At 40.6% G+C, this 248536-nt stretch overlaps 21 protein-coding genes and 1 long non-coding RNA gene across 31 annotated transcripts; 8 read left to right on the top strand and 14 right to left on the bottom strand.

Annotated features, from left to right (window-relative positions):
* Positions 1-7863: 7863 nt before the first annotated feature.
* On the bottom strand, positions 7864-12477 carry LOC122769151. The gene is made up of 2 exons (XR_006360411.1): positions 12289-12477; positions 7864-10289 (listed from the first exon to the last, which is right to left on the bottom strand). It is a non-coding gene; the product is annotated as an uncharacterized LOC122769151 (long non-coding RNA).
* A 498-nt stretch (positions 12478-12975) lies between these two features.
* fsta (follistatin a) lies at positions 12976-19175 on the bottom strand. Of its 2 annotated transcripts, none has more exons than XM_044027039.1 (5): positions 18962-19175; positions 17595-17792; positions 17172-17390; positions 16808-17032; positions 12976-16298 (listed from the first exon to the last, which is right to left on the bottom strand). In XM_044027039.1, exons 1-5 carry the CDS (start codon positions 19050-19052, stop codon positions 16060-16062), a joined length of 972 nt encoding a protein of 323 aa, XP_043882974.1. In that variant the 5' UTR covers positions 19053-19175; the 3' UTR covers positions 12976-16059. The 2 variants fall into 2 exon arrangements, with proteins under 2 accessions (XP_043882974.1, XP_043882975.1); XM_044027040.1 differs by having other exon boundaries at positions 17601-17792; positions 18962-19174.
* A 2632-nt stretch (positions 19176-21807) lies between these two features.
* On the bottom strand, positions 21808-40329 carry itga2.2 (integrin, alpha 2 (CD49B, alpha 2 subunit of VLA-2 receptor), tandem duplicate 2). Its single transcript, XM_044026893.1, has 30 exons — positions 40204-40329; positions 37102-37225; positions 36252-36361; positions 36072-36163; positions 35446-35560; positions 33271-33398; positions 33028-33176; positions 32632-32782; positions 32287-32452; positions 32107-32183; positions 31498-31636; positions 30707-30852; positions 30484-30627; positions 30124-30327; positions 29875-30005; positions 29604-29767; positions 29220-29371; positions 28994-29104; positions 28627-28712; positions 28205-28346; positions 27908-27991; positions 27753-27829; positions 27589-27672; positions 27387-27489; positions 27183-27293; positions 26969-27079; positions 24775-24888; positions 24545-24634; positions 24216-24332; positions 21808-23456 (listed from the first exon to the last, which is right to left on the bottom strand). Exons 1-30 carry the CDS (start codon positions 40247-40249, stop codon positions 23376-23378), a joined length of 3549 nt encoding a protein of 1182 aa, XP_043882828.1. The 5' UTR covers positions 40250-40329; the 3' UTR covers positions 21808-23375.
* Positions 40330-46895: 6566 nt separating this feature from the next.
* paip1 (poly(A) binding protein interacting protein 1) lies at positions 46896-53829 on the bottom strand. The gene is made up of 11 exons (XM_044027049.1): positions 53406-53829; positions 51960-52111; positions 50757-50954; positions 50561-50673; positions 50357-50468; positions 49585-49710; positions 49394-49500; positions 49171-49288; positions 49025-49079; positions 48399-48486; positions 46896-47972 (listed from the first exon to the last, which is right to left on the bottom strand). The coding sequence occupies exons 1-11, from the start codon at positions 53608-53610 to the stop codon at positions 47882-47884; spliced, it is 1365 nt and encodes a 454-aa protein (XP_043882984.1). The 5' UTR covers positions 53611-53829; the 3' UTR covers positions 46896-47881.
* Positions 53830-57127: 3298 nt separating this feature from the next.
* On the bottom strand, positions 57128-66842 carry LOC122769127 (fibroblast growth factor 10-like). The gene is made up of 3 exons (XM_044025428.1): positions 62926-66842; positions 58036-58139; positions 57128-57691 (listed from the first exon to the last, which is right to left on the bottom strand). Exons 1-3 carry the CDS (start codon positions 63383-63385, stop codon positions 57500-57502), a joined length of 756 nt encoding a protein of 251 aa, XP_043881363.1. The 5' UTR covers positions 63386-66842; the 3' UTR covers positions 57128-57499.
* Positions 66843-70174: 3332 nt separating this feature from the next.
* Positions 70175-92642, bottom strand: adamts12 (ADAM metallopeptidase with thrombospondin type 1 motif, 12). The gene is made up of 24 exons (XM_044026475.1): positions 92334-92642; positions 91059-91420; positions 86108-86285; positions 85724-85935; positions 85516-85599; positions 83686-83810; positions 83406-83555; positions 82344-82487; positions 81105-81249; positions 80924-81016; positions 80668-80813; positions 80409-80578; positions 79566-79699; positions 79300-79420; positions 78192-78436; positions 77923-78064; positions 77715-77841; positions 76400-76610; positions 75197-76330; positions 74261-74413; positions 73937-74110; positions 72850-72996; positions 72598-72751; positions 70175-71364 (listed from the first exon to the last, which is right to left on the bottom strand). The coding sequence occupies exons 1-24, from the start codon at positions 92461-92463 to the stop codon at positions 71249-71251; spliced, it is 4797 nt and encodes a 1598-aa protein (XP_043882410.1). The 5' UTR covers positions 92464-92642; the 3' UTR covers positions 70175-71248.
* A 2388-nt stretch (positions 92643-95030) lies between these two features.
* agpat9l (1-acylglycerol-3-phosphate O-acyltransferase 9, like) lies at positions 95031-100700 on the top strand. Its single transcript, XM_044026476.1, has 14 exons — positions 95031-95099; positions 95602-95858; positions 95959-96025; positions 96925-97073; positions 97175-97317; positions 97496-97570; positions 97646-97735; positions 97824-97917; positions 98002-98117; positions 98380-98435; positions 98660-98745; positions 98842-98970; positions 99341-99420; positions 100233-100700. Exons 2-14 carry the CDS (start codon positions 95715-95717, stop codon positions 100333-100335), a joined length of 1332 nt encoding a protein of 443 aa, XP_043882411.1. The 5' UTR covers positions 95031-95099; positions 95602-95714; the 3' UTR covers positions 100336-100700.
* Positions 100701-103415: 2715 nt separating this feature from the next.
* On the bottom strand, positions 103416-106018 carry myl7 (myosin, light chain 7, regulatory). Its single transcript, XM_044025268.1, has 7 exons — positions 105953-106018; positions 105683-105784; positions 105238-105313; positions 105033-105137; positions 103913-103991; positions 103767-103815; positions 103416-103682 (listed from the first exon to the last, which is right to left on the bottom strand). Exons 1-7 carry the CDS (start codon positions 105953-105955, stop codon positions 103578-103580), a joined length of 519 nt encoding a protein of 172 aa, XP_043881203.1. The 5' UTR covers positions 105956-106018; the 3' UTR covers positions 103416-103577.
* A 777-nt stretch (positions 106019-106795) lies between these two features.
* Positions 106796-115481, bottom strand: gck (glucokinase (hexokinase 4)). 3 transcript variants are annotated; one of them, XM_044025266.1, is made up of 12 exons: positions 115305-115481; positions 114480-114614; positions 113493-113622; positions 110473-110635; positions 110194-110348; positions 109960-110079; positions 109738-109833; positions 109521-109620; positions 109242-109425; positions 108430-108585; positions 107783-108016; positions 106796-107580 (listed from the first exon to the last, which is right to left on the bottom strand). In XM_044025266.1, exons 3-12 carry the CDS (start codon positions 113538-113540, stop codon positions 107439-107441), a joined length of 1398 nt encoding a protein of 465 aa, XP_043881201.1. In that variant the 5' UTR covers positions 113541-113622; positions 114480-114614; positions 115305-115481; the 3' UTR covers positions 106796-107438. The 3 variants fall into 3 exon arrangements, with proteins under 3 accessions (XP_043881201.1, XP_043881200.1, XP_043881199.1); XM_044025265.1 differs by lacking the exon at positions 115305-115481 and having other exon boundaries at positions 114480-114748; XM_044025264.1 differs by lacking the exons at positions 113493-113622; positions 114480-114614; positions 115305-115481 and adding an exon at positions 110808-110969.
* Positions 115482-116680: 1199 nt separating this feature from the next.
* ykt6 (YKT6 v-SNARE homolog (S. cerevisiae)) lies at positions 116681-120517 on the top strand. Its single transcript, XM_044027156.1, has 8 exons — positions 116681-116880; positions 117253-117427; positions 117535-117617; positions 118066-118166; positions 118267-118371; positions 118470-118535; positions 118753-118854; positions 118951-120517. Exons 2-8 carry the CDS (start codon positions 117324-117326, stop codon positions 118984-118986), a joined length of 597 nt encoding a protein of 198 aa, XP_043883091.1. The 5' UTR covers positions 116681-116880; positions 117253-117323; the 3' UTR covers positions 118987-120517.
* A 966-nt stretch (positions 120518-121483) lies between these two features.
* On the top strand, positions 121484-126092 carry sb:cb288. 2 transcript variants are annotated; one of them, XM_044025519.1, is made up of 5 exons: positions 121487-121752; positions 122204-122258; positions 122692-122763; positions 125043-125127; positions 125356-126092. In XM_044025519.1, exons 1-5 carry the CDS (start codon positions 121678-121680, stop codon positions 125402-125404), a joined length of 336 nt encoding a protein of 111 aa, XP_043881454.1. In that variant the 5' UTR covers positions 121487-121677; the 3' UTR covers positions 125405-126092. The 2 variants fall into 2 exon arrangements, with proteins under 2 accessions (XP_043881451.1, XP_043881454.1); XM_044025516.1 differs by lacking the exons at positions 125043-125127; positions 125356-126092 and having other exon boundaries at positions 121484-121752; positions 122692-123866.
* A 1204-nt stretch (positions 126093-127296) lies between these two features.
* osmr (oncostatin M receptor) lies at positions 127297-137179 on the bottom strand. 2 transcript variants are annotated; one of them, XM_044025514.1, is made up of 17 exons: positions 137006-137179; positions 136758-136912; positions 136447-136600; positions 135754-136023; positions 134146-134275; positions 133304-133452; positions 133036-133163; positions 132394-132535; positions 131748-131833; positions 131443-131656; positions 130753-130935; positions 130572-130673; positions 129941-130108; positions 128316-128474; positions 128103-128184; positions 127923-128007; positions 127297-127852 (listed from the first exon to the last, which is right to left on the bottom strand). In XM_044025514.1, the coding sequence occupies exons 1-17, from the start codon at positions 137091-137093 to the stop codon at positions 127460-127462; spliced, it is 2688 nt and encodes an 895-aa protein (XP_043881449.1). In that variant the 5' UTR covers positions 137094-137179; the 3' UTR covers positions 127297-127459. The 2 variants fall into 2 exon arrangements, with proteins under 2 accessions (XP_043881449.1, XP_043881450.1); XM_044025515.1 differs by lacking the exon at positions 130572-130673.
* An 87-nt stretch (positions 137180-137266) lies between these two features.
* LOC122769179 (rho guanine nucleotide exchange factor 28-like) lies at positions 137267-174698 on the bottom strand. Of its 5 annotated transcripts, XM_044025509.1 has the most exons (40): positions 174528-174698; positions 173267-173299; positions 171036-171177; positions 169202-169311; positions 168332-168518; positions 166700-166883; positions 166123-166324; positions 165849-165924; positions 165051-165085; positions 163992-164064; positions 155946-156067; positions 155454-155788; positions 154601-154775; positions 153013-153124; positions 152706-152786; positions 151913-151955; positions 150616-150705; positions 149897-150020; positions 148612-148756; positions 148308-148363; positions 146894-146951; positions 146197-146329; positions 145957-146084; positions 145668-145808; positions 144927-145177; positions 144731-144856; positions 144523-144640; positions 143914-144168; positions 143749-143825; positions 143485-143663; positions 143309-143406; positions 142916-143107; positions 142291-142419; positions 141374-141507; positions 140434-140481; positions 140196-140300; positions 139873-140037; positions 139526-139777; positions 139098-139452; positions 137267-138295 (listed from the first exon to the last, which is right to left on the bottom strand). In XM_044025509.1, the coding sequence occupies exons 2-40, from the start codon at positions 173297-173299 to the stop codon at positions 138105-138107; spliced, it is 5460 nt and encodes a 1819-aa protein (XP_043881444.1). In that variant the 5' UTR covers positions 174528-174698; the 3' UTR covers positions 137267-138104. The 5 variants fall into 5 exon arrangements, with proteins under 5 accessions (XP_043881444.1, XP_043881445.1, XP_043881446.1 ...); XM_044025510.1 differs by lacking the exon at positions 150616-150705; XM_044025511.1 differs by lacking the exons at positions 150616-150705; positions 152706-152786.
* Positions 174699-175194: 496 nt separating this feature from the next.
* utp15 (UTP15 small subunit processome component) lies at positions 175195-180292 on the bottom strand. Its single transcript, XM_044025232.1, has 12 exons — positions 180140-180292; positions 179653-179760; positions 179397-179489; positions 179067-179251; positions 178413-178591; positions 177974-178099; positions 177747-177882; positions 177118-177202; positions 176741-176896; positions 176450-176551; positions 176128-176261; positions 175195-176011 (listed from the first exon to the last, which is right to left on the bottom strand). Exons 2-12 carry the CDS (start codon positions 179740-179742, stop codon positions 175720-175722), a joined length of 1578 nt encoding a protein of 525 aa, XP_043881167.1. The 5' UTR covers positions 179743-179760; positions 180140-180292; the 3' UTR covers positions 175195-175719.
* Positions 180293-180473: 181 nt separating this feature from the next.
* Positions 180474-183435, top strand: LOC122768954 (transcription factor BTF3-like). The gene is made up of 6 exons (XM_044025182.1): positions 180474-180556; positions 181588-181656; positions 181752-181865; positions 182124-182325; positions 182416-182472; positions 183072-183435. Exons 2-6 carry the CDS (start codon positions 181588-181590, stop codon positions 183116-183118), a joined length of 489 nt encoding a protein of 162 aa, XP_043881117.1. The 5' UTR covers positions 180474-180556; the 3' UTR covers positions 183119-183435.
* Positions 183436-186252: 2817 nt separating this feature from the next.
* On the top strand, positions 186253-188662 carry si:dkey-88e18.2 (interleukin-12 subunit beta). The gene is made up of 7 exons (XM_044026848.1): positions 186253-186352; positions 186514-186595; positions 186706-186954; positions 187399-187498; positions 187601-187791; positions 188001-188149; positions 188225-188662. Exons 2-7 carry the CDS (start codon positions 186514-186516, stop codon positions 188345-188347), a joined length of 894 nt encoding a protein of 297 aa, XP_043882783.1. The 5' UTR covers positions 186253-186352; the 3' UTR covers positions 188348-188662.
* Positions 188663-190604: 1942 nt separating this feature from the next.
* LOC122769044 (protease-associated domain-containing protein 1-like) lies at positions 190605-195223 on the top strand. The gene is made up of 5 exons (XM_044025309.1): positions 190605-190829; positions 191112-191212; positions 192499-192608; positions 193872-194039; positions 194124-195223. The coding sequence occupies exons 1-5, from the start codon at positions 190754-190756 to the stop codon at positions 194242-194244; spliced, it is 576 nt and encodes a 191-aa protein (XP_043881244.1). The 5' UTR covers positions 190605-190753; the 3' UTR covers positions 194245-195223.
* Positions 195224-196259: 1036 nt separating this feature from the next.
* Positions 196260-198651, bottom strand: LOC122769891 (kappa-type opioid receptor-like). The gene is made up of 2 exons (XM_044026781.1): positions 197768-198651; positions 196260-196404 (listed from the first exon to the last, which is right to left on the bottom strand). The coding sequence occupies exons 1-2, from the start codon at positions 198649-198651 to the stop codon at positions 196359-196361; spliced, it is 930 nt and encodes a 309-aa protein (XP_043882716.1). The 3' UTR covers positions 196260-196358.
* Positions 198652-200156: 1505 nt separating this feature from the next.
* Positions 200157-204071, bottom strand: LOC122769853 (mu-type opioid receptor-like). Its single transcript, XM_044026728.1, has 2 exons — positions 201374-204071; positions 200157-201288 (listed from the first exon to the last, which is right to left on the bottom strand). Exons 1-2 carry the CDS (start codon positions 202240-202242, stop codon positions 201231-201233), a joined length of 927 nt encoding a protein of 308 aa, XP_043882663.1. The 5' UTR covers positions 202243-204071; the 3' UTR covers positions 200157-201230.
* Positions 204072-204155: 84 nt separating this feature from the next.
* On the bottom strand, positions 204156-205496 carry LOC122769446 (G-protein coupled receptor 15-like). The gene is made up of 3 exons (XM_044025971.1): positions 204634-205496; positions 204394-204491; positions 204156-204318 (listed from the first exon to the last, which is right to left on the bottom strand). The coding sequence occupies exons 1-2, from the start codon at positions 205494-205496 to the stop codon at positions 204440-204442; spliced, it is 915 nt and encodes a 304-aa protein (XP_043881906.1). The 3' UTR covers positions 204156-204318; positions 204394-204439.
* A 3076-nt stretch (positions 205497-208572) lies between these two features.
* On the top strand, positions 208573-210981 carry LOC122769944 (beta-2 adrenergic receptor-like). The gene is made up of 2 exons (XM_044026862.1): positions 208573-209534; positions 210315-210981. Exons 1-2 carry the CDS (start codon positions 208675-208677, stop codon positions 210364-210366), a joined length of 912 nt encoding a protein of 303 aa, XP_043882797.1. The 5' UTR covers positions 208573-208674; the 3' UTR covers positions 210367-210981.
* An 11970-nt stretch (positions 210982-222951) lies between these two features.
* On the top strand, positions 222952-227808 carry hic2 (hypermethylated in cancer 2). Its single transcript, XM_044026595.1, has one exon. It carries the CDS (start codon positions 223001-223003, stop codon positions 224747-224749), a length of 1749 nt encoding a protein of 582 aa, XP_043882530.1. The 5' UTR covers positions 222952-223000; the 3' UTR covers positions 224750-227808.
* Positions 227809-248536: the final 20728 nt, after the last annotated feature.

The raw sequence follows: 248536 nt of genomic DNA, 5'->3' as shown, positions 1-248536 counted from the left end.
GAGAGAGAGAGAGAGAGAGAGAGAGAGAGAGCTGTATTGAGGCACAGATTTGAGGAAGGCGACAAAAAATGGGTGCAGTGAGGCCTCTGTGACTCTAAGGCATATCCATGTGGAAATGAAACAAAAATATTATTATTTGTCGTTTGAAAGTTTCCCATAAACACTGCATCATTTTAGGAAACGTCTCCGTCGACCCAAAACCCCCCCAAAGAAGACGATGTTATACACATTGCAATGTATATAATCACAGACAAAAACACAGCCAGAATGAACAAAGCCAGGGAAATATATAAGTTATAACAGACAAGGAAATAGACCAAACAACAGTATTACCAACTTGGTGTCATTATATTTAGCACCTTTTCAGACCCCTGGTGACTTTCTTTTCATAAAAGCGACTAGAGAATATTCTAGCAACTTTCTGGCATAATCCTAATTACTTTCCCAGAAGGTGATGGCCAGTTCTGTTGCACGACTGAGCATCTAACTGTATTTACTGTGGGAGGAGAATAGGTCTGACTGTAGACAGAAACACTGAGAAAGAGAGACACTGTGAAAATAGTTTTTTTTTTCACCTATACTTATTTTACTATTTAGGTTCAATGATAATCTTCAACACTTATTTATATCTTAACTCTTGTGTCTGAAGTTGCTGACGACAGGACATGTTCTAGTGATATCTAGTGTCTTTTCAGGCTGGCTTTAGTTACTTTTTTATTGAAAGTGTTTGGCAACAGAGCCAAACAATCTCCAAACACAAGAGTATGATGACGACAAAAATGAAAATAGGGACAGTGAATGCCAGGGCAAGAGGGAGACGGGACTATGACATTATCATCTTCCCCAAAGTAGTGCATTTGTTGTCTACAAGAAAACGCAAGGGCGATGCTTTGAGATATTCACAATCTGGGACCTGTTTCCACGAGGACCAAATGCCAATGCGATAAAAAACCAATGCGTATTCACCTACACTCACTTGCATGTGGACAAGTGTGTAACAACTGCGGACCACATTTGCCAGTGCAGTGTGGCAAATGGAAATGTTTGTAAACCATGCCTCTTTTTAAGGCAAAGTCTGAGATTCAGCAGTTTCAACTTAAATTTGAAAATGCAAAGCCAATCCACTGCCATTGTGTGTGTTCAGAGGTTGAACTGCTAATGAACAACTATGACAAATCCTATCTCCACTTTGATTCCATGTGTTCCATACACACATACTGTGCTTTCTCCCTGTAGCACACCATCTTGCAGTCCAGTTGAGCGGGCATGGTCTTTTTAGGCCCAAAGAGACAACAAACAAGAACGAATTCAGTGTGAACCAAGTCCAAGATATATCCTTAATGAAAACCTGGTCCAGTGGGCTCTGGACACTCAGACTGGCCCAAATGTGCACCTTCCAACAGGTCAATGACCTTTGGCTTAGAGCCAACTGACAACTCATAAGTAGCTTAGGGATTAATGGTAAATGGTTTGTATTTACATAGCACTTTTCTAATGACCACTCAAGGCTGCTTTACACTGCAGTTATGCCATTCACTTTCACACAGCCCATCTATGTGCAGCACATTTATCAATCACACATCTTTCATACCCATTCACATGCTGCTGGCACAGCCGTCAGGAGCAACATGGTATTAAGTGTCTTGCCCAAGGACTGTAGACTTGCGGAGCCAGGAATCAAACCCACAACCTTCCAGTTGAAAGATAACTCACTCTACAACTGAGCTAATGATCTGGATAATTTGGAAGTGCTTTTTTCTTTTAACCAATATTGTGTTTGTGATTTAATTACATTTTTTAATGTTAAGTTGGAGTTCTGTTTTAGGAGTTTGAGCTCCTTCAGTGCCTCAGTCAGTTTGAGTTGTGTGATGCAAGGTAACATTACACACACTCACATTCTTTCTCATTTACTCACTCACTGACTCACAATCTCTCACACATGCATACAGACACAAAACAAAAAGTTCACACTATCACACAATCACACTCATGATAATTGGCCCATGTTGTAGCAAGGAGGAATCTGCAGAATACCTGGTGCTGTACAGAATTCTTTTCTTTTTTTTTTAAGCTGAAATAGTTTCACACACCTGACGTACTGTTCCTCTTTGACACTACAGTGTCCTCAATGCCAGTGTACTACAGGTAGCCTCTTCCCTCCTCCTTCAGCTGACTGATCTGCTCTATGTTGCAAGTCATTTGACACACTACTCTTGCTTTCCAGTCATGTGTGATCTTAGCAATTGCAGTTGGAAAATCTTATTTGATTATACTGCATTATTATTGCAAATGCAATCAATTGTCCTAACATGAACCTAATAAAACATCTCTGGAGAAACCTGACAAAGGAAGTACACTGATGGTCAACCAACCACGGGGAGTTTGAGATGTGCAAAGAGGAATGGCAGAAAAGTGTGAGCAATTCTTGTGGCTAGTAACTAGTAGTTATACCATCGTTTAAAATGTTCTGAGAATTCAAACAACATTTTAACTGTAAGATGAAAATAGTGAAAAACATTGCTGGGAATTTAATTAATGAAGCCACCATTCTTCATTCCATTGTTGCTATAAAAGAGGAGCACTTTGAAACCAGACTTAAGAAAAGCATATCACAGACTCTTTTTATTTGACACTGGAGTAAATCCTAAACGGTCTTCCAGCCACTACTGTCCCCAGATCATTTGACACTTCTTGTCACTTTCAGATGATTTGCAGGTGAATGTCGAAGTTTCCGGCTATTCAGCAGTACATTCAGTGGAAATAAACCTATTTTTTGACTCCTTGGCAACACAAAATATATTCTATTCTATCTAATATCATTTGCAGATCTAGTACAAATGTGTGTTTCTCTTAGTGAGAAGAATCACCCCTGATGAAAGAATAAACTTAGTGGTTTGCCAATAAGAAAACATCACACTTGGATGCATCAGACAATGCAAAGTGATACAATTCATCAAGCTTTGAATAGTGCTTTCCACGGGTCAAAGGCCAATTTTTATTAATTAATAAGTAATGAATATAATTAGACATCTACATCTTCAAATCCTAGAAAAACAATGGTCTTTTGGGATGTTGCACTGAGGTGCATGGTGTACTTTCTGCATCACAATCTCTTGTTACACTGTGACAGCCACAATATGAGTATGGTGCATCCTATCATAGCGCAAAAACCCGTGTGACAAAACTGCAGCCCGACAGCCAGGGGAGGTCATAAGGTCAGCCAAGCTGAATCATGTTGAGTCAGCATGTGGTGAAAGCCCAAGCACATCACTCTTAACCCCCCACTGTCCAGCCCACACCCAGGCCAAGAGCTTCACTCAACAGCCTCTGCCAGTTCCCACCTTCAGACATCTTTGAAGTGGAAAAAGCGTGCCAATTACTGATTGGACATAGGGGGCGTCTCTAATAGAAACAAATATTATGTTGCCTGCTCATGTGCAGGAGTGGTTCAACTCTGGAGAACAAGAAGCAGCTGGCATGAGGGTCATCTTGAATCTCACATTACACATACCGGTGAAGACTGGAAAAAGAGGGCAGAGGAGAAGATCATATATGAATATGTTGGATGTGGGCACATGTAATTGTTTTTGTGTGTTTGTTTTTTTTGTTGTATCTTTGTATCTCAAAGATGCTGCTTCAAGTTGTTGTTTGGTTTTTATATATAGTTTACTAAAAATGATTGATTGACAACCATTGGATAAACTAAAGTGTAAGAAAACAGGAGCAGCAAAGGGTTTTTTTTATCCAAGATGCAAACACAACACTAAAACTGCACAGCAGTGACAGGGCTGATAACTCCTCTCAAGAAGCTCAGTCTCTATGGAAGAGAGTGTTAATGGATGAAACACTGTTTAGTGGCTGATACATAACAAATCCTCTTGTCCGCCACTCTTCAAAAACCAATATCCTCTGACCCACTACATCAAACTTGTGGCAAAACTTTTTAGCATAAGCGCACCATATGAAAGCGGAACCAGACAAAACAGACTCTTAAGTTGTCTGTGCGTGAAGAAGGGTGGGAGAGAGGGATGAGAGGGAGAGAAAGGGGGGTGGGTTGGTGAGGTGGTGAATGTGGTCTGCTCCACTGTACGTCACTGTCTGAGGATAGACAGACTTAGAGAATATACACTGCTGTACTGCAGACTTAAACTGCTTGTGCTAAATTTATCCTCATAGTTGGGATGGCAAGGTTTTATTGTCATGGTGTCTTGTCTTCATTGTCCTAAGCACATATTTTCTTCAAGCAGTACCTTGGCATAGGACACTTTCAAAAACTGATTTAATTCTGCGGCTAAGTGACATTATGCAACTGATTAATCCAATTGATAAGGCTTGGTGGTACTTTGAGAAGGTCTTATATTAACCTGCTTCCTTTGAATAATTTTCATAGTAGGGATTTTTTTTGTTCTTTGCATGATAAATCATGGCTGACAGACTGAGGATCTTTCAATCTGATTTCAATACAGGTCTTCAAAAACAAGTAACAGCCTGCCCTTTAGACTCAACTACATTACCACAATCAATCCCTACATCTTAAGTCCAGATGTGATTTTACTTGCCTAGCACACACTGAGCTCTAAATTTGTGAGAAACTTAAAGATTTCAGATTGACAAATTCAAGATGCCAAGCATCAAATTGGCCTAGATATTGAACTTCCTCTTCCTTTCCCCTTCTTACTCCCTCCTTCCCTCTCAATTCCCTGCTCTCTAATAACTGTCCTCCTCTGTCTCATAAAACCCCAGTGCCTTTAGAGAACTCTATAACAAGGCTTCACAAGCACTTCAAGATTATGGTGTTGCCTTTATGTGAAGAGTGGGAGCACACTTTGCCATGGCTGATGCAGGAGTAGACACTTAAGACACAAATACATTTTGTATTATCACAGTTTAAAAAAGAAAGATTAGAACCACAATTGTTTCTGCAAGAGCCCAAAAACTAATTGATGGAGGTTGCAGACATTACGTGTGAGGCTGCCTGTCAGTGACCAGCCAGCTGGACCCTGAGAGCTGCCCAGCATGCTTAATCAAACAGTAATTACAAACAAAAGCAGGTCGGCATGGGCACTCCAGGGAATATCTTAGGGCACTGGAGCGCCATCATGCAGGTCTTTCCATTTGGCTTTTCCCTGAAGCTCTAACAATGCCCTCAAAGATCTGTTCATAGAAATCATGTTTCACTTTAGCAAGCTTTTAAATTTAAGGAAATAAATAAAATTCACCAAGATCCACAATTGAGCTGTAGCAAAGTAGCTGTCATTATTTAATCTGCCAATTACCTTCATAATCTAATCTTACCTTACTACTGATTTAATAAAGGTCCAGAAAATCATAAAAACTCCTATTTCACCTAGTTTCCTTTACGTTGAGTTGAAAAACAATACATACTTGATTTATTACCCCAATATATAAACAAATCCAGCATTTATTTTATTTTAGAAGCAAGAATTGAGAAATGTTTGACAGTCTTGCTTAGCCTTAATCACTCAAAAACATGTCTCTGTCCACTTGGGGGCAGTGGAAACATCCTCGGCACAAGATAATGTCCACACTGGGAGGAAATAATACTGTACGTCACTTCTAAATTCACCAGCTAGTCACTAACCGTGTCTGTCTGCTGTTTGGTGCCTTGCAGGTTGCATAAAAAGCAGTGACAGTGGTCAGAAAACTACAACAATGAGCTTAAAGTAGGGCTTGATGATATGGCCAAATATTATTGGCCAAAAAAAATACATTAAATCAGTTGATAACAATAATTAGGACGATAAATGTATCCAAGTGTATGACACATGGGAAAACATTCTCAAAATGTGTTTGCACAATGCATACACAATTTATCGATACATATTAAACATTTGTTATATTGCAATTAAAGAATAATTATAATTATAGTGTAGTATATAGTGAATTATTGCACAGCCCTAGCTGAAAGATAATAAACGCCCAGTGATCATCATCAGTGAGGCCACCACTACAAATGTCTAACAGAATATAGATGTGAATTTGATTTACTATAACACATTGTTTATAGTAATTTTAATGAACATTTAGTTTTTAAGTATTTTTTCTGTCTACAAACTGTAGTAAAATTGCAAATGCCATTAAAAGGTGGTTCATGTTTTTGACCCGCAGAAGTTTCTTGTCCTTCATAGCCTAAATTTATCTGTAATGGAGACAGCCCAAAAAAAAAAAAGAGGTAGCGAATTCCTGTAAGGTTTGCATTTTTTAGACAGATGAGAACTAAGGACAAGATAATGAGTGTCTCACAGATATTGTCAGACAGAGAGTTTCCGGAGTAAATTCAAAATGTTGCTTGCCCTGATCAAAATGCAACCTCATCCAAATGAGGTTATTCAGAAACGTTCACTGCTCAATAAGTGGTAGGCCACTTTTTCCCTCAGGCTGTTGGAGAGCGACAGCGAGTGAAACCTGGCATAACCTTGCAGTGGATCGAGACAATTGTCTGATTGGTCTAACCAGAAAGCAATTCACAATTATTGACAGCCTGATGAATGACTAGCAAGCTGACATGTGCTTAATACCCAAAAGGGAGAGTGCTCTCATTGCCCTTTTCCATGTGAGACAGAGACCACTGTACTGTAAACAGCTGAGGCCTCTCATTTTGGTCTGTCTGGATAAGCATTAGAGTACTTCCCGCTGTCGCCAGCAACAGCATGCCACAAAGGAACCTCTGTGGCCAACAACACTGAAGTGGCCACTGTCTTTTTCGTGAGTCTCAGGGTGACCCACAAACTTTTTTTTTCTATGCAAGCTTCTTTTCTTTCACCCCACCTCATTTTTTAGAGGCCCTTCTCTCCTCTGCTGTTCTCAGTGGCCCCTACTGAGAGGACAGAGACAGACACTTTGCCCAGCCAAAGGCTTGTCTGCCAGTATGGTCAGCTTTGGTCTAGGACAAAAGCACACTGACGCTGCCCACACACAGCAACCCCCCCCTCCCAAATGAAATCCACAACAGACTCCCACATTCTCCAAATAAGCCCCCCTTTCTTCATTATCGTTTATCTCCTTCGTCTTTTAATGACAAAGCATTCACTTCAAAAGGTCCCTCTCCCTCTGTTTTGTAGAGTTGGTACATTGCTAGCCTTGGACTCTTACTTTTTAGACTGCTTTATCATGTGGTAATACTATCACCAAAGACAAGCCGCACCTGTTGACAGTGAAGTGGCAGGTACATGAGAGTCATAACATAAAAACGCAGCATCTCAGCATGATCAAGAGCAAAGTAAATGTGTATGCATGAATAAAATCAAAGATTGCTGTTACTATTCAATCAGTGAAACCCTGAAATTGTGCTCTGTGTTGTACACACTGAAGCTAAAATACACCGAACAAACTTAAAGTTAGTGTGTAGTAATTCTGGGGCTATATTAGCAGAAATCATATTTACCATCCAAACAAATTATAACAATGTTATAAAAACAACACATAATAATTATTTTTATTATTTTCGTAGCCTTAGAATAAGCCTTTGTATAATAATATAGTCATGGGTCGCTAATCGCTAATTATGACAATTTCTACAGGAGCCTGACGTGGACAAATCATACAAGCGGGTAGAGTACTACACCTTCATCACTAAGCAGGGATTATGCAGAGGACGCCTCAACATCAGAGCCTTCGACCAGGTGACCTAAACTTGGTCACCCATTTAGATCACCAGGTCCTAAACCAGGTTTAGGACCAGGTTTCCATACAGCTGCTGATGTGGACTGAAAACAAGAGGAGTTCACCACACTTTGGTTTCACTCAGCAAGAAATCACTGAATCATGTGCCTCTCAAACATGTTTTTACTGTATAGATATCTATACGTGATATTATTGAAATGAATACAGCACATATATCTGTTCATCTTTAATTATTTATTTCCTCTTCAGGTTGTACCAGCAAAATATACAAGTAAAATAGTGTAAAATTACTTTTAAATATGCACTGATGCATCATCAGGGCATCAAAAACTAGACCTGGTTGTCTCTCCAGCAGCTGAGCTGTTAGATCTCTGTGCTCCTCCAGAGTTATCTCCACCAGAAGTCTATATACATGAAACACAAAAGAGAAAGTACTTGTTTGAATGATGTTTGATAGATGACAATGGACTGCATGTTAGGGTTTGTAGGGTATAAAGTATTCATACTATTTTTAGCAATATATGGAACATAATTGGTCAATTCATAAATATTTGTATAATTCTCCCTCCCAGTTTTCATATAATCGTTCCACTGATATTACTCAACAATTGAAATATTGTAATGAGATAACACATCAGACTGATGTTGTAGATTACGCTGTCATTTACAGTATGATGTAAAGTACATAGATGCTAGCATTATATAAATACCTATTGTATGTCTGCTGTTGTTACTGAACAGACCAGGTAAGAAAATCATACAATATCATCAGTACAAACCTGTTACTTGTCTTCAGTGTGTGTGGAGCTTCTCTTCTTCTCTTTCTTCTTCTGTGTTGGCAGCTGCTCACTCCCCCTCCCTTGTCTGTTGCTTCACTCTACTACCGCTGCCATACCGCTCTCTCCCACTTGATCAGACTAAACATCTAGATGCTAACTATTACTTTGATAACAGCTAGCCCGCTGTTAGCAATAAAACACTAACACGATACGGGAAAATAACTATCTTTTACACATCTATGATCTTTACAATTACTATACACACAAGTAAAATGTATAAATATGTCTTCATACGGGAACATCATCTGTTGACACGGTCATAGAAGACGACAACGACATTTTAGTTCTGAGTGAAGCTGCCAGAGCAGCTTGAAGGTCCGTCCCATGGAAATAATCCGACATGTTTGTTTATTTCCCTGTACTGGCGCATGTATGTGACGTAAACGCGCACGCGACATGAGCAGATCTGAGCAGAGTTTTGCATCTTGCCCGTGTAGACGGAGACGATACGGTGGAGTGTATTCAAGTTTTCCACTCTGAAGGGTGAATTCAGATATTTGCGTTTTAAGCCCCCAAAAACGCCGTCCCCATCTAAATGAAAGATAAACTTCTGATAAAATATTTTGTCGTTTTTACCTGCAAGAGTCCTTATGTGAACAGGGCCTAAATGTTACTAGAAATTACATACTTAACCTTTAAGCCCTCTTTACATAGGGCAAAAAACTCACTAACTACAACTCAAATGTGCCACCTTTGCCACATATTTTGGTCAGTCTGTTTAAAGGCAAACTGATCAATTTTGTGGAGATTTTTTTTTTGTAATTTTTATTTTGTGCCTAACCTCACCAACAATAGTCTTATAAAACAGCAGGCATATTTCGTCTCTGACGACCAAGATGGATCAAAGCCTGCGTGTGCAGCTGTAGTTTCCTAGTTCCCTTGCCATCAGCAGCAGATTTGCTTGACCACAAAACGCAGTGGCCAGAGTGTGCATGTGAAGTGTTAATATTTTGATCTGACTTACAGATGTTTAGGGTTTGACGTTTATTCATTTTTGGTTTTGGTGGGATTTATTACACTTGCCTGACATCTTTGAATGCACTTCCATGTACAAAGTTGTCAACATACAAAGTTTGACCATAAATTACAATAAACTCCCAGGCTGGGTCCACAGTGAATGCGTGTGAGTGACGGCTTTGGTGCTGTGTCTGCTGTGGAGGTTCTGCTATGTTTTACCTAGGTTTTGCATTTGAGAATCATAATAATACACCTTTAAATACTCATATACAATCAACAAAATGCCAGAACTCTTTAGTAGCCATGCATGACATGCAGTCCTAAAAATATATACAAAAAGCTTTGTTGAAAAAACTGAATGGATGCTACGGTTCTTTTACTATGAAACAAGTCTGTCATGGTTTCATTGTCATATTTCCTGTGATGTCATCTCCTCTAAAACAAGCACAGATGCCACACTGTCAATTCATAGCTGTCATTTCCCATGATGTCAGCTCTTAATCAGCTGGTCTTGTCTGTCCAATAGTGCTACAACATGCTTGCCTCCCTAACCATTTATCTCACTGACATCTGTTTAATCCAAAATACATTTATCATTAGTCATGAGACTCCTAATTTTACTACTTTTGTCTTCTAAAATGCAGTTGGTAATCTATTTGGTAGGTGCAAAGTAAGGAGAGTTTTGTAACAAAATTTCCAGGAAAGCATTTGACCAACAGAAGATCAAACAAACACCAAATATCTCATGTTGAGCAGGGAGGGATCCTTACCAACTTCTCATCGACTTTAATTAGTTGTGTGTCTTGTCCTGGTTTCTCTGCCAGCCTCAATGTTGATGTGCTTGTAAACCTGAAAACCATTGGATAAATATTACACACAAAGCACAAACTACCCCACAGTGCCAAAAAGAAGCAAATGACAAACAAGATATTTTTAAAACACTAACTATCTAAGAGGAAAAAATGGGGCAAGGATATAGCAAAAAAGGAATGTCCCACTGACACATACTAGTAGGACTAGTGAATCTCTGTCATGGTATAAGTACACCAGTGAAAAAGCAAATGTCAAAAAACTACTGATAAATCAAAAACAGTTTTTGTTCAATCTTTTGGCAAAATCTCTTATTCTTAAAATGAGGATCATGTCCAATAGTTTGTCAGTTCTTGAACTATTCATCTGTTCTTCCTTGCTGTGCTGAAGGATTTTAGCCAAAGATTATTTGCCAGCAAATTGTCTAAGCAATCAAAACCATCTGTTTCTCATATGCAATATCTTTATCTACTCACTTCTCGGCCATGAAACCAACTTCTGATTTGGAAACTGAATATTCACTTGGATGACACTAGATATCTCGCAGTTAAGCAATAAAATCCAACCTGTCATCTGTTATTTAGTGATCCCATCTTTTGGATGATGAGGCGAATATCTAATCATTCAGCTGAACACAACGCCATTGTATGCAATGTTACAATGTTCTCAAAATGGATCATTCCACAAAGCAAAAAAACCTGAAAACTAGTATGAAAAACTGTCCACTGCATAAAACTCAGTCAGTCAAATAAAAACATAACATTGATATGTCATGATATTTGTTTCTTTCCTAAACAGTATCTGCTATCAAGACATGGTAAGACTACAACTGACCACAGTTTTAAAGCTAAAATCAAGTACAACTTTGGAATATTTAGTTGAAGTATTGGTTATAAAAACAGGTTGATTCAAAATCAATTAATCAACACTGTTAACATTGTTGCACCATTATCATTATTATCATATTTGACACATTATCATGTATCAAATATTGAAGCGTTACAGTATCTCCAACACCACTTCCAACCTTGCATGCACATTCCTATTCTAATAGTAAATTGCCATTAAAATATAAATATATGTATGTATATATATATACATATATATATACACATACATATATAGTATGCATCACATTTTAACTTGCAAAACACATATAAAAATGTAAAGTATAATACATTAATTGCAGCTTTTGTCATTTTCTTTTTGCATTATTTGAAAAATGCTATTTCAATTTGAAAACAATGAATTGTTTGGCCCTAACAGATAGCATAACAATACATGAATAACCCAACAGTATTACATAAGGTTAAACATGTTTGACCTAGTAATTAATGAGGTACACATCATAAGCAGTATAACAATATAAACAGTATATTTTAAAAGCTAGAACCGCAGACTAAACACACCTGGCTGCAGCATAATTTACTGCATAAGTGTGCTGACAACAAGATGTCATGTGTTTCATCACACTAAGCAGCATGTATATTATATAATATTAGAAACAGAGAACAATACATCTTTAAAATCAGAAAACAGAACTCGGGCACTTCAGAGATTGGTGTTAGTTGTTAGTTTCCCAGCAGCCATCCATGTTTCTCATTGAGGTCCGTTAACACACAAAGTTTCCCGTCCAGCTGAATAAATGTGGGTATAATACGAGACGTGTGATAAACGAGTGCCGTTTAACTTCGTAAGCGTAGATTTCATAGACCTTTGATAATCAGCTAGCGAGCTAACTGTGTAAGGACAAGGGATAACACTGATGTTTGCTTACACTCCGGAAACTGAACTTACCAACAATAACTCATATTAATTGTAAAAACTCTCCGCTAACGTCCGACAAACAGCGGAAACCTTATGCGTGCATTATTTAAGTTATTTATTACTGGAGCGTAGTTAGCATGCTATCACTTCCTAGCTATCACTCGGCCTACTTTCTTAATATTTAGTCAAACTAGGGTGAAATAATACATCATAAAAGACTCATATTAACACGCAGGTATATTAACAAAATAAAACAATATTTGAATGTTACCTGAGAGGGTTCAGGAGCATTTTAGAAGCTGTATTGATCATGGTTAAACGTCCTAAGCTGAGAAGTGACATTGAAGACGCCATGATTGTTGTCAATGATCACATACGGCAAACGAGAAGGGAAAAACTAGTGTGAGACGTGATGAGGCAGCAGCTGGCTACTATTGGCTGCCTGGCTGGGACCTATACATGGAGGACTGATGCCAGCAACTAATATTACTTCACAGTGAAGGGGGTTGTGCTACATACAGCTAGACATGTCTGGGCATATCTATTCATGCCTCAAATACTGATTATAGTATTCTTACATCTAATATACATAAATTATGATATTCTGTATACAAATGTACATACGTCATTGCAAATGAATGATTTATGCAATTACTCTGGGACTAAAACCCCTTATTATACTTAATATTCATGTATTATACATAATACATTCTATAGTCAAAACAATTTGACTATAGAATGTATTAAGTATTAAATCAGTGTTTTGAGGTAATATTGATAAGATAAAAGCCTTTATTTAGGTATATTTAATTTTTAATTTGATTTCACTAAAAATTGACAATCTAAAATACAAATGCTAACTCCTGCCCACACATAGGAAATATGTATAAATACAGTTAAGTAAGACTGACTTAACATTTATTCACTAATTGGTAATAATTATGGTCAGGGAAATGTATAAGGAAAAAACTTTTATTGTTTCACTCTTCATATCTGTACAAATACCATCAAACTTTGTATGTACATGTGACATTTACATAAAAAATACAAAACTATATATTCATAACAGAATTTTGTATTTATCTTGTGATGTTTGACATAAAATGCTTTCTGAGAAAAAACAAAACATAACAAAAATAAACACAGTGATGAAGTCTGAAATAGTGTTGAGTACCGCAGTCGTTTTTAGCTCTGCGAGAGCAATATGGAGCACATTGGCAAGAAAACAGCACACAAACGTTAATGGCACATTATTTGCAAAATAATCAAGTATGTTTCAAAACTTACCTCTTGTCTAATGTGGAGAGACATAACAAAGTCTACTGAATAATGTCTATGATTATCATCTCCATTTGAAAACAATCTAAAGGGCTTAAACTGGGGAATAACAATAAAATAAAATGAAATGAAATGAAAAAATAAATAAAAATAAGAAAAGAAAAACAAATGGCTCCTTTTTTTTCTCTTCCATTTCATCACCACTGTTTTGCAAAACCATTGAGAGAATCCCTTTGGTCAGTTATTATGAGTTGTAAACAAACCAGAAACACTTTATGTACATAAAATGATTGATATATTCCCAATAAATAAACACACAGCCTAAACATGCATTTACGTATGTGTGACATAAACATCTGTGATAGAGATTTGACAGAAACAAGCAGAATTTTACAGCTCAGGGAATGCAATGTACAGCTTGTAGAGGACTTATACTTACACAGTAACATGACAAATAAATAACACTGCTTTTCTTTGGACAAATATATTTCTTCATGATAAAAAAGTAAAAGGGACAACAACAAAAAAGGGGGGAATGAGTGGTAACACAATGTATCTTGGTAGATAGTAAGCCCGACACTGTAAATGTATAAATTATACAACACAAAAAAAATATAAATAAACATCTGACTGAACTATATGTATACTTCCTTTTTCTTTAAAAATAAATAAGCATACACATAATGTACAGTATGGACATGATTCCTCGCCCTAGGACTGTTCCCCTAGTGATGGGAGCCTATCAATCCAGTATAGAAGATAAATGGACATTGGCCATGTAGTCTGAGTCCTCATCTTCCTCATCCTCCACCTCGTCTTCTGTAATGGCTATATGGGAGAATATATGGTAGCTGTTGTATGAATGTGGACCACAACAACGCAGCATATCACAGAATGTTCTATCATCAAAATCTCACAGCAAAGCCACAGGCACACAGCCTGTGTGTGTCTGTGTGCCTTGGCATCAGTAATTACTGTGGCATCCCCAATTATGCGGCTACCATTTACACAATCTAGCAAGTCAGGGCTGTAACAAGAGAGAAAAGTGGGATGATGGAAATGAAGGGGTGGCTGAGGGTGGGGGCAAGGGTGCCTGGCGAGTATGGGGGGCACTGGGTTTCCAGTGGCTCGGTTTTCTTTTCCTGAAAGCAGACACACATAACACAGAAAAGTGCTCTTGTGTACTTGGATTAGCTCATTTCTTTGCTCCAGATTATGATTTCAGCATCAGGCTCAAATGGCGTGAGAGCGTTTGCAGGGAGGGAAGGACTCTGTGTCACAGCCTGGACTTGACAAGCAGGTTGGAGATCATCGACAATTCTGAGGTATTTTTTCTTTCTTTTTACAGAAGAGATTTACATTGGATATGTTTTTGTTTTGTTTGTTTTTTTGTTTTTTTTTTAAAAAGCACACAAGCAAGAGTGACAATACAAAAAAGAGCAGAAAGAAAGAAAGAAAGAAACAGGCAGGCCCTCATCAATCCAAAATGGATTTGTAATTTCTGATACATAATATTCTGGTAGACAACACGTTCACTGGAAACGGCACAGACAACAACAGTTAGTTGATAAAATGTTAACGTTTCTCCTCACAAAGAGAGCATGGTTCTACAAGCTTTCTACGCTTATCTTGCACACGGTGAAGTATCACATTTATATTGAGCTCATAAGGTGATCATAAAGTTGGTCCCTTGGATTCCCTTGCATAACTTAGGCACATCATAATAAGGTACTTAGTCAGGAAAAGAGAAACTAACAGGAAGACATTCTTCTTCATAGCAACTTGGAATGTAAATTTGACACTTCCTTCAGGCTATTGTTCAATATGACAGTTTACCCCCCCAGATTTGTGAGTGCATGAAGGACTCACTCTGGTCTGCAGATAGGTAGTCTACATGAAGAAGAATGTTAAAATCCATCATCAATAACATGGCACCAATGTTACAATCACCTTATGTACAACATGTTGGTATAATTCAAAGGTGTTCTGTTCTTATGGACATGTCGAAGGTGTGTGTATATCACAAGGGGCAGTGCATTTTTGAAATGATTGATTAAAGCCAAAAGAAGAACATTAAATCACACAAATACACCCATTACTATGACATTTAGCAACGTGACCATGGAATTTACAAGCTGCAAAGATTTGACCACTATCATAAAAATAAAACATTTTTCATCTTTAAAAAAAAGAAAGGAAAAAAAAAAAGACTGTATGGGATTTAAGGCAACCTGCTCCTGCAGTTCACTAGCACGGCCATAATCTTAACTCGTTTAAATATCAGGATTGTTCCACTGCAAACAAAACTAGCCTTTCTAAACTATTCAAGTTAGTTGAATGAAGTTTTTCCCCCAGACTCCTGGAGTGTGGAGTCTGCTCAGATAGACTTGTGTCTTTTCTATTCATATGGTTTTTTTTTCTATTCACCTGCCTGTGATTTTGTTTTGCAGAAGATTTGTGAAATAAAGTGAAATAAAAAGTCTAACAAGAACACAAGACCAGAAGCCAGCAACAAAGACAATGTCATGCAAGTTCGTCCATCCCCAAGTCCTTTCTGCTTTGCTTGAGCTGTGCTTGGTGATGTAGCTGTTGTGGGAGCTTGGGGGAAAGTTATGGGTCGGTGTGGATGGCGGAGGGGGGAGGGGGGGGCACTTTCAGGGGGAGGTTTTTGTTGGGAAAGCAAAATGTAGTATTGTCTTTTGCTCGTAGGGGTTGTTTTGATTGACTTTTTCTTTTTTTTCTTTTCATATTTTGCTTTCGCTATTTACTTACAGTTGCAAGATCCAGAGTGCTTGACTTCCAGCAGCACACCCAGAGAGCAAGCGGCCTGCTTCATGGCACATTCACTGGGATATGTGGTGTTGTCACTGGCGCACACCGCCTCCTCTGTCTTGCTCTCCGGACAGGTCTCGTCGCACAGCGAGCAGCGGCCTCGGCTCATCCGAGCGTCCCACAAACACTTTTTCCCCGCGCTGCACTGGATGTCCTCACACGACTTAGCTTCTACAAAGAGAAAAGGAAGGAACCAGTACAGGGGATCTTTGATTAGGTGGATTATCACCAGTGCTTTTCAAGCAGGATCAGATGACAGCAGTGTTTTGGAGAACGACATCCTATTTTCATGAGGTTAGGTCTCGTGGCAGGCGACAAAATGTCATGTTTTAATTAGTATTCTCACTAAAGTAAAGCGCTTTCTGGTTCACAATCCATGTGACTCAAATATTAAATTTAAGCATGTCTTCATGGCCCCCAGCACATTCTCCCTCCCTTCCTCTTTCCTCTCTCTCCCATATGGGATAGTGCTGCCAACATCAGGAAATAATAAGATGTCTATCATTTCTTGAGCAAACACAAGCAACTACCAAACTCTCTGTCTCCCTCTCTCCCTCAGACCCCCTCCTCAGTGGAATGTTGGCAAAAATGAACAGTGAAAATCTGCAGATCTGGCCAGGACGAAAAAAAAAAAAAAGAAGAGGAGACATTCGCTCTCACGTCTCTCGTTTCAGACTTACTGATGCATTTCCCCTCATAAGCCACTCCGATAGATCTGCCGAGGAGACAGGTCGCTCTTCTCAGGTGACACGCGCTCGCGTAGATGATACCGTCGTTTCCACACAGGTACTGCTCGGGCGACGTCACCTCGGGGCAAATCCGATTACACGTCACACAGTATGCATTATTTGTCTGGTCCACGACGCATGTGGAGCTGCCGGGGCACAAGACGTCACGGCACGTTTCTGTCGAGACAAAGACATTGGTGGATTTTTGTTAAAACGGGATCGAAATACAAAGGACAATTAAGAACAGACTGCGGGATTTTTTTTTTCTTCTTCTTCTTCGTTGGGACACGCAGAATTAAAGAAAATATTGACTTACTCTTGCACTTCCCCTGGTACTGCACGTCTAGGTCGGGTTGACCTTTACATTTAGCCTTCAGCAGTGCGCATTCGTCTTTGTACGTCTTGCCATCTGAGCCGCAGACCGGTCCCTTCCAGGTGATGTTGGAGCAGTCTGGAGCGCACACGCAGCGAGGTTTACTCCGTCTGTTCATCTTGCACCTCTTCCCGGGCCCACAGTCAACATTATCGCAGGTTTCTAAAATAAAAGGTCTGCATTAAGTGATGCTGGTGAGGTTTTTGTCCTTGTGCTTAAATGACTCTGACACTTGAAGTACATTTTGTTTTTGGCGTTAATCAGAGCACATGGTTTATTAAACGAAACGAATGGGGGGGTGTTTACTGTAGTGTGTGTGTGTGTGTGTGTGTGTGTGTGGGGAAAAACCAAGGGAAATGAGTGCACCTCCACCTTTGCAAGGTATGCAATTGGGGGCTCCGCCATTGAAGATCATCCACCTGAAGAGTGTGCTGTTAGGGACGTCCTCTTCGGTCCAGGACGTCCCCAGTCTTCCACTTCGACAGCACTCATCCCTGCTCATACCGGGCATGTAGAGCACCTGGCACCTCCCGTTCTTCCCCTGCTGCAGCCAGCAGTTCCCAGCTGAAAAGACAAAAACAACACGAAAAGCTCTTCAGCACGACGAACGCCTGAAGCCACTGACCCAGACGGACCAGACACTCACGCAGCCGATTTTTCTCCGAGACGCTCCCTCCCCTCCCCTCCCCTCCCTGCCCTCCCCTCCCTTCACCCACCCGGCTGTATTTTGTCTGATTTGTCTGAGACTGTTAACACTGTCCCATGCGTGAATGACAGTCCTTATACCACGCAGCCACAAAACCAAAGAAGTGATCATAATCTTAAGAGGTGGTGATGGGGATGTCTTCTACTCCCCACGTCTCCTTGTTATCAGTGGACAGAGTACACGGAGCGCACAGACAGCCAATCTCCTTCAGAAAAACACAGTCTTTAGGGAGCAAAGCTAAACACACCACTGCCCCTAACGCCTCAGAGCAACACAGCCAGACAGTTCACACAACCAAACAGAACCATGTTCATTAAAGCAACTGTCCAATTCATTTTAAACACATTCCAATAAAGATCATTTCCAGAAATCGAAGGCATTTGATGAGATAACAGCATGGTGCCATGTGTGTCTGGATCTCTGACACACATGGCATAAAGTGCTCATAGTGTGTTTCTTAAATTGGTTACTCATTTCCATCTTCACCTAGAGTAAAGGTTTCATGTTTTATTTTTGTTGTTTTTTTAGGTAAAAAAAAAAAAAAGAAAAGAAAAAAAAGAAAGACATTACGCACACAATTTGAAATGATTCCGTACGGGAAATGTATAAGTAAGACATAAAGTCTCTGTGGAAGTTTGTTACACGACACTGTGAGACGGGTCGGTGCTCACACCAAAGCATCAGAATATGCTGAAATATTGCGTGGAAAGGTGTGGCTGCCACCAACACGCTGTGGCGGGTAAAGTGTGTGCCCTTGGCGAAGGCTGCAAAACTTGCCATGTAGTCTCACTCTGGAGTGTCCCGTATGGCACCTGTTTTATGGACACTTTACGCACTGTCTGGCGCAAAGAGACAGAGAGTTTGATCCGCGGAGGGGAGAAATAAAAGATGGAAGTCACTCAGAAAAGTTTTGTCGCTGGTCTTTGCAGCAGGTCTCCGGACAGACGCGCGCGTGTGTGCCACTGACAGCGCTGGAAGTTTTTCAAAAACGGTGGAAATTGAGAGGAAACGGATGACGAGAGCTTACCTTGAACTTTTTGATGTTCCATGAGGTGACAAAGCCATATGAAGAAGAGAAAAATGCCTGGGTGGAGTTGGTGTTTCAGCATCCTAAACATGATGGGGAGGCAAAGACAACCACGTATTTGACACACAGGCAGCGCAAAAGTAATCTGCTTAGGGTGGCAGTGTTGAATAAGTGTCAGTCTGAGAATGCAGCCTCTCTTTTTAAATCTATAAGGGGTCTCGGGTTGACTGTCTCTGGTGGGCGGTCTCCTCTTCTGTGGGGGTGGGGAGATTTTTTTTTTTTTCTTACCAAAGTTCTTTCAATCCCAATCAGGTGACATCGTTCCAGGCAACTTTCTCCTGCCACGACAATTGGAGAACATGGAAATATTTATCATTTTATTTTATATTTTACTTTTTTTATTTTTTACTTCACATCAGAAGGAGATGAAACACAACAGATAAAACAAAACAATGGGAGAGTTGAATTTGATTTTCATGGGGAATTTTGTTTTTCTTGCATCTTCACATAGTTGAAGTCTGATGATTAGATCATGCCAGTGTGACGCGTAAAGTTTGCTTTAACTTGCGATGACAATTCTTCAACAATAACAATAATAACAATATTTTTTAATACCATGTTATCATCTAGGCTCATTGGTGATACACGTATTGGGGTTCATCACCGGTCCTTCAAATTAAGAGTATGTTTTTCTTTTCCACCAACATGTGGGCAAAAGTGTAAATCTTTGGATGAGAGTTGCCTTTTGGAATATATCCCAGCCCAGACAATAATAGAATTCATAGTAGTCCGCAGCCACACTGCTAATATTAGAGCAGACAGTTGTTTGGGTTTCTCTCCCGGGTCAAGCTTTTTAAATATAATCAAACCTGTTTCCGAAGAGGCTTCAGACAGACAGAGGAGCTGGGTGTTGCGTTTCACTGAATGAAACGCACGCACGCACGCGCGCGCGCACACACACACTGACTTTCATTCATTTGGACAGGGTTATCCCTAACATTAACCATAACAGTTGATACCTCATTAGGACCAAGTTTTAGTCTCCACGAGGACTACTGGTCCTGACAAGGTCAGTGTTTATGCCTGAAAGTGTCCTAAAGAGGTAACACATACACAAGTACACACAGACACACACACACACACAAACACACACACACAGAGCTCGCTGACGCACAGTCTGAACTCTTTCAGAAGTCCTTGTGCGACCTCTTCAGCGGGACTGAGGGTACAGCTCTCCAGAGCAAAGAGCAAAGTGTCAGCTGCACGACTCAGACGTCAGAGAGTTTATTCTCTGTCCGCCAGACAGAATAGACAATGTGATGTAAGTAGACACAGGGCAACACTCAGAAACTCTTCAATATTCATATTTATCCAAAACTGTAAGTGTGGCTGACTGGGATCACATAATGTGTAATGTGTTTAATTTATTTTTTACTATTCCTGTTCATGTATATGCATTCTTTTAATTTCATGATATACAGGGCACCATTAAAGGCACATTATACAGCGAATGAAAGTTGAAAGTGCACTCCCTTGTGACTTATTATGAATCATGACCACTTGTCAGCTTGTATGGTGGTTCGTGTTGTGCCCTTTTTTGTGATTCAGTGCTGGACTTCTGTACATGGACCTGAAAAGGAAAGAAGGGAAATAAATGATGTGTCTCAACTTTCCACATCTATTCAGCTGCCACTTCATTTGTTGCCAGATTTGAATTTATGATCAGCAATCAAATTGTCAATTATAATAATGATAATTGGCAATCAAATACTCCCAGACACCCAGAATATGGCACTAAAATGAATACTCTGACCATTGTCCTTATAGCTCTAATATACATGTGAAGTCCTTTTTAAAAAAAATTGATAGATCTTATATCTTTTTAGTGTTAACACGAACAAAAGTGGGTTTTTTTTAGGTAAAGAAACATCATGGCATTATTAATCTACCCATGTTGTCATTAAGACCTAGCATCTTAGTCATAATACTTTGAAGATGTTCGCAGATGTTTCTTCAGAGACTGAAAGACAAAATAAGATCTCTGTCATAAAATGAGATCTGAGGCATACATTTACGATAGCTTAGATCTTTTAGTAAAAGGTCTGTCATTGTATTGAGCGGTAAAAAAAAAGAAAAGAAAGTTTGTTGGTTCATTTTACTCATAAATTTGAATCATTTCACAACTGAATGTCAGATTAGTCAACCTGTCTGTTTGGGGTATTGTGATTTTAAATGAGGCATCTGAATATTGTACATAAATGACTTCACTATTATAATTTGTGTTAGAATTATCAGAATATTCAAACTTGCAAAAAACAGCGAGTCAGTATTTGTCAGTAACTTCTTTTTAGGTTCACTTGATGCTGAGTTTCCTTCGATAAATCATTTTGTGTGTGATTTATGAGATCAGTGGGTTTGAGGAGTTGGACTTTCCAAATCAGCTCTTGACACAAGAGTACACTTTTTGCCGTACTGTATAAATTTTAAAGAGCTGGCTGTTTTCCTGAAGCCACTTATTGCCATTAGCACAGGGACAGCTAGCACTGCTCGTCCCAGGCTGAGCTGAATTGGGTTCAAACGGACCCATGCAGTGAATCATTAGTACTGAGTGACACTTTAGTGCCATTTACAATTTGATCTGCAGCATTTGCATTAAAAACGAACATTGCTGATACAACTTAGTGTGGACATGTTTGACAAAATATTTGAGCTTTTATAATTTGGCTTCCATCACACCAGCTCATCCGTGATTTGTCAAGTTAATGAAAATCCTCTTATTAATCTTTTAGTGTCTTAAAAGACCTCTTTAAAGATTTAGGAACTAAGTGCAAAAAAAAAGGGCCAACTGTTATTCAATAATTTATTACATCATTTTTGATCCTCAGCAACACTGCAGCAATTTGTGAGCAATCATCTCGCTGTGACATGGGTCAGTTGTTTTGCTATAACTGCCAATCATCTGCAGGAAACCACAGAGGGATGGAATTACAAAGGTGTCAACCATTTCCACTGGATCTCGTTTCATCAACTATTTCCTCATTGCTCCCTGTACACATATACATAGAATCCAAAGACTGTTTCACAACACTGTGTTGCATGAGTAATTGTGGATCAGACCAGTCCAATCATTTATCAAAATCTATATATTCTCTCCAACAAGCAGGCCCCAGGCCCAGTCAACCAATAAAATGTGCTACTTATTAGAGACACATCGCATATTCCACCTGGACACATCCAAAGAAATGGATGCTAAAGATTCTGCTGCGTGCTGGAGTTGGCTTGTTAAGAGGAAAAACATTCAGAAACACATTCCCAAACAGTCAGGGGACAGACAAAGCTAACTGTAGGAGAACACAGCAGTCAAATATGTGAGAAGAAATTAATTGTAGTTGAGGGAAAAATCTAAGTTGCCCGTTTGTTTGAGAGGAAGTGCTTCAAGTTGGTTTCCAGCAAGGTCAGAGAGGAGAAACAAGTGGGTCATATAGATTGATGGTGGTATTCAACTCGTCAACAGTGCAGCACGGAAACAATAATACATGGTGCCAGGGTGTCATTGATTCCATGCTGCCATCTTGTGGAAAACATATGCCAGTACATATTTAGATGGCGCTGCATCAAACACCCAACACAAACCTCCAGGAGAGATTTATTGTATTTCCTGAAATGTATTAGACAAAAAATCATTCACAATCTGAAAATGATTGACTCACTAATAAAACAATGGTCAAGAATATCACAAATATCTTATCTTCAATAACAATAATAACAAAATAAGCTACTCCGTGTTCCCAGACAACCTTTTCAGATGAAAAAACCCCAACAAGAAATCTGTTCTACAATATATACAGTACAAACACATGTTTTACTCTTTTTAGAAAAAATACAGTTTCCTGTTTGCACTTAAACTATTGAGATAGTTTCAATGCAAGAAACGTCCTGAGTGTCAAGGGTGACAGTAGATCTCACAGCTGGACAGTTTATTTGTGAATGGTCAAATGATTATTGAGTTTTTATGACATGTTATTGTCAACCGCGCAGCCCAGAGTTTGACGTAACAAATAGCAAAGTAAAAATGAGATATGTACAGGGGTTAAAGTCCAGACAACAACATAATACCTTAAATAAAATAATATAATATCTCTGGTTCTATTGGTTGGGAAAATAGAGATTTAACATTTACTCAAAGTCAGTGCATAACAGCAAAAAGTCAATATACAACCCACAAAGCAAAAACAGTCCAATCCCAGTGATCCACAAACTTAATAGCTTTCATTTCAATAAAAATGCATCATTTACAGTGATTGAGCTACAGTCCAATTGCACTTTACAAGAACCAGTAAGAAGTACCAGCATGGATCCACGATGGAAAAACTCCAGTGCAGACAAGGAGGCTGTGAGTTTTCTCCTCATCAGTTCACAGCACTTCGTCAGCGTTTGAGTGTCCTCCATCGGCCTCCTGCTGAAGCTGCTTGTATTTTCTTTTGAAAAACCCAAACTGGAAAGCAAACAAAGTACATTTCACACAGTTTAAATCATGTGTGCATATTGACCAACAGATTCATTCTACGGAATCTTTTCCAGACTCAAATAACATGTGCATGTTCATTTAAAAGACATATTTGACCTTGACCCCTTGACCTTTGACCACCCAAATCGAAATTGAAAGGATTCCTTTGAGGAGTTCTTAAAGCTGCAGTGCATAATTTGGTTCAGTACTGTTTGGTCTTCATGAACAGAAACGATGTAACTTTATTTTGTATGCTGCATCCTTCAAGTGAAATCTCTCCCATCAGTCCTGACTGAGGGAGTGTTTTACACCATTCAATTGCTAAACATGGGCCCTTCTTATGTTTTCAGCCATAATCCAACCTGTTGGCAGCTGTGAATGTAACAGACATTTGTTTAAAAGTTACTCACCACAGCTTTAAATGAAAAGAGGGGAAAAAGGTTTATGAGTTTACAGTAATCTTGACTTCTGACCATCAAGATCTAATCACTTCATCCATGTTTGTGCCAAATCTGGAATGATTCCCTCATGATATTCATGAGATATCGAGTTCACAAAAATGGGGGAATCCAAAACACCTACACAGCAGGTGCCAGTGTAAAGATATCTTAAATAGTCTATTCTGCATTGTGATGGATAGTTTAAGTGAACCAACATTTCCCCTCTCACCTGGTTAAATGACTCATCAAATGCACTTAAGCATTCATTTCCTGATGTTTGTACACTGAAATGCTAACTAAACGTTACCTTCCACAGGAGGACAACAGCCAGAGCCAACAGCGCCAGACCTCCAATAATGCTGCCAACTATCACTCCAACTGGAACTTCCCCTTTCTCTCCTGGTTTACTGATCGTCACCACAACCTGGACAGAAGGAGAAGAAAAATAAACAAGCACTTCACACCTCGCTCCTGTAAATCACATTTTAGAAACAATTTTGTAAACAACCATGCGTCGTGTGTCATGAGTCAAATGATCAAAAATCAAATGAAAGGTGTTTTAATGTAGAGGTAAAACATGTTCAATATCAGACAGCAAGTCTCATGATTCATGGTTGATGTGAAATGTGATCTTACAGGAAGCTGTTTGAGGCCGATAATGAGAAGATCCGGGTTGGCGGTTTCAATATCAACACTGGATGTCAGCTCGACGCTCTGATAGGTGGCCTGTCATAACAAAAAACAAAAAATACAAATAAAACAACTAAAAATTTAAAAAGAGAGTTAATCTCTAGATGAGTTACATAAGAAAAGTATTGGCAGGAATAAAGATGGACATAAAAAAGGTTATTAGAGAAATGATGTACCCTAATAAACGTGCCACTCCAGATCCGTGTTTTCACTGTCACAAAGTAGTCACTCTTAACTTTAGTGTCTTTGAGGATGCATTTCATATTCTTGCATGTTGCACTCTTGCAGTCCTGTCAAGAAAAGCAGAAAAAAAACATTTATGATTACCGTACATTTCAGCATAGCCACAATTTCAAAGAATTATCTGCATCTGCATTATCAACCCAGCCACCGAAGGGGGACACATTCAGTGGTGATAAGCGTAAGGACTTTAAATGTAGACACTATGACTGGTAACGGGACAGAACTGGCTGATATAACAGAGAGAATGAAGGTAGATATACTGTGTGTACAAGAGACCAGGTGGAAGGGAAGCAAGGCATCGGAGGTGGATTCCAAATGTTGGTGTAGATAGAAAGTGATGTATCGCCTTATATAGATAGAAGGGGTAGAGGTAGTGGAAGAGTGTTCTGCAGGTGACGAGAGTGTCAAACAGAGTGTCAAGCTAGAAATGGGACAGTCTGATGTCGAATGTTGTGAGTGCTTATGTCCCACAAGTTGGTTGTCAGGTAAAAGAGAAAGACGAGGTCAGGAGTATGGAGTACTGGATGAAGTATTAGAGTGTGTTGGGTAGGTGTGGGGTTAAGGAGAGGAACGTGGAAGGACAGATGGTTGTCGATTTTGTGAAAAGAGTGGAAATGGCTGTGGTGAATACATATTTCAAGAGGAGGGAGGAACAGAAGGTGGCCTATAAGAGTGGAGGAAGATCTTCACAGGTAGACTACGCAGAAGAGGCCATCTGAAGGAGATAGGAGAGAGCAAGGTGATGCCAGGGGAGAGCGTGGCAAGGCAGCATCCTTTGGTATTCTATAGGACGACTTTGGAAACCAAGAAGAGAAAGCGAGTGAAGGCAGAGCCGAGGATCAAATGGCGGAAACTGAAAAAGGAAGAATGTTGTGCAGAGATCAGGAAGGAGTTGCAACAGGCTCTGAGAGGTAATGATAAGTTCCCGGATCATTGGGAAAGTGCAGCTAACATGGTGAGGGATACAGCCAAGATAGTGTTTGGTGTTTCCTCTGACCAGAGGAGAGAAGATAAGGAAACTAAGGGAAAGTATCCAAAGGAAGAGGATGACAAAGAAAAAGTGGGACAGCCAGGGAGATGAAGAAAGTGGGCAGGAGTAGTGGGAGTCGAGGTATACAGCAAGGATAGAGGTGGCAAAGGCAAAGGCTTATACTGAGTTGTATGAGAGGCTGGACACTAGGGAAGGAGAGGAGGACTTGAATCGAAGGACTATTTTCTTATGAGTGAAGAAAATGAGAGAGAGAGGACAGGTGGATGGGAAATAGTGACGCAGGAAGTGCAGCTATGAAGAGGATGAAGAGTGGGGAGACAGGTGGTCCAGATGACACGCCTGTGGAGGTATGGAGATGTATGAACACAATCTTGGCGAGTGAGAAAATGCCTGAGGAATGGAGAGGAAGTGTGGTGGAATCACCTTTAAGAACAAAGGTGATGTGCAGAACTGTAGTAATGACAGAGCTTCAAAGTTGATCAGCTGCACCATGAAGATGTGGGAAACAGTTGTTGAAGCCCAGTTAAGGAAAGAAGTGAAGATCAGTGAGCAGCAATATGGTTTTATGCCAAGAAAGAGAACCACAGATGTGAAGAAATGCTGAGAAGGCTCAGAAGAAGTTGCACTGTGTCTTTGTGGAAGGACAGTGAGACAGTGGTGAGGTGTGCAGTGGGAGTGATTCCTGGGTTCAAAGTGAAAGTGGGATACATCAGGGATCAGCAGATCTGAAGATGCTGAGATTACCATCGGGAGTGACCAGGATGGACAGGATTAAATTAGCATATTCGAAGGACAGCTCAGGTTGAACGGTTGGGAAATGAAGTAATAGAGTCAAGGTTGAGATGGTTTGGTCTCATGCAGAGTGGGGATAGTGATATATATTGGATGTTGAAGATGGCGCTGTGGGGCCGGAAGAAAAAAGGAAGAGCACAGAGAAGGTTCATGGATGTTGTGAAGGAGGACATGAGGACAGTTGGTGTAACAGAAGAGGAGGACACACGGGAAAGGACAAGATGGAGGCAGATGATCTGCTGTGGCGACCCCTAAAGGGAGAAGCCGAAAGAAGATCTGCATCTGCATTGTCAGTAAATTAAAATGATTAGAATATTAATTAAAGAAAAAACAGAATGACTGACCAGTTTGTCTGAACCTCTGAAGCTCTCCTCTGAGAAAGACACTTTTTGGCTTTTCACCCCGATCTTCAGTGGATCAACCAGGCCCTGAGAATCACAGGTGACAGAACCTCCCTGCAGGTAGAGAAGCCCTAGCCAGTTATGTTGTAACTACACCTATCAGATTGTGTCAACTGGGATGTTAATCTGGTTAAAAAAAAAAAGTTTGAGTACTCACTGTTTGCGTGTCCACTTTGGTAACGTAGAGGAGCTGATTTCCACCTTTAGTGGTTATCGGCAGATCAATACTCAGATATAGGAGACTGACCACAAAGTGACCTGTTGAAACCTAAAAGAACATATACATATATTTATATTATGATGATTTTTTTTTAATATAAATGAGAAAATACCTTTGAATTTGAAGAATAATTTACTGCACCTTTACTGTGAAGTTAAACTCTGGGCCGATGTCTTCTAGAGAGTCCACCGTCGTTACTACATCTGTGGTTGCATTTGCCACGTAGAAATTGATATTCGACTGCCTGTGATGAATAAATTATACAAACATGAGCATTTATTTAAATGTCAATGTAAGACTTCATGACTGAAAATAGGGAAAAGACTGGAAAAATGTAAGTCACCGTGATAAAATGATCCCTGCATCATACTGAACAGGAATGGATATGTCCACTTTGTTGTCTGCAGGTCTTTCCTCTTTACCATCACTGTAAAGAAAAGACAAATATTCAAGGAACTATAAAGAAGTATTACATTTTTAATTACAAGACACAGTTGCTTCATGTACCTCATGGCCTCGAATTTCACCTCAGCTCGGCTTTGAAGTTCCTCAAGACTGTATTCAAAGTTGATCTGAAATTTTATCTGCAATAAAATGAAGTGTTTGACGTCACTTTCTGTGACAACAGCGACCACAACAATTCAGTTTTTCTTGGCTCATACCTCTTCATTCTTTTTTAACGCCGGGTATCCCACCAGGCATGTGACGGTCTCTGCTTGTGTCGAGGTGCATTTGACATTGTCCGTCTGCAAAAAAAAACAAATAAATCTTATCAATTCACCTCACCTACACAGACAAAAAACACAACACAAATTCCTTTACACCCTTTTGCTTCACTGAATGTATTAGTTGTAACCTGGTGAAACATGTGCCTAAAAAAAAAAATCAATAAAACCAAGAGTGTGTGACTTTGTCACAATTAAAAATGTCCTGCTCTCTGTTAATTCTTTTTCACTCACAGGAGGAAAGACGGAGGAGTAGTAGAGGTTGTTGGAGAACGTGGCCACGACACGAGTGTTGTATGCGTTCTCTTTTTTATTCTTCACAGCCACTTGAAAGGACAGCTCTCGGTTATTAGCGCTGACCAGAATGGGAGCTGAGCTGCAACAGACAAGCTCAGGTTACTGTAACCAAAACAACAACAACAAAAAAAGCTTAAATATACCTATCCTCACTCCCTAAATGACTCATGGCAAAGACAGGCACAGTCATGCTTGAACTAGCTCTGTAGCACTGTATTATTTTTCTTTCAACTTCAGCTCGAATGGCACAACAGAATCGTGAGGATCCAAACCCTTACATCAAGGCAATGCCATTGAGCATGAATGACCTCTATACTGCGCATATGATATACTGTATGTAACTGAGTATGAATTCTTACCTGGACGCTTTTGAGTCTGTCTTAACACTCAGCACCAAGTCACTGATGCACACCTCATCAGAGCCACAGTCTTTAGTGAAGGGGATCTGAAACAATAATAGAGCAGCAAATTCAGCACAGGATGCTGTTTTATACTTCAGTGGTGATGCATTGGATACACTTTAATTCTGTTTTGGGGTAAACACACAGTGTGTGTCGGTAAAACTTGCGTGACCAACTGAAAAACTTTTTTTAAACCACATAATTATTACACGCACTCACCCATGAACAACATGTAATTTTAAATGTCGTGTGTCACTGGATGTGTTTCTTGTCGGTCATTTAGGGTCAAATCCAACTAGAAAACAACGCTGTGTCAGTCACTTACAAAGAATTGCGAGGCACTGGGAGCAAACATGTCGAGGACAGGATTCACATCCGTATTCTTCTGCTCGATTTCCACTTTCAGACTGAGGGAATTGACAAAGTCTGGTGTCTCCTATCGAACAAAATCATGTATGGATAAATCATGAGATCATTTTAATATCGAATAAAAAAAACAATTACTGACACTCTCTAATCAGATTCTGGAACCAACACATGAAATCAACTACCTGAACATAGACCTGGTAGTCTCGACAAAGAGGTGTAGATGACACCTTTGCCGTTTCTGTGAGGAAGCGTTCGTTGTTTTTTGTGAACATTCCTCTTGACGTCACTCGGGAGGCTTCTAAGTCAGCGTCTAGAGTCAAAGTGTACGATATGTCTAAAAGAAAAAAAGACAATACATCAACTCAATTAGAAAATCTGACTTCAGTGATATTTTTCTTGAAAGTTAGATGACTTTATGTCTAAATAGTCATATTTAGAGTCCACAGCCTGTTAGCTTAGCTTAGTTGACTCCACCCAAAGATAACAGTTTCCCAAAAAACTGAACTGTTATTTTAAGTAAACAAAATCTACATGTTCTGAAGAAGTCTATGAGCAAACTGATTTACCAATGGGTCCAACAGGATTCTTAGGCCTGAATGCAGCAGTGAAACAAAGGTTGGTGTTGAAACACGAAAGCTTGCGTCCATTAATGTTACAGGGTTTGTTGAAAATGTTGATTTTATTGGGGTTGAAAGATGCTTTAGTTGTAACGACTGCCACACCTCGGGACCTGGAAAACCGGGTTAAAAATGACTCAATCAGTCACTCATTACATAATGTCCTCATTCACCGTTTATCACAAGATAGAATTCAGCACATGTTGCTGGTTTAACTCACCAGAGCTGCACCACTTTGCCATATGCACCAACAGAGAGGTCTGGGAGTGAATCATCATTCAGATCTTTGAAGCTATCGAGGGACCTTCCAAAATACTGCAACTGAGGATCCAGGTTGGAGCCGAGGATTTTCTGAAAAAGACAATTTCACATACAAGGAGCTGAATTATACAGAATATTGTAGATTTTTTTTAACTCAAAGACACAGGATAATCTAAATCAAACCTTGAGCGCCTTGCAGAGACCTCACCTGTGAGAACTGTTTGTTTAATGTCTTCTTCTCTCCATTGTAAATGTAAATGACGCCTTTTTGTTTGTCCTCCAGTGGTGCACCAACCACAACATCATTGTAACCATCGAGGTCCAGGTCAGGAATGGCAGAGATAGCCATCCCAAAACGTGCATTTTCAGTGGCAGGTGGACCAATGAGGAACCCCTGCTCATTCAGTATACCCTTTAAATGTAAAGACAGAGAGCAGAGACTGGAAGAAATGAACGTCATCAACTTGGAAACACAAATTCATCACAATGAACTATGTATATGTCCACAATCATCTCTTGTTCACTTGAGATCTGTCAAACAAAACTCTGACACTTTACTTATTTTTACCTTGGTGACAGAGAAGACATAGACCCTGCCTTGTTCTCTGTTCAGCTCACTCATGAACATTGGCGCACCAACCAGAAGGAGTTCTGTCACCCCATCTTTGTCCACGTCAAGGGAGCACAGGACGCTCCCAAAGTATGAGCCGATCTACGACAAAAATTAAACCATTTTTTATGGCTGCACATCAAATGTTCATAGGCATTTTCACACGTTTTACTGTTAGTACCTGCTTCCCTCTTTCATAATCTATTACAGCAGTTTTCTTCTGAGCGTTGACAGTGTAGACGATAACTTGACCAGAGTGGTTGGAGCGAGGTGCACCGGCCACAAAGTACACTGTAGAGCCTTCAGTCAGTGTGGTGACAGAGTAACCTGGGAATGTCCACAAGTATTAACACATTACCTATTAGACATTCTACCACCTCTTTCTTTTACTTGCCAATACTGGCTTTACTAAAAGCAATGGATCAGACAGTAATTCACATAAGGCATTTGCAAACTCTGGTGTTTTAGTCTGTTGCCCCAACCACCACCACCATCCACAGCTCGTACCACTTCACTTCACAGATTACTAGCAGAATTTACACAGCAAGCTGCAGCTATGGTCAGGTATTCTGAATCTTACTAAACCTAAAAAGTCTCACTGCCCCGCTCAAAAACATCTTAACCACAGGATGAACAAGACAAGGACAGGGGAGCAAACTAACACTCTCTCCCTCTCTCATACACGCTGTTTGCAGATACTTGATGCATATAATCTTCTTGAAATACATTATTGCTGTGACTCTCGGTGCAGACATACTTTCATTTTCAATCTAGACCTGTTGCTGAGATGTGAAAATTAAAAAAAATAGGTTTGATGTCTATAAAAATAAAACAGTCGCTGCGCTGCGCTCTTAAATGTTTTGAATTGGGATTGCAGAAACTGTTTCAAGCACTAAAGGTCACCGTTGTATATACTTTCCATACATCACCTTTAAAATAAACTGATTGACTTGATAAACTGTGAATACATACCCAACAATGAGCTGTGGTTTCTGTCTTGAAGGGTCTCCTCAAAGGCTGAGAAAGGGATAATGTCTGCTTTGGACCCTTTTTGATGGACGACAGTCCCACTCCAACCATAGGCTCCCACCGCTCCCAGCATCATCACTTTCTAAAACAACACATTTTGGCAACACACAAGTATTAAAACTATACTTCACTTGAAAACACAAGATTGTATTGCCTTCCGTCTGATATGTTGAATTCTTGCAAAAAGGAGTGAAAATCTATTAAGGCTTCAACCTGGACTTCCTTAATCTCAGCTAATATGTGAGCAAAAACACAAAGTTTAAATAAATATAAGGATGAGCAGCAGTAGTTTAATCCAGGACCGTAATGGAAATGGTTGTGTTTAAAGCCAGACGTATTCTAAAATACTGTAAATATGTAAATATTTGGTGATGGGATACAGTAGTCCATAACTTGAGTAGTGTGTAATAGGAATGGGGTAGGTACATACAGTCTAAGTTTATACTTCTCCCTACTCCCTTTCAAACAATCTATCTATCTAAGCACAATGTGATAAAGTTGCAATGGCATAACAATGATTTTAAGAAGTTTCGGAAGTATAAAAGGCAGTACCTGCTGGCTGGAGTAGTGCGCACTGAATCCAACCTGGGACATCTCCATCTGAAAGTTGTCACCCCCTTTTCCAGTGCCTTGTGGATCAGAAACAGGGGAGCAGATCAACACTCAACACAAGTTCAAAGCAAATCTGACAGGACAAAAACAGACAGGAGAAAGGAGAAATATAATATGCACCTTCTATGTTGAAGATGCGGTCTCCCAGTGTTCCAGCAATGGTGGACAGAGCCGCCTCTTCAGACACATTGAAGAAGAACCTCTCAGTGGGCAAACTGGCGATGGATTTGATTTCTTTGATGAGATTTTCTGTGTCGATGTTGTTTCTTATATAATAACCCAAGACCTAGAAAAAAAAAATTAAAAAAAAGACATCAGACATCATTATTGAGTCAACTGAAATAATCTGTTCTAACTGTTTCACTGGTTTCATTATGACTATCAAAGAATGACTGCAGATTATAATACATAACAAACATTTAATGAGACATAAATGAGTTGCTACAATAGCAGCTTCTCACTTACAGCGATACCAAAGCGGGTGATGCCTTTATTCTCACATTCCTCAATGACTGTATCTCTGAAAGCCTCGTCATGAGATTCTCCATCAGTGACGACCACCATTACTTTGGCAGCACCAGTACGAGCTCCATTCACTGGATTGAAACCCCACTGGCTGCAAAGAGCACACACACATTGTTTCCTCTGTTACTTTAGTTCAACAAAATGTCATACATTGGTAAATAAATAATAATAAATCAAATTTAAAAGCTTAAATACAGTGTGTATTAAAAAAAACACAGGAAAATGATTCATGTTCCAATCAGGGAATAACAGAAAACACAGGTAAACAGATAATCAATTAATAGGTCAAGCAAAAAGATAATACAATGACAGGTTATTGTCAGCTGTAAGACATACCTGGCATACTGGATCGCATGGAAAGTGTTGGTAGAATGGCCATACATCTGTGTGATTTCTGACACCGCAGCGATCATCTCCTCTTTGGTTTTAAAGTCGTTCAGTCTGAATTCAAACTTGGGATCGACGGCGTACTGAATCACACTGACCTGCCGCAAGAAAAGATGATTCGACAAACCTCAGGCAATAAAATATCAAACTAAATCAATTTAAGATTTGTATTTCCTGCTTCCTGACTGTCACCTGTGTGCTTTTTGGCCCAATGTCAAGTGCAGGTATGAGTTTCTTGAGGAAAAGGGTCATTGGCTCCCAAGGATAAATGCTGTTGGAACCGTCCAGAACAATTACAATATCCATAGGCCCGCCGCATGCTACAAATATCACAAGAGAAAACAATTCTGTTCAGTTTTTTCACTAAAGCTATAAGAAAAACATTTATTTTTCAGAGACGAGCCATGAGTGGCCTTTTTTGTTATTTAGTGTGTAATTTCTGTCACTATAACACTGCTAGTGTGGCTACCCCACGTCTCAGGTGAGCCTGCAGAGCTTCTGAAAGGATGCCACTAGGTCCGTATCCCGACTGTTCTCTTCAATATTTGAATAAATATTTAATTGTGATTATTTTGACAGGAATTGTGATTGTGATATAACTAGCGATATCAGAGGGAATGGTCATCTTTACGTCATTATTCTCATTTTCATTTGAAAAACGGATTACTGTGTGCTATTTTTAAAGATCTTTGAGACACAAAGATGTTCTCTTCAGTCTGTAGAATAAGATGTGTATAGATCAATACGATAATTAATCTAAAATGATAGTTTGACACACATTTTGGCTTTAACAAATATTGCGATTCATTGTTCAGCCCTAATGGAAAGTAGCTAAAGCCAGACTAAAAAGCAGCCAGAAAAACATGCACTAACTTGCACATTTAGTGTAACTGCGCCGTATGTGCAGTTTAACTGTGTTAGTGACGGTGCCTCCACATGCATTTGGTAACATTCCTTCGACTATATTGACATGTAAACTTGAAGATTAACAGTGAGATTGCATCATAAAATAAAGGGAGGAGAAAACAAAGCATGAACAATACAGTTTTGTGACAGGTCTACACACAGTACAGTATAGTACCGCCGTGCCTCAGCTTGACTCTACACAGTTGGTTTTTCATTACAATATAGTACCTCCTCAATGTGGGCGGGGTCGCAGCATGAAACTGCTGTGATTTATGCGCGACACACACGAACGTGTGAAAATAACCGCGCAGTGCTGTGCCGAGGCAAGTCTAGTAGCGCTGTTTCAGAGGACCAGAGTTGTATTCCTATGAACCAAAGGTTTTCTTTCAACACTCGCTTCACCTGAGCCATGTTACAGAGAACTGGGGACAATTCAATAACCTGACATTCGCTGCCATCTCACTGTCATGCTTCCACCTTCCCTGCATCGGCACCACAAACACAAAAACAAAAACACTGCTATGTTGAGGATTGTCACGAGAGAGTCGTGTGGCGCTGACAGGCTTAGTTACACACTACAGCTTTAAAAACGCATCATGTGTAATAACAGCTGCAATTACTGGACACCATCATTCAGTTCAGGAGGCGGAGCCTCTCTCAGTATTTAACGTTAGACTTAAAACTTTCCTTTTTGATAAAGCTTATAGTTAGAGCTGGTTCAGGGAAACCTGGACCATCTCTTAGTTATGCTGCTATAGACCTAGGCTGCTGGGGGATTTTCCTGTGGTGCACGCACATTTACTCTCTCACACTCAGGGTATGAATACGACTTTTTATATGTCATTGACCTTGTTTGTGTCTTTCCTTCCTTCCCCCTCTCTCTCTCTGTATTCTCATCTTGCAGGTTGCGGGATCAAGATCCAGTTTTCGAGGCTATCCATATCATACATATCATCACCATTTTTATTGTGCTATAATTAAAAGTCGATATCATTGACTGTATAAACGTGTAACTTGATACAGTTGTTGTGTATCTGCTCCTGGTCTCTCTCTCTCTTCTGTCTCTACCTCATCTCCCTCTTGTCCTTTCTCTCCCCCCTTTCTGTCCTCCACCTCTCCGCTGTCCCCCATTTTCCTTTCACCCCAACCGGTCGAGGCAGATGACCGCACATCTCTGAGCCTGGTTCTGTCAGAGATTTCTTCCTGTTAAGAGGGAATTTTTTTCTCTCCACTGATGCCTAGTGCTTGCTCGTTGTGTGAACTGTTGGGGTTCTCTGCTCTCCTTGATGTTGTCTATGTACAGTGCCTTGAGATAATGTATGTCATGATTTGGCGCTATACAAATAAAACTGAATTGAATTGAATCATGCTAATGAGCTCTAAAGCCAGAAGACAAACAGTAATTAAAAATACCTATTCATAAAAACATTGAATTCAAACTTGCTACCATAAAACACTTACTCTGGACAGCAGGGGAGAAGGCAGGTTGAGGCTGGAAGAGGGGGTTCATTTTTGCACATACTCCAGGATAGAAGTTCTGAGAGCCACACAGTTGTCCCCAGAGAGGACCACACACCTGTTTCAGATGACCACAGAAGAAGAAAGAGGAGCTATTAGCAGATGTTCAAGTCTGTCAGCATCCTTAAAAGGCTCTCAGAAATGTCTGATGTCTGTGTTTAATTATAAATATGGCTAAGGTGAAACGTGCGCCACCTCTCAGTGGGTGCTCAGTACTTCCTGTTTGTAGCTATAAATTCACTTACATGATGGACATAATTCATGCCGCCTAAAAACTAGATGTTGACATAAATGTCAAAGAATAGAATAGAGCTTTATTTAAATAGGGACAATACAGTTAACATAGCTCCAATACAAATAATGTGCTGTACATAGAGTTTATAGCTATTGCTAGTTTCCAGTCCCTAGCTGGACATTTACATGAACAGTATAATAACACATACATGATTAAACATATTAAATACAGAACTACATGCTACAACATATACTGTATAACAGAGATGATTTCTTTTTTTTTAACCTTTTTTACACCTATGCACACGTACATACGTTCACATGCACAAACATACCATCAGATCATTGACCGTAGGCATTCGGCTGAGAGTGAAACCCAGGCTCATGTTTTCGTTGACATTTCTAACATCTGGAATACTGATGGAATCTGTGGCAACACAGTGGCAAAGACAGCAGTAGATTTAAGTTCTCGTGGAGATTTTAGAACAGTTTCACATTAAAACGTCAAAGCGTACCTTGAAGATTGAGCTTGTCACAGGTGTTTCTGGACCCCGTGACTGGACACTTGTAAACATCTCCCTTCCTGTTTCTACTGAAACCACTCCACGGAGCGCCGACCAGGAGCCTGCAGAAAACAACACATATTCATCTCTCCACCGCTCTCATGGGCTCCCACCGTGAGCGGGAAGCCTGTGTGCTTTTGTTTACAGTGCACAATCGTGTAAACAGGCAGTAGCTGAATCAGACTTAATCTGCTTGGAAATGGTTATTTACAGATGTCAATGAAGTCATTTTAGTACAGGTCAAGATAATATATGTGTTAACTAATGTGTAAAATACAGTCAGAGACTGCTATCAGATGTCAATGTAAATCCCCCAGTTTACACAAAGTGGACACGCCAGACAGTGAGTGACTCTCTTAGACTGTGACTCAGAGTGTGTAACTTCCTGACACGGCTGAGGAGTTTGGTTACTTACTACTACTATCAGTCTTGCCTGCATGTTGCTTGTGAAACGATAAGATCTTTTTACAGTATTGGGGGGGGGGGACTGTTAAAGACAAAGACTGAGAGTCCAATGTGATGCTCTGTGAAGCAGAAGTTGCTCTGTCTGCCGGTTTACTTAAATTCAGTAGCAATCTCACACCTCATGGTGGTGAAATAGGAAAGACTTCATGTGTATTGTGGTACTGTATTGGTATTCTGAGAAACGAGGACAACTTTTCACACACAACCAACTTCAACACTGAGTTCTAATTTATTCACTATGAAATGCATCAAGAAAAAACAACACACAACAGCTGTTTAAAATCACCGTCCTTTCACCGAACTAAATCCATTCTGAAGTGACTGTTTAAATTCTCACCATTTGCCTTCATGGTTTGTTGTTTGTAGGACTGTGTAGCCAAACTCCTCTGTCGCTGGACCAGTGAAGATCTTTGCACCTGCCGTGCCCACGTTGAAGGACTGTGACTGCCAGACTCTGTCAACTGGTGGGAGAGAGAGCTGAAGTTAGACAACAGAAACATGAACACGGTATATGTTCATATATTCTGGTGGTACTGACCCGAATCAAGGGAGGAGCAGACACTTACCTGGTGCTCCATGCTAAGAGGACACACTGAGAGACAGAACTCCAAGGATACACTACAGTTATAGCCCAGTCATACAGACAACAGAGGGTGTTGGGACCCTTGTAGTATGACATCATTAATGGCAATCAAAGACGGTCTAGGATGTCTCACGACTTCCCGAAAGAAGGTGTGTTTGATTTTTTTTTCTCTGCCTTCTACTTTGTGTTCTGTCATACCAGTGATGTTGACCAATGAGAGGACAGAGAACTCTGCACATGCAAAAGTAATGGGCATAAACAAACAAAATGAAGAAATGGAAGCAGGGTGATTAAGTTACTTTTAAATGATCATATTCTAATTCTTATATCGACATGTCCAGGGTGTACCCCGCCTTTCACCCAAGTCAGCTGGGATTGGAACCAGCACCCGCCACGACCCTCACAAGGAGGATATAGCAGAAGTTCAGTGAATAATTAATTCACTCTTATATCATACACACTGCTTCAGATTCTGCTGTTTACGGCTTACTTTCATAAGTATCATCCAGCCCTACTCATGGTTCCCACACCTTGGTTGACATCAAATGCCCTCAAATTCAAGGACAAATGCCGCTTCGCCCCATGGCGTCCACTTTTATTGATTTGCAGCATCTGGCCAAATGATTGTCCTTGAGATCTTGGGCAAATCGGTCTTTGTAAGTTTCTTTGGTGAGTCGGAGATCTTGGAATTTGCATTTCCCAGGAATCACATTGTTGCTCTTTCTCTTTCTTAACGTTACTCACACAGCATGGAATCAGCATGGAATCTCACGTCAACGGCGGAGAGACAGTGGACAGTGTGTCCACAACAACACTAGTACACCTAGTCTACAGCAACAAACAAGGGAGACATTTTTCTCAAGATCAACTTAACTTCTTTCTTGCACAAAATTCAACACTTTCAATGACCCACGTCTTTAGGGAGACTTTCAAAAACCTTCAAGGATTCCAGGGGCCTGTGGGGGCCCTGTCTGCCCCATCATCCAGCCTTTTCTATTTCTCTCAATCTCATCGTATCAGTCATGATAGTTTGTGGGGTGGAGCATCACCATGTAGTCTGTTGGACTCGTCATGCTACAAATTCACGGCTTTGCGATCACACAATGTGACTTATAGTGATCATTCAAGCCGACCAAAGGATTGTGTAGACTGACCTTGGGTTTATATGATATGGTCTTCTATGTACATGAGACCAATGTAATGTATGAATTATGCCTCAGAAAAAAAAAGAAAAAGCCCAAAAAAAATGCCACCGACTCTGAAAAAGCAGTTGTACCTACAAACCCCATCTTCACTTACACTTTTATTTATCAAACAAAAGTTTGGACAGAGGAAAGTTTACCACTCGGTCACATCACCTATTTTTTACATTTGAATTGTTTCAGAATTGAAGATCCTAGTTATTGCAGCATTGCATGTGCAATGTTTGCCTTTTCTTGCTGTATACAACACTTGACCTGTGGAATAGTGTGTGGTCACTGATGTCTGATTCTCCTCCTCATAACACATTACATTTAAATGATTTATACATTACCAACATAGTTAGATTTGTCAGTGAAAACTCCTTTTTTCTGTTAAATGAAGTTATTTAAAAAATGTAGTTTTTATCAACTGTTCTGTAAATGGGGTTTGTAGTACAACCACTGTAAACATTACTAACATATGTACAGTATATGCCTTACCCTTCATCCTCATCCTCACTGTGCCAATGGGAAGGAGGTGATGGTTTACCTTATGCAGCAAACCTCAGCCATCATGAGTTCCTGTTTAGTGTGAGTGGGTAGGGTTTTGTGGCCGAGTCATGCTGTATGTTTCTAAAAACCTCATCAGCTTGTTTTGATGACTCAAGCTCTGCAACGCATGAAGGTCACTATATTCAAGAAGTGCTGAGGATTGCGTAAACCGCCTGTGCTCACCGTGGAGCAGTGTGTTTCTCCACGGACACAGTGTGTCAGGCATTGCCGTGCTCTGAACCCCCTCAGGACATGGAATTTCCTTGTAAACGAGTGAGTGTTTCTGCAGTAGCAAGCCCACAAGCCTGTACAGGCAGAGCTCGGCCGTCAGCCTGCCTTCCCCTGCTATCAGCAGGCAGAGGTATGTGGATGGGTTCTGGAGTCGGGAGACTTTTTTCAGACACTCTTGCCACGCCTGTTTACCTGCAGCACAAAGTAACACTCTGCCTCCTGTTGTATGCTCTGTTAAGCCCACAGACACATTACATGTATGTCATCTCACGTCAGAGCGGTGCATATTTAATCATAATTAAAAGTTTCCTCACAGACAGCAAGAAACACCAGTGACGAGATTTCACACAGATTCTTGAGGTGAATTCACACTGAGCTCACTAATATCTGAATTAGACTCAGAATTGGCTTTATTATGTGTGCACATCCAAAAATGTGGACTCTGATCAGTTTCCTGTCAGAAAAGGATGTCCAAGAGTGAGAAAAAGTTGTTCTTACTTTAGCATGCTTTTTTTTTTTAGTTAAGAGGATATAAAATCTGCTTTTCTTTGCATTTCTCTGTACTTACACACACACATTTATATGTGTATAGTACATTCCAACATAGTGTATTTATAATTAGTGTTTAAAGTATGTATACAACCAAACACACAAGTACAAGTGCACATGTCAAGGCGAATGAAAAAGGTAAATGATTAACTTTATGAACAAATAATTGTTTCTTACTTTACTGTGGTGAAAACTGGCATATTTAAAAAAAGAGAATATGGTCGCCAGTGACGGTTCTATGTCCCACTTTTCACCGCAGCGAAGTAAGAATTATTATTTACTCTTTCGACGGTTCACGGTCATAACAAGTCAAAAAAGAGATAACAATAGCTGTTGTACTTACTCATCACTATAACAGCGAACAGGATATTCCCCCACAGGTTCTCCATCGTGCTCTTTATTCCATGTGTACGAGGTGAATAAACGAAGCTGCCGCACTTGTCAGAAGTTGAAGCTGCAGCAGCAGCAGCCGTGACGCGCCGGAAATGTCCTCCATATAAGGACACGGGCTGTTTAACCCTCATACCTGCTAGTGCTGCTGCCGGTGTTGTGACCAAATCTGTCATCCTCGTCAAAAATGTGTTGTCAAATAATCCTATAGCTTCATTTTTAACAGTTTTAACATTTAACAAGTTTCCTCTTTTTGGCCATCATTTTGGCTGTGTTTGTGCATATGGCACTTTTTTTTTGTAAAAATAGCTCAATATAGAGCTCAATAGAACACTGTCCATACCCTTGAGTCATTAGAGGACACAAATGTCCACTTCCAAAAACATAACAGATGAAAAAAGAAAAAAGATATATATATGATATACATTATGTCAAAGATTTGCCAAAAATATTGACTTTGATGTATTATTAGTTTTTGTGCAGCGTCAGATTTAAAATGTACTACCCTCTTAAGTCGGAAAGGACAAAAATGTCCACTTCCAAAATCTGCTATAAAAATAGTACAGATTAATATTCTTTCTGCTTTTTGTGGTTAAATCTTGAGAACTTTAGTCCTGATCAAAATGACCACATGTTGAATAATTATCAGGATGTTAACCCTTTAAATGCCAGTTTGAGTACAAAATGATAATATTTCTTTATGAAAAAACACATTAAAACAATATAACACATGTTGGGGGGGGGCTGAGGGATTTGTTTTGAATATGTCAAGGATTATTCAAAATATTGCCTTTTTGAGAAATATTGAGGGAAAAAAACAGTTTTTGGAAGCAGACATTATGACTTAAGAGGGTAGTAGATTAAAGTGAAGCCTGAGTGTTAAATTTCTCTAAACATAAACTGAAAAGAATGAATTATATTGACAAGTCAAAATTAAACCAAATTAAAAGTGTGTGTAAAATGAGTTCTGGTTTTGGTGAAGTTTGCACAGGTGCAATCAAGGTGTTTGTAGGTAAACAAGAGCAGTTTGGTGTCATGTTGTTGATACATGAGCTTTTCAAAAGTTTTCAAGAGTTTTCAAAATATCTTTATTTAGGAAAAATTTGTAACTGGAACCCAAATGTATCCTAGCACAAAGTGCAGAGGGGGGCACTTTACAGGGAAACACAACTGGGGGAAACACATTTCAACGGAGGAACAGAACTTGATGCAACACCGTTCCGGTACAAAGTTTGACCCAAGTATTTTTCAAGGGTGTGAACGAAGCCTGTGATAAAGAGTGACTGGGCAGAGACAGTTGTTTGGACACAGTCTGTGTCAGATTGACTTCAGCTGATAGAGATCAGTTTATGAGCGGACAGAGGATGAAGAAACACCCTCGCAAGTCACTGCTGCAATGCCAAGTTTACACAATTACATATTTTAAATGTTTTGAAGATACACTTTTAAATCTGGGGACTATAATCCCAACACAAGTCAAAGAAAATGTGTAGCCTAAAAACACAGTATTGGTCAGACCGTGTTTTTGATTTGATTTAGAATTAAAAAAAATTCAAACACAATTGGAATTTAAGTAATCTGAGTTCAAAACAAGTCCACGCCCACCAGCCTTCACATAACACTCTATTAAAGTGCTTTTAATCGTCATAGTAGAGCCACATCACGAGTGGGAAAACAATCAACAGACATCTAATTCAAACAACAACAACAACCCATACATCATTAATTAACAGTTCACACTGTCCCATCACCATGAACCCTGTAATTTCTGTATTTACGACTCACTGTGGAGCAGAGAGTCTTAGAAAAGAATAAGTCACGTACTGTGCCGAAACAAGGACCCACAGTTTGAACCACAAAGTCTGAATGACTTTGACTGAATGGAAACAAATAATAAATAAATGTCACCATTAAAGCAAAACTCAGTTTAATAGTAACTTAAAGTGTGACTCAGCCTCTGAAGAGTCATTGTCTGGCGGAAGTGTGAGAAAATAACCCCAATGGCATCATCTCAGCTCCAGATCTGTCGCACAAAGCCCGCATTGTGATTTGGGTTTGAGGAATTTGAAGGATGTGAAGGCACAGGGTCAAAAAAAACAGAAACAAGATGCTGTTTGGATGTATTATGGGAAATGTAGGAGTTCACAGTGTCTCTGCTGCAGGGTGGCAATAGCACAAACTCAGTTATTAATTCACTTTTTGCTGGAACTCTGTGATAACATTCAGTTATTACCAGGGTCTGACCTGTTGCCCTGCGAGAAGCTTTAGTGGAGCAGATGAGAGTAAATGATTTGCTCCAGAGGGAGGAGCAAGTCTTTCTCACTCACTGAAGTCCACTTAACAAGACCGGTAAACTCAGAGTATGTGTGACAACAGATAAGAGTTTTTACTATCACAATCAAATCGATCAAATCTTATATCACCACATTTTTTTTTTACTTTTAAAGTACTTGTTTGTGTTATTGGAGATCTGTTGTACATGAGCAAGTAAAATGTCGTTGTATATGCTGTACAATGACAAATGAAGAATCTAATCTAATAATTCAGCAAATCAAAAAAAATGTCTCAAATAAAAAATGAACCATTATAAGGTTTCTATATGAAATATAACAGCTTTAAATGCTCATTAAGATCTTGTTTAAAACTTAAAACACACAAAAACAGATAGATTTGTGATGCAACTTAAACAAGGGCTGCAGCGATCGATCGATTAACCGTTTACCGAATCTGCAAACTATTGCAAAAACTATTTCCCTGAGTCACCATTTGGTTTGAGTGGGGCATTTCTGTACAGTAATGTTTTCTTTGATTTCAGCTTCTTGAATGTGAATATATTCCGGCGTCTTTGTTTCTCTATGAAAGTAAAATTCCAATTAAACAGAAGACAAACTGGGGAAATCATCATTTTGAGGTTTGAAATAACAATCTTACAATTTTACACTGACATTTTCAGCATTTTAAGGTTGAAATAACTAATCATTTAATAAAGTTAACAATCATTAGTGGCCACCTGTAATGTGTTTACAGTTGCAGCCTCATGTATCTGCTTAAACTGGGGGCTGAGATACAGTGAGTCTATAAAAAAATGTGTTTTTCAGACTGCAGGATCCAAATACACTGTGCAGTCTTTGGGGCAGCAGGTCACTGGCTCACACACTTTCAGGCCTCAGCTGTGTGTGTGTGTGTGTTTTGTGGTTTTCCTGGATGAAAACAATGCACTGTCTGAATTAGCTGGATCCTTACGCCCACTCCTCTGTTTGAGCAACCATGATTCGTGTGTACGTCATCTGGGGAGCAACGACACCTTGAGAATCCATAATGAGCAATGAGTTACAGCATTTTGATGCAAAGCATTTCTGGGAAAGGCTGGAAAGGCACAGTTTGAGAACCAAGGATCTAAGCGATTAAGCAGCACCGTGCCTTTTTGTGCGACTCATCTACTAAACATGGTGCATTCACTGAAGCTTAAAAACCTGAGGTGCTGGTAGTTTCCCCTTCCACACAACCACAAACCACCATCACACCAACGAAGCAACACTTTAGCGGCAAACTGTACAAACTGAACAAAGCAAAGCCTCTTAAATGCAGCGTTTATCTATAGCATGTGTTTCACAGATATTCCCGTTGTTATCTGTTTCCTGGTATGAATAATTTAAAAACATAAATCACCAAGGAGACAAATTTTATGGACATTAAGAAAACAAATATCATTCAAACATGTCATGAGTAATATGTCCATATTAGCTTTCTGGTGTTCAGCCTCATGTTCTCACAAACTGAGGGGTGATAACAAAAATATCCAGTGATTCAAAGTCACAGATTTTGTCACTGCTGCTTCCAGACGAATGTGTTTCCATGAAAACATGTGTATTATTGTTTTCAACGCCTGTTTTACTGAGTTACACATAACACAGAATACAGTCACACACACACAGACGTCTGGATGAGGGGACTGCATGGAGCTTATCCCTCTTTCACACCTATCTGCTGACCAGTGGGAATCTAAGGCTGTGTGGGGTTGCATTGCTGCTGCATTGTGATGTGGACGCTCGTGTCCAGCAGGCTCACTGCGGCTCACAAATCAATGACTGCATACAGAGGTAATGAGACTTGTGGGTGAAGTTGCCAACCTGTCACATGACCTGACAGCCGGTGGAGAGGCTGGCTAATTCACACCGGTTTGCCTAATTTCTTTGCCTCAGATCATTTAGAGATTTGGTTTTTGTTTTGTCTTTAGGGCAATGTATAAGATTATTAGTTGTTGTTTTTTATGTTTTTCTAAAGAAAAGCTGAGACACTACAGTTTAAATTTAACAGTGGACAGTGTACAAAGAGTATTCATTAGTCTATAAGTGCAACCATCTCTTCTTGGTGAAAAAAACGATGCAAATTGGTAACGATACTGGTCAAAATCACTGGATCAGATAATGGACAGATAAAATTGAAAGATTTGACACAATCCAAAAATCCTATATATCACATGGCACAGACTGTAAAAGTGCAAATACGCAAAAACAATTTAGCTGAGTCATGTTTGGGCTGTTTATGTCTTTTTTTGGGAGAACAATATTTGTTACACAGTTAGAATAGAATAGAACTTTACTGTAACGTTAAAAGTTAAAAGGAGATGTACAGAAGTTAATAAAAACAGTACATAGTGGAAGAGGTGGTCAAGAAACAAGAAATGAGACACTGCTCTTTGCTGCAGCGGTAGATTAAAAGCTTGTGGATTTAAGAATACATTTTGCACTTGGGATTAATGATTTTTTTCTTGTTTCCAAACTGACAGAACAGGAGATGGGAGCTACGTGCCAGGATACTCTTACGCTTTTTTTCCTCTGTTCAGTTTAAGGCAATTATTCCTGCGATTTATCAATTAATTTGGTTTCCACTGAGCTTATTATTTTTGCCGCTAATACTAGGCTACCATACCAGACAGGAAAGTGAAAAGTAAGAAGACTTACGCCAAGGGATTTGCATATCAGGTCCAGGAAGTCTTTTCCTCCTCCAAGGCCTCTGAGCTTTCTGAAAAGCAGAATTAAGTCTTTGAAATTACTGTGTTCATAAATGGTCTACAATGATTAAAACGACATATCAGACTCGGTATCGATAGATACGTGAGTTTGTGATATCGATATCAGACACAAAAAGTGGTATGGTCCCATCTATACATTTGTACGAAAGGCTTCCATTTAACTGTTGTTTCGTCTACAGCAGCAACAATAGCAGTTATCGATTGACTTTAGGCTAAATACATATCTTGAAATGTAAAATATGATAGGACAACTACATTAAATAATAACTTGATAGCATGTTATGACAGAATTTTATTTTTCACAGTCGGCGTGTGACATGCAACAAATGTCCCCTAACGTGTGGTTTACATGTTTATACCTTTTCCCAATATCAGTCCATGCATATTCTCTTTACTGCTTTACAGTTTGCATCCGTTGTTCTTCTACAGAAAGAGAAAACACAAAATAAGAATTAAAAAAGAAGAGGACAAACAGTTACAGGTTTATGCTGTACATTACAGTGCACTCACTTACGTCTTGAATTGGTTTTCCGTTTTACTACAGTTGGGGAGCTGAGAGTTGACTTTTTGATTCAGGCCTGGACTTTGTAGACAAAACACATTTTATGATTTACATGAATAAAAAAACTGAAAATGCATTATTTTCCTCCATTGTTGCTTGGTTCCATTTTTATGGAAGTATTTTGTCAAAACACTTTAGGTTGTTATGAACTATGGAAACAATAAGCATTCTCATGTTCTATTTGAGAACATGCAGTTTCCTTATCCTTTCTGGATAGGAAAAAATTGCCTTATGAAGGACACATGCTTGTATTATTTTTTTTATACTTTTTAATTCTTGGACTTCCTGTTTCCAATCAAGCCACTTTTGAAACAATAAATCCTCTTTTTGTGCCTTTCTCAGCTAAAATATCACATATAAGGGATTCGTTTGGTTGCTCTTCATATTAATCTGAAATCAGTGATCATTCAATTCAGTGTGTATCACAATGGAACAGGCATTTAAAGTCCCTTGACTGATGAAATGAAAGCTGACATTTATAATCACCAGGGGGAGACAGAGTCAAACATAACATCTGTATTTTCTAACTCAATCTTCACTATTCACAGCATCACCATTTATTTCTATTAGAAACTTCTCATTCATACCAATTCACTGCAGCATGCCAGATGATTCGGCTCAGGCAGCAATCCCATAAAGCAATCTTCATAAATGACTTCCTCTAGTTTGTACTTGTTCTCCTACAACACCACGGGGGAAAAGGTGAAGTAGGCCAGGTAACTTTTAAAACGAGAGAAAGCAAATCTTGTCAATACAGGCAAATCTGGACCACCACCAATATGTAAAACATTTCCTACTTGGGCCATAACCAACATCAGCCCTGAACAGCCTGATCAAAATCTTAACTTTTTAAGTATTACTGCTCAGACAAAAAAACCTTCTGGTGGTAATAAAATCTGACAGATATACAGTATCATCTTATCTGAACAAGTTAACAGTGAGGTTTGGATAATGTATAATACTTTGCCTGTCTGTGTTTACATGTATAAGAGAGAAAAAAAGTTACACATTTTAACATAAGACACTCCAGTACAATAATACTTAAGAGTAATGTGTCAAAACTTCAAATGTACTTTAATCAGCATCAGTGCAACATAAAAACAATGTTAGAGGTATAAATTCACATGAAATGGCTCTGGTACAGTACGAACAGCTGACTTTTGAGTAACTTGTGTCTCGGCTCACTGTGGATCCTCTGCAAGTCAAGGAAGCTCAAACACAAACCAAGCAAATAAAAACTCACATTATAAAGAATTTATTGCAGGCAAATAGTGTCATAAATAATATTTACAAACTAAAACGCAACATTCCTTTTTATGTTATGCAAAGTCGTCAGTGAACTGCATCTCGGGACAAATGCAAAAAAACCTCAGATGTGCAGATATTTAAAGCTACATCTAGAAAACAAAACTGTCTTATATTTATTTAATAGTAAATGAATTTGGATGCACACAGCATTCTCAAGATTGTGAGGCATGTGCTTAATATGTATTATACTGTTTTAACCCCAAAAGAAAAAGAACTTAGCTCCTGTCAAAGTAATCATGTATTTACTTTTGTTGAATGAAATGGGCCATGAATCCATAACAGTGGAGAAAAAGGGCTGTAAAAGCAGGTATTATGTAGGTGTGTACTAAAAAGAAAAATCTCCTATTTATGGTGCATTTGGCCAGTTCCTTATGCATGGGGTGTAAATTAAAATAGAATGAGATGATGAACCCAATGTGCCTTTTAGCAAATAACCCACAGCACACACTTTTCCCTCATAAAAGGCATAAATGACAGAAATACATGAAAGAATTAAAACAACAAAGAAAACTTGTGTCTAAAAAACCTTCATACTTTTTAACAATTATCCTACTGATTGTCCCCATTCTCTAATCAGCACTGACAGGAAAAAATCTGCTACTATGAACAGCTCTTTTTGTTAAAATGCTTGTTTTGCAGTAAAAGGAAAAGTTAGAACCGCAATTCTGCCAATAAATGTTTGTTTTTGCTTTGAAACATTCCAGTAAGCCGAGTGGTAACATTACACTACAACAGTTGTCGCTTTCGCTCCGATTCTAAACAAAAGCTTTCAAAAGCTTCTTCCATTTCAGGCTCCATCTCATCTTCATCGTCGTATCTGCAACAAAAGAAAACAAGAGTTCATTTTAGATCATAACACAAATGTGTTTTTCAGTGTGATAAATGGCTTGTGTAAATAATATTCACATAAACTAAAATGTGCAGGATTTCCACAGTTGCAAAAACCACAAGCTTATATACACACACACACACGCACACGCACACACGTGAGAGAAAGTTAAGCCCTCTTTCACACCTAAACTGCTGACTAAACCAAATCCGAGGTTGCATTGTGGGCTAGTCAAAAACATTTGCCAAATTCTGGGGCCTATGGGTCAGTGGTGGTCATGTGAGAAGCCGCTGTGCAGTCAGTCACATGACTCAAGTTGCACTGAAGTAGTGATACTAAAAGGAAAAGGTTAAAAAGGTTTCATTTGTGGATATGCATCACCCACATTGTTTCATCACAAATATGGGTACTTACGAGTCATCACGGTCATTTCCATTTTCGCCATCGAAATCGTGGAAATAGTCCTGCCTGTCCAGGATCTCCTGGTATTTCTCAGCATATTCTGAAAAAAGGCAGAGGTGGACATTTAGACACAGCACGTCAATGAGCTTCATCAATGAGCTGCTGGAGAATGTGTTTTAAGAAACACCTATTATCAATTTTTTAATGTCTTAATTAATACATACTCCTTCATGATGTCATTTAAAAGCACCTTAAATTATTTATGTACAATCAGCAGAAATAGTAAGTAATACACCACAGTAAATGTCAGTGGTTCCATTTTGGAACCATTGGAACCATTTTTAATGTAGGAGAGAAGAAACATCCTAAATATGTTTAGAACTTTCTTATGTCGATTCTTGTTTTTTTTTAATGTCACAATCAGTGTGAGCCTGCTCTGGTCGCAGACAGACTGTAATGTGATATTTCCTCGTTTTTACGCTTTTTTTTGAAAAAGAGTCGCTAGAGGGGTCTGAATCCTCACTAAATATAGCGTTATATTCAGAATGAAAGGCACTGTTTTGTAATAATCGATTTGTTTAGATTATGTTGTTTTTGTGAATCTATAATACCAAGATTAAAATCATCTCTTTTTTTACCTGGGTCTGCTGCTGTAAAAGGTGTGCCATCTTCAGTGTAAAATGTAGGTTCATTCTGGGACAAAAAACAAAACAAAACAATGACAAACTAGTGGACTAAAAATGTATAATAGAAATAGAACATTTGAAGAGTATCTGACACTCACCATAAAATAGTTGGGGTCGTTGTCTGGCGTGGCGTTGCTCGCTAATGGAGCAGCACGAACTCTGCCCCAGTCACTGGATCTCAGCTCCACAAGCTTCAGAAGCATCTGTCGAACATCCCTGAGGAGACAAATCAGAAAGCTAAGTGTAGCATGTCTATGAGAGTTTAATTCTCATTAAGTATCAACAGTAACTACTAACAAAAGGCCCTATTGAGAAACACACCTGCTGCATGTGGCATCCAGTACTACCGTTTTTATCCTTTGCATCAGATCATCCATGTGTGGTTGTCCTCTCTCTTTCCATGTGTCATCCAGGACCGAGCCTGTAAGCTTTCAATTCAAACAAATTCTAATTAACCCTAAACAGACAATATACATATCAATGAATAAATGTGTCATAATGAGACTTAAAACCTTAAGCAGTTTGACAGCACAGATGAGGTTTGAGTCCACAGGTTTGGAGAACAGACTGTACATTAGGTCTTTCAGAGCATTGAGGAGAACCTCTGCTCTATTTGGAGGTCCTTTTACACTCTTTACCTAAACATCAAAACAAAACACATTTACATTAATGTGTCCAACTCTCCTGTAAGCCACACAACTCAAAGTATGTCATTGCTATGATATAGCTATGTATTTGTACCCTTATTTGCAATAAAAAGTGCAAATATTCAGTACAATTACAGTACAATTTACAAATGCAAACAAATGATGGAATTATAAATATATGTTTTGCTATTTTATGATAAATATCAGATTAGATAATAGGAGAAAGGTTGCAAACCATAATTTTGCCAAAAACATTTATTTAACAATGTAAATGAATGTCTGTCTGCATGCTCAGATTTTTGAGCTTCTTAAATGTGAATCTTTTTCTGGTGTCTTTGCTCCGTATAACAAAGAAACTATTAAAAACTGATTCATTTTTGGTTTGTGGACAAAACAAGACGTTTGAGAACATCATCGTTTTCAGGTTTGAAAAACACTTTCATAATTTTAGCACCAAACAATAATAATTGACAGGTTAACTGATTATGAAAAGCCCTAATTAGGCAGCAGTTCAAAACAGATGCCATCCTTGCATATAATATTAAAGTGTGGTTAATACATTGATTTAAAAAAATAAAAACAAATGAATAATGAAAGACAACCTGTCAATCATTTTCACATCAGGCAAAGCTCTCACCTCCAAGTGCAGGTAGAGCTCTCCGAGAAAGAGCACATAGGAGTGGAATTTCTTTTGAGTGTCTGCATCTCCACTTACGGCGACGTCCCTTTGTTCATACTCAGTCCGACACCTGCAAGAGACATCATTCTTACCTTTTAAAAGGCGGTGTGAATAAATGACAGACAGGCATAAAATGGAGAATAAACAACATAACAAAATCACCTTTTCAGGAGCAGCTGGCGAAAGTTACCACTTGATGGGCTAACGATGAGATGTTTGGACAGGTAGTTGCAGAGTCTTGCACCCGTGTAAGAGAAGTTCGGAATGGCAGTGGACTACAATGAAAAGAAAACGACTTATTCATTCATTTATTTACATTGACTGTTAAAAAAACAAGACGGTATGCGTATCTCCAAACCTGTTGATAAATCAGTTCCACCAGATTCTGCAGCATCTCTTCAGTTGTAACAAAGGAGTTGAGCATGCTAGTCATGTATTCAATGTCCGACTCAAACGACCCTGGTGAGGAGCTCAAGTGACCGAGGAAGTCTGTCACCATATCGGCCAAGTTAATATCACTGTAATAGCCTTCACTGTCATCACACACGGCAGGGTCCTACAGAAGAAAAAAAACATCACACAATGCAAAGATCAAAAACAAAATAGTAAAATTACATATCACTGACATGCTAATCCATAAACAATAACATATTAAAGGTAGGGTACAACACTAGCTCTGCACTTGGAAAACAGGGATGAGGAGTGGGCAGTGTGGGACTTGTTCATAAAATATCACAAGCTATCTTTAAGATAATCCTCTATCTTGGAGCAAATTCTAAGTAAATACATGATGATAAAAAAGCACTTGGAATCAGTTGATCATGGTGAATTACCATTATCGGTATAATTGTGATAGGTGAAAATCATTTGAATTCCATCTGAAGTCCCACAAGAGTCAGTCTGCATCTTTCCAGTCATTCCAGAACCTTATTACTTTTAATTAATACCCACTTGGCCATGCAACGGAGGAGCATTCATTTTCTTATTTAAAGAAAATTCTTATTTTTCACTAAAATATTCAGCCCATGGTCAAGTGGAAAGGAACTTGGCTTGTAATCGGAGGGTTGTCATGCTGGTGTACTTCTGAGCAAGGTGCTTGCTCCCTATTCTAAATTCATCCCAGCCACTGGGGGCCCCATCCAGTGTACTCCTAGTGCCGTCAAGCCCGGATAAATGGGAAGGTTTAAAGCATATTTTTACAGTTATATTACAATTATTTAGGTCTGGATAATCATGCCTAGTGGGAAGATCAATGGTGACATCTCAAATAAGATAATCTTATCATCCTCTGCCTTCTACCATCAAGGAATGGTCTCAAATCATGTACTCTGAGGGTGGAGCTAAAGAAGCTGCAAGGAAGGGGTGGTTGTATTTGTTTTGTTGTTGAGATAAAACCTCAATAGTCATTCCTCAACATTGTTTGCCACACCTTTAACATTTTAATATTATGACCTGTACAACAGTAATGATGAATGCACCAATTTAGAAGCTAAAAACATAAGTATTAACATGTAATGCTAATTACAGGATAAATGTGGCGATGGAGAAAAATTCTTCTTACTTCGTAAGTGTTAAATCCAGAGGGGACAAACTCTGGAGCGGTGGCAGAAAGGTTTGAGGATTTGACCAAGGAGTCCACATCATAACATTCTCGAGAGGCAGGCATATCGTTGGTATTTGCACTTTGCTGGAGTTTACTCCGTCTTTTACATTCTGAAAAAGGAGGAAGACAGGTGGTTCTCAGGCTTTGTCAACAATCTTTAATATTTACTTTTATTGACTATCCATACCAAAGCACACATCTTGAGAAATAAATCACAAATAGCAGCTGAAATCAGAGCTAACACATGCTCACACGATGTTAAAGTAGGATCAACTTAAAATAAACTCATCATAAATAAAGTACCAAGGTTCATGGTAATGAAGGGACATGTCACAACAGTTCAATGTTGTATTACACAGTGAGGTGACACAACAAATATGTAATACAATTCACACTGGTGTCTTTTTCATTTTTTATGAACAACAGTGGAGGAAAAAACTTTTAAAACACAATACTTGCATGTGGAACAACTACATTTTTGGGATTGTTTATTTAAAAGGCTTTCGTGACAGTAAGAGCATATTACTTTATTATCCAAGAGTGAGACCAATATATATATAAAAGCACAACTATAGACGATGGACACTGATAAACTCATGCAAGAGTTTGGTGATCAGATTTATCAGATATTGAAAGTGAAACTAATGCTTCCTCTTGGAAGTGCGTTGCAATTTTACGTATAAAGAGACTGCGTAGCTGAGGAAGACGACATTAGTCCACTATGTGATATCCGAGTGGGGGGGCTTTATTTAGATGTTGCTACTTCACATGAAAAAACAATCCAACAGCTGCACGTTGCTGAAAGTATTGCGAAGAAGTTGGTTTCAACTTGCATATTCAAGGGACCGTCAGTAAGCTCCCGTTCAAATAGGAAAGCTACACTGTAGTCAGTACCTTCCACTTCATGGGACACATTCACCTTTTTCTCATACAAACCACACAATCTCTATTAATGGACTAATTGGCAATTGTTCTGTCATGGTTTTTCACTGACTTGATATCAAAAATTAAGGAACAAAGAAAGTGTATTTTATCTTTCACACAATTTTGCGGAACAGTTGGTAAACCGGAATACAAGTCGGAGATTATATCATAAATATTAATATAACAACGCAAGAAATGCTTAAAGCTAAGAGAACAAGGCATCAATAGGTTAAATGGCACAAATATAACCAAGCTGCAATTTATTGACGGTCCCTAAAGAAAGAGCCTACATGACCGGAGTCATGTAGAATGCCCAACCTAAAACCATACTAGCTAACGTTAATGGTATTCGACAGCTAGCTTGCAAGTAAGATAGTTAAACCATAATAACGTTGGTTATGAGTTACATATACTTAACAGTGAGTGTAATGTTAGCTAGCTAAATTAGCTCATTGCCCGTAAATGTAAGCGGTGCCTTACCTCCACCGACAACCGCGTCGCTGGTCGCGCTAATGTTGTTCTCGGACAGTGGAGGCATCGTCCGCGGCTGTCTCAGCGGTTCGCTTTGGTTGAAAAGCGTCGTTTCGGCGACGCCATCATCCCCGCCGAGGACCGCGAATCCGGGCTCCCCTGGAGAATTCCGGGTCCCCCCAGCTCCGCGAGCTCGCTCAAAATTCTGATTCATGACTGCTCGTTTGTCAGCCTCGTCTCTCAAAGAAGCATCTGAAGAACGGTGACGAAACGCTGTCACGATACTAACCGCTGTTTTTGTCTTCACTTCGTGTTGCGGCAATTGCAAATTGCGCCTTATCTCTCATTCATAGTGTCTTTACCTTCATCGGAAAGTATAAACTGAGAGTAGACAACTTGTTTTGGCCACTTCCTTTAAAAACAAAGTCGCTGTATCCATGAGTGTGTTTGGTATCGAAAAAAATACTAGTCCCCCCTGCTGGCACGGAGTGGAAGCACTGGACAGATAATGACCTTCTTATTCTGCTGTACATTCAGAGGTGTAATGCTGCCCTCCACAGTCCAAAGTCCGTAATCACAGCTCGAAGCTCCAACACAATTCGAAATTGTCCTTCACGCTCTTCTTCTTCCTCTTATAATAAGTCTCCTATTATCCTTTAATCTTTCCTGGTCTGCACTCCATAAAACTGTAACCCTGTTGCCTTTGATCTGTTGTCTGTTGTCTAATATTTCCTATGGGAAACAAATTGCTGAAATAATTTTTTAAAAAAACAGTGGACATTATTATTACTATTTTGAAAGCTGATAATGACATATTAATAACTACAGAAGGCAATTTCCAAAGAAATGACACTGAAGCCAATCTGACATGCGGCATTGAACTGGTTTGAATGAGTTTATAACTGCATGTCTGGATTTTTAGAAATAAGTTGAACATGAGTGCAAAAGAGGGTTTGAAAGTAGAAAATATAGCTGATTGAACTAAATGATGTCCCAACGTTGTATGTGGAACTTGTATGGAGCTGAAAATGTTGTGGTTTTGAAGTTTTCAGGTCATTTTAATAGGGAAAAATGTGCAAATAACACATTTTGGGAATTATGAAATATTCCAATTAGAAAAAAAACAAGCAATAATCTCCTAATTGACATTTTGAGGTTTGAATGAAGGTTCTCTATTGAAGTATGTACAACTAGTTAGTAGTCAAATTGTACATAATAATGATGATGATAATATAAATAATAATAATAATAATGAGAAGAAGAAATTTGTGGAATCCCACTAACTAGAAAATGTGCATTTCCTCAGAAAATGCAGTTGGGACAGTTGAGTCCATGCACTCTGTGTGTGTGTCTGTCTGTCTGTGTTTCTCTTATAAACAAGTTGCTGAAAAAGTATAATAATCCGAATATATTTAGCAAAAATGTTGTGAATTTTGATGTATGAATTGGTGAACTCGTCTGAAAACTCCAGGCAGAGTACTGTATATACAGTATATATAATAACCACATTTAACCAATGACGTGAACTCCATACTCAAATTCGTATGCCACAGAGATTAATATGAACATTAAAACCAATGTAAACCATAGCCAAAAAGATTATTTACTTTTGATGCAGCCATTTTGAGCACTAAGAAAGAAAGAAAGAAAGAAAGAAAGAAAGAAAGAAAGGGTGTGGTCCAAAGTAAATAATGAAGTAGGACTTATCATTTCCCTGTGTAAACTGCTGTGGGTGGGATTTTGGAAATATACTAAATAATGGTCATGAGTCCAAACCTACCTCTTAAATTCCACCTCCACATACTGTAAAAGCATGTAAAACATATTTATTTTACATGTGTCCGTTTAAATATCCTGTGTAACTTTAATTATATTGTTTCCTCACATAGTCATCTTGATGGTGTTTCAGAAAATCTCTATAGCGCAGGAGTTCTTGTTGAGAAATGGTAAAACCTTTGATTTCATTTTAGTTCATTATTATTTTGTTTTGAATCATAATCACATTTAATTTTTTTTTTAAAAATCCTCAATGTCGGTCACATGTTTGTGGAGTTAGGCACTGATTGTTTGCACAGCATGTGTAGTTGAACAGGTTAGATAAGATATTTGCTAAAGCACCGACGGCTGGATAATTGCATTAAGCTGCATGTATCCAAATATCAGATGCATATTTAAGATTATGGAGGCGTGTAACTCCTCCTCCTCCTCCTCAGCCAGGACTCACTCAGTAGCTGCCCTCCACAAACACATGTTGCACCAGACCTCTTAGTGTAAGTATTCATTAGTTGTTTTAGCCTCCAGTCATTTTCCACTTGTTTCTCAAAGCTGGATCACATTATGCCACGGAGAATTCCCATGCCAGGAATGTGGAGACCCACGTTGATAAAAGATTACGGGCTCTCTTCTCTGTGACTGCAGCATGCAAGTGTCTTTGGGGAGAGTTCAAACATTCACAATTCTTGGAAAACGCACACGACGGCAAATGGCTGGGGTAACTTGGCACCTGGTCTGGTAACTGGGTTTCTTCTGCTGTGCATGTGGCCTTATAGATGCAACGGCCGTATCACAGTGCACAACCACTACAGAGGGAATGTAATGAATGGTGCTGCGCATGGTGCAGACAGGGACTTTCAGTGTTCCATATGTTGCCACTGTCACAGTGAAACTCACCGCATGCGGAAACCTCGCTATTGACCAGATGTTGTGGTGATTCCTTCAACAATGGTTGAAAGGACAATATGCTTGTCTGTACTCTGGACTCCTTTAGGTCAGTGGACTTGTCGGTCATGTTCACAGGTCATGTTCACAGGCCTCTCTCAGCTCCTCTCTCACCTCCTGTCCTCCCTGTTTTTCATGCATGTCCTAAGATAGATGTTTCGGAGAGGCGGGATAAGAGAACATGAGGCCCGGAAGCCTGCAGTGTTAATGTTCTCCCTGTGGTCTTTTCATCTGGCATCAGGGCAGCTGCCATTGATTAGTGTGTTTGAAGATGATTACTGATGGAAGTAGGTGGTCAGGCACCAAGGTCATATCTCTCGCTCTCTCTCCCTCACTTACATGCAGATCCATGGAAACCCACGAGGTTGTGGAAATGCAGACAAAGTACTTTTTCTTTTTAGTTTATTGCCACTAGTATTATCAGCAGGTGCTTTCGCAGCTCTTTTTTCCATGTCCAAAAATGGTGGAATGTTGCCGCTTCACAGCGTTTGGGTAAAATCGGGGAATGATGTCAGCACCTACCAGGCATACCAGGGAATTTACCTCCCTCCCATTTTGTTGTGGTTTGTCTTGTGTGTTTCCCGTTTGTTTGGAAACCAATCATTAGTGCAATGGTTGCCACATGGAATATCTGGCTGGGCATTAATGGTTGCCTTTTGTCCCCTTTTCTACCTCAGAGAGACCCCAGATAAGAATTACCATGACCTGAACATTTGCCAGGGTTTCTCAGTTCTCCGGTAGAAGACAAAAATCAAAAAATCAGTTGCAGAGGAGAAAATGGTAATTTTATTTTCACATATAGAGTTCCTATAAAAAGTAAAGCATGCAAAGGAATGCTTGCCTTGTGAGATTTCCCCTCCAGTTAAATATTTCACGAAATAAATAAATCATAACAATACAGTCGAAAACACAGTGGTTAAGTATTAAACATTTGCTTGTTTAAATGTGTGGTATCCGCTATTACTGAATGCTGTCACAATAAACTGAGCATTTCTCTCGTATTTCATCTACCTCTCCCCACCCCGCACGTCTCACAGGAAAACATGGATCATAAATAACATCTGTATCTACTGCAGTTCATTAGCTGGGGCAGCATCCGTGTTGTCGCCGTCACACACAAACTCCAGGTGCAAACTGTTTGGCACAGAAAAGACAGGCATCCTGTGCCACAGAAAACACAGATATCACCTTCATCTCAATCACAGTCACTTGCAGAAACCATGCTTATTTGTGTTATTTTGTGTGTAACAGTGTTAGTGCCTTGTTTCCAAATTAGAGATTTCCAGTGAATGTCTTTTTTTTTTTTAAATTTTACAGCTTATCAGTATTGAAAACCTCTCTGTCCAGTGCTGCTTGTCCTCCTCTCTGCCGTGGATTTCTTCAGCTCACACCATAATTGGAAGGAAGTGGGTGGCCGTGTTCTTCCTGCGTGTTTTCTTCCCTTTGAGTGGCTTCCCGTGGACGTTCAGACCCACAAACATCTGCCTCTTCTTGTTCCTCCACTCGGCTGACGCATACGTGTTGTAGCCGTTCTCCTCAATCCGCTCCTTCAGGGTGCAGTCGATGCCGAACTCCCTCTGGAAAAAACACAGCAGGTATCGTGTTTCAGTGTTATATCCCCAACGTGTGAGGTTAAGGCAAAACACGGATCATTTTCTTGTGCAAATCCACTGTCTGCGGTCGAACATGGTACAATGTTTATTTACCTCCCCTTAATCAACACTAAATGTCACTTTGTGTGCTTGTGTGGAAACTAGTTCTAGAGGTTTGCGTGCATTCTCTGGTCTGGTAGCGATTCAGGGTTGATGCAGCGGCTACAAAACTAAAGATAAGACCTTCTTTGACAAGGACACAAATATCTAACACACCATCTTTCTTTCTTTCTGGAGCATCCAGATTGACCTTTGACTCTGATACTAACCGCTCCATACAGCTCCCCCTTCCTGCTGAGTGCCAGATAGTAGTTGGTGTTCAGCCCTTTGATGGCCACCACTCCCACGTCCACCGAGGTGATTTCCAGGATACCTGCGATTCGGAGAAAAGAGGGCGATGTCACGATGTGTTGACCTTCACGGTGAACAGAAGGGTGGGTTTGCACCAGATTTGACTGTTACCAAACGGATCTCTCCAGAGATGCATGCATCTCCCCCCCACACACACACACAAATAAAAAAGTCAATGCAGAGGAAGTAAAGGTGATAGGATGTTTTCCTGACTCATCGAGAAGCAGTCAGCAGCGGTCAGAGGCCACACCAGACGGATACAGCATGACATCAAGGACTTAATCATATCAGTGATATTATAAAGTTGCTTCACAACCTCCACCTGTGTAACAGACTCCAGCTGGAAAGGTCGTTAAGTCTGAAAATTGTAGGTGGGTAGACGCCCGAGAGATTCTCTGATTGTTGTTTATATAAATATTCAGGTTTCTCACAGGCTATTAGAGGAGCTAATTTATACCCCTGTTAACAAGGGGATGCTTTTGCTGCAGACAGGTCTGGTTATTTGTGTGGTCTCAGTATCAGAGGTCAGAGAGATATAACTTCCTAATGTGTCCTTTGACCAGGGAACCCACTTATTTAGGCGCGCGTGTGTGTGTGTGTGTGTGTGTGAACCATGCCCGTTCCCATGGCATGTTGGAGCTCATGCCTCAGACTTCCTTTCCACACTTCCTGTGAGCTGTCGTTATTTTATCCTGATAAGCTCACTTATGTGTATACTCGCGCGCACGCACACACGCACACACACACGCACACACACACACACAGACAGACACACATGTGTCGGTGTATGGGTGTAAACTCCAGAAAGTCGACAACATCCTTTGATCAGATCAGCAGCTCCTCCTCTGTCTGATGACTGTTTGTGCATCAGCCCACTCTGCTGTCAGCTCCACTCACCGGTGGCTGTGGGGCCTCTGGAGCTGCCAGTGTGGTTCATGAGTGGGCAGCTTGAGGATGCAGGTGTGACCCCAAAGAACAATCCCCTCTCATGAAAGTACAGCAGCTTCTTTCCTCGTCCGCGAGGTCTTGGGCTGTATCAGTTTCTAGTTCAAACACTGGCACCTTGGGGCAGTGAGGCCTGAGTCGGCAAAGGCAGTGGTGGGGACTGTGATACAACGGTCATTGAAGATCTAAGAGGAGCTGGTTTCTGTATGGGATCAGGTGTCAGGTATGGAGTGAGGATGTAAGACAATCTATGGCAGTCTCTGGCTGCTCTGTAAACATGGGAGGGATGAAAGGAGGGAGAACAGAGGAGGACAGAGGAGCCATGACAGTGAGACTGGGGGTGGAGTGAGGATTAGAAAGGCTGCAATGATCACTGATCAAAGTCAGCCACCGGAGGCAGGGGCGAGGCAGATTGTATACACACACACACACACGTACGCACACACACACACACATGCACTGCCGTTATAAACACACATTCACACATGCAGCAGTAGCAGGTGAATATGCACTTGCACACAACTCACAAACTCAACCTGGCTGCGAAGCTACAAGCTCTCCATTTATTGTTCTCTGGTGGAACCTGAGATTGGCCGAGGAACGGAGAGCAATAAGGTTACGGCTGCAAGTATGGGAGCACGGCATAAGTCAAAATCTGCTCCTCGTTTAGCTCCCTCTCACAAATTACAGCATTAAAGGCCTTTGGCCTTAAACGTGACAGCGATGCTTTGTAAGGGGTAAATTTTACAAACCACATTTGAAAAAAAATCTTGCCTAAAGTGAGCCGGCCAAGTTCAGCTGTTTACGCAGGGAGAAAGCTGATTTTCTCTTGCATGCTGGTTGCTTTTCCCCTAATGTGTGGCTTATTTGATATGCTCTGTTTGGAGTTACAACAGTAAATGGTGCGTTAGTCGGGGGGAATGGAGGCACACAATGCCAGTGAGAATTAAAGGTGGTTTTTCCACAGTGGGCTGCCAAAAAACATGTGCTTTCCAGCTTGTACTGTTACGTTTTTTTCTTCCTCCTACTTTCCCCTCTTTGATTCTTATGCCCGCACAAAATAATCCTTGTCCAGATCAGTAAAAATGGAAATTTTGATCGGTGCTGCTCTCGTACAGAAAAGTGGAGCGAGGTATGGAACTAACTCTCGATAAGGGCCACACTGACTGTGTTTACATAGAGGGGATATCCACCTTCACCACCTCTGAGAAAAGCTATACATCTCTGTCCTTAAGCCTCCATAAGAGTGCCATCTGTTTTGGGGTTTTTTTGTCATGACACTGCTTTGATTAAAGGAGCACTGTGATCCACATACAATATAATGTATACTCAACTCTTCAGCCAACAAACCTTGGCTTCAGTATGTCACCAGTTTACTCGCTGAGTTGTTCGGAGCTGCTCGTCATCTGTGAATCTATGAGTACTGGGATTCGTATGGTATCGCTTCTTTGCTGACTTGAACATAACCTCCATCCTTTTCTCGTTGCGCCGCTCCCTAACTTCAGCACAGGCCCCCTGCGGGTATGAGGACCATGTGGGACAGTTTTACATTGGCATCCCCATAAATCTGTAGGAGGCTGGATACCAGTTCTTTAAGAACAGACAGAAGGCCGGGTCCTTGCAGCCTACATATAACAGGAAAATGTTAACTGACATTAACTTCCCATCAAATGGAGTTCTTTTTGCAACCACCGCTATATGCATAGGGCTGGGCAGTAGTTCCATAATGATATATATATATATATATATATTGTGATATCATTTTCCTGAATATTAGTTTCACAAAGGTTCGATATACATCAATATAATGTGCAAAGTCACCTTAATAAGCGATACATAATTGCATAATTGTGTTTCAACCACGACACCGATGCGGAGGTAAAAAATAAATATGAACAGCCTCCAGGGGGCGACTGGTGGTTGCAAAAAGAACATTTTTCCGAGCAGCTAATGGTCTCAGTCGCTATAGTTTCAGCTATTCTTCAATAGCACACAATGTCAGTTGTGTAAATTCTGTTCCCATCTAGAGAAAAGTCGACGATAGTAAAAGGTGACAGCAGACTGACAGCTCGTATCGTCCAATCGGAGTCTGGCTGCAGATGAAGTCTGTAGACCACAAGTAAGTGGTTTCTTCAACATTCACTAAGCATCATTAAATGATAAAGGGGGTTTTGCCCATAGACCATATACATAATGTATATGTGTATTATAAGGCACGCTGTCGTTCGCTATTCATCAAAGGACATTTTTGTCGCGTCAAGGAATCATCAATGGTCCACAAAGAACATCAGTCCTGGGATCATGTCTAGCCCGAGGGGCCTGAGCAAAGACTGCAGCTACTGTTGTGTAGTATCCTTTACCATGTGAACCTGATATGACAGTGCATAATCCACACACAGTGTCCCCAGACCCCCTCAGGACACAGCGTTTTGATGGCACCACCATTGATACGGAAGACGCATGGCTTTGATGTGGTCACAATGATGTTCAGCCGTGTCATTCATGAACTTGTGCCTCTTGAGGATTTCTCTTTCACCTCGCTCTCAGTCATTCGGTTCACGCTCTACTCAAATACGCATATGAAGGAATAACCCAACACTGTTGTAAAAAATGTGGATTTGTGAGTCAACAGAATAAATACGACTTCATTCACACACCAGGACGCTTAAAAAGACACACTTCCTCACACAATTTCAGCGTCTACAGCTTAAAAGGAACTGCGCACAAAGGCGGCGGTGGAGACATTACAATGTATTATGGTCAGTAAATAAAGTTGCTTCTGCCATGACCTTGTCAAAACAAACATCTCCTCTGACATTTTACCTCCCCCATGTCACTTTTGATTGAATGTGTGGTTTATGTCTCCCAAGAGAAGCATGAAAAAAGTTCCATGTACGTTTGCCATGGGGCTGCGAGACAGCGAGCAAAGAGAGGAAAAATAGCATGTGAGAAGTAGATGCACGTGTGTGTGTGTGTGTGTGTCAGTTATAAGTGCGCACATGTGTCGTCGTTGGCTGCTATATGATCACACACCCACTGGCCGATAGCACACACACGTAGCTCAGTGGGAATGCCGGGACACTAATGAGAATGCTATTTTACTGAGTGACTGATATGCCGAAACATACAACGTGTAATCACTTTAAAGACGTGTTTCTCCGAGTGAGCACGTCAAACTGCTTTAAACAAACGTCTGATCTTTGACTGAGGGTATGTAATTTGTTTCGATGCTGGCTGGCAGGCGGGCAATCTGAGTGGGAGAGTGAAAGAGAGGCAGACACAGAGCGGCAGAACGAGCCTAAAAAGCATCAATGAGACTGACATCCGTGTCCTCCCCCCTGCTCCAGCGCTTGTTATCAGTGCTGTTTATCCTGGGATGTGAAGACTGTCTGATAATGACCAGGTTATCTGGCCCCTGCTCCTTTTTAAGCCATCTGAGAGCTACCACCATTGTGCTGAGTGTTTGGACAGGAGAGATATCAGTGGGATGTCTGGTTTAAAACAAAAAAGATGTCTAATCAGGAATGCTTGCTCCAAACGATGGGGCAGGCCGCTTCTATTGAAATATACATTTAATGTGAGAAGACGTTTTTATAGTAATTCATCCATCTTAGTGTTGGGGTAAGAGGAGCGTCCTGCAAAATAAATGATCAAATAAGAGAACATTACAGGCGTTTCTCAGCGTCCCTGAATAACAACACTAAACAGGTGTCTTCTGAGGCCATTTAAAGGAGTCTACTGGTGCATCATTTTTAGTCTCTACATACAAAATCTATTATGCACTTGTTTTACGGTTTCCCTCTGATTTACCTGAATTGCTGCTTTTTAAGTTTTGACATTGACATACTCACTGAGTTACTTACTGAGCGGGTCGTCCTTGCGCTTTGTGCCACTGACTGTTCCATTCCTATCGATCCTCAGAAAGAACTTCTGAAAAGAGAACAGCTTCCTCCTCCGTACATCCCCCTGGAGATGATGGTAGCTGCGCACATGTCTACCCTGCGGCCCCCCTGTCCGACCTGGAGGGCCCCCAGCGTTCCTGGTCCTAAGGACAAGTTCAGTCTCTGAAATGTTCAGTGGGACTCTGAGAGTTCGTGGGCTGGCGAGCCTCAGTCTTTCTCTGTGGAGCTGATGGCAGGCCGCCCCGGACAGGGACAAGGAGAAAACCACCAGGGCCAACAGGAGGGGCAAAGTCAGGGAGGAACACAGCGCTGGTGACTTTAGTCTGAAATTAGTCCCAGAGCCAGAATGAGCCCCTAACTGGGCCCTGGAGCAGGATGAGGCAGAGGCAGCCTTACTCCCTCCAGCAGCCCATCTGATCATGGTAGTGTGCTGTGTGGAGGGCTAGTGGCAGCCTCAGAGCCTGGGACATGCTGCTGGGGGTGAGGAAATGCTGGAAGGGCAAGGAGGGATGCCCTCCACACAACAGGCTGGTCGAGGTCCCCTGCAGAGTCCGAGTGCTTCGATTTGCCTTGTAATTATTATATGCGGTATTGAACTGCCGGTTTCACTCTTGTGTTTCAAGTTGATATTCCACTCTCTTTGTAAAATGATGATCGAAAAAAGTCTTCAGTCAATTGATACTGCTCTGCCGCTCCAGTGTGACCCTTGTATTTCCAGGCAGTTGCTGAGTTTTGGAAAGTTAGTGATGTCCCAGTAGAAATGTCCTTAGTTCCAGTGAAATAATAATAAAAAAAAATATATATGTACATGCACACACACACACACACTACCTGTCAGAGAGCTGCTCCACTCCACATGTGCAGGAAAACATTTTCAGATTTCACTCAGAGCAGGAAAACAGGATTCAAGTCTTAAAGAGGAATGTTGGTCAGTCCAGGCGCATGTCAGATAATCCATGTCTTCTTCTGTTGCCCTGTGTCTCCTGCTCTCTCTTCATGTCTCCCTCTCTCTCTCTCTCTCTCTCTCTCGCTCTCTACTCCCAAATGACTCCACCTTCACACAGCATCGGGGGTAACGGTGTGGGGTGGTCTTTCTCTCCCTCGGGATTAAGAGCCAGAGTTGTTCAACTCCTCGGCTTTAATGTGAATGTTCCTGGAGTGATCTCCTCACCTTAGGGGTGATCACAGAAAATGACTGTGTTGTATGTAGCTGTGTGACTTTGATCCCTCCCTCCTTTACTCAACTTCCCCTCTCTCACATATGGGAGTAAGTACTGCTCTGCATGTGTGTGTGTGTGTGTGTACTTGTATTTGTTACCTCTTCTGGACCTTTTCTGACATAAACACTGACCTTGCCAGGACCCGTAATCCTCATGGACACAAAAAGAAACTGCTTTTAATGAGGCTGAACCTCATTTTTAAGGCACTGGTTGAATCTGGGGCTCAGATTTGAGTCGTGGTTAGGTCACGGTTAGGCCCAAGGATTATCTGTTTCATTTTTAAAGTTAAATGTTTAACGCTCAACACAGTGTCAACCCAGTGTCCTCAGAAGAACAGTTGCACAAACCAGTGTTTGTGTGTTCCTACATACATGCAAATCTAGAGGTGATAGCGGGATTTATCTGACTAGATGCTGCAGAGCAGGAAGAAGCTGTGTGCTAGGATTGCATCAGCTCCCCGTGGCGGCAGTTTGCACTGATGATTGCTTTATTGGTTAATCAAAGAGTGGTTGCCGTGTTTTTACTGTGCATGGGTTGCAGAAAATAAAAGCTTTTACTTGTATTTTCCTCTCAGCATGTTTTTTTAAACCCAGTCCATTCATGTACAGTACACGTGGGGGTGATGAGTTTGAATTTGAGGTCGTGTTTGCGAGATGAATGTCACAAATTGAGATTGGCCCACTTGTTACTCATTAGGATGTGATAATCCTGACAAGTGGCAAGTCCTCGTCTGTCTCTTCAGATAGAAATCATATTAAGTTACTTTTGCAGACTGCTTCCATGTCTGTATGCTGTCTTATCGTGGTCATCTTGCTAAGGCCTCTCTCTTTCCCTCGAGCCACTTTATCACAGTGTTATCTCTCCCTGCAGCACTGTAATGCAATGAAGCTCTCCAGTTTCACTCACCAGACCTCTGTCTTCCTTTTGTGACTCGAGTGTCTGATTGGCTCTCAGCCAGTGAGACTCACTCTTATGCACCATGCATCATTCTCTCCTCAAGGCAAAGGAGCAGGAACAGGATGGACAATGTTGACTAGACAGTACAGCATCCATGCTGAATGTGCAGCCTATGACATGTGTTTTTCTTCGTCAGTTTAAAGACATGGTTTGTGCATTTTAGGGGCTCAAACTATAGTGAGAAGATAATGACATTTCCAGAAATCCACTGTGATAAAGGAAACGCACAGCTGACCTGCCTTATCTGTTCCCCATGATCCCCGTGTCTTTAATGTCGGGGTCTGTCCCGTTCCCTGTTTTTCTTCCTTTAAATGCGAGTTTTTAGAGCCTGCTTTAATGTCTGTCAACGATCTACGACCAGAGGAGCAGTCTTGTCTTTATCTGAAGATACAAACAAAGCAATCTTATCAGCACTTCCTTTGTGGAGTTGTTTGTGCAGTGGCAACTGCCGAGGAATTGGGAGGAGCAGACATCACTTACATTGGTAATAATTATATAGATAAAAATGAAATAATATATATCTGAGGTTTATTCTTTAGCGTTATGTTGGGATGCACCATTTATGACTTTTTGATATCCCGCTTGAATAATTCAGTGCCTCTGACTTGTGTGATTTGAATAACAACACTGTAATAACATGAAGCCGATTTGTTGGATTTGCTAAAAGAAAAGCACATTTGTAGATAAAAGGACGAGAGTTAAGTGTTAAGTTCGGACATTTTGCATCTAATGTTTTTGACCGTATTATTTTGCTCATCACTTATTCTACATGATCACTAAGTTCTAAGTATTTCCAGAACTCATACATTCTCTCAGTTTAATGCACCAAGATTGCATTTGACATTGAGGGCATGATGTCGAATTCTCAGATGCTGGCAGACTCAGGAGTCAAAACCTGTGCAGATAAATCCTCAGCACTCACTGTTCTTTCTACGAAGAATGTAATCTCTGTGCAGGAGAGATGTGGGCCTGCAATGATGCTGACAGACAAGCAAGATATCTTGGAAATCTTTACAGGCCTAGGAGTATATTCTATTTTCTTTTCTTCTAAATGCAATATAAGTGAGATTTGCAGGGTGTAGAGATGAGCTCACGACTCTTCGACTTTAGTATTTAGTGTATCTTTATAGATCTATCTCCCTGAATTGCCTTTTAAAGTTCAAAACAACAGGCAATAAAACAGACAAATGTGCATCTGATCCCTCCCTACAGGCTGTGGCTCGACCTGGGTTCTTATGCTCTTCTCCAAAACAAAAACATAATCTCAATAAATGCAATAAGAAGTCAAATACCGGAAATTTATACGCGTCAGTGGAGATGTGATTTCACAAATACAAAAAAAGAAGGAATCAAAATGAAAAGGCTATGTATACACTTTAGCACCAAAAAGCAAACAAAACGTTGTATCCACTTTTGTAGTGGATAAAATTAGTAATAAATGATAAGGTTTATCTTTTGTGTATTCAGGTGATAGATAATCATTACTGCTTTCTGAATTTAATATACTATAGTCAAGGATGTTGAACAGAACCAAAGTACAATTTTTAGGAATCTTTGTTCAATTAAACATGAGAACTGAGGAGTTCTCCCTCTGCTTTTATTTTGAAAGCAAAGATTATGTGGTAATCTACCTGAGAATATTGAAAATTAAACATCATTTTGTTTCTCACAAACTGGTGATGTTTTTACTAGGGATGGGAATCAGTATCGGTCAGTATCGGTATCGGTCCGATACTGTTTAAAAATCACTGGATCGAATATCGGAAAAATGTAAAATGTAAAAATGTAACATCTGGTACAATCCAAAAATCATATATGCCGCATGCTTCACTATGAACAGACTGTAAAGCTGTAAGTAAAAATCAGCAAAAGCATTTTAGCTGAGTCATGTTTGGGCTGTTTATGACAACACTATTTCTTACACAGTTGGAGAAGTACGTCTTTGAAATGACTCAGAAAAATGGGTTGTTCAAAGCTTCATAGTTCATAAATGGTCTAAAATGACTGTATCGGACTGATATTGGTATCGGTAGATACTCGAGTTTGTGATATCGGTATTGGTATTGGACACAAAAAAGTGGTATCATCCCATCTCTAGTTTTTACCCACCAATTCATCCCTTTTTTTTACATTTTATTTTCTTAAGACCTGCTTGGTTGAACATGTAGAAAACAGGTACATGACTTTAATTATGAGTGATTTATATGTCACTCAAAGTTAAATCCAGTTAAATGGATATGTAAGATTTTTACTGACACACCAGGTGATTATATTTGTGTCATCTGATCCGATACAGATGTGAAAACTTGGCCTAAGCACCTGAATTTGCTGAATCCCGGTCCGTGGAGCAGCAGGTGGATCCAACACCGCAGCACCATACTTATCTGTTGTTCCTCCATCTGCTCCACATGCACTGTATCACATTAGCGAGTCGAACTGTGGAAATCTACCTTATTTATGTCATGTGTCTCTGATTTAGCCCGGGCTCATTGTGTGTCTGCTGGCCACTCCATCCTGGTGCACTATCATTAAGCAGATGTTTTACGACCAAAAGCACCTAACTCCACATTACTTAAGCTCAAATCCATATGTGGTCTATGAGGGAATCAAACGCACAACTCACAAACAACCATACTGACCTATGGGAACCATGTGTGTGTGTCTCTGTCTGTGTTTCCCTGGGGGCCTTTCTTTTTTGTGTGCTGGGTCAGGGGAGGCTGAGGCTTTAATAAAGAAACGGGCCTGGTACAGGGATGCCAGTCTGACTGCCTGGGGACAAACAGCCTGATGGGGTCCAGATGAGAGCCACCAGACTGGACTTTTTGGTGCGAGGATTATGTTCCTGTGCCTTCCTCCGCTGTGGGTTTACAGTGGGATTTGAGGGGTAAGCAGCAAGATTAAAGTAACATTCTCTTTTAGAGGTTTTCATAGATCACAGGGAAACACGTTACCTTATGCTCCGAGGAGATAACTTGCATAAACACAGGATGCCCAGTTCATACTGGAGGCCTCCTTTTTCTGTTGGTCATCAAATGTAAATATTTAATGTGTTCCTGGCCGCTGTGTTAGTGGGTGTCTGGTAACCTACAAGATGAGGTTGCTGTTTCCCTCTTCAAGGTGATCAATACATGTTCGTCAGGTTATCCTGCCCTTCCTGACAGGCACTTACATCATCCTCCTCTGGTGAGTGTCAGTTTCAGCTGGGCAGTGGAATTTACTTACAGGTCAGACACAGGATCAACTGTTCCGGAGTGAACAGGGCAACATCAGGTGACAGCAAATTCTTAACCATAATAACAAGACTCTAACATTTAGGTTTTTTTTTTGTTATGGTAAGTTCACAAACTGGTTTCCCAATAAATGAATTTAATCTCATAATGTATCAGTGTTTTAATACAAAATGACACTAGTCAAGTATTGTCTTCACGAAAACTAAGCACATTTTCGCTACAATCTTTGTTCGTTTTAGTTTCATAAACACACAATTCAGTTTCAGTTAGTTATCATTTTTATTTTAAGTCAGTTAACGAAAATGCTTTTTTGTCTTTTTTTTTCAATTTTAGTTTTCGTTATTTCGTTAGCTTTCGTTAACTCTGATCACATGGCCAACATACTCTCCAATAAACCTGACCTAAATCCGCATGTCTTCGGACTGTCGGGAGGAAGATAGGGTACGGAAAGGAAAAAACAACTCTACACAGAAAAGCCGTGGTAGAACCAGGATGTGAACAGAGAGTAAATAAAAACAATAATGTAAAAGGGTCCAAAAAAAAAAGCAAGCTTTAATACATATTTTTAAACACTCCTCCAGTGTGTTGTCACTTCCCTGCCTCCAGTCATGTTCTAACCCATATTGTAACATGACCTCAAAACTTTGGAGGCAACATGTATTTGCTACTGTTGTTACTGTGCAAAGAACATCTGGAAAAAATAAAAATTATGAAGTAAACATCCTACTGTCCAAAACCACTTCTGTTTGGCGTTACAACACTTGAACTCTCTTGCACGAGCTGTTAAGAACAATTTTATGGCTACGTTTGCCCTTTTAAAGGAAGAATCCGTGCCTCGTGATAAAAACTGTACACGTTGATCTGTAACAGGTAATTCACACTTTAAGATGACATTATTTTCTCTTACGATTACTGAAAAACACGAGATGGTTTATGTTTTAAAAGTAAATCTTTCTGGTGTAAAAGGGAATGGCCGAAGGAATGTATTAATAAATGTAGTTATGGATCTGGATTGAGAATTGCAGACATCTGCAGTCTCTGAATGCTTTCTTCAGTGTTACATAATTTAAAGCGTCTCGTCTTTGCATCATCAAAGATTATTAAGAGTAGAAATACATCCATACATAGCCAAGACATTGTAAACAATAAATCGAGCCATTAAAATACTCACTGCCAAGAGGTTCAAGCCAGAATGTGTTCTGATATTGTCAGGCATTTCCTTATTGATCCTTTTATTTCCGTTCGAGCCACAATTGTGCAACTCTGCAAATGAAGCAACACAGAATGACATAACAGAAATGTGGTTATGCAATACAACTGCTGTTGATGATGTTTGCTCTGTCATGATAACACACACACACACACACACACACAGTGTTTTAGGACTCAATGCTCCACACTGACCCAGGGTTGTATTACTCCTTCCATTACTGCTGACTAACTCTTGGTCCGGGCTTGAATGACAGCATCAGGGTGTGTGAAGCCGGGCCACGTCCGTCCGTGTCAAGTTATCTGGCAACAGAGAAGCCTGGGAAATCTGGGCCAGCTGAACTTGATTCCTGAAACGGAGCTCGGTGCTACTGATTCTGGTGTTACACATCCAGCAGCATCTGGCACTCTGAGGCGAGAATGACCTTGTTAACATGAAAGGTCAAAAAGCAGACTGCCATGATTCAAAGAAGCACCGGATGAAACTGTGGACATGAGGTGTTAATACTGTTATTTACACTGTGGAAAATTCAAACAGTGCCACAGCTGTGCGTGTTAATGGAAACAGGGAAAAATGCATGGATGGATGGATGGTCAAGATGGGAAAAGAACATTTTATTTAAGCAGTTTTATCACAAATATCTTCTGTCAAAACATATAACGATGGAGACATGAAAGAGACAAAATGAGTCGCAGTGATGTACCAGATCATGACAACGGTAACACCTGTACAACATCACAAAAAAAACAAAACACAGTGGCCATCTTTAGAGGGACCTGAGAGGGATGACCTGCAACACCTCTTTCTCACTGGTCAGTCTCACATCAGAGGACGAGCACCACAGGCTCAGCTGGACAATGGTGCAGGTTCTGCAGCTTATGCAGATTATCTTTCGACACTTTAAAAAAACAAAACTGACTGAAATAGGAATGTGTACCGGAATAATGTAAACACGCAGCACCAGCTCTGAGGACGAAACAACAACAACACGAGCAGAAACGGCTAAATATGTGAGCAAAAAGAACAACATAGATGATCAACAATTTAATAAAGCATAAATCACGACAAAATCTTTATTTACATTCTGTTTGCACCAGTTCACTTTGAACTAAAAATAGGACTTTTTTTATGTGTGTATCATTTGCACCTTGTTTATAAGACAGATTTGCACCATAAATCATAGGATTTTTTATTTTTTTATTTTGTATATTGCATATTGTACCTGTGTTGTAATCTAATCTCTTTAGCTTTAGTTGTGTGACTATTTTTCTAAATTATTTTTCATAAAAAAAAATCAAGTATGTTTTTATTTAATTATTGTACTTGCCTGCTAAGAAATTCACAATTTAAAAAAAATAACAATAATAATAAAAAACATTTTAACTGTGATTTACCTGCATCCTGCATTTCTGCTCACTGCACCACAGCTTGATGCACATTTGATTGGGATAAGTTACTCAAATGTACAAAACATAAAAATAATAAAATCCTAGTTGACCCATGTTTGTTTGTGCTTGTTGCAGTGTTGTTGTGTGTTGGACGTTGGTTGAGAAGACGATGTCTCTGGATGGTTCCGTACAGTTTCATGCAGTAACAACTGTTACTGTAGCTGGCATGTGTCCATTATAATATTTGTGCTTAGCATAAATGTGTGTAGGTAACACTGGCTACGGCCCACAGGTGACACAACACTGTCTGTGGACCGACCTGAAAGAACAGCGGCCCAGTAGCTTGAGCTTGTCACAGAAGCGGGAGGACATGGTGTTCTTCTTGCAAGCTGGACCTGCGCGAGAAGGAACATCGGTCAAATGTTACGACTCAATAAAATACAGACCAAGGCCCCCACGCAGCCCTCGTGCTAACATTTGTCCAGCGTGATCCTGCAGCCTTAAGTACGACTGTTCACACCCGGCATCCTGGATGTGCTTCCTGTGACCACATGTGATCAAATCTGACTTGAACCACGCTATATTCAAACACACACTCATGTTAAGTCTGTGCACAAGAAACAAAAAAGTGTGTTTATAATGAGCCTGACTGCACAGATGTGTCTGTGTTTGTGTGTGTGTGCGTTTTTGCATCAACGTCTAAGTCTGCATGAGTGACATAGATAGATTGATAGAGTGATAGCAGAGGATGGATTGCATTCATGCATGCTCAGGAATGTGAGCTACACATGCGTCTGCAAACCACCCCTGAATGTGATTTGTGTGATCAGATCAAAGGACACATTTAGGACAGATTGGGAGTGTTTAGATCTGAAGCTGCGATCACATCACTCAGGAAAGATGTTAATACCAGGTCTGAATCAGGCCAATATGTAGACCTATTTATAACCACACACTTTGGCACAAAAATTGCAGTGACACATCTGTGTTAGTGTGTGTGTGTGTGTGTGTCTATTTAAATGCCTTGTGTCTTTTTGGGCATTTTCTTGGCGTTAGGTCAGTTGGCTTGGTTAGTTAGGGATTATTAGTTAGGCAATGCTTTATTTAGGCTGTCCAATGAATTCATGTTCATCCATCTTCTAGTGCTTAATCCTCCACATGAGGGTCGCGGGCGGCACTGGTGCCAATCTCGGCTGACTATCGCAGGGACACGTAGAGATAAATCCATCTCTAGCGCGCACACTCGCGGTCAATTTGCCTAATCCCCAAAGCTGCATGTAACAAAAGGAAAATAAATAGATAATCAAGTAAATAAATAACTTTTAAGCTATGGGAAAAGCCAGTTTGAACAGGTGGGTCTTGATCAGTGAAGTCAGTGTTCCTGATGTTAACGCAGCGTCATATGAAGAAACCTGTGCACAAACCTGTGTGTGTGTACCTGGTATTCCATATGTTGTGGGGACCTAAATCTGTTTCCACAGTCACATAATGGGGACTTGTCTTCTTGTCTTCCTTATGACTACATTGTAAGGTGAAGACTTTCTAATGTCTACTGAAGTGATAGAAACCAGAGCGTGTGTGTGTGTGTGTGTGAGCCAGACCAGAGCGTTTGAGTGCTGCGTACAAACCTGTGTTGGTCTTGCATTCCTGAATATTGCACTTCCTGAGTGTTTCTGGTTTGGATTTCTTCTCGCACAGGTTGTTTGGCGTCACAGCCAAATCCCGGTCATTCACACAGTCGACCTGACGCTGCTGCTGACCCCCACCACAGCTCACGGAGCACTTCAGAGTCACAAATCAACACGGAATAAACAAACAAACACACAAACAAACAGAAAAGCTTCAAAGCATGAAGAGACTCTCAATCACAGGTGACCGACCTCCTCCCAGTCCCGAGCGTTCCACTGAGTGCAGGGCTTTAGAATGCACGGTTCTGTGGTGTTCGGCCTCAGTGTGTTGCTACATCGATGAGGCTCGGGACAGTGAACCAGACGCTCCTTGATGCCTTTGCCACAGCTGCTGGAGCACTGAGGAAAACACAGGGATTTAAGGCGAGTGTCTGTTTCGTGCAGTGATTGAAATCGAAATCAATTTTCGCGACATCTGTTTTGCTGTTAACTTGTCTGACGTAGACGATGTCTCACGACATTCATCTGAGTGTCCTCAGTGTGCAGAACCAATTATATGCAACTAGTTCATAGTTCATGTCTGAAAATGGCCAGAGGAGGAAAAATGTACAAGATGAAACACAAAACAAATTCAGGAATAATAATTTGAAAGTCTCAATATTCTAAGAATAAATGAGTCATATTAGACAAATTAAGTTTTATTTATCATTTGAAGAAAAATATAGATGAAACCATATAGTTCATATTTGATGAAATCATATTTATTACAGTGCAGCTGTACAGTGTGGCAAACTATCTTTGTCAAACTATTTGCTTTGTTTTTAATTTTTTTCACCAATTTGCCTTGAAATAATTTTTAAAAACATATCACATAACATTAAACAAGACATAACATTAAATGAGACATTCAATTTAATGTTTTTATTGCTTTTATTGTACCACGTTTATTTGTATTGTTCTTATACATTTTTTACAGTATTTTATTGTTTGTTTTAGGTCTTTTAGGGAGTATGTTTCTATATTTTATATGTATATATTAGTTTCACTTTAAGATGAGTTGAGTCTCTATTGTTTCATAGAGGCTTTCATTTATCTGCCTGCTATGTCTCTTTATGTTTGGATCTTTCTACGCTAATAAAAGGTTAAATTAGACAATTAAGTAACATATTTTTCAACTTTAGTTTCCCAACATTACTAACAAGTTGCTAGAAATGTCAAACCGCTGCATGTATAACAAAACGTGGACAAAGAAAAACTAAAGCATCTCCACAGTCCAGTGCATGATGCACAAGGTTTGTATGAATGTGCACATGTACACGAGGTGTAAAAATCCTCTTACCGGTTTCCAGGGCGACACACTCCAGGTCATACAGGGCTTGTGGGGACAGGTCAACGAGCTGATGGGTTTGCTGGACACAGCCTGACAGTGGAAAGGTCTGAGGGGACGTTTAGTCTGAGAATCAACGCACTGGACGTCACGGTACCTCCTCCCCGCCGCCACGCAGTCTGGACACTGTGGACCGCGATGATCACGATGCAATAAACTGACATTGACAACACACACCTACGTATTTTCATCATCCGGAGGAGTAAGACGGACCTATTTAACTTCAAAAAATAATGGAGTGTAATTACTGGATTCAGTAATATAACATTTTCTCACTTTGCTCCAGCTGCCACTTTGCCAGATGGCACAGGGCTGCAGCTGACATGTGCGTGCGGGTTCAGGTCTCTTCGTGTTGGCACAGTCCTCATCGTTCCCAGAGCTGCACATGACCATGCGCCACACTGCGCCAATCCCACATGTTGTTGAACACTGGGGAGGGATGAGAATGTCCCTGTTAAAACTCTATGTATATGCAAGGCAATGCTATTATGTATGTATTATGTATGAGTAAGTGTTTTATGAATCCCCCAAAAACAACAACATAGCTTTGATGGGACTGCACCTGTGCTTTTACAAGTTTCAGCCTGATAGAAGCAAATCTTGTGACATCACTGATGAACCTCCTAACTATGAAGTGGACTATGGACGTAACCATGACTATACAAGTGTTGAATACTCTCCTTTTTGGTGTATTTGGGGATGACGTTGTAGAATTTAAATGATTTTCCCAACATCTACATTTTCAATCATGGGAGTGTGTCAGTTTTCAGTTGCCTTACAGTTAGAATATGCCTGAAGGTTAAACCATCCTAAAAATCATTGTCTGCCTTATAAAATGTTTGGGATTAATGTCAAAGGCTGAAAGTTAAAGGGCAGCTTTTTTTTCTTCAATGACTGAGTTTTTTTGCGCAGCAGAATTCACTTCTCTTTGTTTTCAGTAATTTTCCAATCAGTGTGAAGCCGTCTCACTTTACTTCTGTCAAGAGACAAAACAAATAACTTCTTGTATGAAGCACGGGAACAGACACAAGACCACTGCTTTACTGAGAAACACAGAGAGAGAGTCATGCGGATCTGATGAGCTTCATTAGCACCGTGTCCAATAATCTGACAATGGTTTGACATTGATTTATATTTAAAGGTTACACCCAACACTTTTAAGAGGGTAAAACATGCAAATGTACTGGTATGAAATAAAATATCTGTACCCACCTCACTCCAGTTCCCCACAACCCAGTACAGGTCCATGTTGACCGGCTCTCTGGCCATCAGGTTGCTTTGGTCACCGGTGGAGCTACTCCTGGGTCTTTGTGGTTGCTGTTTTTGGTTCTTAGGGAAACCTTTGGACCGCGGAGAAGCCTTTTTACCGGGAGAGGTAGGACTATTTTTCTTCGGCGTCACGGCAGGTTTCTTCACTTTAATGATCTTTACTGTAGACTGGGGCGATTTCTCTGTGGTGAAGAGTTTCCTCGCTGTTGTGGAGGGAGCTCGTGTTGTGCGGAGGCCACTTCTCTGTGAGACTGAGTGGTTCTTGGTCGTGGGAGTGGCGTGGGGAGCCCGGTGTGTCCACAGGGTGTGTGTACTGGTGTTTGCATTGGTTAAATGGGGAGTGGTTTTTACCCATGTTTCAGTGCGGGTGTGTGGGGTGGGGTAGGTTGTTGTGGTGTGTTTTCTGGTTGTGTGCATGGAAGTTGGACTTGTTTGTACAGTGGTTGACTTGAGGACATTTCTGAATGGTGTCGCTGTGGTAAAAACATCCAGGTCAATAATCCCTTCTTCCTCAGTTGTCCTCTCATCAACGACATAATCATTTCCCGGAGTGTACATCACCACATTTGGTGTGCTTCCCTCCTCTCCTTCAATGATTTCCTTTTGCACACCAGTTTCTTTCCTGTCCTTTTTAACGGGACTGGATGTAGAAGGGAGAACCCTCCCTCTCTTATCCCCCTTTTTCCTCATTATAACATTAAACTCATACTCATCTGCGTCAACGATGTCAGACGTTGTGGTTTCAGGGGTTGAAAGGGACGTGGTGGTGGGGACGAAAGCCGTCGTACTTTGTTTGGTTGTTTTATTCGTTACAGGTGTAGTAGTCGTGGGTGCAACTGTAGTCGTGAGAGCTGAGGTAGGTGAACCAGGAGGCTGGGTAGGGTGGCTCTTTGGTGGGAAGGGGTGGCGGTATTTCGGCGGAGGCCCAGGTCGCCTACGGAGGCCCGAGTTAGGGCAGGTCTGCAGGGCACACAGCGATCTGGACCGAGGCTTGGTCGAGAGATCGCAGGTCTTTATGGGAGCGATGGCACACGTGACCGTACGTGAGCGAACTCCTCCTCCACATGTAACAGGACACTGCAAAGAAACAAATTGCCCTGAGGAGGTGAAAGGAGGAGAAAATCAAAAACATTAAGAAAGCCTTACCTCTTGCCAGCTCCCGACCGCCCAGTCCTGTCCGCAGGGAACATCTCTGTTGCACGGCACCACAGGTTTGGGTTTGAGGAGATGCTTGCACTCCACAGGGTGAAGCACCCTCTCCTCTGCAGAGACCGTACGCACACAGAGAACTGTTCGCTTTCTCACACCATCTGATCCACAGGTGGCTGTGCACTGCTGCCAACCCCCAACCCACCACCTGAGGGAGAGAGAAAAGAGTCAGAGAGAGATGGAGATAATTAACTATTTAAAAAAAAAAAACATAATGGGAAGCACTTGGTAAGTTGTTATCTTGTTGAAACCATTAGCAATACGACGTAGGTTTTCATTCATTGAAAGAAAGGACAAATTTGAACATGAAATGTTTTAAAACCTATTTAGTTTTGTGCAAGCGTTTTTTATATTGGTAATCAGGATTGAATCAGATTATAGGCAAGATTTTAGAGCAACTACACACGTTTTAAAAGGTTATTTGAAGCTATTTTACAGACAAAGTAAAAAAAACAAACAAAAAAAAACAAAACAGAGATTTCATACCAGGCCATAAAAATAAAAACATTACAGATTGAAAATGTTTTATTGGCTTATTCTCCCTTAGACTCCCATAATGAAACTCAGGAGTAGTGCGAGAGAACACACGCCTGTCACAAACCACTCCTGTGTGAGTGTAGCATTTCCTGTTTTATTTTGATATATCTTACCTCTTATATACAGTATATATCCTATATCTCTTTACTTCAAGCCTATTACCCATCTGCCCTTTATTTTGGGAGTTACAGTACATTGAGAGCGATATGCTTCTTGGGGCTGTTACTCATCACTACGTTTAGATTATTAACCGTGAGATGTTATAATATACAACACACTTTTGTTTAAAATTTCATTCACATAGTAGGAATACAAATTACTACATAAAAAAATTATAATCGGATGTATCGCTGCAATGGGCAAATAAAGATAATGTGGCATCTACACTTATACAGTCTATACAGTATCTATGGTCTATATTGTTATTTTTCATGTGTTTCCATTGATCTCTGAGATTTATTCCCTGGTTTATGAATCTTTGCCTGCTCCTCCCCTGCTTTGTCCGCCTTGATCAGACGGCCTCACCATGTAGGAGCTTTCTGATGCTCAGGAAAGACTCACCTGCTTCCTGTGAGTGTTTCCTGTCTCTGTACCCATCTCTTATGACTCTAGACTCAGATATTGAAAAGATTTCTCAGAAAAGAATGGTTGTGTAACCACAATACAGTGGGGGACAAACAGAATATCAGTTAAAGGGACATTTGATTGTAACGACCTTGCAGGGCAATCCATAGTCTTGCATTTTCTGTGTCTATCTTCAGGGCGACCTTCGGGGTCACACAGAAATTCATCCACGACGCCCACATCCATCTCAAAGCATCGCACAGGCTGGTACTGCTCACCTACAACAGACAGCATGTCAGGACTACGGCAAACATAGAGTATCGAATAAGGCGTTTTTGTAGTTCTACACCAACACCAACCTAGGCCACAAGTGGTGCTGCAGTCAGTCCATGCCCCGTGTCTCCATCTGTAAATGGGTTCGATGATCTCATTTCCTGTCTCTTTAGTCTTCTTAATGATGTACTCGTACTTTAAACCCGGGTTATTCTCCTGAAACAGCAACTGGACAATCACAAAAAGTAGATTATACACTGGTGTTACATATTTACACATCTTCTTATAATTCGTTTCCAGTATCTGGCAGCAAACCCTTGAGACCTATTTGACATTTTAGTGCGTGGGCCTATACCTGGAGCATGACTGCTTTCTTGGTGGGTCCGGGAGCTGTGAGATTCTCCATATTTCCACTGCGCTCGTAGTAGAATGTTGTCCCTCCGGCCTCGTACTCCCCATTCCACTGTATGATGAAGTTGCCGTTGAGGAAATACTCCTCAGAAGCCGCACTCCTCAGAGCCAGGAAGTTACCTGCCTCCTCCACTTCCTTTACCAGGATGTCCCGTGCCCCCTCAGGTATCACACCCACGTCCATGTACCCTGGGAGAGTCAGAGTCACAGCGAGGTAATGAATGGGCCACCATGGCTGCTGCCACGCTCTTTCTCTGATCTTTAATAGAGGGTGGGCTCAGTCTGTGGGGGTGCCTGGCATGTGTGTTTGTGTGTGCATATTCAGTGTGGGGGGCACTGTCCTGTCTGTTTTTTTACTGTGTGTGGATGTGGGGTACTGGATGGGGAGTAAGAAAGCCGGCTATGAGTCGGTCTCTGGCGTTTAATGATGTTTGTGGGAAGGTGTGTGAGTTTCAGTGTTTGTGCAAAGAAGGGGAGGTGTGCTCATGGTGTGTCTTTTGAAGTCTTACACATCTGGACTGGTTATCTGGAAAAGATGCTGTGTGGGGCAAACACACACACAGAAAGAGAGAGGGGAGTTTTATTGTTTTAGAGCCTCTCTATTAATCTGTCTTCATGGTATGCTGATTCTGAGGGTGAGTTATGCTTTTCCAGGCGAGAGTAAAAACAGCCAAGAACGTGTGTATCTTGACAAATGCAAACATGGCTCTGCAGACACACACACACACACACATAGACACATAGACATTAAACCGGCCAAGTGCAGCAGGACAAACAGCTGCACAGTGTGGACAAGAAAGCTGCCATGACAACAAGAAAACAACACAATGGCGTAATGTTAATGACCTGTCCTGAAACGACTTGAAGTCTGCCGACATAAATTGAAATTTTTTTTCTTTCTCACACGGCTTTAGTTAGAACATCAAAGTGCGCTCTCATTAATAGGTAGTCTGTTTTGTGTTACTACATCTTTTATAATTGTATGATTTCTTATAACCAGATAATTGAATTCTGTTTTCCAGCTGCTCAAACGTCCTTCGGGTCGAACTCACCAAAGCCCTCCGCTTGATCGAATGTCTTGTGCACCGTCTCACAGCTCGTGCCGTCACCGAGGCAAACTCCGCAGCGATCCTCCACTGCGTTTGAGTCGATGCCGTAGTCGCAGCCCAGCTCCTACAGACCAAAACATAGACACACACACGCACACGAATAAATAAATGAAAACGTTCTAAGTTTTGCACAGAAAACCTCCTCCCTCTCTTATAACTATCCTGCACCACCCTCCAGCCTCTTTTAGTCTCTTACCCAGCCACAATACCTTGCACACTCCATTGACGCAGAGGTTTCTCGACTTGTTGTTCATGAAGCACGGTGTTCCGTCAGTCACTGTGTCGAGCATCTTCTCGGAGAAGTACTCGCTGGCGGGGCGACAGTGCAGCTCACAGGGATTTACTAAAGATAATAGTAAAAAAAAAAACTTTCATGAATGATGAGTGAGAGTTGATTGCTTATGTCTAATGTGAGCTAAATGTTTTTTAAATCTCCACCATTCATTTATTTAATTAATTCATTAATTAATTAATTAATTAATTTTGGGCCAGAATATGATATGTTTGAGAAGAAGACTACAGAATTGCAGCAGTCATCACTCTGACTGCAGAAGTGATGTGTCATCATCGTCACTGATGCCTTTCTGGTGCAAGTGCTGCCCCCTGTTGGGTAACCCATACAACTGCTTCTATTTTGCTTATGGGTCTACAAGTGTGTTTGTCTGTCTGCAGGACATGATTATACAACACGTGTATTAGACCACCACCCAAAGTCACAGCTGTCTGCAATGATTAATACACCAGTCTGTGGAAGATCTTTAACTGAAATTATGTTTTTAATGCTACAATATAACTAGCAGTGTTATCCATGAATTTCCAAATGTAAAAAATAGTAACGCACATTATTATTTCTTGATTAAGATGTCAAATTATAGTTCTTTACTTGCATTCCTGAACAAGAAAAACATTAGTTTTAGTGCTTGAATGTGATGTTTGATTAATTTCTGACGAAGACCAGTGAGTTGGCACAAGTTTGGATATAAAAAGGTGAATTCAGTTTGTTATTTGCCAATAAATAACAACACATTATATTTGAGGCTTGAGTCACTTACAAGGGTTAGACACGGGAATCCACTGGTAGAGCTCGTTTTGGTAGGCAACGGTGTCAAACTCACTGCACTGCATCTCCCGGAAGGTGGGTTTATTATTCTGGCAGGGTTTCGTGTTACAAGTGCGATACCGCTTCCTCTCCCCAGTGCAGTACTTTCCGCCAAATTCTGGTCTGGGGGAAAAAACATCGGTAAAGTTTTGCTTCAGTGTGTGTCATTTGTGAAAAGACGATGTCAGACACATCTCGGAAACACATCTTACTTGGGGTTGTTACATTCCCTGTCTGCTGACTGAACGCCTGTGCCACAGGTCTTGGAGCAGTGAGACCACGTGCTCCACTGTCCCCAGCCTCCATTCACAGTCTCTGGGAGTTTACCCACAATCACGCACTCTCCTGAGATACACCACTGACAGAGAAAGTACATTCACTCAAACAACACATTTAACACTAAACACGCATATCATAGCATTAGTGCTAAACATGTCCTTCCTCGGACAAACAAAACTAACTGTTTACCTTCTCTGGTCCACAGCGCGTGCCGTCTATAGGTGAGTCCAGTTTGGAGCGACAGGAGCCGTTTACTGAACACCAAAGAATCTGGCAAACGTTCTGAGGGAAAGATATACACCAGAAACAATAAATAACATTGTTTTTTAAAATATAACTCATGGCTGATGCTTATTTCCTCAATACTCACATCAACCTCAGGGCAGAAGGTAGCATTTGGCCCATACTGGAGCTGGCACTGGTGGTGTGTGGTGTAGCGGACCCCAAGGCGAGCCAGTGGGGTGGTTAGATCCCTCTTGGAAGGACGATCATCAAGACAGAACCCCCAGCCACGACTAAAAAAAATCAAATAGACAAGGCAGCGGGGAGGAGTTTGATGGATTGTAAACTCTGTGTTCTCTTTGACAAAATGTTGGGGGAAAAAAAAAAAGTACAAAAATTGATGTCATGTCAAAACATGAAAAGTGAACATGTTTGGTTTGGTGGATGCACTTCTTGCAGTCTTCAGAACAGAAGGAAAAAAAAACAACTTCTAATTGAAAAACATGCCGATTCACAGGTCAGCGTTCCACAAACATGAGCTCTGACCTCTGACTTTGTGGAGGAGGAGGATAAACTGTTGTCAGAAAGGAATTCTTGGATTTATCACTGAAACAGTTTTCAAAAGAAAGTAACGACAGTCAATGCAAAAATGAGTGAATGCAGCCTCATTTTCTATAATCGATTGTGCCGGTTCAGTATATGAACCAAAGTTCTTTTAAAACCTTTGCCCATCATAGTTTTGTACACATCTATCCTCCCTCAATCCATCCATCTTCTACTGCTTTATCCTCCACATAAGGGTCATAGGAGGCTCTATGCCTGACCTATTTATTTTAATTCAATTCAATTTCAATGTATTATTATTATTATGTATAGCCACCAAATCACAACATACATTATCTCAAGGCACTGTACATCGTACACAATGAGCAAAGCACTAGCACTTTTAACAGGAAGAAGTCTCTGAGAGAACCAGACTCAGAGATGTGCGATGTCCGACCGGTTAGGGTGAAAGGAAAAGTGGGGGACAGAGGAGAGGTGGGGAAGAGAAAAGGGGGAGGAGAGAAAGGACAAGAGGAAGGTGAGGTAGAGACAGAAGAGAGAGCAGAAATACCACAATTGAATCAAGTTAAATCAGTTTATATGTTTATATATATATATATATATATATATATATATATATATATATATATATATATATATTATATATATATATCATTATAGCATATTTTATCTACTTTATCTGCACAGTGTGGAATTTCTTTTGTAATACATTCACAACCCCAGCAATATACATGGAAAAAAAGAAACAGTTCTAAAGGCGCGTGAACCATGTGATCACTATGGTCATGAATGACCTCAGAATATTCTATGAATTCAACCTTACTCGAGGAAGCGTGTGATGTATTCTTTGGAGCAGGAAGACCAAGTGAGAGGCGAGCTGTCGTACATCAGCTGTCTGGACATGATGAATGGGTGCCTCCCTTCCAGCTCACAGTCGTTGCCCTGACCATCGTGGTGGATTCCAAAACTGCATTGACACACAAATTAGAAAACGAGAATTAACATCATTATTATTATTATTGTTGTTGAATATAGACGATAACAATAGATGGTCTTCATGCTTTAAGTAAGTAAGTGCAGTGGAAATCAGTCATATCATTTTCCTAATCAACTTAATCCTTAGAACACAGAACATTTACTCTGTTGTTTTTTTCGTTCCTATGTTAAAACGTACAGTACAGTATATACAGAGGCTTTAAGAATGTGCAATATAGAGTGTCTTGTATGCTGTTTTTTAAGAAACATATAAGCAATGTAATGTTTTTTTTTCATTTTTTCACCAACTTTATAAACACACCTGAAATCTGGAAAGATGTCACAGTTCAAAGTTAATTTAGCTCGTTTTTATCAACAAAAATAAAATAAAAAACAGTCGATTTTGTGACCTGCACAATTTTCTACTACTCTGTGCCCCATGAGCACTAAGGGTTCAAAACGTGTTCAATAGCTCCGACAGCGATCACTGTTTCAGAGTGTTTGCTCAGTGAGGTCAACGATAGATTCAGCTCAAGTCACATGGGTCCAATACGCATAAAAGATGAATTCACTGGCAGCATAGACTTTAGACTTAGTCATTATAGTCTATTATACTGTAATGAATGTAACTGCTCTGCGTCTTAAAATCTTTGACATTTACACCACACAATAACTCAGATAACATTCTCCTTTCATGTCTGGTTACAAGAAACCTGCTATTATTTGCATTCAAGGGTTCACCGACAGGTCAACGCACTAAAGTTAGCAAATTTAATAATGTAATAGTATATTCCCCCGATTATCCCAGAAAGCTGTCTTTGTCACATGGCCCATTGTTATAATTGACAGTCTTTCACAGTTGCAATTCACACATGCCCATAAGCACACACACACACACACACACACAGACCTGTGGCCCATTTCGTGAGCGACAGTGAAGGCGACAGGTAGCCCTGAGTCCTCGTTGATATTGCAGCTGCGGTGTGGCTGACACATTCCAGAGAGGTGAGACAGACCCAGGGTCTCACAGGGCTGGTTCATACCAGCACAGATGTCTTTCCTTAGGGAAAGGGGAAACACAAATACAGATTAAGCAGTAGTTACGTACATCGCATTTTAACGAGGGGAAGGTATCGCGGCACATAATATATCAGACCTACAGTGCGCGCACTTGTGTGCGTTTGACTTGCCTGGTGATAAGCACGGCCACGTCATGGTGAGCTGGGTGCGTGTCGCTCTGAGGATTGAGGTTTTTCTGCCAAGCACAGAAACTGGCCAAAGTGCTGTCTGCGTGGTGAGCAATCTTCAAGCCTTTCTGCAACAACAAAAATGGATATTAATGACTTGCATTGTGTCATGTCGGGGTCTCTCCATCCAAGCAATAACAAAAGACCTAGTTTGCAAAGTTGGATGATGTTGGGAAACTGTGTGGGATCATGGGAGTCCTGTTGTTAGGTTTGGCTCTAATGTACGTTTGCACTTGTGGACATTTATAGGAAGTTACAACACAGACGGGTAAAGTGGATGAAGTCATTTTTGACGAAAATGAAATACAGATTTCTATTGATTTGTTTGAGTGTACGTACATTTTTGCTTATGTGCGTACACTTTTTTGACATTCTAATGTTACATATCATAAATTTCACATTGAAACTTTTGTTCACTGTTCGTTATAGAGTCGTAAGACTCATAATCTTTGCATTGAGATGATTTGCAAAAGCAGGGGTTCACTTTCAGTCACTTTCTTTTGACATGGTGGGTGACAGAGTAGCACATGTTTTGACTTGTAACAAGCACAGGTAGAACAGGTTTGGTTTATGAAGGCTCAGTTCAATCAAGACATTACAATCCACAAGACCAGGGGCCGAAGACAAGCTGAGCTAAATGGAATGCAGTGATTATGAGCGTTTCCAATTACATCTGTGCTTTTCCTATGATGACATGCCAAAAGGTCTGCTTCATTCCATTGAAATAAAAAACGATGAATGTTAACATAAGTTAGATCTTGTGTTGCTCGTAGTCCAGTCATTGCTTCCTTGTTACAGTATATTTCACTTCCCTCATTTACAGCTTGCACATTTCGAGCAGCTGACTTCAAATCCACATCTGAGGTGGCTTCAACTTTAAGGCTTCTGTCAGTGAAACACCTCAAGGAGAATGTGTGTTATCAGCTATCAGGGATTTTTGGTCTCTCGTGGCGTTCCTCGGCTCATTTTTTGCTTTTCCATTAGCAATAGTACCTGGTGCTGCTTTTAGTGCCTGCTCTGGTGAGGTTCCAAGCGAGCTGAGCCGATTCTAAAGCGTCCTGTCAACAGACTGCCGGCTACTAATTGGTCAGAGCAGTCATGAGCGCGACGGTCAACACAAGGATCAAACCGAACAATGCCGAACTGTAGAGCAGTTAAAAAGACTCCTGAAAGCATGCTTTAATATCCAGCATTTAGCAAGGAAATGTCTAAAATCTCAATATTTGTATTGAGATACAAATATAATTTTCATGCAGCTGTGGTATGACGACTCTGCCCACGTTGCGGAGGTACTTTGGAGTAATGGAAAATGACGTGCCTAATACCAAACCATGTAGAGCCGAGTCGAGCTAGAACTCAGACATTAGTACTTTTCAAATATCCCACAACTCTTCAATCCACTCAGAAACCACAAAGACGCGTTCACGGTCAGCACATGAGGTTTGGTTTAACAGTGAATAATTGCAAAATAAATGTGGATAAATGCCAACAGCAGCAACGGACATGAAGTTAGCCAAAGGGAGCCAGGAGACGGCATTGCATATAGCAGCTTTAAGTTGAACGGTCAGTGTTAAGGGCTGAAAGCTCCACCCCTCACAACTTAAGGTATATTAAATGGCTGTGCATGCAGTTCTTTATTGGCGGAACATGAATCTCTACAACTACATTTGTAATTGTATTTCTGTATTTCTCTGGTGTGTGAAGGTCACCGTAATGCAAAAATGACACTACTTCATCACATGCCGTTAAAGACTTCTTTCAGTTAAGAGTTACCTCTTCTCCCTGTAACAAAATGAGACGGACCAAGATGACATGGATGGCATTTCCAATACTGGCATCATGAAAGATTCCTGCCACCTGTGGGCACAAAGAAAAGATATAATAAAAGTTATAATAAAGAACATACAGTATATATGTATATATATATATATATTTATATATGTAACATATATAAAAGGAGTCGTCAAATCTAACTCCTCACCATGTTCATGATGGTGAAGATGTAGGACTCCACATTGTCACTGCCGTGATATTCGATGAGTTTGGAATCGGCCACCACCATGGTCTCCACCCAGCGCTCTCTGCTGACCGAGCGCTGTGAGCGAGACCGAGCCTCGTCCTCCCCCCTCTGCTGCTGCTCCCTCTCCCATTCCTCCCTGTCTCTCTCCACCTGGACAGAGGCACTTGGAGCATCTACAGCATTGATAATGGAAGACAGCACTCTGCGTTCACTTGTGGTTTATCCCCTTTTCACACAGGCGCAGCCAGGGGGGGGAAAAAAGCTCACTTGTGTACAGTTGCATCAACACCTGCAGGATCATACACACACACACACACACATAGACACACTAGTTCAGATACACACCTTGAACTCCACATGGACTGGGTGTTTCTTTGGACTCAAGACTGCGTTTTTTTCTGTGATTGTCTGCAGTAACTCTTGGATAGATGATGTGGGGCTCGGGAGTCCCAGCGGGATCATCGGGAGACTTTTGCACAGGTTCAATAAAATATTGTCCCTCTGGCAGGGAGAAGAAGCCTCTCTGAAGAACACAAAAATCAAATACATGAATAATATGCAGTGACACATACACATATCGATTGGCCTCCAACTCAATCAGAGGCTCAATTTGCAAGATTTAAAAGGTTCTTTCTTTGTGATATCGCACAATCTCACCATGACTAAAGCAGTCATGTGACGTCTATGCATGCAGCTACAAATCACCAGAGATTGTAGCACGTTTTATAATTGCCACTCTTTGAAGAAAAGTAAGTAAACTTTCCCTAAAGCGTGCTGAAAATGTCATCCCTTTTGTCCATGTGGGTGCAATCCACCATTAGTCAACAGATCTGAAAATGAACCTTTCTCCTTCCCCGAGGCACATTCTCTGTCTGCGGCAGAAGCAGCAGCAGCAATACAAAGACTTTCTCCTAAGTATGCCAGTGCGTGTTCTTACAGGTGCAGGCTATTCACTTACTGATTGAGGTCTGCTAGTGAACACACATAGACAGGTTTGTAGAAACAAATATTCTACATCTACATGGAAACATGCACGCATACAGACACAGGAAAGAGGTCAGGGCTCTGTCTTTTCTTTGTAAGAATACACACTGTATTAAAAATATTCATCCTCCAGCTCAAAGTGTGTAAGTCCTCATTGTTGAGGTGATTATATATAATATGTGTGTGTCTGTCAAACTGAGTTGAAACAAGTCCAGACTGGGGATGAACACTTCCCTCTCCTTAAACTTACTTGCAAAAAGAGAGAATGATGGATATAAATCTTTCACAGGGCAGAGAGAGAAAGGAATCTTCATTCTTCAACACATGAATAACTGTATCCTGGAGATGACAGTTAAAAAAAAGCATGCTTATATATACATATTGTGTCAAACAAGGGCAGTATGACGAGTGTTGCCTTGGTGATTCTTTATTTCCTTCAAGTGTGTGTGGATCAAAAGGCAGATGTGGAAAAACTAGGCCATGCAGTGCGTTACAGTTGTGTCCAGTGTGGTTACAAGGGTCTACCCTGCTATTCCCTGCAGTTACACACTGCTCTGCTTTCTGGGAAATCCTGACAAAGTTTTACATGTGTTTTTTGGACAGACTCCTCATTCCTCCGTTCAGGGAGTTTAGAGAGTGCAAATTTCACGGTAACATTACCCTTTTAAAGACTATATAACGGCACCTGTTACAAAGACTCTTGTAAAATACTGCAGTGTCTGCAAACTGGATTTGCTTTGCAGGATTAGGCAAAGCTGCTGCACCCTGTTCATGCAAACCTTTACTACTGCAATTGCCTTTGCAAACATTCACACGTACAAAGTTCTATTGTTTTTTGGGTTTTTTTTTTTGTCCAAACACACGATTAAATTAGATAACGAGGAAAGAAATCTCCAGTGCATGGCCCTCAGCCAGAGGTCCCAGAGCTGTGGTGGACTCATCCAGAAAGCATGCAAGCTGATATGTGTGCAGTCAGCTGGGGGAGTCTCCCACAGGCCCTGCTCACAAAACACACAGCTGATTTCACTGCTGCTCTGCATGTCCTCCTCGACACATACACGCGTGTTTGTGCAGCATTCATAGTGAGGACACTCATAGACATATAACCCCGTACCCTAACCAATGCCATTAACATAACCCTAACCTAAACCTTATTCAAAGTCTTAACCCTCAAAAAGACCTTTTAAGGAGTGACAGAACATGAGGACCAGCCAAAATGTTCTCACTTTCCAAAAATGTCCTCCTGATGGTTTCTATGTGTTTTGTCCTCACACAGACACCCATACAAGAACACAGAGAGAGAGGGAGAGAGCATTTGACAGATTTAATATCTTATACGGTTATGCTTAAAGTTTGTTTTTTTGCATTTGGATCATCGTCGTTCTGTGCAACATAAGGCATGAATGCAGTTTTTGGCTATGTGTCCTCCTATAAGTTTTCCCGGAGAGCTTAACTTCTAAATGAGTCCCAGCAGAGACAAGCAGGTGGTGGAGTGCAGATCGACCAGGAAGGAATGCTGCAGAGAGGCCCATCCAAACATGCACAGCAGCATGATGTGTATGATCTGTGCACCAAATGCAGTCTCGCTGTGCAGCGCGCGGTGTGCAGCATGTGGGGCTTTGCATGAGCAGTTATGATTATGGCGTTACTTGCTATCCTTAAATTACCACGCACAATTGCCGTGCGATGTCCGCGCGCAACAAAGACAACTTGCATGAACACCAACTAGTTTCCCAATTGAATAAAACTAAGTGATTGTTTTGGCACCGCAGCTTTTGCTCTAAATCCTGAGGGCTCAGCCAGCTGCAACAGTCTCAGTCTAGAGTTCATGTCGCACCTTTGCCACCTCTCCTCTGGCACCTCCTTTCCTCCTCCTCATCTCCATTAATCCCCCCCCTCCTGTGACCTATAGAGGAAGTGTGTTTGGGTGTGAGGTGCCGGTGCCAGAGGAGGTTACCATAACACAGGTCTCTGTTCTAAATTCATTGGCCATGTGGAACTGTTTTACTTTTGCTTCCTGCTTCTGTGGGATTTGTAGTGCTGGCCAAACTGGGTTTGGAATAAAGTCTCTGCTATTACAGCAGTGATTAGTGGGAGAGAGGCAGAGGTGGGGGCGGTGGTTGGTACTCACTACTGCAATATGATTAATCACAAACAGTTTTCCATGATACTCACATTTTTCCTCAGTCAACTGTTTTCTACATGATTGCTGCTTCACTGCACTTCGCTGCACTTCGCTCAGTGTTGTGTTGTGTTGTGTTTTATTTCACAGGATCATTCTGCCTTAAAGCTACTTTGTTCCACAGAGGTCAAAGATATAATAGTTTTCCATCTACAAAGTGAGACGAAACATGCATTTAAGTGAGGAAAATACCAGTATAATAGGTTTGAACCTGCATGTTCATGCTCTGTATCATGCCTTGGGGATTATGAAAGACGGCACTGACAAAGCGTTGCTTGATTTGGAGGTTTTCCCACAGAAAGAGGAAAAATTAGTGACAGCAGCCTCCACCCAGTTGCCCTGTAAAGGGTAACCTGGATATAGTTAAGTCATAGTGTTGCACTTAAGATAACTATAGTATTTCCCACTGTTGAGATCTCTTTCTTTGGAGAAATGTGACTATTTTCACAGCCAGAGGCAGGGTTTTGATAGAAGAGGCTCATTCTGTGACAATTAACTGGACTGTATTTTTGACAAATTACTTATTTTAAGTAATTTAGAGGTTTTCAAATAAGAAGCTGTTGTTTTCCATTTGTTACATTATGTTCAAAGTTATGGTTTGGTTAGGACTGATTACATTATCATGAGATTCATGTTTCATGTTAGTTTCACACCAGTTTAGGATTTTACCACACCCACCAAACTTGGGCTGCACAATAATCATTGTACGTCTCCATAAATGCTTGACATATCATTTTCTGTTTGTCAATTTCTTAATACTTTTGGTTGTGTTCTACACAAACTTAAATTATGGTCAAGCTGCATCTCGATCTACTTCCAGAAGGTGAATAACCTCCACAACAGCTGACAGTGTTTCACTCCCAACATCTGTCTGGCTGAGTCTCAATGTTTAGTGGTTTTAGCTGCTATAAATCTCAGGGCAGAGAATCTGTGTAATAGATCACAGTGGTTTCCCTGGTGTGTTCAAAAGAAGGGTTACATTCAGGATTGTTGGAGAAATCAAACGTCTCAGTGCAGCGGGTTGTAGATAAATCGACTTTTGAATGACACAAGGATCGGGTGAGGGTACGTAAGTGGGTCGCATATAAATCACAGCGGTGCAAGGATTTCTGTCACTTTAGTCTGGTTGAGTCAGACGTAGCAAATGAATTATATTTACAGGATGTGACAGGGAGAGGCAGAGCAACCCACACAAACATCGCAGAGAGGCAGGAGGCAAGATCATGCAGGACAGGCATTCCTGCTGGGACACAATCAAACACGAACACCGAAGCATTCTTCAGGACTAAGACTGACACGTCCCATCATTTCACAGGCTCAACACTGCTCCTTTTCCACACCCTCTTCCTATTACGAATCTGAAAAAACCTGTTCTTAATGATTATTATTTGGTGTGTGACGGCTTTAAATTTGACAGGTACTTAAACACGTTGCCGCGTTTTCCGTATTATATGTCTTAAAATAACAACAAGAAGAAAACCGTCTTGTGCTGAGCTGATAACTCATCTTTATTTGATTTTCAGCTGTCTTTTTTCATCTAAATTTCAACGATGAGGAAGGTTTTTCAAAGAGCAAAGCCATTTTTCCCAGGTCTCCATCTGTTAAACTTTATTGCTCCAGTCGATAAAACAGTGCCAGAATCACTTACTGAAGCTCCACAGCATATAGAACAAAGTATCGCTGCATGCGCTGCACACAAGTGTGGGAATTTATGCAAAGCAGACGGATATGTGTATGGATGAGTGAGCGGTGGAAGTAAGGAGGAAAATAACCTGGAAGAAAAAGAATTGAAAAGAAAGGGGGATCTCATGGATGGCTGAAAAGCAGCAGTGATCAGTAAGTGGCTCTGCAGCACAGTTGGTCTGCAAATAGTGTCAGGAAGTGGTGGAAGCGCAAGCGAACAGTCGGGGCACTGTCTGATGTAAGGGTTTGCTGAACAGCTTGAACCAGATAGCAGCTACTCTGGACAGACGTCCTCTCTCTTCTGTGTATTAAAAACCCTTCCTGTTAAAAGTCACACAGGGATGTGGTCCCCAATGTAGATTTAAGTGGACTAAAAGGCTCAATCTGTTGAATGAAACCGAGGTTAACGCTGACTCCTTTAGCTTGTTGTGTAGTAACATAACTTACCAGTCCTTTACAGGTGCTAATGGCAGCAGTTCCTCGCACATCAGAGGTTTCCACGGTGCCATGGAGGTGGCAGGAATTCCCCCCCGAGCGCCGATGCTCTGTCCTGTCGGCGCTGCCGTTCCTCCTCTCCAGGATGTAGTCATTTGAAACCAGGTTGTCGTTTGTTGTCAGATTGAACATTAAAACTCGACCCTCGTAGTTGACCCTGTAGTAAACCTGTCCCTCAGGTGAAAAGGGTTGCAGGTCACGCCTGACTCGTCCACCCTGGAAGTGGTGAGCCAGTGAGTGGGAGATGAACTCTCCATGTGCATCAGTTTTCTCTGGGTAAATGTGCACAGCTGACGCTGACTGCACCAACTGACCTGCAGAAGGAAGAACGGCACAATAAAGCAGATTAATGACATTGAAATGCAGTGGGGTTGAACGACTTGGGGAATATATCCAGTTGCTGTGTTAGTGCATTTGCAATTGTGACGTAAATTGCGCTTCAAATAGTGACGTACTTCTTGTAATTCTAGGTTTAGTGTGAGAGATTTAAACTGTGGTGGATCATACCATCTGACGTCATCAAACTTCTCTTTCCCACAAGTATGAGTCACATACAGCAGCATGTGTGTTGCTTCAAACTGTGCTTTCATTTTGAAACAGATGAATTGTTAATCCCTAACTAAGGCAGCAAGTGATGATCATTTTCACTGTCGACTCATCTTTTGATTTTTTTTTGGATTAAACGATTAGCTGTTTCCCAAACCTCAAATAAACCGAAGATATTCAGTTTTTCCCCACAAATGTAATCGATAACAAACAGACAGAACAGCAGATCTGTTCTCCTTATATAGCAGATACTATTAAAGTATTGGATGACTAAAATAGAGCATAACAATTGTGAAATTATAAAAGAGAACAGAAAAAAATATATAGCAGATTGACAGAACAAGACATTTGAGAACATCTTCAGTTCCAGCTTTGAGGAAACACTGTTGAACATTCTCTGACATTTTATGGACCAAACAAGTACTACTCGACCAATCGAGAAAACAATCGACAGATTAATCAAATATGAAAATAATCGTTGCAATTATCAATAGTTGGCAATCAATTCACCAATCGCAGCTAATTAACTGATTAATACTCGATGGGTTTATGCATTAGATTATGGATGCATATTGAAGTTGCTCTTTGCAGCTCCAATATGCATCCAACCATACAAATGTTTTCAGCCATGCATTAAAGGATGCAGACATGCCCAGAAACGCAGCTTGTGTCTGCACTAACCTTGCTCTGTGGAGAAGGAGAAGAGTCTGCTGCTGCTGCCAGAGTCAGGGAGCTCTTCCTGGCCGGATGCCAGGAGGAAAACAAAGTGCAGTAGCAGAGAAAGAACCGGACACTCCTGCGAGCATCGCATATTTCACGTAACCAAACTCAAGGCGCAGGGAAAGAGTCCTGGGCAGTGGAGGAGTTCCCGCGACCACTTGGATCGTGCGCTGCGCTGTGTCATGACATGAACACGCTCACAAGTCCCGGCTTAGTAAGGGCAACATGCACAGAGATAGACTGACTGAGAGACCATGGTTTGGAGAGGGAGAAAGCTCCGGCTCACAGAAGAGGAGGAGGAGGAGGAGGAGGAGGGGGAGTGTTCTTTAAGCCACTGGCTACTTTCTTCACAGGAGTGAGGGGGAGAAGAGGAGAGGAAGGAGAAGCTTCATTCATTTGATCTGCTTTATGTTCAGACTTGTCACTGCATGCCTGCAAATAGAGTGGGTTGTTTAATTGAAATTGACTATATTCTGATACTTTTCAAATAAACCCACTGTGCTCTATGCAAGAGGAGCACAACTTTGCAAACTTCACCGTTCTTGACACAGAATATTGGAGTTAGTATAGTTTTTTTTCTGTGTCTGTTTATTTTAGACCTCTTCATTTTCTTTGTGTATGTGATTTTCCTCTTCCTCCCGGTAGCCCCCGGTACCGGGAGCAAAAAACTCACTGTGACAATGGCACATTTACCTTTGATCAATATTGACATGCTGCAAACCCACATGAAGCTCAGTACCTCGGTTAAAAGCTCATAAAAAACATGTCTATGTTCACAAAACACAGACTAAACGCCAGGTAATCTAACCAACACTAGCCGAAAACACCATAACAGCGTAAACATTTCAAAGCAGCACCGGAGAATCAGCGTTGTCATGTTGAAAACTGCACGACAGAAGACTTCACAGATTACAACGGTACCATTTATATAACTCTACGACCTCATCGATCCAGCCACAAAATAAGAGCAAAACAACAACTCACTTTCAAGTGATACAACCAGAAATGTTGTCTTACCTTTGTTGTTGAGCAAAACAAGATGTTTTCACCGGAACAAACCGCTTCTAATGGCGAATTAGACTTCCCAGCATGCTTTGGGGGCCTCTTCCTGGTCTGATTGGTCATTCCAGATCCACAGCCTGATCCTATTGGTTTTGATGATTAAAGCGAGCCGGAGATATGGCCCTGAACAGGCTGAAGCTCCTGAGAAAAATGCCCCAAATATATAGATTTTTTTAATCATTTTTTATTTTTTTAGTTCAAAACAAGTTTTTATTAGACCAATAGTGACATGTAAATAAAATAAAATTAATTGGGTTTATTATTATTAATAATAATATTATTAATAATAATGTTTTTCATATAGTTTCATAAATAGTGCCAAACTAGTCTCGCCTAGGCATCTCTTCACTAGGTAGATAAGATAAAAAAACAACAACAGTTGTGCCTTACAAGAACTACCACACCCTCACATTGAAGGTTAAATAGTGCATTATTAGCAAGTGTTTTACTACACATCTGGAATGTCTCATGTAGATGGATGAAGATGTAACACTTTTATTTAGACATGGATTGTTTCATCATATTGAAAACATTATTCTTTTGGTATGTTACTGTGGCAGAGAGCCAATCTTTCTTTGAAAAGGCACTGGGTTATGGTCCGGACAGCTCTATATGTGTATTAGTTTCCCACAATGACTCTATCCTTTGTCATTCCCATTTGACATTTTTAGTCTAGGTGTCAGGTAGTCTGTACCACAGAGACCGGGTTTTATCATTCCTTTTGTGCAGGTCACTAAACTGCCTGGAGGTTTATGGTTTATTACTTCAGTCATAGTGGTTCCATGAATGCATCTTTTTAAGCAGCTGGCTTAAAAGACAAAGTGACAAAGGTAATTTGTCATTATATGACCCCAGAAAAACTTCAGAAAAATAATGATAAAATATGATATAACCAATGATCCGTTTTCTTTTTCTTTTCAGTTTTTAACATATTTTGTCATCAGCAAAACATATACTTTGTCTTTAACAGGGTCTGTATGTAAAAGATTGATCTCCAAGAAAAATCTGTCAAGACATGAGAGTAAATGAATGTGGAACACAGTAGAAATTTAAAATGTGTATCTCTGCTTAAAAAAACCATTATTAATACATTAGCTAGAGTGAAAACCACCTTTGAATCATAGGTTAGTAGCCCATTTCATCTAGGAAATAGTAAAGTGGATGCTAAAAGAGTGACCCTGAGCAGTTTTACACACATTTTAAGCCATGTACTGTGGTCTTTCTGTCAATTCAAAGCAAATTACTCTCATTAAAAAATAAATAGGTGGCCCTCATTATAAGGGTTCACCCATTTTTGTTTGTTAAAGTTAAATAATCTAAATTCAACCAAGTGAATTCAATTGTATTTTAGTTTCATATGAACACACAAGCATTACCATGAAATGACACATTTAAATTTGACTCAAAGGTAAATATACAATAAAGTCCAGGTTTCCCTGTCCTTTACACACTGAACAAAAATAAACCAAATAGTTCGCCCAACATGCAGGTTTACTCGAGTTCCTCCCAGGTCCACGTGTCTGCGTTTCCCCTCTGTGTCCAGGGGAGGCGCTGTTGCGCTCACCTCCACTGAACTTTGTTCTAGTAGTAAAACGAGCTGTCACTCAGCTGCTGCTCCAGCCCTTTACACTTCAGGAAGCACGGACATGGATTGGCGGTCGGTTGGTAAGATACGATAGTTTAAGTAACTGTAGAAACATTAAAAAAAACTGCAATTTCAAGTTGTTTAAAGCTCTGTCATAGTTGGTTTATTCATACGTTTATTTTAAAAAGAGGACGTGATAATACTCGTGTTTTGTCTCTCTGTGTGTACATGTCTTGAGTAGGCTGTGTGAACCAATTGTCAGGAAACCCTATCTTTGTGGGGACATTTTTGACCTTGTGAGGACATTTTGGCTGATCCACACAACTTTTACGGGCTTTATGAGGATTAAGACCTGGCTTTATGGTTAGGTATTTAGTTGTGGTGGTTAAGGTTAGGATAAGGGGCTAAGGAAGGCATTATGTCTACGAGTGTCCACACAAAGAATGCAAAACCAGTGTGTGTGTGTGTTTACTCCTGATTACTTCAACTACAACATTGTGTTTACTATGTTTTTCTCTTGTCTTTGTGATTGACGTTGATCTCCACATGCTGATTATTGTGACATTTACATACATGTTTCAGACCCACATCACAGCTGAGCCACAGGGCACACACTCACACACACTCACACACACTTGTACACTCTCTCTCACACACACACACACACACACACTCACTCAGGGAACAGGGTGAAGATGGAGGACGTATGGGCCGGAGCCCTCTGGGCACTGAGGGTCTGGCTGTACCTCATTGTCGGCCTCATCATGATTCCAGCCATGTTTGGCTTCTCACTGGGCATTTCTGAAACATATATGAACATTCTTGTCAAAACACTAGAGGTACCGTCATCCAGCGTCTCTTCTCGTATTTTAAGCTATGAGGATATTTGGTCCGTATGAGCAATGACCATGGATGTCTCCTGTTTGTCCTTCTCCACAGTGGGCCACTCTGAAGATACAGAGGGTGAACACAGTTGAACGGACACGGAACGCCTCCGCATCAAACAGTGAGATGAAAACTGCTTGTCTGAGAGGCTATTCAATATAGATAGATAGATAAATAAAGAGGGATGTGTCTGTAAAAAGTAATCATATCCCTTGTTGTGAAAGATTCAGTGATTTAGTGACAGTTACGTGCCTTGTAATACTGAATTTCCTAACATACTCGATTGCAAGTTTGGACAGGGAGTGTGACATCATGTACCTCTATATTCAGTTGTGATGGACATTTATTGTGAAAGAATGACTTTCTACAGACATTTGAACTGGTGCATTTTCTTCTGCTTTTGCGGACAACTCACATCAGGGTGAGGTGGCCATGCAAACTTTGATTTTCTCACAAAATGCAATTGCAGACCATTTTATGAGTCACACTAAGCTACACAGGCTTGTATCCCCTGTTCTAACACTGGACGTTATGTCAGGCCCCATGTGGTCTATGCAAAGTTCAATAAATGTGATTGTTTTTTTTAATGTTGAGGCTAAATAAAAACAAAGAAAGTGTTGATGAGGCAGACTTTGTTCAGACATTTTTGAATGAATGCTGAATGCAGAGTTCGATAATCCAGGTTTTGGACTTTGCCTGTTGAGTTGTCAGATAGTGGAGTCTTAACTGCTCTGAGATCCCAGTGTTAGATCCCAGGTGTTGCACACTCTCTCTCACTGTCTTAACTCTCTGACAGCTAAGCTCTTGATGTTTCGATACAGTCTTTTGTGTGCTCTCACAAGAACTGTTAATGGCATAAAATATTCAATCTCGTCTTATTAGTGCCATCTTTTCATGTTGACATATGCACATGCTTTTTTTTTTTAGACCGTACAACACTTCTTCTCCTGGCTGACTTTTGTTCCCCAGATTGCTTTGGAGATCATGATGATTGAGTTTGATTCTGTGTGTTTGTGTCAGGTCTTATACAGAGGGGAAATGGCTCCATGGAGAAAGAGTTGGGGGAACTCAGACGCAGTCGTCCCAAGCCACCAGTCGGTGGTGATTTTACATTCAGTGACTGTTTTTATTTCACTCGAAAAGGAATTGAGAGCATTGTAGAGGATGAGGTACCGATTCACGTATTATTAAGAACACAATACATGCGAGTGAGTTGATGTGATGTGGTTTTACCTTTCAGACTTCATTTGTTTGTGCTTTTTATTTAAAGGTGACGCAGCGTTTCACGTCCGAGGAACTGGTGTCCTGGAACTTACTAACTCGCACCAACGATTTCCAGTACATCAGCCTGAAGCTGACACTGGTTTACGGCCTTGGCATCTTTGTGAGATACTGCATCCTTGCCCCACTCAGGTACATGCACATATGACAATACTCCAGCGTGAGATTTACAATACCAATGTTTAGACACGGAGATAACGCTATGACAACTATAGCACGTTCAAACTCCATTATAGTCCCACTAAAGCAAGAAAAATTCATTTATTTATTTATTTATTGTCCATTGAAAATTATGTGTTACTTAATCCAGGATAACACTGGCACTTATTGGCCTAAGCTGGTTGGTCATAGGAACATCGGCAGTGGGATTTCTTCCAAACTCAAGGTGATTATTTTTTGTGTCTTACGCTCTGTTTTAATGTAATGCCAGTTGAGTTTGTTTTCTTATGTGGATTTTTAGTGTTAAGTCGTGGCTCAGTGAATGGGTCCATGTGATGTGCTACAGAATCTGTGCTCGAGGACTCTCTGCCACTATTCACTATCACAACAGGTGGGTGTGCACTCTCAGGAAGTTTCCTGTCTAACAACAACCAGGAAAAGCTTCATCCTCTGATTCTGGCTTTTCCTCTTAACCACAGGGAAAACATACCTAAAAAAGGGGGAATCTGTGTTGCCAATCACACCTCTCCTATCGATGTTGTGATTCTCTGCAACGATGCATGCTATGCCATGGTAGGGAGGGAGATTTTCTATGCTGTTTTCAAGTCATTGTCTGTGCTGAATCATGACATGTTGTCCTAATTTCTCCTTTATCAGGTGGGACAAATCCATGGAGGCTTGATGGGAGTTTTGCAGAGAGCCATGGTGAGGTCCTGTCCTCATGTCTGGTTTGAGAGAGCAGAGATGAAGGATCGCCACCTAGTGACCAAAAGGTCAGTTATTTTCATTACTTTACTTCTCATGCTTGAAACTGCTTGACTTTCTTGACATTTTCCTGGCTGTAAAATCAAATGAAGTTCATAAGAAGGAATAGTTTTAATTTAAAAGTTGCTACTGAACAGTGACTTGTGCAGTTTGTATTCTTATATCTGGAAAATATGAAAGAAAAAATAAAAACCCTCTCCAAAGCAATTTGTAGATACTGTATTTATCAGTCAAGAAATGGTTTCCATGGTCTCTTTGTGTTGCCTCCAGGTTGACGGATCATGTGAATGACAAGACAAAGCTTCCCATATTAATATTTCCAGAGGGTAAGTGTGACCATGCAGAGAGACTGAGATACATTATCCACACCCGTCTGATGTTTGCCTTTGTACCATCAAAGATAAGACTCGGCAAGGGTTGTTATTTCAGCTCTGGGCTTGACGGCAGTCTGGCCACTGGGCAGTGACAAATGAGCAGCTTTTTAATGTGGGTTTGGACAAAGCTCAGACAACTCCGTCTCCTTTAATAACCCAATGTCTGGTTTTTGCAGGGACCTGTGTCAACAACACATCTGTTATGATGTTTAAAAAAGGGAGTTTTGAAATAGGAGCAACAATATATCCAGTAGCCATTAAGGTACTTCAGTCCCATCTGTCAGTCATGCCCAATTTTCTCATTCAGTCTTTTTCAAGTCCTCTGATGTCAGTTGTTGCAATTTTTTTTTTTTCTCAGTATGACCCAAAGTTTGGAGATGCTTTCTGGAACAGTTCCAAATACAGCATGGTCAGTTACCTGCTGAGGATGATGACCAGCTGGGCCCTTGTCTGTAATGTCTGGTACCTGCCAGCCATGCATCAACAGGTGGGTAAAGAGTGTCCTGAAACGCGTGAACACATGTCTATACATACTTAAATCCTTATGGACAGCCCACAGGGGAAGACTCCAACCCCTACTTGTCTCACACGCACGCACGCACACACACACACACACACACACACACACACACACGCACGTTTGTGAGGACACTCATAGATAAAATGCATTCCCTAGCCCCTTGATGCCCTAACCTTAACCATCACAACTGAATGTCTAACACTAAAATATAGTCTTATCTCTCAAAAAGCCCTTTTAAGGGGTGAATGTGAGGATCAGCCACTCTCTATGGTTTATAAGTTTTTAGTACACACACACACACGTCTGATTGACTTTGTTGTTTATTCCAAAATGGAAGGTGGGGGAAGACGCTGTCCAGTTTGCCAACAGAGTGAAGTCAGCCATCGCTCACCAGGGGGGACTTTTAGATCTTCAATGGTGAGATTCTACTACCTTTAGCCTTTGAAATAGTTTCCACATTCCCAATTCACAGCAATATAGAGGACAGGTGCCAAAGTTTCAAAACATGGAAAAAGAAGGAGCTGCGCTTCTACTCAGCATAACAATGCATTCATACACATACAGTGGAGACAACATGGCAACAATAACTAGCTATAAAAACATTATATATGCTAAATACCCACTTTCACTGTGTATAAAAGAGTGAGGCCACGTTGACTAAACTTGGTGGAAGCTCCCTGTTTTGTAGAAAAACAGAAATCTAGTGACTAATGTTATTCGTCTCCTCAACAGCATGTTTCAGCCATCTGTATTTTAACGCATATGCACTGCAGACGCTCCGTTCTCTACTCCTCTGTTGGAGACGTTTTGGAAAGCAGTAGTGAGGTTTTTTAGGTTTGGTAATGTCCAACATTTCCAACACAGCTGTGTTCGAACAACCTTTTTTTGACAACCAGGGTGTCGAAGTGCTACGAGTCGCATTATTGGGTTTGTGAGTCGAGTTTGTGTACCACAAATGAAGATTTTAATCATCAGTTAACTGACTGCACAGTTGTTATTCTATTCTAATTTAACATCTCATGCTCGTTTCACTTTGCCCTTTGAAGGGAAGGACGTCTTAAATGTTCAGTTTAATCAATCCACTAACTTATCGCACAAGTAAGTGATACCAGAGGAACATGGAGTTGTTTGTATGAATGTAAAGCATGAAATGAATGCTGCGACTTTGATCAGTCTAGTGCATGTGGCTGGACATGCAGCACAGTTCTCAGTCTGTCCTGTCTCTGCAGGGACGGCGGCCTGAAGAGAGCAAAGGTGAAGGAGACGTTTAAAGAGCAGCAGCAGAAGGAGTACAGCAGCATGGTGGTGGGAGACGACAGCAACAGCGACTGAGATGCCATGAGTTTCCACGGTGATGGACGAGCTGGGTTTTTTGGACGGTTCACACTACAAAGAGGCCTCTTTCTTAGCTGGACAGAGTGTGGGATACAGCACTGTCAAATGTGCACATGTGCAATATTAACCTTTGACAGAATGACTACGATAAAGAGACAGTTCTTTGTTTTACTGCTGTGAGAGATATTGACAATGTGATTGTGTGTTATTGCCGAGACAAAAAAAAATATGTGATTGCAGATGTCATTGGAATCATGAATGTCATAATGGTCAGTCAGTTGACTCGTTCATTAGCTGCTTCTTGTTGTTTTTTTAAGTAAAATTAAATTTACAAATGATATATTCATGGTTTGATTACACAAGATCTTTGTAGTTGTACTGTTTTGTTGTACAGAACACTCACTCACTTATCTTCTACCTCTATATCCTCCACATGAGGGTCGCTGGCACTAATCTCAGCTGACATAGGGATGGAAAGCACGGTTACATCCTGGACAGGTCACCAGTTCATCACAGGGACACAGAGACAAACAAACATTCACTCTCACACCAACGGTCAATTTCGGAAACACCTGCTGTATGCATCTCCATTCCTGTTATATATGATTCAGGGATTGTTTTATTCAGGTGATTTCACATTTTTTCTTCATGCATATGATTGTTTTTTTTTATTTGATCTGGTTATTTCCAGCTCAGCTCCTACAGTAAGTCTAAAATACACTGTAACGAACAAGCGTCCCTGTTCAAGTGTAGCTGTGATCTTTAAGAGATTCTGACAACAGTCTGCCAGTCCACTGCGTTTTCAGATACTCCATAATGCTACTGGAACTCCTTCACAATATGTGCTGCAGTCATCTTGAAAACAGGTCAAACAAGCCTCTGGCGGCCTCTGCTGGTCATAGTGGTAAGTGTAAGTGCGGAAACACGAATACACAGAGCCACCAAAAACAAATACTTCGATGCCTCTACATGAGTGACAGCAAATGCGGGTGTTTTTGGGTTGTTCAGCTATACACAGCTACATACAGAGACGTGTATCCGAACCCTGGTCCTGCATGTTAAGATGCTGCCCTGCTGCTCCAACACACCTGATTCAGATGAACAGCTCGTTATCAGGCTTCTGCAGAGCTTGATGACCATTTGAATCAGGTGTGTTGGAGCAGGGCAACATATGTAGAGGGCAAATGAAAACAATGCTCTACATCAACAACATACTCAAGAACAAATAATGGCCTTTACAGAGGTGTTGCATTGATGTTGAATGCGGCAATGTAATCCTTAAAGGAGAACACACAGTGTGGAGTTTTTAGATGCTTTTTCGCTTGGTTTTCCCATGATGTGATGACCGTCACTGTCTCCATTTTTCACTGGAGTCTCTTCTGTGGCAAATGAAACAAATAAACAACAATTTGTTTTAAAGCTGTCGTGTGTCACTTTTTCATGTAAACAAATCCATCGTCAGGTCCCATTTAAACTTGAGCAAAGGAGTTCACGTGATGTTGATTATGTCACGACTCTCTCTGTGTCCCTCAACAAAGCTGTGTTTTCTTTTTTGAGCGATGCCTTTTTGAGGGTTAGGGGAAACGTGAACGATACATTTAGGTTAAGGAATTAACTCAAATTCCCTGAAACATGAGCGAGGGAGCGAGATAATGAAATAAATGTTTTAAAGAGAACAGTTTGAATGTTGACCTTCAAAAAATGTACACTGGAGCTTTATCAGTTTCAGACAGTCAGCAGTCTCACCAGTAGTTTCTTGACGACTCTCTTCCGCGCTCTCCTGCTTGACCTGTGTGTAAAAACAAACATCCTCTCATCACATCAGTGATGACCATCACAGTTCCTGCATTGTTTCATTTTGACGGCACTTACGTGTAAAACACTACTTTTGTTTTCCTCGCTCTGCTTGAGTGCATTATACCTGCAAAAGGCAACAATCGGGAGAAAAAGTTCACACGTGACAGCCGAGAAAGTTATTTAACACAGTCAAGAGAAACTGCTGTATTTATGAGCCAGATAAGAGAGTGCTGTTGATTCGTGCAAAGGAGATGAAGCTGCTTTTATCTCTTAGCAGTAAAAACTCTAAATCAGTACCATCACAGATCTCCGTGAATTTACTCCATGTTTTGCTTCTTGTAGGATATGTTTTGAAATATAGTTGCATCTGCATCTGCAGCTAATTGAATCTGCATATTCAATTAGCTGCTGAAAATGAGCACTTCCTTGGTTATAGTAATGCCTGTATACTTTTACACGAAAGTATTGTTTATTGTACAGGAAAACTTCAACTTTGTTGTGATACCAAAGAGAAATTACAGCAGGAATCAAGACAACAAAGGTACTAAACTGTCAAGTCATGAAAAGTGCATGTACAGTGGCTACTGGTGAAAAATGGAAAACACTGTGAAACGTAGATCAATATTCTTTCACAATATTACACGGAGCAGGAATCTACCCACCGCTGCAGATAGGAGCCATGGTTCTTGTAGGCAGGTTTGGGCTTCCTCTTCAGTCCATCTGGTGTCCATGTTGTGTTTACATCCTCTCCTACATCCACCCTGCCAGCAGCTCCAGATGCAATAGGCATCTCTGCCAACAGAATTTCAGAGATTTCAAAAAAAGAGGAAAAAAAGAAAATCTCTGTCATTTGGAAGTTGGCGGATGAGATAACTGCCCTTTCAAAATCTTGCTCACGTCCTTTTCTTGACTGGCCATTTGCAGTGAGGGTAAGAAAAAGTGGCCATGGAGTTTATGGGGATGTTTGTTGTGGTATCCGTGGCAACGGTGTCCCAAAAGAATGGAACAACAGTAAGGCCTCTCTGAATGTGATGAATCTATAGACTAGCCACCGTACTGGCTTTAAACGGGGACTCAGTCTTTGGAGTATTCAGTGACAGTAGCTGACAACTCGTCTGCACAGTCTCCCACTCACTCTGACTGAATGAATAAATGTTTTCTTGGTGTATTTATGAATTCATCACTCATTTAAATATATCATTGGGTTATAGAGCTAACCTAGAGGTAGCTACAAGTCTTTCCTTTAATCCGTATGTGCTTACCAGATTGAGCAAAGAAGCTTTGGAGGAGCCAACACTTTTATTATTTTCACATCATACAAACAAATACGCTTTCAACAGTTTGTAACACCAACAGGACTGCGGCTCTTATAACTGCTGAACAGCTGGATTTGAAACATTCATGTTCCCTGCAGGTTCTGACAACATGGATGGCCGTTCTTCTTAGGATTCCTCCTTCTCATCTCCATGTGTGATGATGTAGCACAGTGACTTGTAGTCAATGTTACCCGTTGGGTCAATGGGAGCGACAGAGAAGGCCTGATCCACCTGGAGGTTTAGTAAGTGCAGGTTATTATCTGAAGGAAATACTCTGAACATCTGTCACATCTGTGATGATAGAAAACAACAAACCTCATCCGGTGTGAACTTATCAGCTTGGGTCATCAGCAGTCGCTTAAACCTGCATGAACGAAATATAACAGTATTAAAAGGAGAGATAAATAAGATGTTGCCATGGAAGCTTCTTAATAATAATAATAACAAACAAAGGTTCTTACTCATCCTTATTAACAAAGCCTGTCCCGTTTGGATCAAACAGTTTGAAGGCAGCAAGTATGGTTTCTTCAGGATCAGTACCTGACAGAGAAAAAAATCTATTATAATCTAGAAATCTGTTATTTAACCCTTAGTGCACACGCGACACAGACTTGTGCCACAGGTTTGCTGTGGGAATAATACACAACTCCTCATATGGACATCCTGGGGGTGTGTGTTTAAAGGTCACATAAATGTGTTCCATCTTCTGATGTGTTGTTGAGTCAGAGTTATGATTTATGATTATATCACATTTGTAGTGGTCAAGTGAACCTTGAACTGTGACGTATTTCCAGATTTCACAAATTCAATCCGATTTGAAACAATTTGAGTACTTTTTGCTCAGGTGTGTTTGTATAATTGGTGAAAATGAAATGTTTTTTTTCATCACGCTGCCTATAGGTTGTCCTACATTCTTATAACCTCTGTATAAACTGTACGTTTAAACATAGTAATGGAAAAAAAAAGTAGCCGAAATACTCTGTGCTCTAAGGGTTGAAGGTCATAACTTTGAGAAGTGTTTTTGGCAGAAATTGAATATACTCCCCATACGTGTGTGTATAAGTGTATAATCACAAGTTTGGTTGGGATGCAGTCATATTTCACGCTGAAAGAACTTAATGGCACTTTTCCACTTTATACAGTTTTAACACGACTCCATTACTCCATAGTTCCTTTCTAAATCTTCTTAACTGATCTACAGTTCGGCATTGTTCGGTTTGATTCCTGTGTCGGACGTCGCCCTCATGGCTCTTCCATTGACAACACTCTCTGACCAATCAGTGGCCGGCAGTCTGTCGACGTCACATTTTAGTATCAGCTCACTGGAGCAGGTACTAAAAAAGTAACATGAACCAGGGGCTATTGCTTATGGAAAAGCAGAAATGTATAGTATAATGTATAATGGAAAAAGTTTCACATTTTGAAGCATTAGGCTTATATTTTAACAAAGAGTAACATCATCCTTTCTGGTATGTGAAGGTCACCTTTGTTCCCTGACGTGTTTGGGAAAAGGACTGGAACAACCCTGTAGAGCTTTAATAAAATCATTCACGTATTTAAACTCATGTGAAATGTTCTTACCATTGAGTTTCTCCCCAAAAAGACTCAGGAACACAGTGAAGTTGAGAGGACCTTTCCCCTCATTCAACATCTGCTCCAGTTCCTCGTCTTGGACATTAAGCTTCCCTGATACACACACACACACACAATCCATTTTCAGATACAGTATATGTACAAAAATATATTTCAAAAAACATAAAATGAAAAGGTAAATAATAATAAATACCCAGCTGTGCGTAGGTCTCCTTCAAGTCTTGTTTTTTAATAACACCATCTCTGTCTTGGTCAATACAACCAAAAGCCTATCAGGTAAAAGCACAACGTTTTTACAATTGTAATAATGAAACATAAACTGTAGATCACAAAATTTTTTTTTTTTTCTTCCCTTAATCTGATATTTAATTACTTTTTAACTCTTTTCTGTTTTACTCTTGATCTTGACCTATTGTACAAAGAACTGCTTATAGTCAAAGATAATTAGAGTCAATAAAATACTGATGCTTTTAACTCAATACCGTAATATTTTAACCATTTTCCAACTAAAAGTTGGCTGTTCGGTGCTTAATAGAAACATTTAGAATACGGATATACTTTTTGTTCATGCATGTTCTTTAAGAAGAAATTAAATTAACCAAAGAAAATGAATTGCAACAATTTCTCCTTTGTCTCACCTCCTTGAACTCTTGTATCTGGGACTGCTCGAACATGGAGAAAACATTGGAGCAGGACTTCTGTCCTCCCCTCTGTCTCTTATTAGAGGCCTTCTTACTTGCCTGAGAAGATGAACACACATGTCAACAGCCCACTCATGTTTTGTGTACCGCAAGTCACAAGTGTATAAAACAACCGTCTTCACCGCTGCAAAGTTATGATTAAATCTACAACAACAATTACATTATCTGGCTTTCCTTTCAAAAATTGAAAGACTGGAAAAGACTTACCATGTCTGACTGATGTTGACACAGACTCCCAGCAGAGGCGTGATGCTGGGGTGGGTTTTATGTATACCCCATCTTATCTTCTACCATCCCATTATAGCCTGCGGTGGGCAGCACAGTCCCTTACATGGCCACAGCTGCTCTGCTCTGTGCGAGTGTCAGTAAAGGGACCTGATAAGAGGTGAAGCAGCCAGGATTCCTCTGGAAACAAAAACAGAGATACGAGTAGCCAAAACTGAGCAAGGAGACAGGGGAAAGTGACCTCTGTTTGAAATTCAATGTATATAAAGTTTAATTAGACATCTTATATCTCTGGAGATAATTATTTTTTTGTATAATATGTAGTTTCTGGTGTGTTTCTATGATTTATTCAATTTCTCTTTTCAAAAAAGAAAAAAACTTCAATAAAAAGGTCACAGTAGAAAAGTCACAGGTGTAAATAATCAAAATATTAAAGGCTGAGTTCATTTAGCATTTTCAGTTTCAAGGCACATGGTGGTTCACTGTCACACTGTCCTGACATGTATGGACTGAACAGAACCTAGGTTGATGTGATCAGTAACATTATGTCAAAATATCTGCTGTACAAATGGTTAAATAATATAAATAACTTAATTAGGTGCAATTACACCATTAGTTTGTGGTGAATCTAGTGACACTACAGCAATAACTGTTGTGTATACAGGAAATTAAATAATATTCATGCTTGGAAGATATTACTTCATATGTACTGTATAACATCAATGGACACTGACACTGTTCACTGGGCTTTAAGGATTTGTGTAACGCAAAAATGATTTGCTAATTTTAACTTTATTATATTTGGAAAAAACAAAAACAATGACATTGAAGTTCAGTTATTAAGATAATGTTTGTTTTTTACAGTTAGTTTATAGTATTCATCATATATTTAATCATGGTCATCATGAAAAAAAAAACACCAACAAGCTAACACAGTTGTAAACATAATATTAAAATGTATAATACCAAAGGTAATATGTCATCCTTCACAAGCATAACTCACTACACAATAGGGCAATGAATATATTAGATACTATCCATATAGTTTACAAGAGCATTTACAAAAATGAAATGTATCAACCAGTCCTCACTGGTACTATAATACACTATTATCAATATTACATTTGCCATTTATGAGCTGGACCAGTCCAAACCCAAATATTATCGACAGACAGTGAGACACACAAGAAGCCAGCAAAAGTTTTGGGTCCAACAGTAAACAAGTTCTTAACATTCAATAACACAGACATTGCCATCAGTTGGTCCAGTACTATACAGTGGTCTATGATACAAACAGTTTCCTGCTTTCTAGTCAATGCATCCTCCAACCATGAGTATCCAGCACATCCCTCTGAGCCTGAAAAAGGCCAGAGTGTCATGTCTGTGGATGACATGTCACCAGTGTTGCCAGATCAGGGTTCGGGTCTACTTCACCACTGTCCTGCAGGGAAATAGCTCAGTTCACTGCTCACTTCATGCATGAAGCCATCTTACAGGCCACTGCTGAGATAAGGGCTGCCCCCCGTCCGCTCCCTTCCTCTGACTGGATGAAGGTGATCTCACAGTGAGGCGTGAGGTCCCAGACGATTTTGTGGAACCTGTCACTGAAACTAAGAAAGAGAAACAATATAATGAATCCGTCATGCCTCCTGTATTTCACTTTCATCCTCATTATTTCATCATACAAAAAAGGATTTGGGGAGTTTGGCCAGTGAAAAGTGTTAAATCATCATATGAGAAGCATCTTTTCTTTGCTTCTCTGCTTTGTAGTTTCTTATTTAGAAAACTGATGTGAGAAACAGCATTCCTCACCAGGGGTGCAGCTTGTAGACAGATCCATCTACCCCCACTGTGATCTTCAGGGCTTCCAGACTGCGCCGCGCCCGCATTCTATTGATCACACCAGCGAGCCCTGCACCGCACATGTGAGCGGAGCGTGTGGAAACACTCTCACAGACCAGACGCACAATATCACAGTCCATCTCTGATGGCAAAACACCCAGTGAGGACAGGATGTTGTAGATCTGTTTTCTGTCACCAGTGTCACTAAAAAAAAAAGCAAAAGACAAAACTTAGAGAAGTAGCTTGTAAAAAAAAAAAATATATCCCACTGTTTAAAAGGCTCAATATTGTAGTTATCAAGTCTATTCAAGTAATGTGAGGTGAAAGTGCTTCTTAATTTCCCCTATTAATATTTATGTAAACATTTTTGAATGTCATCAGGCTTTGTAGTGCTTTTCCCCTCCGTTTATGCAAATGCAATGACTGTCTATATAAATAATTACATTACATTATTACATGTCATTTAGCAGACGCTTTTATCCAAAGCGACTTACAATGGAATCAAGTACACTCCACCCCCAAATAAGCAATATTTTATTTATTTGATAGGCAACTTTCCCTTTGTATGTAGCCGTTTTACAATAAGCTGTTGGAAAAATACAGCCACTGACGCTCACCTCTCCACCTGTGAGACGTAACGTGTCTCAAAGCTGCCACGCGTCTTCAGCAGCTCCGATGCTTCACCATTAAACAGCAGGTCTTCGTTCACCAGCTTCAGCAGAACAAGTCTGACCAGCTCCCCCATGTACTTCCCACTGATCAGCTTCTCGTACCTGCAGCAGGCAACACCAACGAAGAGAGGTCACTTTAAAAATCACAGGAATACTGAGGGTAAATGAGCCCAAAAGAGGATGTTGAAATGGGGGAACAAAGAGGAAGTGAATCGTGCACTGCATGAGCAAACAAATTTCATTCTCAAACAGCCATCTTCCTCTGCACAGACAGGGATGAGGGGGGTGAGGATGACAACGTCAATGCTGAGGCTGGCCTCAGCATTTCTCAGTGTGAAGGGCCCCCGGTGCAAAAGGCAAACAACCATTAGGCCGACAGGCACCATGACAAGCCGTCGAGAGAGAGATCATTAATCTGACACATCCACCTGCTGGCTAGCCAATGACGTACGTGGGCCCTGGCCATTTACAAACATCCTCACAAAAACAGCTGGTAGCTCAGGACTTTCCTAGTAACCTCAGATAGGGGTCTGGTGAGTATTGCCACAAAAGCAAGATTAATCTAGAAAAACAGTCAGAGGATAAGTGGTGGGATGGGTTCAGGCTGGGTGAAAGGGGATGTGTTTGGCATGTTTTTAATTTCACAAACAGATAAATAATAAACGTCACATGGGCATGTGCACATACAGCAGAGCAAGCTGAACGACATGCAAAGCAAATTGGATGACATGTGCATATGAATGAAATGTTTCACTCACAGCTGGTGTCCAGGGTTAATCGAGGTCTCGTCCACCACCCTGTCATACTCCAGCCTGAAGTCCTCCAGCTCCCCGTTGTCACCGAAAGCTCCCCACTCTGTGTTCACACACATGCGCCCCTCCTCCCCTTCTACCAACTCGACAGTCCTCATCTCCTCCATGAAGCAGGCGTTACAGCCAGTCCCTGGATTAAAAAAAAGCAAACGGAACAGACGTTAGACCTGCAATGTCACAGCAAGTGTGTGTGTACATGAGGGTTATAAGAGCAACACTTCTTACCAACAATCATTCCAACTTCACAGCTGCGATCTTCATAATAGCAGGAGACCATGGTGGCTACTGTGTCATTCACCATGGCAACTACATCCATCTCAAAGTCCTGAAGGATATAGTGAGGATAACAATGTAACTACAACCATCTACATACAGGTGGTAAACATCTTCACTGGCTTGTTTACTTTTTTTAAAGGATAGACTATGATTAAATGGAACTCACGCCACGTCTCTTGATTGCATCTCTGAGTAAACCCACAATGTTGTTCCCTTCTGCCCCAGAAGCTTTGAACCCTTTGGTCCAGTTGATGAGAATTCCCTGTGGAAAGAGACAAACCTCAGATGTGAAAGTTTGATAATAACTGCAGACCGTGAGTCAAATGCATTCTATTTTTTGGGGGGGTGTTGGAGGTCACCTTTACACATTTTACTTTTGACTTCCTACCTTGTCAATGTCCTCATGTCGTACTGGAAAGGAGAAAGTGAAACCCAGAGGAAGCTTCTTGTGCTTGATGTGGTGCTTGTCCAAGAAGTCTGACATACATTCTGCAATGTAGTCAAACAGCTACAAAAAAAGAGATCCTCAGCATTTATAAAACAAAGACCTGACGACAGATGTCATAAACCATAAACCTTTATCAGCTATAAAAGGGGACAACTGGATTCTGCATTTACTGACCATTTCAGCAGTCCCCGTCATGGCATCTTCAGGAATGGAGTACATCTGGTTCTTGGTCTCCACCCTCCATTTGCTCTCCTCATCTTCACCCACAATGACCAACATGACACGAAAGTTTGTTCCTCCCAGGTCCAGAGCCAGGAAATCACCAACCTCTGTCAAAACATACATAAATGACATCATGTACTGCTTACATTATATGATCCAATATTCTGAATCCTGAACATTTGATTCTTGAGGACAAAAAGAATCATTTTCGGATGAAGAATGAGTTTCTACCTGAGCCCTCGGGGGTTGAGCACACATAAGTTGGAAGCATTTTGACACTGGCCTCCTCATGTGTCTCTACACGCAGTCCTCTTTCAATTTCCTGCTGCATCCGCTTCATGATTTCTTTGAGGTCTTCCTTCTTCAGTCGGAACTCAGACAGAATCTGATTGACCTGTAATGAGTGGAGAGAGGAGCAGGTCAACAGCTGCACACACAAAAACACTCACTTTCCCTTTGGTTCTATGACTGGACAAAAGATTTGTGAACTTCATATAACAGTCACTCAAATCATTGCAGCGTATATCATAGAAATCTCCAACTGAAGACAGAAAACAAAATCTTACCATTAGGATTTTATCAAACACAGATCTGTGGCTATAAGGCATCTTCACCATCTGGTCAACATGAGAGGTGACACACGGCATCTTCACAGGTTTAACTAAATGAGCTTCTGTGTGTGTTTCTTGGTGTGTTGTGAGTGTGAGTCCACCCGTGTGTGCAGAGCAGAGTCAGTGAAGTGTGAGTGACTCTGAATGAGAACCTCAGCTGTTTATATGCTCAGGTGAAGTGGGCTGGATGCATCAGCCACGACATATGCCCACCCCTTTCTAACCTCACCCCATCTGGACGCACACATGCAGGTGCACAACCTCTGTACAGAGTTTAAAAACCCCATTTTACAGTGTATCACTGATTAGATGATGATTTTATCATTTATACAGAACATATGATTAAGCTCTATTTTTTTTAAATACTTGTTTAAATTTATGCTTTCCACCTTTGATTTTGTTTACATTTGACAAGACACGCTACATAAATTAAGCATTAAAAAATACATAACACATTTTATCTCATAATACATCATCAAAGTTATACTTTCCCCAAGAAGTCCTGTGTCAGACAAATGTAAAACTTAAACAGTTAACATACACAGGAAAAAGACCCTCAGCACAAATTCAAACATGTAACTCAATCTCTCTCACACACACCATCCTAACCATACATCATCTTCACCTTGAAATTTACTCATGTAATCATTTACATGATTGATATTTGTAGATAAATCCCATTAACATGACTGTGTAAACTCATGTTGTATGTCCCCACAACAAACTAATACCTGAAACACACACACACACACTGCAACTTGTATATACACACAATGAATGACTATGCGAAATTGTTTATCAATTCATTATTTTGAAAAAAGTGAACAGATGGATAGTGATAGAATTTATATTATAAATAATCATACATTATTCAAATCTAATTCTGAACTTGTGACTTAGGTTTTTAACATGTTGTTGTAGTTTTGTCTGTATTTCTTTTCATTGATGTTACCTTAGGTTTGAAAACTTTTCAAAAGACATTTTTCTAGTTAAATTAAAGTTCAATAAGGAAAAAGACAATCTAACAATAAAGGTTGTGATAGAGGCTGTCAGTGCCAAAAATGAAATGCTGATCACTGTTCATGAACAACAGTTTTAACTTTGCAAAAACCATCACCTAAATGATTTGGTGAATCATTATTTGCCTACATGTGGCGATATCTGACCAATGACCCAGAAAACATTTTACAGCCCAGCAACATGACAAAATTAAATAGAAATAAACTTGTACTCTTGGGTTTTTTTTTTTTTTTTTTTTAGAAACCTTGCTCAATTCAGGTACTTCAAAGGCAGGGTTAAATATATATTTGTTTAACAAAAAGGTCTAAACTTAGCAACAGTGTGGGATGAATGACCTCTAAAACTAACAATAGTATGCTGCAGGTCAGGGCCTTCTGTGCTTATCAGCTTCAGAAGTTTAATTGACCAGAGGTCAGAGCTTTTCTTAGCTCTGACATCTGGGCTGTGAGGTAACAGTGACCCTCTCCCCCAGTGTCCTGACTGGTAGTTTTGTAAGTAAACATAAATGGTGACACTGACCCAAAGACATATAGTCACATACTAATTAAGGTACACCTTTAAACCACAAAAATGGTCCCCTAATATACAGCATGTGGTGTTGGAATACGTCCAAGATGTTTTACCTATAATTTATGTAATATACAATATAATTATATTTAAATATAATGTGATCTATATAATGATTAACACAGGCCATACAGTGGTGCGTGTGGCTAGCACTGTTGCCACACAGCAAGGAGGTTAACTGGATCATGTCCCGGTCCGAATTGTTCTCTGCTATCCATGTGTGTGTGTGGGTTTTCTCCAGGAACACTGTCCTTTATGTCCATAAAACATCCAGAGGTTAATCGAACACTCTAAACTACCCATGTTGTGTGAGCGTTCGTCTCTATGTCGGCCCTGCGATAGATAGGACTAGCGACCTCTCCATGGTTTTACCCATCTTTTGCCCCATGTCAAGGATAAAGCAGTAGTAGAGCTCAAAGAAATAAAGAATTTAAAGGCAAATGTGCACATAAGGTGCAAGTTCAATTTAAGTGCACTCAAAACACACTCACTTTGTTGTGTTCATTTGCAGGTAAGAGTTGAAAGTGTGCCAAGTGCTTGTCAATTGCAGATTATCTGCTTAATATAACCAACTGGGTTGTTTGCACAAGGAGCTGCCTGATGCGCTTCCATTAAGCCAGCTGTCTTTTGCACTGCAAATGACTATGTCAACACATTACTCGATTGCAGGGAAAAGGAAATGCAGAGATCTGTGGAACATTACCTCATACTATACATCAAGGAATTTGTGTCACAACTCTTCCTTGCTCCACGTGAGTTGATTGATTTACATTGAGGAAAGTTGTCAGAGGCTTGTTACACGTAGCTTCTGTACCTTTACTTATCCCCCTTTGAAATGAAGGCAACTCTTGTTTAACAATAAATTACTATAACATTCTGTAGCCATGGGCCTCAACTCAGTCACACAGATCACCACTGACTTAAACTCAACCTGTATAGTTGATCATTTACATTGATGAGCAATTACAGTACAGTTTTGATTTAATTACATATATAGTTAGATTACTTCATTTGTTTGGAAGATACTATTATAATTATTTCACAGACAGATACCTTTTCCATCATATCACAACGAAGATTCCTCAGTGTCCTGCCAAACATCAGGGCTTTGCGGTGAAAGTTCACTCCTTTTTATAAGAGTTGTGGAAATCCCCAATTTTCTGCTTTGAGGACAGTGTTTCCCCTGCATGAATTGTAAAGAATGTTAGCCGTAAATGGGAAACCGTCCAAACATAAACAGGTTATATGTAACACAAAGGCCTTTCAGATGTCTTTTCAAGGTTTAGGTAAATCCTGTGCATTTGTTGTCATTCTTGCAGTTAAATGGTCCAGTTAATATCCACATGTGCCATCATCCAACCGTCTGTGAAATGAGCTGGTAGATTGAAAATCCCATTCAAATCTTCGTTTCATCAATAAACCTTTGATGGCATCAAAAATTGAGAAAAACATTATGACTAAGCTCCAGTTCGAAACTCGCAGCTACTTGTTGTCATCATGGGTTCAACTTCAGCAACCGAAACTATACCAGGGAAAACAAGAAAGAAAAATCCCCGGTATAGTAGGGAGACAGATGCACCCGAGGCTTTGCCGTTTCCATGTTGAAGTGGTTTCAATGTGTTGCCTTGGCGATGCATTACAGACACACTTCTGCCATGGAAAACACTTACCACTGACTGAGTTAAGTGGCCGGGAACATTGTTAAATGGAGCAAGATTACGAAGAAAACATCAGTAAAAGCAGTAGCTAGTAGTGGATGACATGGTCAACATGGTGTTTGTTTTTTTAATTTTATATATGTATATATATATATATATATATATATATATATTTATTTATATTTTGTATATATATATTATACATTTAAAAAAAATAAAATTAAAATGACAGAGCTGGATCTGTGACCATGTCCCGTTAGCCAGAGTGATGAAGCAGCCATTGAGGAATGTGTACAATTTGGAATGCTATGGTCATTACATCTACTTCAGTATAAAGTAAATATAGATTAAACAAAAGTAAGTACCATCTGAAAAAACATACCTAAAGACATCCCATGGCAAAGAGGCGTCATTGTAGAAGGACCGGTTCACCATGGGCAAGGCCCTCACTGCAGCCATCCAGGACAGGACTTTACCAGGTTGTGGTCTTCAACATGGAGTCCTCTGATGCAGGGATCTGCTGCAGCCACCACCACACCAACACTCAATAGTAATGATTGACTGCAACAGGGGGGTTTGCATTCCTTCGAACCATTGTGATTATGGATTGATTTGAGTGTTGAAGTGTGATTTTTTTTTTTATCTTCTTAAATGTGGATATTACCCAATTTCTTTGCTCCATATAAAAGTAACCATTGAAATTAAACAATTTGGGGATTGAGAATAGTATTAGAAATTTGAGAAACAGCAAACATTTTACCAACCAAACAAGAAAATTTACAGATGAATCACATTAGTCGAGCCCAATTTACTCTAATGATTTGCCTGCTGTGACCTGACAAAATGGCTAACAATGAGCCACAATTGACCAAACATAATTCATCCTGTTGGCTCAAATATGTATTTATGGATCAAGGCTAATAATTAAGCAAACATTAAGCCATAATTGAGTTAACAGTGAGATTACATGGAGCCAAAGCTGAAATTGGGCAAATAAGCAAACATTAAAAAACACTGTAAATTTTCCCACTGCAGACAAATAAAGTGCTTCCTCCATAATCCACAGCCAAGGGGAAGAGTGTCATTCTGAACCGAGCGGGTCAAACTGACCCACACAAGGCAGCAGAAGGGTTATTAAATCTTCTTCAGGAGAACAACATGGAGCTAAAGCTAATTTTGAGCATATAATTGAGCCAAAGTTACTCACCATTCTGGACGAGTCATCAACGTGAACCAGGTCGAACGCGCCATCTTGAATCTCCTTGCTACATTTTTTTATAGGCAACTAACTTTTCGGTGTCACTCCAGCAGTTTTGTTGTTATCGTGTGTTATCGTTTTGCGGCTCGTTTAAGGGGCTTCTCTTCGAAGTATGTATTGAGCGAAGTTGGCTGGGGAAAGAGGAGAAAGACGCCGCGGTTATCAGCTGATTGAAAACACCTGAAGATGGCCAGGTGTGTTGTACGTCACCAATCAATAAGCTGTAGGCACAAAATATTCACATTTCCCTCCAAGTTTCCCCATCTGTATTTATAAAATACATCAAAAAGGCCATTATATTTCATCTTCAGCAGGATAAAGAGGAGAGTTAAAACTTTAAAATTGCTCCTTTGTAGGTTTTTAAAGATTTCATCCATGTCTCGTTGACCTCTGGCTTTTATTTTGAAATCCCTGGGGCTCTTTTTTAGTGTGGACAAGAACAGAAACTGTATTGACATTTATTCTGAAATCATTGGGCATGTATGTTAGTGTGGACAAAACCTGCACCAGTGTGGGTGTAGCCTCAGAAAAAAGTTAGCATATTTATAACCTATAAGTTTTAGTTTGGTGCTCATGAAAGTTAATTTATTTTTTGAATATGAATTCTTCCAATGTCCTCCCCTGTTTGTCAAACTCATTTTTTTTACACAGATGATGAGCCCCCCCTGGTGAATAAATGAAATTACTGCATGTTTTTGTGTGTTTGACAGTGTGTTGGGTTGGAGATGGAGGTTCAGGAGCAGGGACAAACAATTATCTGGCCCCTACTTCGAAAGTAGTAGGTGTGTGTGCCCTGGACAGGGGTTCGGGTCGGGGGCCTGGTTTGTCGTGGACACAAGCAAGGGGGGCTTCAAGGAAAAAAGGCTGGGAACCACTGTGTAGGGCACTGAATCACTTTTCTGTACTAGAAAGGCACTCCTTTAGAAACAATCAAATTTCATAATTTCAAAAATGCTACAGTAAATGAACTTGAAAATGACAGGTAGTTGAGACAATCGAGAACAGGAATCAGGAGTTCAGAGAAAACAATTTGTTTTTGTTTTCTAATTATGTTTTGAATTGTGCCTTTACAGCAATATCATGATATGATATTATTCAAAAATAATAAGTAAATCTTCCCGGCATTATTATTATTATTATTATTATTATTATCATTATTAATGTTATTGTTATTATTATTATTATTATTGATATGCATTAAATGTAAGATTAATAACTGGAATTACGAGATGTTCTGTCGATGTGAATATTTTACATTGAGTAAGTCAGCCGCAGCTACAGGACGTTTTCCGACACTACGGGAACTATGAAAACAGTGGCGCATTTGTTTCTACCGGAGCGCTAGAGCCGTTGGACTGTTTGATGATCGTGACGTGGTGATTGGTTACCAAGTACTATCGCGAAAAACATTACGGTAGCAAAATTAGATCGAGGTTGGGTTGTTGGAATAAGCTATCTCGGGTGGAGTAACAGGTTTATCCTTTTCTTTTGACAAGACTTGTACTGTTTGCTGCTAATTTGTCTGGTAAGTTATCCGAGGCCCGAACGAAGACCAGGGTAACATCTGTAGCTAACACTGACTGTGGTTGACTTGATTTCACAAGTATGCACAAGCTTTTACATTAACCTGCATCACCGTCACTGTATGATAAGTCAAAATATGGCGCTGTCAGATCAATTGTAGCCCGAGAAAAAAAGTCTTAATTTAGCATATCGTGGCTAACAATAGCTAGTTAGCTTGTTAGCTTCTAGCAGGGCGGCTCGGCTACTAGTCAGGTGAATTTGATTTAAGTTTCTGTAGCCGTGTCGTTAGCAGAGAGACTGAGTGGCTGAGCTGAAAAAGGATTAATGCTCTCATGTGATTCTGCTTGTGTCATATCCACAATTGGGTCGCCAGGGCTGTGGTGTGCGTGAGAGAGAGGGAGAGAAAGAGAGACTTGACTCATTCTGAACTGATACGGCGGCAGCATGAAGCTCTACAGTCTTAGCATCATCTACAAAGGAGCATCCAAAGCCAACCTTCTCAAAGCGGCCTATGACCTGTCCTCCTTCAGCTTCTTTCAGCGCTCCAGGTGAGTCTTACTGATCACCATTACTTTTTCATCTTTGCTTTCAGTTTGACTGTGGAGCTCAGCAGATGTGGGTGTTCTTTGTAGTGACTCTGTTGTTTTGATTTTAGTGTTCAGGAGTTCATGACTTTCACCAGTGCCTTAATTGTTGAACGAACAACACAAGGAAGCCGTGCCTCCGTCAAAGAACAAGGTAAAAAAACAAACAAAACGATCCTTAATAATGGAAACAATAATTCTGGACTTAACTCAAATTTAAACTGATGCTAACAAGTGACCACTGTCTAGATGGGACACATTGTATTTTTTAATTTATAGTGTTCAACAGATCAGTACATTAAATCTGTGTTTTGTGGCTTGCAGCTTTGGCAGTGGATTCATTTCTGTTCGCCAATCACTAAGTCCGGTGTCTATTTTGTCCCCTTAATTGGTCTTCAACACACACACACTAAATAAAAGAATGCACAGCCAAATTGCATGTGTGCTTATCAGTCTTAGGTCAACATTATAAGCTTTATTTAAGACTCTGTACTATTTCTGTTTTTCTTAACAAAGTGCACTTACTGACTGAGTTCAGCTGCACCATGAGGCCAAGAAAGGCCATTTCTGATGGTGGAATATGGGATTTCTTTCTGTTTCAGAATACCTGTGCCATGTGTACGTGAGGAACGATAACCTGGGTGCTGTGGTCATTGCAGATACAGAGTATCCACAAAGAGTCTCTTTCACATTGCTGGAAAAGGTTTGAACAAAAACATGTCTATAAAGACGCATCATATTGCACTTTCATGTTATCTTGTATAAAGAGATGGTTACCATTTTTGTTTATTGTTTGTTTTTAGGTACTAGAGGAATTCTCCAGGCAAGTGGACAGTATAGACTGGCCGTCTGGTAATCCTGAAACCATAAACTACAAAGCCTTAGATATTCACCTGTCTAAATACCAGGTCAGTGTGTATGTAATGTAATGTAATGTGTTTATCAGATAGGTTTTACATCAATCAGAGAATCTTTTTAACTATTTTGTTGTACTTGTTCTTCCCAGAACCCTAGAGAAGCAGATGCAATGACCAAAGTGCAGGCAGAACTGGATGAGACAAAGATCATTTTGGTAAAGTACCTCCGGACACTTCTGAAACAGCATATTCAACATAAGGATGGCACCTGTTACAAGTTCATCAGTTTCATTTATCAAACTGTGACCCAACATGTCTGAATTACCTTCTTGCTTTTGCGATTTACTTATCAAGTCATTCTCTTTTCAAATCTCTTGCCAGAGATTTGCGCTCTCAAGTGTGCTTTCTATATTTAACTTTTGTTTCATGTAGCACAACACCATGGAAAGTCTTTTGGACAGAGGAGAGAAACTGGATGATCTTGTGGCAAAGTCAGAACACCTGGGAAACCAGTCTAAAGCCTTCTACAAGACTGTGAGTACTGACCACCATCATCTTAGCACTGAACTGTAAAGGCAGTTGGCCGGCCGCTGTTAAGATGCCTGACTGTGTGCATGTTTGTCCTCGCAGGCACGGAAACAGAACTCATGCTGTGAAATCATGTGATGTCACTGCCTCGTCCTTTTGGAAACGTGTGTCTCTGCCTTTCTGCTTTTCCTACACCTCCCATCATGCACTGGTTACCAGCTCTCAACACAACGGACAGAACAGACACCGTCTTGTAAGGAGTGGGGTGCCAGGATGAGAGCAGGAGAGGGTGGAAGGTGATATACTGTCTTAAGTGTGACCTATCCGGATTGTGACTGATGGGGGTTGAAGGAGTGATGGGGTTTAGTCAGGGGGAGAAGTAACGTTTGAATTATTACTAACCTTGTCAAAGGGTAACAATCTGTTTGGTGTTTTGAAACCAGCTGAGGACATAATGGTGTGACGTTGTATGTCGGTGGTGTTTTATCTTCAGATCATTTAATATTACTTGGATTGAATCAAATTTTTATAGTTTGATCTCAATTATTTTTCTTTTTTTCCCCAACAGAGTATTAACCACAGTTGTGCTTTTGCGTCAACTCTGACAATCCCAGATTTTTCTTATCTTGTGAACTCATACAGTGTGTCACTGTTACGGTTCAGTTCTTCTACACTCGCTTTACTCCCAGACATAACCTTTATGTCCACTAGGTGGCCCTGTTTACTTTAGTGGTCAACTGAGCTTCAGTATTGAGGTTTACCTAAGCACAGACAAGATGGCTGGAAGTAGCTGCTTGGACATGTGATATCAAAATCTCTCAGAATTTTACGTTGATTTTAAAAATCTTAATTATACTGGATTGAGTTACAGGATTTCTTTGCTTCTTTTTTTTCTTGTCCTGTAGTGGTAAATAAAATCTTAAACATTCCTGCTTTTGGTGATTGTGTTATATTGAGTGATAAAATGTCAAGATGGAGATAAGATGTTTAAATGTCAATACATGTTTCTCCATAGATGCAGCGTTATCGCAGTGTGACTAAAGTGTAACTTTCCTGTCCTGTTTAAGAATTGTGTCATCTAATGAGCAGAATGGGACTTGTAAGCTTTTCTCTGTTGATCTGTGCACCATGCTTGTCACTGTGGTAGCTGCCACACAACACTTACACAGGTTTTTACTGTTCACTATTCCACGCAGGCCCACCAGGGCTCGTCTTCATCTCTCAAACTTACCAAAATGGAAGTTTTACTGTCATTCCTTGAGACTTGGATCTTAGGAACCTGCAGTGCTGTTGCACTCTGTCCTCTGATTATATATACTGTCACTATAAATGGGTAATTTCATATTGTAAGACACTCCACCGCTGACTGTTTGTTATTGGGCTGAGTGGTGAGAATCATTTTAAAATGAAGTCATGCCTTTGGTTGTGTGTTTTTAGATGTTTATCTGCTCTGTTCCCGTTCTGCAGTATGTATGTGATTTGCTGATCTACACCATCCGCAGGCTGCAATGATGTTGAGTGCTTGTGTGTTTGTGTGCGAGCGATCAGAATTTGCTCTTTCTGCTTTTACAGTGTAAACATTTGTGCAATATCTCTGCAGACTGTTGGTGTTGCTGTGTAAAGCAGAGAGAATACATTGAAATATTTACCATAAAGGACAATACATTCACCTTTTGTATTTGCTATTTTTAATGACTAACTCTTTTAAGCATTATTTCTGAGATGTTAAGTTGATTTTTTTCTCTTCACAAATCCCAGGTAATGGGGGGCAAATCTATATTACGTTATACTCTAGCTATTTACGGGCAAGTTCTTGCTGAACAGTCTACATTTAACATTTTCAAGTGGATGTGATAAATGTAATATTTAGAAATCTATTCAGCTATTAACAGTCTGTACTTGAAACAGTTTTGTTCAAATGCAGAAAATGATCTCATTCAGATAAACAGAAAAAAATAACTCTTGTTGTGGCACGTCTTCTCTGTTTTAAACATGCAAATGGAAAGCGTTTTCTCAGGTGGTAGTGGTGTGTAGTTGCAGAACGCCCTGTAAAACAAGGTTAAGGTAAACCTGTTCTTAAATATACCTTATGTCAACATTTCATCTCCACCTCACTGTAGGAAGGTAAGCTGGTTTATTTTATTTTTTTAAAGCACCCTTCATGAAAGAATTGCCCCATTTAAGTTATTTTTATGTCCTATATTAAACACATTCAGTTTGGGTTTTTCTTATGGACTAAATAAATAAATCCAATTACAGCGTTAGCAGTCGCTTCCACACCATGTGACCTTGTATCCAAATAATATGTATACACGTTTCCTCCTTACAAAGGCTTTACGGTAAAAAAAAATACAAATGAATCGAGCTCATTTGCAAGGATATCGACACCCGGTTTTCAAAATAAAACAATTACTATCGCTGCTGAAAACAATTATATCAGTATTGTTCAGAACTTACAGTGCTCTAATTGTACAGTTACTTAAAGTCACATTATTAGTCCTCTGGAACTTAGAGCTGTGGGTTTTCATTATTTCTCCCATATTAGATAGTGAGCTCGGTGTTTTTTATTTTGAAAACCGGATGTTGATATCCTTACAAATGAACTTGAGTCATTGGTTCGCAGGCTTTTACCGTAAATTCTGCGTAAGGAGGGCGTTAAAATTCAGCGTCAGTTTGTTCGCGGAGAAACGAGCGTCAGGTAGAGCGCAGCTTCAAATTCACAACATGTGCCTTTATTGGCGTCTACACAGCGTGTGTTAAAGCACTGGTTCCAGCAGAAGCCCCTGGACGCAGCACGAGAGGAGGTGAAGGAGGGAAACGAACACCGTGATGAAGTCTGAAAACACAAGCTCACAAATGTGGACCGAGGTGAAAAACAATAGCGACACTCGAAACAGCTCGAAGGTGAGCGTGTGAACTTGAATACAGGGGGGCTGGAGTTATTGTTGTTTTAGAACTTTACTGACACTTTACACTCTTGTTTACAGGCATTACATGGCTGGGTTTAAGCAATGATGTACATGTAACACACATTCATTAAGAGTAAGCCACTACTACTTAGAGAGCCAGGTCTCTGTGGAACTGTGTAATGTCCCCTCTTTTCTGTCTTACCTCAATAAACCCTCAGATTTTCCACATTACTGGACTTCCTTCTGCTGCTGCAGCAGGTTTCATCTCAGCTGTTTATCTTTCTTTCGATTTCTCCTCTGATCCAAACAAACACAAGTGGCATACGTTAATGCGTTCAAGCTGCACAGAACGAGACTGGAAGTGGTGTGTGTTTGCTGTCCTGTCTCTGCCCCCGTGCTCTACCCTTTTTTTCTGTTCGGACACGAATGTTTTTCTGCATTTTCAGATGGTTGACCCAGATCTTCCACGACAGCTTTTACACGCTGTTCAGCAGAGGAATGGTGAGGGCTCATTTCCTCTGTCTTGGAATGAAACATGCTTAGACAGACACTACAAAACTAATTCTAAAACTAATACTAATTGTAAAACCAGTATAATATGACCGGCTTATAAGCTGATCAGGAGAGTGAACTGATTGATTTTTATATATATGTGTATATATATATATATATATATATATATGTGTATATATACACATATATATATATATATATACATATAAATAACCACAGACAATGCAGTCCATGTGCTCACTAACAGTTGTTTGGAATAAAACCTGTTCACAAATAAGCATATTCTAGTAGTTGTCATTCAGGTTGTATAAAAAAACAATTGAATTGCTGCATATTGTTTTGGAAAATATTAATATTCTTCCAAATAAACTGGTCAGTGCTCTACACATTGTTGTTAATGTTCTCTCTCTTCTCTGTGAAGGTTCAACAACAGCCGTAACTCATCCTTCCAGCACAGAGGAGCCTCTAACCCAGAGCAGTGGGATCATCCCAGGTGAGAATCACTCTGACCACAATCATGTCAAGTCTGTACAGATCCAGGAGCCGATTTGTAAGACATGCCACCTTGAGTCAACAGCGAACAAAGACCACTTACTTCAGTTGCAATTCACAAATAAAATTGGAGCCACGTTACACCACCAACGGCAAACACGGTCTGAAAACATCTTATTTGGCAGGTCATTTTAGCACATGACTGAGAACGAAGTTGTAAGGGCGTCTTTAAGGTCACTGCATCAATTTAATCCATCAGAAAGGCACTCCTTTAGAAACAAGACTTGCTTGCTTTAGAGCTCACATATGAGTGGCAGCCAGTAGGACACTTCCTCATGTTTTTAACACTGTAGAGGGAACGTTGATGTGCGTTGATAGGACATTGGGGCACCAGGGGCCCCCTCTGTGTATGCCACTGGGAAAAAAGGAAATGTTTCTGACAATTTTAGTGCCATTTCTGTAACACCACCACCAACAGATTCTGCTAATTATTTAGAGACCAAAAAATAATTTCCTGTGACCCAAATGTGGGTCCCGACCCAATCTCTTAACCGTCATGTTGTATTGGAAAGTACATAAACCAGATTACTTCAGTGTTGACAACTCACTTTATTTGTATTTTTTGTGTGTGTGTGTGTAATTGTGTTGTCTGACTATTTATGTAAAAGAAATCAACAAACTGAAAGTAGACATGCCGATCAAAGCCCTTATCTTTGTCTCTCTACCTGCCAAACTACTGAACAGGCCAGCAAATGAAAACCACACCCACTGGCCACTGCTCTCATCAACTTATCATAAAACACTGTGTATGCAGCTTAGATAAACTGGTCCCAACACAAACTAAATATTAGACTAGTGTGTAATATTTCTTTTGTTATTTAGTTGGGATGTAAGAAAATACTGCAATATTTTACAACATGATACTGTATTGTTTCTTTGAAGCGCCATATGCGTAAGCTGTGTGTGTTTTTCCCTCGTATATTTAAGCCTGCCACACGATTGTGTAGTGGTTAGCACTCTTGCCTTTGCAGCTAGAAGACCTGGGTTGGAAAGAGGGCCTTTCTGCATGGAGTTTGCATTTTTCTGTGTGCGTGGGTTTTCTTCAGGTTCTCTGGTTTCTTCCCACAGTCTAAAAATATGCAATATGGGGATTAGGGAAATTGGTCACTAAATTTGACCGTTGGAGTGAGTGTCTCTATATATGGCGCTGCGATGGACTGGCAAACTGTCCAGGGTGTTCCCCACCGATCGCCCTATATCAGCTGAGATTGGCACAGCACCTCCGCGACCCTCCTGTGGAGGATAAAGCGGTGGAAAATGGATGGATATTTAAGCCTCCAACCACTAGTTAGCAGCGATTTGCCTCACCCTTACTTCCACCCCTATCACCAGACAAAGTAACAAATATTGTTTATGTATAAATACATTACATCATCCTTGCATGTAGTATCACAACATCATTGCTGTAATTGTATTACTGTGTGTGGTTGAACCTGCCAACCAATATATGAAAAAAAACCTCCCTCGAGATTTGTCAGTTTTTTGAACAACTTGCTCTTGTTGTGTGTATATAAGGGTCTTATTCTAGTGTAATGAAAACATAACACTTCTTCATTTTTAGCTGATAATAGACTAATGAAAACAGAATCGCAAATATTTCCTACAGGTTCTGTTTATAGATTCTGTTGCACCTCTGCAGTTGGACAACACACCGCGTCAGACGTTTGAACGATGCCACAATCTCAGGGAACGTAGTATTTACATAACCCAGTGTAACCTGGCGTAATAGAGCTTTATCACAGCAGTGAAAATAGCACAAACACAGGTTTGACCACTGACATTTAAGTTTTAAGAGAGCCCGGGTCGTACTATTCAAGTGTTATTGTCCACTATGTGGATGTGTTCTAATAAAGTTATTGAATCATAATTTTACTGTGTGGTCATTAAAGCGCTGATAAAACAGTACTGTGTGTATATATAGTACAAATAAAGTGAAGTGTAAGGAAAAAGGGAGTGCTTTACTAGGAAGTGAAAAGACCAGACCAGTTTTTCCTGCATGCAGCGAGGATGGATATGAAAATGACGAGTACAAATACACAAATGAGCACATAAATCACACAAGGCTCAAAGCAAGTAAACACATTTTTTCTATGGAACTCTCTGCAGAAGATAAGATCTTTTAAAAAAAACAAAACTGAATCACCACTGCTGTTGCCTTTATTAGGGCATGTGTATGTTTGCGTAGCAAAGTTTTATTTTAACTTGTTGTTTTGCTTTTAGGTCTAATTGCAGCTACAGTGTTCATCGCCCTTTTACTTGCTCTTTATGCCGTCCTCTGGAAGTGCATGGTGTCGCCACCACAACGGTAAAGACGGGGGGAAAGATTTTACTGGAGCTTCGGTTTTGATGTTGTCGACCGAGCGATCTTGTGAAGTGTCACTTATTCACCGGCCTTCGTTCTAGTGTCAAATGTAACCCAGCATATAAAAACAAGCAATACTTATCACCTCATATTATTTGGTGCTCTTGTGCAACTGTAGTTGTCATGGGGAAAAAAAACAAAAAACACTCACTCACTGTGTTTCCCTTTCAGAAAGCACAGCAAGGTGAGGGTGAGAATACATCAGAGGAGTTCTGTGTGAAGACTGGCTTCCAGGTTGCATCTGATCAGCAGGTTAATATAAGACAGTAATGGCAGAGACTACAATCTGAGAGCAGACTTTGCTCCCAGTCATATGAGAACAACCAAGTGGTAAAATACGCCACTGAAGATTCTCCAAATGGATCCAAAGATCATTTGTAGTAGGTTACTTTGTGCTGCTTTTTCCCTTTTTGATTTCTTTTGAACACTGCGTTCAGTTTAGGCCACATCTCACTCTCGTGACCAATACACACTCCATGCAAATGGACACTTAATTTATTTTTTGATTTGAAAAACTAATGCCCAATCGTCTCCACTTGACAGTATTTATTATGGAAATTGTTGTGTTTTTTTTACTTTAAATGCATATTTGTTCGTTGTGTCTTCATTGAAATCCACATTGTTTATTTAATTGTTTACTCAGGGTGTTGGCGCTGCTGTATTTTACAATAAATTGTAGTTAGTTCTAGTGGATGTTGCTGTATAAACAATAAGGACACAACTTAATGTCTGACGGTCACAAACAGCCACTGCTGGACCATTTCTGCAAATGCAAAAACATGGCAGCGACAAAACACTTTTACTGTACAGTTTTAGAGAAATTTCAAGTTAAAAGTTCCACATTTGCACTTTTTATATAGACAAAATTGTCAATTTTGAGATGCAATAAAAAAAAAACACAAAAACTTTCCATAAGTTCTGACCAGGACATGTATGAATACTAACATACTGGAAATTAGACATTTTGACTGTGCAGTATTAGAGACACTTCAAATTAAACTCACATTAACACTTTTTAAATTGAAACGTTTGGGGTTTTTTTTCCCATAAGTTCTGTCACAGGCGCAGGTTTGCGGTCTGACAGTTTTTAGGACCAGTTCTGCAACTTAACAAAACAAATGAAGTATTGGGCAGGGAATGTGGTTTGGTGGAATTTGGAATAGTGTTGTCAAATGAGACAACTGCTCAATAACCTAAGGTTGTCGTACTAAATATCAACAATGCAAAGCATAACTTGTGATCATTCTGGAATTTAAGATGGTGTGTAGGCATGAGAGAGAGAGAGAACGGGATCTCAGGTCATCTCCACTTCTGTCTGCTAAGGTCAGAAATCAGGCGCTGTATCAAACCTGGAACAAAAGGTCAATATCTGGTGTATACAGCAGAAAGCCATAGAGCAAACCTGCCTTTGGGCAACAGCTTACGGCTGAAACTGCTGCTGCTGCCTCTGGTGTAATGGCGTGTTAGGGAATGTTTTCCTGGCATGAGTTTTTATGAGTTGAGTGCTTCCCTTATTGGTCACCCTTTAGTGGTAACAACTAGTATATTAATGTAACATGTCAACAGTCTCCGTGAACTTCAGTAGCCTGAGCAGAAGCTCACAGGAAGCTGTTATTGTTTGATGGAATTGACAGAACTTTGAGGCTAAAAGTAGCATCGACATGTTTCTCACAACTAGTCCAAATCAGGAAAATGCGGAAACACAGCAGTGGCTGGTAAAAGTGACGGATTTCCTGCTGTGAACCAGTTGTGTGTGTTTTCTTCATGAAGGTGTAAAGTGTGAGAAGAATTCACTCCACTGACTTTACTGACAGTCAATCAAGTTTCCGCTATCAGCGGGCGACCTGTTCCAAAATGTAGGAGTCGAGTGTAAGATTCCACTGTGTTTACAAACTACAGAGAACTGAAGTGAAGGTTTCTCAGCCTATGTTCTCCTGACTATTATTATTATTATTATTAATATACGGTCAATCATTTTCAACATTTGCTCGTCCTACTTTATAATTCAACACAGCTCTTAGTTCTCTTTCCGCCTGATACGTTTAGCTGCCTTATCACTGGTGTCATCAGCATCCTGTAGATAATAATAAAAAAAACTATCTCCACTCGCTGCAAAATTAAACAAAGCTTTATTGACTTCCTCTTATGTCCTCACGTATGCAACCGATAGCATGAATTATGGACTACTTGGTTAAAAAACTAGCTGCACATTCAAATGATCCACAACAAAAAAAGCATCTCTGTATAGTATTTGGACTTAAAATGGACTGTGTACTTACAGAGTATCATTGGAGACATAACCATATGTAACTGTACATGAACTCTGCTGACCGTCGGAAAGATCGAAGCTCGGTTTGACTTCACTGGACGTCATTTCTCCCCGTGTCTGCGAGGATTCGTCCACCATGGGGTAAAAGTAACTCCTGTTTGTCATGCAAGTTATTTGCTGAAGGGCAGGTCGTTCACAGGGCGGTGTGACCGAGTGTGGGCAGTAATCTTTGACTGGCACAACACACAGAGGCGACAAAGACGAATCAGAGAACTGTGTGCTCATGAAAACAGGATCTCTCAGTGTGGACGGTTTGAGCAGAGGACGGTGAGAATTTAGGATCTCAATGTCACAGGTGATGCACTCCTCCATCTTGTGGGAGGGCACCCTCTCTCCAGTCTATGCAAACAAGTACAGTGAATTACATTAATGTACATTTATGATTAAAGAGAAAAAAAAAAATCCGTACCTGCTGCAGGAAGCTGATTAACTCGGGCGTTTTGATGCTCATACCAGCAGGATAAACAAAAACCTCTGTCAGTCTTCTTTTCAACCTGCAGGTGAAACAAAACAATACCGGATGTGGTCCCTGGTCATCTTCTGCAGGACTGAACTCTTGATGTATAGATTTAAATATCAAGCTGCTCACAGTTTTCTTTGACACCACAGTAATATGATGCAGCTGAGTAGAAACAAGGTAAAAGTCAGTATCTTGACCAGCTGAGCGGAGTCTAAGAAAGGAAACACAAAGCAAATAGCAGAATTCAAGCCATAGTATTGGAATTGAATAATGGCATATGATCAATAAAGTGAATTATATTGTTAAATCTAGTATGACTTGAGTGGACGCAATGGCACTCACAGTTGGTTCTGGTCGTGATGGTGATGCTGGTTGGTTGTCCCGGCCCGTTCTTAGTGAGAGCACTCACACAGAAAGTGTATTCTTGGCTCTGCTTCAAACCCTCTACGGTCACAGATTTCCTCCGAGGGTCGGCCACTGATACGTTGAAGACATCCATCGCTGTAAAAGTGCAGAAGAACTATTATACGGAGGCCTCGTCTCGTGTCGTGGAGCAGCAGATTACGTAGAACTGTAACTGTAATTGCCCTTCTGCAAGTTATTCTTCCGCGGCGGTCATATTTTCTTTGTGTACGGAGAAAAGATCGAGCTCCAGAATTATTGTTAATTAAAAAGCAACACAGGTTATAACACGAGGTTTGTTCAAGAGTCACACATACTGTACGTCTTGTATGAGTTAGTCACTAACAGCTTTCTAATATATGAGACCCACTTCCAGTCCAAATGGCAAATGATCCCAGAATATGACAGACATAAAAACAACAAAGACTTTTTTTGCTCAGGCACTGTACAAACAAACATAGATACTGGAGCTGAAACAATGAATTGACTTTAAATCGATTACTAAATGAATCAACAACTATTTTGTTAGTCGATTCAACGGTTTGAAGCTTTTTTCATGATTAAAACAAGATTTTCGATTGTTTAAGCTTCTGAAATGTGAATATTTTCTTCATTTCTTTGCTCTGGATAACAAAGAAATCATTAAAAGTGAATCATTTTGGTTTGTGGACAAAACAACATCATTTCGATTTTATGGACCAAGTGATTAATCGAGAAAATAATGGTCAGATTAATCGATTGTGAAAATAATCGCTGGTTGCAGCTCTGATAGATACAAAAAAAGATGTGAAAAGTGCAAATCTCACAGCATACAGTGAACATGAGTGTCTTTTTGAACTTGATTTAAAATGTTTTCAGAGTAGAATCTGCTTGGTACACGTCAGAGTTGTGGATCTGGGAGTTCAAGCTGGTCTGTATCTGTCAACATGTCTTTGATACACTAAGGAACTACAGGCCAGGGATCTGCAACCTGTGGCTCCTCGTAGCTTTGAAAAACAACTGGAAAAAAAAGACATGTCTATTTTTATATCATTTAACTTGTGAGAACTTGTAAGAAACACCTCTGTCTAAAGATCAAGGCGATAAAGTGTTTTGATATGTGGTCAAAATACACAACTGTGACACTGAAAACCTCCCCAAACCCAACAGAGTTGTTTTTGTACGACGCAGAGGCATTCAGCACTGAAATGAAGAAAATATTATTATTTCAAAGTGGGTTATAATTGATTTCATTCATTTTCCACAAACAATGGAAGGACTCAAATGGGTCTACATAGTACTGTTTTTCCTTTGTTTACAGGCAAATGCAGCAATTACAGTAAATGTCAACAGTTTTATTTTTGTTGTTGTTAAATTTCATAAATGTAACAAACTAGAATTGCTTTATACATAGTATATCGATGCATACAACTCGATATACGTGATGTTATTTTCATTTTATGTGTCAAATTGGTTTCATATCGCTTGGCCATTGAAAGCTTCATCCAGCAGGATTATAATTCAGTCCTGGTCCTCATAGGGAGGCATTGTAAAGTTTCACCCTGTAATCCTTCCTCTGCACCCACCTGTGGAATGACATGGCAGCATATTAGGTCCCACTTCCTTTACACTAACCAGGTAACCAGTGATGAATGCCACATGAGACGGATCGTCCTCACTGTAACGCCATTCTAATGTCACAGATGAGGATGTAGTCTGAACAGGTTCAACCAGACTCGGGGACGGTACTGCTCCTGTGGGGAAAATGAGGTGTTTTATATTTCTTTCTAAAAGGTAACTCGCATGATAGAGCTGGTGCCACATGTAAGGAGACAGTAGATACGACGTTTGATTCCTACTCTTCACATCACACATCACACTAGACACATCAGTGTCATCGGTGATTTGCAGCAAAGGCCTCCATCTGATAAGATAATAAAAAAACATGTTTTTACAAAAAGCCAACCAGATTATTATCACTTTCTTGTGTCTGCGACCTCCTCTCTATATATCTTACAAACAGGAAAGAAAAGGTGACAGCTGGATGATGTTTTCACAAGAGCCTCAGATGAAGACATCCTGTGTCAAAAGCTTGGCTTCTACACCTTGTGGTGCAACGTTTTATTTTTAAAGAGCTCTCTGGGTTTCGCCACGTCGACTCAAACACCAGCTCTACGTACGACAAGGGACACTCACAGAGTCAGAATCAACACCTACCAAGCTCTTGTGAGTATCCAGTCTGTATCTCCAGCAGTCTGTGTCCATTTTCTGTGCACCCATAGATATTGAAGGTATACCTACATCCTGGTTTAAAATGCCCTGAGAAGATAAAGCTCTTTGACTGTCAATGCCACAATTCCTATGCGGTATATGATGAACTTGGATCAAAAACAATTACCAGCAGGGAGGAGTAATGTGTTGTTTCCCTCTGGGATATGTTTCCATTGCAGAGGCGACACAGGATCTCCCAGGATGCACCACTCCACCGTATAGCCACACGTTGGTTCGTCCCACTCGGACCAGGACAGATTGAAACCAGCGGCTGAGCCGCTGCTCAAGCGCTTCTCCTCTGGGAGGTTCTCTAGACAGAAAACGTTTAATATGTAATTATGTCAAAGTGCTCTGCAAGCAACCAGCCGTGGATCACAAAGTTGCTGCCAAACTCAGAACTCTCCCTTTGCAGAGGAGGAGCCCCAAAATCCCCCTGAAAAACATCTGAGAAGAAGTAAAGATGAAGACATGAAAGCGATAGCATCTAGAGCTGAATCGATTATTAACCGATTACTAAATTAATCGGCAACTATTTAGATTTTTTGTTTTTTTTTCATGATTAAAACAAGATTTCTGCTTGTTTAAGCTTCTTAAATGTGAATATTTTCTTCATTTCTTTGCTCTGGATAACAAAGAAATCAGAAAGTGAATCATTTTGGTTTGAGAACATCATCATTTCCAGGTTTGATGAACACCGATCAACATTTTTTAAGGTTTTCTGATCTTTTATGGACCAAACGATTAATCGAGAAAATAATCTTAAGCTGCAGCTCTAATAGCATCTGAAAATGAGAGGATCTCAGGTGGTTTTGCCCACCTCTGTCATCCAACTTCGGGATGGTGATATGAGCAGGGATGGAGGAGCCGGCGTGGAGAACAGCCTTAACAGTGAAGTCACACTGTTGTGGGCCAATGGAAACCTCCGCCTGGGTCTGTCCACCATCTGTCCACACAGTCTTGTTCTTGCCCTCGGGCCACCATTGAACTGTGTAAGCTTTGGCAGTCTCGGTGGTCGCTGAGCCAGAAGCATCCTGGGAACAGAGGTGGTCATAACAGTGGATGCTGTGGTTCTACTGAAACAAAAACAAAGAGTGTGCACCACTTCTTCAGGCAGAGTCTCACCATTTTCCACAACAGAGTAACTTGACGAGTGTAGGGGTAAGACAGCTGCTTTATTTTCCTCCATAAGTTTAAGGTCACCAATGGATCTGAGGGAAGCACATGCACATTATTATTTGCATTATTTAGTGCACACATATACATGAAGAATAGTGATACTGATGTATAAAACAGTACAAACGTACACATAAAGACAACAACAAAAGGAAGGAAAAAGATAATTGTGATAATTACAGAAAAAACAGAAAGAAAAATACAAGGGATAGAAAACTATTATAGTAACAAGAGTTTTTCAGTCGTGTAGCGGGTTTAACAAAGTTTTAGATTTATTGTTTATTATTTTTAAAATGAGCTTGTTGTGCATAATGTTACAGTGCACATGCAATGATGGTATAACTACCAGTATGCTGGTACAGCAGGAAGCTACAGTTTGGCTTTCAACCAGTGTTGTGATGTCGAGGCTTTATTTCCTAAGCCCAGCTATTTTTGGCTGCTTCAAATAAAGACAACATTTGATAACATACAAGCAAAATGCCTTCTGTGGGTCCTTTTTGGTCTTGGCTCAAACTTCATTGACCCCCAAAGGACTTTTTTTCCACACCATGAACACAACACAGTCCAACATGTTATGCGAACGTTTTGTACTCACACGTCGTAAAGGGTTCTGGCTGCGTCCAGTTTCCCCACAGCATGCCATTTGCAGAGCAGCGCACCCTGGTAGAGTAGTGAGTGCTGGGGAGCAGATGCTCCACTTTGACTTTGCAGGGTCCATTTATGCCACTGCAGTTCAGCTTTGACAAACACACAAACAAATATCTGTTACCGTCAAACTATTGTCAAATGACTTCAGACTGTGTTTTCCACGTATCGCTGTATTTCGATCTTGTGTCGCCCAACGACATTATCGCACTGCACACAGGAGCATAGGAGGTGATTTGTTTCATGTCAACATAGACGGAGGCAGCAGCGCACTAAAGCGCTAGTAAAGCGGAGCAGAAAATAAACTGACAGCACCCACAAACGTTTCAGAAGTGAATGCTGCTGCTTGAAAAACCTGTCATTGAGCAAGTTTGATGGGATAAATGCTTCTTGCACCTTCCCAGCTCTGTGGTGCTGCTGTATACACACAAATGCTCCCTCGGTAAGGTATGACAGTATTGCGTGGCAGGACGCAGCTTATAAATAATGCTACTTTTTTTTTTCCACTAAGGAAGAGTAATCAGAGGTAGAAAAATAACATCAACGATAAAAAAAGAAAAAGAAAAAAAGCTTTAAAATGGATGAACCTCACCACTGTGGTGGCCTTTGTGTTGACAGTGAGCTGACACAAGAGTTGAGTCAAGTTCCCTTGTATGATCCATGACATGTTGGCGTCTGTCACTCCTGGGCTCACACTGTCCCACTCTGCAACAGGAAACACTAAAAGCCACACAGACATGAAACCCACACACTTGAAAAAAAGGTCATTTCCCAAGATATTATGCAGGGAACATGTGGTTATTTCAATAAATGGTTCAATAAACATCTCAGCGGACAATGGTGTTTGAAAAAAGTCTGACCTCGGTCGGAGATATTGAAGCTGTAGCTTTCTGCCTCCTCTCCCAGCTTGTCCTTCACTACCACAGTGACGTTGTATTCGTTCAGGTGTGGTATGGACGGGAAAGTACAAGACCATGTCTGGCATTTGATGGGAGCCAGGTCTGTATTCCTGTGTTTACACCAACAAAGACATTTTTAAAAAAGTCTTAGAATTAGTTTTAGTATTTATTAGTTGTACGTATGTAATATGGAGTATGCAAGATGAACAAAAGGTCATAATAAGTGTTATTGGGTGTCATTAAAAACCCAACAAAAGATGCCATTTTATAGGACACATGAACAACCATCTCTGGATCAAATACAACAGTCAGTAAGAAGTTAGCCTTTAGTGCAAAATGTGCATAATACTGCTGAGGTTGGATGCAGTTAGTGTGTCAGGTAAAAATCAAACAGACTAAAGACACACATAAACCCAATAATGAATGTTGTGTTTAACTCACGCACTGCCTCATTTCCCACATTGTAAACAAAAACAAATTGAGAACATTTTATTATGAATGCAAATACAACCTTTCAAATTGATGGCAGAGAAAAAATAAATATACTTCACATGAACCCAAAAGGCTTACGTATGAAATTCATTTACACAGACTAAGACTACAAACTAAGCACATTTTCGACACAGTTTTAGTTCAGTTAGTTATCTTTTTTTAATTATTATTTCAGTTAAAGTTTTTTTTCTAACCTTACCCTGTGTATTGACTGATTGATTCATTTTTTTTAAATTTTCATCATAAGTTGAACCTCATTCACATTCTGTATAAATTCTTCATGTAAACATTGGTTTGACGTGTGTGCTTACTCTACATGAAGGGTGTATGTTCGCTTGTTGCGGTCATGTGGGTGTTGTTTCCTGCCTGGATCCCAGGTGCAGGTAACAGTTGTCATAGATGAGGTCGCACAGCTGAGGTTTCTGGGCTTCTGCGGAGGAACTACAGAAAAACATAGAAAACTGTCTGCAGAGGTGGAAAGTAGTGAATTACATTTCACGTTACTGTAGTTGCGTAGGTTTCTTGTGTACTTTTTAAAATTTGTAATTTTACTTTTGATGAAGTATGCGTTTTTGGAAGTATTGTACATTTTAAAGAAATGTTGGCCTGAATTTAAAAAGTAAAATTCACCCACCGGAAACTTTGGCAGTAAATGATGAGGACAGGTGAATGCATGATGAGGACAGGTGAATGCGTGAAGAGGACAGGTGAATGAATGATGAGGACAAGTAAAGGATGAGAACAGGTGAATAATGAGGACAGGTGAATGAGTGATGAGGACAGGTGAATGAATGATGAGGACAAGGATGAGAACGGCTGAATGAATTATGAGGACAGGTAAATGAATGAGGACAGGTGAATGATGAGAATATGTGAATGAATGAGGACAGGTGAATGAATGATGAGGAAAGGTGAATGAGGACAGGTGAATGAAAGATGAGGAATGATGAATGAATGAATGAGGACAGGTGAATTGGCATTAATTAAGGTCCCTGAGTAAGTGAGAAAGTTAAAACATATGTGACCTTTGACCCATTTTGACTGACACATTATGTGTTAACATATTTTATTCTGTCAGCACTTTAATTTGTAAAGGTTTTGCCTTGAATCAAAAACAATTCATGTGAGATTTGTGTCCCCTTGTCCGTTTTGCATGAGACAAGAAACTTTGTTGAAAAATTTTAAACAAGCACATTTTTTTACTTTAACCTAAGTACATGTTTAGACCCGTACTTTTACTTAAGTAAAATGGGTAACACTTTATATTAAGGTATACATATTCACCATTAACTAGGACATTAATTAAGATTTTTCACAATTAAAAATTATCACTGTAAATGAATGCAATTGTTGTTTCTTAATTCATGTCATAATAGAGGTAGAATAAGGTTATGTGGAATAAGGTGTCAAAATTTGTGCTTAATAATTACTAATAAAGGGCTAGTATGCTACTTATATGCATGTTAGTAAGCTCCTAATTAATGGTGAATATGTGTACCTTAATTTAAAGTGTTACTGTAAAATATTATCAAAATAGTGGTACTTTAGTAGAATATTTCAGTACTCTGACTGTATGGCAATAGTATGGAAATACTACTAAAGTAATATTATGGAAATAACATCTTATTTCTCTTATTTCTAATAGCTTAGTAATCATAATGGAAAATGTGTGCGGGGCATAAGGGAGGTTGGTTTTCACATTTATAATATGGTAATAACATATGGACATAATTTAGTACGATGTAAACCACACCTGTTGTTAATGTTATCACCGAGCTGGAAGTGGAATTAGAAATAATATGCCATTACCATAATAATACCTCCCAAAAACAAAAATAACCACCATAATATTATCATTCCGGTTTCTGTACTGTAACGTGAAGTGTTCACCATTAATGTGAAGGAGCGTTCAAACTCACAGCTGACAAAGTTCACGACGGCCCTGCTAATGCCTGTTGAAGCACTGCAATTGAGTTTTAGGAATTTAAATGTATTTGTTGGGAAACGCAGGTTCTCTACAGCGATGGCCTTAACTCGGGCTCCGATGCTGATCAGAGGGTATTCCTGGTCACTGAGGGTAATTCTGGTGATGTTGACTCCTGCCGGGGGAACACAGCAGAATGTGGCGTTGCTGCCGTCTTTTAGCATCCGGTCCAATGGAAACATTGTGATCTTCTTTGCCTTTGCACCTGCAGGCCACAGAGTCGTTACGATGCAGTGTGAAGACGATTTGTGCAGCTCATTTGAATGCAAATATTTGCCAGGTCTACTGGAACCTTCTCTGCCATCACTCCTTAATTAGTTTGAGATACTAGACAATGTGAGAAATGTACATAATGTCACATATTCATGACAAAAAACCCAGAAAGAAACAACAACACTGTGCTACTGTACTCCTACAGTTAAACCTTTACCTATGCAAGCACACTATAGACATATTGCAAAAGGTGCATTACAAAAGACACTTCCAATTGCTGCAACTCCTATTGTGAAACACTGATATTAAGAATGGTGAGAGCAGAAAACAGGAAATACTGCAATATCTGATTATTAACGTGTCCCCTGTGTGTTTACTCGTATTAAGTTCAAGGATCAGAATGGCATCATCTCACCACTGTTAGCTTTCCATTTGCTCCAGGGACTTGGAACAGACCGGTTGTCGAAATGTCGCACCCTGACAAAGTGATCCACGCACTCCAGAGGCAGATCTGAGGTCCAGGTCCATTGGTATCCATGTGAACCGACAGACCGCGCACTGACATTTTTCTAGATAAACAAAGTCAGATGGAAATATTACAGATAATATGTTTTGATAGTAAATCCTATTAAAGAAAGTAGTATAGTCAGTACTGTTAAAATGACAGGGATGCAACTATGCAGAGGCTTAAAACAGCATGACCGTGATGGAAAACTAATTACTCACATTGTAAATAATGACATGGTCTTCAGTGCGGCTAATCTGGATCTCATTGATGCCACCCGCAGAGCTACTGTGGTTTAGCAGCCAGCTCACCACGAGGCTCTGCTTGTCACTCACAGCGTCCAGATGACTGATGGTTGGCTCCGGTAGCTGCCAAACTGAAAGTGGTGCACAATGGGTGTCAAGTCACAGGGGAATATTTAAGGACACTTTGAGCAGGGATGTAGAGAATTTAAACGATTCAAACTCACCAGTGTCAGAGCAGCGTCCACCGTGATCCTCAGAAAACCTCAGATACAACCAGAAAAGGTTGATGAAAGATATCCTGAAACTTTCCATTCTAATTAAGTAGAGAAATGATGAAGGTATAACCAGAGTGAAACGCTATCCATTCACTGTACACACTATCTAACAGAGTCACAAATGACCAGTTATTGGCGGCCCGCCTACAATTACAGCGGAAAGTATTACGTAATAACCCACCCCACACACACACACACACACAAAAACACTAACGTTTGCCACCACAGTTTTATATACAGCACAATACGAATGTGGAGCGTCATACTTTTGATTACAAAGATTACAAGAGCACACATATCAAACACAATATTATTAATCTTGATAGTGTATGAAGTCATTTACATACAATAAATTATCAGGAAAAGCAGGTGAACAGAGAAAAACAAAATACAGCCGTTGTTTACAGAAAACAATTAGAGCATATCAGATAGCAGAAGATTTTTGGCACTTGTGTGAAAAAAGAAAAGGAAGTTGTGCATAGGTAGCTTGTCCATAACACTATACATATATTTATTATTTATACAATGATGTCATGTATATCATTTATATCTTCCAGATGCTCACAACCGCTAATAAATATCGCTGAACATGACGTAGGAACAATAATAGCACTCTCTGTTGGCTTCTTCTCAAACATTTTCCATTTTCGTATAAGTGCTTAGGGGGGGGAAATAATAATCCAGATTTCCTGACACTTTAGCTCCCAGTGTTTGTAGAACAAAAGGTTCCTCTCCTCTTGAAAGAAGTCAAATTAAAAACACAGCAAATACAAATAGAAATGCTCGTTTGCAAAAAGGCACAATGGTTTGATCACAAAGAGAATGATTAAGGGCTAATTAAGGCACATCAAATAGGACTTCCTCCTTACATTTGTTCCCTTGTGTGATTACACAGATCCATCACATTTAGATGGATACAAACGCACAAACACATACATATAAGCAACAGATATATGTATATATATATATACACACACATATATATATTAATGTTGGTCCAGTTATATACGTCAGGCAGCTTGTGTTGTTTGTTCCTCTCACATGATTCTCAGAGATACACAACATTCTCCTCGCCTCCCTCCTCCCCGTTCTGTCCTTCAAGCGAGAGGTAAGCCTGCGGGTGAAGGAGTGGGGTGAGAGAGGGTGAGGTGGAGGAGTAGTCCTCGCAAAGTCCATGACCTGTGACCTCAAACCTCCAAGGACTTAGGGATCGCTTGTCCGATGGTGGAGTGAAACCCGCTGGAAGAAGAAGACGTCATGAGCGATTTGCAGATGCAGTATGTAACATCATTCATGTCTTAATCCTTTTTACTGCCAGTTAATGAACAGATCGTAAAGTGACTTAAAAAATGAGACCATCCGCAACGTCCTCTGTTGGCTTCAATGGCCTATAGACTGACATACAGTAGAAAAATTTGAATGGGATCATATTTTCAGTGACGTTATGCACCCATGTGCCTCAGGAGTTGTTGTTGTAGTTTGTGTCGATTATTTTATTATTTAAATAATAATATTTAAAACATACACGTTACATAAATTCTGCAAACGAACAACGAGGAAATGCAACAATTATGTAAAACCGAAATGCTATAATAGTGTTTTTATTTACAGTGTATATATATATATACGAATGAAAATGAACTATACCGCCCAACAAATAACACACAACGACCAGCTATTTGTCTCCAGACTTCTCACGCACAGGTTTCTGCAACGCTGTCAATCAACAACTGGTTCCGCCTTTAAAACCGTTCCTCCAATCATCATGCAGAAGCCCAGCAGCCATCCCAGAGAAGCTGAGCTTCCATGGATGTGACGTTTTTGCCGCATTTGTCCAATCGTCGCCGAGCTCACCGGAGTGAAAAAAAAACCTATCCTGTGCCGTCTCATAGAGAACAGTTTAAACTCAGCGTCATGAGGCTGCAGTTCAGTTAAGTTTAACCCACTTAATGTGTTCTGTTAGGATGTAAGGCATCAGATTAGTATCACTGTAAGGTTTCTTACAAACTTGTATGATTTCATGTACAGTAAATAGTCTTACTCATATTTGTCCGCTGTGGTTGTGCCATGACTCTGCTGTTGAACGGGTGGACAGAGTCATTCAGAGGCTGAGGGCAGCTGTGGCTGTTGCCGAATTTCGGGTACGTCAGACAGTCAGGGGGCTGTTTGCTGTGGGCCTGACTCAACAGGGTGTTGAGGCTGTTGTAGAGGCTGGCGCTGATTTCCAGGTTGGCGGCGTAGCTGGAGCTGTGCACGGAGTCGTCGCGGTTCTTTCTCAGACACTGGTGTTGGTTGTTGTTGACGGGCTGGTGTTGCTGCAGCGAGGTGAGCAGGGCCGCTTCACTGTACACTGACGAACAACCGTCCAGACTGCCTGAGCGGCTGTGGCCGGACACCTGGGACATTGGAAATCAGAAATCAGTGTTTTGTTTTCACCTATCCTGCCTGTTCTCCTAATCCCTCTCATACCTTGAAACCATCCAGTGGTATTGCAACAGGCAAGCTGCTCTGGCGGTTGTGTCTCCAGCTCTGGAGAAGCCTCTGCTGTGCTTCAATCCTCTCCTTCTCCCTCTCCACACTCCTCTGGCCCTCCCTCAGTCTGTCCAGATTCTGCTTATACTCCAACAGTTGGGCCTCCAGCTCCTCGCGCTCGCAGCGCAGGCGCTCGGCCTCAAGGAGGCACTGCTGCTCTCGCCGCTCCAGTACGCTCTCCTGCTCACTCTGTGACCAAACAGGACACAAGCACATCAGAAAACAGCAGCATTTACAAGTTTAAAAGCTTTAAACCAGTGCTCCACTGAACGTGAGAGGCTCACCTGCTGTTTCTCTTTGACCAGACACTCTTTGTCCCAGCGCTGCTGCTCTTGTTTCAGCTTCATACTGAGTTTCTGCACCTCATGCACTTCTTCTTTCTTCCTGTCTGTGCCCTTTTTTTCAGCTTCCTCCTTCCTCCTATCAAGGCTCCTCTGCTTCTCTTGCTCCTGGGTTATAAACAGAAAATGGATTTATCTTTTCTGACTTTATACAACAATTAAAAAAAAGGCAGAATTACAGTCCAAGTTCCCTTAGACTACACCCTGGTAGCCTATACAGTATGTGGTAAAAAACATTTTTATCATGCAAATAATGTGGCTGGTACCAGGCTGTTTTGGAGGGTAGTGAGAGTTCGTAGATGTGGTCTTTCTCCGTCCTGCAGAAGGAGTTTATGGACTTCGTACCAGCTGTCCTGGAGGGTTACAGCAGCCTGCAACAAGGAAACACCTGCTCAATCGTCTCGTCTCAGGTGAACAATGCCATCATCCATCAAGTCTTTTCAACTCACTCAGGTAGTCACACATCAAAACAACTCCTTTTCTTTGTCATGTTTGTTTTCTTACCTGAAGACTATAGAGAAGCTGAGTCAGGCTCTGGACGCTCTCTGCCACCTACAGAACAAAGGGCGTATGAGTTCCCGTCAAACAGTTAAAGCTGCCGTGATCCGTCATTTTTCCACTTTAAACAGATATCTGCAACATTTTTAGCCATTGTCGAGTTAATTCCCACAATGCGGATTAAGCCTTCCAGCTGCACATGACTTTCTCTGCATTTCTTATCCTTTACCTTTACTTATACGTAGCGTGATGTTATACCAGTGCGATGACAGTGAACAACAACATCAAAAGTGACAACAACAACAAGAATGGAGGACATCCAGCACCGTACTATCAAATGGAACAGTTGGGGCCGGTTATTTTGGTACAATTCCCAATGGAAACGCGAAACAAAAACGTACCGTACTGAACGTACGCGTCTGTGGTGACACTGGAGTGGAGTGAGACAGTGGCAAACTTTAGGTTAAGGACTTGCCCCCAGTTCTCTGAACAACTGAATGAATTCAGAAAACCCAATGTTGGAGCGTAGTGACACTCGCAGTGTTCTGGCGACAGAAGTTACACAATGGCACAATTAACCCTTAGAGTTTTAGTAGTGATATAACGGAGCAATAATTGTGCAGAAGTCACAAAATAGACCGTTTTTCTTTTCTTTTGGTTCATAAAAACGAGCCAAGTGAACTTTGAACGGTGACGTATTTTCCAAATTTCACAAATTCAATCTGCTTTTAAACATTTTGAGTACTTTTTTTTCATCAGATTGCCTAGGTTGTGCTGAAAAAAGGAACATAAGAAACTCTATATTGCACATTCTCATACTTTCTGTATACACTGTACGTTTTGACATAGTAATGGAAAAAAAGCAGCCAAAATGCTCTGTGTCCTAAGGGTTAAATACAAGTATCCATTCACAGATGTTGCTAATGAGGAACTACAGTAGTCGAACCTTTAACAGCGTCCCTTTGGTGTCTCCTCTTCTCAGCTCAATAGCGGATCCCCACAACACGCTGTCCAGCCCCGTCAACTCTGTGTCTGATCCAAGAGAGGTGGAGCTCACACTGTGCGTGCTGAGATAATCTGCTGTAGACACAAGGCATACTGAGTGAACATGGTGAATGGCACTGCCTTTAGATTATACTATGTAGTTCATGCACACATCAGTAAAGGCCACGCACTATGTGAGCTGCAATATCCACTTAGGAGCAAACATTGACAATGACAGATGACAATCAATGACAGAACTAGGGCTGAATTATTAATAGTTTTCATCCATCCATCCATCTTCTACAACTTTATCCTCCACATGAGGCTCGCGGGGGGGAACTGTGCCAATCTCAGCTGACATAGGGCGATAGGTGGAGTCACACCCTGGACAGTTCGCCAGTCCATCACATAGGCCACATAGAGACAAACAAGAATTTAGAGTGTCCAATTTGCCTAATCCCCAAATCTGCATATCTTTGGACTGTGGGAGGAAACCCCCACACACACACGGGGAGAACATGTAAATTCCATGCAGAAAGGCATTCAAATATTTATTTTTTTTATCAAAATCGCAATATGGCCTGCTGCCATTTTCGAAACGCAGGAGGCGCAATATTTCTCAAAGCCAAAATGTGCGTCACATGACTATTTTAGATTAAATATTGTCCCATATTCAACAGACTGAAGAAAACAACATTGATTCTCACAGATTTGCACAAATATCACACAGTAAAAAAAACATGTTAGTCAAATGAAAATGAGAACAATGATGCAAACATTTCCATTCCCTCTGACATCGCGAAATCACATCGCTATTTCAGTCAAAAATCCCATTAAGTCATATTCAGAACTACAGCATACAGTATATCTGTGGCTCACGTTCAGAGGGAGACTCCTGGATGCTGCTGCCATGACTGTTGTAGCTGCAGCACTCGTGTCCTCGCACAGGAGACTCCTGACTCTGTGCGGCACTAGCAGAAGCCTGAAGGATGGTGATCAGGTTCTCTGCTGCAAAAGTCAAAATATAATATATATATATATATATGGTATATATAAGTCAAAATGCAATATGGCAACAACAATAATGCAACACGTCTTTGAATTTAGTTGTTTCCTTCAATACTGTGTGTGCAGACTGAAGGTTTCATATTGATATCAACAGAGAAACTGAAGTCATTTTAAAATAAAACAAAGGGTCAGTATCTGTATCTTACATTGCAGCATTGATGAGCTTAATGAATAATGTTGTTTTTCCAAACTCAACTAAAGTGAAAGTGAATTAATTCTCTAATTCGATTAGGTTGCTTCGTTTGGTGTCCAAGGAGGCCATATCCACTTTATATGTAATGTCAACACAACATGACCTGTGGATTACAAAATAGTATCAGTGTAGGTGAACCATGGTTGAATATTAGGGGTTTACAATAGTGTTATTATTTAACCAAAATTAGTGGGGGGAAGAAACTCAGAGAGCGACACTGTATCCACACAGCAGAACCCTCACCTTCTCTGAGCGCAGCTGTGAGAAGTGAGGACGCCTGCTGTGGCGTCTCGCTGTCCGTGTCTGGCTGCACCAGCAGGTGGCGGTGTGGCACAGGCTCTGGTGAGTGGAGGGTTAACTCTGTGAGCTCGGCATACAAATGAAGCTTCTCCTCCAGGCTGCTGCAAATATGCTGATCCTGACCCAGCAGTGTCTCTACACAAAACATACAGTGGAGTTTCGGCGATGATGGATTAAGTCATGAAATCTGTCATGTTGATACACACAGGTAATGGTTACAATTGCTCTATGTACAATAAAATGTCATCACAGATTAAGGAAACCATTGATTGTTTCAAGTGATTTTACAGTCCATTATTATTATTGTGTTATTGTGTATTGTATCATTTTATTTACCCTGGAACTTGGTGATCTTCTGAACCTTGGCCTCTGCAGCTCGCTTAACTTCCTCTGACTCAACACTTCGTTCCTCCTCCTCCTCTTCCTCGGGACAACTGTAAACCAGTGGGTCAGATAATCAGTAACGCACACATATTCATACACACTACACTGACCCACACACACACACACACCTCTCCACAGCTTGACGTATGTGTTTCATCCATGCATTCCTCTCCTCCTTGGTGGTCGTGTGAACTTCATACATCTCTGGTCCCACTGAGGAGGCGGAGATAAGGAACATCCCTCTCTCCTCATTGGCGACTTCTCTCACAATGAGCTTCTGCAAGGGGATTACAGGAGGCTTCTGGTCCTGAAAATGTGGATAAAGCAAATTAAAGGGATGGAGAGAGTAAGAGAGCAAGCGTGTCTCTGATTTGAAAGGATTACGAGCTTACAACAGCAGCAAATACGAAGCGCTGGTCTTTCTCTTGTAGGAAAACGAGTGCGTCTGTGAGCAGGAGTGCCAGAGTATCTGAAAACAGGAGTGGAAATACATGTGCACTGGTCATCTCGAAACAGAAAAAAAAAACTCTTACCGGTATTGATGACATCATACATACCTTTTAGACGTCCTGTGGCAGTCTTCCAGTAGACCAGACCTTTATACTGCAGGTCCCTGTGTGAGCTGTGCAAGTTCTGTTTCCGGAAGACCTTGCCATTCTTCAGCTTGGCAAAGCTCTTGTTCTCCAGCCGGGCCAGCACTTCCTGCAGCTCCTGACACCTCACATACTTACTCACACTCAGGTCCACTGCAGCAATTACGTCACGGATCTGGGACAAGGCACTTGACAAGTCAGAGTGCTCTTGACTTCCCTCTGTCAAGGGAAAAAGTGAACAAGGAAAAAAAACAACTGTTCAGCAAGGCTGCAAAGAAAGTGAAGATAAAAAAGTTGAGGATTTTTCACACAATTACAATACATACTAACCATGTGGCATCCTCATACTATGAATTAAAACCTCTATAAACGTTTTAATTTCTGTAACTTTTAACATTTTGAAATGTCATTCTCTCTTGTGTGTGTATCACTATAGGTTTCCCCTGTAGTTAACACAGTTGCAGTAATAGTAAGAGTGGTAGTAGAGGTAGAAGTAATAGCAGTGTTATGCTATGTATGAGTAAATAATCAGGATATTGATTGACAGTTTTAGGACACATAGACCTGACCTACCCTGAGTGTAATGTAATATCCTCTCCAGCAGCACTGGATACTTGGTGATGCGCTGAGTCACCAGCAGAATAAATTCTGGCACCCCTCGCCGTCGGACCAGAGAGTTGTTGCTTTGTTGCTGTGAAAAGCAAAAATAACACTCAGTCAAGACATTTTACTGTAAAAGCCTGTTTTGTTTTGTTTTTTTAATAGTTTCCAAGTAACTTACTCTGACAAAGTTTTGCAGTTTCTTGTTCTGCTGCTGCAGCTCTTTGAAGACGTTGACAGCCTCAGTGTGGTGACTGCAGAACTCGCCGTAAACCTCCTTCATCTTCTCAGCATTTTCATCTGAGAACTGAGAGAGCACGCTGAGTACGCGCGTACTGTGTCTATGCGTTTACGCGCACGAATGAGTGTTCGCCAACCTGTTGGAGCAGGATATCGCCGATGTGAACGATGAGATAATCTTGGGGGCGGTCGGGTTGGCTTGCGGCCTGCCGGCGTTCCTGCAGCGCTCCGAAGAGGTTCCTGTGGAAGAGCAGCAAGGGATCCAAGCATGGGAAGATCCGGGCCACGCAGTCCATGTCCAGCTGTAGCTCCTCCAGCATCCCTCTCCTGAACACCTCTGACATGACCGTCAGGGTTTGGATGTGGTGCAGTTCTGTTTGCATCAATTCTGCAGGACACCAGTGAAAAGTTATTATAGTGGCGTCTTGTGAAAATGTTACCAGGTGCAGATGATTTGTTTATTTATAGAACCCACAGTACAACTAGCCTATTTTTATTAACTATCAGCACTTAACATAATTTCATACAAACAAACACATGGAGAGAGTGGCCGTTAACCTTTTAAAAACATGCCTCAATAAGGATATTCTGTATGTATCATGAATATTATCAGGCTTTCCATTGTTTTCACTGAAAATAAGTTCCAAATAGGGTCTGTTTTAGCCTTTCTGCATGGAGTTTACATGTTCTCCCTGTGTCTGCATGGGTTTTCTCTGGGTTCTCCAGTTTGGAGCTTAGGCAAAGTGGACAGTCCAAATTGAGTGTGAGAATGAATGGGTGTTCTGTGACGGACTGGGCTGCTGTCGCCGGACGTAGCAAAGTTTCTTTGGGTAAAGCACGTTTAGTTGTTGAAGGAAAGACGAGAGAAAGAATCTCACCATAGATGACATCCTGTCGTTTGACGGTGTGCCTGTCGTGTTGTCTACAGAACTCTGGACTTACAGCCAGACTCCATGACTCCGCATCGAGTCCCAGCAGGTCTGCTGACAAGTCGCTCATCAGAGGAGCATCTACAGCATCTGTGAGAACAACAATAAAAAAAGGGATGAGCCGATATGATACTATGAAGAGAAGTGATACTGAGACCTTGAATCACAGTCCTCTCTACATTAACTCTCAATGTAGTGACGGAGGCATGTGACTCCTTTAATTCTCTTTCACACTCACCCTGCGTAGGGATTGGCGCGTCAGTGGCGGGGGGAGTCGTCGTGACTGGTGTCCCCTCATCAGACAAACTGTTAGAGCAAAGCGAGGCCGCGCACTCTCCGTCCATCCCCGCTGAGTCACTCAGACGCCTGTGGCCACACAAATCACAAAGTTGATTGTTTTTATTTATTCCTTTTATTTAATCATAGGCTGAAGTTGTCACGTTTCAAAATGTCACACATGGAAGTATTGTTTGGATACCTGCTGTCGATGGAGATGGAAAGGCTCTTTGTGAGGGGAGCGACATTGTCTCTTTTCTCTCTGGTCATCGCTGGCAGTGAAGAGGTTGAAGAGGAGGAGACGAGGAAGGCTGGAGAGCTGTCCTTCATCAAGTCTGAATAGGAAATCAGGAGCAGCAGCGAGGTTCAGCAACACTTTGGACGCATTCCACTTCAACAAAATAAAAACTTCAAAAGTCTGTTTTGTGTTTTGCTGTTTTGTCTGCAGTCCCTGAATGCAGCAGCAACTGGCTTATACAACTCCAGGCTATTGATATATATGATGTGATGATAAATACAGTTTGATATAAAGATTGGATTTGACCTTTATCAGACACCAAAACAGTGAAGCCAGAGCTTCACATTGAGAAATAACACGATTCTGCCGATGACATAGTATCTCATCCCGATTACTAATACACAAACACACGTGTAAACACAATCCTGGACAGATCCCCTACAGAGAAAGATTAAAATTTAACTTGTTCTGAACCTCGGAAAAAAAACAAAAGGGAGGAGGGGAATGAGAGTGGAGGGTGAGGAGAAATGGTTTACTTAATACATGACATGTAAAACGAGGGAGGACAGGTGAAAACCACATGAATCAAAGACCAGAGGAGGGGAGGACACGGCAGAGGTGAGGGGGGGGGAAGGGAGACACGTTGTAATTTCTCACTCACTCTGTGGGAGAGACATGGTCTTGCTTTTCACCAGAAGTGCATTCCTCTCCTGCGGCTTCTGGGGAACGACATAATCATATTAGCGACAGCAGATGGAAATCACAGTTTCTGTGGCAAATATCGACTTGCTGTGCTTGTATGACACGGGAGTCCACGTATGTCCAGATATAACATTAAATAGACCCCCGTCTACACAGACAATACACTTTTTGTTGTTGTTCATTACATTCCAGGAGTTCCTTTGTCTGTGCCCAACTCCTCTCAGTCGGCCTCTACTTTACACTGACGGATTCATATATATTGTTTTTGGCCTCAAGCCTTTACTCCGAGTGTGAGAGGAAACACGAGGGGAGACATGGAAAGAATGACCTGCAGTAAAAGCCAGATTTGAACTCGGGATGTTGTTGCCACACAGTCAGTGGACACTTAAAGAAGAACTTTGACAACCAAGTGATAATATGTGAACGTCCTCTGGTCATAACACTGAGTGGACAGTGGACAGAAAGTGTAAATACTGTAGTTAAAGGCAATATTTGACGTTTTTGACCAACGTTAACACAGCAGAGCCATGGTTCCATTACGTCTCGGACACAAATGGGTGAGTGTGAGCAGTGGTTTGATGACTTTCCATTGACGGACAATTGATGGAAACAGGATGCTTTATTCAAAGACTTTGAAAAGAAGGACTCCCAACCAGACAGCAAAGGCCATATCTGTAGTGGACCAGTGGGGGAGAGGGGATGTTAAAAAGCTGATAGTAATCTTCCATTGTACGAATGTCATGTTAAGATACACAATATGAAGTAGAGCTGAACAACATTTTCGTTTTCATGCAAAAATAGCCATGAGAAACCGACGCAATAAGAAAACGACAAAGGCACACAAAGTTGTCATCCTTGCATCACAGCAGAGCGGTTAATATTCTGATGGTATCTCGCGTGGTGGCGCTCCATCTTGTTATAAGTTATATCGCAGTCACAGAATCGCCGTACATGTCATTTAAACGGTCGTTCAGCCCCAGCACGAAAGCACAGAAGCATAATTCATGGTTCATCAAATGTTTTGATGATTAAGGAAATACACTTGTGATGTTTGTTAAAACTAGGGAACATAAAAGTTGCAATTGTGAATGTATTGTTTGGATTTGCAAATGACATACTGTATATACAGTCCAAAAGGATTTCCCAGTCTATGTCATAAGTTATTTTCTCAAACTGGACGTATGGCACAGAAAGAAAACTGTCACTGAGTTCGGCTCACTAAATAATTTGTCATCCTCTTGAAATGTCTTGAAATATCTAGTTTACATGCACCTTTATCCATATTTAAAATAAAAACACATTTAATAATTCAGGATGGATTTGTCCTTTTAAAAGTCAAGTTTTCAGATTCATCATGTGATGCTGGTAGTTACCTTTACACAGGCCGCAACTGACTCTCTGCAGCTTTTGTGGACGTTCAGGAAACAGCCTGCAGACGAAGGCAAATGCCAGGTTATTTGATCATTGCAGTGACAATAAAAGCACGTGTCCAGATGTGTTTCTGTGTGTTCTGCCCCTCATGGTCGATGGTGACTTCTTCTGTGGGAGGGAGGAAGCTGACTTCTTCCCAACAGCACAACATCAAGGCGACGCGAGCAAAGAGATTTACACAAATCCTAAACAGTTCAGCCACCACAAGACATCAAACAACAAAAACACTGACAATGTAATACTCACTGGAGCACTGCAGCAGCTCCTTCCCAGAAACAGACTTATCACAGGCCACACAGAGAGCAGGACCAGATGGAGAGACAGGAACAAACTGGTGTCCACTCACAGCTCCCGACTTCTCCTTCCCCTCTTTCACCTCTTTCCCCTTCACCTGAGAAACAAGTCAGAAATATTCCTAATTTACTAATTCAGCACCAGGATATCAATTCAAAGTCAAAATTAAAAATAACACGACTCTGAGCCACAGGCAGAAAGAGACATGTGGTGGTCGTCTTCTTGCTGAAACACACCTGTTTAAAGCTGCGTTAGCGGAGATAAAGAGGCCTCAGAATGAACTTTTCTATTTACTTGTTTAAGGTCCACGGGGACAGCTGCTGTTGTGGAGCTCTACACCCTCTGTTTTATGTCTGCCATACGACAATGTTTATTTTCAAATGAGACTTTACAGGGAAGTCTAAGAGAGCGTGTTTGTTTGTTTTTTTGACTGCATGTGTGCATCGCGCGTCTGTGACATACGTGGAAACAAAACGCCGTCGAGCACATGTACACGTTTATATAAGTGAAAGTATACTATGGAATGTGTTTTGGTTCCTCATGCTGTGTGGAGGGGGGGTCTATGTATTATGTAAGAGGATATTTTCTCTGTATCCCGTTGCTAAGAGAATTTTCTCTCTCGCCAAATAAAGGCACAGTGAACATACAATGGCTCCCCAGCACAGGAATTCTGACCTGGCTTGACTGAAAAGTGATAAACCTTTTACTGCTCGACTTTGGAAGAGTCTTCCAGTCTGACCTTTACTCCAAAGCTTTTGCAGTAGTCGTTTGATAGTCTTTCACACTATCAGCTATCTTTGAATAACCACAGTTTCAATCATACACAATGATTAACAAATGTATTGGACCAAATGTTTCAAAAAGTTATTTATTTGGCAAAGAATTCATCTTTTCATTAACTCACTGGGCTCCTGTTCATGAATGCAAGTAAATAACAATAATTTGTCATCTTAATCGTGAAATAATAATGTGCATTACTATTTTTTGTTGTTTTTTTATATATACATATATTATAATTATAATTTAGCATTAAAAATATCCACTCGGTTAAAGAGCTTCTACATACTGGTGAATTAAAAACATAAAAAATATGATTTGATAATTACTAATGCGGCTAATTTAGGGCGGCTGTGGCATAAACCTTACATTGGGTGGTTTGTTAAGCACTGTAGTATTCTTGCCTTTAATCAAAAAACAGAATTACACGGGCTCAGGCTATCACCAGCCAGCACCTCACCTTGGTCTTGTTGCGGGTGCTGGACATCCTGCTCTTTAAGAAGCTGAAGGTCCGGCTGACTTTGTACTTCTCCGACTCCACCTTGGACGGGATGATGTATTTATCCCACTCCTCATCCTCGATCCTGTTTCGGTGGCCAACATTTAGTCAGTGGTCATTTTTTCACAGCCCTGCACATTATATTACAACTTTGGCTTATGGAACACCGCAGATTTCCAACTCAACATGCGCACATTTACACAGGCAAATCCTTATTTCAGTATCGTTTAATATACTAGTTAATCATCTGGTTTTAATGGTGTCATGCTGGAATGAAAGAATGTCCAGACAGTCTTCTAGCCCCCCTGCTCTACAGACTATTACTCTCAACAACATGCTTGGCATGCTTGGAAGTCACTATGGACTCTAGTGGATACTATTTATAGTACAACCTTGACAAGATGCAATTATTAATGTGTCAGGTGTCTGTAGCAACGTATGCTTGTTGCATTAGTCATTCTCAGTGCGAGGCAGCAAAACAAAGCAAAGAGAGGCAAAAGAAACATGACATGCGACATCACATTCAAACCTACATTGTGATATTAAATGGGTTAATTTAATAATATTTTATGTCCACAAGGTTAATGGATGAGTCGGAGAATGGTTTTCTTTTCCGATGGGGTTAGAATGAGTTAAGCCACGCATGCTTGGCCGCGGGGTTGTTGTTGCTGAAAACATACTCTTTGAGGAACTCTGTGAGGGTGAGGTGTTGGAGTGAAGCGCTGCTCTCCTCCTCTGCTGACTGGGCCCGCTTACGGAAACCCAAAACCCTGCATGGATATAACACACCTCAGACCAGGTTTTTTGAGCGTCCGCTCATCAGGAGACACAAAAATGTGTGTGTGTTTGAGTGTGTGTGTCATCTATGATTAAAGGAATATTTCACCGATTTGCACTTAGCTTTGAATTACTAGAATAGAGATAGCAGTTTTGGAAAATTGTGCTTCCCAACCTCAGTTTCCCCTGAGTTGAGAAATATCTTCCTTCTTTTCTTTGTTACATGCCCACCAGTGATACTTGGTCCTGTTAGCGTAACTGTTAGCAAAGATGGCGGACATTTTTCACATTCTGGGAATGTGGTCCCGCCCCCCCACGAATGGGTCTAAAAAGTGCGGAATTAGCGTCGCAGTTTCAAGGCTCGGAAAGGTGGGCATGTAACAAAGAACAAGAATGAAACTGACGTTGGGAAGCACAATTTTCAAAAATACTAGCCCTATTTTAGTAATAAAAGCTAAATGCAAATGGGTGACGTATTCCTTTAAGACTACAAACCTCTTCTAGGCCTGGTGAAGTATTCACAAATGCACTTATTAGTGCTACATTTTTAGTGAACAATGGATGGATCGAAATATTGTGATCAGTCTGATATTAACATCAAAGTGTTAACGTGGCCTATTCTAAAACAACAATCAATTTATCCAGTACGATAAATTTGATCTTCAAAAGTGTTTCCACTGTTTGCACTGCAAAGTTATTAGCAAACAAGAAGCATATTAGCACATGATAAATGTATGAGGCTGTGAGATGAAGTAAACAAACACATGAATATGGATTATGGTAGTTGCAGGAGAAAACACACATTTTCCACAAGGACTGGATGGTGAGTCAGTACACGTGGTAAAAATGTATAGAATACAGTATGTACAAACAACGTCAGCATCTTCCATGTGATCCAGAAACGAGTAGGATGATTCTGAGGTTTTGTGTCCTGGCTTTTGCCGTTTAGTGTTTACGGTTGTTTTTGAGGTTGCAATCAAAGCCTATTCCTGCCCCGGTCTATGTCACATCCTGCACAGTCAGACCCCAACCACACAGTTAACCCTGGAGACACACATACACACACATGCAGACCCAACTGAGCCAACCTCTAACCACTCATCAACACTGATACCAAAAAAAGGGGAGGGGCAACTTTGCAAGACCCTGCACAGTCCAGCGGATCTTGCCTGAACTCATGGAATTTCACACTGGTTTTACCTCTTTTCTCTCAGCGTCTCTGTCTGGGTGAACGCTCTCTGCTCTGTAACGTAGCGAGACAAGAACGAGCAAATTAGCCCAGGCCAAAAGACATTTTAAGACATTATTACAATCAGACAAAGATGAAGACAATAGTACACAGTTAATCAGCTGATAAGGTCAATAATTCCAAATGAAATTGAGTTAGAAATACAAGAATCCCTCAAGCAGTCAGTATCCAGCAAGCCTCTACAGAGAGAGAACAAACAGCAAACAAGTTCTGCCTTGGAAATCCAGATGACAGTAAACGTGGAAGAAAATAAAAACCAAGAGTGAAAGAAAAAAGAAACCTCAGAGTAGAAACAACTGCTCCTACAGATCAACTATCAGAGTTATGTGGAGAACATTTTTCAAAAGCCTTGGGATATAGAAATCTTCCAGATTCAGACCTTTATTTGTGAGTCATTTTAGAGATGGGATTTTTATTAAGATGACTTGGCATTAAACTTTGGAGAAAGTGTGTTTTTGATTAACCAGCATGTCCAAAACACACTCCCATTTACATTGAAAACGTCTTACCACAAATTAAGAGTTGCACAATTATGGCCACAATGAGAAACGCTGCTGTGTATGAATTCATGTCTGAGGCATGTTTGGTATGTATAGACGTATTAAATGCACCAAAATGAGCCTTTTAATTGTGCAGCTCTTGATAATCAGAAGATTGTCCCATAGTTTGTCCCCAGGAAGAGCCAAAAAGACGTAGAGAAGTGTATTTCACCAGCCAACCAACCAGGACTGTTCTTGTACTTACTAACTTGGTTGAGACGAGTAAGGGATTTAGAGAGAAATAAAGCCTGAAGTAGAGAACGACTGCCGCTGCTGAACGCACCATCTATGTGGGACAAAGCAGGGCCTTAATGCTGCACACTCGCTCGCACAGACGGACGAGTCGTGCTGTACCAAAGTCGACTGTTAACACACCACGTACAACATATACGCTAAAGAGCTCATTTACGACACGTGGCCTCCCCCCTCTTTAGACATGTGGCACATGTGTCCGTTCAGCTGGTTCCTGAGAACAGAAAGGTCACAGGGCAAAGGGGTCAAAGATCACTCACCTTCTGCCAGGTCAGTGACGGCTGCGTCTCGGTTTAGCAACGGCCTTGATGGCTTTGCTTTGGGGGAAGAGTAGGAGTAGGAACGCAGACGGACTTCCGCCTCCTCTGGGTTCTGGATGAGCAAAGAGATCAGACGGAGCAGTAAACAGATGTTTACAGGTTCAGTTGTTAAAAGACTGTCAGCAGAATCCTGACAGACTAACGTCTGTTGGGGATCTTGGTTTATCAGCTGATATTTGACTGTATGACACTGTGCTCCCTGGGCTTCTGGTGTTTTATTTACTTTATTGCTGCAAAAATAGTCTGCTAACAAAAAAGCTAAATGAATCTAATGGAAGTATGGTACACAGATGGCCTGTGTAATTTGATGCTATCAGCTAACTGATTACTAAATTGGTCTATAAAATGACCAAGACAACAGTTAAAAATCAAGATGTGAAGGTGTGTGGACTGTTTAATTAAAGGGATTGAACAAAAAAACAACAACACATTAACCGTTGGGGAATTATAAGCATTTTTATACATTATTTTTCATTTTCAGGGGCTTAGAAATAATTGGACAATTAACTAAAAAGGAGTTTCATGGCCAGACGTGGCCTGTTACCTCACTATTTCCTGTCAGACCAAGCAGATAAAGGTCTGCAGCTGATTACGTTTGGTGGCTTTTTACTGACATTTTCAATATGATGTCCAAAGGTGTCAATGTCAATGCAAGTGAAGGAGGCCATCATTCGACTGAGAAACCAAAATAGAGTGGCCAAATCAACAATTTGGTGCATTCTTTAAAAGAAGGAATCCACTGGTGAACTCAGAGACACCAGAAAACCTGGAAGACCATGGAAGACAAGCAAAGTGGGATGATGGCAGAATTCTTCTGATGGTGAAGAAAAAACACTTCAGCCAAGTCAAGAACACACCCGAGGAGGTTGTTGTTGTGTCATTGTCAAAGTCGACAATCAAGAGACGCTTCATGAATGTAAATACGGACACCAGTGATAACACTCGAGAGCAGGAGGGCTAGATTAGAATTAGAATTTATCAAAAGCCTACAGAGTTCTGGAAAAAGATTCTCTGGACAGATGAAACAAGGATGAACTTGTACTAGAATGATGGAGAAGGAAAGGAACAGCTCATGGTCATCAGTCAAAAATGGAGGAGGCAGTGTTATGGCAGTGCAAGTGGACCAGGCTCCAAGTGTACAGGGTTATAGTCCGTTCTGCTCAGATTCAGCCACATGTTGTAAAACTGACTGGACAACATTTCTCCTTGCAGATAGATAATGACCCAAAAACATGCTGCAAAAGCGTGCACAAGAGCTTTTAAAGGTAATGAAATGTGAGCTTTTATAAATGTTCTTCAGTGACCAAGTCAGTCACCTGAGATCAAGGGGAAACTTCAGACAGTCAATACCTGCAAAAGATTTTCAAAACAAGCCTTTTATTTATCATGATACGAGTTTGTCCTATTATTTTGTAGCCCCTGAAAATGGAAAACAATGCATAAAACTGCTTATAATTTTATAAGTAAATGCGATTCTTTTGTTCAAACCCTCACATGAAAGCTGTCAACATTTGTACAGATGGTATACCTTGGTGGGCGTCTGCGTGCTGTTGGACTGCATGCAGTTTATGTCCGGAGACGCGTTGAAAGAATCCCTCTCCTCTCCTGAGCTGGAGCGCAGGAATGGCTGCTGCTTTAAAGAGGAGCAGGGGTAGGAATGTCCCAGTATGTCCTCTTCCCCACTGTCACACTCCAGACTGGGACTATTTATATAAATACACACACAAACACATGCTTAGGTTATGAGCCTGCAGCTACAATATTCAGCAATGGCTGTATCTCTGTTTTTTTTTGGATGTTATGGTATCAGACATTGCATGAATGAAACTGTTAAGTTTGCATTCTTCAATCTGAAAGTCTGACGCCTCCGACTGGTCCACAACAGCATAATAACGTATTGACTCTGTGTGCAGGGTGACCTTCACCATTGAGCACAGATGAGTGCAGACGATCTATAAAAAATCATCACGAACAACCACCGACAGGCTGTCGTCGCACTGTACGTCTGAGCACAGAAAAAGCTGCAGCTCTGAGGAAATTGGAAGGAATGTTCAGCAACTGCAAAACAAACAGCTCAATCGTGTCCAGACTTCCTGCCATTTCCCGCACCTTCACTGACAACAATCACGGCATGGGAACATCAAAAAGTGCTTCTGCTAACATTCCGAACATCTGATACTGCTGTCTCAGTGGGATGAAGTCACTGGACTGTTTTGTGATAAGTCATCATCGCTGAGGAATAAAGTTGGCCATAGTGTAGAGTTTTCTCATTAAAATAATAATAAAAAAAAACCTTAATCAGTTGTGAGGTGTTCAATACTACTTCATAATAAAAGTGAATTGGATTTTTAAATCGAGAACCAAGAGGAATAGCGTCTTACCTCAGGCCGCGGCTTGCCTCCGTCAAGCTGCATCCTCTGCGCTTTAAAGTAGGAGAAGCTGGGAGGCACGACTGTTTCTGACGCCTATGTGCTCCTTCAAACAAACGGAAGGCAGAAGCCAAGGGGGAGGAAGGAAAAGACGGGGAGGAAGCACAGGGAGAAGGGGGAGACATACGATGGTTCTCCTGACTGGGGCCTTGGATTCGCCTCTCTTCATTATGAGGTGAGGATGGGTGCCGGTGCTGGGGACAGTTTCCTGAGTTTGGGGGAGTCATGGAGAAAGGGCTCACCTCCTCCTGTCCGGGAGAGCGGTATCTAATGTCCACTTCCTCCACCTGGAACAGAAACGTGAGAAATTGGTGGCAAAGAGAAAAAAAAGGATTTCACGGAACAACTGGTCTCTTCTGGATTTTGCATTCGGGTTTCTTTTCGACTTAATGACCGAACTGTACTTGAGTTTGAATTTGAATAAATAATCCAAGCCCAACTCACCTGGTCCACCAGCATGGCGTTGGCATACACTCGATCTTTGCCGTGTATCATCGCCGTCAGTCTGGCAGCCGCAGCCAGAGTTGGGGATGAGGCCTGGCTTTCTCTTATGGACTGGCTTTTCTCTATAGAGAGGGAGGGAGCCATAGAGAGAGAGGGAGGGAGGGAGGGAGGCAGGGGAGAGAGAGAGAGAGAGAGAGAGAGAGAGAGAGAGAGAGAGAGAGAGGGGTTTTTCAATATTACATTTGGTTTCCACAGCGACACCAAATAACTCCTCACAAACACAGGAAGTGACATAGACATCCTGGGCAGTTGCATGTCATTGTTCTGAACCATGAGTCTCTCTATGTGCGTGTCTGTCTGAAAGGCTCTACACACACACACGTGTATGGGTGTGCATGGACTTGTGAGTAGGCATCTGTCGGCATGTTTTTTTTCCCCCACCCTGCCTTCGATACACTGGGTGAGTGGAAATAACTCCGGGTGAGCACACAGTAGCATTGACTTGAAGTCTCTCAGCACAGTAGAGTCACTGTGAGCCGTCGGCACGTTTTTTTTTTGCTGTTAAACAGAAGAAAACACTCCTTCTCTCAAAACACACACACACGCACACACGCACACACACACAGCTCCCTCTGGGAAGTTGCTCTGTGCACCAGCTTCTCCACAACACACGTTCTTAGAGGGTTTTCAAGCCAAGCGCTTTTTTCAACCACAGCCCCACGACAACAAACCTTTGATGAGACGTTCACGCAGCACAGTGATGTATTGTTGGATCTTATTTGTACAGTGTCTGGAGACCTAATAAAATGAAATAGTGAATCAAATTGTATTGGGAAACAAACAGAAATCCAAACACAAAAGGTTTCAGCTCAACAAAAACATAAAGAACTGAATAAACTCTCAAAAAAAGGGTTTTTTTAAGGGTGTAACTCAAAAGACGGAGGGGCGTGTTTTCTTGATGAAAACCTTTGCTTTTAACTCAGGTGAAGTACCACATGTGCCATAGTTTCCACCAGGTGTAAAGAGAATAGGGCTGCAACTAAATATTATTTTCTCAATCGTTTAATCTGTCTAAAAGAAACCAGGAAATATTCACATTAATCCAATATCAAAATAGTTGACAATTGATTTAGCGATCGATTCATAGTCAATTCATTGTTGTTAATTGCTTCAGCACTAAAAGGGAACATAACATTGTTGTCCAAGTTTACAGAGTCAGTGTGGTGTGTCCCACACACTGTGTAAACAACATTTTCTTGCAGTTTTATCCCTTTCAGTTTAATATTAACTTGAACATTAGTACAAATCATTTGAGAAGAATAAAGCAATGGAAATGTTTAGGCTGTAAAGATTAAAGTAAAAACTGAAGCTGGCCAGTTGTCTGTGACTCACTCAAACATATATCTAGATATCGTCTCTATCTTCTCTGCTTCAGTAGTGTTTGCCTCTCTGGTTTATTGTGAAAACGCCGGTCAAGCTTCGCAGGAGTGTGGGCAGAGTACGCAGCAGGTAGGCCGGACTTTTTTTTTAAAAATACACTATTATTCAGGATTTCAACAAGTAAGCAACACTAAATTACAAGGGAAGCTTCTATAAAAGCTCACAGAAATAGATTGTGGGTGAACGTTAAAGCTTACCTGTTAAGACCATGTAATTATGCATTACAGGTGCAACACCGAATAGGTGATTTCACATTATACGTCATGCCTAAATATAAAGGAATTTTAAACTATGGTCACTTAAAACCCATTTATAGAAACAAATGAAGCAACAGACTCCTCAAAAATAAGCCAAGTCCAGCATCTGCAACAGAAAATAAATCAGACCAACAATTGGCTGTGCTTCCTGTAGGCGGTGAATCCAATAAATCTGCGAGGCAACGCGGAGTCAAGCGGACGTTGATGAGGACACCAGATGATGCCTGTTCCATCCACACCAAATGCAAAGGAACAGACTCCAGTTTAACCACTCCACGCCAACACTGTGCCTCCAAAAGTATGTTATCTCCAAGAACGAGACTGAAATGAGCCCGTTTGAACAGTACAAATGGTTCTTCTGCTATCAACAACTTCTAAGGTCTTACATGAAAACATTAGACAGTGTGTGAACCTGAACCCTAATCCATAATACCTGCTCAAGTCACATTAGATCGCCTACTACGTATCGCCGGATTAGTTTAAGTCTAAAATCAGATCCAGGGAGGGGGTCACGTCCTGGACGTGGGTCAGGCTGCTGTTTGAAAGCAGATACTATTTCATATAAACTCACTTCAGGAACCTGACAGACAGACCTAATATTTGAAGTTCTGGGCCAGATCCAAAGCCACAGCTGGCCGCCGTGGGCCCGATCACTCACACACCTCTGACCCATAAACGCCGCTTCAGTGAACATTACTGTCAGGCACTGTGATCTGTGTTTAACATTAGTAAACATGTGGAATAACAAAGAAGCAGAGAGTTCATATTACTTCGACGTTTAAGCCGCACAAAATCAATCTTTCCTCACGAGAGACAGAGTCACTTTTAAAGAGCGTATGGAGCATATGTGTGCGCGGCTATTTGAATGGGGATTAGAAAGTATACTTTCGAGTGTTGTGATATTTATGTCCCCGAGTGCGAGCCAACCCGATACAGTAGCAGCGCCTTGAGCGGGCAGAAGAGAGGAAAGAGAAAGCTGGAGCTTTACAGAGAGCCAGACAAAGACAGCAGTCACAGCCAGGTTTCCAGAACAGGGCAGTTAAACACAGAGTGTGACCCTTCAACCCATGCACACCCCTGGGAGAGAGATTGAGGAAGGCAGGATAAAAGGGGGAGGACGGGCTGTCACAGAGGTTCTTTCTCAGCGTTCACTCTAATTTAGGAGCTGCAGTGCAAAACAAAAAGGTTAATATAAACACAGGATTATGATTTTAAGTGCGTATACACCTCGGCTTGTTTATTATGAGTATAAATGGATTATTTGTCCGGGCTGTACCTTCTTTTATGATGTAAGTCTCGCTTTAAATCACCACACTAATCAACCGTCACTTTGGAGAGAGCTGGGAGAAATTAGGAGCAGAATGAAATAATAAGCAGAGTCTTAAAAAAAGGGAGAAAAATAATCACAACAGAGGGTGCTATTACATGGTGAAGGGGGAGGTATCTCGGGAAAGGCCATTTAAATTATAAGAACTATTATCTACCAAAATCTACACACTCACTCCGAGTTATGACACCTGTGGTCAGATGATCCCGATCCAAGCATGACATTGTGTGCTTTCCGACTGTGTTTACATTTCAGTGCGTCACATGGATCGAGAGATCCGGGAGGAGAGAAACCCCCAAGAGAGAAGCCATCAGTCCTCAGAGTGAAGAAACAAGCACACGTGAAAACACATATCATTGTGCAGATGCACCGTTACACCAGAGCTGTTTCGCTTCAAATGCATGAAGGTCTAAAAATATCTGAATCCACACGGTGTTTTTTTTCTGCTATTCAACTGGATAGCACCAACAGACAGTTTGTATGAAGTTTTGCCGACGTCAGTCACAATTAAGAAGCAATAACGTGTAGAACCTTGCAGAGGTTTAGAGTGAAAGATGAGGAAAAGAATCACTGGAGTCGAGCCATGACACAGACATGGCAGTAACCTGATCTTGCCCTGTGTCTGTCGTTCTCTCTTTCTCTCGCTCTCTTTCAGTACAAAGACATTTTCCCAACTGCTCTGGTTCAGTGTTGAGTTTGTGCAAGTGGAAGCATCCAGGGTTTGACTTCACTGCGGTGGTTCAGTCTCTGATGACTCGACTGTAAAACTGTGGTAAAGGCTGAACTTGAGCTCCCACACAGTCACATCACTGACACCTAAAACAAAAAACTGATTATCATTGATTATCAATTGCGCGTGCCTGAGCTTCATGAGCTCTTTTTTTTTTGCACTTCCAGCTGTCACGTGAGGCCACAGCAACTCCTCACCAGGGTTCATTCATGCACACCAGTGTGGCCTGAGAATGCCTAAAGCCCCAAGCCACTTAATCAGCCTCGAGTGGACATCTGACATTCCCCAACGTACTGTCACATATCAGGTTACATCACTGGCAAACATGCCATTATCTCACTCTCTGTGACTTGGTGATGCAGTGAGTGCAGCCGGTTAGTAAAAATCTGTAATGGGAATGGTCTAATTTTAACTTTATTGTTCCACAGTGGACGGTGAAACGTGTCTGCCAAGAGTGCAGTTCGCTGTAAAGTTTTCCATTTGTCATCTGTAACGTGACGCAGCTATAAGGCTTAGCTCTGTGTACATTTCGCCGGCTCTCGCTTTGAAATCCAATCCACGCGCGTCTTAAGTCTGCCAAACACTTCAAATATCAACATGTCACATGAATAGTTCTGCCTGTGAAGTGGAAAGTGGCTCGGCCAATATCTCTGGCTGCGACTGTCAGAGAGTGACAGGGGAAGCAAGAGTGACTTTCCACCTTTTATTCTTTACTCTGTTACCTTTTTGTCCGGTCTTCCTGCGCATCCTCATCTTGGGGAAAGACGGCCAAGAGTAGTTGAAAGGAGAGTCCGAGTCAGAATCCATGATATGATGCCTTCAAGGAAATCTTCATCTAAGCACTTCAAGGTGTTTGATAAATCAAAAGGAGCAGTTTACAACATCCATTCCCTCATGGCTCAACAGAGTGCAGCACTCACTCTGCTTTTCCCAGAGTTCCACTGTAGACACTGACACTTCAGGACTGAGGCAGCATGTTCCCCTCTGTCTCCCCCATCCACCCCTCCCCCTAAAAAAGCCTCCCCTCCCCCCTGCACAAGTCTGAAACAACTGTCAGACAGTGCCGGGACCAAACTCTGCGTCCTCTCGTCTTATTGAGTTTTCTCTCAGTCTCCGTACGCTATCCTTGTCTTCTTTTTGTCTCACTTAAATCTGTGCCACACTCTGATTACTTTCATTCGCTAAACCTCTAGTACGAAGGCAGAGGTATAGAGTCACCAATGTGAGAGCGGGGAGAACAGTATTGACAGCCGGAAAGAATGAGGGAATGAGAGAAAGAAACAGGGGGAGACAAAGTCAAACACAGGAGTGACTTCAGAACCTACAGGGAAGACAAACATGAGCACAGACAGCTTAGTGGAGGTGAGTCTCAGACGCAAGAGAAATCATTAACCCTGTGAGTTCATGATTGTCTCACAGACATGTAAGGCTGCAGAGCTGCAGAGCGTTGCCAACTCATTCACCGTGAACACGCCTGAGGATCACACCATTCCTCCTATATATTTTATCATTCTAGAGTCAAGCTGCAAAAGGGTTTTCTCTATGTTTGTTTGTGTGTGTGTGTGTGTGTGTGTGCACGCTTGGGGGTGGGCGGAGGGTATCAGCAGGTCAGCAGCCTCACCATGGACGAGAGAGCCGCTGTTTTCTCCGTCTATTTTCCCCTTGCCAACTTGCGAGCGTACAGTGCTCCACATTTGCGACAGCAAATTCCGCATGCGAGTTTGGGTGAAGGTGGTAAAATCGAGAGAACGAGACGGTGAAAGGGGGTTTAACGGACGCACCGGACAAAGGCTCTCTGGAAAGAGGGCAAACATGCATTTATAAACGCACATAAATGAAGGAATGTGATAAAGAAAAAGACCGAAAAGCGGGATGAGGTGTGTGTGTGTGTGAGTGTGTGTATTTGGATGTATATCATTTTGATTTACAAACAAAAAGTGAGGACGTAGATGGTAAATGGGCTGATTGAGGGTTACAACCTGGTTTTAGGGTTTGGGTTAGAATTAGGTTTAGATAAGGGTTAGTTTTTTTAGTTGTGATGTTGAAGGTTACGATTAGAGGCTAGGGAATGCATGTCTATGAGTGTCCTTACTAAAATAGCTATATAAAACTCTGTGTGTGTGTGTGTGTGTGTGTGTGTGAGTGTACTGGCACTGTACTGCAGAGCATTAATGCTGCCACTGAGGGGTCTGTGTAGGACTTGTGTCTTTTTTTCCATACCCAATTAGATCCCTCAGCTGGGGTCAGAGCTGGTTAGTGTTCCTGCTGTTTTCGCTCATTGTCTTATGTCACCATGCCAAACTATTTATATCACAAATAATTCCCACTCTTCCAAACTATGTTGCCCCTAAAACACACATACATACACGCACACACACTCCTACTCTCACCTCTCTCTGGGGACCTCACCATACTGATGGGTAGACTGTGTTCAGCAAAGCCCTGGCAACCTCCATTCAGCTACAAACAACCCCTTTTTTACACTTCCCCACACTCCTTGCCCCCCTCAGCGTGCTCTTTCCTACCACATGCTCCCTCTCAAACACATAAGTGTGTGTGCACACACGCGCACACACAGACACACACACACACACACACACACCAAAAGTGTCTTTTGCTTGTTGTTCACCGAACTCAAATTAAAATGCTGTCCTGAGAAGATGGGAAGACAGGGAATGTACGGTGGCATAAATGTGTGTGTAGGTATCTGGGTGCAAGAGTGTGTTTTGGGTGGGGGATTTGAATGTTGGGTGAATTAGAAGGGCAGAGGTGAGCGGGTACAGAAAATGAAAGATGTGGTCTGTGTCTAATTTCAGTCGCGCTCATAAAATCATGGTCATTTCAAACTGAAAAGAGGAAAGCGCTGACATCAAGTAGAGGGAGGAAAGGACATAACAGCTACGTTCAAAATTCCACATCTCTTGCTGAAGCTCGGGCTATAGAAGCTCTGTCTGTCTATTTGATGACGCATTAGCGCAAGGAAACAGCCACATTGCATGCAAGGAAAACAGGCTGGAATCACAACACATGATTCATTTCTGTTAGAATAACTGTCACTTTGAAAAACCCTAATGAGGAAAAAATCAAATAAACACTGTAATCCCGTAAGAATGGCATGAATAAATCCCGAGTCATTTTCAATCCATTTTTCTTTTTCTTCATTCTAACAATTCAGGAAGAAACTTGAAGGGAAACTTGAAGAAAACAGAAATCAAGTGACTAATGTTATTCGTCTGAACCACAAAAGGCCTTTGAGGGATTTGAACAGGGTCATCGGCAGGCAGCCTTGAATGACTGCACAGAAAATGTGAAACCAGCCAACACACACACACACACACACACAAACGCACATACACATGGAAATATAGCATGGAAAACAACACCAGCCACAGGACGTTGAGATTGCAGATGTCCAGCGCCAAGTGTTATAAAGCCTGAAGCCTCAGCTTGTAACCACAGCATTCTTACACTAAGGCATCAGTCTGCCCTGCAGAACACAAGCCAATTATTAACCCACAGGATGTTCCCGTTCTCCATCCCAAATCCTTCCCTTCCCATCCAAAAGCAGATCAGAGTGAAGCCACCTTCTACCACCTAGTTAGGATTTTTTTTTTTTGCCTGTTCTCCCTGTCATTCCTGGCAGGAATAACTAAACATCTACACACACATCCCCCTTTATTGCTGTCGAGAAGACGGCTCGTCATGCCGTCTTTGTTTGTTTACACGGCACCAAACTAGCTGGCGCACTCAAAATCAGAGGTGTGACATGCAACAGCATCATCATCATCATCATCCTGTCCTCCCTTGCCGGTTCTTCTGTTCTACATCATTCCACCAGCATAAAGCTGTAAAAAAGATGCCCCCGATTTGTTTTGTTTTTTTACCTTTTATACATAACAAAGGGGGAACAGTGGTACAACATTTCCAACTTGAACATGAGCTACAGAGTGACAAGACTCTCCAGAGAGAGAGCGAGAGAGGGGGGAGGCCACATGACAAGCCAGGTAGCGGCTGAAATGTGATCTTTCAGTCTGTTGGGACAGTGGACAGCCACAGGCAAGGATTAGAGCCGAGTTTCAAGTTCTGTTCAGGAAACAAAACGTTTCCTTCCTGATTGTTAGCCACTTGGATGACTTCCTATGAATATAACAACACCTAGAAAAACAACGATCGCTTTCAGTCAGCGCAAAATGTGATTTACAGCTGAAGCACCACAAGCTAGACAACAAAACCATATCCAGAAACAGAGAAAGTGACCCTGCTGGGAAAGGAGCTAAAAAAGACATATTTACCAGAGTCTGACTGTGATTGATCGTCCTCTTCATCCTCCCCGTTCAGGCAAAACATTAGTGGCTCCTCGTCGTCCTGAGTGAAGAAACGGGGGAACAGTTCACTCAACAGCGTGCAACCGCACTCAGACTTCACCAAGCTACAAGGCTAACACATGCACTGAAGAAAAAGCCGTACAAATGAACAGAAATGCAAGTGTTTGGGCAAGTGTAGTGTATAGAAACTGACTTATTATCTTACCACCTGCACCACATTAAACATGGAATACACGCTTGACACCTGACGACGAACATAGTCACCTATTCAGTGGCATGTGCGAGGTGTCAACTCCAACACCTCAACAATGAATGTGAAACAATGTGCAGCATTGAGGAGCAGTCAAAGTCTTGTGTTGTTAGCCCTGGATGCATGCAGGTGTTCATGGAGACTGAATGGAGCTTTGAGAGCTTTGGATTTCAAAATGAAGCTATTCCAGTGGCAAAATAGACTGTCAAACAAAATGATCATGGATGTTTTGGTCGGGCAAGTAACAGCAAGAAGACCCGATCGAAACAGGGGCCTTTCTGCATGGAGTTTGCATGTTCTCCCTGTGTGTGCGTAGGTTTTCTCCAGATTCTCTGGTTTCCTCTGCAGATTTAGGGAACAGGTAAATTGGACACTCTAAATTGACCGTATGTGTGAGAGTGGATGGTTGTTTGCCTCTATGTCTTGGATCTGTGATGGACTGGCAATTTTGCCCTATGTCAGCCGGGAATCGGCACCAGCGCCCCTGGGACTCTCACGTGGAGGATAAAGTTGTAGATAAATGTATGAATGAACAACAAATGTGATCTTCTTTCGACAGCAGCGGTATATTCGACTCATGGCTCATCTCAATAGATAATGGTACATAATCACATTAACAACAGTGAACTTGTTAAAGTTTCTGACCAACTGAAGATCTAAGGACAGAGGAAATCGCTTCATGCCAAGTGTGATTTATAAATTTGCGTTATAAGAACAAATTGATTGTCTGAGTACGTGAATTATGACGACAAAACCAATTACTGTCAAATACGTACATTTTCTTCCACAGCTGAATTTCCTCCATTGATATCTGGATACAGATGAAAGAAGAGAGAACATATTCAGACGTAGCCATCAAAATTCAAAAAGAGTCTAAAGTAAGCGCAGATGTTTGGCAGTCTCCAACAATGCTGTGTCAAGTCTTATGTTAGTTTACTTTTCATAACCTGAGGCGATGCTTAGCGTATGGCCTTGATCTCCTTTTATTTGATCTTTTCTACCATGTGGATCCCAGTTTAAAAGACACAGTGTACTGTGTGATCACACAGCGACGTACACTTTAAAGTAAGGGTGGTTTAATGTGTAGCTTCAGCAAAAACAGTGAGTAAATAGAGAGGTAAAAACCAGACAAAGATGTAATCGAAAGGAAAACGCTTCACACAAGCCCCTAACTGATGAATGTGTGTCTGTGTTTCATTCAAACAAATCTGATATCACACATCTTTTAAATGTATTTGATATCGCTTCTGTTTCAAGCTGGGAATCATAAGGAATGCATACTGTTTGGCTGTGTTCCAGTTGAGGGGTGGGAGTGTGCAGACTATCAGTCATGAGATTAATAGGCCTTTTATTGTACAAACCACTTGTGGCTGTAGAGGTCACTGCTGCTCAGCAAAGTTTGCTTTAAACACACTGCACAGCTTAGCTGCTCTCTGGATATTTTTTCCACACACATGTAGTACCTCTATTGCCCCAGAAGAGGGCAGCCAAATTATTTTAGTCTTTGCAAATGTTAGTCTTGGTTTAACCAGGCCAAATCCCACAAATCAGGACGATTATGAAGTGTATGATACCATTCTCTGCAGGATCATCCACAAGTTCTTCCTTCCCAACACTGATCTCCAATCTCTCCCTCCTTAGTGCCTTGATCTGTGGGAAGACAGGTCATATTGTAAATAATAAGATGCAATAAATTATATACAAATATAGTGAGAGACTGCAGGCTTGCTTCATTACACTATTTCTCTTAATGCATCAGGAAAATCTTATTGGTGATTTTAGTCTATAAATTATTAAAGTAAAGAGCTCATATCAACTATCTGGTAACAGTGATGAGATGTTGCTCACCTCTCTGAGGAAGTCCTCGTCTCTGAGCCGCTCTCTGAGAAGCAGGATGTCCGCGTGCCGGCTCTCTTCTGAGCTCCACCTCAGGTTCTGTCTCACAGTCAAAGTCAGGTTCCCCGTGTCGTGGCAGAACCTCAGCAAGCGTGTTCGGTCTGCCCACACCTGGGACAGACCTGCCGGAGGCGTGGCTAAAGGGTTGGGTGGGCTGGAGCACAACAGCTGGATTAGTTTAATCATAAATCTCAATTGACCAATTTTACAGTCTCAAAAGTATGTATTAGTGGTGAGAACATGTTTATAATTAGTGTTAAATGTTGTCATCAGTAAATATTTGAACATTGTATGGTAAGTGTACAAGATTCACACTATGTGTGAACTCTAAAACAATGTTAATTAACAGGAATAAGAACAACAGTAAAAGTGGGTTGGTTTTTTTTCCACATTTGGAAAACCTTCTATAACTTTGGTTACTTTTTGTTTTCTGAAGAGCTCTTCACTGAACTCATCACGTTACGATAGACCAGCAATTCATTTGTCAGTGTCTCTGACTGAAGTCCTTTGCTGGAGCGTATAATCTTACTGTGTGAGCAGCTCCAGGAGTTCAGCGCTGCCTGCTGTCTGTGCCAGCTGCAGTGGTGTGATTCCCTCTTCGTTTGGCAGGTTTACAGCCATCAAGCCCCCTGGCTGACAGAGCAACAGCTCCGCCAGTCGACAAAGACCCCAACGCACGGCCAGGTGAAGGACGGACTCCCTGGGACTGTGCTCTGCAGATGAATAAAGACATACAGTGTGACATAAAAGAGGCGAATGATACCAGTCACACATTACAGGGTCGTCGAGGTGGGGGTGGAGCCAATCCCAACTCTCAACAACCACCTCCTCATGATAATTAACCTAAATATTAATATATTCTGAATCTCTCTGCTCCACTGACCCACTTTAAGAGACACTTTTCTGTGTCTCCTTCCAACAGCATACCTCAAAAAACAGACTTCACTACTAATAGATAATTACAATTACAGTATTTAATGGTGTTTTTATTCTTAGGGCAACTTTGCTTACAGAGCACATTTTATCACAAGGAAACTCAATGTGCTTTGCAGAGAAGGGAAAAAAAGAGGACACGAAAACAAATAAAGTAAGCAATAAAAAGTCTCAAGCGTACTCATAGTGAGACCACACAAACAATATCATTATCCCCACCCTAACACACTCACACGTTTGCACTTTATCCTAACCCTAACCTAAACCCAATTCTAACTGTAAATCTAAAACCAGGTCTTCACCCCCAAAAAGCCCTTTACTGAAGTGGTCCCCTTGTTTTTTTGTCCCCATAAGGAAGACACAGTTTCAGTAAACACAATGTTTGTTTAAGGATATTCTGCATATAAATATAAATATCCACCCGCGTTCCTGAAGAGATTCCATAAGGAAGCATACGCTTACTATGGCTGAATTTGATTGCTTTTTTTTTTTTTCACAGAAAAGTTGGAGACTGAAAATTCAGTCACACACTGCGTCAGCAAAAAAGTGATGTCATGGGTGACATTATCAAATTAAACACAGACATTTAGGCGGGCGACACTGCGATGAAACAGACTGCCAGAACAGTATTAGTGCTAAATCTAGTTTGTTAATTATGTAGGTGGCTCTTCACAAACACTCAACTCATACAAACAGATGGTGGCATCGAGTGGTCATAGTGGTCACACACACGCGCACACGCGCACACACACACACACACACACACATACACACGCACACACGCACACGCACACACGCACACACACAGAGATTTATTGAGATGTGCCGAGGGCTACTTCCAGCTGGAAAGGCTCTATTAACCACATTACACGCTGCTTGATTGACTTTGATGAATTCAACAGGAGGTCACATGACCAAGTTCACTTCCGACTTCAGCCCAGTGAGCATGGAAAATGGGAATGATGGCGGAGAAAAAATAGGAGGGTGGATGAGAGTTGAAAAGTTCACATTCTCCTGCCACGATCGGCTTTAGCGCAAAGATGACAGATGAAGATGTCATTAAACCTGTGTCTATGCTCAGTAACTATAGGCTCAAGAATTTTGGCTTATTAACCGACATGTTAATAACTAATTAGGTCCCTCTTTGGAAAATAAACACCCATTTGTTACTATCAAACAGATCTGTGCAGCAATGCCGTTTGGCAAGGTAAGATAATCCTGCTCTCACCCTCTCCACTGTGACTCCCCAGTACATTCCAGTTTTGAGGGATGTCCAGGTTGGCCATGGCCAGAGCCACGCGGCGATCCATAGCCCAGCGAGAACTCTCCTGACCCACGTTGAAGAAGCTTCTGAGCTCTTTGTGATCCGTGGGGCTCAGGCAATGTCCGTGGATTACCAGGTGCTCTGCCAGGTCCTGAGAAAACAGCAGCCGTGAAGATGTGAACTGAGATAACAGGTAACAGCAGTGATGAAAAAAGCTACTGCAGAAGTGAAGTGAATGACGCCAAATATAGGAAATTATATGACTTGAGGTAATTGACTCACTGACCAAGTAGGAAAAAGCATACATGTGGTGAAACCTGTGAATACTATGTCAGATTTGTTTTATCAGCTTGTAGAAATGTGGAGAAATGATGTAACAGAAATCACTCGTATATCCCTTCCCTCCATCTTTAGCATTTTGACTTTGGGAACCACTGACCATCATTTTCTGACATCTGATAAACAAAACATCTAATCAATGAATACAGACAATGATCAACAGATTAATCATTTATAAAAAAATAAATAAAATAAAAAATTACCATTACTTGTTGCACTAGTAAAAACTTCAACTCCTCAGTGGAGTTGGTTATATTAGTAGGGCTATTTTTTCAGTGCTCAAATAATCCAAGAACAACCCGACTACTGTTTCACCCAAAGACCAACACAGGCCTTGTCTGATCACCAGGGAAAACATCTTTCATAACGGTGCCCTCATTTAAAAATACCATAAAACCTAATTAACACTTTTCATTTTGCAAAGAACAAAATCTAAGTTACACAGTTGTTTTGTGTGCACCATATGCGATCATGTGTGTGTTTATTTGTCCCTACCTGGGCATCGTCTTGTACGTACTCCAGTGAGGCTCCGCCCACCCAGATGAGGGGTGTGGTTTTAGAGCACAGGTAGGCCTGGACAGAGACCATCTCAGCCTTGTTATGTCCTAGAGAGAAATACAACACAGCAAAAGCTAAACTTCAAGCTGCACTGTGTAAGGTTTGGCGATTCTGTTTTTCTTGTTGGTGATGTTATTATTCTGCCTGTTTGGTCTTTGTGAACAGAAAGCCTGTAACGCTATCTGTATGATGACTCATTCATGTGAAAATGGGCCAACAAGCACTCAATCAGCATTGACTGAGCAGGGCGTCTGTATGTATACAGCAGCAGCTCAGGGGCGGGTGGGGGCAACAAGTGTTTATGCTGTCAAAAGACTGAACGAGCAGTAGTTTTCCATTCTGAAACTTTTCGTGGACGCTCTTTGTGTTTTCAGTCACTCTACATCGACGCTTCATGGGCACAATTACCTGTTGCCTCATTGCATTTTTACACATCTTACTGATGTAAACGTATGTGTACGTAAAGCCTTACTGTATTTTAAGACACACTGACATGATAGAAAAATGCATTTTCTTTGACAGCGTTATGGACACAACTGTTGTAAGTTAAGTTTCCACCACACCGCCAACATGGAAGCTGTGAATCTGTAGGCCAACTTTAGCCTTTTTACACACTCCAGCGGTAATTAACTTAAATATCTTGTTTGTTTTACATGCTTTAACTGTGACGTGGAAGTGTTTTCTGGAGCAGAATGAGGGAAAGTTTATGAGAAACTTGAGGATGCAATGCCGCAAGTCTGGAATAATGTCCGATTGTAGCTGTTTCCATACTCATGAAATTCACCCGGGGGTTTTGTAAGGATTAGATATATTCAGTCTGACAGGTTCTGTGATTTAAAATAAAAATATAAAAATTGCTTGATCTCTGCAGATTTAAAGTGTGCATTGAACTCTTAAAGCTTGAAACTGGCACTGGTGCTGCTCATTTTTCAGGAGCACTGTGGGCAAACTGGGTCACGTGACATCAGGAGCTCTAAAGCATGGAGAAAGTCCACTGTTTCTATTGAACTGATTACAATAACGGGTCAAACAAGTACAATTACACACAGTGTCTGTCATAAATACAAAACAACTCATTATTTTAAATGCCTTACATGCCTTAGTGCTTGAAAAAGCCCCAATGTAATTCAAATGTTCTCACTCATATACTCATGAAGGCTTTTTTGATGAAGAGAGACAGCGAGACCTGCTTTGCTTACTCCATCAGGACTTCCTGCTGTCTGTGTCAGCCTACACAGAGGCTCACTAATGATGACATACTGTTTATATGGTACAGCTTCCCTCCTGAGAGGAAGCTGATAAGATTCTGTGCCGTTCCAGACCTCAACACAGACTACTGTACGTATCAAGAGTGTGTGTGTTACTTAGGACCTTTTCTGGGATAAACACTGACCTTGTCAGGACCAGTTGTCTTCGAACAGAACAAAACCTGGTCGTAATGAGGCAGAACCTCAGTTCTGAGGAACTGGTTGAGTTTAGATCTGAGATATGAATTGTGGTTAGGTTATGGTAGGGGTCTGGAATGAACTGGTATTAAGTTTTATTAGGTTAAGTTTAGGGATACACTGCTCCACACAGTATGGAGTTGAAAAACCTGGAGTTGTCAGTATGTGCGGTTTGACTTATGAGGATATTCCGCAAGATAAATTCTCCTTGGACATTTATCATCATAAATTGGCCAAATAGAGAAAGCATCCATCCATCCATTCACTTCACATTCATATAATAAAATACAGTACATGTGCAGATACAGATATATTTGTGCACGTACCAGGCACTATAAAGCAGAGCATGACATCACTATGAGCCCTGGTGACATGGACAAGTGTGGATCCTTCCAAAACAATATAGACCTCTGCATCCAGCGGCACCGAGTCCAAACCCTCCAGCAATGTGAACACCTTGGCCTGGCCCTGTAACAAAGAAAGGTGAGAGAGGTTGTGGGGCAAATTGAAAAAGGAACATGCCACAGAGCAAAAAAAAGAAACCTATTCCCATAGCTGCAGGCTCATTTTTAGAGTATGGTGTTCTAATGTTCTACTTTTCTCTAAAGTACACCAAATCTCCTGATAGCATTCCTCTTGAGGGTATAATAAAACATTACCCCTCAATAAAAACAGGAATGTCTTAAGTGTCTATTGTGGAAACCTGCACTGATCCCAACAGGCAAAACAATCAGAGGCAGAGGAACATGAAAAAGGCCTGAACACTCACACGGATATGCACGCTGATTGGTACTTTTTTTTTACAAAAAACACTTGTGCAGGTCAGGAAGTTCAGGGTGAGTTGTTCTCGGGTCACTGATTTATCTACGGTGTAAATTGGAAGTTTTGACACTAGAGCCAGTACTCTACCCAAACTCTAACCATGTCCAAAAAACATTTCTGAGGATTGGGGAAACACAATCGACATTATTTGCTATTTTGTGCGTTTTTATGAAACAAACAACTCATCACTGAATCGAGAAAATAATGAATCCATCCATCTTCTACCGCTTAATTCTCCGCATGAGGGTGGTAAGGGGCGCTGGTGCCAATCCCAGCTGACATGGGGCAAAAGGCAGTTTGCACCCTGGACATGTCGCCACAATCAACCATCCACTCTCACACCTATGGTCAATTTAGAGTGTTCAGTTTGCCTAATCCCTAATTCTGCATGTTTTTAGACCTGGAGAAAACCCACGTACATGCAAACTCCATGTTCCAACTGGGTCACAAACCCAGGTCTTCTTGCTGCAATGGCAAGAGTACTAACCACTACACTAACATGTGGCCAAAAGATTAATCGATAATAAAGAACAATTAAGTGGTAGCTGCAGCCCTCCATGAAGTGGAACTTTTCTTGTCAACAACTGGTCAAATTAATTTTGCGTGTTCCCACAATTTTGTTTTTGATTGCAAGGCAAATCCATTTTGTCTGATTCCATGAACAAATGTTGTTTGCTCACATAGTAATATGATTTACCTGATATGTATCAGCATATTAGCACGGCCATTGTGAGCATCTGGGCAGGCTTGTTAGCATTTTTGCTCCAAGGACACTGTTGGCCAAATGTGGTCCACTCTTGTTAAATCAACAGTTCACTCTGTGTTGCAGCAAACTATCCTCTGCTGCAGAAATGCATTCATTTGTGGGCATCTGGAGAAAACATGCACAGCATTTGCTTCCTTTAATGTAAAGGCTGTGAGGCGGCGCAGCGACAATCAAAGCATAGTGACCTTTAAGTAACCTCACGCAAAAGGAAAACATCATTTAACATGTCAAATTATTATTGACTTAATGTTGAACTGTACCTCGTCTTTGACCTTCAGAGCATTAGTTCTTATTAATGTGTGTCTACTCAGTGAAACCAATAAAATATTGTATAATACCTTGTTTGACTACAGCTTAACCAAAGGGTCCACATGACCCGATGCATCACGACTCAAACTGCGAGCAAACACAAGTTCCTATCCAACGCTGACTAAGTAAAATACAAACAAAAAACAACACTGTGAATGAATAACAGAGCTATTGATTTGCTAGTTATACACAAAAGTGCCAGGCTGTCATTGTCACTGTTGTGCTGATGGATATGTTTATTTCTTTTTTTTTCCTGGAGAAACTATGATTCAGTGCTCAAACAATCCAACAGCTAAACCAACAATTGTTCCATCAAAAGACCAATAAAGGCCTTGTTTGATCAACAGGGAAAGAAACATCTTCAACATCCCTTACCCAGTCCAATACTCTCCCTCCCCTCCAAACTGTTCTAATCATTTTTATGTATGTATATATATATATATATATATATATATATATATATATATATATACACACAGACAGATAGATAGATAGATAGATCTATATATATATAAATGAAGCTGCTGTTGATCTCTGGCTACTTTCCAAACCCAATTTTCAGAGATTTTCCAGAGCGATAACAAACTCTTCGGATTAACTGGAAAACAAGCTGCTCTGGGCTCAACTGGGCTGTAAACAAACCGGAGCACATATACTTACATACAAAGGCACTTTCCTCCTGCTCAGCTCCATCTGTACAGACATGAAACAAAGGAATTATGCAACAATTAAAAAGTCTTCACTTACTCCGCTTATTCTGCTTGCTCCTTTGATCCAAAGGAGCTTACCAAACCTTCATCTGTGCCAAGTGGAGAGAGTCAGAGGTTGTCTGACAAGACAGCATAATCTTTTGATCATCAGTATGTGTGTAATGATTTTAATGATGATACACTCCAGCTAAAGACAGTGCCCAGACCAAATGTAGGTCTGGGCAATAACACAACCAATATATTTTTAATTTGAATACCTTATTAAGTGAAAAATTTAATTAATGAATTAAATTCAAATCTATGTGCATTGTGCAATCACACGTTTAAAAACAAAGCTAACTGTGGTGCCCAGATATGATATGTAGAAAGTATGCAGTGTAATGTACACCGGCATAAATGTATGTATGCATGTGTTTGTTTGTTTGTCACCTCTGTCTGGCCTCCAGTAGTCCTCTTTGAGACCAAAGCTCAGTACTAATTAGGTACACGCTCATTTCGGTGGCTCTGGTTTGGGTTAGTGAGATGTGATTTGTGGTTAGGTTAAGATTAGGGTAAGACATTAATTGATGTGGTTGTGGTTTAGGCCATGGATAAGGCTTTAGATAGAACAGCTGTGTGTGTATGTACCTGGTATTCCTTATGTTGAGGGGACCTAAATCTGTTTACACAAAAACATTAAAGGAACCTGTCGTGCTTATGGGGACAAATATCTGGTTCCCATAACGTAAATGACTACATTTCAAGGTGAAGACATGTTTTAGGCTGAGATTAGGTTCAAGGTTAGGATTAGGCCAGTGGTTATAATGGTTAAGGTTAGAGTAAGTCTCCTGGAAATGAATGTAAGTCAATGTAATGTCCTCTGAAGAGAGCGAGAGAGATAAGGTATCTGTTCTTCACCACTGGTCACTTTCTAAACTGAACACAACACTGTCTAAACAAAAACAACCATTTTACAAAGTCATTGTTCCCCATGCAAATACACAGCTATATAAGGGCATCTAAATATAATTAAGTAGTTATACAAAAAAAAAAGGACTTCATGATATAATTATGTCGACCAAACGTCAAAGTTTAAAATACGAGCGCCATTCTAGCTTCATGACTCATCACAATAGATAAGACATTATTGACATTTGTTCGTGCCCCAAAAAAACATGTCATGTATTTGTCCTGGAGTTGTAGAAAAGCGTCAGTGCTGTCCAGGTACTCACCCTCACAAAGGCTCAAACTCCAGCAGAAGAAACCTGGTGGTGCGTTTAAAACAAAACAAAAAAAAGAAGCAGACAGCAGAGGCTTTAACTGGGACTCATCCTCCCTCAAGAGGCGGTGTTAACGCTCAGTGCAGTCAGTGGAGCTGTTGCTTCTGTTTCCAGTGCAAGCAGCAGCAGCAGCAACAGGAGCAGCATCCTCCTCCTCCGCTCTGCCGGTCTTTCCTTCCTGATCAATGCAAAGCAAATTCCTCATATGTTAGTGTTTGAAGTTACAGCGCCCTCTAATGGATAAAGAGAAGACAGTGACGAGGGCAGGAAAAAGAAACTGTACTCATTAAGATATGGCAAATAAAAAAACAACCTACTGAGGTTCAAAGAAAGCATCAGAATGTGATTTGAGGGACTCGTATTTCACAAACCGTTACTCCACTGGGATTTTTAACACACATTCATGTCTTGGATTTACAGAGAATGAGCCAAAAAGAGAAAATCCAGTGTGCAGTGCAGCAGATAGTGAGAGTATCGCCAGACTGCAGACTTGTTTGAGATGATAGAGAGCCGATCGTAACTAAAATAATAACAACCGAGGTATGCCGAGGACTATTTCTGAACATCAAGCACTTGGGCTACAGCAGTAGGAGACCACATCAGGGGCCACTCCATTAGGTGTATTTTGTATATTTATTTTAGTGAGCCAAAAACACATACATGTACCAAAACTGTAAAACCAGTTACTAGTTATGTTGCGGCAGAGTAAATGTTGAACAGTAAAAGTTTTAACCAAACACTTGTGATTTGTCACTTTCAATATTACAAAATTTTATTTCATCTGCTTATAAAACAGTTCTCAATGTCAAATATTATGAAAAATCAAAGCAGACATTTACAATAAGACATTTCAAGCACACACTGAGGCACAAACTACTGAAAGTGCAATTTACACTTCCAGTGAAAGTGACGCCTCGTTTTACAGCCACACATCTCTCATACAGTCAACGCATGTCGTCTGTTGTGCCGTCAGTCATGTTGTGTTAAAACTCCAAAATGAGACTCCCCTTTAGTTTGTTAGTCTCACATTTGGTGACATGTAGCCCGACATGTCAGTTTGTGTCTGACGTTTCAAACAGAGGTTTATAGAATGGTGATGGGTCTCGAGCCCAGTCTAAAGCAGTGTCTCCTCCTGCTGCAGGCCTCAGGTGGCCTGAAGCTGTGGCCTTGCCTCTCCTTGAGCCAAGCCATTAGACCTGCTGATGGCGGAGCAGGGCACTTCCTTCCTCGGGATGGAGGAGGCGAACATTGTGTCCAGCATGCCCAGCACCTCCAGAAGGTTCTGCTGGTAGTCAATTTCCTTTTCCAGCAGCTCCTGTAGACGCAGCAGCTGTCGGTCCACGACCGGTGACTGGCCGATCACTGACTTATAAATGTCCAAGATCATCTCAGCTGCTGGAACAAGGACAGGAGCAAACCTGGGGTCCACCAAGTTCCTGCATAAAAGCAGCAAAATGTCATGATGTTTCTGCATGAGTTTGTCTAAATATAACACAGGATGTCAACACGAGGTGACAAAGTTGTTTTTTGTTGTTTATTATCTGCCTCTTACCCAACGAGGAAATTAAGAATACGAGAGAGCCCTGGCTCGTCCCTTCCTGCCAGAGCGTTCTTCAGCGTTCCTCTTCGATCCAGCTCCTTTACAACAGCCACTGTGATCTCTGGTTTTTTCAATCTTGTCCATGACTATAAAGAAATGGATATACTTATAAACTAATATCCACCACTGTGCATCAGAAATGGTGGGGAGCTTCCCCATATAAACACTCCACTCTACATGATAAGGTGAATGTAATATATTTCGATTTTCAACACAGTAATTACAACTCATACAATTTCATTGCTAATGTAAAAAACAAAAAAAAAATATATACCTCCAGAGCTGTATCCAAAGCCTTGGATACATTAAATTTCTTCAGTTGCTTGTCATATTTTTCCAAATGCTGTTTCACTGGTTTACTGACAAGATAATCATCCTGAAAAAAACAAGAGAAATGAGTAATACATTAACCCAGAGTCACAGAGAAAGTTGTCAAGATAAAATGAAGTAAGTGTCAGACAGCTTGACCTTACACTTCATTTTGGGACAATGACTCAAAGGACCCTCTTTGTGGCTCGGACTGTTAAACCACAGCTACTGCATGTTTCCATCTGATAAAAAGTACCTGTTTAGGGACATAGTTCTTCCCCTTCACAAAAACACGATACGACGGCCGTCGCCTCTGTTGGCCAGAGAGTTCCTTTGACTCCTCTGGGTTTTTTCTGTGTTTCAAACTCAGAATACCGTTGGTCATACCCACAACAATGGACTCGTCATCCGGCTGAGGAACAAAAAAAGACATGAACATATATTGATACTTTTACTGTCAGGCATTCAAACTATTTTTGTGTGCATCCCTCACAGAAAAGTGAGCTCTGTGATGGCAATTTAACAAGGAAATCCAAAGGGGTTGCAAGTACAAGTCAAATAATGCTTCACTCATTTCTACTCTTCAAATAAAAATGTAATACAGATGATTAAGAGTTGAATGAAATTTCTTACAGCCAAAGCCAGACTGAGGATTGAGGCAGCGTAGTCGAAGTTGTGGACCACTTTAAAGTTGGTTGTGCTGTACACCTTTACATGCCTGAAAGACATGGGAAGAGGAACTCTGCATTAGATCAACTTCAAATTTGAAGTAGCCATCAGTCATCATCTACCGCTTTAACCTCCACCAGAGGGTCGCGGGCCAATCTCAGCTACATCAGGCGATAGGCGGGGTACACCCTGGACAGTTTGCCAGTCCATCGTAGGGCCACACACAGATAGAGACAAACAACCATTCACTCCTATGGTCAATTTAGAGTGTCCAATTTACCTAATCCCCACATTGCATGTTTTTGGACTGTGGGAGGAAGCCGTAGAACCCGGACAGAACCCACGCACACACGGGGAGAACATGCAAACTCCATGCAGAAAGGCCCTTGTTCCAACCGGGGCTCGAACCCGGGTCTTCTCGCTGCAAGGCGAGAGTGCTAACCACTACACCACCGCCCAGATTTGAAGTATTCAATCATAAATATTTATGAAACTGCTACACAAGAGTGGCCGCTGTGATTTGTACAGTTACGAATTTTCTCCATTCGTCTGCCACGTCAGACGCACATGTTGTACATTCACCATTCCCATACCTGTCCAGAGAACCAGAGAGCAGTCTCTGTCCGTTGCTGCTGAGACACAAACAGGTGACAGTCTTATGATGATTCTTCAGGGAGACCAGAGGCTGGCCTCCTTTTAGCAGATCCCACACTTTCACATAGCGCCCACCTACAGAGAGAGAATTTGTCCAAAACGTTTTCGGATGTTTTCTGTGAACATCAATGAACATAACAACAATCATGTTTATATTGCAGACTACCTGCAGAGACAAGGAGACCCTCTGAGGGATAGAGGAGGACACTCTCCACCGGCTGACCATGGTCCATGGTCATCACACTCTTATTCACCCTGGCATCAAACAGTTTCAGTGTGTGGTCATATGACCCTAGGATCAGACAACAAATATTTAGTCACATGGACAAAGAGAAAGGTACTTTGTCCTGAACTTTTTAGCAGCCAATACAAATTAAATGCATATAAATTATTAAAGCTGACAAGTTTGTAAAGGTAATATTTTCCATGTTAGTTTTTCGCACATTATTTATGAATCCTGTGACCTGTAGAGAAGAAATACTGTTAGAAATCCAATTTTAAAAATACTAGGCTGTCATGTCACTTAAATCTAAAAGCCACATCATACACTGGTTGATTAAAGCGTACTGGCTGTTAAAAGTATACAAATATAGCTTCCTTCTGACCAGTAATGAAGAGATCTCTGTTGAGCTTGCTCGTGACACCACAGCGGATGTAATCTGTGTGTTCTTGGTAGGTGTTGAGTTCTGCTGCGTTTGCAAGATCCCAAAGTCGACAGGTGTAGTCGTCTGAACCGGTGAGAATCTGGTACCTGTCTGACGTGAAGTCCGCTACGTGAACAGCCCTTAATAGGAATAAAGAAATATGCATTAGCCACCTTTCACTGAGAGACACGTATAGGTCAGTATGACAGTTTGTGTGTTGTCAGAACTCTTGAGCTCATCATGGAATTCAGTCGATGGATCACTCAAGATATCATCATTCAACAGTTCTTTGACAATAGCAGACTCTAGTGCTGTGCAGCTGCTAAGATTGGTGGGTGAGAGGAGTGGTCTGCAAACGGTTATTTTTGTCACATAATATCAGAGGAAAAATCCATGCGCAAACACCACAACACATACAGAGTCTGTCAATGAGGTTCTTACACTGATTCTATTCAACTGAAAATGGGAAAAGCCTAATTGCATTTTGAATTCCTTGATCCTGGAGTTGATTTATTATTTATATTTCTGTTATTGAGAACACCAGTTCTGAGAAAAGCTGGCAAAGACACACAGAAAAAAAAGTAATAGTAAACCACCATCATCAACACCACCTACTTTGTGTGCCCTTTGAACATCCTGAGTGCCACCTTGCCACCGATGTCAAATAGACGGACAACAGAGTCCTCACATCCTGCAACGAGCAGCTGGCCATCTGACCTGAACCTCCCGCAGTACGCTGTGTCTTTAAATTTTGTAAATGTCTTCACAGGCTCCTGAGAAAACGGCCCATAAATGTGGATCTGTAGAGAAAGCAGCGTTACAATGAGGATACATCTTTAACAAATGCTACCTTATTAATACCAAATACTCAGTCACGATTTTGAAGTGAATTTAGTTTGAAGTGTGAAAAAAAATATGAATGTAATACAAGCAAAACCAACATACTCTTGTGAATGCAGTCACTGCAAAATTATGTGGCGCCACAGGAGAAAAGTCTATGTTTGTTATTGCTCCAAATTCCTTTATTTGCACTGGAGCCTGTGGGAGGAGAAAAAAAACATGAAGAACTCAGCCATTGTGTTTTAGGTGCATCGTATTTTGTTAATGTAAACACTGTGTTATTGTATATATTTTCATTTAACTAGACTATGAGTCCAAATTAAGTCTGTGATAGAAATGGAATACATGAGAATAGACTCACCTTGTAGTTTTTCCAATACAGCGTGTCTTGTGTGACTTTTTCTCCAAGTTTGGGATACAGTAGTACTTTTGTAGGTTTGAACGAAGCCATTTTTGAGGTAATTACTGTCTGATAAGATACAAACAAATTAAAAGGAACATTATTATACAGTATACAAATATCGCAATGGAGACAGTACAACATTAACAGCCGAAGCTGTATGTGTAAAAGTTGTGCCATCATAATCACGATTTATCGGACTTTACCTTCAACAACTTTAATGACAATACATATCATATTTGTTATTCATTTGAGGAAGTAAGATACAATTCGTTTACTTTACTTTTCCCGGAGGACAAATGATAGTTACTGTGTTCGTTTGAAAACAAAAGCAACTTGTGACACATTTTCCTCTGCCAACGTGGTCTGAGCAGTACAACTTCGTTAGCAAACTGCGCTTTAGCCAGTTAGCATTCTCTTCTAATCTGGTTCTTATGGCGATTCTCACCTTTACGGGAAAATGTCCTGGTGCAACAACGGCTGTTTTATGAAGGGTGAACTGAAATCAGATGATACAGACACCGACAGTCCAATAAAACCATGGATTGATTATTTCAACGGGTGATCACGTTGCCTCTAACTGAACAGGAGGACGCCATGATTGTATCCGAAAATTACTTCCGCTGCGAAAACTAGGAAATCCTTTTTACAAATTCTAAATCCTTATTCTTTTTTGCATTCTTACGCTGATTTATTTTTGTATGTTTTATTTCTGTGTACAAATATATCAAATGGCAGTATACATTCATTTTTAATGATTATATTATTTTTAGGTGAAATAATCTAGGCGCGTCACTTCCGGCTTTCGTTCCTTTCTCCGAGAGCGTCCGTCGGTGGTGGAACCCGCGTGTTTACACACTCACAGGTCAGTTGGTGTTTCTGTGGCCTTTTTCAATCGTGTCACACTCAGATAGTCTAGATTTTATGAAGAAAATATAGTTTCCATAGTTAATGTGTGTTGAATTGTGAGGAAATGTTCAATCTTAATTGAACGTCTGTTTGATTGGCCTAAGTTAGCTGCCTAGCATGGTTTGCTAACTACCCGACAGATCAGTGACATCATTTTCTCACATTCTGGGTTTATTAACATTTTCCAATAGTGGCAGTTCACGCTTGACTTTTCTCGTTAGGACTCACTTAAATAAGGACACGACGTGGTTATTAGCTGACTCGCCCCCTTTCGCCTCTGGAAGGCTGTGAACCGAACTTAGCCATCAACTTTAGCTTCTCATCTCTGTCTTATTCGTGCAGTGTCGAGTCTTCAGATGTGTAGCTATTTTGGGGGTCCTGACAGCTGTGTATTCTTGTTAGACTGGGGGAAACCGTCCGTCTGCAGTTATTTGAGCTTTAAATTAGTGTTTTTTTTCATCTGAGTTATATAGCCTTTTGTCTAGTGTAGTTAGACATGTGTGGGGTTTTTTTTGCGTAAGTGTTATTCTCATAGTTTAATTCCCTCTATCACAATGACGTGTGTGATGAGAAAATGGGTGTTGATTGTAAATCTGCCTTGGTTAAACATCCCCATCATGTCAGTGTCGTGTTAGGACTGCAACTTACTGTTGCCACTATTGAATAATCTGTCCATTATTTTCTGGATTAATAAGTAGTTGTAGTAGTAAGTAGTACTTACAAATCAGGGTTATAACATGTTCACCTGTTTCCCAAGCGTCAAATGAATTATTTGTTTTGTCCACATATTATAGATATTCAGAGTATTGTCATCGAGTAGCAAGAAAGTAAAAAATATATGAAGCTGAAAAAACACAAATTATTTAATAAGTTATCAAATTTGTTAGTGATTGATTTAATAATGAATAAATCACTGTATCTCCAGACGACAGCATAGTGAAATGACCCATTTTTATATGAATGAAAATGGTTTATGTGCCGTTTCAGATGAAGGAGTCGATAATGAATCAGGAGAAGCTTGCCAAACTGCAGGCGCAGGTCCGCATAGGCGGCAAGGTGAGTTGGTGCACACATGCTGGTTACAGATGTAAGAAAATGTTAGTCATCAGGCTACTGGTTTATTTATCAAAGCTCATTGTTGTTCTTTGTAGGGGTCAGCCCGCAGAAAGAAGAAGGTGGTGCACAGAACAGCAACAGCAGACGACAAGAAGCTGCAGTTCTCCCTCAAGAAACTAGGAGTCAACAACATCTCTGGCATTGAGGAGGTATTTAGCCATTTCATTCCAAAATGCACAGTAATAAATAGGCAGAAATGTCTCTGTCAGTTTACAGTTGTGTACATTTACTATTATTATATAAGACACTAACTGCTGGAAGCATTTTATATTTTTGGAAGCATTGAGTGTATCAACAACTATAGCACAGCTGTGAATAAGTCAAGCCGTTGCATTGTCTCTTCTGACACAGATCTCAATTTCCTCTTATTTTTCTTCCCCTTTGTTCCATTCATCACTTCATTGTAGGTGAATATGTTCACAAACCAGGGCACAGTGATCCATTTCAATAATCCAAAGGTTCAGGCCTCTTTGGCTGCAAACACCTTTACCATCACAGGACATGCTGAGAACAAGCAGCTCACAGAGATGCTTCCTGGAATCTTAAACCAGCTGGGAGCTGACAGTCTTACCAGCCTCAGGCGATTAGCAGAGACCCTTCCTAAACCAGGTAACCTTGAGACTGATATGTTTACATACATCAATAATTTTGTCTGGTCTGTTTTCTGTGACTAATTCACTTGTGATTCTTCTTTCTTAGCTGGAGAGAACAAAGCCCCCATGGTTGCTGCTGAAGAAGAGGATGATGAAGTTCCAGGTAGGCAAATATACACACCCACTTTTGAACCAATTTGCATTCATTCTTCCATATAACCAGAGTCGTATCAGTCCACAAGAGCACAAGAGAGAGGTGATAACCGCTGCAGTATGTCCGTGTAGAAAATAATATTGTCCATTTGAGCAATGACCAGGCCAACTTGTCTTTTAATGGGTTTCTGCAAATTCAAACAAATATAAATGTTGGGGTGGAGTGGCTCAGTGGTTAAGACCCTACCTTGTGTACCAAAGACATCATGGTCGCAAGTTCGATTCCACCCCTGGCTAATTGTACTTGATTCCATTGTAAGTCGCTTTGGATAAAAGCGTCTGCTAAATGACATGTAATGTAATGTAATAAATGGAAAATAAATTGGTAATGCACGCACACGTAGTGATTTAAAAATTGAGAGGGAGAACTTGAACAAAATCACGTTTTCTTTCCATCAAGTATAGGCATTAAAGGTTTCAGACAATCTTGCCATAGTTGAGTCAAAGTCCTGATTTTTGTGGCTCCCAAGTGTTATGCTTATTTATGTTTTTTTTTTTATGTTTTCTGTTCTAAGCCAATATTTTACACTTTTCTGTTTTAATTTTCAGATCTTGTTGAAAACTTCGATGAAGCTTCAAAGGATGAGGCCAACTAACAAAACACCCTTGAACATTTGTCTCACCATATCTCCACACACACATTTCTGCATATGGAGTTGGTCATCAACAAAACTTCATTTTTTATTGTAACACCTAGAATTGGTGTAAAACAAGTAAAAACATATTTTTATGGCAACAGTTACCTATGCCTTTGTCTCATTTAGTTCATCCCGCAGTACACGTGATTTTATTTAATTCGGTGCGATGTGCAGAGCTTTGTCTTTCTCATGTTGCCTCTCCTACAATGGGATGCCCATACATCAAAATTGCATTGTTGGAATTAATCATGTAATAAAGATTACATTAAAGTTTATCACTTTTTTTAATATTCCCCATTATTTACTGAGAGAATGTCCAGTTTAATGACATCATTGGTTGATATAAATCTTAAGGTAACAGTTACATGTTCTGGTGATATGTTCTGATTTTGACAGCAGCATTGGACAAATTGCCTTGTTTATTAAACAATACTAAATGCACTTGAACAACATGAAATGTAGGCAGTTGCCAGCAAAGTTGTGCTTCAGTAGTCCTATTGTTTCATTGGCTCGAACTTCCCTACAACCCAGACAGTATAAATATGAGTTATACATACAATCTTCTACTTTATTAATCCCCTTAGGGAAATTATTCCTCTGCATTTGACCTATCCTAGAATTAGGAGTTTTTGACCTGGTGGGGACTTGAACCAGCAACCCTCTGGTTACAAGCCAAGTTCCCTCCAAATGTCCCTAATTATGTGGCGGATAAACCAAACTTAAAACAGAGATGGGCTGTTGGTGCCAACTAGAAAAAAACTGTTTTATAATCCTTCAATGTTAAACGTATCAGTCTGTGTTTTTAAAATTCTATACAGTTTTTAAGAAGATAATGTTAATTCTTAAGTGCAAGGTGACCCCATCTCTCGACATGGGTCATGTTGCATCGGTGCTATCTGTGCTGCTCAGCTTCTTGCAAGTAATCATAGCCTCAAACCTCAAGTAAATCTTGAATATTCAGTAGTAAATCTTTAAAGTTATGGCCCTATCTGTCACCTGCCATTTCGGATAAAGACTAAAGTCACAGCCAACATTAACACATGTGCACATGTGGGCAAAGTTGTTGGGACTTAACCTTCTGTTAATGAAAGAAAAACCCACAGTGGTCACTGAAATAACTTGAAACGGACAAAGAAAAATGCGATAATGCATAATACTTAACTGAAAATGAACTAATGGAAATCAGACAGCTTTTGATTCGTGGTTTAACAGAATCATTATGGTGTCCTCAATGTGTAATCAGTCAGTATTTAAAGGGTGATAAGTATTCATTGTGCTGTTTAGTATCATGGTATGTACCACACGGAACATGGAGACTCTCCGGGGAATTAGAAAAAAGAAGTATGTTAAAGGCAAAGGCTGTATAAGACCGTCTCCTGGCAGCTTTATGTTCCTGTGACTACAGTTGCACATTTCATTCCGAAGTTCAAGGTCCACAAGACAACCTCCCTGGACGTGGCCGCAAGACGAAAATTGATAATATGAATGGTGACCAAAGAGATAAGAGGTGAACTCCAACATCAGTGTCAGATCACACCATCAGAAGGACACCACTGTTTAAAGCAAATCATAACAAAGTGAGATCGGAAAGAAAGAAAAGAACACTGTGCCTACTGTGAAACATGGATGAGGCTTGGTTATGTTCTGCCTTGCTGCTTCTGGCACAGGGTGTCAATGTCAAGACTGTGAAGTCATCCTGGAGCGAAATGTGCTGCAGTGTCAGAAAGCTTGGTCTCAGTCGCAGGTCATGGGTCCTCCAAAAAAGGATAATGACTCAAAACACCCAAGAATGGCTAAGAACAAAACATTGGACTATTCTGAAAATACCTGTCAACAGGTGCAGACGTCTCATTGACTTACAGGAATCACTTGATTACAGTGATTGTCTTAAAAGGTTGTGCAACACAATATTAAGTTAAGGGTATCATCATTTTTGTCCAGGCCAGTTTCATAAGAGTGCTTTTTAAATAGTCTTTGAACAATGTGAGTTTTTCTTTCATTAACAAAGGGTACTAACAATGTTGTCCAGTATACAGTATGTGTGACCTTCATCACCTCTGTGGTCACAATAACATTTTAAGAACGTATATGTTTCAAATAGTTTGATGTCTTTGCAGCCAAAACATTCACTGGCATCACTGCAGCAATTGAAAAAAAGGTTATTCAAGTGCATTTAGGTCATGCATAATAATAATCATGGTTTACAGAAATATATCTGTTGATATGATAATTCCTGAAGCTCACTCTCATGTGAAACTGGAGACGCCTTTTAAGTGACGAGTGAAACATCTGCAAGAACCTCAAGAAAGTTAACATAGAAATACCATGGGTGGCTTTACTAAGAATATTTCTTCACAGGCTTTAGGCTTTTAAGGAAATGAAACATGAGAGGAACTATTTCTGTTTGTCTGACCTAATGGGTAAACGCATGATTTATCAACACATGAGCAAAATGCAAATGTGTTTTCTCTTTTTGAATGACCTAGTTCTTTGAAAGCTGACATTTGGCTGGAAAAATAAATTGGGTTGCCCCGTATGTGCAGGGGAAGTCCATTTGTCTGTCCCTTTCTATTAAAGGTTGTGTGTGTGTGTGTCTTTTCATTATACTTTCTAGGATTGAACCTTTTCCACAATATACCATATAAGTTACTAATATATTTTTTATATATTTAACATGGATCTGACATTTTAGTTTTTAAGAAAATGACTCAGTAGCTTGAAAACACCCAGTTGCTGGACAATCCACCATGTTTTTCAGATATAGTCTCGCTTGAAAGAAACAATAAATGGATGAAAAACAATGACCAGTGCAGTGATAACACTTGCAAAAGTTCTCACTCATAATGCAGCGTTCCAGCTTAAAGGCAGAGGGCAACCCCCCGCCTCACTGAACACCCACACTAACACCTCTTATCTCCATCTCTCAGTCCCTTTAGTTTATCTGTTCACAAAATTTGTCTTGCAAAGCAATACAGAGGAAATGCACTGCCTGTCACCTCTATAATCAGTTTATTATCGCAGGTTCTCTCTCGGGGGAGAAACAGCGATGATGATGATGATGATGATGATGATGATGATGATGCATGCTCTATGGCAAGATATAAATATGAAGCTCAGAGGGCAGTTGGTGCATTCAATCATCAGGATTACTACAAACCTGTTGGCAGCGCTTCATCCAGTTGCATCTCAACAGTAAGAAATAGTATTTCTATTAAAAGTCACTTATTTAATGTTTCATTTGATTATTTCTTTTCATTAGTCATTGATTAGCTTTTCTGATCATATTGTACATTGCATATTGTATAATCATAATTGTGTGTTTTTTTTAATGGTCTCCTCATGCCGTCCCTTAGATGACCATGTCTCTGTGGATATCTGGGCTTCTGCTCATCAGCATCACAGGAACTCATGGACTAAGCCGCTTTCCAGAAAATTGTACGTCCTATTATGATCCACATCATTGAAAATATGCATTTCTTCCATATTTTCAAAGGTTATAAATGTATTCACCTTGTATGCCGCTCTGTGTGTACCTGTTTGCATAGTTGTTGTGGCAAAAATGAATGATGCAAAGCCCGTCATACTGACCTGTGGAACGGAGGAACCCGTCACATGGAAACATGGTGATCATGTGCTAGAAGACTATGGGGACGACATTATTCAGCACGAAGGTCAAAATTTGAGCTTCTCAGATGTCGATTCACCCATCTTGGGGGAGTACAGCTGCTGGGCTGGTGAGAAGATGATATCTTCAACATATCTACTGCTGGAGGCTCAGGAGGAAGAAGATTTAGGTGAGATGCTTCTTTCATGATTCACTTATTCCATTGTCTGCAAATGAGGAAGCTCTTATCATCTTATTTCAACTGCAATTTTCAACTTTGTAATAACAATGGTGATAATGTGGTAATTAAGGAAAGAGTATACCAGCAATACTGTTATTTCCAAAGTAATATCCAGCTCAAAGCTTGGTAGTTAGAAATGAGAAAACCAGTGTCATACATCCACAAAAAAATGGTTTTTGAGAAACATAATTGATAATTATCATGTTAGTAAATTGAAATGAACCGTCCCCTAAGCTATTACTTGGTCATTACTAAAAAAATAAGTAAGAACCATTACCTCCCGATGACAAAATGAAAGCCAACTTTCTTTTATTCAGTGATGTTTTCTCCTCATGAGTCAAGCTATTTTCCATTAAACTTGTGTTCACTCACACTGTGTGTGTGTCTCTACAGATTCTCTGATCAGCTGTTGGGCCAACTCTTATAACTGCAACTTCACCTGTAATTGGAACGACACTAGATACTCAGTGCGTCTTGGACTGGGCCCTGAATGGTAAATTAAAAGAGTACAAAAAGAGTACACGTGATAGAAAGTATGTTATCCTTCTCAGGTACACATTTCACCCAGTGTGTGATTTCCTCCCTGGCTCTACAGCACTGAAGGTGGGAAGTCGTGTCACTGGGTCAGCAGCTATGATCGACTCCAGGGTGGGGGATTCCAGTTTGTGCTGTCACACTCCCTCTCACCCTACGCTGAGGAAAGCACCATGCTCGAACTCACCGCCCAGGCCATTTTGAACCACTCCATCCACAAGATAAAAAAGATGTTTTATCTCAGAGACATCAGTAAGTGAAGGCTGAGCCACATTAGAGGCATTCAACCGAAGATATAGGCCAGTCAAAGTTGTGCAACAATCAAAAATGATGGGAAAATCAATTTCAAAGAATTATTAAACAACTGTAAAAGTTTGAAAATGCAACACTAAAATTTAAATTGTTCAGCGTTTACTAAATACATGTGATTTTTTTTTTATTATGAATTTCCTTCTGTCAAGTCCGACCCGATAGTCCCAAGATTGTCACGTGGCAGGACGTGGGACAGGAGCTGAAAGTGACCATTGAGCCGCCGTCCACGTGGTCCACTCCTCTCAGTTTCTTCCGTCTGGAGCATGAAATCGAATACATACGTAAACATGATGGCAAGGTACAAACAAGTTCTGCACTGATCTTCTGTCCACTGCAGTTTGTATTCTGATTGTGTGACCTGTCTGACCTTTAGGTTGGACGCTCTCTGTCTGCCCTGATACCAAAGGGCATTGTTAAGATGAGGGTTCGGTCCAGAGACCTGCTGGTGCCTTTAAACTGGAGCGAGTGGACTCTGTGGAAAAATGTAACCCAGTGATATTATTCAAAGCTGAAATGGTCTGCTTACTGCTCTGTCTTTGTCCTTAATTTCTTCTTCCGTCCTCTCACATGTCTCCCTTTGGCCAAGAGATAAGACAACACTCACCAGAAGCTCAGTGATAAGTCAGGAGTTTTCATTTACAAAGCATTTATGTGTTATTTATTTTTATTCCTGACCATGGTCAAGTTATTTATTTGTTTATTTATTTAATATTTATAGTAAATACTGTATGTTCCACAATTTGGGGTGGTGCGTTTATCATGAGAAGTATTTCAGAGCTCAGAGTTGATATTTGTTGTGTATTTTGGCGATTTGATGTGCAAAAAAACATGTCTATTAAAAGCTTGTGCTTCCTTCCTCATATATGTTGCCCTTCCATTTGTGTGATTGTCATGACATTTGTACATTTTCTGAGTCGACAAACAGAAGTCTGCCTTCAGTCTTACGCCGTGTCAAACCACATTTACGTAGCTTACAGGAATGGGTGGACAAAATGTCTGCTCCTTTAAAGCAGCAGATGTTTAAAAATGATATATACAGGAATTTAAAATGGAAAAGTCCCTATACACCAGAAAAAGGGACAAAAACTAAACTAGATGATAGGACTTTTCATTACAAATCAACAGGATGCTTATTTAATTGTATACAAATACTGTTTATTAGGCAATGTATGTATTGGGTGAATTATTTATTGTTTTTTTTAACATTCAGCTGATGTTGGTGATAGTGAATGAGCAATAGCTAATTTTCAGAATACACTTTAGGTCTTATATTTAACCCTACTACTTAGTTTAGAAACAAGGAACTCAATGATCAGATATGTTAATATTAAGCCTATTCAAGAGTTACGTACAGCTGGAGCAATGAAATATATTGATATACAGAGAGATAACACGTTTTGAATGTAACTGCATGGACCAGAAAGTGACTGCACAGTAACTCTTGAATATCTCGTAAGGCATTTTTTACAGTCATAGCCAAAATGAATGTGAAGTTTGTAAAACTTACAGCTAAGCTTTTTCACTTTTCTTGCAATCATTTCAAACTCTGATCTCTCAAGAAAAACAGACCAATAATGCTGTCAAGAATTGCCATCTGGCTCCTTAGACCACTGCAAGAAGAAAGGGGGGAAAACAGGAAAAGAAGAGGCCAAATCATGTCAGACATGTGTCTTTGTGTATGAGCGTGGTGTGTGTTTAATACTCACTTGCTAAAACTATCATCGTTTATGCGCTATGATCTTTACATGAAGAATGGAGTTGTGGTTATTCTTATTATTTTTTGCTTTTGCTATTGTTGTCTTAGTACCTGTAAAAATAAAACATTGTAAATGATTAATGGTGAGGTCACATCGAACATGATGCAATTTTCTTCCCATGACGAGATAACACACAGTGCAAAGTTAATGCAAATATACAAATACAAATACATGCAAATATTGGTTTTGTGATGCTGGACAACACAAATAGCACAATGCAAATATGCTTTGGTCATGTCACTCGTTCAAGTTGAAATATTTCAATTTGAGCCCAAAAATTTGACATGTGATGTCACAAAGGCCATAATTATGTTAAATACTGTAGATGTTGCCATAATTATTCACTGATAGACCCCAAGTGCACCAAATTCCTCCCTTTGTCATCTGACAATAAGGACCTGATTTTTTTTTTCTTGATATACTTTTATGTTGTTTTCATGTGGCCCAAAGGATTGTTTCAATAAAAAGTGAGTGAACAGTTGCCAGTGTTGTTGTTCTCAAGTAACTTGCACTAGAAGATTCTTATTTTATTGGTTTATTGGTTTTCTGTACTGTTTTATTGTGTAGTTTACTCCTGCTAACTTAGTGACTAAGTGTTATTTTTATTCCTTGCAGATACTATAAAGTACTATATAAATTAAAAACATTGATTGATTGATTAATTGATTAATAGATATTCACATATTATTATGTTCCATTTTTGAATACAAGGTGAAAATCAACACAAGAGCATTATTTTGATGTTGCTACCATTTAAGATTTAAGTCATTATAAGGGGAAAAACATGCAACATGGCTACAGCTGTGCAGAATTCCCCCACAAACATCATGGCATTACTGCTTTATTATTGGTGTGTATAAAGGGCCCCAAAATCAAATTTTTACTTGAAAGCTTGGGCCGATCCTGTGTTTTCCGTTGCTTTCAATGGTGCCCAAAATGCTCATTGTTGCCTGGCGGCGCCCGAGCATTTGGAGCCGCCTCTGCAACTGACGCATGCGCATTACAAGCAGACTTGATGGTGTCAACCTGCGGGTTTGTTGTTCACTGGCACAGATACAATAAACGCAACAAATGGTCACAGTACAAGTGACAAATTTGAAGCCACGCTGAAGCCCAGTTTGTCTCATGTTGCAAATGTCTTGAACATGGCAAACGCTGTTCGTGCTGCAGCGTTACTTTTATACCTGTGGAGTGTTTTCGTGCAGTTCAGTGGCCTATCAGGTGAGAGAAAGACTCAATCATCAGGGCTGAGGCGAGCTATCGGTGTTAGCTAGTGGCTAATTTAGCGAACAGTCCGGTGTTAGCTACAGACTCGTGATACATGCGTTATTTTATACAAGTGTGTTGTTTGAATCCAGTATCGAGGTCTGAACTGAGTCATCATCCCCTGTGAATTTCCATTTTTATGTCACTATCCCCAGAACTGACCACATGGTTGGTGATGCATCTCTGAGATAAGCTTGTTTTCCTTTTCTTTTCTTTTTCTTGGAACGCTCCCGCCAGGTCTTGGGATCAACGAGCTGCTTTATTTCCGGGTCATCAGTCCAGAGGAAATTGGTTACATCTTCAGTGCAGCACCTGCCAAAGACTTTGGCGGAGATTTTGTAAGTCATTTATTTCCCTCCTTATTTTAATTTCATTCCCTGTGGTGTGTGTGTACAGCCACATACATATTACATATAGTGGGACAGTACATAATAATGAACATATCTATGTATATAAGGAAGATTATAGTCAAAGCATCATTCCCTTGACAGGCCAATGCCAGACATGTTTTTGCTCTATCTCTGATAGATTTATTTTGTTTTCTTAGTCATGTTCGTTGGCATGTCTTTGGACCTCATATTGAACATATTAGTGAACACATGGAACATGCAAATTCAACACTTGCAGTCAGCAACAGACCAGGGAATAGTGAGGTCACAGGCCATACCTGGCCATGAAACTGCTTTTTAGTCAATTGTCCCTGTTACTATAAAATGTCCACTTAAGCCATTGAATCCAAGCATATAGTTGACATGTGCTTCAATAAAAATTCCGTGTTAGACTGTGTTTGTCATTTTTACTGTTTACTGAAACTTTCCTCTGTCATACAAAGGGCATGATAAGTACAATAAATGCAAAATAACAGTGGTTCTATGTAACAAGCACAGGCAACCCTGTTACCTGTAACAACCTTAACAAAGACTCACTTATTCTTAACAAAACAAAATACACAGTTATTCTGTCCCAAATGGCTCTGACAGTCCCATTATTTCTGAGCCCCTGAAAATGGACAATATTATATATATACTTCTTATATATAGTCCTTCAACAGTTAATGCAAGACTTTTGTTCAGTCCCTCAAAATAAAGCTGAGAATCACATGGTAACTGTTTCATTTCGAATTCATTGTGTTTGTGTATAGAGGCAAAGAGTATATGTGTGTGTGTGTGTGTATGTATATATATATATATATATATATATATATATATATATATATATACATACATACATACTGTACATCACAACATACAGTATAACAGTTGATCTTGTATTCCAAGTTCGAGTGGTGCGGCATGAATACTACCTGTAGTTTTGTTGTTGTTCGTTTTTAAGCCATAAGAGGCACTTAATCCTGGAAGAAGTATCTGTTACTCCAATATTACAAAATATTTCTTGTTAATATGACCTGTAGTGTCTTTCTTCATTATCCATGATGTCATCTCCATTTCTTTGTTGTCATGTGGGATTCTACCAGAGATCTTTGTGGTTCCTTAACATCTGACACACTACCCTTTGCATGGAAATGTACAGGCAGTGACACTGGTTTTCACATGGATATTTTTAACCAATGACTTCAAACTAGCCTTATCAAACCTGAGATGATGTTGTTTTTGTTTTTTACCAGACTTCGTTTTATGATGAGATATTGTTGGTGCCAGCAGAGCCTGCAGATGCCTGCTCAGAGCTGAAGGACAGAGAAATCATCCAAGGACAAGTAATCCTGGTGGAAAGAGGGTATTCAAACATTCTTCAGCATGTATACAACACTTGTATAAGTCAGTCTAAAACAAAACAGTGATGGTAAACCGCACGTAGGCTTTGATGGATCCATTTGATCAATCGAGGTGTTTTACATCATATATAAATATCAAAGGCAGAGACATCTGACAATAAATCATATAAAAATGGTTTCAATTAATGATTGTGAGGTTAAATGTGAGGGCAGACTTTCTCTAGATCCACAAAGTGTAACTCTGTAACTTCTGACCCAAAAATCGATTGCGTCTTTCTTGGCATGAGCCTATACTTCTGCTCGCTGATCTTTCAAAGAAGTCTTTCCCACATCTTTATTGTGTGGCTGATCAACTTTATACATCTGTGACTACTACAGTTCTGCACATCACCTTTGTACTTAAAGATGGATACCACCACACAAGCAAACTGGTCCAAAAGTCCACTGCTTTCTCTCCATCTCTCCACAGGAGGTATGTCATCTGGACCACCTGCCTCATCCTCTTCATAGCCCTCACTTGCTCCTTACTAATCCCATCTCTCCTCCTTTCTCTCTCACTTTCCTCAATCAGCTCCTCAGAATACCCCTTCCAACTACTCAACGCAGTCTGTTCACTTGTCCATCAATGTCCTGAATCACTCTAACCCTGCTTCACATCCTTTCCAGCTCTGTCTCTCTTGTTGAGACAATTGGTATTAGTCCTTCTTTCCTTCCTTAGTCTCCAGTCTCTCATACAACTCATTATAAGTGTTTTCCACTTTGTTCTGGTTGTATACTAATGTGTAAAACATCATTTTAAAGCATAAAAACAATTGATGCAACAAAATATGCAAGTATATGAGAAACCATATTTACATTTTAAGGGTCATCACTCAAAGAAAACCTTGGGGACAATCCCAGTACCAGTTATACTTTGGTTAGACAGATGTGTCTTGGCAAGATATTGTGTGACCTCTTCCCTCTTAGCCTTAATGCGTAAAGATATTTAAACATAAACACAAACTATATTTCCGTTAGACTGTAAAAAAAATAATACTCCTCATGTTTAATACTGTGGTTCAAGCCTCATACAGAGGTTTTATGTGTGAAGGAAACCTTGCGATGGAATGGGGCCATTTCTAGTTGTAAGTTTAAGTTACGGTTGGAGATATTTATATAGTCTCAATAGTCTGAAGAAATATGTGACACAAGAACATTCATATAATATAATTATTTTGGTTTTGCTCTGACATTTTAAGAGTATTTATTTCTCTGTTTTACTCCAGAGAGTGCTCCTTTGTACAAAAGACACATTATGTAGAAGAAGCAGGAGGCAAAGCTGTTCTGATTGCTGATAATGCAGTGGACAATGACAGTCAGTACCTTGACATGATTACCGATGGAACCTCGGCCAAACCGAACATACCTGCTCTGTTTCTACTGGGACGTGATGGGTAAGTCAGACGCAGGCACATACGCAGTCATTTAGGGCTGTTCTATCACAGCATAACTTTCCCTTTCCCCTGTTTCTGTTGTAGGATGATGATCAGACGATCTCTTCAAAGACAAGCTTTGCCTTGGGCTGTTATTTCCATTCCGGTCAACGTTTCCTCCCTTGCTTCATTCCCTCTGAAGCAACCGCCATGGACACTGTGGTAGAAGTGACTCACACCCACAACTTCACCCCCTTTCTTAGTCAGTCAGTCACTCACTCACTCACTCACTCATTCTTTCTTCATATCCTGTCAGCCACGAATGCACGCACAGCCTCACAGGAAAGCCATCGATGTTGGTTAAAGAAATTACACACGAGAGATGAACAGATTAAAAAATTGGCCACTGAAGAGGACGATAACGTGGTTAGATCACACCTCCACACAGAACCAGGGCCATGTGGAGGAAACCTCTTTGTTGGATGTGAAGACAGAGAAACAAGAGACATGCGTGTGCTCATTAGGTGCTAAGCTGAAGTTTGAAATACTTGTTCAGTGCCCTTCTAAGTTGTACCTGTCCGACATAGAGCTTCAGTCATAGCTTATATGACATCAGACAGTTGTGTAGGTGTAATTAATTTACTACTTTAACTGAGTCAAACAGGTGAGTGGGCATGAATGTGTATTCATGATATGTTGGTCATCAGTGAGTAGTGATTAGGATGAATGCAACACATACAAACTGAAGTACTCTCTGACAAACAGAGTCGGCCGTTCAAATGTGGATGAACGCGACCGTTGACTTGTTGAAGAGAAACACGTTCACAACAACTTGAGCAGGTGAGGAGATGCTGTGAATTCTGCGTTCTGACACGAGCTCACTCTGACAATTACCAGAGGTTATACCAGGAAGCTGGCAGAAGAATATCAAGAGAATCTCCAAAGTGACTTCTGTGTGCATCTGTGTTCATACATGCAAGTCTGAAAGCTGCTGCTATACACTGCGTATCTGATAGTAACGTATGAGAATGAAATGTAACATAACCTAGAACAAAAAACAGCCTATGACTGCAAATGCTATGTTGCCCACTATATGGCATCTTAGTATGAAAATGTAAATACATTTCTGTTTATCTGCATGAACTAACAGGGTGAAACTATGATCAGTTTTTTTTGTTTTGGTAAATAAATACGAGATCACACAATTTTTTTTTACAGAACAGCAGTCATTTATTTAATTTCTGATGTACATCGTTTTTTAAATGGCTTTACATTTTTGTACATTTTTTTGTATGTTTGCCAGCATTACCAAGACTAAGCACAATTATGTTTCCTTTTATTATGTCGCACTAACAAATGTATTGTTTTAATACTCATCAGATGAACAAGTTGCATGAAAATAATGAAAAGTGAGCAGTTCTACAAATGTTCCTGAAAGGTACGACAGTTTATGACAATATCAGAACATCTGCTGTTTTTCCAAAGTAACAAAATTGTTCTTTAAAAGCTCCAAACATTCTATAATGAAATAACGCTACAACTTTCTCAACTCACTGCAACTGTTTTTCAAATGTTCACATGCAGCCTGTGATGAGAAGCTATTGCAGCAATGATAAAAAACACGTTTGTAAAAAATATAGGTACAAATAGTTGCATGATGTCACTGTAAATTAAGCCATTAGTTGCTCCCCTTTTCTTTCAAAAATAATACACATGGAGGACACATAACTTCTTTATATTTAAATCTTGCTCAGAAAAAGTGTATTTATGTTATTTGAGTGGTTCTGAATGGATAAATATATATATAAATATAAATATATCCACCCAGACTGGACAACGACAGTCCTCACAACAAAGATAACCATCAGTGTTTATGTGTTTTCCACAGTTCCCTTTCACCTAGTGTTTTTTTTTCTTGTTAATTTAATGTAGTTTTAAACTCACCAATGAAACATGATCTGTTCACCTGAAACACATCATTACAACAAAGCAATCTACTCAGGGAAAAGTTGTATTCATTTATTACCTGCTTCTCTTGTGAGTCTTTGATAAAGTTGGTAATGAGTGAAATACAACTATTTTTATTATTATTATTACTATAATTATTGTTATTATTATTACATTTTATAGTTTAGATTTCGCTTCTCAACAGAGCAACACAACAGCAGTAGTTACATTTCTTTTTGTTGTTTTTTTAAGAAAAAGTGTGTTTCCTGTGTTTTGTTACAACTTGGCCTTTACAAAACTAGACAGGAAAAGAGGAAGATGCAGAGATGATGATGAAGAACGTGTGGATAATAACATGGGAGGTGGAGTCTTCATGGGTTCTTGTTATGTCCATCAATTTTTGGTTGATTTATCTGCATTCCCTTGAAAGGATTCCACTCTGAGGAAAAGAGTCACAATGTGAGTATTGACTTATTGATCACTGTATTGATTTCTCTCACAGTCTGGTGCTTGGCAGTATTTCAATATCAAATATATTCATTATACTGTACTCTGCTGAAGTCTTAAGCACACAGTCTTTGATTTGTTATTTTACCAATGCCGTAATGACCATATACAGTTTATTTATTTCTCTGTCACTTAAATGGAATAACGTGTATGCAGTTTTAAAACAACAATTCTTTAAGAAACGAAACCTTCATATTCAGTCTGACTGAACACTTAGACTTGAACAATAGAACGGCTCTGGCTTTGTTAAATGATTAAAAAATGGGTGAACAAAAACCCTTAATTTTTCACGCTTCATGTTAATACATTTTTTTTTTTTTTGACTTTTGCACAGCACTAGGGATATTTGAGAAACAATGCATAGATTTGTGAGATGTTTCTGATAAGTGTTATTTGTTGTCTGTCCATTAAAATGGTCAAATTTGATCTTAAACTATCTGAAATGTGTTCAAAATAATATATTACTAATAATAATTATCATTATTATTATCTACTTATTACTATTGTTACCAAGGTATAAGGTTATTTTTGAATTGAATTGTTTTTGCATAAGTGAGTTTTGCCAATTTTACATGGTTTAATTTGTTGAAACATTTTCTTCTTAAACCATTTGGCTCCTTGTAACAGTTCCATCTCCATTTATTATTTAAGTATGTGTTTCTTAATTATTTATTATTGATTTGATACTGTCTTGTGCATTACACTTATTTGTGAATCAACGAGGTGCTGCTATATTTGACTTTCATTCTTGTGTCATTTTATTTTAACTTTAATATTTAATTAGAATTATTATTATTATCACCATTATTGTAATAATTACAATAGTATATTTTAAATGCAGCCTCTGTGGTTTTATTTTATTACTTTTTATTGTGCCGACACCATATTCACTTTTTAGTGTTTTTTGAACAAAAGATTTGATTTCGTTTAAGATTAAAGTCATAAGTATAAGAAAATGCAACATGGCTACAACTGTGCAGAAATTCATATAATTACTGCTTTATTATTGGCGTTGATAAAGCGCCCCATGAAGCCTTGGACCGGCCCTAAAATTAGATTAGATTAGATTATTTTAGACTTTATTGAGCCCACACTGGGGGCATTCGCATTTTGCTGCAGCTAAAGGACAGAGAATAAAATAGAAATATAACCAAATTGTTGCGCAACGTATATATACAAACAGTAAAAAGACAAGAAAAATCAACCCATAGAAATGTCTTTTTAAATTCTATATTTACACCGTTTTAAGACAGAGAGAGACGTAATTTTAGAGAGTGTTGCTGTGCTCCTGTTACCTCCTCCTGCATCCAGGGCACAGTCTCCTCCACACTGTCCTCATTGTGGCCTCCCTCAGAGCCGGACTCCCCCACAGATACACCGAAGGTGTGCACACGGCGTTTAAACGAGCCATGATGGCGAAGAGGTTAGTGGCCTCGTTTCTAAACGACATTGCGCCTCCCCCAACAAACCTGACGATAATGTTAACGAAAGAGGGACACCACAACAGCAGGAAGACGATGACAACAAAGATGATTATTCTCAGTGACTCCTTTTTGTTTTCTCTCTCCGCGCTCGGAGGGTCTCTTTGGAGCTGCACTCTGGCGATGACGTACAGTTTGATGGTCATGGCCACTTTGGTGAGCACGACCAGCTGGAAAAAGACAATGCTGAACACGTACAGCTGCATGGCTTTGGACAGTGGCAGCACGTTCCTGGCCAGCAGGTGCGCGGCGTTGTAAAGCCAACAATAGATGTTGACGCCAACGACAAAGTGGCGCGTGATGAAGCGGCTGTAGATGAAAGGGTGACACACCGCGAAGTACCTGTCAAACTGCGCGAACAAAAAAGTCAATATGTTCACGCCGAGGAGCGACGTCAGCACATTATAAGTCCCGTTTCTCGGCGGGTAACCCTCATACACGTCAAACAGGCCCAGGTAATAGACTGAGAACCCCACCAGAGTGTCACAGATGCTTGTGTTCAGCATGAAAATGAACCTGTTCTGCAGGCGCAGCGCCCTGGTGAACAGGATTCCGATCACCACTGTTCCCGCTATGAGGACTGTGGTGGTGGCGAATAAGATCTGGAATATGAAGATGAGATAGTCTTCAGGACTGTCGAAGTCCACAGAGAGAGGGACTCCTCCTGTCATGGAGTCTGTGAGGTTGGAGAAGAACATTGTTTACGGGCGTCAGTGAAGTGCTGCAATTATTTTATACGTTAACTGTGACGTCACCTGCCTCATGAGATGCTGTACTATAGTTCTGTAAGTTTAGGTGCAGATACAGTAAATAGTAATCCACTTATAGTCATATATTCAAACGCCCCAAGCAATAGCAAATAAGTAGTAATAAAGTAATGAGACGGGACACCAGAGGGCGCTGTGGTGTCTGAAATAGAGAAGGGATAGCATTTTTTTTATTTAGTCACACAAACCACTTTATATGTATGTACACGTGCACACCAAATACGAAGCATTTGTCTATCTAACGTGAGGTACATATTCTCAAATTCATATTTGCACTAAATAGAAACCTGTACAACAATCTGAAATCATATTAGAGAGGATTTTATTTATTAACTGTCTAGGATCAGATTTTTATTCTCAGATTTTTTTAATTTTTTTTTTACAATGAACCAAGTCCACACATTTCAAAGTATTAGAATGTATTTAAAAAATATAATCATCATTATCAATCAGTATAATAACCAGTCTGAACAGTTTAGGGGGGGAAAAAAAATACTATTTAAGGATTATAAATGAAAATCATATCTTGATAATCCGTCATGATGGTGCCATTAAAACTATTTAGGATGGTATTGCACACCAGTTTATGATGCAAAATGAACCTGTAAATAACAAAAACAGACGGAAATAAAATAGAATCAAAACTTTAAATCAAACATTACATGTAGACCATTACTTAAAACACCAGACACGCTTATATATGATTAAATGTTGAATGTATTATTATTATTATTACAATAATAATAATAACAAATATAAAAAACTATTTTTCAGTTTGGACCAGTTTTCATTATAATATAATATAATATAATATAATATAATATAATATAATATAATATAATATAATATAATATAATATAATAGAATATAATATAATAGAATAGAATAAGTGTAGGGCCGCAGGACATGATTGTCGACCCGAGTTTGAGAGTTAGAAGGGTGTCATTTCAGCACCGGGAACTGTCCACACAGTCCAAACTGCTGTCACCTCATGTTTCACTGAGATTCACAGACTCTGCATTAACATTTATCTATTATCTATTGTCTATTATCCAGAGTGTGCAGTGAATTTATGCTTAAACATTTTTTGCTGTAAAGAAAACGAACCATGCACATCAATAATATCAGTGTCCTTGTTCTTGTTGGATACAACATTATTTATTAAGGCTTAAATGCAGGCTACAAACATTTACTTTTTTATGTCTCTCATTTAGAATATTTGAGGTTTTAAAACAAGCTGACATTTCTAAACGATATGCAATTAGTTATATTTTTGAAAGGGCCATTGTATTATCCCTGTCTCCACTGCATCTTTCTGTCTCCACTGACACATTGTGACTTTATCGTCAGTTCATGAAATGGTAACATTTAGATTACAATTATTATTTAGATACGTTGTGTAAACACGTTTATTTGTTTTTTGGTGCTTGCCTTGCCAATTTTGCTTTCTTTTTTCACCGTCATCTGGAGTCCATTTCACATTTTTACTAGGACCAACATATGTAGTGCATTTTGTCATTAGAGCAACATTAGAGTAACTCACCTTCACAGGTTTAAAGAACATGAAGACAAGTGAAGCCTGCAGCATTTCCTCTGTTAACTGTTAGCATGTCAAAATGTACATTTACTCATTATAGTTTTTTTTGCCCACAGGAAGGTTAAAACCTGCCCAGAGGAAAAGTATCCAAGATTCAGAGACGGGAAGGAATGTTCGGATCAACCTTCTCACAAAGTGAGTGTTAACCCAGGGCTGATCTTCATTTTAAATAATCAAACCAAGTAGTCTGATATTCCAGCTGCTTCTTTGTGAATGTGTTCATGCTTCTTTCCTCCATATAATAAATAAATAATAAATACATAAATAATTTAAACAGAATCATTTTTAAAGTGATTATTTTCAAAGTAGTGGAATAAAAGGACTTAATAATATAAAATATCAGCAGAATGAATTTCTTGGTTTCAATCATCAAACCTGAAAAAAAAGTAAACCTAATTTCTAAGTGTCTAAGTTTAGTTTTTCTTAAGGTTTTGAGGTGCAAAATTTTAGAATAAAAAAAGCCTCATTCAAATCAAGCGTTGCTGAGATTGAAGGTGTACGACTTGTGTCGATTTTCTCTAAATTGATAGAGTGAAAGCCATTACTTCATAGTTGAAGCTGAACTCGCCCACATTTTACTTTTACATCTTAGAGCCATTCGCAAATAAGTCAAATGACAAATAGTTCTTTTCTAAAACTCAAAATGAATACCCCATAATAATATATCACTTCACTGTGCAACCGTAAACTGTGCGCGTGTGTTTAAATAATGCTTATCGGGCTTATAGGAAAATAAAATAAAACAAAGCGCTGCAGATTTTGCTGCACCAAACACAGGCAAACTGAATTTTATTTCTAGTAACAGCCAATATTTATCTGCAAAGAAAATGATTTATTTGTATTTTTTTTTTGTTGAAAACAATAATATAATGTCCATGGTGTCAGTGAAGCCGAGTATTCCTTGTTTTCACTGTCAGTGACTCTGCATCGGCCTCCCTTTGTCGTTTCCTGTCACACGAGTTGCGCCAATTCTGTGTACGAAGCGAATTATAATGTGTTTAAAAGATGTTTGCTGTTGAAACGGCGGCACTGGTGACATGGCCACGTCTTTCTTACCTCCTCTTACATCTCGGGCACAGTTTGCGCCACACTGTCCTCATCGTGGCCTCCCGCAGAGCCGGACTCCCCCACAGATACACCGCAGGTGTGCACACTGCGTTCAAACGAGCCATGATGGCGAAGAGGTTCGTGGCCTCGTTCCTAAACGACAGCCCCTTTCCCACCATCAGTCTGAGTATAATATTTACAAAAGAGGGACCCCACAACACCAAGAAGCTTATGACCACAAAAATGATGATTCTTAACGACTCCCTGTTGCTTTCTCTCTCTGCACTCGGAGGATCTCTGTCGAGCTGGTACCTGGCAACGACATACAGTTTGATAGTCATGGCCACTTTGGTGAGCACGATGGCCTGTAAGCAGACAATAGTGAAAACATACAGCTGAACGGCTTTGGACACGGGCATAGTGTACGAAACGATCCACTGTCCGTACACGTGAAACCAGCAGTAGACGTTGATAGCGACGATGACTCGCCGGGTTACAAACCGTGAGTACATGAAAGGATGACACACGGCGATATACCTGTCAAACTGCGCAAATAAAAACGTCATGATGTTCACGCCGAGGAGGTTAGGCAGAATATTATAAGTGCCGTTTCTAGACGGAAACCCCTCCTGAACATCGAACAGACCCAGGTAGTAGACTGAAAATCCGACCAGAGTGTCACAAATGCTCGTGTTCAGCATGAAAACGAACCTGTTTTGCAGGCGCAGCGCTCTGGTGCGCACAATTGCCACGACTACCGGTCCTGCCACGAGAACCGCAGTGGTGGCGAACACGATTTGGAATATGAAGACGAAATAGTCCTCGGGACTGTCGAAGTCCACCGAGAGAGGGACTAAGGAGGTGTTAGAGAAGAGCATTGTTCACGGGCGTCACTTAGATGCGCTGCCATTATTTAAAAAATAAAATAAAATAAATAAATAAAACAACAAGTCAGCAGCCTTATTCATAGGTGATACCATGCGGTTTTAGATTAGATTATTAAATTAGATTTAGATTCACCGTGAACGACATAACCACATTCGCATGCAGCACATTATTATCAGACTTTATGGTGCAATTATGATAAAATGACTTCAGCAACAATAAAAATAAAATAATGATGCTCTAATGAGGTGAAAAATAAAACCCCCCCTGATAATCCAGGGAGCTGCTGAAGTCGACAGAGGGTCTGGTGTCAGAGAGAAGCAGTAACTGTCTTATAGCTCGTTGATGAACCTCACGTCTTTTCCCATAAGACATGACCTCATCTCATTTATTAGCTCCATCATCGTGATTACAATAAGCTTTGCTGTAGTTAAAGATAGTTGTTTGTTTGGTTTATCTTCTCTAATTGCACTGAGTGCTAAAACAAGTTTGCGTTTCTGTTATTTTTCTTTAAATTTCAGTCGTGTAGATTGCACTAATCGGTTCAGTATCAACTTTCGCGTATCAACAAAAACACGAAGCCCATAGCAAAATGAAGGTTTAGTTTCTTTTAGGCAAATTATAACTCGTAAAGCATATTTACACAACCTTTGTGACCCAGAATATCTGCTATTTAACCGTTGGTGTTGGTAAAAAGAAAAAGCAATAGAATATTAGAAATAATTGTTATTTAAATTACAAAACCTTGTACAAGGAAAGCGGAAATCCAGCAACTGAAATAAAGTCATTGCATTTCAGTGTATGGTGTAAACAATGCACATTAATTAGTTTTGAATTTGATACAAAACTAATATTGATTTCTTTCTAGGCATGCAGACATGGTCAAGATAACATGAAGTTCAAAAACTTGGAAGAAATTTAGAGTGACTTTGTGAAGGTAGCATTTGGTTGTTGTTGTTATTTCAGAAACTAAACACGTACAGAGAGTGAACTGAAAAAGAGAAAATATCCTATAGCAGAAGTTCTCTGGACTGAAACACCAGAGATCAGAGGTTCAAAATGAATGGTAACAGTAACTTAAATAACCACTAATTACAGCCAAGGTAAACAAACAAACAAAAACCCCAAAACAACAACAACAGGACTCTTGTGGCTGCAGGTGACAGTGGAGCTGACCATGGTCCTGAACGTGCGGCTGACAGCGGCGTTTTTGTAAAACACCGTCAACTTATGAATAAATATGAACCTGAACTTACAGGTACACGCGGTTCCACTTTCAAACATGATCTCGGGACTCAGGTTATGCACCCTATCATGTGTTATTCAAGACAAGTTATGCCTGGCGATAGAAAATGTCACCTTTCATACACCGGAGGGAAAATATCACATGTTTCACTGTTTTTTCACTCACTTGCGAAGGATTGAATTACAAAGTTTGATGTATTTTCCCCAAGATTCTTTCTTAAAACAGCCCATGCGCCCGCGTGGGCCTGGAAAAAGGCAGTCATTAATATGTTGTGATATCACCTCAGATGTGTGAAACGCATCTCTGCGTTTTTCATGTTCTGTGTCCGCCAAGGTGTTTAAAACCACAATGGACTATAGCTTATTTAACCTTCATTGCATGAGAAAAGTTATTATTGCCCTGAAAACCTGATTTAGTCATGTCGTCCAGGCCTAGACACCCGTGGAACATTCCAACTGCAGTACTTCCAAAGATTTTATCACAGCTATTTAGTTTTTGGCAACTAAACTTAAAAAATAGAAAATAATAATTTCATAATCACATTTTAAGGACAGGCAACAGAAGCAGTTGTTAGCAAAATATGAAATCATTAAATTAAATTAAATTAGATGCAATTAAATTAAATTAAATTAAATTAAATTAAATTAAATTAAATTAAATTAAATTTAATTAATCAGTTAACATCGTTTATGATATGTCTAAAACGTGTTATTAACTTTCTGTCATCAAGTTTAAACCGTTCAGTCTTTCTTTCACCTTTGATTCATCATTTCACATACAGTAAAACCATTTTTCTCTATGTGCAGGTTCGTGTTGCAGTCGTCTGAAAAAGACAAAAACACACACACAATGATTGAGAACTTTTTCCAACGTGATTGAACCACAATATGTGCCTCACGTGCAGTGCAGTTCATCTTCGTGCATGCGGTGATGCAGATGCTGCTTCATGGTTTGTTTGTCACTCCATCAGTGGTGAAACCAACTCTGGAGAGAAACCTAAGGTGAGGGTGGACATAGATATTTTTCTTACGTTATATATATATATATGTATATTTTTTTTATGCAAAACAACTGATAACAAAAAAAAAATATCCAAGAATCCACATCCAAACATTGTGATTTGACTGTTGGGACTGACCTTGTCCTCCACATGGGACAGACCCTCCGCCACACTGTCCTCCACACTGCACTCCGCAGCGCCGGGCTGCCCCAGATGTACAGAGCAGGTGTGACCAGCGCGTTTAAACGCGCCATGGTGGCGAACAGGTTAGTGGCCTCATTCCTAAACATCAAACCTTTTCTAGTCAACTGTCTGACTATAATATTTACAAATGACGGACACCAAAGAGCCAAGAAGCAAATAACCACAAATACTATGATGCGCAGCGACTCCTTCTTGTTGTCTCTGTCCGCGCTGGGCGCCTCCCTCGCCAGTTGATTCCTGGCGATGATGTATAATTTAACTGTCATCAGCAGCTTAACGACAACAATAATCTGCAGAGTCATCACCCCGAACGCGTTTATTTGAGCCGCCTTTGAAATTGGCACCATGTTCTGCACGGTGAGGATTGTGTACGTGTAAGTCCAGCAAAACACGCAAATCCCTATGACGCAGCAGCGCGTGATGTAGCGGTTGTAGAAAAACGGGTGGCACACGGCGAAGTAGCGGTCAAACTGCGCAAAAAGGAAAGTCAACACGTTGACCCCCAGGAATGAGGGTAGAATATAAAATGTTCCGTTTCTGGAGGGATATCCCTCCTGCACGTCGAAGAGGCCGAGGTAGTAAACGGAGAAGCCTGTCAGTGTGTCACTGATGCTCGTGTTCAGCATGAATATAAAGCGGTTCTGGCCCCGCAGTGACCGAGTGGAGGAGATACCGATCACCACCGAGCCGGCGACGAGCACGGCGCTGGTGGCGAACAGGACATGGAAGGTGAAGATGAGGAAGTCCTCCGGAGTATTGAAGTCCACCGACAGAGGGACGGTGGCGTTTAGGAGCATCGTGAAGCTCCAGCAGAGGACGAGCATCGATCATGTTTATAGGCAGCTGTTTGTCAGACTTTACGCACGGTTCCTATTCCACAGAGGCTTTGACATAAACAAGTGACATGTTCAGTGGAGGACCACGCGTGGGCGGTGTGGTGGTTACCATCTTCTCCCACAGTAACAGAGGTTACACGTTTTCCTTTTCTCCTTTTCCATAATAGTTCAACAGGACAGGACAGTGACAGGACAGGCCCGTAGTAAGAAGGACATGGTGACAACAACATGGTCGTGGGTAACCATGGCTTGTGTAAAATGATTTCCCCTCTCACATTAGGTCTGTAGTCTCCTTAGTATGAATATTGTTTGACAGTTATTGGACGTATTCTCTTGCATTTGCAGCAAGAAGGCCCAGGTTCGCCACCCGGTTGGAGCTCCTTCTGCATGGAGTTTGCATGTTCTCCCCGTGTGGGTTTTCTCCTGGTTCCCCAGTTTCCTCCCACAGTCCAACAACATGCAGATTTGGGGGATTAGGCATTGGACACTCTAAATTAACCCTAGGTGTAAAAGTGGTCAAAAGCCTCATGGTCAAAAATACCATCAAACAACTAGTCTGTGTGCCATACGTGTGCCACATAACCCATGGTGTGGCTTTACTTCACAGCTTCACACAACGTATAATGGCTCCAACACTCACTTTTATCAATATTCTTCTACTTTTCTCCACAAAACTCAATCATAAATAGTCAAAACACTAATATTCTTCAGCAAAACCCTTGTTTCTGGAGGAGTCTCCAAAGATTGTGATTGTGGGATGTGAATGACCTGCGTCTGTACAAACTACACGACTTTGTCCAGAGTCAGAATATAGTATCAGTGTAATGTTGTCGCTGTATGATTTCCAAGTAGCACTTTCTTTCCAGTGGTGTGCACAGAGATTTCAGGGGGCCATGGCTCAATTAAAAAAGGCACCCCCTCACAATTATACACTGGAAAAAAAGAAAAAGTTACAGAGGCAAATCTACTCACTTACATAGTTGTTTATTTAAGTGGCATACACTCATGCACATGATTGCTATGGCTGTACTGGCTTTTTACAAACTGATTGTGTGAAAACAACAACTTCCAACTTAAATATACTGTGGGGTATTAGTACAAGCTTTTAATTGAGAATTAAAGCAATGGGCCACATTGAAATATAATATGATTGTGGGTGATTCTGTTAAATTGTACTGTGCCAAATACAAGTTACTGACCGTACAAAACAATGATGCAGCATATAACGTTTGTCCTCCGGTTATGCTGCATACTCATTAAATCATAAAAACAACTCACTTGCCATTACAGACATTTTAAAGCAGTGTACAACGTTTAGTGAATGTTGACTGCAGCCTGATGTAAGTCAATACGTTTTACAACCACTAGAAGGAGCTACAAACCATTGTTTCAAATCAGCAGAGATTGTTAGCAGTATTCATCTCAACTAGAGCTTGTATAGATTAATATGCACGTTAGTAGCTCATATATGGCCTTATGTTTCCAATTCAGTATAATTAAATTGTCCAGAAATGTAAATCCATACATATAATCCACTTACTGTGGATTTAAATGTGTTCTGCTCCTTGCTTTATCACTTTTTAAACACACTTCATTAAATCACCTATCTGTCTCAAATAGTAGAACGTAAAGGCAGACAGGTCAGGGTCTAAATGATTGTTTGAACACAGCATTAGGTGTCAATGTGCATGTTAGTAGCCACAGTGACAAAGGGACTTCATTGCGTCTTCTTATGTTTGACATATCCTGTAGTGTCCTTAAGTTAAACAGGCCCATATAAAAGTCTTTTGTCTACCCTATATATAAATATATATTTTCATTCATAAAGTATAGTATGTGATTTAAATACAAAATTAAACAGCACAATAAATGTTGTGATTGTTGAATAATTACAGGACTACTTTACAAACGTTCCAAATATGATTTATTGATGGGAATCCGGAGGTTTCTTTATTAAATGGCTACTAAACTTGTGTGGGAAAAAAATAGAAAATACATTGCTTGCATAATCTAATTTTAAAGACATGCAACAGAGGCAGTTGTTAGCAAAATATTAAATCATTTAATTTAATCATTTACAGATGCTAATGAAAACTGACCCCTATTTTTATTTCTTAGTTTTGGGCCATTTCAGTTCCTTCGGATCAAAATGTGGTTTCATACTGCCCCAGGTGTTACAGTGCATATACAGTATGTGTATGTACAGGCATTGATACTCTATGTGTAACCATATTTTGACACATGCTGTAAAATATTTCCAGGATTTCAAAATTGATTACATCATTATGATTTTGCAGGCTTAATTTACAATATAATACCATATTTGGGGAAATTAACACACTGTGCATAATCTTAAGTGTGTTTCAAGTGTAAATAAACATGTGATAGTTGAATAATTAAAGGACATACGACTTTTCAAAAGTTCCAAAAAGGATTTATCAATGGGAATCAGTATGGGACCGATACTGGTCAAAATCGCTGGATCGGGTATCGGACATGCAGATACAGAGGTAAAATCCTGTGGCGTGCTTCAGCATTTTTGCTGAGTCATGTTAGAACTGTTTATGTGTTGTTTTTGGGAGAACAATGTTTGTTACACTGTCAGAGAATTATGTATTTTTGGAATGACTCAGCTCAAATGTGTTGTTGTTGTTGTGTCGTCATAGTTTCAGGTCTAAAATGACTGTATCGGACTGATATCAGTATCGGTACAGTTTGTGATGTCTATCTAGTACATCCGTATTTAGATAGATAGATAGATAGTAGGAACTGTAAAAACATAGATTCCATAGTAGTATTTGTGCAGAAAAAGTAAGTTAGTTTATATGTTTTTACTTTTATAATATAACCTGATGGAATAAATATGACTAAGATTAGTTTTGTCTTATTTATAGGCCTCAATTGTTGTGTGTCATCATTAAGGAGCTTGTGGACTTGTTTTCAGTGGGGAAAAGTCACCCATGTCGACCGTTGGCTACCAAAAAGCTTGGCTACAAAAATCAGATCAGAGTGCACCTGCCACAGCTGAACAGCCACATGTAGAGTAGCAGCACAGCTGTCTGTCTTTGCTGCTGCTGCTGCTGAGAGATGAAGATCTGAACTCTTTTTCATAGTCAGACACAGGTTTCTTTTCGCACTGATGAGTAACCGCAGCCAGGGCCTGTCTCTTGTTCTCCCCCCTACGAGCTTTGGGAATGTGATGGTGCTTTTGTTCAGTGTTTTCCTGGCCACAGCCATCATTTTCCTCAACATGTCCGTGTCTCTCTCCATCCTACTGAACAGGGCGCTGCGCAGCGAGAACCGCTTCATGTACATGCTGAGCACCTGCCTCAGTGACATCTGCTCCGGCGTGTCTTACTACTATGTCGGCGTCCTCGACGTGAGGGACGCCTTCAACTCCCCCACGAGCACCTTACACATCGTACCCACATTCTTAGGTCTGTCCTACATGGCCATTCTGGCCGCACAGGCCGACAGGTACCACGCAGTGGTGTCACCTTTCAAATACTCGCAGCGCATGACCAGAAACAGAACCGTGATAGTCATCTGTGCGTACTGGATCTACGCTTTCGCTATTGTGGCTCTGCACAACCTGGTCGCACTTGGTGTGGCCAAGCAGATCACGGGCATCAGCTCGTTTGTGGCCAACATATTCACAGTGATTATAATGATCGGGCTGAATATAAAGCTGTTCATCGTCGCCAGGTACCAGCTGGAGAGGGAGCCGCAGTCTGCAGAGAGGGAGACCAAGCGCGCGTCCGTGTATCTCATTCTGATCGTGGCTGTGTTCTTCCTGGCGACGTGGCTTCCGATATTCTGTCATATCATCGTGTGTAATTTCATTGGTTCGGTCTGCTACAACTTTAAGAACGAAGGCACCGACCCTCTGCGCATTTTGCCCCGCGTGAATGCAGCACTGACCCCCATCCTGTACATCTGTGGCTGCGCTCCGCTCAGAGCCGCGCTGCTCACCAGAGTGTGGAGACCCTGCTGCGGGAGGTGAGAGGAGGAGGAGAAGGAGGGTGATATTTAAAACGTGATTTAAAAAAGAAAAAAGAAAAGCAGAAAACGTACTCTAACGTACAGGTGCTGAAGAAAACTGACTTCTTTTTATATTTAATCACTTAGTTTGGGGCCATTTCAGTTCAGTTCAGCTCATTTTTTCCGTTTACGCATGAGATCGAAATGTGGTTTTGGACTGCCCCAGGTGTTACAGTGCAAATACGTGTGCGCACAGGCATTGATACGCTGTATGTAACCACATGTTGACCCATACGCTGTAAAGTATTTCCAGGGTTTCACAATTGATCACATCATTATGGTTCCGCAGGCTTAATTTACAATATAATACCATAGTTTGTGAAATGGATATAGGCTGTGCAGGGTATTTACTGTATCTGAAATACAGGATTTATGAAGGAAAACATGAATCACCAGTATACTGTGTATGACATGTGAAGTTACAGTTAAATACAGTATTTATTTAGGACTAATACTAGTAAATCACTGTAATATATGACATGACTTGCATTAGTTACAAAACAGCAGCTTTCAGTGATTTATTACAAAATGACACAGTGGCCTTTGAAAGTACAATTTCTGTGACACAGCTATTCGCTGTGAATATATGTAATATAGTAACCAGTCAAAAATTCTACTTGTGGCACTCTTTCTTTCTTTTAAAAAATTGAATTAATGCCTTTATATGTTTTACTGTTACATATAAATCTTGCTGAATATGTTTTTAAATCCATGTCTCTGTCCCCTTCACTTTCACAGGTGCCTTGGACGATTCAGCTCCATCAGAAGGACTCAGGCAATTACTAAGTGACCGAATTGCATGATGGCTGCAGCAGGACAGCTGTCTGTTGCGTCTGTCTATTGTTTTCACTTCACGGTAAATGCATTTCAGATGTTAATCCCCAAAGAAGTGATGGAAAATGAAGTTAGTTTGTGTGTAATGAACACACAAAGTTTGAACTGGCTTATTTCTTTAGTGGTAGCCATAAAGTCAACTCCAACCTTTTTTCCCCATTTCTATCAGTCATTTTTTGTTTGTAGATCTTTGTGTTTATTCTCTTCAGAATACCTTGTTGTATTGGATACAAATGTGAAGTATGTGTGCTTGAGCTAAGGGCGTCATTTCATTGGCATTCCAACCACTTCATAAACAAGAAATGTCACTTGCACTTGCATGATTTGTTTTTGGTCAAGACACGGACATAAAGCATGTGTCGTGAGAAACAATGCGACTGTACATACTTCTTTACTTAGGCTACACTGAGAGGAAAAATGTTTTGTTGCAATGGATCAAAAAAGCGCAGAGAGCGAGGAGTGTGATCTAGTTCCACATACATTTGTGCTAAAAGACAAGTTTTTATAAAGTCTGGGAACTCTGTATGAAATGTTTAAAACCTGGTATTTCTGCCACCATACTACCAGGCTTTTGTTTACTATCTTTATTGTATATATATGTATATGTATGTATGTATATATATATATATAAAACCCCAATGTAACAGGTGATGTCATTTATATGAACCTGAGCTAATGCTTTGTTTGTTTATCTTGTCTGTGTTATTACAATGTGAGATCTGCTTTGATGCATCGTATGTGCAATTCATCAATGTTGAGGTTTGGTTGAAGTGAAAATATTGGAAAAGAATTAATAAATAAAAGGGGAAAAAAGTCACCAAAACATTAACAGCAAATGCATCAGCTTCATAGAACACATGATTTGTGTTCTATTTAAACACGTGTGAGCTAATAATCCAGAGACATGTGCAAAGAGTGTAAACAGGGCACTTTTACGCACTGGTGATGCAGTTTCCTCGGCAACCACAACGTGTCAGAAGAGCACTTTGGCTCGGCGCCATGAAGGCATACTGTCACGGTGTGAGAAACATGGGTGTGAAGGAAGTGAGATACTTGGATCAGTGTGGGACTTGTGATCTGGCAAGAAAATACATCCATATGTTAAAAACAAAATAACCAGATGCTATTATTAAAATAAAACATGTGGCAGATATAAGATGCGCTATAATGGGTGTGTGTGTTGTTTTCTATTGAATGAATGACTGGTGTGTGTGTGTGTGTTTTAAGAGGAGGAGCCAGCAGATCTCCACGCTTCCGCACATCTGGTGCCCAATTTGTGGCCCATAACCATCTCATCTAGTCACCAATATCTCAGGAGAAAAGGAAAAAAAAACATACAAATCACATGTTGTATGTGTGACCCCATAAACACATTGAAAGTGTCTTATTTTTGAAGATTTCGCAGCCTAAAATATGCACAGTGCACACATACTGTATAATATCAGGTTAGATGTTGATATGGGGGCCAATTTGTGTGGACAGAAAAAAAAACCAGTCCACCCTGCAAAAAAAACATGTTACTTGTGTGTATCTTTAATAAAGCATTAAATAAATCAACGATACACTTTTTTTTATTTCAAATGCAGCACGTGCCATTATTATGGCGAGTGAAAGTGCGAGTCTCTCCACCGCCCTGTCAAAACAATGTGGTTTGTTTAATTATTGTTGAGGGAGTAGGACTGAAAACACGTTTTTAAAAGAGCTCATTTGTTTGCAGCACAGACAAGGATCCAGCTTTTACGTGAGTAGATGGTCATGCCTGGTGCTGCTGAACACCCAGCAGTGTTATAGATTCTATTTATATATTTATATGGTATAGAAAGTAGATCGTCCTCTTCCCTCCTCTCTCTCGTCTTTCTTCCTCTCTGCCATCTTGCAGCAGGTACAGTTTGCCTGCCGGGGGTCCTGGGCTGCTGAGAAAGTGGCCAAACCCTCCCACAGTGGGACGTTTTCTCTGCTGCTGCTGCTGCTGCTGCTGCTGCACTCTGGGGCTGGTTCCTATTCAAATGTGGGTCAGGGGTGAGGAAGCCTAACGTCATAAGCTTGCAACATGGCGTCCCGAAAGCTGTGAGATGAGCTAGAGGATGGTAAAGAACGCCTGAGACCGATCCTACCGATGTGATAAGGTATTTTTAAAGAAACATTGGAGTGTAAATGTGTCGCGATGTCCTTTTTACGTTTCTACGCGTCGGATTGTGTGTTTTTCCCCCCCTCTATCTCGCTCTCTCTCTCTCAGCTGCTGCACGGTTTTCGTTGGTGTGTTTTTTTCCTTCCCCACAGCGTGCCAACAAAAAGCTTCTCCTGTGGCTCTGTACCAGTCTGCTGGGCACGCTGGGGAAGAAGCCCCGCTGCGGTTGTACGACTCGACCTCCGCGTCTCTTCGCCGTGAAATCAAACGCTTGCAAAAATTTTTGTGCTGTTTATTTTTGGCGTCGTGCGTTTTGTAAGAGACACCTCTCTGCCTGTCTCTCTCTGTCTGTCTCTCTCTCTGGGCGAGTGAGTGAGTGTATGTATGTGTGTGTGTGTATCAAATAATGAACCAGGTTTTCTGGTAAAGCGACAGAAAATGATCCGGCGCCGTGTGGCCGCAGCACGTTTCCTCACTTATGCTTTTTTCTCTCTCTCATTATCCAATAAGTTCATTGAATTGTTTGCAGAATTGCGCGAGCTAATCAAGTGAAGGCTTCGCGTAAATCGATCGCCGTCATGTTATGATACATCTACCTGTTTTTCCCCCCTAAATGTTTATATCTACATACATATGGAGCAATAGTTTCCTATTAATGCGTGAATTGATTTCGCAGTGTTGTTGTGGATTTTACGCTCGGGTTGTTGCGCTTTCATCCTGATAATCACTGATGATGATGATGATGATGTTGCAGCAGATGTAGCAGTTTCATTCTTCATTGTTTATGTGTCGCACACGATACACGAGTGTTAAGTAAGGCTAATTAAAACTGTGTGACACAATGAGCCACCGTGGTGTGCACACGGTTACATTGTAAGGTTTCTAAACGCATCGTGTGTGTTTTATAGGTGAGCTTCTGCTCTCCATCGACTATCTTTGTGATCACAGTGTGGGTGTAACGTTACATTGTGGCTTATTTGTCTTCTGCATTTTTGTTTTGGTTTTTTTTTTATAAAACACTGTTGCATGATATTGATTTTCACACAAACACAAAAAAAGGTTGAACATTAGTTCACCTGGCTCCTGAATGCTGCTGCTGCTAAAACAATGCATGAGCTCAGGTGTGGACGCAGCTCGGCTGTTCAGGTGATTAGAGTGGTTAAAAGTACCAAGGGGCTTGGAGATAATGAGGCCCAGGAATCCCAGTAATGTGGTTTTCTTTAACCACAATTTCAGTTGTGTGTATGTGTGAAAATCGTTCCTGGTCCACTACATATTTACAGGGAAGGGAAAACAGATTATATAGTCCTATTTTGTCTCTTCTGTTGTATACAATGTAAGTCATTCTGACAGTTTGTTTTATGAAATATTATATTTGTGATGTTTGACTTAAAGGTTTTGGACAGTGGCCCTCACTTGTCCAACAACAACATATGTTGTTGGACAGCCAGTTTGCGTTAACAATGTTTTATTTTTAGCATTGTGTTCACTTTTATGACACTCGGTGCCTTTTTTTTTCCCCATTGATAACTGGAGTTTCCGTGTTCTTTTAATGATGAGACACTAGTTTACATACAACTTCAGTCGCCACTTTAGGGCAAACATGAAGATCACGCTAACATCTATTTTCGTAACCTCTCTTTCTGCTCCGGGCTAGAGTGTGGTTCAGTCTATATGAAGATTATAGGACTATATTCTGATAGGTTACACCTCCCAGATGAGTAGTTACAATGTGTAGTCACCACCGCCTGTCAGCCAATTAGCTCAGCGTTGCTTGTCAGCTTTTCGGCTACATCGATGAACTCGAGGCTTGGCATAATGGATGTGAGTTTTTACACCGTCTATACATTTGCTGAGGCGTTGTGAAGCCGGAACATGGCTCCTGGCTGCGCTGCCTTAAACCGTTTTTGGTGACAATGCTGCGTCTGTAACAATGAGCTCCATCATGAGTGTAGTCCGTGTGATCACCCTGTGTTTTAACTAACTTTAACAGGGTGATCACACGCTGGTATCACTACCTGGACTCCACAGGAACAGAAAAGAGACCAAAACGTGTAGTTGTCAATTTACCGCCATGTTGTATCGCCAAGTTTCAAATATAGACATGTACACATTGGTACATCTAAGTGAATTTAATCAAGACAACTGATCAGTGTGACTAGTTTGATTGATTAGTATGGATTTCAAAGCGGGGCCTGGAGTGTAATATGAGGCCCATGTGTGTGCCTCATGATTCCCATGATCAGTGCGTTGGTCTTGCCTTATCCTACTTGTCCCGTCCTCTTCTCAAAACAGGCACACAGTAGTGTCCTGTGTACATTGTGACCATGGCCTACAGTGGCATGTGGAAGGAACACGATGCAGTTAAGAAGGCAATGTGTTCTGCTGACATGTTGGACGAGGACTTAAAGATTGTGCTTTGCTGTCATGTCTGTACAGATCTGTGTGTTCTGTGTTGTCTGTTCCAGGGCAGATTGGTTTGTTCTATGGCGAAAAAAAAAAAAAAACTCCTTAGGGCAGGGTTGTTGTTCTTAAAGAAGAAGACAGTCATTGGAATGTAGTGCTGATAGCCAGAAGGTTATGCGGTGTGTAAAGGCTGAAGGAGGAAGAGGAGGGGGGGCGGCTGCAGCTCTGTAAAACCTCGGACCATACAGGATAATTTCCTTACCCAACGTGCCCTCTGTCCTTAACCAAAACATTAGGCATCGGGTCATGTGGGTCTGCTGCTTTTTATGTAGCTTTTTCTTTTTAATCTCGTCATTCCCTAAAGACAGAGGGCATTTAATCACACTAATCATATGTTTGCTTGTTAGTGTTAGTGTAAGTGGGTGATTACTTCACTTTTTTCTGTAATCAAACCCTATTCCATTTTGAAAAAGAGATAATATACAATGAGACACAGTCAAAAACAAACAAACAATAGTATCAGGATAGAACAAAGAAAACAGGACAGACGAAAATGAGAGAAAATACACAAAAAAAAAACCAAAATCCACATGGAAAAAAAACTTTCCCTGTATAATCTTTTTTTATTTATAAAAAGTTTTCCATAGACACGGCTATTTATCAATTTTCTTTTAAAATAAAGTTTTATTCAGACAAGTATATATTACAGTGTATAAAAATCACAGAAAAGAAAGCCAGAGGGACTAAGGAAAGGAAAGAATCATCATAAAGTGACCAAACAAACTCCAAACATAAGAAGACGTCATGTAGCATATTTATTGTATATACACAAAACTGCAAGGGTGACATTTTCAGATTTTCTTTCACTTTGGGACCTAAAAATAGCTTTTCGGTGCTTTTCCTAAATGCTGGTTCCTTGTGGATAAAAAAGCTTAGATGCTACAGAACGTTTGTGGCTTCTCCTAAACTCGTTTTCATATGCATGAGGCCTTGCTGAGCTCACATAGATGGGTACAGTCTGTGTGTGTGTGTGTGTGTGTGTGTGCCAGCTGCTAAATAGTATCTCTGGTGTCTTTAGTGAAAGTCTAAGCCTTCTTCAGTCTCTAATTAATTTCTACACAGGGAACATAAGATGCGATTGAGTCACAAAATAAATGCTCAACGCACAACAGAAAGACCGTAGTAACTTTATATTTAATACCTGGATTTGCAGGTTAGCAGTTTTACCTGGGATTTTTATAAACCTGGGCAAACCCAGAGTCAGACTCTGAATTTGCCTGACTGTGCATCGCTGCCAAAAATGAAACGGATTAAGAAGATATTTGCGTATTCACTTTTTTCTTGCATTCCCACTAATGCCATTCAGGGCCAAAGCTGATTAAAACCAGTTATTTATTTTGCCTGTTTAAATTTGGGAATACGCAGGTTTTTTGACTAGTGTGAATGGGATACATGTGATCTGAATGTCAACATTCATGAAGTTCCTTGGATCCTTTGTGTCACAAAGTCAAACCCATTCAGGTTTTTTGAAAGGATTAAGATATGATGACATGAAGACGTAACTCTTGATTTTTAGATCCATTATAATTCTGTACTATGAAAGCAAATAAGATAAGCCATACTAGTACCACCTGGTTAGTTTTTTCATTCAAATCTTATTATTATTTGTTTATTGCCTCACTTTGTGTATATACTGCTGGTGCTGGAGTCTCCCCATCAACCACTGCTCTGTTAAAATGATTTGCCGCAAACTGTTTCTATTATTTAATCAGGGGATATTTACAGGCAGTGTTGCAAACTTACCTCTTTTGTCGCTAGATTTACACATTCTCCAAACCCTCCTTAAGTGACTTTTTCTCCTGGATTAAAAAAAACCACCTTGTGACCAATCCAGCATCTGCTTAGATGAACCCTAGTTGCGCTCGGAAGCCAGTATTTCTCCATTTGAGGTTGCACGCCTCTCTCTGCATGTCATTCAACTGACCACACAGCAGCAGCTGTCATGGACGTAAATGCACTCAAAGATTTCTCCCTTCGAGTGATTGCTTTATAAGCAAATGTAGCAGAGATCACAGCTCAGCCGTTGCCTTTTAACTTTTTTATATACATGTGGTTAATCTGTCAGACGGCATTGCTATGAAATAAGGATTGTAGTGCGGCCGCTTGGAAATGACTGCTTAATGTGTGGATGATGGGAACAGCCTCATTGAAAATGAGGCTGTATTGAAAAGAGGTTGGCCGTAAGTGACATCTCTTGAGTCCTGCATTGCTAGAAAGACAGAAGGTAAAAACACTGTAAAAAAAAAACCAAGAAAATACTGGACATCTGGACACTAGCAGTTTATTTTTAGCCTCATATAATGACCGTTTAGCTCTGCCTGAAAACTGGAATTGAAGTGAAAATATTAACATTCCTTTTAGCACTGCTTACATCTGGCCTTCTGCTCCAGTCATCTCCCCTCCGCTGTGTGTGTGTCGTAATCTGATAGCTTGTTATTGATGTTTTATCATGTCCTCTTAATCATGACTTTAAATTGTCCCATCTCTGGAGCTAATGACACATTGAATTAAATGAGAAGAGACCTAAGAAGTTTAATTAGCTTTGAATGACTGAACAGCAAATGTGAGGGAGAGGGATTTTGGGAACATTTTGATGTGTGTGTGTGTGTGCTATTTTTGCACACATGAGAGAGAGAGAGAGAGAGAGAGAGAGAGCACACTTGTATACCTGTTACTCCCTCTAGACTTGGCTGTGGCTTTAGTGTCTAGTGTTACCTGTGGCTGACATGTACACCACAGAACACATTCATTCATGACCTCCTGTTGTGATGTGATGGAGGAAAAAAGGGTTAAGACTCACATTGCTGCCATTTTTTTCCCACTGGTATTAATGCCCTGTCGTGTGTGTATTCTACCAAGACTATACATACCTGCACACAAGCATGTATATCTTGTATAACAATTCGGCAGAAATCCATCTTGTTGCACAGGACAGATCCACGTTTTTGCTGCTTCTCTCCATGTTTCCCTTCAGCAGAACTTCTCTTCTGAAGCCGTCGTAACTGGAATTGGATCCACGTCCAGACTTCCAGCAAATACCCTGTTTTAAAGTTTTTCAAACCGTTGGCCATATAGGCAAGGTTTTTAGTCTAAGAGAAGCCCACAGCAGGTGATATCACTTATTAGTTTACCGTCTGTAGTCTCTGACTAAAAGCAGTCTGATTTTTTTTCTGCACAACATGGCACCTGTTTGAACAGCCATGCTCTCTCTATGGGCTGCCAGTGGAAAGCAACAATGACACTTAAAGTGACTACAATGACACACAGCGTTTTTTAATTATAAGATTAATGTGCTGCAAACCTTGGAGACATATTAAATTAAACAGATGAATGTTTTATTTGCATGGCAAATCAGTGCATTTACTTTATCCTAACTAGCTGCACAATGTCTACTTAGTAAGTAAGAACATGATTTCCTGAACACTATGAAAACATTAAGTACAAAGGTATTAAGAATACTCGGCTAACGCTGCTTTATTTCAGCGAGGGAGTAAATATTTAATTTACACATGCAACAGGCTTCATGAAAAGACTTTCACTCGTGTCCATGAGCCTGACAAAGACCTGGCAGCGATGGTATCGCTGTGACAGCAGTGTTGCTGGATGAATGGAAACATCATTACTCGTATTTGTGCCTCCTTGTAACCAACACCCAACTGCGATTTACAACAGAAACAAGTCAGCTGGCTTTCACAGCAGAACAGCGTTCTATGTGTGAAACATGTACAGTCTTCCCTCCCACTGCAAACTCCATGCAAAATGCTGTTTAACAAAAAAAAAATATATATATATATGTGTGTGTGTAAAACTGCTCCCCCACTATCTGTAGTTACCCGTCAAAGTTTCAAAAATATGTTTTTTGAAACTGAAATCACAAATCATTTACAGAGATGGTTGTAATGTTTCCTGTAACGTAGCAGGTATTACACAGGTGTAAAGGAGCACGCAGAATGGGCTGCAGGAAAAAACCCCACAGTTGCTCGGTTTAATCTCCTCATTGCATTGAGTGAGCCGTCCTTTCACTCACGAGAGAAGTGAAACTCAAATAATTGCTGTACCCAGGAGTCCTGCTCGGATCAACCTTACCCATACAGCAACGTCAGCCATGTTGAAATGGCTCAGAGGTGGTCGCTCTGTGTTTGTATTTCAAACTGGCTTTGTACCATCCCCCTAACCCCTCCCCCACTCCCTCTGCCCACCAGCATACACTCCAGGCGTGTGTGCATGTCTTTAAGTGCACTGTCTCTGAGTGTGTGCACACACACACACACATCAAATACAGGCCTTGAGACTGGCTCTCTTTCTCTGTCTGCTTACCTGCAAATCCTTCTCTTCTGTGTAGTGTGGTGAGTGTGAGCATCTACACAGTTCTGAAAGTCATTACTGTAAAATATGTAAAGGATTTGGTATGAACCATAGAACCCTGCTATAAAGCCCATGTTGAATATGTTTTAAAATCCCACTTGGCCATGCTTTCTGTTGGTTGTTAGTGGACGACCTTTCACAGTAGTAGGGTGTGTTTTGTTATTACGCCACAGGACTTTGCCTCACCTCTGCCCCTCACTCCTGGCTCTCTACCCTCTGCTCAGGAGATTAGTGCCACAGCCCACCGCTCTCTGTCACCTTCGCTGCATGAACACTGACTCTGAAAGGTTTACTTGGTCACTGTTTAATCTGTAAACTCCGTGGAAAAGGGATGCAGTGGCAGGCAGTAGTAAATGAAGACAAACCAGATCGTCCAGATCTCTAGTGTAACCAGTTTAATTTAAAAGGACTGAAATTAAGTCACTGCTGGGGGGCAAGTTGACTCATCTTTTAACAGTTTTTAGTCCTGGTTCAACACACAGGATATGTTATCCAGAACTTGTCTGTCAAGTCTGGGTAAACATCCCTGCTCATCTATTCATCAGCAGGCCACTGAAGCAAGTTAATGTTTAGGCTCAACAGAAGGTTGCTGTGTTTTTAAAATGCACTTGACTCCTCTATCATTATGCCACATGTCATAAAAAGGTTACACTGCAGCAAGGTAAGTTGATCCTGTAGCTGCGCTTGAAGGGCATCATCTACACTGCTCTGCAGTCCGAGCATAAGCACTGGTATTGGTTGGTATGTAGTGCCATATTTGGTCTGAGGAAGTCCTCACCAGGGCATAATACCTTGTCTCTTGCCAACAACAAGACGTGCATACCCAGCGTAATGTAAACATTGTTCATGTTGGTCTGAAAGCATCATCTTTCTAAGGGTTCATCCATCGGTGACTTTTCACTTTAACCACAGTGCTTGCTGTGTTGTTATTGTAATAGAACATCCATCTTGAAATGATATGTTCCCTCAAAGAGCACTGTGCATTCACTGATAGGTCTGCACCGTTACGGTAGCTCTATCTGTCTCTTGTGGTATTAAGCCTGTTTTCCTGGGCAGCGCCACTGGAAGGGGAGCTGGGCCTACACGTGTACCACCCTAGCTGCATATAGATCAGCCGTAATCCATTAGCAGCTCCCTGGAATCCAACCGGCACGGCACAGCACTGGAGAGGCCAGTTGGAGAGGGTAGCTGTGTGGGTGATGGGGGGAGGAGAGTGAGGACTCAGGATGAGAGGAGGAGGGGGTGGGGGATGGCTCTTTTTTTTTCTCCTCCTGAGCTGGCTTCTCTACTCTGAGCCCAGCCCCTTTTATGTCGGTCTGCTGGAAAAGCCTCTTGAATCCCCCATAAAGCCCACAGAGGTGTGTGTGTGTGTGTGTGTGTGTGTGTGTGTGTGTGTGTGTGTGTGTGTGTGTGCGTGTGTGTGTGTGTGTGTGTGTGTGTGTGTGTGTATGTTAAGAGAAAGACTTGACTGATATATGGCTTCCTGGCTGGCATCGCAGCAGAGGCCTTTCTCTCTCGCAGCCCTCTTATCCCTTACCGCCTGCAGGTTTGAGTGCCATACGCCCCTGTAGCACATTCTGCAATTAAGTGCAGCAGACCTTGATTATGTATTGCAGAATGGGTCACTGTGAATTACATTGTGAACTGTTTCTGGGATGTGTCTGCATGCCCGGTGAGAAACTGGTGAGGGTGGGAGGAGAGAGAGAAAAGCATCAGAAAGATGGGGGGATGGTGAAGACGGCCATGAGTGTCAAAGCATCAGGGGCAAGCCCAGGCCTGGTCCTGAGAGTAATGATCACTCCAGCTGATTGTATCAGCTACCATGAATGTTCCACAGAGCTGTCTTGGGTTCATCAACCAGACGTCTCCCTTTTACAAAAGTATCCTTGTTTTTTCTTGCACAATAGTTACTGTAACCTCTAAACTACTTTTACATCAGTAAATTTAACATCCAGGTTTGACAAGTCCTACATTTATAATCACTTTCTGTAGGGCAGTTTGCAGTTTTAAAGTTATTCACTCAACTTAACTGTAGACTCTGTGACTCACAGATCCAGCATAAGCTACCTGAATTCTCATTTCTTCCATCCAAAATGAATTGGTGGTGAACTATATTCTTTTATAAATATTTGTTCTTCATTAGTATTATATTGTTGCCGACTGCACAAGCAACCCTGATTTCTGTGATTTATAGAATGTGATTTGGTCTGATAGGTTCAGATGCAGCATTACCCCTAAGATGTTTTGATTATGAGTTCAGTTTTGTGTCTTTGTGTGTGTTTCTCTGTCTCAAGCAACTAAATGAACCACCTTTCTCCTACTGCATATAATGAAATATGGTTTTCAGTCAAACTCGAATTTGGCACAGCATTTAAATGGCACACTTCCATATGTATTTACAGCTTGAGCTAAGCAATTCTCTGCATCACTCTGTAATCTCCTGTAATATGGCATACTGTACTCTGATAATGGGCATTAAAGATGTGGTTTCATTTTAGGCTCAGGGCTTTCAAGCATGCTTAACATGACAAGCCCTGCTGTCTAAAGGCTAACCCCACTGTTACCATCACACACACAGCTGTGCGTAGGTTCCAGATCAGTTCTGCTAAATTTCTTTACAAAAAAGTGTGTCCTCATTGTCAGGATAAAAGTGGAGCACCATGATGTGTAATAGGTCATCAGTATGTAGTTTAACAGTGAATGAGATTCATCTGCCCTAATTCCATAAATGGGTGCCTCTCTGGAGGATCGAGTGGTACTGTCCTTGTCTTTGAGCCACCTACCCCCACCCACTTCTGCCCTAGCTCCTATGTAGTTTTACCTGCTCAGGTGTCACCTAATCCCTCTCCCCAGGCCCTGTTGTGCCACTGACCCTCCCCACCTCTAGACAATGGGGCAGGGCTGACATTACCATGACCTAATGGAGATGTGTTTTCCAAAGAGGGCATCCCACCGAAACTGGAGTTGCACCTCATAGATATGGAAAAGAAGATGAGAGGAGGCACCTTTTTTCGAAAAGTAGTTACTTTACTCTTTGTTCTTCTCCAGCCTTCGGTTTTTGTGCAATATGTGCAATCAGAACCTGACCCATGCAGGATTGCAATTTGCATGAAAAGAAAAACGAGAGGGAAGGAAGGGTTCTAGTTTCTAAGTTGCCATGGTATTGTGTGGCATGATGTGCTAACAGGTTGCTAATTTCCTGTGAGAGCTAAAAGCTTGGGTTGATGTACTCACAGTTGGAGACGGGACATGTGGCGTTTCACTGTTAGATATGTCAGAGTTTTTTTTTTTTAAACTAAAGGCTGATGAACGCAAGGTTTTGGAGCAAATGTTTCACATACAATACCAGCTCAAATTTGGTGTTCTCTGTACAAGACCATTACACATTAATTTACTTTCCCTACCTTATACACAGTTGGGCAACCTATTATTTGATACCAATCTATCACTTCTTAATGTCTGCAATGTAATACTAATCACTTTTTTCATTATTTTTCTTTCAGCTTCAGGTGGTGTTCGTGTAGGAAGAGAGAGAGAGAGAGAGAGAGAGAGAGAAGGAAAGAAGGAAGGAAGGAAGGAAGGAAGGAAAGAAAGAAAGAAAGAAAGAAGGAAAGAAGGAAGAAAGGTGGAAATGGAACTGCCAAATCATGCCAAACACCTGCTGCTGCAACTCAACCAGCAGAGAGCCAAAGGCTTCCTCTGTGATGTTATCATTGTGGTGGAGAATGCACTCTTCCGTGCCCACAAGAACATTCTGGCCGCAAGCAGCATTTACTTCAAATCTTTGGTCCTCCACGATAACCTCATTAACCTTGATACGGAGATGGTTAATCCCTCTGTATTCAGACAAGTGCTGGACTTCATCTACACTGGGAAGCTCCTGTCCTCATCGGACCAGAGCAGTGAGCAGAACTTCAGTGCCCTCTTAACCGCAGCCAGCTACCTCCAGCTCCATGACCTCGCTGCTCTGTGCAGAAAGAAGCTTAAGCGCAGTGGTGGGAAACCTGTGCCAGGTAAACCTTCCACTCCAGGTCCCCATAGCCGCTTACGTATCAACAACCAACGACTGTCCTCCTCAACCCCTGCTGGCCCAAACAACCATTATCCTCCAACACCTGACACAGACCAGCCACAGCCAGATGAAGGTCTTCGGGACAAACTCTCAGATGATGAAATGTTTGTTGGCAGCTCTGGGAAGAATGGGAACAGTGGTAATGGCAGCAGTAACGGTAACCTCAGTAGTGGAGGGAGTGCTGGAGAACCAGACCTTGGACTAGACCTGTCAAAGAAGAGCCCTCCCTCTTCAGGCACAGCCACTGATGCCCTGAGCCCACATAGTAACTCACAAGAATCCCCTCAATCTGCCTCAGTATCCACAACCAACAGTGCCTCACTGGATGACTCCTCTGCCACCCTACTAGGTGTAGACACAGAAACCATGGAGCTCAACCCTTCCTCTAAAACCTCAGAGGAAACCCAAAACCAGCTTGATGGGGCCCCACCCCAGAAGAAGTCCCGGCAAGGTTCTCGCAAGAATGAATGGCCCAAGAGAGAGGCAACAGGGTTAAAACCTGAAGACCACGAGAGGCCTCTGGTTAATGGGGTGATAGTTGGTCCCAAAGATGGCCGTTCCTCTGGGGTTGGAAGGGGTAGTGGTAGTAGCTTTGCCTCTGACCAATCCTTCCAATGTAAAGATGAGGAAGAAGGAGGAGAGAATGGCCAGGACCACAGTGATGAGAGTGGTCAGAGTGATGGAGAGAGTGCAGGAGGTAGAGGAGGAACCGGAGGGGGACATCAAAACACCAACTATGTGTACAGACAGGAAGGTTTTGAGCCAGCATTTGGAGACAACCTCTATGTGTGCATTCCTTGTGGTAAGGGCTTCCCCAGTTCTGAGCAGCTCAATGCTCACGTGGAGACGCACACTGAGGATGAGCTCTACATCAAAGAGGAAGGAGGGACCTTTGTGAAAGAGGAAGATGAAGAGGAAGCAGAGGACCTGTCTGCCCCAGTAGGTCCTTCCAGCTTAGGCTCTGAGCGTCCATTCAAGTGCACAGTCTGCAGTAGGAGCTACAAAGACCCAGCAACGCTGAGACAACATGAAAAGAGCCACTGGCTGACCAGGCCTTTCCCTTGCAACATCTGTGGCAAAATGTTCACCCAGAGGGGCACCATGACACGCCATATGCGCAGCCACCTTGGCCTAAAGCCATTTGCATGTGAAGAGTGTGGCATGCGCTTCACTCGCCAGTACCGTCTGACAGAGCACATGCGTGTCCACTCTGGGGAGAAGCCGTATGAATGCCAGCTGTGCGGTGGGAAGTTTACCCAGCAGCGTAACCTCATCAGTCACCTGAGAATGCACACCTCACCCTCTTAGAACTGCATCAAGCCAAAGAACTCTGGGAATAGAAAACAAAATTCTCTACTTTTTTTCCATCTCAACAGGAAAGAAACGCACACAAACACATTCACATGCAAACATGCATAGTACTTCATATGAATTCCAGTTTACAGTGCCCCGGCTAAGTGAATGATGTTGCTGTTGGTGACAGTGGGATCTTGTTGATGCAAGAATCATGTCATCATTTATATAATTTGCTCACCTCTCAGGAGTTCTAGATGAACTATTTACTCCTGTCACTCTCCAAAGTCACGAAGCCATGGTGGAGTGGCATGACCTGTTGTCCGTGCTGCAAGTCTATCAAATGTGAATGTGGGTACTACTATAAAGCCCCACCACCACCACCTCATACCCCCACCAACAACCTTCCACTGCTCGACACTGAGTGATGGTTCTTGGAGTTTTTCAGATTGTTCCTCAAACGGATGAACTCAAGAGTCCCCTCTGCACTTCAGTGCTATTTTGACCAAAAACCCGTGCAAACAGTACTGGCAATAATTCAGCAAAAAGATTATTTTTACCCTGACAGCTTTATATCCTTTATGTTGGTGATGGGGATCTGTATGTAACAGAAGGGATAACTGGGTTTGGGACCATCTGCATGCTTTAACTGAAAGTCCTGAAAGAAGGTCCTTGGTGGGATACCATTGAATTAAGATTTAGTTTTTACAGGCAACAAATATTCTAAGTCCTCTACAGCTTTTCACGTTAATATATATATATAGAGAGAGAGAGAGGGGATTTTTCATTGTTTTCAATTTTGCCTGCTAGTCCTTCCAGGAGAAATTACTGGTTGGAAAGATGAACCCTTTGAGGTACTTGTTTTACTTAAAAGAGCTTGTAATGTTTCAGTGAATGTTAAAACTGGAAGGTCTTGGGATTTTACTCGTGGAGGGGAGGGATTTGGTTTGGGGTGGGGATTTAATGGGGGTAAGAAAAGGGTGTTTTAGTCTGGACGTTATGTTCAGTGGGTACGTTTTGATTATTGCTTTTCTTTTTGTCTGTATAGCTTTCCTCCCCTCAGAAAAAAAGAAAAAAAAGTCTATTTGTATAGACTTCTGACCTTGCTACCTCTGATTACTCTTACAAACTCTGTTGTTTAGTTTAAAGTTCATATGTAATTAATTGTAAAAAGTGTGTAGATTATGGTAACTTTTCACCGAATGCTTTAACCTGCCCAACTCTCAACACAGGTTTTTTTTTAATGGTCATAGATTTTACACTTTAATATTGTTTTAACTATTGTTTTACTTGTCAAATATAGCTTTTTGGGTGCCATGCTCAGTGTGGCCCCGCTTCAAAGTGTACTGTAGCTACCTGCCTGGAGCAAATAGTTAGTTAGTTAGTGTAGATGTATAGTGTTCCAAAGATCTTATGAATGTTGAGGAGAACAGAGCTAACTAACAAACATTGCTAGACAAGTTCATAACCAAAGTTTTTAAAAAGATGTACTTAAGATATATAGCATACTAAATTATTTTGCTTTTGATTTTTCTTTTTGCTGTATAAAACAAATTATGAATTATATTCTAAGTCCAGACAAAGAAATCCACTGTTGATGGAGTTTTGGCCAATGACTCTGAGACTGAGGAAGGTTCTTGCAGTTTGCAAGGAAAGCTTGTGCTGATTGGTGGGCCGGTATAATGTGAACTTCACCACATTACGGAACTGGTAAAGTTTAAAACATGTCCCCTGTACATGTTTGTTTTTTGTTTTGTTTTTTCCCCCCCAGAGTCCTTATCACTTTATATTCCCTGACTTTAAAAACAGGACATGATGACATTGTGTATGTTCTTTTCAGACCAAAAAAAAAGAAAACAAAAGATAAAAAAAGATAAGAATTATAATCAGAATTTAAATGTGAAGTTCAAGTTGCTTGTTAGTTTTTTTTGAGCCAGACTTGTGAAAACTTGTAATAAGAAGGGAGGCGCAGAGATGCACTGGACAGCTGGACAACTCATTGTCTCCTACAGCATCCTTAGATTGTATTTCATTTTATCACAGAATTATTATAAATTATTTTAAACCCTTAAAGCTTTACCTCAAACAACCATGAGTTGGGAATGACTCCTCTTTTTTTCTGGGGGTTTCACGTAAACCTGTCCAGTGTATCTACTCTAAACAGTTACTCTGTGGAGCATGAACCTTCACTACAAGTTTTTGGTATAGGCATTCCTCTATTATGTTGGATTAAGTGTCCTCTTGGTTTTTAAGAAATTCCTCTTTTTTTCCTTACGTTATGGTCTGTGAAATATTTGTCATCAGGACACCACTGCAGTTACGAACATTCATTTTAAGGTACCTGCGTCCTGGACTCCCAGAGTTGTTACTTGGTTATGATGGATGTTGGTGTCTTGCTGTTTTGAGCTGTCACATTTTTAGGGATTGCATGGTACATCTGTGAAATCTTCACACTCCTTACCCCCAACCCCCGACCACAAACATGTTATTTATCGCCTGATCTGTTGTTGCTTGTGTTCTCTTCTGGCTTTAGAGGGAGTCCACAATGCATTGCCTTCAAATGTTACATGTACTTGTCAGCACTTAGTGCAGTACAGCATAATGTCTGTCATGCAAAAGGTGTTTTTGTAGAACAAGATCTGTAGCCATCTCTGCAGAAGACTTTGCAGCTGCATTTGAATGCTCGCATAACGAAGAAAAAAAACCTCCAAACTCCAAACTGTGACCATACTACTACTACTACTATTGCTACTACTAATACTACTACTACTACTACTAGTACTACTACTATTCAAATACTTCAGGGATTGTTCTGCATCTGTGAATGCAGACTCTCAGCTACATTTGTATGACATAGTATTGTATCAATTTCTCTGTATTTTAATCATATGGAAAAAGCAAAACACTAGTTTCATATTTAAGATATACAGGGGGGTACTTTATCAACTAACACAGAGAGCCTTGACAAAGGCCAGGCAGCTTGAAACAAGTCTACATTTGAGTTAGTTACACAGTAAATAGTTGCAAAGTTGTACAAAGAACTTAAAAGAAAAAAAAAAAAAGAGAGAGAGAGAGAGGTAGAGAGAGAGAGAGAGAGAGAAAAAAGCTCATACCCAAATCCACAAACTATTTTTTAAACCAAAGCACATTTGAATGATTATGGAACCATGTGTGGCTCTAAAAAAGAAACGTATGTATTTATCTCATTGTTTACATAAACTCTTACAGTTTTACAGACCTCAGTCGGGGCTCGGCCATTCAGAGGGGTGATCTTGTGTTTTTATTTTTATTTTTTTGATGCTTTACTACAGAGGTTGCTGCCAAAAATGAAGGCATAGCATCAAACATAGGTTTAACTGTTGTATATTCAATTCATGGGAGGGGTGTGTGTTTTTAGGGGCACCTTGCCTCCTCCGCTGCCTCCTCCTCCTCCTCTGCCAGCTGGCTTTGGGGTGACCCTGCGCCCCAGTCCCCCTGCCCTCTGGCCTATCTTCTGATGGAGCTGCATTGGTGGGGGTCTGCTGTGCATCCTTGATGTATTAATCAAAAGGCATTGTTAGTCAGGGTCTTTAGCTGAACGTTGTGTCTCTGTGTTTACCCAAATGCTCTTGAAGACTAACGCTGCTGCTTGGGTCTCTTAATATGTAGAAGTGGGTGTATGTATGGTTTGGGTTGTTCGAGTAACATGGTACATCTCTTATGCTGGCTCTTCCTAAAACCTATCTGGAGAATGTAGCTTTGATTTGTTCACTGCATGTAAAACAGGCTCATCTGGTCGTCTTAACTGTGAATGTTAATGTTATATTCTGCGTTTATGGCGTTTTTGAAACTATTTTCTTTAGCTGCCTGAGTTCTGGGGGTGAAAGCAGCACAAACCTCTGACTGGCCGGGCCTCACACAAAGTTGGTGCAAACACTTATTGACAGTGTTCTTTTTTTTTTTTTTTTTTTTTATCAAATGTCTATTGTCAGTGATGAATGTATTTATTTCTGGTCCTGCCCTCACCTCTGCAAAGATTTAGCTCAGTGTGTGAGACTGAGGTGGAGGCAGGACCCCCTTTTTTGTTTTCTTTTGTTTTTGTTTATAAGGATTTCTAGCTGAGAATCAAAATTGAGACCCAATACCTAGCCATTAACCATGATCTGTGAAGTTGACTTTTTTTTTTGGAGGGAGAACTGATGTTATGTTTCTGAACTCAAAAAAAATGGTCTATGGCATTTAATATCTTTTTTTTTCTTCTCAGTTATATATGACAGTCTGTAGGGTTTTAATTTCATGTGTTTCACTCTGGGTGTTTTTTTTTTGCCCATGTGTTCTTGAGTTCTCGCTGAATGACTGCACATAAGGGGAGATGAACTTTAACTCCTTGTGTGTCTGCGGACACAGACAGGACACTGTGACCTGCCTGTGCAGAATGGAGGCTACTGTATCTTTTCAAACATGCTCTCCTTGGGTGTTGCCATGCTGCTACCATTAAAAACAAAAGACATTTACACAGTAGAGACATGCACATAATCAACATTTCTTTCCACTGAACGGGCATTTTCCTCTAAGACTGTCGTTACAGTTCTTGTCTTTAACCACTCGCCACTTCCTCCCATCTCTTTTTACAAGAAGTTCAATGTTTTATTTCAGTGTCTGTCTGTTCCACAGTGGAGGGATTTTAGAATCCATGGGTGAGATAGCTTTACTAAGTGCACTTTGTACGTTTTTCACGGCCTCTGGGAAGACCCAGACGCTTCAATATCAGTCTCCATTTTACCAATACAGTAGTTTTCTCTTAGACTTTATTTTCTCACCCTCTGATTGTTACTGTGTGTTTTTGAAATATCATTATGCAGTGTTACAAAAGCTTTAAAATGAATTTACAAAGCAGGAAACTCAACTGAGACTATGCTCCACTCTAAGCATTCAATTTGCCATCTCATTTCTTAGCGTTGTTGTTGTACCATGTACAGTTGTTTCTACTTCCATCCTCTCCAGGCGTTTGTATAGTTGAGGGGCCGGTCTGTCCAGTTATTATGGAGCTGTTCCTTCTTACCTCGGCAGACTAAACCAAAGCCAGTTTCAAAATGGCCTCCAGTGCCATTAAAACTTCTCTAAGCTTTATTGTCCCTTGCTTTATCTCAGATTCGTCTGACCCTTTGCTTTAGCGCTTTGACCCTCTGTCATTTCTGTTGATGCACAGGCGACTGTACCCACTGCCCTGCCGCATTTTATATTTCACATAAAAATCGGCTGTAACTCCCTTGACGACGTGCAGTTGTGACTCAAACGAAAACACAAAATTACCTCAGACGTTGTACTAGAAATGTGCTATTTTTTCATATCACATCTCACTGTTTATACTCACTCCCGCTATTTCTTTGCCGTCCATCTATTACCAAAAAGTGTTTTTGTTTTTTTTCTTCCTGAAATGGAGTTTGTAGCAACATATTAACATATATATCACCTTAAATTTGCGTCAGTTTTTAAATGTATTAAGGCTCAGTGTCAGTGTCTCAGTTTTTGATGTGCACTACATTGATAGAAGGACAAAAAAAAAAAAAAAGTAGTACTTGAAGAGTTGATTAGTGGAGGTGCCCATGATATGGGTGTATCAAGCTTCCCCTCTGGTCCGTTTTCTTCAGGAACAGTCTCTCAATAATGTATCAGGATCTGTGGGCTGAGAGGCTCTGGAATGGACATTTAGTGTCTTTGCTGATGAATAATTAAAGTCCAGGAAGTCCTCCCCTTTGGCAAACACACTTCATATGCAAAGGTGTACACACCCAGGTCCACTTTTGCTGGCATGCATGCACATTACACTTCCACTCATGCAAACACCGATGCAATCGCGTGGACTTCAAACACAACTTAATCTGCACACACCAGTATTTAAGGTGGGGCTCTTGGACCCCCTTTTGTGGCTTTTGGCAGCACCCAGGCTGGGCTCTCTCTTTATCTCCACTCCTTTGAGAGCTCGTATTCAGGTCAGAGTTACCGCCGTGCATAACGACGGGGCTCGCAAACTCAAAGTGTCATAAAAGTGTAATACAGCTGACCTCAGCACTCACAACCTTGCAGTCTTAATGTACAGCAGTGAGGAAAAATAAACTGTTATTTTATGATCTTTTCATTAAAAGCTTGATTGAAAACCAAAGCTTTGTCTATGGGATTCTTTTTTATTATTATTTTAGAACTCAAGTGTCATTCTATTGTTTTGTGAGTGTAAAGTGATCCTGTTCATAGATAATACCTAAAGAATGATGTCCCCCCCCACACCTCACAGGTGACATGTGTCTTGTCTCAAGTATTTTTTCCTGTACATGTCAACTTGTGTTCCCAGGTCCCTCATGCACAAGTTGTCTTATATTTGGCATGATTCTTTCAACTTAGAGGATTCCTTGAAATGGTTTTGAAAATGGTTGAAATGCTGCTAATCGTTTTCCTGCAAACATTCAGCTCCTTTGTTTCAGAGAAAAACAGTTTTTACTTTCTTGAGCGGTCACAAACAGCAAAGGTTTAATCTAATAACACTTCCTGTAAATGAGCACTTACAACATGCATCAGACAGAATAATGTTTATTATTTTAGATTAAACCTAACATTACATTCAGTTTTACTTCCATCGTGCCAACTTAGATTATCTCTAGGCACTCCAGTACAGATGCTGCCATTTTGAACCACTAACAACAAACTAAACTTATTTTGAGTTTTGACACAAACTGGAGGCTACAACTGTTCTCCAACTCACTTGAAAGGGAAGGGTGAGGTGAGAGATGTTCAACTGCAACTGGCAAATTCGCCAATAAACATCGCTCAATTGTACACACTGTACCTTTTAAAGGCTGAGACCGTACAATTATTACGGAGAGAAACCCAACAGTTCCCAACGAGCACGCACTTGTGGCAGAACCAGTCTCAAAGAAGAGCACCTTTGTAATGAAATAGTGTCGTAATAATAGCAGCAGCTTTAACAGTAGCACCTGTTGAGATAATTATGCTGCTATCACTAATCCCATCACCCACTCTGTCATCTCCACCCCCTGTAGTTATAAGGCAGACATGGGTATCAGCAGCCCCCTCCCTCCATTGTCTCTTTGTAATATTTCTTTTGATGCCCAGGCAGAAATGCCCTTGGCTGTGGGCTGCCGGCCTGCCCATCACTCACAATAAACACATTCTCAACACAGTCATGCACACGCCCTCTTCAGGTATGTAGATAGCCACCTTAATGGCTGTCTGCTTTACATTGTCCTGTCCCACTGCCACCCTCCCATTATGTCTGTGTCTGTGTCCAGTGTCCAGTGACTATAATGTTTGACTCTTCTCACTCTGCCACTCACTGCTCCTTCCCCATATCTATCCTGCCTTATTTCATATCATTCGGACTCTGATCAGAGTGCAGGGAGCTGGCACATTTATTGCTCTTCTGTGCCATTAGATATTCACCATGCCCTTAGAGGTGTCACATGTTAAATGACCCTGAATGGGGTCGCGGAGAAACAATGGCCCTGGTGTCGATAGCCCTACTCTGCCCTCCCCCATCCTGAGCCCCTCTCTCCCCTTAACATGAGCGCCAAGCAAACACAATAGCGAAAGCTGGGGGTGGCTGAGGTGGGTGGGTACCCACTGCAAAGACCTGGAGTGCCTGTTCGCCTGCCAGAGGTCATTCACGTTCAGAGCTGTAGTGGCTCCTCAAGAACCGGCCCCAAACATAGCGTATACATACTGTAAATTATCTGTATATTTTTTCAGCTGGGGAAGAGAAAAAAAAAAACGCCCCCACTTCTCCCCAACTTTCTTATCCCAGTGGGTCTTTGAGCATGAGTGGAATTTACCAGGGTCTGCCCAGGTGGGTCCAGGCTTGCCTCTGCTTGTCCCTCTATAATCAGAGGAATGTGGATGAAAGATGCCTGGCCTGCCCATGCTGGGCGAGGGAGATGGACAGCGTCTGTTTTAAGTGGTACACACACACACACACACACACACACAGGCGAACATATCCCACACCCACCTTTATCTACAACACCAGACGGCTTTTTTCCAATGCTGATATTAAACAGAAGGACTCTTGTCTTGGTTGCCCGGCTGTTTTAACCTCAATATTTAACCTTTTAAAAAAGGCTGTATTTGCTTTCTTGCTGTTTTGTCCCCCATTAAATGTGTATTTTCTAATATACAGTAAATGTAAAGACACCTTTCTACTCATTACATGTTCAGCTTATTATGGTACTTCACAGCAGTTATAGGCAGACCAATGGCAATGCAATTTTATAAACCTTTTATAAACCAACTTTCCGTTGCATGTGCTCTTCAAAGTGATTTGAAGTACAGATGTTTTAAAAAGTTTGTTAGCAGAGACGGCAAAACCTACTATTGGTCCAAAGCTATAAAGCATGACGGAAAGATAGAGAGAGACTGATTGCATCAGAACATTGAACATATATATATATATATATATATATATATATGAATACACAATGTTTCAGTTTTTTTTCAATGCACATCAATTATTAACAGTGTGTTGAATTAATGCCTCAGAGCACCATGTTGTCTGTATAAGCATCATGGTGGAGCAGGGGAAAGATCCGGGGAAATGTTGATTCACTGCTACCTTGACCCCTGATAGAAAGCTCAGTCTTGTGCATCCCAGGCTCCAACACTTCTTCATCTCTGCTTCATCTTTTCATCTCCCTCTGCCTCTGCCGGTGAGGCCATTCCCTCCATCCGTAGTTAAATGTGCCCTCCTCCTAGTTTTTTTTTTTTCTCTACCTTTTTCCTTAGGGAAGAGTGCAGTAGATCTGGTCCCAGTGGACGGACGTGTGTCTTGGCACAAAAGTGCAACGCTGCAGGCAAGGTATATATACACATCCATTTGTGTAGGACTTTATTGATTTTGCTGTGTGAGTCCACACACGTACGGTATGTATGAAAACACCTCACTTAAGACATATCTCATTATTTTGTCACGCTCGTATACACTCACTCACTAACGCTTCCCTCACTACTGGTCTCATTATGGTGTGATACAAGGATTCACTCACTCCTTCATCAATAACCCATCAGTATTGATGGGGACTGAGTACACTCTGAGCATCAATACCTGATCTTAAATTCAGTGAGTCTGTTTATGTTGCATGGGGAGGATGTCCAAAGGTTGTGTTGCAGGTTTGGCAAGAAGCTGAGGCCAAATAGACACAGATTCAGATCTATGTAAGACATGTACACTGAGATTAACTTTGTAGTTCTTCATCCGCCCTGAAGATCACCTCCAGATCCAGAGCCAGGTGCAGCCGAAGCTTCTCTTTTTGGCAAAACAAAATACAGTACCTATGTATGTGTCTGCTTCTTTCACCGCTTTTCACTCTCCCACTCAAGAAATTAATCTTTTTTCTCTTTTTGTAACCGTCTTTTTTTTTCTTTATTTCCCGAGGCCTCAGCCTGAATTGAACCAAGCTGCTGAGTCACCGAGCGCTTGATGGTGAAAGGCAGAGAAAGAGAGCAGAGAGAGAAGGGAGAGATGAAGGAGAAAGAACTCGGCAGGTGGTGGGCACCGCCGCGGCTTCAGTCCGCAGAGTCTTTTCAGCTGGCACACAACTGCTAGGCTGCCACAGAGGCCCTGCTTTCCATCAGAATATCCCCCGCTCTTCCCCCTCTTTAAACGATAAACGAGGAGAACAGGCTTGGGCTGGAATAATAGGATCCTTTCTTTCTGCCTCTGCCATGTGTGTGGACAGGAACAATGGCAGGGTCCGGGAGGGGAAATGATTCAAAGTGAGATTTTCACCTGCTCTCTTCAACCCTAGGCTCTGCTCCTTTCAGAGCATGCTAATGCCAGTTCGTTTACAGAGTGGTACTGTATGCTGTAACACACAGGCACACACAAAAATGCTTTTTCTTTCTCTTTGTGACAGACAGTTTAGTTTGTTGTGCTCCAAGACTTCCATCTCAGTAATCAGACTCATTATCGTCATTATCCCATTTTCAGGGCTAAATAAGGACAAGAGAGTGGCTAACCTGCTTCGTGGCAGCATCTCAGTTTTTCAGCTTTGTTCACTTACCTATTGCTCCGAGGAAAGCAAAGGTAATCTTAATCTTAATCTCTGTACAGAGTTGGTGCCAAGTATCACTGCGGTACGATTTGGGAAACAGCCAGTTGTTCTTTCAACAACACAAGCTTCAGATCAAACTGTCCTCATCAGCAAATACAGATGTTTACAAGTTAACATTTTTCAAAAACCACTTATTCATCTTAAATGTTGTGTTTTAAAGGACATGCTTGCCCGTGTATCAACATAGCAACAAAAACATTGGTGTGCAGGTAATGAGATCATCGCTACTATAATAAAATCCCTGAATTGCTTTAAGGTTGTATGGTTTTGTTGACTGCTCTTTCCAAGGTCAAAAGGGAAGGTGACAAATTGATGTATTGTTAACGTCAGCTACACTTAAAAAACAAAAAACAACAAATTAACAATTAAAGAAAAGAGTCCTTGGCGGCAGTTAGCAGATCATTAATGTTTCATAACATCTGGTACAAATATCAAATTCATTCACTGTGCAAAAACAAATATGATGTCATGATGCCCACTGTTGGTAACTGTTTCTTGACTATGAGACATAAAGCACAGTCAAGCCATTATGAGATTATCTGTGGGAGACGGAGGAGGAGAATCTCATGATGAAAAATATATTTGTCTCAAAGAGTAATCAGCGTCATGGCTTGTAGGTAAACTCATTTGCTCTAATCTCCTCCTCCTTTCTATTAATTTGTTTATGTCTCTCTCTCTGTGTCGATCTATCTCTGTATTTGGATTGTAATTCCCTTCAGTGGGCGAAATGAATTAAAACTTGCTCCTAATTTGTCATTCGCTGACCGCCTTAGAGTGTTAATCAGTGTGTGCATCACAAACACAGTGAAGCGCTCGTGCACACAATCGCTCACACTGTCTTCTGTGGAAAACTGCGGTTAAATGAATGGCTGCTGTTTACGTGAACGTTCATTTAATAACAACACAGTTGTTTCCTCTCTGTTTTCTAATGTAAAACAATCATTGAAGAAACGCATTTAAAGTTCAGTTGACAAGTGACACATTACTTTCTTGTATGTGAATATAATGTTTCAATCAGCGGTTGTTTTAATAAGAAATGAGTGATTACTGTATTTGGACAAACGTTGGATACTTTCCAGAGAAGACTGGCTTTATTGTCATTATGTCTTCAAATGCTCTTTACATACTGATTGCAATGAATAAATTAAAGCAGTTCTTGATGATATTATTCTGCCTTTGTTTATTTTTTTTGATTGAGGGGAGTGTTTGTGCACACAGAATTCACTTCTGAAAACTTTTAATTGTGTTTTCATACCGTCATACGTCGGACTTTATAACGCAACACTGATGTTGCCTCTGTCTGTCTTGACATAGAATGAATCTCTGTGGGGAAACCTAATCACGCTATGCTAAGAATCACAGAGATACAGTAGTTGTGTAGAGCTGAGAGTCTTAGTCAGAACTGTTTGACATATCTGCGGAAGCTGCGAGGATGTAAAAAGTCTTTCCAAACAATCAGTTTTCTTCCACGTGAGATGACTGAACAACCTGTCAATGTAGGCAGATATGTTGACAGGCAGGTTGGCTTTTCATTCTGCTGGTGCACTCAGCACACACCAGAGTCTTCTATCACAACTCAAACTAGCAAAACAATAATAATAATAATAACAACAATGTTTGTGGTTTTCTTACCCATGAATGAGTCATGAGCACAGTTTGTGCTGTGTACAAGCGCTAGCATTAGACGCTGCGCTCACGTTTGTGAGGCACGTGCGTGTGTTTTTGCAGGCATGGTTTCACATGGACGTCTGAAGAAAAACACATTTTCTTGTTTGTTTGTTTCCCCCAGCACTGCCAACTACACCGATAACTTAGGAGTGTGCTGATTGTGTCAGCACTGAGGAGCAGCAGCTTGAACATGTCTTTGAAGTGACTGCTGGTTAACGCACTGTCTTGATGGACCGAGTTTTATTTTCTGCTTGTTCCATTTGAAAACAGCTTAATTGGGAAGAAGGCTGAATTAAAATACCGTGTGTGTGTGTGTTGTTTCGATATTGTTCAATAGGTATATTTGCACATATGACCATGCTTTACTAAACTGATCACCTACAACAAATAATACCACAGTCCACTGACCTCTCCTCTCCTCTCCTTCCTGTCCAGTTACTTTAGTCAGAGTACCTCATCCTTCCTCTACCCATTTCACTTTACGCCTCAGTTCCCTCTGTAATTGGACAGAATTTGATCTGTTTTCCTTTCTCTTTCTTTCCTCTGTTTCATTTGTCCTTGTTTTCCTCCTTTAATTCTCTATCTTGCTATCTTTCCCTACAATGATATAGAGTCAGTGTTTTTGTTTGAAACCTTTGCTCATTGTCTGTGTTGCCCTCTCTTGGCCCCTTATCTTCACTGTCTTTTAAGATATTAATTTGGGTTCAGTGCCAGAGAAAGAGCAGGAACTGGGAAGAAAGCAGGGGAAATGAAATTAAGTTAAGGAGAGCCATGCTTTTTGGCAGGAGGAAATTCTTGTGGCAAAGAGCTACACCCTTTGCTCTGAGGCCACCAGAGAGCATTATGGGAAGGAGCAGAGGTAGTCTCACCCCAAGGGAGGAGTGATTAGATTGTTTGCTCTGGCCTTCCCAGCAATATGTAATATTAATGCAAAACAGTCATGCATTAGGGTTAGTGTGTTTTCTTTGTGATTGTTTACACTGTTGTTGGAGCTCTGTGGAGAAAATGGCAACAATGTTTTCTAATAAATTCTCACATTTGAACTAAATCTCATTAATGAACCTCTTTATAATGGAGCTTATATTAATAAAAACGAGTTTATTGACTTAATGTGACTTAATGTGTGTGACACTGCAAAGCGACCTCAATGATCTAGCTCATGATCAGGAGCCTCATGATATGGGTTTCAAAGCAAAGCAAAAGAAAAATCATTAATAATAATAATTCCGACATTCTAAAATGTATTACATGTGAATACATGGGCATTCAAGAGGAAATGGGGTTAATACTAGACAATAAACTTGTTTGTATCATGTTGGACATAATGTTTTTAATTCATCAACACACAATGGGAATATCCATTTAAATACAGTATTTAGTGAGGTTGTCTTTAAATCAATGTATGGAGACCGAAATAGAAAAAAAATGATTTGTCTTACAAAGAATATTCAGCTGTAGTTTTTCTTTCTGTTTCTATTTCTACTTGACACCAATAGAATAGACACAGATCATTTCAAAAAGAATCCTAATCCTTTCCTGCCCCCGAACCTTGCACTCTCACACATTGCACTACAGTTAGCTTGCTTATGTACACACGCGTACTTGATTCCATGAATATCAGCGAGCCCTGAGAAACAGCCCACAGTCACAGCTGAATGGGGTCATTTTTTGATTTGAGGCACCTGGAGGGGGTCTAATAACCTGGGAGCTGTGCCTGACCCTGTATTCAAGACACCATTACTATGCTAATGCTTACGTAGCAATTGTGGTGGTATTGTTCAGTGAGAGCTTACGAGAGCAATCCTGTATTTGTGCACGCTGATGTCAGTAATAAGCGTATGCGTGCACGCGCACGTGTGTGTTGCGGCGTCAGTTTGCGCCTGTGGAATCGGATACTTCCGCGTCTGATACCCTTCAGGAGATAATGGAACCTGCAGTGAATGAATGAGTGGCAGCTTCTGGTGGAGCCCATGGATTCTTCTGTGTTTCCTTCACTCCCAAGTTTCTCCATGCCCTCCCCCAAGCCTCCTCTCCTCATTCTTGGCATATGGTGATTGGCTGGGAGCACGAGAGGATGTAATAGTGTATGAATAATTGAGGAGAGGGTAAGAAAGAGAGAGGGGGAGAGATGTGTAAACTGACCCTCAGCTGTCCTCGCCAGTATCCATACCCAACGGTGCAACAGTATTCAACCTGGGTACCAAAAATATACCAGCGAGGCTCGCGGGAAGGTTTAAGGTACAGAGTTGGGTGGACTTCCCTCGGAAACGTTGTCTTCTGTTTTGTGTATGTGTTTGTACATGTGTGGTGGTTGTGCATGAATGCACACACACAACTTCACCGTGGCAAGAGTCAGTCCGAGGTTGCATTGCACTTAACCCAACGGTCCCACGAGACCACCACATTCTGCAGCTGTATGTGCCCTTGTGTGACTGTGAATGTGTGTAGCAGTGAGTGGGTGAATCAGTGAATGAGTTTTATGCCCTCCTGGTTTCTTTTGAGGATCTCAGAGTGGCCACAAAGGGAGACGAGATTGTTGCCATGCAGGGTTGACCCTATTCAGCTCCTGAAAGATGTGGAGTGCTTCTCGTGAGGGCCAGTGCAGTCAGTCAGTGTGTGAGGCTGATGGGCACAGGAGACCCTTAAAGGCAAGTAAACACACCACTATACCTTCTGAGGTTGCCATGGTTTCTGGGGAATGTCGTTGGGCAAGCTGAAGCACATCTCTGGCAATTCCACCCTGCCTGGCAGCAATATATGAGTGTGTGTGTGTGTGTGTGTGTGAGGATAGCAGACAAGATTGACGTAAATATGCTGTAGCTTGCAACTTGTGAGTGAATTCCACATTTTACATGAGTGAAAGATGCAGGATCTTATCGGTTTCACATCACATGTGCGTCCCTGGCAATATCCGTTTTCCCCCACATGAGGACAAACAGTGTGGATGATCTCCAGTACATCTATAAAAGAATTAGGACAATGAGTCATAAGAAGGGCTCCGTGCAATCGATGAGAGCAAACATTTCAGCTTCTCATGGCGATGCTTTGAAAAGTCCATGTATGTAATTTACATTACATAGTACAGTGTCTGGGATTATTGATTTAGTGTAGCAGTGGGGCGGTTGGTCATAAGACAATTCACTGTTGCATTTCTTAATGTCGTGTCATTGGTCAGTTCTCTTTCCTGATGGCGCCGATTCAGAAAATCAGCCATTTCTCTGCAGCTCATCACGCTTCTACTGATCTGATGATGTAGTTTAAGCGGAATTATTGTTTTTAAAGGATCATGCTTGTTTTAATCAATCTGTATACAAATGACATTAACTTTACAGCTAATAGAGGCTTTTGTGTTTCACATTTTTACCCTCATCGTGTAATTTTTCCCACACTGTCTGTCTGTCTGTCTGTCTGTCTGTCTGTTTACAAGTTTGCACAAAACAATGTAATTGATTTTCGCGAAACTTGGTAAGAGGGTGGGGGTTGTTTGTTTGTTGAGAGCTTCAGCAGCAGACCAAGCAGCAAACAACACTACTGTGATCATTAGTGACAAATACACACAATAAAATAAAAAAAAAACACAACACACTCAACCAGTAGAACCAAACATTTCCTACTCTGATGTTTCGTAGGTTTGTCCCTGAAGCCATTAAAAGGCAACCATAGAAAAACTCTACTCAACAAAACATGTAGACTCATCATTTGAGATATTTTAATGTACACAGTTGACTTTATTTATTTATTTACATCAGAGATAAATACGTTATTGAAACATAAGACTTCAAAACCTAAAAACAGACAATAAAGCGAAAGAAAATATAAACAACGTCTCATATAAAAACCAACACTTACGTATGTAGCAAAAATAACCTTCAAGGGTTTAAAGTGTTCTGATGTTTGTACGAGTCAGTGCCTGCGAACAGCTTATTTGCCCACAAATATATACTGGCATATAAAAAATAAAGTGGTTCTCATTTTATATTCACGTCATCGCTCACACACACACAAACACATGCGTTAGAGTTGTGTCCTGCAGCTGGGAAGTGGCCTCTTGACTTTGACTGTTAAACCAATAAAAGCCAACTTCATTACAGTCTAACCCCCAGCTATTGGACACTAACACTGTGGCAATGAGTCGACGGGCAATAAAATCACGAGCTACCTCAAGAGGACGGATGAACACGCGCGCACACACCAAATGCACACAGCAACGAGCACATCAATTGATTTAATGATCACCACGCTGTCTTTTTATACACACACACACGTGGACATTCAGTGTAAATTCAGGATTTCTTAGCTTGGCGGAAGTGTGTTTTTTTTTCTCTTTGTGTTTCTGAGTCCGTTGAACGTCTTTCCCTGAAGAATAGACTCTGTGAACCCACACGCTGACACGATTTGCTCTGGGCTTCCTGGCCAGCCCGTGTTTAACAGGGTCAAGCCCTGTGTCTGTGACTGACGCTCTACCAGCAACAGCGGACACACAGACTCATACAAACACTGCTCCAGATGTTGCAGTTGTGTAAGAGTTCCTGATGTAATTCCTGTAAAAAAAAGAAAAAGTGGCTACTTTTCTGATGGATGCAGAGAGCAGAGAAGGGAGATGATTTTGCCTCTAATGGATGGCTTTGACTGGGTCTGGCTCAGCAGTTCTCTGTCTTGGTGGGGTCTCAGTGGCCCTGTCCCTTTCTTCATTCTCCAATCCGGTACACCTATCCTCCCCTTCCCCTAATCATAGTGACCCAGCCCACCTTGAGCCTATGTGCTTTAGCATACTCAGCAGTACAGTGGTAATCAGTAATCAGCCTTTGGGTGTAAGCCTTTCTCCCCACACCAGCAGCACAAGGTTCTCAGTCACCTAATAGGGATGTGGGCTAAGCATCAATGCACCTGCCTTTCGCTCACACAGGAAAACAGGCAATTCTTCTTTTTTTTAAAAAACATGAACAAAAAAAACCAAATGGATATATTTTAAATTATAGCAAATAGAAGAAACGCTGCTATTTTAATTCTATGTTGATCCTCCTTCCATCATCGCACGGAATATGCATGAATACAGCATAGTGTTTGCAAAGTAGCACCAGGATCAGTATGCAGACACACTGTAAAACATTTGCATGTGTAAGTATATGCAAACACACACTGGGTAAAATGGAAGACACAAATATTAAGTGAGTAAATATGGAAGATGACACCTATACATCACGTAAAACCCTGCAGGTGTACTGACACCTGGTTTTTCAGTGAATACCTGGCACATTAGTGTGCCGAGTTAAAAAAAACAACCAAAAAACACTTTGTGTACTCTATTCTTTCCCACACTTTTATAGAAACACAGTATAGTTTTACTCCTACATATTTTCAACAGACTATCCACTTTCATTTGTTACTCCAACAAGTAATTTCATGTAACTCTGGTGTTAAGCTCATGCTTGACAGTTTGATGGCTCTGTAAAGTGTTTGTTTTAGCATTTGCACCCTAATGAATTTCTTTTATTGTTGTATTTACCTCTTCGATCAGGTGATGGGAAAACACGCCATGAAAAAGCCTTCTGTGATTTGTTTTTCCTGTTGTAGATGTTGTTGTAGTGGCTTTGCACAAGCATGATTAAATCAAATATATCACAGTCTTGGCATTTTTATTTCAAGCTTTTGCTGGAGGTTTTCTCCACCACACAAATCTTCACTGTCGACAAAAACAAAACAGCTGTAGAGCAAAATCTTTCTCTGGTGAATTTCAAACACCACCACACACATATTCCGGGTTAAATCATTGTGTGCGTGTTGTTTTGCACTTCTAACCTCAGCACACGCTACAGTTATATTGTATCTTGAGTAAAAAAAGGTGTGTGTGTGTGTGTGTGTGTGTGTGTGTGTGTGTGTGTGTGGGGGTCATTAGTGTTGCCACAGCAACCTCCATCACCCCCCTCCTTATTTTATGAGTTTCCCCCACTAATCTAGCACAGATACAGGGAAGTGGCAGTAAGTGATTTATTAACAAGCTGATGGAATTATTCCTGATCATCATTCATGGACATTAATTCCCAAAGTGCTCAGATTTGACATTGGACATGCATTCATTTGCTGTACAAGTAGGCATTTACAGGGTCATTATAATCATTTTTACCATGGTTCCCTTTTCGGTTCCCACATAAAACAAGAGCACAACATCCACAGCACAATCAGATTTAATACTCTCATCATTACTGGTGGCAGTGGTTATGTACTGTGTGCAGAAGGCTGACCAGAATATGACTTAATCTAATTCCCATCATGCCTTTACAAGCAACATGTCACTTCTGCAAGGTTTTTTTTTTTTTGTGTGTGACTCACACGACTATGTGTCACTTAATTATGTTCTACCCGCTGTGATTAAAAGTGTCAGCACAAAGTGGTTGCAGTGGAATTTGGTCATCTGTAGGTCATAACAGAACATGCATGTGCAGGAAATTACAGAGCAGCTCTCCATTTATTGATAGAGTTCACTTTCTTAGTGGCAATAGAAACACATTAAAGCCTGGGTTTCCCTGCTCCAACACACCTGATTCAAATGATCAGCACATCAACAAGCACTGCAGACGCCTGATAACGACCTATTTATTTGAATCCTGTGTGTAGCAAGGAAACATCTAGGAAACATGCAGAACCAGGACTGAGAAACCCTGGCGTTTCTAATATATTATTCTGATTTTATCTGTATTTTATTGGATCTATAACACAAAGAGTTTAGTGTATGTTTATTGTTTGTATGCATGTATTACAGTCTGAAACACTGTGTGATAATGTGATAATGCACATCTACATACACCACCATGGATTGTTCTCCCACTGATGTGAGGGTCTAAGGATAGAGGGTGTGTTAGTGATGTTGGGCTATATAAATAAAATTGACTTGACTTAATATCCTCCCTGCTATCTGACAATCTCCCTCTTATTTTCCTTCTTTCATAACCACCACACTTCTCCTTTCTCCTTTCTCTCTGTTCTCTTTCTCTGCTCACTGGCATGTTCATTAGTCTGACAGGAGAGTGCTGTTAATCGTGGTAGGAGGAGGAAGGAGGTGGGAGAGCCCTCAGGCCCATAATGGGCACCAGCATGGTGCATATGGCACATTTTACATCAGTCACTCTGCAGAAAGGGCTGTATGTTTGTACAACCTCAGCAAAATAATCATTATTATGGACATAACAGGTATGAGGGTGACTGAGCACTGACACCGAGCAACACATACAGAATTCACACACACTTTCAGTGTACAGCACGATGCTGGCAGGTTATGTTATACTCCATCACAGCATCAGCATCACAGTGAGCAATCGTTTCAATAGAGTCTATGAGTCTGAACAGTTTTCACATCTTATGCTATATAACATGGAAGTTTTCAGAATGATCTTTTTTAAAAGTTGGTTATTTTTCAACCAAGTTAACCCTTAGTGCTCACCTGGCCCACTTGGTAAATTGCCACAGGAATAATACACAACTCCTTATATGGACATCCTGGTGGTGTGTGTTTATAGGTCACCACCTAAAAATGAACCAAGTGAACTTTGAACTGTGAACTGTGAATTCTTTTTTAGTACTTTTTGTTCTGGTGTGTTTGATGTAAAACATTTTTGTCTATAGGTTCTGCTGGGAAAAAAAGCATATAAGACTCTACAGTGCCTCTTATCGCCGCTGCATATACGTTTTAACATAGTAATGGAAAACAGCTGCCTAAATCCTCTGCGTTCTAAGGGGTTAAAGCTACCGCGCAGCCATTGCCATATTCATTCACATAATACTCATTAAACCCATCGACTTCTCGTGGCTCTCTCTGTGCTTGTCAGTCTGGTGATGTTTTGATGTCACGTCACCCAACAATATGTGATTCATTTCTAATCAAGGCTTGATGAAAGAACATCGCAAACTGTTGGACTATACCTGGAAAAACAATAAGCGCATAAAATGATCCAAAAGTGGATTCCAGTGCCAAAAAACAAACAAAAGGATGTTGAGCAGTTTGAAGGGATAGATGCTGTTTACAACTAGGTTGCAGACGGGTGACGTCGTACGAGATCACATATGTCATGGTGAGGTTCATCAGGGTTTTGCTCCAAATTCTTCAAGGGGGCGACAGACGTTACGCACTGGAGATCAAACTAGTACTTGTGTGTTCATGATTTTTAAGATTGTACTCACAGACAAACTAAAATTGGGTAATTCCACAAGACCTTTTACAAATCATCACTTTTACTTTGAAATTCAAAGAGATTATGTTGAACTTTTGCCACTTTGAAACAACAGACAAGACAAGACATTTGATTGGTTTGCCACATGGCAAATAGATTATATTCTTTCAGCTGTGACCGGATTAATATCAGATTTAAAACTGAATCTTCTCTAATCAACATTAGCTTCATCTTTCGTCTGTAAAAAAACAACATTGTTCTCTCTGTTCTTTCTGTTGGAAAAAAATTGAAGGATTAATCTCGTTAAGTAATGGATATCAGCAAAGATGCTCTTGCCTTTCCAGCTCTGGTGTGGGTATGTGACACCAAGAGCACAAGGAGAAATCATGAATAACCCTCTTATGAAACCTTCATTAGGATCTGTCAGGGCTGTTTGATTAACATTAATGGGACCAGCCCTCACTTCTCAAACCTGCTCATCCTTTCATTCTTCTACATCTGCAAAAACCCTTTCACTATCCCTCCTTCCTCCATGCCCCTCTTTTTTTCTCCCTCACTTCATTTTCCCTCATTCAGGTCCTTCCTGTTACCTTAACAACTCGCTCTCTCCTCCCCTCCAACATGTGCCGTATCAATGATGAGGAGGTTGTACCTCCCCTCCTCCTTCTTCCCTTCTTCTCTATAGGCCAGGGCCAACACCTGCATCCTACCCCCTCTAGTCTACCTCCTGTTATCTATTTCCCTCCATCCCTCTCTTTCCTCACCCCCTGGAGTGCCTCACCTCTTTCCGCTCCTTCACCGTTCTCTACGCTTTCTCCATATTTTTTTCCTTCTTTTGCCTATTTATGCAGATCACTCCCTCCACTCTCTGCTCTCTGGACCCCTCATTGCTGAAAACTGTGTGGTCCAGCTCCATTCATCTCTGTCAGACTGCATTAGTGCCATGAGGAACATACACACACACACTCGGGTCCATGGTCTGGTCTGCAGAGGGGGGGTGGGGAGGCCATGACAGCAGGCCCCTCCGAAGCTGGCCAATGAATATAGATCACCTAGCAATCCTCTACCACTGGGGCCCTGAGACCCTCCCTGGCCCTTTGGGAATCTAAGCGCATAGACTGGGTCAGACCGGCTCTATGTGAGCATTCAGCGTTCACCAGTACCATGCTAAAAATGATAACACTAAGGCCTTAGTCCAATCACCATCTATCTATCTATCTATCTATCTATCTATCTATCTATCAATCTATCTATCTATCTATCTATCTATCTATCTATCTATCTATCTATCAATCTATCTATCTATCTATCTATCTATCTATCTATCTATCTATCTATCCAGTGGGCTATCTTTGATAACATAAGTATGAATTAAATCTCTACAATTTTATAGAGGTTGGTCATAGTATGCTGAGTATGACAAATAAAATCAAGTCACGAGCAGATCTCTTACTGTTCGATGCTGAATTGTGGGAAAATTGTCTCAGTTATACTGTACCTCCTCCACAAGATCCTCACATTATAACTGCAGTTGTCGACCATAATGTTTATTTTTAGGGCTTCCATGCCAACCTGGTACAAAGAAGAATCCGTTAAAAAAAATTCCTGCACATATACAGTTAATTCTGAGTATTATATTCACCTATGAACGGAGAAATAATGTTTGCCTCTCTGTGCGGGCACAACAGTCCATTTTACATTTTACACCAGTTGGACATTTTTGATTAAAATAAGTGGTAGTCACATTATTCCAAATGTATAGTTCTCTCTTTTATTCTGGTTGTTGTAAATCTTGCATTTAACCCACCGCTTACTTGGAACAGGAACTCTGAGAGATGCTAACACAAGAGGAAGTGAAGCAGTTTAGTGTGTTTTTTTTAAATGGCTGGTGTTGCCATATCCCTTGAAATGAACACTACACTGTGATTATTTCTGGAGTGAAAAACAAGCCTTGTTTGTTTGTTTTTTTACAAACAAGCATGTGAACGCTCATATAACGTATGTATTGTTACGGATGAAATATGACCTTTGTACATACAGAAAAGATCATCAGGATCAAATGCTTGGGTATCGTGGTTGTGGTATGTGTACATACACAGCATTTATGTTGGTATGTGCGCTCGCATGTTTGTGTGTCGGTGCTGGTATATCTGGAAAGACCTGGTCAGGAAATCGTGGCCTGGGGGTAAGGTGGGTGGCTTTCTTGAGTATTTATTTAATTCTGTGGCACTGTCAAATTTGCACGAGACTGAGCTGAAGCAGAATTAAAAGTAGCTTCATGTGTGAAGGCTTGCACCATGTGCGCTTATGTAAGCCTGCATGCTCGTGATTATACAGGGCTGTAAAAGGAAGAACTCAAGTCCCTCCTGTGAGGTGCTCAGCCGTGTGCCACTGTGGGTAGGTAATCGGTCTTGTTGTATTGTTGTACTCTGTGCTTGTGTACCCAATCCCCTGCAAGCATGCAGTAGGCACCCTAATCTGCTTGGAGAATTACTAAACCAACTCTAAGAAGCTCAGTGCTGCAGTTTGTTTGTTTTGTTTTTTTTTTAAAAAAGGAGAAGGAACTGTTGTTTGAGCAGCATCTAAAATCTATTTCATTGTTACCATGCAAAACAGATTTTGTTATGCTTTGTTTTGCTTTAATCACATGTATATAATATGTGGTGCTTTATGCAAATCTAGCTCCCGTGATGTAAGAACATGAATGAAAATGTGTTTATGGTGATCCAGATCTCAAAGCACAGGATTGCCCTTGTTTGATCTGATTAGATGCAAATGACTGAGTTGTTAGAAAGCGATTGCTGATTAGATTGCCACCAATGTAGAGGAATGTTTAAGTAAGAAAGGTACTGATTGATATTTATTACTGTGAAAATACAGTGACATAAAGGCTGTGACTGCGTGACAAAGTATATTAAAACACATGTGGAATCCAGTAGTGAGTGGGCACCATCAGCCTGTAATTAACCTTATAACACCTCAGCCTCAAAATGACTTTTTTAACCATACAAGGGCGAGAAAATGTCCTGTGAGTAAATGCTTTTGTCCGTTTTTCCAGAATAAATTTTAATATCTAGCAGTTACCTGTAGTTTACTGCATGTTAAAATAATGTTGTAACAATTTCAAATGAAGAAAAAGAAAAAGTTTTATTATTATTTAAAAAAAACAAAACTGCTGTAGTTGTACATGGATCCCAGATGTGTGCATGTTGAATATGACATTTGAACAGTATAAAATATATTTATAATAACATTTGTTTGAGTTTTTGTCTCTATGTCCAAAAACAAATGGAAACTATGTACAGGCGTTTTTCCAACTCTCTCCTCTCTGGTGATGCCAATTCTCCAGCTTCCTGTAATAACCACACATTGGCTTTGATGTGCAGCTTCTGCCTTTCAGAAACCGCTGTAATGTTTCCGACAGCACAAACCATCGTGTAATCATGGTATCAATGTAAAGTGCACTTGCGCAAACGTGTCGTCTGCGATGCGCTCGGTGTTAAATTGTTAATACTGTTTACATTTCCGAGTGGAAATGGAAAACTCTGCTCATATGGACGTGAATACCATTAGTTGTGTTAGTGCGTCACCTCGAAAACACACTCTATGGGGTATTTACCACAAATATTCACGAAGAAAACCAGTAAAAATAAAAAATAAACGACCTGGGTTGAGCTCATACTGTATGATTTGTGGTCAACCTGATTTTTGTCATTTTAATTTTTGGTTTCTTTTAAATAAAGCTACAGTTTTGCCTTTCCCCTCTGCATGGAAAGAGAGCGCAGGACATATTGAGAGAACAGCAGTCTATCTTGAGTTCACCTCATGGGTCACCTATTACTCAGCCCAAGACACTTGTGTCCCCTGATTTG

This window comes from Solea senegalensis, linkage group LG5 (assembly GCF_019176455.1).
Source record: "Solea senegalensis isolate Sse05_10M linkage group LG5, IFAPA_SoseM_1, whole genome shotgun sequence".
NCBI classification, from domain to species: Eukaryota; Metazoa; Chordata; class Actinopteri; order Pleuronectiformes; family Soleidae; genus Solea; species Solea senegalensis.
The sequence above is the reverse complement of the archived record's forward strand: the minus strand, read 5'-3'. Positions and strand labels throughout refer to the sequence as shown.

Bases quoted from the DNA above. Each gene is read 5' to 3' on its own strand.
- utp15 (XM_044025232.1), bottom strand. From the start codon at position 179,742: ATGGCTTCGTTCAAACCTACAAAAGTACTACTGTATCCCAAACTTGGA. The intron at 179,252-179,396 runs GTATGTTGGTTT...CTTTCTCTACAG, and splicing joins CAGTGACTGCATTCACAAGA to ATCCACATTTATGGGCCGTT. The intron at 176,897-177,117 runs GTAAGAAATTTC...TTTGTTCCTCAG, and splicing joins TCCTCAGTCTGGCTTTGGCT to CCGGATGACGAGTCCATTGT.
- gck (XM_044025264.1), bottom strand. From the start codon at position 110,888: ATGCCGTGTGTCACCTCTCATGTTGACCAGATGGTGAAGATGCCTTAT. The intron at 109,621-109,737 runs GTGAGTTCCATT...TATATCCTTCAG, and splicing joins ATGCAATCAAGAGACGTGGC to GACTTTGAGATGGATGTAGT. The intron at 107,581-107,782 runs GTGAGGAATGCT...TCTCTTTCTTAG, and splicing joins GTCTACAAGCTGCACCCCTG to TTTCAGTGACAGGTTCCACA.
- adamts12 (XM_044026475.1), bottom strand. From the start codon at position 92,463: ATGCGATGCTCGCAGGAGTGTCCGGTTCTTTCTCTGCTACTGCACTTT. The intron at 81,017-81,104 runs GTGAGTATTGAG...TCTTTCCCTCAG, and splicing joins CCTTCTGCCCTGAGGTTGAT to AACGTTTGCCAGATTCTTTG. The intron at 79,421-79,565 runs GTATTGTGGCTG...TTTGGTCTGTAG, and splicing joins GCGTCAATGGAGTGTGCAAG to GAGCTGGGCTGCGACTACGG.
- osmr (XM_044025514.1), bottom strand. From the start codon at position 137,093: ATGGAAAGTTTCAGGATATCTTTCATCAACCTTTTCTGGTTGTATCTG. The intron at 133,453-134,145 runs GTAAGCACACAC...GTGTAAACACAG, and splicing joins ACATACACCCTTCATGTAGA to GAATACAGACCTGGCTCCCA. The intron at 131,657-131,747 runs GTGAGACTCTGC...CTCTGTTCCCAG, and splicing joins TTACTCTGTTGTGGAAAATG to GATGCTTCTGGCTCAGCGAC.
- LOC122769853 (XM_044026728.1), bottom strand. From the start codon at position 202,242: ATGCTCTTCTCTAACACCTCCTTAGTCCCTCTCTCGGTGGACTTCGAC. The intron at 201,289-201,373 runs GTAAGAAAGACG...CTTCGTACACAG, and splicing joins TGCCCGAGATGTAAGAGGAG to AATTGGCGCAACTCGTGTGA.
- LOC122769127 (XM_044025428.1), bottom strand. From the start codon at position 63,385: ATGATCAGATGGGCTGCTGGAGGGAGTAAGGCTGCCTCTGCCTCATCC. The intron at 58,140-62,925 runs GTAAGTAACTCA...TCCGAATCGCAG, and splicing joins GCGCAAGGACGACCCGCTCA to GTATCCTGGAAATCACCTCG. The intron at 57,692-58,035 runs GTTAGTATCAGA...TGTTTTTTCCAG, and splicing joins AGGGGGAGCTGTATGGAGCG to AGGGAGTTCGGCATCGACTG.
- hic2 (XM_044026595.1), top strand. From the start codon at position 223,001: ATGGAACTGCCAAATCATGCCAAACACCTGCTGCTGCAACTCAACCAG.
- itga2.2 (XM_044026893.1), bottom strand. From the start codon at position 40,249: ATGGAGAACCTGTGGGGGAATATCCTGTTCGCTGTTATAGTGATGA. The intron at 35,561-36,071 runs GTATGTTTGTGC...CATCTGAAACAG, and splicing joins CTACGGTCAATGATCTGATG to GTGTGTGGTCCTCTCTGGGG. The intron at 27,080-27,182 runs GTGAGTACTCAA...CTCTACCTGCAG, and splicing joins CCAAAGTGGACACGCAAACA to GGAGGTTCTGTCACCTGTGA.
- LOC122769944 (XM_044026862.1), top strand. From the start codon at position 208,675: ATGAGTAACCGCAGCCAGGGCCTGTCTCTTGTTCTCCCCCCTACGAGC. The intron at 209,535-210,314 runs GTGAGAGGAGGA...TCACTTTCACAG, and splicing joins TGGAGACCCTGCTGCGGGAG to GTGCCTTGGACGATTCAGCT.
- LOC122769446 (XM_044025971.1), bottom strand. From the start codon at position 205,496: ATGCTCCTAAACGCCACCGTCCCTCTGTCGGTGGACTTCAATACTCCG. The intron at 204,492-204,633 runs GTCAGTCCCAAC...CCCTCACCTTAG, and splicing joins TGTCCCATGTGGAGGACAAG to GTTTCTCTCCAGAGTTGGTT.
- ykt6 (XM_044027156.1), top strand. From the start codon at position 117,324: ATGAAGCTCTACAGTCTTAGCATCATCTACAAAGGAGCATCCAAAGCC. The intron at 118,167-118,266 runs GTTTGAACAAAA...GTTTGTTTTTAG, and splicing joins CTTTCACATTGCTGGAAAAG to GTACTAGAGGAATTCTCCAG. The intron at 118,855-118,950 runs GTGAGTACTGAC...TTGTCCTCGCAG, and splicing joins CTAAAGCCTTCTACAAGACT to GCACGGAAACAGAACTCATG.
- LOC122769891 (XM_044026781.1), bottom strand. From the start codon at position 198,651: ATGTTCTTCTCCAACCTCACAGACTCCATGACAGGAGGAGTCCCTCTC. The intron at 196,405-197,767 runs GTAACAGGAGCA...TCTTTTCCTCAG, and splicing joins TGCCCTGGATGCAGGAGGAG to AGTGGAATCCTTTCAAGGGA.
- sb:cb288 (XM_044025516.1), top strand. From the start codon at position 121,678: ATGAAGTCTGAAAACACAAGCTCACAAATGTGGACCGAGGTGAAAAAC. The intron at 121,753-122,203 runs GTGAGCGTGTGA...CTGCATTTTCAG, and splicing joins ACACTCGAAACAGCTCGAAG to ATGGTTGACCCAGATCTTCC. The intron at 122,259-122,691 runs GTGAGGGCTCAT...TTCTCTGTGAAG, and splicing joins CGCTGTTCAGCAGAGGAATG to GTTCAACAACAGCCGTAACT.
- LOC122769179 (XM_044025509.1), bottom strand. From the start codon at position 173,299: ATGGAGCTGAGCAGGAGGAAAGTGCCTTTGTAT. The intron at 169,312-171,035 runs GTACGTGCACAA...ATTTCTCTCTAG, and splicing joins GCTCTGCTTTATAGTGCCTG to GACATAACAAGGCTGAGATG. The intron at 154,776-155,453 runs GTAAGACGCTAT...TTATATAAATAG, and splicing joins GAGGCAAGCCGCGGCCTGAG to TCCCAGTCTGGAGTGTGACA.
- fsta (XM_044027039.1), bottom strand. From the start codon at position 19,052: ATGTTTAGGATGCTGAAACACCAACTCCACCCAGGCATTTTTCTCTTC. The intron at 17,793-18,961 runs GTAAGCTCTCGT...TTGTCTTTTCAG, and splicing joins GGAACATCAAAAAGTTCAAG to CTGGGAACTGCTGGCTGCAG. The intron at 17,033-17,171 runs GTAAGTCAATAT...TTGTCTCGACAG, and splicing joins GTACCAGGGGAAGTGCAAGA to AAACGTGCCGTGACGTCTTG.
- si:dkey-88e18.2 (XM_044026848.1), top strand. From the start codon at position 186,514: ATGACCATGTCTCTGTGGATATCTGGGCTTCTGCTCATCAGCATCACA. The intron at 187,499-187,600 runs GTAAATTAAAAG...CTGGCTCTACAG, and splicing joins CTTGGACTGGGCCCTGAATG to CACTGAAGGTGGGAAGTCGT. The intron at 187,792-188,000 runs GTAAGTGAAGGC...CCTTCTGTCAAG, and splicing joins GTTTTATCTCAGAGACATCA to TCCGACCCGATAGTCCCAAG.
- agpat9l (XM_044026476.1), top strand. From the start codon at position 95,715: ATGGAGGACGTATGGGCCGGAGCCCTCTGGGCACTGAGGGTCTGGCTG. The intron at 97,318-97,495 runs GTACATGCACAT...TACTTAATCCAG, and splicing joins TGCATCCTTGCCCCACTCAG to GATAACACTGGCACTTATTG. The intron at 99,421-100,232 runs GTGAGATTCTAC...CTGTCTCTGCAG, and splicing joins GGACTTTTAGATCTTCAATG to GGACGGCGGCCTGAAGAGAG.
- myl7 (XM_044025268.1), bottom strand. The intron at 105,314-105,682 runs GTGAGACAAAGG...TTTACCTGATAG, and splicing joins AGATACAAGAGTTCAAGGAG to GCTTTTGGTTGTATTGACCA. The intron at 103,816-103,912 runs GTAAGAACCTTT...TCGTTCATGCAG, and splicing joins GGCTTTGTTAATAAGGATGA to GTTTAAGCGACTGCTGATGA.
- LOC122768954 (XM_044025182.1), top strand. From the start codon at position 181,588: ATGAAGGAGTCGATAATGAATCAGGAGAAGCTTGCCAAACTGCAGGCG. The intron at 181,657-181,751 runs GTGAGTTGGTGC...TGTTCTTTGTAG, and splicing joins AGGTCCGCATAGGCGGCAAG to GGGTCAGCCCGCAGAAAGAA. The intron at 182,326-182,415 runs GTAACCTTGAGA...CTTCTTTCTTAG, and splicing joins AGAGACCCTTCCTAAACCAG to CTGGAGAGAACAAAGCCCCC.
- LOC122769044 (XM_044025309.1), top strand. From the start codon at position 190,754: ATGGCAAACGCTGTTCGTGCTGCAGCGTTACTTTTATACCTGTGGAGT. The intron at 192,609-193,871 runs GTATTCAAACAT...GTTTTACTCCAG, and splicing joins GTAATCCTGGTGGAAAGAGG to AGAGTGCTCCTTTGTACAAA. The intron at 194,040-194,123 runs GTAAGTCAGACG...TTTCTGTTGTAG, and splicing joins TTTCTACTGGGACGTGATGG to GATGATGATCAGACGATCTC.
- paip1 (XM_044027049.1), bottom strand. From the start codon at position 53,610: ATGAATCAGAATTTTGAGCGAGCTCGCGGAGCTGGGGGGACCCGGAAT. The intron at 50,955-51,959 runs GTAAGAAGAATT...TTTCTTCTGTAG, and splicing joins CTGGATTTAACACTTACGAA to GACCCTGCCGTGTGTGATGA. The intron at 49,289-49,393 runs GTGTGTTTCTCA...TTGTCTCCTCAG, and splicing joins CTGGATGCCACATGCAGCAG to GGATGTTCGACAGATGCTTC.